This window comes from Saccopteryx leptura, chromosome 6, assembly GCF_036850995.1.
Source record: "Saccopteryx leptura isolate mSacLep1 chromosome 6, mSacLep1_pri_phased_curated, whole genome shotgun sequence".
NCBI classification, from domain to species: Eukaryota; Metazoa; Chordata; class Mammalia; order Chiroptera; family Emballonuridae; genus Saccopteryx; species Saccopteryx leptura.
Window position 1 is genome coordinate 3,943,128 of NC_089508.1, and position 287,260 is coordinate 4,230,387.

At 50.8% G+C, this 287,260-nt stretch overlaps 2 protein-coding genes and 1 pseudogene across 6 annotated transcripts; all 3 read right to left on the minus strand.

Annotated features, from left to right (window-relative positions):
• Nucleotides 1–5,874: 5,874 nt before the first annotated feature.
• Nucleotides 5,875–167,925, minus strand: PPP2R5C (protein phosphatase 2 regulatory subunit B'gamma). Of its 5 annotated transcripts, XM_066388017.1 has the most exons (16): nucleotides 167,740–167,925; nucleotides 166,857–166,922; nucleotides 150,948–151,110; nucleotides 69,129–69,328; nucleotides 49,948–50,058; nucleotides 48,650–48,742; nucleotides 48,435–48,565; nucleotides 43,653–43,712; nucleotides 40,894–41,002; nucleotides 39,043–39,096; nucleotides 31,150–31,320; nucleotides 27,254–27,381; nucleotides 23,822–23,923; nucleotides 20,639–20,711; nucleotides 15,393–15,509; nucleotides 5,875–8,575 (listed from the first exon to the last, which is right to left on the minus strand). In XM_066388017.1, the coding sequence occupies exons 1-16, from the start codon at nucleotides 167,764–167,766 to the stop codon at nucleotides 8,444–8,446; spliced, it is 1,737 nt and encodes a 578-aa protein (XP_066244114.1). In that variant the 5' UTR covers nucleotides 167,767–167,925; the 3' UTR covers nucleotides 5,875–8,443. The 5 variants fall into 5 exon arrangements, with proteins under 5 accessions (XP_066244114.1, XP_066244116.1, XP_066244117.1 ...); XM_066388019.1 differs by lacking the exon at nucleotides 15,393–15,509; XM_066388020.1 differs by lacking the exons at nucleotides 150,948–151,110; nucleotides 166,857–166,922; nucleotides 167,740–167,925 and adding an exon at nucleotides 121,141–121,850.
• Nucleotides 167,926–242,182: 74,257 nt separating this feature from the next.
• On the minus strand, nucleotides 242,183–243,447 carry LOC136375710 (eukaryotic translation initiation factor 2 subunit 2 pseudogene; annotated as a pseudogene).
• A 35,070-nt stretch (nucleotides 243,448–278,517) lies between these two features.
• On the minus strand, nucleotides 278,518–280,870 carry DIO3 (iodothyronine deiodinase 3). Its single transcript, XM_066343532.1, has 2 exons — nucleotides 280,735–280,870; nucleotides 278,518–280,646 (listed from the first exon to the last, which is right to left on the minus strand). Exon 2 carries the CDS (start codon nucleotides 280,371–280,373, stop codon nucleotides 279,459–279,461), a length of 915 nt encoding a protein of 304 aa, XP_066199629.1. The 5' UTR covers nucleotides 280,374–280,646; nucleotides 280,735–280,870; the 3' UTR covers nucleotides 278,518–279,458.
• Between the last annotated feature and the right edge of the window lie 6,390 nt (nucleotides 280,871–287,260).

Here is a 287,260-nt window from a genome sequence, read left to right on the forward strand (position 1 = left end):
CAGTGAGCCCATGGTGCTCATTTTATGAATGAATGAAGTCAAGAAGTTTCCTTTGCTGATGCACTCTTGAGGCTTTGCCTGGGTTTTTATGTTGCTAAGTTGATAATCTAGGGACACTCTGGTTACTTAAAGATATCCCATGCTACCACTCATTACCACCATGTCCTTGGCCAGCCAGACTTCCAGGTGCCTATGGAGCAATGGACGCATTTCTCCTTATTCAGGCTCGGAGTTGAAAGGGGAAAAAATATTTTCTGTATTTATTTAATGGTGATAGTAAATACAAGTTGCCTCTCAGCTTTTTCAGGGTTTTGAATTTTTTCCTCCCAGAATTGACAGTGGCCCCTAGTCTTTAGGTCTGTTCTCCTACTTAGTTATCATTAGTTTTGTCTCAGCTGATGAATTGGAAAGTGTCACAATTTAGCGGGAGGCCCCTTCCCTTCACTGTGTGTGTGAGGCTGAGTGGTGGGAAGAGAACCGACCAGGAAGGTCCTTCATGAACCACCAGCCACCTGTCCTGCCCTTTGCTGGCTGTGGCCGGGGGCAGTTAATGAACAAGATGCTCTTCTGTGAGGACAGCTGTGCTGTAAGGACTCATGCTGCCCAGAGAGCCCACTCTTTGCTCCCAGCTCTTGGCAGTTTGCCCCTAAGCCCCGGGAATGTGCTGCCCAGTGTCCCGGGAACCTTGGGCCATGCTGGAGAGTCTTAACAGTGGGATTTACCCACTGGGTCTCGGGCACACAGTATCAGCTGACCCTTTGCAGGGCCTGGACACTAAGGTCAGCTATGTATATGTGACTGACCCCCAATAAAACTGCAGACAACAGGGCTGAGTGTGTTTCCTGGATGGCAACAGGGAGACGACAACCAGAAGCTCCAAGCCTGTCCTCTCCATGGTGACTCAGCTCTGCCTGCCAACTGCCGGCTTTAATCTGCATCCTTTTGTGCTCACACATCATAGCCACGAGTATGACAGCCACGCTCACTTCTCTGAGTCCTTTTAGGGCAGGGGTCAGGAACCTTTTTGGCTGAGAGAGCCATGAACGCCACATATTTTAAAATGTAATTCCGTGAGAGCCATACAACGACCTGTGTACGTTAGGCATTATCCAATGAAAATTTGGTGTTGTCCCGGAGGACAGCTGTGATTGGCTCCAGCCACCCGCAACCATGAACATGAGCGGTAGGAAATGAATGGATTGTAATACATGAGAATGTTTTATATTTTTAACATTACTATTTTTTTTATTAAAGATCTGTCTGCGAGCCAGATGCAGCCATGAAAAGAGCCACATCTGGCTTGCGAGCCATAGGTTCCTGACCCCTGTTCTAGAGAATTACTGAACCTGCTGGTGGTCTTGGGGGCATCTTGACCTTGGCAACACCCCTCCCTCTGGCAGTCCTTAGATCAGGGGTCCCCAAACTACAGCCTGTGGGCGCATGCGGCCCCGAGGCCATTTATCCGGCCCCCGCCGCACTTCGGGAAGTGGCACCTCTTTCATTGGTGGTCAGTGAGAGGAGCATACTTCCCATTGAAATACTGGTCAGTTTGTTGATTTAAATTTACTTGTTCTTTATTTTAAATATTGTATTTGTTCCCATTTTGTTTTTCTACTTTAAAATAAGATATATGCAAGGCCCTGGCCAGTTGGCTCAGTGGTAGAGTGTCAGCCTGGTGTGCAGGAGTCCCAGGTTCGATTCCTGGCCAGGGCACACAGGAGAAGAGCCCATCTGCTTCTCCACCCCTCCCCCTCTCCTTCCTCTCTGTCTCTCTCTTCCCCTCCCGCAGCCAAGGCTCCATTGGAGCAAAGTTGGCCTGGGTGCTGAGGATGGCTCTGTGGCCTCTGCCTCAGGTGCTAGAATGGCTCTGGTTGCAACAGAGCAACGCCCCAGATGGGCAGAGCATCGCCCCCTGGTGGGCGTGCCGGGTGGATTCCGGTCGGGCACATGCGGGAGTCTGTCTGACTGCCTCCCCGTTTCCAACTTCAGAAAAATAAAAAATAAAATAAAATATGTGCAGCCTGACCTGTGGTGGCGCAGTGGATGAGGCACTGACCTGGAACGCTGAGGTTGCTGGTTCAAAACCCTGGGCTTGCCTGGTCAAGGCACATATGGGAGTTGGTTCTTCCTGCTCCTTCCCCCTTCTCTCTCTCTCTCTCCTCTCTAAAAAAAAAATATGAATAAAAATAAATAAATAAAATAAGATATATGCAGTGTGCATAGGGATTTTTTCATAGTTTTTTTTATAGTCCAGCCCTCCAATGGTCTGAGGGACAGTGAACTGGCCCCCTGTGTAAAAAGTTTGGGGACCCCTGCCTTAGAGCAGCTGGCCGGATGCGGCCCCTGGAAGGCCTGCTTCTCTTCTCTGCCCATCAGGCCAAGGTGTGGGCTTCAGTCATGATTTCATTATGCAGCAGGCTTTCTCTTCTAGTTCTTTTCAAACTCATGAAGCAGCAGTTCTGGAAGAAGCAATCTCTAGATTTCCTAGGAAAAACCTTCACTGTAGACTCACCTGGATTTTTGGCAACACGAGGAAAAGAAAGCCTTAGAACAATTCATTCAATAGTAATACTTACTTGGTGCATTTATTTGCTTTCAGCCCAAGACCGGCCAGTGATATGGCCATGGGGGTTCAGCCTGGATGCGGCCAAGTTCACAATGGTGCCCAACAAGGGACTTGCAAGAGGCCCCGCTCCTGTGCAGGAGGTGACCTCGCTCTGGTCTCCCGCCCTCAGGCGGTACGCCGACTCTCGGATAACTCCTGGTGGAGGAACCCTTTTCAGTAAGGTCTGAAAACCCTCCAACCCAGTGTGTGGTGAACAGGTGCCTCGGGAGCTTGGGGCTCCAGGAGAAAACCCTGGAGGGAAGGGTCACTGATCTGGTGCCATCACTGGCCAGGGGGTACCCTGACGTTTACACTTGATGTGAGGCTGATTTCTGCAAGATGCATTCTGGAGACAGAAATGAAGACTTTAATGGGGCTACCACACCTGAGAGAGATGGGCCTTAGACTTCCTGATGATATAATTTAGTGCCAGAGCCTGCCCTGTCTAGCCCCTTGCCTCCTCGAATCCGTATTCTGTGGATAGTGCGCATGCGTGCAAATAGTGGCGTGTATGCTGGTGGGGAGTGCGTTAGACACTTCTGGGACACAGACCCATCTGATAAAAGCTATTTCCTGCAGAAAAGATATACATATATAATTCCAGGGGGTTCCTGGAAGGCCCTGGGTTCGGAGTGAAGTTCCACATTGCTTTTCTTCCATCCCAACTGTGCTGAATTCAAGTGTCTGCTATTGGCTGCTTCTACTACAGGAATTAAGTTTTTTTGTTTTTTAGTAATTATGAGATGGATGCTAATTAAACTTATTGTAGTAATCCTGTCATGATGCGTGTAGGTTGAGTCACTATACTTCCCAGGTGTCCTTGCCAACCAGACTGTCCTAGGTGTTGATGGAGCACTGAGCACGTTTCCTGGCTCTGGCACACCCCATGCTTACAGAGCCATGTGTCAATTCTATCTCAATAAAACGGAGAAAAGATGGATCAAGAAACTCTTGCACTTGACTTGTCATTGGTTTCTTATATATCATCCTATAAAAATCAACAAATCACAAAGCCCAGATAGGCTCCAGCTTATATGTAACTGCTAATTCTAAAAGCCCCACAGGTGTAACCTAGGCCACCTTTACCTGGAATTGCATCTGATCAGGAAAAGCTTTGGGTAGAAAAGATTGGTTTCTTTACCCCACTCCCGTTCTATGGAATCCACATAATGCTTTTGTAAAAAGCAGAAAAACATGAGACAGCATGTCAGAGTGTGTGTGTGGGAGGTACTTGTCTCATGACCTCTAAGAACTATTTCTCTAAAAAAGTGTTAATCTTAGTGGATTTCAAACTTTTTGGTGGTGGAATGCATCCCCCCCTCCCCCCGTGAAATCTTAAGTAAAACCACAGCTATTTTTTTTCTTTAGCGAGCGAGAGAGAGACAAGAAGGGAGAAAGATAAGAAGCACTAACTTATAGTTGTGGCACTTTGGTTGTTCATTGATTGCTTCTCATATATGCCTTGACTGGGGACTCCATCTGAGTTAGTGACCCCTTGCTCAAGCCAGCGACCTTTGGGCTCAAGCTGGCTGAGCCCATGCTCAAGCAAGAGACCTTGGAAACATCTATTAAGAGCTGAATTTTTGACAAATTTATAGGTTCATATAGTAGCAGTTAATGAAAACAGAAGCTAATGAATTGTTCATCTCCAAAGTGTTGAGATTTGGTATAACCTGTTTGAGTGTTTTATAAGAGAAGTTAAAATGCTACAGAATTTACATAAAAGCAACAGCTTCTGAAGTGTGGGTGCAGGACACTGGACTAGATGGTTTCTGAGGTTCTTCTGGTTGTAAAAGCTTAGGGTCTGAAGCCCTCCTGTGATCATGGGGCCACCTTCATGTGTTCATGGCCTTTCCCTAAAATGCTCTGGGTGTTTCCTTTTTAAAACAGATTTATTGATTGATTTTAGCCAGAGAGGGAGGGAGAGAGGGAAAGGGAGGAGAATAGGAAGAGGGGGAGAAAGAGAGAGAAAACAGAACATCAATCCACCCCTGCAGTGCCCCCACTGGGGATCAAACTGGCCATGTGCTTCAGGCTGATGCTCGAACCAGCTACCTGGCCAGGGCTGCCCTGGGCATTTCTATAGCACCCCACAGTGGTGAGGGGCTGGGGCTCCAGGGCTCTATCACTTAGGTTGGAACCTGGCTCCATTCAGTACTTGTGTGACCTTGGGCAAGTGACTTAACCATTGTTTGCCTCAGTTTCCTCATTTGTCAACGAGGATAACAGGAACAAATACTACGGTGGGTTGAGAGAGAATTAACCAACTCAGGTCAAAGAGGCACCTACACGAGCATAAAGGTAGTGATAAGCAGCTAGTTCCTGTTATTACTGCTGACAGTGTCAGACCAGTTCTCACAGGAGCAGACACAAAGCCAGTTCCAGTTTGCTTTTAGGCCTCTTGTTACCTTGAGGCAACAGCAGCCAGAAGCTGCATTTAGGTTGTAGCGTGCCTGTTGTCTGAGTTGGAGCTGAAGGAAGTACTACCGATTCCTCCAGTTTCAAGGTAGGAGACAGGAACAGCTGGTCTGAGGGAAGTGATTTGGGGGGTGTCTCAGCAGCATCCCTGCTCCTAGGTGCAGTGGGGAGTGTGTGGTTCTCCAAAACACCCCACGCGGTCACCGGATGCTCAGGCCAGACACCTGGGGAGGTCCGCCTGGGGCCCGGTCTCTTCAGTGCACCCCAGATCCAAGACTGACTCCCTTCACCGTGAGGAGGAGTCACAGACACCATTTAATAGGTAAGGACACCACCTGCTGGGACGTGGATCCGGCCACGATGGGATGTGCAGTTGATCGCGACACCTTGCCTTAACAAAATCTTTATCCTAGGCTTCCTCTCGTTGACTTTTTGGTAAAAGCACCGGTGAGGACAAAGAGCTCTGATAAGCAGGGGGGGCAGACTGCCTAAGACTCCCCACTCCTGTTCTCGGCAATTCTCCTCTATTGCCAAGGCATTAACGTCTTTTCGAGAATCATTTTAAGCACAATTAGGCCCACTTCCACAAACTGTCTTCAGAATCACATTGGCCTACTCAAAAAATAAGGGGTGATCGAAATAAAAGACACCTCTACTTTTTCCTTCAGAGAAATTAAAAATGAGTCACAGGACAATGGGGAAGACGGGGCACCATGGACTGCCGGCCGGCGCCAGCGGGGGCGCCACAAGGGACACTGGCCCCCTCTCCTGGCCCGTACCCCTGGCGCGGCTGCCCGACCCTACCACAGACACGATAAGGGTCAGACCAGCTGCCCAAGACCATGGCTAAATTTAGTTTCATGATGAGCAAGAAAATTCACATGTTCTTTATTTAGTCCATATAATACAGCAGGTTTAGAGTTGTTGTTTTTTAAATTAGATAAAAGAGCATATTAAATGGCAAGTGTATGAAGTTTCTCTTCATAAACAATGTCAAAACAAAAAGTTCTGAGTTACAAAATGTTAAAAAATATGTAGGTATACTTAACATTTCACGAAAGCATAAAGTTACAGATATTTTCTAAAGAAAAATAATTGTGCCACTTACCTATTTTTGCTGTTTCTATGAACTTTTTTTAAATTCTGTACATAGGACATTTTGTACAAAATATGAAGTCTACATTTTTATTACTTATTACCATAAAACAAAGATACAATGTATGTACAATATTAAAAGGAAGCCATACTAAAGCCACACTAAAAAGACACTCAGAATAGTGACATTTCTGATGTACAGATACATTTTGGAAAGAGTGAAGATGCCAAACCAGAACTTTATGAAGAAAAACAGTCACCGGCTTATTTTCAAGGCAGTACTTTTGAAATCGGTTTGGTACAGAAAAAACAATATATCTATAATAATATATGAGTTGAACAATTAGCACAGGGAACCTGAATACTAACTAGGAAAACTCGAATAGGCCAAAATGTTAAATAATACTCTTGTCAAAGAAAATTAGTTTCTCTCAAAAGTTTTTTTTCCCCTTTTTTGGTGAATGTTTGTCTTCAATAAAGAGCGGAAATAAAACCTAGACGAAAGATGTTCCTATACCACGAGCTTTACACAGTCACCCAAACACTGATATTCTGCTTCCTCTTTAGGGCAAAAGAGTCTTCCAGAAAGCTCTCTACAAATATACTGAACATCCAAAGCCAAGAATATCTTGTGCATCTGTCAGCCAAAGACGGAAGTTCAAACAATGGTATATCAAAATACGTAAGACGCTGCTTTATACAATAAAAAGCACCCTTTTTCCCTCAAAAGGAGAAGGCATCTAAACTTTTTTTTTTAATTGTAAATTTCATAATGGTAAAATGGTTAGATACTTGTCAAGTTTCTCAGGAAGTGTGTCTGCTTTCTTTTTACTTCCGGCCGGGCACTCTGCATTCAGCACGCGCGCTTCACATGAGAAGTCCCCTACTCCCAGATGAGTTTCCTCCAAGACACAGGGACGTACACACCGCCCATGGGTTTCAGTGGCAGGGAAGATGTCTGCTTTTACAATGTTTGAGTAGATATCGAGACCTCGATCAGAAGACAGATCCTAAAAGCAGCCACATTTTCTCTTTTATGCATCAAGACATTAAACATTTAAGTCATATAATCTTATGCCGGAGACGAAAGAAACCAGAATCACTTGTTTAGAATAGCAGTACACATCTCAAGTAGCTTTCAAGCAGGATAAATAAGTAAAAATACTGGCCACCCTGAGAGAAATAAAGAACAGACAAAACACTAAGTTGAAAGAATTTTTCCTCGTGCTATTCCAACGAAAACAAAAAGCTCTCAACACATGCAAGGGAGTCTGTGAAATATATAGCAGCATTGGATAAAGACTCAGACACCGTGTTTTCCTTACGAGATGTATCTAACACGTGCTCACTTAGGCATAAGGACCCCTCTGAAGTCATCCTCAGTTACTCCCTCTGAGCTTAGAGCAATGTCACCACTACAAGTGAAGGTCAGGCCAACGCCCTGCCCGGAGGGTGTTAACTTTTGCCCAAAGGCGGCTGCGGTCAACTCAAAACATGTTCTCGTTCTAGCTCTCTACAAAGTATGGAATTCTTAAACTCGTAATTTTATGAATTGAAGAGACTTGTGAAAGGGCCACAGTGTGTAAGTACAAAAAAAAAAAAAGAATCTGCAAACCCCCAAAATTAACGTATCATTGAAAAAATTCCAACTTTAGTGGAGGGAGACAGGGAAAGCTGTCTGTAAAATGAACGTCTCCCACGACCTTGCTTCTGGAGGCCTGGGACGGGCCGCAGGCTGGCGAGTATGGCTTCAGAGAGACCTGGCAGCGGCCGGCCAGGCGGGCCTGCCCTTGCTCAGGAGGGGACACCCCAGGAAAGCACAGTGGCTAGGGATTGTCCTGGCACTGTTCCTGTGCGAGAACAATGACAGCAAAGGACCAAGTCAATGAAATTGAAAAAAAAAATAAGAAAAAGAAATGGCTGGTGTAAACCATCACTGGAAACAATAGGGAAGGTTGTAAAGTCTTAAAAAAAGTAATACTTTTGAAAAGTGTTCCTTTGATTTGAAAACCACTGATATTCTCACAGAACCACCTGTGTTAAATGGTCATCAGTTCCCTGTGGGCAGAACAGGAAGGTGACCAGCAGGGTGCTTGCCTCGGCTCTGAGTCCGGGACACTGTCACTATCTGGGGACGCCGTGGCCGCCGGCTCTGCCTGGGTCTGAGTCACCATTGTTTGAACTCCTACTCTCAAGCTGGGGCGGAGTGCGTTATTGCCTACGGGGCAGGGGCAAGGAAAGCTCTGACTTTGAGTGTAACTGATTTGTATGGCACGAAAGTATGTATTTTCTACAGAATCCGGGGCTGAGCCGGCAGGCGGGCGGCTAGCGGCCGTCCTGGGACAGCAGCTCGTCGGCTCGGCAGTGAGCCTCCAAGGCGTTCTTGGTGTGGAGGTCCTGAGGCAGCTCGGACTTGCGGCGCACCAGAGCCCGGTCCTTCTTCAGGTCCTTTTGTGCCTGCAATGACAAGCGCAGTGGCGTCAGCTACGAGCTGCGCTGTCCACAGTGAGCCCACCTGTACGGGATGGCCAGGCTGCAGCCAGTGCACGCCCTGCCCCCTCCCCCCCCAGCCCCAAGGGACGGGCAAAGAGGTCAGGGATTTCCTCTGGCGGTGACCACCCAAAATGCCACGTCTAGTAAACATAACAGACACATAACTGGTGTGAAGGACGGTGGGTGCCACATGCGGTTTTTGTTTTCCGAAATGTGCAGTTTTGCACTGAGTTCTCAGTGCCTCTATTTTGTAAATTCACCAGTTTTACTCAACCTCGTAAATCGTACAAGTCCCCTCCCTATTGCATAAAACGTTCCTGAAAAGCCATTCTATGGCTCTTTTAAAGTGAAAAAGTCTTAAACTCTGATCAAATCTGAAAAACAATATTTTACGAGGTATTAAGTGGGTCAGTCACGTAGGGGGAAAAACTTAGAAAAACTTTTAAATTATTTGGTACATAAAATTTCCCAGTGCCTGACCTGTGGTGGTGCAGTAGACAGGGTGCTGACCTGCAACGCTGAGGTCGCCAGTTCAAAACCCTGGGCTTGCCCGGTCAAGATGCACACAAGAAACAATGAACAACTCAAGTGAAGCAACTAAGAGTTGATACTTCTCGCCCCCCCGCCCCATCCCTCCCTCTCTCTCTAAAAAGTCAAGAAATAAACTCTTTAAAAAATTTTCCTAGGCCCTGGCCGGTTGGCTCAGCGGTAGAGCGTCGGCCTGGCGTGCGGGGGACCTGGGTTCGATTCCCGGCCAGGGCACACAGGAGAAGTGCCCATTTGCTTCTCCACCCCCCCCTTCCTCTCTGTCTCTCTCTTCCCCTCCCGCAGCCAAGGCTCCATTGGAGCAAAGATGGCCCGGGCGCTGGGGATGGCTCCTTGGCCTCTGCCCCAGGTGCTAGAGTGGCTCTGGTCGCGGCAGAGCGATGCCCTGGAGGGGCAGAGCATCGCCCGTGGTGGGCGTGCCGGGTGGATCCAGGTCAGGCGCATGCGGGAGTCTGTCTGACTGTCTCTCCCCGTTTCCAGCTTCAGAAAAATACAAAAAAAAAAAAAAAATTTTTCCTAGCATTAATGTAAGAAAGAAAAGACTCCCTTTTCCATCTCATTCTCTTCCAAAAGTTTAGGACATTTGAATGTTATTTAAAAAAAAAAAAGTAAATGAGTCCCACATTTGCACAAGGATTTGGAGAGCTGTGTCTGCAAAGACAGGGGGCCCGATACAGGGCGTGTCCACTCCAAAAGCATCAATTTCCATGAATAATAAACAAATTACTCAGTTTTGAAGTATGGCCATTGCGTTAATAGCAGTAGTTTTGAAATGCAACAACAAAGCCGTGTTATTCATTCAAATACAGGTACACACAGAAGACTGCCGGGTAGCAACTTGAACCAGAGCCCAGTTCTTTCCCTGTCAAGGGTCTCTATCGAAAAGAAGCCAGTGTTTAGAGAGGGTAAGTTACTTTGCAGTGGTGAGCAAACACCTACCAGAGAAAATTTGTTTTAAGGGTCTATGATATTAAATATTATGCCTAAGAGATTGCACTCTAAATATCTTTGCTTTAACAAGAAAAAGAACAGGAAAAGTTGGAGTGTCCAGATATCTAACTTTGGGACAGTCTGTAAAGTAATACTTTTGCTTTAATGAAAAACTCAAGGACCTGCAGACGTCATACATGAAGAGTTTGCGTTTTGTTTTATTTTTCTGCAGAGCTAAAATTTGTTAGGGTTCTTCGCAGATTTATCTACAGAAACAGCAATCCCGTCAAGGTTTAGAAAAAGTTTTGTTAAAAAAAAAAAAAAGAAAGAAAAAGTTTTGTGTGAAGTTTTAAGATTGTTTCTGAGATGTAATTTGAATATTAATCTCCATGCATGGTAAAGGCAGGAGCTGCGATCCCCACTGGCTACTAGTGTCAGGTGGCCCCAGGAACCCACGCACATCAGGAGACTGTGAGGGGCCCAGGTCTGCCAGGGTCACAGTACTTGTAAGTACATGTGCTTTTGCTTGTGAAGCGGGTTTGCCTTCAACCCGTGGAAATTCAGAGAGAAACCCTACCCTGAGTTTTATGTCCAGTACAGGGTGAGCTCTGTTTTGTAAAACAAAGCAAGGCCACCCCCCCCCCGCCCCCCAAATTCTATATACCTGAAGCATTTAATGACTGCTAAGACAGGCGTTCCAAAGAGGAGGGACCTTTTCCTAGAAAAAGGCAACAGCAAAAACCTTGGAGCCGAGCTCACAAACAGCCCCCAAGCTCCTGCAAGGACAGAAGGCGTGCTGGGCGCAACGAGCTGTTCTGCGCAGGCATTTTAAGTTGGTGTGTAAAGCAGAGTGTGAGTTCACGAGCCACGCGGGGAGAAAGAACCAGAGAAACAGGAGCAGGAGACACGGTGCAGGCGGTCTCCCCAGGTGAGTAACCCTTGGTGGAGGGATATGCTGGCGGACATGCTGGCGGTGGTGGAGCAGACAAGACAGGTGGAGGGCCGGGACGGGGACCTCTCTGCTGCGGGATGCGGACCGGAAAGGGATGGCCTGTTCTGCAGCACAGGGCGGACCCAAGAGCCTCAGTGTCCTCAGGAGGTGGGACAAGAATACCAGGGGTTGGGCACACATCACTGTGCATGTCTTGACTGATTAAATTAGGACAGGACTCATGAAGATTGCTTAAGGGACCAGATTTCTTGGTCTTCACTGTCACAGGCTAGGATGACAGGGAAAATACTTCATGTACACAACATTGGCTTGCCGTTCTTTTCCTAAATATAAAAGCCTTAATATACACTCTACAGATGGAGTAATGAGTACCTGTACTTCCCACCTGCCGTCTTTCTACACCTTCCTGATTTGCATGGTTGACACTGCTTTTCTCTCGACCGACTGTTAAAAATGAGAATTGCAAACATTTTAAATGTTTCTGATATGTCATTCATATGGAATTTACTACTTTTCTTAGGATAGTCGATATAGGGTTATACAAGTTTCTCAAAAGAAATGCAAAGCCAGTTCTGACAGGTAAGCCAGACACCTGAGTTTCCCTATAAAACCCCAATGGCTGCATTCCCCTGGCCTTCGGGCTCCCCCACCCCCACCCTACCCCAAAAACTATCGCTTACGCACGTGTCCCATCCTGAGCCAGCACTCAGTCATTTTTAAGAAATGTGGAATTATTTTTGAAAAATAAAATTAAAAGGGCACTGGAAATATTAAAGACTTAATTTTTAGCTAAAGCTTTTCTGATGTATGTCAATTTGGTCTCCAAATCACATGCATGCATTTCTTCCCCCTGAATCTTGGTCTCTCCCCTTAGCTTTAAAAAGTGTTTTTTGAGAATTTCAGGAACATGACCGCAGACATTTTCAAATTAAGAAGGGTCTATGATATCAAATATTATACCTAACAGATTGCACTATAAATATCTTTATCTAGAGAGGCTGAGATTTGGAGAGGGGGGTTCAACTGACCTACAGAAATCCATAATAAGTCTTGAAATTGGGGAGTGTTAATCTTCCAACTTTATTCTTTTTATTGGCATTATTTTATTATTTTGGCTATTCTAGGTCCTCTGTATTTCAATACAAATTTTAGAATCAGCTTGTCAATTGCTAAAAAAAAAAAAAAAGAAAAAGCCCAGACCCGCTGGGATTCTGACTGAGGTTGTGTCCCTCTGGGGAGAACTGGCATTTCACTGGTATCGCATCTGCCAAGCCTGGAGTCTGACCCATAGACATCTGAAGGTCAGGGTCAGGAATCATTTTTGTCAGGAGTCAAATACATGAAAAATTATATCATGTGATCTAGCTTCAAGAATCATAAAAACAGGCCCTGGCCAGTTGGCTCAGCAGTAGAGCATTGGCCCGGCGTGTGGATGTCCCAGGTTCAATTCCCGGCCAGGGCACACAGGAGAAGCACCTATCTGCTTCTCCACCCCTCCCCATCTCCTTTCTCTCAATCTCTCTCTTCCCCTCCTGCTGCCAAGGCTCCACTGGAGCAAAGTTGGCCTGGGCACTGAGGATGTCTCCATGGCCTCTGCCTCAGGCGCTAGAATGGCTCTGGTTGCAACAGAGTGATGCACCAGATGAGCAGAGCATCGCTCCCTGATGGGCATGCCGGGTGGACCATGGTCAGGTGCATGTGGGAGTCTGTCTGACTGGCTCCCCGCTTCTAACTTTGGAAAAATACAAAAAAAAAAAAAAATCATAAAAACAAGCATGTTATCAGCTCTCCAGAAAACATCTTGTCTACACACCTGGATCTGGAACTAAACAGGTAGGTGGATCCCCCCTTACATGTATAGGGGCTACTCCCGGGAAGCAGACACACCCTTTCCCAAGAACAGCCAGACGGAGGTTCTCCCGGACCTGGCTGGCACACACAGGCTGGTGCTGACTCACAGTGAGAAGTGCTCATCAAGTCTGGGATCTCCTACAGAGCAGGTCTTAACTCACACATGTGTCCACAAGTCACATGGTTTTGTATTATGTCCATTACATTTGGGCATAGCGTGTTCTTTTCCTAGCTTCAATGATCAAGTCAGTAGATGTTCCAAAAAGAAACATTCTCCAACCCTACAATATTTCAATGAGCAAGAACTGCCTTGTACACCCTCCGTTCCCTTCTCCAGTCTGTGGGGACCGAGTGGCTTAAAGACAGACAGGTGGCTACCGGTTCACAGGCAGCCTCTCCCGGAGCTGATGTCCTGTCCTCAGGGAATGGCTGGCTGTCCTGCCCTGCCCTGAGCATGCTTTACGCTGCGGTATCCAAGTGGCAACCAGAAAGAAAACCTCAGACTCCTTCCTAAGTTCAAAAAAAAAGCAGGAAAATGAACACTCCCACAAATAGAGAAAAGTGTAATAGTTTTTATGCTTTTTATTAAATCTACGTCATTGGTAAAAATAACTGTGAGGAAATCGTGGAGTTCAATGGGTTAGGTAAGAAATGAGTGTTACTGATGTTCACTAGGGGTGTATTGAGTTTTTCCCACTGTACTTCTGGTATTTTCAAGTTTGGGTGAGCTGTGCGAAGCATGCGTGTACCTGCTTTTTATTTTAACTTACGGCCAGGGTCTGGCCAGTGGCTCTTCCTGCAGCACTGTGGAAAAAAAAAAAAAGAAAAAAAGAAAAAAAGAGCCCAGACCAGGGCTGCCCAACCCAAAAGTGGTGTCAGCCATGCACGCACGTTCACATTTTCTAGTAGCCACGTCAAAAAAGAAAAAAGTAGTAATGATAGGTGAAATTAATTTTAATGTTTTATTTAACCTAGTATATCGAAAATATTATCATTTCAACCTATGCTCAATAATAAAAGAGATGAGTAGGGTGTTCTCACATTTCTTTTTCTCACAGTAAGCCTGGGAATTCCCGGGCTTGAGTGACAGCCTGGCGCTGGCCCAAGGGCCACACGGCGGTGCGCAGTGGCCGTGTGGCCGCCTGTGGTTGGACAGCGCAGTCCAGATGGTGGGATCGTCTGCTCTGGGACACGCTCGAGCCTGTCCCATCAGGTGGGGGCTACAATCCACTTGAATGAACATCAAACAGATTAAAAATTGCCTCTTGTTTAACTGAGCTCTGACCCACACTGGCACTTATGAACCATATGCATATGCTAGGATTCTAGCCACTTGAATTTTTCACACGCCAGAATTCTAGTGCTGGCGTCTTCAGAACCTTTCCCTGGTCAGAGGGGACTGAGGTTCAAACTCCGAGGCCACATCCGCAGCCAGGCCTGGGCCGCATCAGTTTACACAAGTAGGGGGCGTGCCTCGGGGCACTGAAGGCTCCTCGCACACAGGCAGGACCTCAGTGCACCCCCACCTTCAAAGCGCACATTGTGCAATTCTCAATTTAGTAATAAGAGTCTATCTTTGGCCTGACCAGGCAGTGGCGCAGTGGATAGAGCATCGGACTGGGATGCGGAAGACCCAGGTTCGAGACCCTGAGGTCACCAGCTTGAGCGCGGGCTCATCTGGTTTGAGCAAAAGCTCACCAGCTTGGACCCACGGTCACTGGCTTGAGCAAGGGGTTACTCGGTCTGCTGAAGGCCCCTGGTCAGGGCACATATGAGAAAGCAATCTATGAATAGCTAAGGTGTCGCAGCCAAAAACTGATGATTGATGCTTCTCATCTCTCTCCATTCCTGTCTGTCTATCCCTCTCTCTGACTCTCTGTCGCTGTAAAAAACAAACAAACAATCAAAAAAAGAGTCTATCTTTGGACCAGGGGTTATCTAAATAGGTATTTCGGTCACAGTAGAAACGAAGCCACTGGAGCAAGGGCCCCAGCCCCAGACACGCCGCAGCGCCCGGTCCCTGCACAGGCCCCGCAGGCAGGCCGTGTGGCTCTCTGCGGGGAGGAGCCGCGCTCCCACATGGCGCACTGGCGGGTGCGGAGAGAGGTGGCCGGAGGAGGATGGAGGAGGATGGGGCCCTGACAGGTACCTGCAGGGCCAGAGCGGAAGTCAGAGGGAAAAGAGAGCGGCAAGACAGGGCTGCGAAGCTTTTCACTTTTCATTCAAGTTAACATTCAAAGGACGGTTAAGGGTGAGGATTGTTACTGTTAGGAGAAAGAGACACACTGCAGGCACATATTAATCCTTAAGAATGGTTTCCAGTGACTTGTTCACTGAGCTGTATGGACAAAATGTTTCCCGTGGAATTCCTAAGGTTTGCTCTGTGACTTGGGCTGACACAGGAGACGCCGCTAGACAGGCAGCACGTCGCCCACAGGGATAATGCGTCTGTTAAGCGGCTCCACAGTGAGCGCCTCCCAGCTGAGCTCTGCGCACTGTTACCTGGCGGACCTCTTCGTTCACTGTCTTTCTCAGCATCTGCACATCTTCCAATAAGGGCCCATCTGTCTCCATTGCAACCGGGATGCTCATGGTGCTTGCTTGACTATACACTGTGTACTGCAATGCAAAGTGGAATCACTCTCTGTTAGCGCCTGGGTGCGGGCGCCAGGGCCTCCTCCTGGCTGGGCAGGGCTTCCCGCCGACGCCCCCCAGGGCCCTCTCCCCAGACCACCTGCAGCCCCTACACCTCGGGTCGCACACAAGTGGGAGGGCAGGGCTGGCTTTGGTGTCCAGCCCTCTGGGGCTGGGGACAGGTGGGGACACCTGCCTTGCCGCCTCTGGTGTTCTGACCCCACATCAGCAGTGAGGGCACACCCTGGACTGGTCACCTGATCCTGTCCAGTGACCAGGTGGGGAATACAATTGGCTTGAATTACAATCAAACAGGTTAAAAACCCCCTCTTTAATTGAGCTCCGAACGACACCAGCACTTCCGAACCCTCTGCATGCAGTGTCCAGCAGGGCTCTAGCCTCCCAACCTCACACACCACCTACTGATCCGAGGCCCCCCCCCCCCCCATCCTCCTCCTGGACCTTTTTCCCCGTTCTCCTGAACTTGCTGTAGCTCCACCACGGATCACACTCTGCCCACGCCTCCACCACGGATCACACTCTGCCCACGCCTCCACCACGGATCACACTCTGTCCACGCCTCCACCATGGATCACACTCTGCCCACGCCTCCACCACGGATCACACTCTGCCCACGCCTCCACCACAGATCACATTCTGCCCACGCCTCCACCACGGATCACACTCTGCCCACGCCTCCACCACGGATCACTCTGCCCACGCCTCCACCACGGATCACTCTGCCCACGCCTCCACCACGGATCACTCTCTGCCCACGCCTCCACCACGGATCACACTCTGCCCACGCCTCCACCACGGATCACTCTGCCCACGCCTCCACCACGGATCACTCTGCCCACGCCTCCACCACGGATCACTCTGCCCACGCCTCCACCACGGATCACTCTCTGCCCACGCCTCTACCACGGATCACACTCTGCCCACGCCCACACTGCAAAGCTGCCGCCAGGGCTGGCACTGCAGGACCAACGCATGTGCAAGTCCAGGTCTCCCCCTGGGGGCTCCCCTGCCACCGCCCCGCTCCCCCAGGCTCTGGCCTGGCACAAATCGCAGACGGGCCTTCTGGACTGCTTCTCTGGGTGTAACAAGCGGATAAGATCAGATGGTTCCTGGGATGGTTCGCGGAGCCCAGGGACACAAAAGAGCCTGCCTGCTGTTGGCCTCTGGTGTCTGCTTGCTCTGTGAGGGGTCAGGGGATGGAGGGGACCCTCCTGTGTGTGCTATTCCAGGACCTCTGCGTCCTGTGACACACCTGTTCAGCAAGGACTGAGGCGCGGAGGGGCAGCGAGGGGCTGCCCGCGCCCTCCCACCACACGCCCTCCTTGCTCTGCCTCGAGGGGAACCCCCTGGCCTCACTCACGGCTCCCCTTGCATCCTGGTGCGCTTCCAGGAAGAGCGGTTTGACTCCGCGTCCCCTCTCCTCCCCACCCCCCAGCTCATCACCTGCGAAGGGCCCTGAACACCAGGCCATCAGTGGCGCCATCTCCTGGTTGCTAAGCCATGTTCTGGTTTCTATCCTCCTGGACCTGTCTGGCCTGAAACACCACCGTCCCTGCAGCTCCCCCTCCTGCACCCCTGCCGTCCCTCAACGACAGTCCTTGCCTGTCTCACGGGTCCTTTGGGGTCTCGCACCCTCTGCTCTCAACCCCGCCTTGTTCACCCGTGCCTGCTGTGTACGCCTGCACCCGGTCCCTGTAACGGCCTCTCACTCACCCAACAGAGTCCCTAGGCAGTGCCCAGCCCCACAGGCCTGTGTGCTGCCGCAGGACGAGCTCTCTGAAATGCGGTCTGACTAGCTCACTTCACTCGTCGTGACACGAAACACCTGCACACGTGTTTGGGGACAAAACCCACACGTTGTTCCCTGTTCAGCTCGTCCCCAGCAGAGCACACCCAGCCCCTCCTGAGCTACCCAGAGGTCGCGGCTTCCCTGCCGTCCTCTCTGCCCTGCACCCCTTCCCTGGAACTCAGACTCCTGCCGGGCGGAGGTCCCGGGACCCCTGAACGGTGGCCTCCCCTGCCTGCTATCTGTGTGTGCCTCTGTCTGAAGGCACGACCCAGGCCTCCCGCCTTCACCCTGCACCCCCGTGTGCACTGCAATCTGACGTCTGAACTGAACTCGGGGCAGCCTGCTGGGTGCAGGGGAGATGGGCAGTGGGGACATGGCACAGCGCCCCGTCCTCGCGGGGCTCACAGCCACGGGGCCAGGCAGAAGTGACAATGACTGCAACACTCTGGAGGCGGCACAGGGACCACTGCTGAGCCTGCACTCCAGCTTTTGGCTCCTTGAACAGAAGTGGAGTGCGTTCCCTGGACCTGGCAACGGCTGTGCGGGGAGCGGTGCGGGCTCCTCGTCCCCGCTGGGCCCAGGGCAAAGGAAAGGGCCAACGAGGGCACTACAACCCGTTCCCGGCAAAATCAGTGTCACACAGCAGGACTGGGTCCTCACTAGGAAACAACCTCCATCCGCCAAGACTCAAGTTCACAACAGGGTGAAGGAAGTCTGCCCCATGGACGCCCATCTCCCAGAGGAGCGGCCCCCGGGCCCCCGAGGAGGCTGCCGCCACAGAGGGCACACCAGAGCCACACCAAGTTTCCAGTGTGTCACCGCTTCACACGCAAACCACCCAAGTCAGGGAGAGACAAGCAGTAAAATGTTGCACTAGCTTCTTTTAGGAAAAACACCTTTGTTAGAAATCTTCCACATTTCATGATCTAAAAAGTTCAATCTTGTACGACATTAAAAACTTCATGAGGCTGCCACAACGGTGAGAACAAACAGAGCGAGCATGAGGAAGGCAGCCTTCCCCAGCCCCGCCAGCCTCGGCGCACACGTGGGGGCGCAGAACACCTGCTCTGCTAGCGAACAGCAGGAGCCCTGGCCGGCCAGCTGGAGCTGCGTCCCGACACACAGGCTGTCGGTGTGATCCCTGGTCAGGGCACACACAGGAGGCAACCGAGGACGGCATGAACAAGTGGGACAAGTCCACCACATGGACGTTTCTCTCTCTCCCTCCCCGTTTCTCTAAAGAACAACCCGAGTGGAAACATCTCTAAGACTTGACATGGTTCAGTCCACAGGGAGATACTGGGAATCCACTCTAAAAAAGGAAGCTGTTAAATCAATTCTCAGAAAAGGTAGATTTGAGATAGAGAACCAAGCTTCAAACAGCCAACTACGTTCGTTACAGAGACGAGAAACAAATGGGTTCCCTTTCGCTGTGAATGGCCAACAGCGGTTAGAAGTCAGAGAAGACTTTCAGGCGGTTAAAGCAAGTACTAGACGGAGGTCCGCCTTTCCAGCCTGGAGAGGTCAGCCCATGAAGTCTTTTCCCTTTGCACACAGACAGGTCTGTTGGGGCTGAGACACAGATGGTCCCAACACAGAGATGAGGGGTCGGGACAGCACAGCCCAGAGCGCACAGGTCACAGTGCAGCGTGCAGGTGACCGCCCTGGCGACTGGGGCACTGTCAAGAGAGCAGCCGAAAGGAACAGCAAGGCACTGGAAGAAGACGCAGGGAAAGTTCAGAACAGTACATCTTTCAGAAGGAAGAACCGTTTCAGCTCAGCAGGGAAACCAGCTTGTTAACACGCTCACCCAGCCTTCTCTCTTTGTATTGTAAATGTTTATGCCCCTTCTCATGAGCTTTCTGTATTCTCGGCAGAACCAGTAAAACCAGACACTCCGATCTGTATACGTAGCACATGTTTTTTTAGGGTGCTATTTTGAGTGCGTGTAACCCGTTTGGGTGAGGGTTCTCGCCAGTCCTAGCCGGGGCTCTGCCCACTGCCCTTGGCACCGGCCCACACCTGCCCAGTTCATGGCTTCCTGTGCTTTCAAACACACGACAGTACTTTGACCTTAGTTTTAACGTCAGTTCTATTCTTTAAAGTAGATCCTCATACCTACCTACCTAAATTAAGTGCTACTGACTTTCACAGTAATCTTAAAATAGCATTTCTATGTAACAGCATGAATTCAATATTGTTAGAAAAATGCTCATTATTTGTTTTAGGTAGAATCAAGGACATACTTAAGAATGCCACTCAATTTTCCTATAGTTCAAGTCTCTTAAATACAGTTTTAGCACAGGAAATACAAATCACTATGTTACCATATAGGTAAGATACACACTTTTAACATACATCGCTTTTTATGAAATGTGAGAGATTTAAAAACCCACACACCAGCTTAGATAACAGTCACTTTTGGGCACCTCTCACCAAAGGAATAGATGGCTTACAATCTAGTTCAGCTTACTGAACCTTTTAGGGTTTTGGGGTAGCTGAGTAGCTCTCCTCACAAAGTCTTATCTTTTCTGGGGTTTGTGGGGAGCCCACGCCTTCTCAGCCTAGCAGGTCAGGGTGCGGGGGGGAGGGGGCACTGTGACAACAGACAGCCCTCAGCACTGAGAGCAATGTCTGCAGTGACTGCTCCAACCACCCGGCCCGGCCCGCTGACAGACGCACACCAGAGACCACGACTACGCCCCGGCCACGCCCCCGGCGCCCAGCAGCCCGGGGAGGCGGGGCGTCCATCTGAACCCACTGCCAGAGCGCTCGGGCCCTCCCGGCCCGGACACAGGAGGGGATCAACTGCTCACGTGACAGGGGTCAGGCAATTTTCTTAATGACAAAAGGCTCAGCCTTCAGAAACCTAATTTTAGATAGCAGGACATCAACTTTATACTTAATCTATTCCAAATCTCACTTCTTTTTTTTAGAATTTGATAATAAAAAGAAGGAAATACAGTTTGAGCTACAGCATCTGTGACGTTTGCAAGAGAAAGCAAATGACAATCAAGGCCCAAAAAGAGGCTGTTTCCTGGTTTTCCTTTTTACCACAGTATGTTCATCAGCTTCATAGCTTATTTAAAAAGCAGGAAAAAAATTGTCAATCCTGTGGTAAAAACTTTTTGGGGCAAAATAAGTACTTGTACAAAAGTTGAAAAGTATTTTTATTGCGGATATTTTCATATACAGTGTTAGTGAGCGCGATTCCCCTCCCCTCTGTGACGAAGCCACAGGCCTATCTCATAAAAACATTCAGTCACACCCTAGAGGTTGGTCAAGTGATTCTCTTTTTTAGTACCTGGGGGTTTGCTTTGGCTAGATTTTCTATTTTAACCCACGCTTCTTCTCGTTCTTTCATTTTTAGCTTCTCTCTGAAAAACAGTAAAATGTCATTGGTATTAGAGAGACAAATCAAATTCAAGAAAGCTTTGAAGGGGAAACACTGTACGGAAGCAACGCAGCCCCACCCCCTTCAGAGCGGCATCACGCTGTGTGGGACACGAAAAACAGAACGAAAAGCAACCCAGACTTAGAGGAAAAGATTTTTAAAGAAATGTTTTGTTTTTTCCTGTGTTGACTTGGCTTCAAGTGTCCCACTCAACATGACACCCCCCCCCGCCCCGCCCCGCCCCGCCCCACGCACGCAGTCTCTCTCCAGCCCCCCTGCCCCCGCTCCACGCACGCAGTCTCTGTCCAGCCCCCCCCGCCCCCACCCCCGCCCCCCGCCCCCACCTCCATCCCCTTCCCCTCCAGCTGCCGCTACCCTGTGGTCCGTATCTGTGTGTTCTGTACACAGGATTCTGGCTAACCCTCCACCTCTCTGACCCAGCCCCTGCTTCCCCTGCCCCTCTGACAGCTCTCTGTCTGGTCCCTGTGACCCCGCCTCTGTTTTGTTCCTTAGTTTATTGTGTTCATTAGCTTCCACATATAAGTGAGATCGTATATTTGACTTTCTCTGCCTGGTCCTTTCCACTTAGGGTAATACTCTCTAGGTCTACCCATGCCTTCGTAAAAGGCTAGTCTTCCTTCTTTTTCATGGCCATGTGCTATTCCATAGTGTAAATTTACCACCGCTTTTTCATCCACTCGGCCACTGATGGGCACTTGTGCTGCTTCCAGATCTTGGCTACTGTAAACAACGCTGCAGTGAACATAGGGATACATCTCTTCTTTTGAATTAATGATTTGGTATTCTCAGGACATATACCTAGAGTGGGTTAGCTGGGTCATAAGGCAGTTCTGTTTTTAATTTTTTGAGGAATCTCCATACTGTTTTCCACAGTGGCTGCACCAGTTTGCATTCCCACCAGCAGTGCAGGAGGGTTCCCTCTTCTCCACACCCTCGCCAGCACTTGTTGTGTGTTATTTGTTGTTGACAGTCATTCTGACAGGTGTGAGGTGGTATCTCATTGTGGTTTTAATTTGCATGTCTCTGATGATGAGTGACACTGAGCATTTTTTTCATGCCTATTGGCCATCTGCATGTTGCTAATTTTTTTTCTTAATCATGTGGTTGTTGTTGGACATTCAAGCTATTTCTAATGTTTTACTATTATAAATAAAGTATATAGATATCCTTTTTTTCATTTTCTCTTTCCCTAGTATTTTTTCCTTAGAATAAATTGCCCAGAATGAAAAAAAGTTAAAATCTTAACGTGTCTAGGCATGTCAGTTCTTAAGAACACGTGGAGAAGTATTTCTTCCTTCTCTATACGTCTCTTGTTTAGTGCTTCCTCACAGGACGTAGAGCAGCGATGAGAAGCTCACGTGTCCATGAAAAGTGAGACTGCGGTGCAGCACAGGGACCCAGCTGAGGAGAGCACTGTCCCCGCGCCACGGGGACCCGGCTGAGGAGAGCGCTGTCCCCGCGCCACGGGGACCCGGCTGAGGAGAGCGCTGTCCCCGCGCCACGGGGACCCGGCTGAGGAGAGCGCTGTCCCCGCGCCACGGGGACCCGGCTGAGGAGAGCGCTGTCCCCGCGCCACGGGGACCCGGCTGAGGAGAGCGCTGTCCCCGCAGCACGGGGACCCGGCTGAGGAGAGCGCTGTCCCCGCAGCACGGGGACCCGGCTGAGGAGAGCGCTGTCCCCGCAGCACGGGGACCCGGCTGAGGAGAGCGCTGTCCCCGCGCCACGGGGACCCGGCTGAGGAGAGCGCTGTCCCCGCAGCACAGGGACCCGGCTGAGGAGAGCACTGTCCCCGCAGCACAGGGACCCGGCTGAGGAGAGCACTGTCCCCGCAGCACAGGGACCCGGCTGAGGAGAGCGCTGTCCCCGCAGCACAGGGACCCGGCTGAGGAGAGCGCTGTCCCCGCAGCACCGGGACCCGGCTGAGGAGAGCGCTGTCCCTGCACTACGGGGACCCGGCTGAGGAGAGCGCTGTCCCTGCACCACGGGGACCCGGCTGAGGAGAGCGCTGTCCCCGCAGCACAGGGACCCGGCTGAGGAGAGCACTGTCCCCGCGCTTCAAAGACAGCCGTCCTGTCTGCTCTCGCCACCGACGAGTCACGTGACTTCAATCACTGGATTTCTTGTAAACCCAGAAAACGTGCTACATGACCTTCAGGATCTTTCAGAAAACTGGAGTCCCATGAGGGAAGATCTGCCATCAGAAAAGCCCCATGTTTACATAGTTCACATGTGACCACTCCGCTCAGCGGAGGCGAGAGTGGACCAGGCCTGGGCAGCCTGAAGGGTCAAGGGGCCGCTGTGCCTCATGGAGCCCCTCCCTGCTTGGTCAGCACCGTCTCCCACTGGACAGCTCACGCGTGTCCCTGGCTGCCCGTGTGGGCAGACCTAAGACAGGGCCTGGCATGTAGGTAAACACATGTTGTGGGAAGAATGAACAGGACTGTGGTGACACAAACTGTGATTTGAATTATATTCAGTCAAGTTTATCAATGTGAGCCGGCTTCAAGTGACACGCAAAGAATAAAATCTGCCAATAGTTTAGACCTGACTCTGAAGTTTTCTGATAGCTAATCAATCACGTGATCACTGGGGCCGGAGTGCCCTGTCACTGTGTCCCTAGACAGCGTGAGTGTGGAGCCCCGCTTCTGCAGAGGATGCAGGTGAGACTGTGGAGAATGCCCGTGCTATGGGTGTCCCCAAATTAGGACAAAGTTGTGTGGAGACGAGGAGTTCTGCTCTGTCACACAGACCTCACAGAATGGAACCCAATCCTGCCTACAGCCATGAAAAACCACCACCCATCCCAGCCTTGCCGTGTCCCTGAGAAAAGCAAACATTTCCAAAGTTAAATTCTTGACCACACATGTACTTTCTGCAAAAAATGATTCAACTAGTAGCATAATGGAGAAAACAGCTAACTTCGAATATGCGTTCTCTGAAAGTAAGTTACCAAACCAGCTGTGACTTGCTTTCCAAGCATGGACATTACGTTAGGACAAACCAAGGGCGAGGCTTACTCAGGGCCGAGGAGCAAGGTCGTGGGGAGGGTAACGTTTGAAAGGGGCCACTCACTTCAGCTTCTCTGCTTTAAACTGCTGGGTGCAGTCGTCAAACAGTTTCTGGTTCATCTCCATGAAGAGCTTCAGCGCGTTGTAGATCAAGCCGTGTATCGTCCTGCGGGCACAGGTCTGTGCTGAGACTCAGAACACGTGTTCTTTCTCACTCCCCTCCCCGCCCCGCTACCTCTCCCCCTCTCCACTCAGCCATCTCAACAGTCCCACACGTCACAAGTCTCCTGAGCTTTGAGCTAAAACAGCTGCTGCCTGTGATTTCTTGTCCCTTCTCTTACTGCTGGCCACGCAGCCTGCACGCCCTCCTCCATGGCCACGCTCGGTGACCTCTGGCCTTTCAGCTCACTGACCCAGCCAATGCGAGCCCAAAGCCACTTGACTCAGAAAGTGAATGAAAAATGTTGAAATTTGCATAAGGATAACTAAGACAAACTTAAATTATATAGAGCAGTGGTCCCTAACCTTTTTTGGGCCACGGACCGGTTTAATGTCAGAAAATATTTTCATGGACTGGCCTTTAGGGTGGGACGGATACATGTATCACGTGCGTGACCAAGACAAGCGTCAAGAGTGAGTCTTAGATGTAACAGAGGGAATCTGGTCATTTAAAAAAAAATAAAACATCGTTCAGACTTAAATATAAATAAAACGGAAATAATATGTTATTTATTCTTTCTCTGCGGACCGGTACCAAATGGCCCAAGGATCGGTACCAGTCCGTGGCCCAGGGGTTGGGGACCACTGATATAGAGGACAATAATGGAAACATTTTATTTCCTATAAATGTCAGTTTCCCTTCCCTCTTATTCACTGAGGACAGGAAAACTAACTTTAGTAATGCCTATACAGCTTTGGAAGGTAGAACACAAAATCACTACAGAGCAGCTCAGTCAGACTTGGCTGCAGGCTCTGACACACAGGGAGGAACCCAGTCGCTCTGCGTCCCAGCGGAGCCCGGGGGACTCAGGTCCTGACCGTCAGCTGTGTGGCCACATGCGTGACCCCCCAGGAGATCGGTAGAGAAACTGCACGGTAGGGCCTGTCAACCTACCGAGCTGGGAGTGACAAACAGTAGTCAAACCAAACCCCCAAACAAAACAGCTGAACTTTCACACTGTAACTACTCATTAATTCACTGTCTCATAAAGCCCAAGTCATACTGAGAGAACACTTAGAAGAGCCTTCCTTCCTTTGCACTGGGTAGGGATCACACCCAGTCACAGAGGGACTTTGTTATCACCTGCTAAAACTTAAAACAAAACAACCCCCCCCCCAAAAGCAGATGCTACAAAGAGGCTCGGAGACGACACAGTAACAAGGACTGGAGTCCTCAAGGATGACTACAGCTGTGTACGGAGTGCAGTCAGGCCCGGTGCCTTGCTCACTCCACCTCGGCTAAGCTGCACCTCATGTGAGGGTCACCAAGGCAGAGTGCCTTGTGCACAGGCACTGGGGGGGGGGGGGGCTGGCTGCGCCGCCCGCCACAGAGCGGGCTGTCGTCTCTGTGCTGGTGGCAGGCCCTGCCTTCGCTGTGAGCAGACCACACTGGTGCAGCGCAGTGCAGTGAGGGGTGCCTGTGGGTCCTGCCCTCGCTGTGAGAAAACCACACTGGTGCAGCGCAGTGAAGTGAGGGGTGCCTGTGGGTCCTGCCTCAGCTGTGAGCAAACCACACTGGTGCAGCGCAGTGAAGTGAGGGGTGCCTGTGGGCCCTGCCTTCGCTGTGAGCAAACCACACTGGTGCAGCGCAGTGCAGTGAGGGGTGCCTGTGGGTCCTGCCTCAGCTGTGAGCAAACCACACTGGTGCAGCGCAGTGCAGTGAGGGGTGCCTGTGGGTCCTGCCTCAGCTGTGAGCAAACCACACTGGTGCAGCGCAGTGCAGTGACGGGTGCCTGTGGGTCCTGCCTCAGCTGTGAGCAAACCACACTGGTGCAGGGCAGTGCAGTGACGGGTGCCTGTGGGTCCTGCCTCAGCTGTGAGCAAACCACACTGGTGCAGCGCAGTGCAGTGAGGGGTGCCTGTGGGTCCTGCCTCAGCTGTGAGAAAACCACACTGGTGCAGCGCAGTGAGGGGTGCCTGTGGGTCCTGCCTTCGCTGTGAGCAAACCACACTGGTGCAGGGCAGTGCAGTGACGGGTGCCTGTGGGTCGGCGTCGTCTGGGTCGGACAGCCTGAACTCTCAGCCAGGAGTGACACTCTCCTTTCAGAGGAGGGACCTGACCGGGGGCTCCGGGCAGCTGTGGGCAGACAGCCGTGACCCTGCGGGGACTACTGGCTGAGCTGCAGCTCCCCACGTCCACGGGCCTCCCCTGCACATGAGCAGGTGGGACTCGAGACCCCCCACTCTGCCCACCCCACCTTAAATGTTGACCTCCTGGTCAGAATACAGAGAGGAGAGGAACGAGAGCTGAAGAAAGGCCCACCCAGAGCCCGTACTGATGTACCCAACAGGACTGCCCGCCCGCCTGTCCCAGCGAGACCACCCACACTGAGGCTGAGGCCTCAGACCAGTGCTGGGAGAGTCAGTACTCGTCCCCTCCGTGAAGGGACCGGAGAGGCCGAGCAGCTGGGAGATCCTTCATGCTGCATTTGGGTCACCGGCTCTCCGCGCATGGAGCACAGGGGGCGGGTCTTGGTCACACTGGAGGGCTCACCAGGGTGCATGATGACAGAGCCCAAGGGACCCAAGAATGGGGTGGACACCGTGCTCCTGCAGGGGCGGAGCCCTGTGAGCGGCTACTCACACAGACAGGGATGGCAGGCGTCAACACGGGGGCTTGGAGCGGGGACAGGGAGGCAAATTAGCAGCCACACTTCACTTAATTACAAGTTCACAAAAAATCATCATCTTGTGTCCTTTTTATTTGTGTGTGTGACAGAAACAGGGACAGATGGGGACAGAGATACGGAGAGAGATGAGAAGCATCAATTGTTCATTGCAGCTCCTTAGTTGTTCATTGACTGCTTTCTCATATGTGCCTTGACCGGGGTGGGGAGGCGCTATAGCAGAGTGAGTGACCCCTTGCTCAAGTCAGCGACCTTGGGCTCAAGCTAGTGACCATGGGTTTGGTCATGTCTATGACCCCATGCTTAAGTCGGCAACCCCAAGCTCAAACTGGTGAGCCCGCACTCAAGCTGGATGAGCCCTCACTCAAGTCGGCAACCTCAGGGTTTTGAACCTGGGTCCTCTGCATCCCAGTCCGATGCTCTATTCACTGCCTGGTCAGGCTCAATATCTTGTTTCTTAACTGATATTTCAGACTTGGATTTCAATCCTAACTGGTCTGAAGTATGAGCAGAATATGCAAATATAAAAATAGAAGACACTACATCTGAAATTAATGCAAATAATGCTGAATGCAAACTGTAATTAAGAAATAAACAAAAACTAAACTAAACTAAAAGCACAAGGACGTGACGACAGCCGGCATGCCTACTTGTTCCAGTGGGTCTTGGAGTTGCGGTACAAGGACGGGAACATGATGGGCAGGATCTTGGCCGCGTTGTCACTGATGAGGCTCATGATGTACTCATTGTTCCAGTAGTACAGGGCGCGCTCCGCCACCTGGAAGACAGGAAGCGCACACTCCATCCCGGGTCGTGACTGAAGCCATCCAGCAGACCTCCGTCCGACCACACCTGTGAGCAGGCTACGGAGGTCTGCTGCATTGGAAAGTCACTGTTGTTCCTAAAAATTCAAGGTAACAGCGATTTCCAACTGGTGTGCCTCAAGAATTTTTTCAAACATGCAATTCCTGACTATTTAGTCAGAGGCACTAACCTTTTTCCCCTTAGAGTGTCAGATAAAGAAATGACAATGGCCAACACAATGACAGCCGTCCATGAGACTGTCCTGTCTTGAAGCACAAATACATAGGTACATAACACAGGTGCATCTTATTGGTCACATCACATAAGTTTATGTCTGACTAGTTAATTCTAGGTACCAGAAATCCTTATACACAAATACAGGGACCTGATTTTTAGAAAAATCACTTTGGAGCAAAAAGGGTAGGTATTAACTATTATTATTTTCTTGCACAGCAATCAAAACTATACCTATTTTTTTTTTGGTCAGACCAGCAAAAAATACATTTCTTGGTGTGCTTCAGAAGTGCAGTGATTGGTCTGTGTGTGCCATGAGGTGGAAAAGGTTGCCGACCACCACCCTAAACTGTCACCCCGAAGAGTCTTCAGCAGAGAGGCAGCTGGTCTCTCGTGCACCAGGACGCTGACACCGCTAACTCGACAGATGTTCATGCCAGGCCCCGGCCGGGTGGCTCAGTGGACAAAGCATCGTCCTGGTGCACCGAGGTCACGGGTTCGATCCCCGGTCAGGGCACGTGTGAGGAACAGTGATGCACAACCACATGGAACTAAGTGGAACGGCGAGTTGATGCTCCTTTCTCTCTGTCTCCCTTCCCCCCTCTGTCAAATCAATGGGAAAAGATAACATTCATGCCAGACGCTGGGCTACATGCTGAGGACACAGAGCTCGTCCCTTCCTGCCACCTGCCACCCATCCACACACAGCTCAGCGGGGAGTGAGGTGAGACAGAAACCCTGGCCTTCGTGGGGCTCACAGTCCAGGGGGGACATGTCCGTGAGCAGTGACATGTCGCGCGGTGAGCAGAGGTGGGGCACGGGACAGGGAGTGCTGTGCGTGTGGGGAAACGGGGTCGTGGGGCCGGTCCCTGAGGAGGGACCTGAGGGCAGAGAGGGTGCCGGCGGAGGGCCGAGGGCAGTGAGCGGGCAGGGCGAGGGGAGGGACTGGGCAGTGAGCGGGCAGGGCGAGGGGAGGGCCGAGGGCAGTGAGCGGGCAGGGCGAGGGGAGGGACTGGGCAGTGAGCGGGCAGGGCGAGGGGAGGGACTGGGCAGTGAGCGGGCAGGGCGAGGGGAGGGCCGTGGGCAGTGAGCGGGCAGGGCGAGGGGAGGGACTGGGCAGTGAGCGGGCAGGGCGAGGGGAGGGCCGTGGGCAGTGAGCGGGCAGGGCGAGGGGAGGGACTGGGCAGTGAGCGGGCAGGGCGAGGGGAGGGCCGTGGGCAGTGAGCGGGCAGGGCGAGGGGAGGGCCGTGGGCAGTGAGCGGGCAGGGCGAGGGGAGGGCCGTGGGCAGTGAGCGGGCAGGGCGAGGGGAGGGCCGTGGGCAGTGAGCGGGCAGGGCGAGGGGAGGGCCGTGGGCAGTGAGCGGGCAGGGCGAGGGGAGGGCCATGGGCAGTGAGCGGGCAGGGCGAGGGGAGGGCCGTGGGCAGTGAGCGGGCAGGGCGAGGGGAGGGCCGTGGGCAGTGAGCGGGCAGGGCGAGGGGAGGGCCGTGGGCAGTGAGCGGGCAGGGCGAGGGGAGGGCCGTGGGCAGTGAGCGGGCAGGGCGAGGGGAGGGCCGTGGGCAGTGAGCGGGCAGGGCGAGGGGAGGGCCGTGGGCAGTGAGCGGGCAGGGCGAGGGGAGGGCCGTGGGCAGTGAGCGGGCAGGGCGAGGGGAGGGCCGTGGGCAGTGAGCGGGCAGGGCGAGGGGAGGGCCGTGGGCAGTGAGCGGGCAGGGCGAGGGGAGGGCCGTGGGCAGTGAGCGGGCAGGGCGAGGGGAGGGCTGTGGGCAGTGAGCGGGCAGGGCGAGGGGAGGGACTGGGCAGTGAGCGGGCAGGGCGAGGGGAGGGCCGTGGGCAGTGAGCGGGCAGGGCGAGGGGAGGGCCGTGGGCAGTGAGCGGGCAGGGCGAGGGGAGGGCCGTGGGCAGTGAGCGGGCAGGGCGAGGGGAGGGCCGTGGGCAGTGAGCGGGCAGGGCGAGGGGAGGGACTGGGCAGTGAGCGGGCAGGGCGAGGGGAGGGACTGGGCAGTGAGCGGGCAGGGCGAGGGGAGGGACTGGGCAGTGAGCGGGCAGGGCGAGGGGAGGGCTGTGGGCAGTGAGCGGGCAGGGCGAGGGGAGGGACTGGGCAGTGAGCGGGCAGGGCGAGGGGAGGGCTGTGGGCAGTGAGCGGGCAGGGCGAGGGGAGGGACTGGGCAGTGAGCGGGCAGGGCGAGGGGAGGGACTGGGCAGCACGCACACTAACGCCACGCGGGGCTGGGCTGACACATCCTCTCTCTTCTGCTGCGTCACTGACTCCCCGGAGACCACGAGGTCGCGTTCATTCTGTGCTAGGTTTTCACCTTGCTCCCGATGAGTTAGCAGTGACTGTCTGCCTGGCGACAGGAAGGGGGGGCAGCCTCTGACGGAGTCGTGCGTGGTTTGAGGAGACCAGGAAAGGAGAGAGGACAGTGACCTGACAGATTCCCGTGACCCAGGTCAGGACCACTAAGTTTTCCCCCCGGGGAAAGGGAGACAAGTGATGTGACGGCAGAAACAAAGACGCACAGAGGGAGAGAATGCAGGGCGGAAAGTTCTATCCTCATGGTGTCTCTGAACACTGGTTACTCAGCCAGGTGTAGAAAATAGGGTCTTATGCATTTTGGAGCATGCTGAACATTAAGACCAAGAGAATCTACCGAGAGAAGCCATTTTAATTGCTCTTACTGAGAACTGTTTTCAGTGATGGGAACAAAATACTAAAGTTATTTACAGAACTAAAGTCTTAGCATCTGGTGGTGGCGCAGTGGATGGAGCATCATCTCAGACCCAAGGTTGCCGATTTCAGCCTAGGGTCGCCAATCCTGAGGGTACTGGCTTGAACCCGGGGTCACTGGTCTGAGCTCCGGTCAGGGCACATATGAGAAACAATCAATGGCACAACTAAGTAGAAGGAGTTGATGCTTCTCTCTCTCTCTCAAAAAAAGACATAGCATCTTATTTTGAAGTGTGATTAAAGTAAAACTTGAAGGTTAGCCTGACCTGTGGTGGCGCAGTGGATAAAGCGTCCACCTGGAATGCCGAGGTCACTGGTTTGAAACCCAGGGCTTGTCTGGTCAAGGCACATGTGAGAAGCAACTAAAAGTTGAGGCTTCTTGCTCTTTTCCCATCCGCCTTTTTTGTCTCCTCTTTCTAAAATTAATAAATACATATTTAAAAAATTAAAAAAAATTTATTCAGTGAGAGGAGAGAAGGCAGAGAGAGAGAGAGAGAGAGAGAGAGAGAGAGAGGGAGGGAGAAGCAGATGGTCACTTCTCCTGTGTGCTCTGACCAGGAATTGAACCCGGGACTTCCACACGCTGGGCTGATGCTCTACTGCTGAGCCAACCGGCCAGGGCTAAATAACATTTTTTTTAAAAACTGTGTTAAAAAAACCCTTGAGGTTTACTTTCAAATCACACGGGAAGCACACCCAGAAACTTGTCACTGGTCCCCCCCACAGGAGCTCACCCTGCAGCTGCTCACTGCTCTCTGCGCCCCACACCCCACCCCGCGCCCTACCTGGAAGTGCGGGCTGGAGACGCACTTGGCCAGCTGTCGGAAGAGCGGCTCCATGATCTTGACAAATTCTGATGGTTCAATCACGTCTAAAATTTCTTCTAACTCATTTAAGAACATGACTTCTTTTGGACTGTGAGTCTTTGGCCAGTACTTGAGAAGTGCCATTACCACCTGTGGAGGAAAGAGCACAGTGTGATGTCGTGCACCCTGATGTCCGCTGGTCACATCTGCTTTTGCGTCCCCATCACAAAGCAACACAGTAAGGCGGTGCTTTATTCCTTGTAGAAGGAACAGTATTCAGTCAGTTACTACCTGGGTTTTTTTTGTGTAATTAGAGAAACGGGTCTAATCTTATACACTTAAGAACCACAATTTTAATGTTCCTGACCCACTCAGTCTGATGAACCAGTGTCAGAGTCAGCTCCGTTAAAACAGTGAAATAAGCAGGCGGTTAGGAGAGTTCCGAGAGAGCAGACCAGCGGCAGGCACAGAGCACATGAGCTGCACACTGTTTAGTGTCAGAGGGGCCAGTTCCAAGACTGCTGGCACCACACACACTGGCACAGAGCACATGAGCTGCACACTGTTTAGTGTCAGAGGGGCCAGTTCCAAGACTGCTGGCACCACACACACAGGCACAGAGCACATGAGCTGCACACTGTTTAGTGTCAGAGGGGCCAGCTCCAAGACTGCTGGCACCACACACACAGGCCGAACTCACTTTTTTCTGAACTTAGTTGGCCATTGATACACATTCATACACAAACATACAGACACTGTGTGTGTATATACACAGTGTTTTCAATGGTGCTAAAACATATCAAAGACACGAAATGAGCTGGTGCTCTCAGCTCATGCAACATGGGGCTGTGGCGGAACCGGGGCTGGGGCCCACACTGCCCACGTGCACATGACCTCGGACTGGTCACCACCCTGCCTCGGAGCCTTCATTAAAGCCCCGGGGCAGGCCCTGGCCGGTTGGCTCAGTGGTAGAGCGTCGGCCTGGCGTTCAGGAGTCCCGGGTTTGATTCCCGGCCAGGGCACACAGGAGAGGTGCCCATCTGCTTCTCCACCCCTCCCCCTCTCCTTCTCTGTCTCTCTCTTCCCCTCCCGCAGCCAAGGCTCCATTGGAGCAAAAGTTGGTCCAGGCGCTAAGGATGGTTCTGTGGCCTCTGCCTCAGGCACTAGAATGGCTCTGGTTGCAACAGAGCGACGCCCCAGATGGGCAGAGCATCGCCCCCTGGTGGGCATGCTGGGTGGATCCCAGTCGGGCGCATGCGGGAGTCTGTCTGACTGCCTCCCCATTTCCAACTTCAGAAAAATACAAAAAAAAAAACACCCCACACAGGTGTGTGTGGGGGAAGGGCTTAAAGAGAAACAAAATATAAGGTAACAGAGGATGATCTGACTTTGGGTGATGGGTATAGAGCATAATTGACCGTCCAAATGATGTGGAGATGTTTTCTCTAAATCTATGTACTCTGGTTTACCAATGTCACCCTGTTAAATTTGTCTAAATAAAAAATTAAAAATAAAAACAGCCCAGGGGCATAACTGCCCCCAGCCCGGGGCTGCTACGAGGACCTGATTCTGAAATCCAGAGCTGCCTGGGGACTGCTGGTGCGCGGAGGGCGCGGGGCCTTAGCTCAGCCCCGACCTCAGTGGGGGGTGCGCTCAGCCCCATGGCAGCAGCTTCTGGTTTGTGTCAGTTGTTCTGTGCCTTGCCCAGGGCAGAGAGGTAGACCTTCCTTTCTTTTTTTTTTCTTTTTTTTTGGTATTTTTCTGAAGCTGGAAACGGGGAGAGACAGTCAGACAGACTCCCGCATGCGCCCGACCGGGATCCACGCGGCACGCCCACCAGGGGCGACGCTCTGCCCACCAGGGGGCGATGCTCTGCCCATCCTGGGCGTCGCTTTGCCGCGACCAGAGCCACTCCAGCGCCTGGGGCAGAGGCCAAGGAGCCATCCCCAGCGCTCGGGCCATCCTTGCTCCAATGGAGCCTCGGCTGCGGAAGGGGAAGAGAGAGACAGAGAGGAAGGAGGGGGGGGGGGTGGAGAAGCAAATGGGTGCTTCTCCTATGTGCCCTGGCCGGGAATCGAACCCGGGTCCCCGCACGCCAGGCCGACGCTCTACCGCTGAGCCAACCGGCCAGGGGCTAGACCTTCCTTTCTTTATCATATTCCTAGAGCTTCCAAATTTCCTATCACAACTGTACCAGTAAATATATGTCCACCCAAAATACCAAATTTGACTGTGCAGATTTTAGTTATTTTAAATCTAAAACAGCACAATCCAGAGCTGTCATTTACACATAGGCACATGCCCTAGAATGACTGTATCCTATTATTTATTTGCCTGACCTGTGGTGGCACAGTAATCAAACGTGGACCCGAAATGCTGAGGTCGCCAGTTCGAGACTCTGGGCTTGCCTGGTCAAGGCACATATGGGAGTTGATGCTTCCTGCTCCTCCCCCCTTTGTCTCTTGCTCCTCTCTCCAAAGTTAATAAATAAAATCCTTAAAGTGCTGTTCAGCCGCTGACACTGCCGTCCAGCCCAGCGTCGGGAGCGCTGCGAAGTCACCACAGTGCCGGCTCCTGCGGACACCGTCGGACACCGCAGTGTTGGTTCCTGCAGACTGGCGGTGGTTCCGTCTCTGGTCATTTCTGGCCCGAAGACCACACAGCTCCCTGCTGTACAGGCCAGCCTTTCGGTCATCGCTGTGGTCAGACCCACAGCGGCCTTTGGCGGCATCCACTTAGCACAAGTCTGTTTGGATGCTTCTGGATGACTTTTAATCTGGCACTTTGTAAAACTCCAAAATTTATAAAGACGAAAGTACTCCTCTCTCGTTTTGAGATCTGACATAATTTACAAGACAATTGTCTTTAAAAGGAATTATTTTAAAAATGCATCATTTATAATTTTCCTCCTACTCTTTGCTCAAAATAACTTAACAGACATTTACCAAGCAAGTACCTACTATGCTCTGCATATGTACTGGAACCACTGTTAAGAATACAGGAGATGTGGCCCAGGCTGGGTGACTCAGTGGACAGAGAGCTGGCCTGCTGTACCTGGGTTGTGGGTTCGAGCCCTGGTCAGGGCACGTGTGAGCAGCAATGAGCACACAACTAAATAGAAACAAGTTGATGCTTCTCTCTCTCTGCCCCTTCTCCCCCCCTCTCTGCCCTCTCCTTTCCTCTCTTTTTCTCTCTCCCTCAACAATCAATGGAAAAGTTAAAAATAAAAAAAGAATCCAGGAGATGCAAATCACTGCAGACCCCTCGTCACGTGACAAGTGGAATGCTGCAGGTGGAACGCAGCCTGACCTGCAGGACGCTGGCGTGGCTACTCAGTGTCGCGGGAGAGCATTTCTGGAGTCAGAGTCACCTGGGACTTACTTCTCACGCTACTTGGAACAACCTATGATCAGGTCAATTACCAACTGTTTCAGAGTGTGACAGCATTTTGCAGAAGATGGTGTCTGTTCTAGGAATGCTAATCCCGGGCAACAATGGCTGCTCACTGCTGGGAGCACCTCAAGAATGAGGCCTTCCTTTGCAAACTCAATGGGCTGCCCATTCTGGAGAGGATGCACGAGCCCGGGGTGTGTGCCAGTGGCCCCTGCCTGGCACCCTGGAGAGTGTCCCTCCTGGTCTGGCACACCAAAGATGGAGAGAGTTTGCACCAGGCCGTGAAGTAGCCTGGAGAGACGGGTGGGCAACAAGAACTGTTTTACTTCCATCACCATCCGATGAGCTTCTGTTCTTACAATAGTACATGTGTTTGATGTGCTCAGAACACTTTTAAGCACTATATACAGTTTGCAAATAAAAAAAACTGATCACAGATTACAAACAGGGGCAACAAGTGTCTTTTAAACAGACTGTACTTTTTTTTTCTGTGACAGAGACAGGTACAGACAAGGACAGACAGACAGAAAAGAAGAGATGAGAAGCATCAATTCTTCATTGCGGCACCTTAGTTGTTCATTGATTGCTTTCTCATATGTGCCTTGACCAGGGTGGGGCGGCTACAGCAGAGCAAGTGACCCCTTGCTCAAGTCAGCGACCTTGGGCTCAAGCCAGCAACCTTGGGCTTTAAGCCAGTGATCATGGGGTCATGTCTATGACCCCATACTCAAGCCAGAGACCCTGCGTTCAAGCTGGCAACCTCAGGGTTTTGAACATGGGTGCTCTGCATCCAAGTCTGATGCTCTATCCACTGTGCCACCATCTGGTCAGGCTAAACAGACTGTACTTTAAGAATTCTAGAGTCTGGACACGCACTGACTAGGAGTGCCGTGGGTGTGGGCATGTGTGCACCAAGTGTCACTCATGGCTGCCGAGCAGACACACACCTTTACAAGGTCTACACCTTCCTTCACCTTTTCTTAATTTAAAATTTTATTTAGTGATCTCAGAGAGAGAGGGGGAGGGAGGGAGGGATCTAGTTAGGGAGAGAGGGAGGGAAGGCGTGAGAAAGAAAGAGAAAGATACAGAGGGAGGGAGAGTGAGTGACAGAGAGAGAAACACTGATTCATTCCTGCATGTGCCCTGAGCGGGGACTGAACTGGCAACCTCTGCTCCTTAGGATGACACTCCAGCTCCTGAGCTATCTGGTCAGGGCTACACCCTCATCTCAACTATTGATAAGGTTTTGATGCTCAAGTAAGACAGAATGGCCTTTTTCATAATACATGCATTCCCAAAAAATTTTTTCAAGGTGGAGGCTTGAACATTTTTATCGTGCGGAAAGTTATATCTGCTTTCTAAGGTCACAGAGCACGACTTGCTATATTATCTGTGCTGCAGGAAATGAAGACACGAAGTGACCCTGAGTGGAAATACTGGGGACTGGGTGTCTCCGTGCTCCAGCCACGTCTGAGTCTTCTGTGCACTTCCCGTGAGGACAGGACCCAGCCCAGGCCAGCATACCACCTCTCGCCTCCCTTTAGACAACTGCAAGGAGAAGCTCTCCCTGCTGCAAAGCGATGTCGTTTCCTTAGTGGGAATTAAAAACATTTATAAACCTCATCAGCTCACATACTCCTTGTAGGTGTGAGAGAAGAGCTGGAGCTGCTCAGTGGGTCTACCCGAGCAGGGCGAGAACTGGCTCTGAGGGACGGCGGCGGCGGGGGTGGGGGTGGGGGTGGGGGGGGCGGGGGGAGTGCGGGGGGGGGGGCGGGGGGGAGTGCGGGGGGGGGGCGGGGCCCCGGCACCGCCCTGGGCAGGCGGGGCCCGGCGGTGGAAACCGGAGCCCACCGTCAATGTGCAGGAAGGAAGCAGAAAGGGAAACTGCCTATTCTTCCTTCCCTTCCATATTTTTCTTTGCCTTTTTACTTTTGAAGTAGAAAAAGGGTGGGGGTGTGTGTGTTAGAATTTCTTCACTGTGCCCAGTAAAAACCTTCACCCTTCAAACAGAAGACTTCACATTAGGATGTGTCAGCACTGGAGAAAGATATTAAGGCTTTAAAGAAATTACTCGTGCCATCTTATTTTTCTTTCCCTACCTAAACGTGTCTTCGGTTAAAGAGGGTGAAAATAACTGGTTCTTACTCCAAACTGGAGTCGAGACTTTGTTTGCTACGAAGTCTGGTAAGGTGCGTGCACTTCCCTGGGGGCTTTCAGAGTCTCAGGGCTGAGGCGGAGATGAGAGACCTGGGAGGACAGTGCAGGGACACGCCACTGTGACGGGCTGCCCCACCACCCCTGCAGGCAGCTGCTGAGGGACAAGGGCAGGGCTGTTCCTGAACTTGTGGGTGAGACGAGGGTGTCTACACAGGATTCAGAAGCTTAAAAGGAAGCCGAGATCAGAAGTCAACCTCACTCAGGAATACAGTATCAGGATGACTTGATGTGTTTTCACAAGAAAACTGAAAGACTGCTGAAGGGACAGAAGAGACTCAGGAATCACAGTATTTATCTGTTCTGTTCCAACAGTAACTTTTAAAGAGTACTCAAACTTTTATTCTGGCTCCTAATACTTTTTTACTTTGTTAATACTAAAAAACAACATGACAAGGGGCAATACATTTAAAGATATGTCTCCAAAGATACACAAATGGCCAACATGTATGTGAAAGGCGTCCAGGGAAATGCAAATCAAAACTACAATGAGGCCCTGGATGGTTGGCTCAGTGGTAAAGCATCGGCCTGGCATGTGGAAGTCCCGGGTTTGATTCTTGGTCAGGGCACACAGGAGAAGCACCCATCTGCTTCTCCATTCCTCCCCCTCTTGCTTCTCTCTATCTCTCTCCCCCTCTCGCTTCTCTCTATCTCTTTCTTCCTTTCCTGTAGCCATGGCTAGATTGGAGGGAATTGGCCCCCTGTGCTAAGGATGGCTCCATGCTTTCCACCTCAGGCGCTAAGAAGAGCTTGGTTGCTGAGCAACGAAGCAATGCCAAGATGGGCAGAGCACTGCCCCCCAGTGAGCTTGCTGGGTGGATCCTGGTTGGGGCACATGCCTGAGTCTGCCTCTGCCTCCCCTCCTCTCACTAAATAAGAAAAAAAAACCCACACCACAATGAGACACCTCTTCACACCTACTAGGATGGCTAGAATAAAAAAAATAGACAATAACAAGTATTGGTGAGGAAGTGGAGAAACTGGAGCCCTGTGCACTGTTGACAGGGATGTAACATGGTGCAGCCACTGGGGGAAACACAGTTTGGTAGTTCCTCAAAAAGCTAAACCCAAAGTCAGCGTGTGATCCAGCAATCCCACTTCTGGGCGCACACCCAAGGGAACTGAGAGCAGGCACTTGAAGAGTTATTTGTGTGCCTATGTTCACAGCACTATTATTCACAGTAGTCAAATAAGGAAACTCAAGTGTCCATGGACATATAAATGATAGACCAGACCCTGTCCCTCCATACAATGGAACACTATGCAGCTATAAGGAGGAATGAAATTCTGACACCTGCCACAGCACAGATGGGCTCTGACGCCATGACACTGAGGGAACCAGCCAGCTACAGGACAGATCCTGTATGATTCCACTTGTACGCGGTCCCCGGAGGAAATTCACAGACAGAAAGGAGAACAGAAGTGGCCCGGGGTTGAGGAGGAGAACGGGGAGCTGATGTTCTGGGGGCACAGAGTTTCTGTTTGGGGTGATGACAATGGTTTGGAAACTTTGGTAACAGTTGCACAACTTTGTGAATGTCATGAATGCCAATGAGCTGCACACCTAGGACGGCAAAGTTTGTTGTGTCTATTTTACCTGAATTTCAAGAGGTAGTAACACAGTACAGCAAACACCATTGAATTGTATGTATTGAATGGGTGAGCTGTGTGGTAGGTGAATTACATCTCAATAAAGCCATTAGAAAAAGCAGTGTCAGATGCTTTCCTGGCACCTGACACACCCGGCTTAGTTAACCTCGGTGACAACAGCTTTTGTATTTTTAATAATGACAAAATGCCAAGAAATTGAGGAATCTAAACACTGGATGGCAGCAATGTAACATTCACTTATGATGCAATGATCAGAAAACAGGCTCACTCTACTGTGGGAAGAACGTACAACAGCCTCTGACCCTCACTACAGTCCCTCCGACGGCAGTCAGTTACAGGTGCTGCTACGCCGAGGGAAGGGAAGTGTTGGACTGCGCATGGCCCAGTGGCCACAACTGCCCAGCGCTCTGTGTTCCAAGTATGACAAGGAGCAGGGTGACATCATGACATCAGTCCTCACTGTAACCAAGGGACCTGTCACTAACAGGACTATACCCGGAGAACCTGTAAGACCCAGTGAACTCAGAGTGCCCTTCAGGACGGGGACTTCAGAGGAGAGAGCCGACCAGCGCTGTGCTCGGCAGACAGTGGTGCCCACGCTGAGCACAGCGCCCCCTGTGGGCAGTCAGCGACGGGCGGCATGGGAGCACTTACTGGTTCCGTGAGGGTGCTGTCCTTCTCCAGAAACTGCACGACACAGTACGCCAGCTGACAAGAAAGGAGAAAAGCATCAACGCTCTGTTTTCAGGTGGAGACGCTGGCGCCTCTGGGACCCCAGCATCACCGGTCAGCACCTTCCTCTGCCTGTGCAGGGCCTGGCGCCTGGGGGCTGCCAGGGGATGTCCCCAGCCCCAGCGTGCTCTCGCAGCAGGCCCCACCACAGGCAGGGGGGACCCTTCTCCCTCGCTGACTGCGGAGAGCACACGGAAAGCTAAAGAATCAGGCCCTGGCCGGTTGGCTCAGTGGTAGAGCGTTGGCCTGGCGTGCAGAAGTCCCGGGTTCGATTCCCAGCCAGGGCACACAGGAGAGGCGCACATCTGCTTCTCCACCCCTCCCCCCCCCTTCCTCTCTGTCTCTCTCTTCCCCTCCCGCAGCCGAGGCTCCATTGGAGCAAAGATGGCCAGGGCGCTGGGGATGGCTCCTTGGCCTCTGCCCCAGATGCTAGAGTGGCTCTGGTCGCAATAAAGCAACGGCCCGGAGGGGCAGAGCATCGCCCCCTGGTGGGCAAAGCGTCGCCCCCTGGTGGGCGTGCCAGGTGGATCCCGGTTGGGCGCATGCGGGAGTCTGTCTGGCTGTCTCTCCCCGTTTCTAGCTTCAGAAAAATACAAAAATAAATAAATAAATAAATAAATAAATAAATAAATAAAATAAAGAAAGCTAAAGAATCAGGGAACTGTCTTTTGTGCTAACACCAAGATGTCGGCCCAGGTTTGACTGGGATTTTTCTTTTTTCTTTTTTTAAACACATGAACAAGTAATCTGACAGCTGGAAAAAAACAAATTAAATTCTGGGTCCACCTCAAATCTCTGAACTATTAATTTCTAATACAGAACAATTAATATAATACCAACCAGGAAGAATGCAAGTATCTTACTAGTTAATAAAATCAGAGAAAAAACTCTAAGCAAAATATTTCCCAGGAAGCCAATGTCATTAAAACCACCTAAAGAATATACAGGGGACTCGTGAACAGGGCAGGGGTAAAGGGCCTATGCCTACGCAGCCGACAATCCACATGTAACTCAAGCAGGCCCCATGCACACACGGACTCCCAACCACCAGTTGACCCGCGAGCAACACGGGTCTGAACTGTGTGGGTCAACTGAAAAAAATCCACACTGAGTGGGCCCACATAGTTCAAACCCGCATTGTTCAAGGGCCAGCTGTGCCTGCCCTAGTTTACCCTCTGCTGTGGACCCCAAAGCGAGGCCTGCAGAGCAGAGCTCCCTGGGTGCTGGAGCAGTGGCTGCAAGGAGCCAACACGTGGGCGGTGGCTGAAGGTGGGAGCCCCCAAATCTCAGCGTGCTGCCGTCGGCCTGGCCGAGGGCTGTCTCCCCAGAACTCAGAACCGGGGTGAAGGAGAAAACAGATCTCCTGGACAAGCTGTGGTTAGTAACGACGTTGGACCAACTTTTCAGTATGATTGCAACTAGATTTTTCACTAAGTTCTAAAAATCCATAGTTTCAAAACAATCCTTTTCATTGGCCACAGATAGGCAGGCTTTCTGTTGAAGAAACTAGATGTTAAACAGACAACATCCCTCTGAGGGGTCCTCCTGACTCTTCCCATCAAGCTGGTCACTCCTCTCTCCATGCTTAACGCTCATCTGGAAATGCTCCACTGCTGGGGGTTCTCTGACTTTCTCGCCAGAGCCTGGGCTCGTAAGTCAGCACTGTGACAGAGGGAGGAAGCCTCCAGCTAACAGACCGAACCAGTGTCCCTGGCCAGTGACACGCAGGGAGGATGGCGTGCTAACGAGCCCCTTCACTGCTGAGCACCTTACCTGGGGGTGGTAGACACTCAGAGATTTCACTTTGTGCAAAGGTAGTAACACCTTCAGTAAGAAAATCTTGTGCTCTTCTTTTAGTGGTAAGGCAAATCCATTAATTATACTGTGAAGACAGAATTCATCATGTCATTTGAGTATCTATGAATTCCAGACTTTAAAAAAAGTATCTTGCGCCCTGGCCAGTTTGCTCAGTGGTAGAGTGTCGGACTGGCGTGTGGAAGTCCCGGGTTCGATTCCTGGCCAGGGCACACAGGAGAAGCGCCCATCTGCTTCTCCACCCCTCCCCCTCCCTTCTCTCAATCTCTCTCTCCCCCTCCCTCAGCCAAGGCTCCATTGGAGCAAAGTTGGCCCGGGCGCTGAGGATGGCTCTGTGGCCTCTGCCTCAGGTGCTAGAATGGCTCCGGTAGCAACAGAGCAATGCCCCAGATGGGTAGAGCATCGCCCCCTGGTGGGCGTGCCAGGTGGATCCCGGTCGGGTGCATGTGGGAGTCTGTCCGTCTGCTTCCACCCCCTCTTCCCCCCCTTACTTTGGAAAAATACACAAAAAGAGAAAAGTTTATATAAAAAAAGTATCTTGCTGTTTCTCCACCTTTGTTTTCGTTGTGAAAACCAGCAAGCAAATGGAGGGTATCAAGAAATTAAAAACCTTCAAGGAGGCACAGTCAATTTTATCTTTGTAATTACAAGATAATTTTAAAGTTATGGCTTTACACAGGAGTCTCCAGTGGCAAAACCTCCATCCTTACACCACAAACACGGGGAGCTCGGGTACCTCCCCATTCCAGTGCACCCACACCCAGCACCTTCCCCTGGCCTTCACCCATATTTAGGAGTCACTTTCCAGGAAAAATTCTGGCTCATTATTCTAATGCTGGCAGAACAGAGTCTGAGTGCACAGAACGGCTTTGATTAAAAATCAGCAAGACACCTGTTCCCTTCTGCAAAGAAAGGGGCTCTTACTCTTACCCTACAAACCAAACTTTCTGTCTCTAACACCAAGTAGTTTCTCCATTTGGTTTTATAATCAGGCAGGTGGCAGATAAATGTCACTGAGAGCTGCAGAAGCAGTTAAAGAGTTTTCTAAATTGTTCCCCCATCATTCACGAATCTCGAGGACACGGGCGTGGCTGGCAGCGTTCGCCTGAGGAGGCCATCAAGGATGACATGCTCATTCATATGGGGGAAACTGTCCAGATCAGATCCCTGTTCTGGAAGGATGAAGTGTTCAAGCCTCATGGTGGTTGTGGGAGGAGGCAGAGGCCCTGTGTGGGCGCTGTGGCTGTGCTGGACGCTCCCCACAGCTCGCCACGCCTGCGACAACCTGGCAGGAGGACATACTTATCCTCTTGTTGCAGAGATAAGGACACAGACAAAAAGCAGCAAGGCTAGCTTTCCTCAGAACTGCAGGGCACAGCTCGGCAGGACGACCACCATGCTCCTTAAGAAAAGCTTCCTGCATTCACTGAGCTTTCAGATTCATTCAACAAAAGTGCACAGGCCCTGGCCGGTTGGCTCAGTGGTAGAGCGTCGGCCTGGCGTGCAGGAGTCCCGGGTTCGATTCCCGGCCAGGGCACATAGGAGAAGCGCCCATCTGCTTCTCCACCCCTCCCCCTCTCCTTCCTCTCTGTCTCTCTCTTCCCCTCCCACAGCCGAGGCTCCATTGGAGCAAAGTTGGCCCGGGCGCTGAGGATGGCTCTGTGGCCTCTGCCTCAGGTGCTAGAATGGATCTGGTTGCAACAGAGTGACGCCCCAAATGGGCAGAGCATCGCCCCCTGGTGGGCATGCTGGGTGGATCCCGGTCGGGCGCATGTGGGAGTCTATCTCTCTGCCTCCCTGCTTCTCATTTTAGAAAAAAAAAAAGTGCACAGGTTTCTTTTTCCTCATTGTGGGATCCTCAAACCTTTAGCTGCTAATGTGCATGGAATCCCTGTGAAAGGAGCTGGACAAACAGCCCTTGTTGTCAAGCGTATTTGGCCACAGAACCCTGAGGACTTAGGAAAACTGGGTTAGGAGGCCTGACATAAAATCTGTAGTTATCAATTTAGAAAAATGATAGCAGGCAAGAACTTTACTTGGATTAAGATAAAAGTTTTGAAATGTGAATTATAAGTATACCTATAAAATTTTTTTAAATCAAGTGATCTGAAATATTAGCATTTACTCAATTTCCCAAACATAAAATAAATGATGTATTCTTCTGAGGGTCAAACATAAACCTTCCTAATGTGACTACCTTTGGGACTGCTCGGGAGGGTATAACTGAACTTGTGTTTCCACAGTAATGCTCCTGAGGCACACGAGAGGGAGTGTACAGACGGGACCACAGGAACGGAAGACATTCGCACCGGCTGCACTCTTATCCAAGAGCTCACTGACCCTACTACCATCAGGTGAGCTCTCAGTAAGATCTCCCGGAGAACGGCTGAGATCGCCCGGCTTTGGAAGACATTCGCACCGGCTGCACTCTTATCCAAGAGCTCACTGACCCTACTACCATCAGGTGAGCTCTCAGTAAGATCTCCCGGAGAACGGCTGAGATCGCCCGGCTTTGGAAGACATTCGCACCGGCTGCACTCTTATCCAAGAGCTCACTGACCCTACTACCATCAGGTGAGCTCTCAGTAAGATCTTCCGGAGAACGGCTGAGATCGCCCGGCTCTGGGGGGGAGGCAGTGCAACTCCAGGAACGGGGGTCATTCTGGTATAAATGCCACCGAGAGTCAATCGCTGCTGATAACACAGAGACGACTTACCTTCCCAGTATTTCCAGTAATTCTGCTATGCCATTGTGATGCTCTGTTTCATAAATAAACCTGGGAAAAGCAATTTGTCGTTTAGAATTAGTGAAATAACAGCTTGAAAACACTTAAAATCCTCTGAACAAGAAAACAATGCTTTTAGGAAGAAAACCACACAGCCGGGCAACTGTAAGCACACCGATGGTGAGAAAACCGTCCCGCGGCACTGCTCCTTGTTAAACTCCTCACAGCCTGGGGGGGGGGGGGGGGATGCCCAGAAAACAGAGAGCAAAGCCTGCACAAAAATCTCCCCAATGTTTTGTCTAGAAAGTTTTAAAACACGGAGGGGATGCAATTGGACAACACTAGAATCCATGTAAACACAATAAATTAAATAAAAGAAAGAGAAAGTTTTAAAACAAAATGTTGGAAGAATTTTACAGTGAGCCCGTGTTTCTACCACTCAGATTCAACAACAAACAGTGAGCTGTTTGCTTTATCGGGTCCATCGTCTACCCCCCGCCCCCCGTGGCCACCCATTAATCCATCTTCATTCTTTCCTTCTTCATTTCGACCTCAGTGGACGCCTTCCACTTCCGCTTCATGCTCAGAAACAACCTCACACCCTGCCTCACACTCGCCCACCTACGGTTTGTCTAACCGACACACGGCCGATTCAGCTGAAGTGAGGTCTCTGAGAGCAGTTCCTGCCCATCAGAAAATGCTGAGTATAGAGACAGCTCCAAGCCAAATAGGAGTTTATGATTTATAAAGACTTTGGCTCAAATTTCACTGTCCTTGTTTAGAAACAGATGGTCAAACGCCCCACAGTATGTAGAATAATCCTGCAGGACAGGCCTGACACATCGACCTGTATATTCTTGGACGGCCAGTCTACCAAGGGGCTGGTTGGTGCCGGAACTGCGTCCAAGGAATGGTTCCCACGGACTACTAAAAATGGGGGTGCGGAGCGGGGAGAGAGCTCATTCGGCCAGAACAAAGGTCTGTGACGTGGAGCAGGTGGCAGGCAGCCGTGGGAAGGTGGGCAGGGTGGCCCGTGCAGGCTGGAGGCCAGTTCTGACCCTCAGAGCTGAGCCCACAAGTGTCAGGGTCAGTGAAACACAATGCCCCGCTAATGTATCTGGTAGCGGCACGCAGACCGGCAGGGAAGCGGTGGGACGAAATGTGGCAGCCTGGGGGGAAAATAAGGTGGTATGAAAGTGTCCAAGCCACCAAGAGACGTGTCCCTGTGCTGCCACCACTGTCCCTGCCACACCTGCTGAGCCTGAGCGTGACTCCACGCCAGGCCACTGCCTCCGCGGTCATCTGCCGTCTACACAGAAGTGCTTTAACTCAACGTGAAGGCTCCCCTCTGCTTTGCTTGTTCGACATACTTTAAACAGTTAAAACGTACAAAGCTACAGCTCTGCACATGGTGCAACCAAGCAGTTTCGGATAAATTCCTTTCCACCTGCGGGGAGCCCCCAGCCCGAGACAAGGGCCTGAGGCGGGGGACCTGGCTCCTGAGATATAAACCTGGGGGGGGGGGGCACCGGCCCAAGACACCGAGGAGCCTGACCACCGCTTCCCCAGTCCTGCTTCTGATCTGGCTCCACCAGCCCTTCCTGTTTAAATAAGGACAGCTTTTTAGCTATAAGCCATTTTATTTTCCTAAGTCGACATTACTATTTTCTTACCGGTAAGTTCTTAATTTCTAATTATTTTAACCCAGTTTGAAAAAGGTATAAACAAGAGAAAAGAGTATAGTTTTTCTCCTTACTTTTCGAGCGGGAGACAAAAACACAGGGTGTCACATGGGAGGGAAGGCAGAGAGGTCCGCGCAGAGCAGGCCAGAGGGTCGGTCGCCCTTTCAGCAGAAACAGAAATAGGGACTCTCTAAAAACTGCTCGGCATAGGTGGTCTCCAAAAGGCACCCTGGATTCCTCTCCTTCCTGCTGGGTGTGTCCTTCCTCTACTCCCAGGAAGAGGCGGCTCCACTTCCTGCCCTGAGTCTAGGCTGTCCTGTCCTGTCCTGTCCTGAGCTGCTGGGACCAATCCACAGGGTGGAAGTCCAGGCACTTCCGGCCACGCCCTGGAGGCCTGGGAGCCGCTGCGGCCATCCTAGCAGCCATCCCTGCAGCTCCCAGGCCCTGGCGGACACCGCGTGCAGCAGAACCAGGCGTGGAACCCAGTGTAGATCACAGAATCGTGAGAAAGAATACACTGTGGTTCTCAGCCATTCAGATGTGGGGCGCTCTGTGGTTCTCAGCCATTCAGACGTGGGGTGCTTTGTTAGCAGCAAGGGCCTGAAGCCCGGCTCAACCTGACCTTCGGGGTCCACTGTCTGCCAAGACAGGAGGTTATCTAGAGTTCTCTTAAACCACATCTTAAAAATGCTGATTAGAATGAGAAACTGTAGAAGTAGGAATTTTACACTAACATTTTCAGTTAAGTTGAAGCAAATATGTTTGAACCATTCTTTTCCTTTTAACAGCTGTACTGTGAACCTGGGTGACCTGAGTCTCTCTCTCAAGGTCATTCTCCTTAATCGTTTTCTCACATGAAACAAGGAGGAAGTGGTGTTGAGGGTGGAGACCCAAACAATTATGAGATCTTCATGATATGCTTATTTCTGGTTGTAGGTATCAAGACGGTAATTATAGAAAATATTACTGAGAAACAGAAGAAAAATACCACATTTGCACTGAGCATTTAGTAAGAACTGAACTAAACCATGTGGAGTAACTTTTCAATAATAGCCCATTTAAGTATTTCAGTTCCTAAACAATGGTTCTATAGGTACAAGACATTTTCTGCTTTAATGTGGTTCTTCATTTGTGATTCTGTTATCTGAACAAAACCTGTTTAAGGACAAAAAACTACTTTGGGAGGAGCTTTAATTTTAGGCCCTAAGACTGGGAATTTATTTACTTATTTTAATAATATATATATATATATTCATTCATTGATTGTAATGAGAGAGGATGGGAGAGAGAGAGAGAGAGAGAGAGAGAGAGAGAGAGAAACTTCAATCTGTTCCTGTATGTGCCTTGATCGGGGATCGAACCAGCAACCTCTGTGCTTTGGGATGACGCTCTAACCAACCAAGCTATCTAACCAGAGCTATTTATCTTTAAAGACTGGAATTGTACCTCTTTTTTATTTAAATAATGCATATTATGTTTTGATAGATAAGCACATCAGCCAAGCAATGGCCCTGTTAACAAGGAGGTGTAGCACTGAGGACATGAACCAGGGACACGCAGAGGCAGGACGTCATCGTCTGAGTGCGTGGCGTGCCCCACGTGTCCCGGGAGGCCTGGGCTGCTACCGAGATGGACACAGCGACTTGGAAGCAGCTCCACAGGAAGCCCCAGTTCCACGGAAGGGTCTGATTCGGGAGTGCCACATTGAATGTGAAGATTAGGGAGAGCACAGGACAGGGAGGCTTCCAGGACGGGGCTGTGTGTCAGGGCCGGGGTGGTGAAGGATGAGGGGACTGGTGACAGAGCCCTGGAGAGGCTGCTGGTCTCGGCCGTGGGGCCATCTTTCCCACCTACCCCTCTGCCTCGGCCCTCTTCCTCTCCCTCGCTCGGACGCGGCACTTAAGGGGACCACCTGGCCTCTGTGGCTCCAGCCGAGGCCTCTAGATTGCCTTCTGCAGCGATGGCCGGGGCCATTACTCTCACTCCGGGGCTGTAGCCAGACTGTCTTACAAAGGGGCCTGAACGCTACGCCTCTCGCCACTAGGACCTGTCCCTGCCCCGAGCCATCCTGGAAACAGGGGTCTCAGGGCAAGCCTCCCAGGGACAGACAGAAATCTACATGCACTGTTTCACCCACCAACATTTATTTGGTGCCACACGGCTGCACCGGAGACCGGCCGCCCCGGGGCCAGGGAGGCTCTCCTGGTGAGGAGTCTCCAGAAGCCTGGGAGGCTGAGGAGGGGGCGGGGGGAAGAGCACCACAGGAGGACCGAGCCAGGCCACCGAGCGCTGGTGCGGAAGGAGCGGCGGCCGCGCAGGGAGGCGCGTCATGAGGCGTGAGGAGGCCGCGCCCCTGGGGCTGGGGGCCACCCGGGACTTGGCACCTGCCTACCCACGGGCAGCGGGCAGCCTGCGACCAGGGCAGCAGCAAAGCTGGAGGGGTGCTGAGCTGGGATGGGGAGGGGTCATGGTGAACACTGCCCCCGGAACATTATGGAACATTCTCTCATGAGCTGCGGGGGGCCACGCCCTCCTCCACGTCAACTCCCGGGACTAGCTTCCCAGCCTGACTCGTTTCCGTTTCCGTGGTCCCGCACGCCGAGGGGCGGCTGTGACCTGAGAGCTGCCTGGCCTCCACGTGCTGCCCCCAGCCGGCTGCGTCTCCCCTGGCTGCACAGGGGAGTCTACAAACCTCTCTGTGTTCCTCCGACCTGAGAAGCCCCACAGATCACTCCGCCCCTCCTGCTGCCGAGATGCAATGGAGAAGGAGGAAGGGAGCGCGGGAAGCGACAGTCGCCTTGGACAGACCACCCCACCGCATGTCAGAAGGGACCCCCAGTTTCAGTCCAATCCAAACAAAGGAGGGTGTGGAGAGGCCATGGCAGTGGGCTGGGGGTGGGGCTGGGGGACGGGCCATCCCGGCCCGGCCCAGCCCAGTACAGGGGTGCAGGTGTGGACACGACCAGCTGACTGCTGACAAATAGCCCTTACGGCTCCTTGGCCACTGGTGAAAAGAATGGGGGGGGGGGGGCGTTAAGTACGAGAATGAACACCACCGTGTGAAAGAGAAGTGCTACCCACACGGACTTACCTATAAAATATATTATTTATCTGTTTTCTGATGTAAGCTCTCAAGCCTAAGAATTTCCCGTAGATTCTGTGAAGGGTAGTTTTAAGAAAATCTCTCTCTCGGGGATCTTCACTGTCAAAGAGCTCTAAAAGCTTCAAGAAGAAAAAGACACTTAGTGACACGGGATTTTCTCTGCAAACCAGGGCTTGCGTAGTTTTAGCTCATTTGTACCTTACCTGCAACACAAACTTCTGGTCAATATACTTCTTTGCTATATTGGGTTGGAAATCTGGAGACTCTAAAAATCTTAAGAAAAATTCATAAACAAGCTAGGAGGAAAAAAAAACAAACAGTGAGTAAAAAAACATGGTATTTTATTAAATGGACATAAAAAATACACCATGAGTTGAATCTCTGCAAATAGGAGCCTTGAGAAAGCATGTATCTATAGAATCAATGCCGAATTACATGGCTTAATTTAATTATAGTTGATGATGGTAACTGGTTTTTTTGGCTAAGAACCACAGACTTTAAATGGCGTTTAAACAAAATGATGTCCATGCTGATGTCATCAATGCTTAAATTATGCTGCTCGGAGACCAGAGTGCACAGTGACCACAAGCCAGGATGTGACCAATGCTGGGTGGGCTTTGCAGCCTGTCCCCATGTGTCCCGGGAGAGCCCGGTGGACAGGGAGGCTGGGACCGGGTGGCGAGCACATCACAGATGGTTATGCAGGGGTCCCAGAGGCTGTGGGAGGGACACTCTGCTATGGGGACGGTCCTCCTTCTCTGTCCATGCCCCGCCTGGCTCCTCCCCAGTTTCTCACCCTTCCATCTCCCCACCTCGGAGCACCCAGACCTCCCGGTCTACGCTCATGGGGGCCTCTGTACCCCCACAGCCATGCTTCCAACCCACGTGCTGGAGGAAAGGCGCTTGTCAGCAGGGCAGCTTTGGGGCACACAGCAGGGGCACATTAAGTTTAAGTAGTACCCAGAACTGGGGAATGTCTGAGTCCTCCAGGCCCCAATTCAATGGCCCTTCCCATCAAAATCATACGGACAGTTCCATACCTCCATAGTTGATATACAGTATCCACACAGAAAAACCAGTAAGTGCTTTTCCCTCTTCCGCTAACACACTTTTCCTGCACACACAGAGCTGTGCAAGGCCTACCCTGTAGACTATGAGAGGTCCCCGGGAACCAGCTGGCGTGAGGCCCTCAGGCCGAGGTGCCTGTGCTGGAGGAGGCTGGAGGAGGCCCCGCAGACACACGTCTAACCAGTGCCCGTCTGCACTCCCTCGTCCGGCACCCCGTAGACTATCAGAGGTCCCCCGGGAACCAGCTGGCGTGAGGCCCTCGGGCCGAGGTGCCTGTGCTGGAGGAGGCCCCGCAGACACACGTCTAACCAGTGCCCGTCTGCACTCCCTCGTCCTGTACCCCGTAGACTATCAGAGGAGGCTGGAGGAGGCTGGGGGAGGCCCCGCAGACACACGTCTAACCAGTGCCCGTCTGCACTCCCTCGTCCGGTACCTGTAGGTGAGGCCAGGCTGCTTCTAACGTTGGTTCGTCTTCCTCTGGGTCAAATTCTGCTCCCGTAGGATTGGAGGAAGGTGGTAATGTTCGAAACATGTTAACTGCAAACTAAAATCCAAATAGTGGATGATTATAACCAGGAAATGAAAAATATTTACAGAGGAACACTTGAAAATTCTAAGGTAATTCTAACGAGGGCTGATTCCAGTGCTTCTCTATCTCAAAATCCAGAAGCAGTTTGGGCCCCCAGCGGGACCCTGGTCGGAAGCACCGTGGGAAATGCGGCTGTGGACAGGCGCCGCGGGTTCCCGCCCGAATCCGAGCTGTCGGCGTTCACAGACACACAGCACCTACCAATGGGGGCGGGCAGTGGTGACGATGACGTGCAGGCCTTCGTGAGATCCCGTGAGGACAAAACAAGAGAGACGCTCAGGGAAGGTAAGAGAAGGGTGAGATTACAAAAAGTAAAAATAAAATAAAATAAAATTAAATAAAGAAAAAGAGCAGAGGTTAAGGACTGAAAAGGGAGATAAAAGCCGGGCTGCGCGGGGACGGCGTGTGCGACCTTGCCGCAAGGCCCTCTGCCGTCAACACTGCCGGCAGCAGACGGGCTTCCCAGACAGGCTGCGTGTCGGCCCGAAGACTCGTCGCTGGACAGCTGGCCGTGCGCCCCGGGAGCTGAGAGTTACGGGTTCTCGCAGGCTGTCTGGACTCACAAAGACATGACGCAGGAAGAAGGAATTTCTCTGGAGCTTGGACAATTCCCTCCTCGGACTCGGAACCGCTTTCTCTGACCCCTGTCTTCACACCGCCCTGCACCAGGGCCCCGTCCCAGGCTCCTTCTCTTCTCAACGTCTTACAAATTTGTCAATGTGTTTACAATCGATGCTTTCTACATTAAGTGCAGGGTTCCATTCATAGTTAATATGAAAAGTTAGCTCTCTAAATAACACACAACATAGTTGACAGATTCGTGACATAAATAAGAAAGTTCAGTTTCCCTATATGGTCAACTGTTTTTTGGAGTAAGCTTAAATACAGTCAGCTACCTTACCGCGTCTGAACCCACGCCTGCCAGCTGCCAGCTGAGCTCTCACAGGTGGTCAGAAGGAACCCCCTGCCCCATCACTCCCCAAAGCACAAAATCAAAGCCCTTGAGCTAAAAGTCAGAGTCCGACTCCCTGACAACAATCAGATGTACCATGGAGGGAGTCCAGGATGTGCCACTGCTGAGTTACAGCCTGTCCGTTATTACAGTCTGTCTGAACCAGACCTTAACATCCTTTTCCATGAAGAAAAACGTCCCCCCTTAAGTCATCCACTGTAACAGCCCGAGCATCCAGTCTGCTCTCTGTGTTATCAGGAGGGTCGGCTGACGCGGAATGACTGTGATGGGGGTGGGGGGTGGGGGGTGGGGGGCAGAGACGGTTCCGAAATGGAAGAAATAAAGAATGGTTGGAAATCCAGAAACAAGCACTCAAAAAAAACCTGTATTAAAACTCTGAGTAATGTTCCTAAAACACAGGAGAAAAAAGAGGCAGTGTGGCGGCAGCTGTGAGAAGGTTGTGTGTACAGAGCCGGGGCCTCCCAGACAACAGGTGGTTAACGGACAGCGGCTGGGACAGGTGCTGCCAGGCTGACGGCAGCCTCAGCCACTGGCCCGGGGGGACTGACTCCTCCTGGCACAGAAGACAACAGGGGGCCCCGAGAGTGCCCGCACCCAGGAAGGAGAGGCTACGGCCCCAGCAGCGCCATCGCCTGGGGTGGGGCAGACCTTTCCGTTCTTCCGGGGCCATGACAGTGCGGAGAGGGGTCAGGGGCTGCGGCCTCCATGGGGAGTGTGGCGTTCGTGGCCTGGGGTTTTCTAGCCTCTCCCTCAAAGCCAAATAATTGGGGAGCTCCAAAAGAGTCACCCAGAGATTGGGGGCTCCTTCACGAGATGGAGGCGGGCCCCGGGGGATGACAGCTGCGGGCTCAGCGTCCCCGGTGGCAGAGACGTCTGTGAACACCCACGGCCTGCCTCTCAGAGGCCTGAGACTTCGGGGCGCTCTGCACCCCCGGCGGCAGGGACGTCTGTGAACACACACGGCCTGCCTCTCAGAGGCCGAGACGTGCTGGAGCGCTGTGACTTTGGGGCTCTGCACCTGGAGGGGACTCACCACTCAGGGAGGGGGGACCAGTGGGGATGCCTGGGAACTGCCGAGAGAGGGGTTGGCTCACCCACGTGGGGGCCCGAAGTCTGGGGAGAAGGGAGACGGCCGCCCTGTGGAGGGGTCTCTGGAGCCGACATCCCACACGGGAGGGGCCCCCGTGCGGACAGAGGCCCAGGCGGCATGTAGCAAGCACAGGGCAGCCGCAGCCCGCTGGGCCCAGCCAGCACTCGCTCCGCCTCACCCACGGCAGGTCCCTCAGCACCGGGCTCCGCCCGCTGGGCCCGGCCAGCACTCGCTCCGCCTCACCCACGGCAGGTCCCTCAGCACCGGGCTCCGCCCGCTGGGCCCGGCCAGCACTCGCTCCGCCTCACCCACGGCAGGTCCCTCAGCACCGGGCTCTGCGTCTGGGTTAAAGGGTTCAATGAGGTGGGACAGCTCTAACCAGAGATGACAAAGGGGCAGGGAAGACGTTACAGACACCCCAGCGTGATGGCCGGTCTTACAGCACCCTGCTACCCAACCAAGCAGCCACGTGTCCCTGTGGAGTGGTTGGTAGTTGATATGTCCACATTAGCTGACTAAGTAAAGGAGAGAGAGACCCAGGAGAGCGTGGGTGAGCCTCAGCAAGTCGGTTAAAAAGCCTTAGGAGTGACACCGTGGTCCCCGAGGGAGAAGGAATCCCCTGTGGACAGCTGTCAGCGGGGCCCTCAGTCCGCCTGCCCCTGCCCCACGGGGCTCGCCTCGTCCAGTGGCTACCACAGGCTGGGACCGTGCCTGTGAACGCCCCCCAGTCTCCCTCTCTGCCCACCGGTCTGTTTCCCAGCAGCGCTCCGCCCGACACCGGCGCCGCGGTGGGTGGCTCTGCAGGGGCAGGCTGCGTTCTCGCCGCGGTGACACAACGGCTGTGATTTCACGGTGAGGCCCCATGCACAGCACGCAGTCAGCCTGGGCCTGGTCCCAGCACCCACACCGGCGCCGCGGTGGGTGGCTCCGCAGGGGCAGGCTGTGTTCTTGCCGCGGTGACACAACGGCTGTGATTTCACGGTGAGGCCCCATGCACAGCACGCAGTCAGCCTGGGCCTGGTCCCAGCACCCACACCGGCGCCGCGGTGGGTGGCTCCGCAGGGGCAGGCTGCGTTCTCGCCGTGGTGACACAAGGCTGTGATTTCACGGTGAGGCCCCATGCACAGCACGCAGTCAGCCTGGGCCTGGACCCAGCACCCACACCGGCGCCGCGGCCTAGAGGCTGAGCCAGGAGGCTGCAAGGGGACACGGACCAGGTTGCTTTTAATGCAGACGCCCCCTTTTCGTATCCTTGAACAGGGTGATTACACCAGACCCAGAAAGTTTCATTATTAGCCAAGTCTAATTGAAAAAAAGTTACTTATTTTAAGCAACAAACGAATCTTGCGCTGTAATTTCTACCCACCTTCCCTATCACATGACAGAGCACTACTTGAGGCTCAGGTCTAGAAAAGTTAGAAGGCAAACAGGAGGTCCCTTCAGTGACTCTTGGGTTTCTACCCAAGCAGCGTTTCCGAACACACACGCTTCAGGGGTCACATCTGTTCAGTGTCGGTGCTGACGGCCGTGTTCTTGAGGGGAGTGTGCTATCCACGCGGTTCAGTGTCGGTGCTGACGGCCGTGTTCTTGAGGGGAGTGTGCTGTCCACACAGTTCAGTGTCGGTGCTGACGGCCGTGTTCTTGAGGGGAGTGTGCTATCCACGCGGTCAGTGTCGGTGCTGACGGCCGTGTTCTTGAGGGGAGTGTGCTATCCACGCGGTTCAGTGTCGGTGCTGACGGCCGTGTTCTTGAGGGGAGTGTGCTATCCACACGGTTCAGTGTCGGTGCTGACGGCCGTGTTCTTGAGGGGAGTGTGCTATCCACGCGGTCAGTGTCGGTGCTGACGGCCGTGTTCTTGAGGGGAGTGTGCTATCCATACAGTTCAGTGTCAGTGCTGACGGCCGTGTTCTTGAGGGGAGTGTGCTGTCCACACGGTTCAGTGTCAGTGCTGACGGCCGTGTTCTTGAGGGGAGTGTGCTGTCCACACGGTTCAGTGTCAGTGCTGACGGCCGTGTTCTTGAGGGGAGTGTGCTGTCCACGCGGTTCAGTGTCGGTGCTGACGGCCGTGTGCTATCCACACGGTTCAGTGTCAGTGCTGACGGCCGTGTTCTTGAGGGGAGTGTGCTATCCACGCGGTTCAGTGTTGGTGCTGACGGCCGTGTTCTTGAGGGGAGTGTGCTATCCACATGGTTCAGTGTCGGTGCTGATGGCCGTGTTCTTGAGGGGAGTGTGCTATCCACACAGTTCAGTGTCAGTGCTGACGGCCGTGTTCTTGAGGGGAGTGTGCTGTCCACACGGTTCAGTGTCAGTGCTGACGGCCGTGTTCTTGAGGGGAGTGTGCTGTCCACACGGTTCAGTGTCAGTGCTGACGGCCGTGTTCTTGAGGGGAGTGTGCTATCCACACGGTTCAGTGTCAGTGCTGACGGCCGTGTTCTTGAGGGGAGTGTGCTATCCACACGGTTCAGTGTCAGTGCTGACGGCCGTGTTCTTGAGGGGAGTGTGCTGTCCACGCGGTTCAGTGTCGGTGCTGACGGCCGTGTGCTATCCACACGGTTCAGTGTCAGTGCTGACGGCCGTGTTCTTGAGGGGAGTGTGCTATCCACGCGGTTCAGTGTTGGTGCTGACGGCCGTGTTCTTGAGGGGAGTGTGCTGTCCACGCGGTTCAGTGTCGGTGCTGACGGCCGTGTGCTATCCACACGGTTCAGTGTCAGTGCTGACGGCCGTGTTCTTGAGGGGAGTGTGCTATCCACGCGGTTCAGTGTTGGTGCTGACGGCCGTGTTCTTGAGGGGAGTGTGCTATCCACATGGTTCAGTGTCGGTGCTGATGGCCGTGTTCTTGAGGGGAGTGTGCTGTCCACGCGTGTGGAATTCCGTCTGAGAGTAATGCAGGAGGTAACGTTTGTTACCCAAGGGGACCTTCTGTCCACCATCCGTCTGGAGGTCTGAGGTCTAAGGTGACTGCACAGGTCCACTGTCCCCCCCCCCTGCTAAAACACCTCAATTCGGACGCACAGCGGGCTCGGACGCAGCCGGATTGGGTCACCCAGTGAGCGGCACGGCCTCGGGGACACGGCCCTCCCCAGGCCTCCCCTCACGCAGGAGCAGGACCCCAGACTGAAAATCCCGCCCAAACCTCGGTTTTCTCATCCGTTGAAAGAGAGTGAATCCTCTCTGCGCTGGGCACAGTGGAACAGCACTGGGCACAGAGAGTCACCCCCGTGTGGTCACGGTCTGTGGTCAACACTGCCACCATGATGGTGCGGACCGATGTAGTATTAGGAAATCTACTTTTACACATTTCTTGACAGTCCCACTTTCAGTACTTAAAATCCGCCCACCAAACTGCTAAATTTATTGAATTAGATGCAAACCCCAAATGGCTTGGGAAGCATCATTATGGAAAATCCTCACAATGCTGCAAAGTCACGCAGCCTTTCTGTACCTGTACCAGTCACCACCGAGGAGGCAGTAATAAAATATTCATGCTGGACGCGCTGTGGCACCAGGGAACACGTGGAGGTTTGACACGAAGTGACTCACGCCAAAGAGCAACACCGATATGCTAGCTTCAGAGACACAGGAAAGAAAGGTCGATGATTCGGTTCTTTGTGCAAAACCACAAGGGTCCCACTATGCCACTGCCGCTGTTTGAGTCGCATGAGCAGTACTTATAAAGGCGCGTCCACCCAAGGCCAAACTACAGTTCCTCCTGCACTCTCCCTCCAGGCAGAGAAACACTGGGTTCTGTCTGAGTCAGGCTCCTAGGAGATACATGGGGGGGGGGGGGGGAGCCCATCGCTGTTGTTTTAAAACAAATTTGTATTTGCTTGTAAATAATAGAATGTATGTGGGAAAACCAACAGAGGCAGCAGAGAGACCATCTCAGATGGGCCACCAAAAATGTAACCCTGCTGGCAACAGCCTCTTCACTAGCACACAACACGGAAACGTGGCTGACGGGGGACCCAGGTGCACGGCCACAGAATGGCCAGGGGACACACTGCCAGCTGCCAGGCCTCAGGGTGAGACCCTGCAAACCCTCGGGCAGGGCACTGAAGAGCTCCCCAGGGGTAAGGGGCCTGGCCTTTCTTCAGGGTGGGGGGAACATCACATCATCCGGACGTCACTTCTCCACAAGGCAGTTCCTACACCGAATGCAATCTCAAACATAATGCTAGCTGGCCTTCCGAAGAACTCACTGGATGTAACTTACAATGCAGGTGGGTAATACAAGTCCCTGCAGCGACGTCAGAGACTGTCCCTCTCCTAGTTGTGAAGTCAGCCCAGCCCCCAGCAGAGTTCAGCAGCCATCCTGGGGACACCTGTGCCACAAGCCACTCCCTGTCGACCCTCCGGCACCAGGGCAGGGCCATACCCGGCAGGTCCTCCGGCGCCTGCTGCCGGCCACCGCAGGAACGGCAAGCCCCGGTAAGTATTTCCCCTGTGAACATCTCCAGCGACACCTGCGCCCTCAGCCGCCCTGCGCGCCTGTCTGGGGACGTGTCCTGCCCAGCTCCTCTGGTCCAGATTCCAGCCCATCCCTCAGGCTGCACTTGATCTTCACGACACTTTCTCAAGCACGGCCAGGCGGCCGGGTAATTGTCGGGCCAGCCGCTGTCCCGCGCCACCCCCAGGCCACCACTCCGCCCCACACAGACGGGCACTCAATAAACAGGTGAGTGAAGCCACATGGCCACTGTCCCTAAAGGCCAGCGCCATCAAAGAATGCAGTTTATCTCTAGACAGATGCTGAAACGTGGTATTTAAGAAAAAACACTACAAGTTAAATTATTTTGGACAGCTTGTTTTTATAATCATTCAAATATGTTCTTAAATATCTGTTAAAGGTATTGTGGAAATAAAAACCTACAAACAACAATAAAAAAACCCCTAAAAATCTATTCAGGGAAACTTAGTCTCTTTTTTTAAAGAAAGGATATTTTAATTTAATGATTATTTGACAACTAAATGGACAATACCAACATCAGATAAGCATGAAAATATGCTAGTTATTTATGATTACATGTATAAATTTACTCTTTGATTTTTATTTTGGAGTTTAAAAATGGAAAAATTATATCATACATACAAGATGAGCAATAATTTGCAATAGAGCAGTTCCTCAAATAGTGTCATTTTGTTCAACATTGTTTTGTTTTAACTTTTTTTGTTGTTTTGTTTTTTGACAGAGACAGAGAGAGAGTCAGAGAGAGGGGTAGATAGGGACAGACAGACAGGAACGGAGATGAGAAGCATCAAATTTTCATTGCAGCACCTTAGTTGTTCATTGATTGCTTTCTCATATGTGCCTTGACCGCGGGCCTTCAGCAGACCAAGTGACCCCTTGCTCGAGCCAGTGACCTTGGGTCCAAGCTGGTGAGCCTTGCTCCAACCAGATGAGCCTGTGCTCAAGCTGGCGACCTCGGGGTCTCGAATCTGGGTCCTCCACATCCCAGTCCAACGCTCTATTCACTGTGCCACCACCTGATCAGGCTGTTTTAACGTTGTTAAGAAGGAAAAAAATTTATTTCCAGCCGGGGCCACTGTCCCTGGGGTGTGCCAGTGTTCTTGTGTCTGCGTGGGTTTCCTCGGGTGCTCTGGTCTCCTCCTCCGTTCCGAAGCCGTGCGTGGGAGGGGACTGTGCGTCTGCTCTGCCGGGAGAACGCCCTTGTCCGGGGGGGGGCGGTCCCGCCTCACCCCCAGCCACTGGGAGAGGCTCCAGCCACCTGTGACCCTGAACTGGAGTCAGCAGGTTGGAAAGTCACTACTGGACTTGTGCTTACTCATCGTTCTTAGAGGTCTGTAAGCTCACATTTACTTCAGTGCTGAATATTAGAAATGTTTTGGGTGTTCACTTAGAAGTTCGGTGATGTTTCTGTGACCAGGAATATGCCTGTAGAGACTCAACTCTAGTTTATATCAATTAGCTTAGGGTACAACTGGTCTCATTATACTGTATTATACTGTTTCTCCTAAGGTCAGTTTCCAAGAACCTATTGATGATGTTAAGTGAGGACTTACAGAACTTACCATTCAATTAGTGCTGTTTAAAGATAACACTGGGTTTGGAAGTTTCTCTTAAGAGATTTACTCTGGGCTAAAGGTTAGTTCTGCACAGATTCTGAATGATGTATATTTCCCAATATTTTATTATAAAAAATACCAATCAAAAATGTCTAACCTTACAAGGAATAGCTGTGTAGCCATCAGCTAGATCAGGGGTCGGGAACCTTTTTGGCTGAGACAGCCATGAATGCCACATATTTAAAAATGTAATTCTGTGAGAGCCAAACAATGACCCGTGTACCTTACGCATTATCCAATAAAAATTTGGTGTTGTCCCGGAGGACAGCTGTGATTAGCTCCAGCCACCAGCAACCATGAACATGAGTGGTAGGAAATGAATGGATTGTAATACATGAGAATGTTTATATTTTTAACGCTATTATTTTTTTTATTAAAGATTTGTCTGCGAGCCAGATGCAACCATCAAAAGAGCCACATCTGGCTCACGAGCCATAGGTTCCCGACCCCTGAACTAGATTTTACATTTACATTCTAACATATTCTGATCTCTTTTTTTTTGTAGTAAAATGTGAGAAAGTTTAGGAATGCTTTAGAATAGCAAAACTATATATTCTGTAGCCAACATGATATAAATGTACTGAAAAAAAAAGTTTCAGAGCTCAAGCACTGATTTCCCAGTCATGTATGTATAGCCAAACATTTTCACGCTATGTTCCTAACCACCAACTAGATGTAGATTACTTATGGAATTACAAATGATACAAATAACCTTTGATCAGTACATCTTTTCAGAGTAATTGCTGGATGGAGTTGCATTATTATAGATCAGTGGTTCTCAACCTGTGGGTCGCGACCCCAGTGGGGGTCGAACGACCAGAACACAGGTAGTTCTCTGAAAATTCCGATGGCTTTAGGCGACCCCTGTGTTCTGGTCGTTCCGACCCCCACCAGGGTCGCGACCCACAGGTTGAGAACTGCTATTATAGATGAAGCAGAGACTGACATTTAGCGTAAAAGAATAGGATTTACCCTACTTCTTAACCAAAAAACTTGGGAAAATATATGGAATTAGGGCCTTTAAGACACTGAATTTAAGCCCTGGCTGGTTGGCTCAGTGGTAGAGCATTGGCCTGGCGTGCGGAAGTCCCGGGTTCGATTCCCAGCCAGGGCACACAGGAGAAGTACCCATCTGCTTCTCCACCACTCCCCCTCTCCTTCCTCTCTGTCTCTCTCTTCCCCTCCCGCAGTCGAGGCTCCACTGGAGCAAAGTTTGCCTGGGCACTGGGGATGGCTCCGTGGCCTCTGCCTCAGGCGCTAGAGTGGCTCTGGTTGCAACAGAGATGGGCAGAGCACTGCCCCCTGGTGGGCGTGCCGAGTGGATCCCGGGCGGGCGCATGCGGGAGTCTGTCTGACTGCCTCCCTGTTTCCAGCTTCAGAAAGATACATAAAAAAAAAAAAGACACTGAATTTCAGGCAGTAGAGGACAGAGACCCCGAGAATGGGAAACTGGTGAGGCCTACAACTGCCCACATTCCCACCTGGGCAGAACTTCCAGGTTGCAGCACAAGGAAGAGAACCCGGGGAACCCAGTGGACATGGCAGGTAGAACTCGGAAGGCAAGGAGAGGCCCCGAGAGCAGAGAGCTGCCGAGAGAGCGCTCAGACGGCAGAGGTCCCCTCCGCTCCACAGCACAGAGCCCAGCACTGTACTTGCGCGTGGAAGCCACCAGAGCCTGTGAACAGGTCAGAGAGACCAGTCGTTGTCCAAGGTAGGAACGATAATTAGCAAAGAACTTCTGTGGTTTTGGTCACTTCCAATACATCCTAAAAGCAAGAACTATAAAGATAAAACCATTTGCAAGAAACTTTAACTGCAGTCCAATACAAATCTCAAGAACATTAATAAAATATGTAAAGAAACAGCAGTCAACAAGGCAAAGTTCAATGTCAGACATCAATAAAAAATTACATGCAACGAAGCAGGATAATATCATTTATAATGAGAGAAAAACCAATTGACTAAACTGACCTGGGGCTGGACACAAGGTGAGAACTAACTGACAAGGATAGTAAAACAGTATTCTGTGTATTAAAAAAGTTAGGCGGAGACATGAAGATATATACAAAGACACTAAGAAAATACTGGAGATTCAAACTACAATGTGTGGAGTAAAAAATTTACTGGATGGCAATGCACACCAGAGAAGATACTGCAGAAAGATCAGTGGACTTGAAGACAGCAAAGGAAGCGGCCAACTAGAACAAAGAAAGAGAGAAGGACTGGGGAGGAAAGAGCGCCACGCCTGACGGGTTGTGGTGCAGCCGGTAAAGCGCCCCCCTGGGACACTGAGGTCCCAAGTCAAAACCCCGAGGTCGCTGGCCCTGGGCGTGGGCTCCTCAGCTCAGGGTCGCTGGCCTGAATGGGGGATCATCCACATGACCCCAAAGATGCCAGCTTGAGCCCAGAGGTTGCTGGCTGGAGCAAGGGGATGCTGGCACAGTGCCAGTCAATGCACATATGAGAAGCTCAAGGTACATTAAAGTGACAGCAACCACGAGTTGATGCTTCTCACCCTCTTGTTTTTCTCTCTCTCTCTCTCAACCCCCCCCCCCCCAAATGCATGAGTGAGCTGTGGGACAACTTGAAGAAACTGAATGCACATGTGACTGACTGGAGTCCTGGCAGGACGGGGAGCGGACAGAATCTAAAGGTCTAAGAACGCCTGACCAGGCGGTGGCGCAGTGGATAGAGCGTCGGACTGGGATGCGGAGGACCCAGGTTCGTGTCTCCGAGGTCGCCAGCTTGAGCGCGGGCTCATCTGGTTTGAGCAAAGCTCACCAGCTTGGACCCAAGGTCGCTGGCTCAAGCAAGGGGTTACTCGGTCTGCTGAAGGCCTGCGGTCAAGGCACATATGAGAGAGCAATCAATGAACAACTAAGGCGTCGCAACAAAAAACTGATGATTGATGCTTCTCATCTCTCTCCGTTCCTGTCTGTCTGTCCTTATCTGTCCCTCTCTCTGTCCCTGTAAAAAACAATAAATAAATAAAGGTCTAAGAACCAAATACTTTTCAACATTTGATGGAAACTATAAACAAAGCCCAAACACAAGAAAAAGAGGGAAACCACATCAAGGCATATTATAATCAAATTGCTTAAAAATCATAAAAAATTTCCAAAGAAGCCAGAGGGGAATAAAGATATATTTTGTGCAGAGCATCAAAGACAGGACTGGCAGTAGATTGCTCATCGGAACAATGCAAACAAGATGACAGTGGAGCAAAACTGGCAAAGGGTAAAACTCGGACCTGGAGTTCTATACCCTGTAAGCACATCTTTCAAAATCAAAAGCAAACCTGACCGGTGGTAGTGCAGTGGACAGAGCACTGGCCTGAGATGGTAGGGTCCCAGGTTAGAAACCCTGAGGTCGCTGGCTTGAGTGCGGGCTCATCTGGCTTGAGTGCGGGGTTGCTGGATTGTGTGTGGGATCCTAGACATGACCCAATGGTTGCTGGCTTGAGCCCAAGGTTGCTGGCTTGAGCAAGGGCTCACTCAGTCTGCTGTATACACTCCCTCGTCAAGGCACATATGAGAAAGCAATCAATGAACAACTAAGGTGCCATAACAAAGAATTGATGCTTCTCATTCATCTCTCTCCCTTCCTGTCTGTCTGTCCCTGTCGCCAAAAAGAAAAAAAAAAAAAAGAAAGAAAAAAAGGAAAAGAAGAGTGGTTCTTAAACATTTTTTAGGGTCCTAGGACCCTTTTAAATGCCTAACAATTACTAAGGATCCCAAAGAGCTTGTGTTTGTGAGAGTTATATCAACTGATATTGATGGTATCAGATATTAAACCAGGGAAATTTAAAAATCATTAATTTATTACAAAAGAATGGCCCTGGCCAGTTGGCTCAGTGGTAGAGCATCAGCCCAGAGTGTGGATGTCCCATGTTTGATTCCTGGTCAGGGCACACAGGAAGAAGTGAGCACCTGCTTCTCCATTGCTCCCCCGTCTCACTTTCTCTCTTCCTCTCCTGCAGCCATGGCTCTATTGGTTTGAGCAAGTTGGCCCCAGGCACTGAGGATGGATCCATTGCCTCCATCTCAGGTGCTAAAAAATGGCTTGTTTGCAGAGCAACAGCCCTAGATGGGCAGAGCATAGCCCCCTAGTGGGCTTGCCAGGTGAATCTTGGTTGGGGTGCATGTGGAAGTCTGTCTCTCTGTCTTCCCTCCTCTCACTAAAAAAAAATAAATAAAATAAAATAAACCTATTGTTTTAATATAAATAACATTTATAAAAATTATATATTTTTTGTGACAGACAGACAGGGACAGACAGGGACAGACAGGAAGAGAGAGAGATGAGAAGCATCAATTATTCATTGTGGCACTTTAGTTATTCATTGACTGATTTCTCATATGTGGCTTGATTAGGGGGCTACAGCAGACTGAGTGACCCCTTGCTCAAGCCAGCAACCTTGGACTCAAGCTGGTGACCTTGGGGTTTCAAATCTGGTCCTCCAAGTCCCAGTCCAACGCTCTATCCACTGAGCCACCGCCTGATCAGGCTATAAAAATAGTTTTTTATAACAACGATTAGTTATTTCATAAAAGGACTCATATAAAACAAATTCAGTGAGAAGAGTGTTACAGTTACACGTTTGCAAATCTCTTTAATGTCTGGCTTCTGTGTGCTTCTATGCTCGGAATGTTGGTTTGGCTAAACTCTAGGAAGGAAAAGGTAGCAGTGGACTTCTTTGCTATTACCCCAAAGCTTGCCAAGCAGTCATGTAGGAAAGGCCAGCTGTCACATGGGGTCTCAGCTGCATAGAGCCCAAGGCTGTCTGGCACGTGAGTGGCTCTCTCTGACCATGACTGGTTTTGTAGTATCATTTCTTGCTCATCTGGAAAATCTGGTCACTGAACTATGCAGGTCTTCCAGTGGGAACTCCCTTTGCCGTGTGTATCAAGGGTCTCACTCATCAATGCTGCCGCCCGTCTTGCAGGAGGGGCTGCACACAGGGGAGCAGACGCTTGTGCTGGTGGATATAAATCTTATAAAATTCAAATTTTCGCTTGAAAGCTTGAATTGATCATGGCCAACTAACACTGTTGGTTCTTTTCCTTAAAGTGACACTCTCATTTTATCTATTGAGAAAATGCTTGCTAATTATTCAAAATTTTATAAGCAGTTTGCTTGTCGGTCACCCTTCAAGTAAACACCGGTGCTCTGTGAGAAAGGTGGTGACGCTATTACTTGAGCTTGTGTCAGTTTTAGCTGTAAGGAAAGTGCCAACGTCTAAAAAACTAGGTAATCTAATTGAAAAAACCCAGATAGTGGGCTATATTTAAAGCATGACTGAAATGAAGAGATAACGGAGTTGACGTAATTCAGGCCACAGGATCCAGGTGCCAGGAGCCCCCGGGGACTGCTGCTCTTCATCCTTGTCCCCGAACCTGTTTTCTAAACCTGGAAAATGAAGGGTCAGGCCCGACGATCTGTAAGACTCATCTTTTTTAGAATGGGTGGATTTTCGGACTAGAGTCTGTGATGTATACACAGGCAGGAGGGCAGTGCCATCACAGCTAGGACACTACCCCACAGCATCAGACAGACAGACAGACAGACAGACAGTAACAGGTGCTGGTGAGGAGACACGGGGACCCTCGCACACTGCTGGCAGGAACGCAGATTGGTGCAGGCACTTTGGGGAACAGTCTGGCCGTTCCTCAAAAAGCTAAACACAGAGAGGTAACATGGGACCCAGTGGCTCCACGCTGAGGTACACAGTCATGAGACATGAAACATCTGCAGACCAATGCTCACATGCACGTTACTCATAGCTGCCTTCCAAGTATCAGAAACAGTCGTCCCTCACCATACCATGGTTCACTTTTCACGGTATCACTGTATCACGAATTTTTAAATTGTATATATCTAATTTTGTATTGCGGATATTTTGCTATAACATGGGATTTTTGCAGTATATAGGTATTTCTGTATATTTATTATTTTAATTATATATTTTGGCAGTAAAATAAGTATTTCCTAGCCTAAAAATTGAAAATATAAAAAAATATTAATTAAAAGTATTAAATCATCATCATCTTCATCATTCAAGTTGTAGTATATTCACTAGTGAGTACCCATATAGAATTTTATAAAATTATATAGGTTTAAGAGTGTGTAGAAAGTGTTTAATAAGAGCATAGGAAGTGTGTGGTAAAGGTTAATAACAGTGTGGGAAAGGTTTATAAGAATGTGGGGAGGGTTTATAAAGCCTTAAAATATATATAAATAATAAAAATAAATATAAGGGCCCTGGCTGGTTGGCTCAGTGGTAGAGTTTTGGCCTGGTGTGTGGATATCCCAGGTTCAATTCCCGGTCAGGGCACACAGGAGAAGCGCCTATCTGCTTCTCCACCCCTCCCCTCTCCTTCCTCTCTCTCTCTCTCTCTCTCTTCTCCTCCTGCAGCCAAGGCTCCACTGGAGCAAATTTGGCCCAGGTGCTGAGGACGGCTCCACGGTCTCTGCCTCAAGTGCTAGAATGGCTCTGGCTGCAACAGAGTAACGGCCCAGATGGGCAGAGCATCGTCCCCTGGTGGGCATGCTGGGTGGATCCCAGTTGGGCGCCTGTGGAAGTCTGACTGCCTCTCCGCTAATAACTTCGGAAAAATACAATAGATAAATAAATATAAGGTCGCTACTTAGTGGATTTTTGCCTACTGTGGTGGGTTCTGGAACCTAACTCCTGCAATAGACGAGGGACCACTGTACCCCTAATATCCATTAATGGATGAATGACTAAATCAAATGTGATATATATCCATATCATAGAGTAGGGGTTGGGAACCTATGGCTTACAAGCCAGATGTGGCTTTTTTGATGGCTGCATCTGGCTCGCAGACAAATCTTTAATAAAAATATAATAACGTGCCTGACCAGGCAGTGGCGCAGTGGATAGAGCGTCGAACTGGGATGTTGAGGACCCAGGTTCGAGACCCCGAGGTCACCAGCTTGAGCGCGGGCTCATCTGGTTTGAGCAAAAGCTCACCAGCTTGGACCCAAGGTTGCTGGCTCAAGCAAGGGGTTACTCGGTTTGCTGAAGGCCCACGGTCAAGGCACATATGAGAAGGCAATCAATGAACAACTAAGGTGTCGCAATGCGCAACAAAAAACTAATGATTGATGCTTCTCATCTCTCTGTTCCTGTCTGTTCCTATCTATCCCTCTCTCTGACTCTCTGTCTCTGTAAAATAAATAAATAAATAACGTTAAAAATATAAAACATTCTCATGTATTAAAATCCATTCATTTCCCACCGCTCATGTTCATGGTTGTGGGTAGCTGGAGCCAATCACAGCTGTCCTCTGGGATAACACCAAATTTTTATTGGATAATGCATAACGTACACAGGTCGTTGTATGGCTCTCATGGAATTACATTTTAAAATATGTGGTGTTCATGGCTCTCTCAGCCAAAAAGATTCCCGACCCCTGTCATAGAGTATTACTTAGCATTACCTATAACATAAACCTAAAAAACATTATGCCAAGGGAAAGAAGGCTACATACTGTATGATTCCACTCACATGTACCTTTTAAATGGGTGAATTGTATGGTATGTGAATTCTCTCTCAACAAATCATCAAAAAACCATACAGCAGTCCAATCTAATAGGCAATACAGTGGTACCTTGAGATACGAATTTAATTCGTTCTGTAACCGAGCTCGTAAGTCAGTCAACTCATATATCAAACTGCCAATACTGGACCCGTGCACCAACGCGCCAACTAGTGGCAGCTTCCTGAATCACAACTCGTATCTCGGAATTTCGCTCAGATCTCGAACAAAAATATGGACCGAGTCACAGCTCGTATCTTAAAAATTCATATGTTGGTCTGTTTGTATCTCAAGGTACCACTATATATTTATAAGAAGCAAGTATAAGAATTATAACATCTTTAGAGCTTTCAATCCTTCAAAGTTAGTGTAAATTAATGTCTAAAAAACTATGAAAGACTTCCCTAACACCTCTCAAACAAGCAGCGGCTGGCCTGTGTGTGCCTGGTAGCACTTGCTAAGTGGCTCAGACCCAGCACTAGGGGCAGCCGCCTCACTCTCAGCGCGGCCTCTCCTGGGCGCTCCACGCCCAGCACATGCAGCAACCATCGGCACATCACTCTGGCTCATGTCGAGTGGCACAGACAGGCCTGAGCAGTGGCTGACCCTGCACCTCCCAGGAGACTTCAGAGCCAGTGCACCAGGTGGACAACTTAGATCACACCAGATCACAACCTTACCACCCCTATGAGTGATACACATAAGTTATGAGAGGACTTGGCAAACCCCAATGCCCCACTGAAGTAAGTCCTGCTCCACTACAACAGGGCAGGGCTAAGTGCCCAGCTCAGGTGAATGGGGAGCTGTGCCGCTGGGCCCTACAGACACCTGCTACACAAGGTCACGTACCAAGTCTGGGAGGCGGAGCTCTGTCTAACACACAGAAACAAACACAGGAAGTGGCCAAAATGTGGAAACAGAGAAACAGGTCCCAAATGAAAGAACAGGAGAGATCACCAGAAAAAATTATTTAAAAAATTGTAGACCGTCTTCAGGGCTTCAGTATTCTGAGTGGCTCTGGCAGAGAACATTGCCACTGCGAAATGCAGGTGGGACTGACTCAAGCAGGGGGCCCGCACCTGGGTCAGGCAGGTACCTGATCTAAACCAGGCCAACGGGATCTCGTCCTCCACCGACTCCTCCCTCTCAGGGTAAGAGTGGGCTTCAGGGGCTGCTGGCAGTCGAGGCTTCTTAAAAACAGAAAACCTTCCACACATGGAATTTAGTAATAGAAGCAATGTGTTTATAAACTTAATATATTAATACATTTGATTTAAAATAAAATAAATTTGGCTCTGGCCAGTTGGCTCAATGGTAGAGTGTCGGCCCGGTGTGTGGATGTCCTGGGTTTGATTCCCAGTCAGGGTACACAGGGGAAGCACCCATCTGCTTCTCCATCCTTCCCCTTCCCTTTCTCTGTTTCTCTCTCTTCCCCTCCTATAGACATGGCTCAACTGGTTTGAGTGCACTGGCCCTCAGCACTGAGGATGGCTCTTTGGAGCCTTAGCCTCAGGCGCTAAAAATAGCTTGGTTGTGAGTATGCCCCAGATGGGCAGAGCATCGGCCCCAGATGGGGGTTGTCAGGTGGATCCTGGTCAGGGCACAAGCGGAAGTCTGCCTCTCTATCTTCCCTTCTTTCACTTGGAAAAGAAGAAAAAATAAAATAAAAATAAATCAATCAACAAATAAATTTAATATATAATAAATACGCATTTAAAGTCAATGGGGAGCCCCGGCCAGCTAGCTCAGTTGGTTAGAGCACTATCCTAAAACACCAGGATTATGAGTTTGATCCCCAGTCAGGGCACATGCAGGAAGCAACCAGTGAACATACAACTAAGTGGAACAACAAGTGAATGCTTCCCTCTCTCTCTCTCTCAAATCAATCAATAATACTAAAAAAAATCAATGGGTAAAATGGAATATTCAATACATGGTGTAGAGATGAATGATTTTTCAATCATTTTAGAAAATCAAGTTATATCCCTACTTTATACCATTAAAAAAAATTCTAGGAGAATTATAAAGTGTATTATGAAAAAAAAAATGAAAATATTAGGAGAAAACATCAGAGATTTTTCTTTGTGATTCTGGGGTTTGGGAAGCCTTCCAAAGTAATTGAGAGTTGAAATTAAGAAGAGAAAAAAAGACATTCTCCAATTTTTCTCACTCTACATGGGTAAGGTTTTCAGTATTTACTTCTCAGTGCCTGTGCCTGTGCCGTTCTTCAGCTGTGAGTTTGGGAAGGAGCCCACAGGGCCTCTGCAGCCCTGGTCTGACTATACACTGGTAAATTTGGAACTTTAGGAGTTAACAGTAGTAATATATTAAAATAACCAAGCTGATCTCAACTCCTGACATAACAGATTGCAAATTACAGAAAGAACATTACTTCCATCTTTTTTCCAAAGTAAACATACTGAAGTGAGAAACATATTTTAGGTCAACAAGTCTAGTCAATTCTGAAATATAATAGCTTTGGGGGTAAAAATTCATTGAACTTAAGGAGCTTAATAAAAATAAAAATTTAAAATTTTATATTTAGCAACAAGGACTCCCTAGTAACTGGGGAGTACTAATTTCAAAGGCAGATAAAATAGCAACAATTAAAAAAATAAAAACCACAATGGAAAACTGGAGCTTGGGGTCAAACGGCAGGATGTTTTAGTAACTGAGGCATCACGTGAAATGTTCAGGTGGTGCCCATGAAGGTCCCAGTGAGACCTTGCAAAGGACCCAACACAGGATGTACAGTATGAGACAGCAGAGACTGAGATGCGGGGGCTGGGTAGAAGCCGACCATGAGCTCACTGCAGGACAGACAGACGGAGGCTGGCCCAGCCAATCAGGATGGACTGTCCCGACACCAGCTAGGTCCCATCACTGTCTGCACTGCGCCCCACTGTTCGAATGCTCCTGTATGTGGACGGAGAGCACGTTTACTTCTACATTATGTATGGGCGTTATTCCATTAAGGTTTTATGTGTTAAAAAACGAACAAAAAAAGCAAAGAGCATAGTAAGTACAAATAACAGCTCTCCCCTTCTCCCCTGTCGGGTAACTGTGCGGATGAATGAGTTAACCCTTTAGCTGGTCCCTAGGAAGTACCTGGTTCCCCTCACTGTTATCCTCTCTCTAAGCCAGGACGCATTACGGAGATTTTCATTCTTCAAGAGGCAAGTACACACTTTGGAAGAGGAGGATTTCTTCAGGGGAAGTGTCGTGTTAGGCTCAAACGCCACAGCGCATCCTAAGACGCCGGGGTCCTGGCTGTCGCTGAGGGTTGGGGCACGCGGGCTAAGCGGCAGCCACTCACCATATGGACCACTTCTGGGTAGATGGGCTCCGTGATCACATTCCGGTTGTGGGTGATGTACTCCACCATTTCACTTAAAGCAGCTCGTTTTACTTCCTTCCACTTTAGGTCACTTAGTGGGTCGGAAACAAAGTCAAAGAGGACACAACACTGACGTAGCTTCTGGATAAAAAGCTTCTCTTGATCAGCAGGAGGAACATCTGAGAAACAGAAAGCAAAACACATTGATCGCAAAAACGCTTAACCCCAAACTACTGGGAAACACTAAAGCCTTCTACTATTTTTATTTTGAATAAACAGATATTAAGAAAAAAAGAGATGGAATAGGAATGAATAGAGGTTAAACAAGCCTTAAATGAAAAGGGAGAAAAACACTAGTCTCTGCTCAAATCACGTGCTTCACATGATAAAGTTTCTACACTTAAGTCTAAAACCACATTGAGTGCTGTTCAAAATGAAGTCCCTCTAAATACATTCATTCAAATATTATCTGAGTGCCAGTTACCACATGCAGGCACTGAGTGGGCACGGTGTGGGCAAGGGAACAAGAGGCAAATGAGAAGGGAACAAGACCCGGAGAAGGAGGGGCCCGGACAGCCCCACCCATGTGACAACGAGGTGCAGGTGCAAGCACAGTGAGAAAAGGTCACTGGAAGGCCGCGCCCTTGGGTCTCCTGCCGCTGTAACCCGACAGGGCAAGTCTGAAGCTTGCCCACATGAGCTGTCACCCCCCAGCAGGAGTCTCTACCCCCCACCCCCACCCCGTGCTCCACAAAGCACCTTTCACTCCTCCTTCTGGGCTGCGGTCAAGCACATCACAGGTGACAGCAACACAGAGCAGCACAAATAACCATCACTACTGTTTACTGAGTGCTCACCGGGGCCAGGTAACATCCTAAAAGCTCTTACACATATTTACACATTTGTTTCATGCAATCTTACAATGATACAAGACTAAAAAGCGGGATAGCCTGACCAGGTGGTGGCGCAGTGGACAGTGTCGGACTGGGACGCGGAGGACCCAGGTTCGAGATCCTGAGGTCGCCAGCTTGGGCGTGGGCTCATCTGGTTTGAGCAAAGCTCACCAGCTTGGACCCAAGGTCGCTGGCTGGAGCAAGGGGTCACTCAGTCTGCTGAAGGCCCACGGTCAAGGCACATACGAGAAAGCCATCAATGAACAACTAATGTGTTGCAACAAAAAACTGATGATTGATGTTTCTCATCTCTCTCCGTTCCTGTCTATCTATCCCTCTCTCTGACACTCTCTCTGTCCCTGTAAAAAAAAAAAAGAAGCGGGTCTAGAGGGTCAACGTAGGGCTGCAAAATTAGGAAGCTCTGTGTGACTCTGCAGAGTTCCAGGAAGCGTGGAGAACTAGCTGCCAGGGTGAGCGCGACAGCTTCCCCGGGGTGAGGAGGAGATCGGGGTGACTCTACCAGTGGAATTTATTTCCAGGATTTGCAAACTGTCGCAGAAGATTTGTGTAACTCAGTGACCAGTATTTTCCAAGTGATCAATAAATAGTTTCAGTATCATTCAAGGACAACAGAGCCATTCAAAGTGCAAGAGAGTCCTCTGGATTACAGACAGCTTATTGATGTGGTTTCCGAATTGCAGGTCCCTCAAGAAACTACCCATTGTGGCCTGACTTATGGTGGCGCAGTGGATACAGCGTCAATGTGGGATGCTGAGGACCCAGGTTTGAAATCCTGAGGTCGCTGGCTTGAGCGTGGGCTCATCGACATGATCTCATGGTCGCTGGCTTGGAGCTCAAGGTCTCTGCCTTGAGCAAGGGGTCACTGGCTCGGCTTGAGCCCCCTGGTCAAGGCACATTATGAGAAGCAATCAATGAACTAAAGCAGGGGTCCCCAAACTACGGCCTGTGGGCCACATGCGGCCCCCTGAGGCCATTTATCCAGCCCCCGCCGCACTTCCAGAAGGGGCACCTCTTTCATTGGTGGTCAGTGAGAGGAGCATAGTTCCCATTGAAATACTGGTCAGTTTGTTGATTTAAATTTACTTGTTCTTTATTTTAAATATTGTATTTGTTCCCGTTTTGTTTTTTTACTTTAAAATAAGATATGTGCAGTGTGCATAGGGATTTGTTCATAGTTTTTTTTATAGTCTGGCCCTCCAACGGTCTGAGGGACAGTGAACTGGCCCCCTGTGTAAAAAGTTTGGAGCCCCTTGAACTAAAGTGACGTAATTATGAGTCGATACTTCTCATCATCCCTTCCTTCCTGCCTCTCTCTCTCTCTCTCTCTCTCTCTCTCTCTCTCTCTCTCTCTCTTGTGCTAAAAAAAAAGAAAAGAAGCTTTTGGTGTAATATCAACGAAAACACCCACAGTGATCTGAGCAGGCTATTGAAATACCCCTCTTCCCAATCACGTCTCCCTACTCTTCAACCAAAGCCGGCGGCAGACGGGACGCAGCCGCACAGAAGAATCCAGCTATCTCCCATGAAGTCGTTCAAGATGTGCAAAAATAGAAAACAACGCCGCCCTCTCACTCAGTTTGTTTTAGTTTTAGGAAACATGGCTATTTTCATAACAGTGTACTATTTCTGTTAACATGTAATTAGGCTTGTCATTTTGGTAATAAATTAGTGAATAATGCTTAAACATTTTTGTGGTTTTCTTTTGAATGAGGTCAGTATTGGTAGCTAAACCCACATCACAAAGACTCTCTGTGGTCCTACATGGTTCTGCTGAGTGTGAAGGGGGGCCCGAGAGCAAAGCTGAGGAGACCACTGCCACAGACACCCCCTCAGGGCGTGCCCCGGGCTCTCACCTGCTTAGCCCGCCCCACCCCAACCGCCCACCTCTGCCGGCCCCACCCCCGACCGCCCACCTCCTGTTCAGGGTCTCCTGCTGGCCTCGCCTCCCTGGTGGGAGCAGAGGTGGGACTGAGAGCCCGCTGGCCCTCCTGTGCTTTACACAGCTGGCCACCTTGCTCAGTCTCTTCCCCAACGAGAACTACTGAGGGGAGGTGCCAGGTGACGCTCTCCAGCTTTGTCACTGGATGCCTGCACCTGCACTGACCTGTTGCCCCTGCCCTGTGTGTGGCAGGGCAGGGGCAGTCAGACATACTGCCCGTGGGATACTTAGGAGACCCCTAGGAACCAAAATTTGATTCGTAAACACTGTGACTACTCAAGGACCATCCAGCCATTTTAAACGAGTAGCGTCACTGCCACGTTGGGGTCTCTCCACCTTCAAACATCCAGCCCTCTCCAATGAAAAGCTCTCCTTTTCCGAATGTCCTCCTTGCCCCGCTTCACACCTCGCTGGACACCCTGGGCTTGCCCTCCAGTCGCAGGGTTACCTTGAGAACACAAGCTCGTTTTGTGGTCACAGAGTGCGTGTTTGGGACCTCCTGGCATTCTCACTCCTCAGGACTGCAGAGGAGGAGCTGAGAAGCCTGCGCTTACCCCTAAACCACCCTGACACCCCTCGCTCGGGACCCGCCTCCGGTGAGCCCTCGAAGGACAGTGCCCGGCAGGCACCGCTGTCGCACGTGCGGAAGAGCACACTCACTGAGAGCCTGCAGGCCCTGCCCACAGCCGCCACCCCACCCCACGGCGCAGCACGGACGTGACGGCACCACACACTCTGACACCAGGGCACCGGGGTGCAAAGTGATGTTGGAGCCATGCCGGGCCGTGTCAAAGAAGTCTTCTATACACCACCAGCACAGGCCAGTCTGATGCACAGGACAGCTACCAACATCCAGGAAAAAAAGATTCAGCTCTTACCAAAACACCAGACCAAATCCTTTACAATTAAGAAGGAAGAGCAGACTAAATTTTTTTTTTTTTTTTTTTACAGAGTCAGAGAGAGGGATAGATAGGGTCAGAGAGACAGAAATGGAGAGAGAAGAGAAGCATCAATCATTAGTTTTTCGTTGCAACACCTTAGTTGTTCATTGATTGTTCTCATATGTGCCTTGACCGTGGGCCTTCAGCAGGCCTTGTAACCCCTTGCTCAAGCCAGCAACCTTGGATCCAAGCTGGTGAGCTTTGCTTAAACCAGATGAGCCTGCGCTCAAGCTGGCTACCTTGGAGTCTCGAACCTGGGTCCTCCACATCCCAGTCCAACGCTCTATCCACTGGGCCACACCACCTGGTCAGGCAGCTCTCTTTACTTCTTTTTTTTTTTTTTTTCTTTTTTTAATTTTTTCTGAAGCTGGAAACGGGGAGAGTCAGTCAGACAGACTCCCGCATGCGCCCGACCGGGATCCACCCGGCACGCCCACCAGGGGCAATGCTCTGCCCACCAGGAGGCGATGCTCTGCCCCTCCAGGGCGTCGCTCTGCCGAGAGCAGAGCCACTCTAGCGCCTGGGGCAGAGGCCAAGGAGCCATCCCCAGCGCCGGGGCCATCTTTGCTCCAATGGAGCCTTGGCTGCGGGAGGGGAAGAGAGAGACAGAGAGGAAGGAGGGGTTGGGGGTGGAGAAGCAAATGGGCGCTTCTCCTATGTGCCCTGGCCGGGAATCGAACCCGGGTCCCCCGCATGCCAGGCCGACGCTCTACCGCTGAGCCAACCGGCCAGGGCCTCTCTTTACTTCTTAAAACCTCATTTGACTCTTTTTACAATTTCACTGTTGTAAAATTAAATCGTAACAATCAAATTGAGCACAATACAAACAATGCAGTCCTAGTCCATATCAAATATCTCCATAGATGATTTGAATGCAACTTAATTAGCTTCTTATTGGCCCGCACATGGAGACAGTCTTGCGCTGGGTGAGGGGCTGCACCACCAGGAGGAAAACCCAGTGGAGGAACCAGAGAACATGCTCGAGGCCTTCGTGCACTCTGACTTTTTAAAGAGAGGTTTTATTTATTGGTTTTGGAGAGAGAGAGAGAGCGAGAGGTGGGGAAGAGCAGGAAGCACCAACTTGTAGTTGCTTCTCATATGTGCCTTGACCAGGCAAGCCCAGGGTTTTGAACCAGCAACCTATGCGTTCCAGGTCGACCCCTTATCCACAGTGCCGCCACAGGCCAGGCCATATTCTGATTTTTTAAACAGTATAAATGAGTTATTTCTTTAATTAAAAATAAAGTCTTTACAAATTAGCATTGCTAATCTTGATGGAAGGAAAAAGGTATGACAGAATATGACCTGTACTTGACTCCTGGCTGTCCGTGTAATGTGAACCGAATGCGAAAATTAACCAGGACTGACACCGTTGGTATATTACACTTCAGTGCTTGGTATTCAAGACCACCTGACTCCGACATAGTAAATCACGACCCTAGCTTTGACCCAACTCTTATAATTAATTCTTGGAGCAGAATAAAAAAAGTAATGGATTTTGAATTCTGCCCATGAGTGACAGTGGCTTATTTTAATTTTAAATTGTACCCAGACTAATAACACTAACTCACTTGTTTTAGAACACGTTAATGGACAGCCCTGATCCCAACAGAGAGTATCAACTAAACAGCACAACACGAAACAGAACAGAGACAACTCAAGTGTGGCCTGCAGGGTGGAGCTGCCCAAGGACAGGGCCCTGCCACTGAAGAGAGGTGCAGAAAGGACGCCTGCTGGGAAAGGCCCCACGACAGCACTGAGAAGCCCCCCACTACGTTGAAATTGTTGATCTAAGAGAAAGAGGAACATAAAAGAGGCTACCACATTTAGGCTAATAGTCTTAGTATTAATGCTTTTACTATTTTGAAAGTTAAGACCTGTAATGTTCTTCTACACAAATAATATCAAAAGTACCTCATGTTTGTGTCAATCTCATCACCTCCCCACCCCCTAGTATTTTCATCAGTTTGCTATGGTGAACTTGGGATGCTTCCCAATTATAAGGTCTACCGGAAAGTTCTGTCCATTTCTATCCCAACAAGTTTCGACAGGTAAGCACATGTTTATTTGGCGCATGTGTGTCTCTCTATTTTTATCACTTAATGTATACATACTGACATAGCAAATTAACTAAAACAAAGTTGATTCACGTTAGTCTTATGTGTGAAGCGATAGTGTACCCATGGCTACAGATAAAGTTCATTTATGCCACTGTAATTTTTACGAATTTCAACAAGGAAGAAATGCTACAGAAGCATGTCTGTCGCATCCACTATATTCCCTGGACTTAGCACCCTCCGACTATCACTTGTTTTTGTCCTTACAAAATTTTTTGAAGGGCAAAAAATTCAAAAATGAAGAAGATATTAAACAAGCACTGGTTCAATTTTTCGCACCAAAAGATGAAACATTTTTCAAAAATGGGATATACAAATTGCCCTCACGCTGGCAAGAAATCATTAATAATAATGGCAATTATATTATTTAATAAAGTTTACTGACGGTAAGAAAAATTTGTATTTTGTTTTATTCCAAAAACGGACAGAACTTTCCAGTAGACCATATATTTCAAAGTCAATCCTTAAAGATATCAGGAGCAAAATGTATGCATACCCTTGTACAAAACCCGCAGGGGAGAAGGGGAGAAGGCACTGACCTTGGCATTGGAAATAACACAAAGAAGGTGAAGATAAAAATGTACACATTGGCCCTGGCTGGCTGGCTCAGTGGTAGAGCGTAGGATGGGTGTGCAGATGTCCTGGGTGCGATTCCCGGTCAGGACACACAGGAGAAATGATCATCTGCTTCTCCCCCCCTTTCTGATCCCCCTACTCTCTCTCTCTCTTCCCCTCTCAGCCAGTGGGCTCGATTAGTTCAAACGCTGGCCCTGGGCACCGAGGGTAGCTTGACTGGTCTGAAGGTTGGCCCCAGATGGGGGATGCCAGGTGGATCCCGGTCAGGGTGCATGTGGGAGTCTATCTCCCCTCCTCTCATAAAAAAAAAGTAGGTATTATTCTTTTAAAAACATATTTACTAGCCTGACCAGGCGGTGGTGCAGTGGATAGAGCATCAGACTGGGATGTGGAGAACCCAGGTTTGAAACCCCGAGGTTGCTGGCTTGAGCTCAGGCTCATCTGGTTTGAGCAAAGCTCACCAGCTTGAGCCCAATGTCTCTGGCTTGATCAAGGGGTCACTCGCTCTGCTGGAGCCCCCCAGTCAAGGCACATATGAGAAATCAATCAATGAAAACTAAGAAACCTCAATGAAGAATTGATACTTCTCATTTCTCTCCCTGTCTGTCTGTCCCTATCTGTCTGTCTGTCACACACACAAAAAAAACCCCCTAAAACAACAACAAAGAACATATGTACTAAAGGAAAGCCTGTAGTTAATCAATGTTGAATAGAGATGCTTAGTAAAGGTTACTCTCAGAGCAGGTGAGAGCACCCATTTCTGGCTGAGTAGGTGTTCCTGGTGCCACCAGGCATCAGTGGCACAGAGCAAGTGACACAGAGTGGATTTATTCCACTGACTCCTGGCCTCCAAAGTGGGAGCAAGCCCCGGGAGTTACCCAAGGTGACAACAAATGTCCACATAAATCGCCTTCTACTGCAAATAAAGAAGTCAGAAATGCTAACATTTACTACACAAACGGACACATACTGGAGGTGCGTGCCTGAGCCTGCTCTGTGGCCAGGCATGTGCGACCCAGGCTGGAGACCGGGCGAGGCAGGAAGGAGCCACGTGGCGTGCACACGGGAATCTGAAACGGCCAATCACGTCACAGTTACCTGCACAGGGGCTGCCAGCAATGTGCACCTCACTTACAGGGGCTGACAGACGTGACGTCACGTAAGACATCTTTATCACCAAATCACAGGATGTGATGTGATAAGGCCGAATGAACACACTGTTGCCCTATGCATAGAGGCATCGTGGGAACTCTTGCTTGTGACAGAAAGAGGATTAAAAAAAACAAGCCAGGCCCACTTCTACATGACGAGTCTTGGTGGTGAAGAGAAAGAGTCCAGGGTCCAGAAAGGGCCATGTTTCTGCACGAGCTGCATGAAGCAGAGCCACGTTCTGTATGTAGATGATGGCTTCTTCCAAAGAACCGTGACCCCAGCGAAACAGGCAGAGCCACAAAAAAGAGGGAACGCCAATTCTGATGTCCCAGAGGGTCGCTCGTGAGGGTCCCCGTACTTCTTGGTCACACACACAATACTGGTAAGCAGCTGCAGCAGCTCCGTTTTCAGGGAGGGCCCCCGAGGGCCTGTGAAAGTGTGCAGGTCGTGAGCACAGTGACACCTCAAACAAGATGCAAGCAAACCAGCAACCGCTCCGAAGCGGAGAACCACGCCTTCCGCTGTGGCGTCAACGTGTCTTTCTCACGCATTTATTCTTGGTACAAAATGAGCAGGAATAAAGTTAAATCCAACTAGTAACAACTCTGAGTAAATCTGGGGTTCTTCATTAAAAATGTACTCAATTCCACTTAGCTCTACTTCCTACAGGAGGGAACAGCGGATGGCAAGTGTCCCCTGCCTAAGAAAACAAAAGCTCAGTGATATTATCATGTTTTTGAAAGAGAAAACACATACACCATTTTCTGAGCTGACCGTTTCCTCCCGCGTCCTGGGTGTCCACAGGCCCGGGCGCTCGTCGGCAGCGGTCACCGCCCCTGGCACCGCCCCACGGAGCCTCAGGACGAGACCGTGTGTCACAGCCAGCCCTTCTCTTGCTCTGCTCCATGCCTCGACTATGCAGGGCTTTTAACGTCCCACATCGATCTGGAGCGAGTGGAGGTCTTTGCAATACCGAGTCCTCCAACCCGTGAACATGGACTAGTTCTTCAACTGCTCAAGTTTTCCTTAAATGTCTTCCAAAAAAGTTCTATAGTTTTTTCCTAAAAACATGTTACACATCATATTTTAAAGATTCATTCTTAGGTATTTGTTGTGTTCTGGTATTATTGCAAATAGTATCTTTAAAAAGATAATTTGCTAGCTGCTGCTGTAATACAGAAAAAAATGACATTGGGTGTTTCTTCTGTATCCAGCTACCTTCCTCCACGCACTGATTCTGAGAACGATCTGCCGACCTTCCAGTCTTCCGTGATACCACCCGCTCATCTGCAGATGCCGACGCTGTCCTTGCCCGAGCTGCACAGAGGTGTGCAGAGCGGAGCCTCCTCTCTGCCCCGTCTCCTGGGGAGGCGCTCACCGCGCCACCATCATGCCGAGTATGATGCTTGCACGAGGAGTCTGCGGTCACATCGCCCAGATCCGGGAACCAACTGACAGATGCAATGCTGTCCCAACCCCTACCCCCACAGAGACTGTGCAACTGGGCAGGTGGACTCTACAATGTACCTAGAAATGCAAGGGAACCCCTGCAGAGGAACAGCAGGGTGGGGGACTTGCTGCTCCAGAAATCGAGACTGACTGAACGTAGCCAGGGCTGGCGAGGCCACAGAGAACAGAGTCCATGCTGGCCGGTGCACGTGTGGATATTTGACAGGTGACAACTGGATTACAGAACAGCAGAGAAGGCCAGTCTGGGAATGCACGGTGTTGGAACAAGCAGGCACCCAGGGACAAAAAAAAAGGGGGGGGAGGAAGGGGAAAGAAAGGAAAGGGTGGGGAGGAAAGGAAAGAAAAAAGCTGGATCACATGACAAAGAAAAGTAAAAGGTGAGTAAAAGAACACAGCTCCGAAAGTCAGAGCTCTAGTGTTTTTAGAAAACAACACGGAACACCTTTTGCAGAGGATGAGGCAGAGAAGGACTCAGGTACAGACACAGGAATCATGAAAAGATGAATAAACTGAACTACTTAGAATCAAACATTTTTCTTCATCAAGACACCACCAAGAATGAAAAGACACGCCACCGAGTAGGGGAGCTACTTGAATGCACAGAGCCAAAGGGTTCGTGTCCAGAATGTACTAACTTTTCCAATAAATTCAGAGTACCAAAAGGAAAGTAGGCGAAGTCTTAACCAGGCCCTTCACAAAATACACCCACATGGCTAATCACACATGAAAGGATCGTCACCCATTAATAACTAGAGAAACGCAAACTGAAATCACAATGGGATACCACCAGACACCCAACAGACTGACTATCCTTAAACAGTCTGGGGACAGACACCCAGTGTTGGGAGTGCTGAGCGGGACTATAGGTGAGGTCAAGTGCAGGGCAGACACATGTGCCTGTGGCATGTGACCCAGCCAGGCTCACACACATGTGCACAGAGTATGTGAAAGAACGTGTGCAGGGCTGGCAGCCCAGTGTCCAGCAGCAGTGGGTGATCTATAGCAGCCCAGTGTCCAGCAGCAGTGGGTGATCTATAGCAGCCCAGTGTCCAGCAGCAGTGGGTGATCTATAGCAGCCCAGTGTCCAGCAGCAGTGGGTGATCTATAGCAGCCCAGTGTCCAGCAGCAGTGGGTGATCTATAGCAGCCCAGTGTCCAGCAGCAGTGGGTAATCTATAGCAGCCCAGTGTCCAGCAGCAGCCCAGTGTCCACCAGCAGTGGGTGATCTATAGCAGCCCAGTGTCCAGCAGCAGTGGGTGATCTATAGCAGCCCAGTGTCCACCAGCAGTGGGTGATCTATAACGCCCCACGACTGTGGAGATGAATAAAGTACAATCACACACAGTGAGGATACATCTTACAGAATACTGTGGAATGAAAGAGGCGAGATAAAAAGGGTTGGTTCAGCACGATTTCATTTATATAAAGCAAAGAAACAGGCATCTGGAATCCTATATGGGACCCGGAGGGGCCTTCTGCGTGCCTGGTCAGGCTGATGGTTACTCGAGTCCTGGCTTTATAATTAATTATTCCTCACCTATTTTATAGGCGTCGGCATGTCAGTTATATTTCAAATCAAAAAGGCTACAAAGTATGTGCATGTGGCAAAAACCCCTCTCTTCTCCCAAAGGCAACCACTGTCACCAGCTGGTGTGACCCCGGAGCTGCCCCGGGCACAGAGCCCAGGCACACTGCCCGCACACGTAAGCCAGTCCACAACACATTAGATGAGTCAACACTGAAAACCTCCAAACTGACTCTGATTTGGTTGGGAATGGAAATACACACAAACAGTCCCAACACGTTTTCTAACATTCCCCTACGTCGTGTTTCTGTCGAAGAATTAAAGCTTGGGATATCTTTTTTTTTAACTGAAAACAAAACAAAACCCCTTTCTAATCAGGACGAAGTTCTAAATGATCTCTAGTTTTTTTCTTCTATTATATCAGGTTTCTCCCTCTCCCTTTAAGAAAAGGTCAGCAATCATGACTCCGACTGTACACTGTAAACTGGGGTATGACTTGCTGCTCAGCTCTCAGGTGCTGGGCCGGAAGCAACAGAGACAGAACTGGAGTCTTGCGTGGGCTCCAGCCTTGAACACGCAGCCCGTGTCAGGAGGATTTAACTTAAAAAGTGGATCCGGCACACACGCCAGGCACTGTACCAGGTGTGGACAACACGCAGATAAATTAAAACGTGATCAGGAGTCCCCCCTCACCAGCAGTTTCAGTTACCTGGAATCAACCAAGGTCCAAAAATATTATACTAAGTGGAAAATCCAGGAAATAAACAATCTGTAAATGTAAAGCCATGCACCACTGTGCGTAGTATGATAATTTCCTGTGCTGTCCCATTCGGGACACGACTGCTCCCTTTGTCCAGTGTGGCCACATGGTCTGTGCTGCCTGCCCGTTAGTCACTTAGCAGCCGCCTCAGTCACCAGATGGCCAGTCGTGGTGTCACAGTGCTCGTGTTCAGGCCGAACACTGCGCCACAGGCCCACGTCCTTCACTCACCAGCCTCATCACACAGACACTCGCATCCCAAGTGATCACAAGAAGGGTGAGTAGAGTACAGTATTTCCAGAAAACACAGTCATGTGCTCATTACAGTGACTGTTGTAACTGCTTTATTTTATTAGCAGTTATTATTACTCTCTCATGGTGCATGATTTATAATCCAAGGTTTATCACAGGTGTGTGTGCAGGAAGAGCACAGTATATGTAGGGTTTGGCACTAATCACGTTTTCGGGCATCCATTGGGGATGACGGAATGTACCCCCCGTGGCTGAGGAGGAGGACCATACTTGATTTAAAAGGAAAACAATAACTAAAACATGCAAGAAGCAAGCAGGACGATGACTGAAGCCTGGGAGGTACAATGGGGACCTAGGAGACAGGGGGAGGGATGCAGGTTGAGGGAAGGGTTTCCTGGGGGGGCACTTGAGCTCGGCCCTAGAGGAGAGTGCGCAGGACCACGTGGGCCCGAGGATGCTGTGGCCCGCCTGCTTGGGGCCTGCAGACCCACGCAGGGGATGGCGGATCTACAGGTGCCCACTTCCCACATCAGAGGGCCTGAAGTGACAGGACCAAGGAAATAGGGTGCCCTTTCCTGGAAAATCGATTTCCCCCCAAAAGACAAAGCCTTAAACGAGGACACTACTGCTTACATTTACAAACCCTAACTTGATCATGCTGGAGCCTTCACCATGCATGTCCAGAGGAGGGCCTCTGTCTTGTTCACCACTTGAGCCCTTGTAGTTAACACCGAGCAAGTGCACAGTGGGGCTTCGAATATCTGTGGAATGAACAAATCAATCGGAAGGAAACAAATTCAGGTAATTTAACTGGGAGGTACCATAATCTGAAACCTATTTATATTCAAAGAATGCCACATGCATCAGAGTAGAACACAAAGTCTACACAAATTCAAGATAAAATCAAGCTCTTTGTAGAAACTGCGTAACTGCCTCCGGCCGTCAGAGGTACTGGGATGGACACTGGGAGCAGCACACACAGGGCTTTTAAGCAGGTGAGTGGTGCCCTCTGACCTGGGAACACGAGAGATCTGGTCAGAAGGGACCCAGGCACTGAGGTTAAGATGCCAGAAGCAGGAAGATCTACTTCAAAGGAGAAGGCCAGTCCAGGAAACTGTCCCTGTCTCCTCTAGAGGCAGCCATGGCCCGGGGCTCTGGCTCCTCAGGCACTGGCCCAGCAGCAGGGGTCCCTCTGCTCTGTCCGTGCAAACTTCCACCACCTGGAAGCACGCTGAACATGACTAAGTGCAATACCCACTGGTATGGAGAGGAAGAGACGAGACTGACTTCTACCCTGACCCATAGCATCCATGTAATTTCAAAACTGAGTGACTCCTCTCCAACTTTCCTACCTTGATGATCTGCAGTTACAATAAATTTCTTTAAAAATTTTTTTTATTTATTCATTTTTAGAGAGGGAGAGAGAGAGAGAAGGGGGAGGAGCAGGAAGCATCAACTTCCATATGTGCCTTGCCCAGGCAGGCTCAGGGTTTTGAACCGGCGACCTCAGTGCTCCAGGTCGATACCTTACCCACTGCACCACCACAAGCCAGGCACAATACATTTCTCAATGTGAAGATGCAAGTATCACAGTTTGTCATGCTAATATATACATTTTCCACATTAACACTGCCCAAATGAAGTTGCGTCTTCCCCTGGACGGTTCTTTCCTTTCTCTTTCTTGGTGACCCTTAAAGAATGGCTTACCCTCCGCCTGGCACCAGCTCCGCCTGGGAGACGCTGTGGTTTATTTAGCTCTGGCACATGTGCTGTGCGTTTGGTCGGTTTCTCAGTGGCTACTGCTTCATAACAGCCACCGAGGCCCCTCACGCGGTCCACACGATCTGATGTCAAGGGGACGCAGGGATAGTGGTAATGCAAATCAGACAGGCCTCTGAAGCACGAGGTCACCAAGAGTGACCACTTGTTTCAGAACACTGAGCGCTGTCCACCTCGTGGGTCTTCTGTTGGGTGGCACTGAGGGAAACAGCCAGAAGCAGCAAGGCGCCTTCTTGTCACCGGCACACTGGGCCGCCCTCTTCCAGGCGCCCTGCCTGCTGAGCTAATTTGGACAGAGATGTGGTAACGACGTTAAGGCTTGCCAGCGGTTTCTACATCCACACTTCCGCTTAGACATGTTTTCTTAGAGACAACCAGGGGCCCCCCTGGAAACGCCCACGCGGCAGCCTGTGACGCCTGGCGTGCCCCACCCAGTCTAGTTCCTCCTCCCTGAAGGAGAAGACTGTCCCCCCCCCCCGGGGCCAAGGTCGGGGTGGAAATCTGCTCAGGAATCAGGTCCTGCAGATAGATCCAGAGCCAGGGGTGTCCCCCCAAACCTGAGGCTCTCTTCCCCTCCCTCTGACGGCAGAGACCGCCCCCCTGTTTGGTGTTTCTGGGCTTCCTCAGCCCGCCTGTATCTGCATCGTAGAACAGGGTGATGTTCATTTCCTCCTAACTTCCCTCCACAGAACTCCGCCCCTACTGACCCTTTCTCAGGAACTTACAGTGTGTTTTTATTTCATTTTATTTTTTAAAATTTTTATTTTATTTATTCATTTTAGAGAGGATAGAGAGAGGGAGAGAGAAAGAGAGAGAGAGAGAGAGAGACAGGGGGGAGGAGCTGGAAGCATCAACTCCCATATGTGTCTTGACCAGGCAAGTCCAGGGTTTCGAACCGGCGACCTCAGCATTTCCAGGTCTACGCTTTATCCACTGCGCCACCACAGGTCAGGCCAGGAACTTACAGTGTGGTTTTATAAGCCAGATACTTTCATTTCAACAAGCAGTGACTGGAGCCAAGGTCTGGCCCCCAGGCCCAGCGGGCAGGGCACGAGGCCAGTGGAGAGGGTGCGCACAGTGACCTAAGGGAGGGCGGGGAGGGACTGGTTCCGCAGAGGGCTCCTAATGAAGGCAAGCGCCCTCTGCAGCGAAGGGAGTGTCCTGCAGGGCACAGCGGTCCCAGCCCCGGCTCCGGCAGAACAGCAGGGTGCAGCCTGACACCTGGGCCTCGGGCTCCCCAGGGCCCACGGCTGCTTGTGGACACACATGGACATTCAGGAATGCGTGCTCACCTCCTGGGACAGGTGACACGGAAGAGGAACCTGGGAGCTCAGTTGAATTTGAAGCCTTGGCTTTTTTTATAGGGAAAGAGTAAGACAGCAAACTCCCAGGAATAAACACACATTCCCACATAGCCTGACCTTTCCTGCTTAGAACCTCGTTCTAGAATACTTGTGGGGAACAAAGCCACACTCACCGCTAGTACAAATGAGTTTCACACCACGTCATTTCATCTCCCACTTAGAATAGCCCTGCTGGTTGGAAATCCTAAATGTTAAACAATCTTACGGCACATACCTGGTGACCAATAGCTCCAGCAACATAGCAGCTCATTATCTAAAGTGCAAGGACAGGAAGCATTTCAGAGAAAATAACTGCTTTTACGCACTGGGTGAACAAGAGACGGCCAGAGGCAGACTCCTGAACCCTGACTGTGGACCAGCAGACAGCGGTGCAGACCTGGCAAGGACACGCTAAGAACATGCGGTGCAGACCTGGCAAGGACACGCTAAGAACATGCGGTGCAGACCTGGCAAGGACACAGCACGTTCCTTTCTAGCTTATGTCTACGTCTCAGAGATGCGAGCAGTTCTTTCTAGACACGAGCTCTCTTACGATGAATCTGGACTCTTCACACATGACGTCTGACCCACAGCTGTGTGCCAGGACCTGGGAGAGCCCTGGGCCTCGGGGGCCCTAAAGCGTGACAGCAGGGACTGTGTGTGTGCATGTGTGGGGAGGTGAGCTCAATGAAATCGCTACTGGACCCCTGAGGTCCCCACTCCCAGGATCTGCTGATTTCCTCATCTCCACCCTGTGGGATTAGCATTAATTAACAGTGTTAATGTTAACTATGTTGGGTTCCACGCCTCATCTCACCTGGCCATCAACTAATCCTGGTAAGAGGCCAACAGTGTTAAAGATACCAGCCAATAAAGAGGAATGACAGGTCCACCTGTCTCCAAGGGCCAGCAGCCCTGATGGCAGGGAGTGGCCTATGGCCTCCTGGGGGCTGGACAAGCCTGCCCTGGCCCCCCTGGCCTACTCTGAGACAGACCTCTCACTGTAATCCTGGGCGGAACAGAGGCCAAGAGGGGGCGTGGCATCCTCCACCTCCCCTGTATCCCAGCAAATGACAGACGCTCAACAAATGTGTCACATAAACTAATGACACCGACGAGGACAAAACCGCAAGTGTTCATAACCAGTGATTTCCACACCCCTGCACCGCACCCCCTTAGACAGGGTGCCCCTCGGGCCAGGGGAGATGCCCATGCAGAGGGTGAGAGAGAATCCTGAGGCATAAACTAAATGAAAACTTCCACATTCCTTCGCCTGTCACTTCACCGTCTCAGGACATAAATTATAAAGAGTAGGCTTTTAGCTCGGAGCTGGGATGCAGTGAGACGGGAAGGCTGCTCCGGTGGAAGGGTGGGCCCATGGCAGGTCTCAGCTGTTACGCTGGAGGGTAGTCCTGGGGTGACACCTAGCACCACGCGCACTCCTCTGCCTGGTCCCCCTCCGCGTGGGTCCCTTATGGCAGGGGTAACTAGCAGTGACACTGCTCTGCCGTGCGTCCCTCCCGACACCCCCGTCATGGCTCCGAGGCAGTGGGTCCAGGTGGGTCCCTGGATGGAGCACACACAGTCAGAGGCCAGAAGTCAAACTCAGGCCCATTTCTCCAGGAAACTCGCAGTGGCAAAGCAGTGAGTGAGGTGACAGGTGTTGGGAGCAGGGGCACCTGCCTTCCTCTGTTAAAGGAGCAAGTGCACAGAGGGCCTCGGGCCCTGGACGACAGGCACCTCCCACACTGCTTTATGACAGGGCCAGGTACATCCTGCTGCCCAAATCACACACGATTGTGACCCAGTCAGCGCATCACCCAAGGAGCTGACCAAAAGGCCCATGTCCTTGGAGAAGAATAGGCCACTTCAGTATCTAATGTCCTCACTATTAGTTAAAATGAGAAACACTCTAGTGTTCTGGTAGCTGTTGAAAGACATTTGGCTGATCCTTTTCTCCTTATTTGATCCCAAATTGCACAAGAAACTGAGAGGGGGGAGGCAGAGGATAGAGGGGGTAGATGGTGATGGAGGGAGACTTGACCTGGGGTGGGGAACACACAGTGCATGTACAGGTGATGTGTTACAGAATTGTACTCCTGAAACCTGTATAATTTCATTAACCAATGTCACTCCAATAAACACAATTAGGAAATTTTAAAAATCACACAAGAAACTTGATGCTTCAAATCACGTACGTACACACCTCCCATTCAACTCCTCATGCCTGAGGCAGCGGGGTTTGGTAAGGGCTGAGTCTGCCGTTAGGACAGGGCTCCACCTGGGGCTCTGAGAGCCGCTCCCAGACCTGGGAAGAGGAGCTCCACTGTCAACTCTCCCGTAGGGACAGCAAGGACACCAGCGGTGCGAGGGCAGCCCCGTGCAGGGAGTTCCTAGGGGGGCCGCAGCCGCCGTGGTCCCCGAGGCGGGGTGGGCACAGCCTGGCAGGACCCGCTGAGCACTGCTCTCCTGCGAGACACCAGCCTCCGGGTCACTCGCCCCACTCGGGCCCTGCTCCCAGCCGGGCCTGCTGCCCTCTGTGGTCACAACGGCTGCCCCCTTGGCAGGCACTCACCCCCGCGCCCGGAATCTTTACTCTGGACTATTCTCCACATTTGAAACCAGGGGTTTTTATTACAAATGGGCAGCCACGCCCAGGCACCCAGCAGTGACAATGCCCGTCTGGACACGGAGGGCACTTGCAGGACGCTGCCCTGCGCTCCGTGCGGAGTCGCCTGTGACTCTGGTGATCTGAGCTGGCGCCTTTTCGGGGAATCCCTGCGGTCTTGTCCTTTAAACTCTACAGCTCTGTACAAAGACTTGTTCTTTATGGTCCAAGTTTTTAAAAAAATTAATTGGGGTGACATTGGTTAATGGGATCTCACAGGTTTCAGGTGGACATTTCTGATACATGATCTGTATATTGCATTGTGTGCCCGCCACCCAAAGTCAAATCATCTCCCGTCACCATACATTTGGCCCCTCTACCCTTTACTACTCCCCTGCCCCGCACCTTCCCCTCTGGGGATCGCCACACTGCTGTCTGTCTGAGCCTCCGTTTCATAGCCCAGGTATGAGCGCGATCACATGGTCCATGGCTTTTCTGACTGACTGCTTTCACTGAGCATGGAGCAGCTGTCCCTCGGTCTCTGACTCTGGGTCCTTCACTTAGAAAACACTACAGCCTGACCAGTGGTGGCGCAGTGGATAAAGTGTCGACCTGCAATGCTGAGGTCGCAGGTTCAAGCTCTAAGGTTGTCAGCTTAAGCACGGGCTCATCTGGCTTGAGTGTGGGCTCACCACCTCGAGCACGAGCTCATCTGGCTTGAGCACAGGTTCACCAGCTTGAGTGCGGAGTCACTGGCTTGAGTGTGGATCATAGACATGACCCCGTGGTTGCTGGCTTGAGCCTAAAGGTTGCTGGATTGAAGCCCAAGGTCGCTGGCTTGAGAAGGGTTACTGGCTGGGCTGGAGCACCATCACCCCCACCCCAGGGCACGTATGAGAAGCGATCAATGAACTAAAGTGCCGCAACCACAAGTTGGTGCTTCTCATCTCTCTCCCTTCCTGTCTGTCCCTCTCTCTTGCTAAAAACCCCAGAAATACAAACAAACAACAAAAAGCCCACTAACAGAGTGCCGGAGGCAGGCAGTGGAACTTGGGTGGAAGGTGGGGATACCTGGGCTGGAACCCCAGCCCACTTGTTGCTATCTTGGTGACCAGGGGCAGGGTACTTGACGTCTCTGGGCCTCAGTTTCCTCAACTGAAAACGGGGATCACTGTCCCTAGGGCGACTGTGAAGGAACAGATGAGACATGCTCAGTGGAATGTCTGAGGTAGACGCCCTCAGTAAACACGACTGGCTTTTGTGTTTTGTCCATCAGACCCCGGGAGACTTCTTAGCTTCTATTGCTCAATATTGTTTATGCTCCTGTCCTTAAAAACAACGTCCATTACGGAAGCAATGCTCTGCATTCTCCCCAGGCCTTTCCAAGCAGGCCACTAATGCTTTGCCCTCGGCAACTCAATTTGTCCCTAACGAGAGGCGGGCTCTCACTCTGGTGGTGTCTGGTTGTGCGTAACATGATTATGTGGCCCCGCGGCAAGCAGAGCTCAGGGCCCGCGCCTCGTTGCTCCGGTTCTAGAACAGCACAGGCAAGGCGGCTACTTACATGGGGGGAGGAGCTGGAAAGACCCAAATCCAATTATCACACGCGTGTCTGCCGGGTCACCGAGGAGCCAATCTCTACGGAGAGTTCCCGGACATTTCAGTTCTATCAATTTGTGGCGTAACTAGATTTGAATGGGGAAATATCCTTCAAGTTTGATAGGCTTATAAAGGATTATGATGGATCTGGTTTTTCTTCTGAGGTGGGGGGAGGGCTGGAGGCTCACAGGGTAAGAAGATAAATAAAACTGGGAAGTGGCCAGCAGAACGGAGCGGCAGGAAACACTGTGGTGACCCACTTGTGACCAGCTGCTGGACATTTCTGGGCCTCTGTTTCCACATCTGAAGAACCAGGTTCTTCCTGGCTCCATGAGACCATGAGGGAGCCCTTCCCTCCGAGACCAGCATGTGAGCAGCAGTTGGGGGAGAACACAGCAGAGTCTCCGGACAGGAAGAGGGGAGAACCGCGAGTTTTAAATCCAGGGCAGGAACTGATAAGTGGGTACCACGGGGGTGGGAGAGGTGGGGGGACATATAAAACGCCAAAGGCGCGAACCTAGATCTGCAATCTTTCTCTCTGCATAGAGTTGATCATTGGTCTTAACTAAACTGGGAATAATATTCAATTGCTGATATATGATATAGTCACATGTATTACATATTTCTGAAGAACTCTGTTTTCAGAAAAATGATACATGTTCGCTGTGAAATTAAAAAGAACCCAAACACCACAGAAAGGGAAATACAGAGAGAAGTGCTGATGCCCCTATGCACGCCTACCCGGTCTCCACGCCCACCGGTCTCCGTGCACAGCCGGTCTCCACGCCCACCGGTCTCCGTGAACAGCCGGTCTCCACGCCCACCGGTCTCCGTGCACACCTGGTCTCCGTGCACACTCAGTCTCCATGCACACTCAGTTTCCATGCCCACCGGTCTCCGTGCACACCCAGTCTCCATGCCCACCGATCTCTGTGAACACCTGGTCTCTGTGCATACCTGGTCTCCGGTCTCCGTGCACACCCAGTCTCCATGCCCACCAGTCTCCGTGCACACCCAGTCTCCACGCCCACCGGTCTCCGTGCACACCCGGTCTCCACGCACACCTGGTCTCCATGCCCACTGGTCTCCATGCACACCTGGTCTCCGTGCACACCCGGTCTCCACGCCCACCGGTCTCCGTGCACACCCGGTCTCCACGCCCACCGGTCTCCGTGCACAGCCGGTCTCCATGCCCACCGGTCTCCGTGCACACCTGGTCTCCGTGCACACCCGGTCTCCACGCACACCGGTCTCCGTGCACACCCGGTCTCCACGCCCACCGGTCTCCGTGCACACCCGGTCTCCACGCCCACCGGTCTCCGTGCACACCTGGTCTCTGTGCACACCCAGTCTCCACGCCCACCGGTCTCCGTGCACACCCAGTCTCCACGCCCACCGGTCTCCGTGCACACCCAGTCTCCACGCCCACTGGTCTCCGTGCACACCTGGTCTCTGTGTATACCTGGTCTCCGGTGTCCATGCACACCCAGTCTCCATGCCCACCGGTCTCCATGCACACCTGGTCTCCATGCCCACCGGTCTCCGTGCACATCCGGTCTCCACGCCCACCGGTCTCCGTGCACACCTGGTCTCCATGCACACCCAGTCTCCACGCCCACCGGTCTCCGTGCACACCCAGTCTCCACGCCCACCGGTCTCCGTGCACACCTGGTCTCCACGCCCACCGGTCTCCGTGCACACTCGGTCTCTGTGCACACCCGGTCTCCGTGCACACTCGGTCTCCGTGCACACCCAGTTTCCACGCCCACCAGTCTCCGTGCACACCCGGTCTCCATGCCCACCGGTCTCTTTGCACACCCGGTCTCTATGCCCACCGGTCTCCATGCCCACTGGTCTCCGTGCACACTCAGTCTTCACGCCCACCGGTCTCCGTGCACACTCAGTCTCCACGCCCACCGGTCTCCGTGCACAGCCGGTCTCCACGCCCACTGGTCTCCGTGCACACGGCACACTGAATCATGTCAGAGTGCTATCAGGTACCAGGCTTCCCACGCTCCCGTCTGCCCCCTTCCACTACATGGATCAATAGACCAACAGCAATTGCGACTGTTTGAAATTTCACTGTACATGTGGGCTATAATTTAACAAACCACACCTGTTTTTTCAGTGATTTAAAAAAAAAAAAGTTAAATAGTTTTTTAATTAGTAGTTATAGGTGGAAGATGGAACACACTTACCCAGTTCCATTCCCTTCTAAAACCTCACTAAAAAGGACTGCACTTTGTGAAGGGCTGACACCTTCACGGCAACGGAACTGCTGGCTGGAGCGCAGGTGGGCAGGGAGGCTGGCTGGGACCGCTCGAGAGTGGCACAGGACAGTGTTATGACATGAATGGCAGGGGAGTCCCAAAGGCCCTGGGAGGGATGGCCACAGGTTCCATGAAGCAAGGTGCAGGGTGGCAGGAAGGCAGACTAGGGGAAAAGTTCTTAACACCCCCACCTCCGGTGACTACAAAACTAGAGGTCTCTCCTCTGCAGCAAGAAAAACTTGAGAAACTATTTTTTAAAACAATGTGTTTAAAGGCATCAATGAGCTCACAAAATAGTGAGGGTTCCAGGCTCGGGAAGAAAAGATGACATAAACCCAGAGACGAGCCGGGCTCTGGGGTGCCCTGCCCCCTTCTTGGGGCAGAGAGGAACCCAGGGCTGAGGCGGAGGGGCTGCGTGGCCTGCCCTGCTCCCCGAACGTGAACATATACGAGAGAGAAACAACAGAAAATGTGGCAGGATGCTGACAAATGGGTGAAACTTGATCAAGAAATTTCTTTGTACCTTTCTTCAACTTTCTATAAATTTGAAATCATTTCAAAAAGTTAAAACACCAAGTATACCACAAAAATAAGGTGGACGTGGAATTTTACGCGACACCACCGCAGACTCACGGGGACGGCCCCATGCGGTCTCCTCCGACCTCGGACGGCGGTGCTTCCCGCCGGGCGCCTGCGCCACTGCTCACCCTCCACACGGCTCTTGGGTTTGATCCCTTTTTGTTTTCAGTTTCCTAATTCATACAGTTCTGCTTTCGTCTTCAAAGAATTAGTTCTTTCATTTATTTGGTCCTTTTTCTTTTTCTTTTTTTTTTTTTGGTATTTTTCTGAAGCTGGAAATGGGGAGAGACAGTCAGACAGACTCCCACATGCGCCCAACCAGGATCCACCCGGCACGCCCACCAGGGGCGACGCTCTGCCCCTCCGGGGCATCACTCTGCCGCGACCAGAGCCACTCTAGCGCCTGGGGCAGAGGCCAAGGAGCCATCCCCAGCACCCGGGCCATCTTTGCTCCAATGGAGCCTTGGCTGTGGGAGGGGAAGAGAGAGACAGAGAGGAAGGAGGGGGGGAGGGGGGGAGAAGCAAATGGGCGCTTCTCCTGTGTGCCCTGGCCGGGAATCGAACCCAGGTCCCCCGCACGCCAGGCCGACGCTCTACCGCTGAGCCAACCGGCCAGGGCTGGTCCTTTTCTATTTTTAAGAAAAAGTATTTAAATAATTTCTTCTCATTCTTATTTAGTAACTGTCTTCACACCTTACCTCTGTAAGGGGTCACCTTATCTCACCCCGTCACACACGGAGACACGGTGCCTGGGGCTGGCGTCCTGGCCACCGCGTGGGCTGTTTGCTGAGCCAACGCCTCCTCCCCCCAAAAGGACAGCCGGCTCCCTCCAGGGTGGATGTCGGGGGTAACAGCGGTGGCAGTGGAAGTCCTTAGCACTAGAGCATAACCGTTCCTGTTCCTGGCTGTTTTTCATTGGACGCCGCTGCTCAACGTCTGCCGCACACCAGGCCGTGTTCTAGACTTTGAGGATAACGCTTTCACCCCGACAGGTAAGGTCCCTGCCTCCATGGAGGGTTCACTCAAGGGGGGAAACAAGCAAGTAAAAACAAAAGCAAAACACCAACAAAACAATTTCAGAAAAGAAACCCTTGTGCTGGGTTAGATGGGGCGGGGGTCCTATCACTGAAGAGCACTCCCGGCTGACCTGTGGAGGCTAAGGAGGCCCCAGCCAGGCCGCCCGCACCACTCAGGAGGTTGGCTTCCACCTCTGCGTTCATTCCTATTTTTACTGCATCACGTGAGAGAATACGGTTTCTGCTCATTTCGGATTCTGAGAAACGGCAGAGCCTTTCTCTGTGAACAAACGCGTGCTAATCTTAAAGCCCCGGCGAGCAGCGCCCGTTTCTGGCTCTCTCTCCGGGTTCGCTGTGATAACTCCAGGTCGCTGGCTGCTCTGGGCATGGGCATGTCTGCCTCCAGCTCTGGCCCCGCGGACTGTGTCCCTCCAGCTCCCGCCACTCCATCACTAGGCCACATCCATTCACGGTCGCTTTGTCGTCCTGTGGACTGGGCTCCAGCGCAAGCAAGCAATCCTACCTGCTTGAATCTCTTTTTTTTTTTTTTTTTTTTGTGCCTTCAATTCACCTTTGCCCAAAATGAAGGCCTTGGCCCATTTTTCTTTTGCACTTGTCTGTCAAAAAAAACAAAACAAAAAACAAAAAAGGCCCTGGCCGGTTGGCTCAGCGGTAGAGCATCGGCCTGGCGTGCAGGAGTCCCGGGTTCGATTCCTGGCCAGGGCACACAGGAGAGGCGCCCATCTGCTTCTCCACCCCTCCTCCTCTCCTTCCTCTCTGTCTCTCTCTTCCCCTCCTGCAGTGAGGCTCCAATGGAGCAAAGATGGCCCGGGGCTGGGGCTGGCTCTGTGGCCTCTGTCTCAGGCGCTAGAATGGCTCTGGACGCCCCAGAGGGGCAGAGCATCGCCCCCCTGGTGGGCATGCCGAGTGGATCCCGGTCAGGCGCATGCGGGAGTCTGTCTGACTGCCTCCCCATTTCCAGCTTCGGAAAAATGAAAAAAAAAAAAAAAGTCTAAACGGGGCCACTTCCACGTGGAGCAGGAGCTGCCACGCCAGAGGAACGTAAAAGCAGGCAAAATGACCTCCACTCTGGGACTCAAGAACCTTGTGCCCCAAAGAACTGTCTGCACAGATGACCAGGAAGCAGGTACTGTGGCGACTGGACAGAAAGCTAACTGTCTAGAATCTGCAGCACCACGTTAGCTTATTGGCACCAACAGAAACGCCTTCTCCTGTGGATGTAACTTCTCCCCCCTCGGCCTTTGTTTCCTCACTGGAACGCTGTCCGAGCTTCTGCCTGAATCAGTGCGTCCTGAATAGCCATCCTTTTTTTTTTTTTTTTTAGTGAGAGGAAGGGAGGCAAAGAGACAAACTTCCACATGTGTCCTGACCGGGATCCACCCGGCATGCCCACTAGGGGGCGATGCTCTGCCCATCTGGGGCCCTTGTTCCTTTGCAACCAGAGCCATTCTAGCGCCTGAGGTGGAGGCCTTGGAGCCATCCTCAGCGCCCGGGGCCAATTGCTCGAATCAAGCCCTGGCTGTGGGAGGGTAGGAGAGGGAGAGAGAAGTGAGAGGTGGAGGGGTGGAGAAGCAGATGGGTGCTTCTCCTGTGTGCCCTGGCTGGGAATTGAACCCGGGACTTCCACACGCTGGGCTGACGCTCTACCACTGAGCCAACCGGCCAGGGCCCTAAATAGCCATTCTTGATCTCAAATAAATACTTGCTGCCTCTCACTCAGAAAGGCCTTCTGTTTTTAAGTTAACCGGCTTAACATATTTCCTTTTCATATCTCTTCTCTCCTCTTTTTAATGTCCTTCTATATATTACTTATCTCATTTTAGGATTTAAGGTCAAAGTTAGAACCACAGCCTGACCTGGTGGTGGCGCAGTGGGTAGAGCGTCGGACTGGAATGTGGAAGGACCCAGGTTCGAGACCCCGAGGTTGCCAGCTTGAGTGCGGGCTCATCTGGTTTGAGCGAGGCTCACCAGCTTGAACCCAAGGTCGCTGGCTCCAGCCAGGGGTTGCTCAGCCTGCTGAAGGTCCGCGGTCAAAGCACATGTGAAAAAGCAATCAATGAACAACTAAGGTGTTGCAATGCGCAATGAAAAACTAATGATTGATGCTTCTCATCTCTCTCTGTTACTGTCTGTCTGTCCCTGTCTATCCCTCTCTCTGACTCACTCTCTGTCTCTGTAAAAAATAAATAAATAAATAAAATTTAAAAAAAAGTTAGAACCACATTTGTTCACTTTTTACATACAGTAGTGTACATATAAGAGTAACTTTTAAATTTATGGAAGTAATCCTTAAATTTTGCTAGCCTAGAAAAATGTACTTAATATCCCATTAGATAGTATATTTAAATAAATTTATTCCATTTAAATAGCATTTTGAAAAAGATCTTCAGAACCTTGATATAAATTTCCAAAATTACAGAATGACTCATTTACAAAATTGACCGAATGTCACAAAAACGAGCTATGAATGTGTGCTCGCTCCGGAGGCTGTGATTTTGGTCTAAAGGGCCAAGCACACTGCTACTCCTGCAGGTGCCAGTCTCCCTTTGACGGCCCCAGCCAAGGAGGCACCGTCCCTGGACCGGGAGGGGTAGTTTCGGGCCAGCGGCCATCAGCCAGGTGGAACCTGAGACCTCCCAAGCCTAAAGGACAAAAGCCATATTTTCCTTACTGTTCACATGCTCAGAACACGCTTCTGAAATTAAGACGCTTTCCCAGGAACCTGGCAAAAAAGGAGGCAAAACAGAAGGTCCTGCCGGACCTAATCTTTCCTTGAGCCTTCTGGATGCCATGCTCACAGGAGCAGAATTTAAGGAAGTGAATTTCCGAGATTTGAGGACTTTTTCTCAGAGCCTTTTGGCCAGTCACCTCGGGAGAGGAAAGGGTAGTGGCAGTCAATTAGGGTTTTCTGGTTTTCCCAGCATACAATCAAGATTCACTCCCCTAATCCCCATCCAGACTCCTGATAAAATCAAATTAGTATCTTAACATGTAAACCCTTTGTACAAATGCCCCTGAGCAACTTGACAGCTTGTGAGCAGTAAGCAGCCATGATATGACCCCATAATTTTCAGGGACTCGGATGCCAGGACTGAGGTTTCACCCACACTGAGTCTGGGAAGAGCATTTCCCTTAAGTCACCTGTCCCCATAACAGCCGCCTCCACAGAGGGGAAAACACTCACCAGGTTAAATCACTGGTGGCCGGTGGACGGCAACAGCACACCCACAAGCCTTATCAGAGATCACCAGTTCCTGTCATGACCTTTCTTCACCTCTCCTTTGTGAAGGTGGTTTTTTGCATAGATTGACAAGACCACCGCTTCCTGAAACTGGCTTCGGAAGCACTGTCACTGCTCCTCGGCCCATGTCAGAAGTCCCTGGCTGGAGGGAGTGGACAAGGAGGGTCAAAGTCAGGGACTGTCCGGTCCCGGAGCCAGGCTTGCGGGGTCCAAGTCAACACAGCTCTTTGCTCAGATGCTTAAGGTGGCCTTCAGGTGGGACATACAACTTTCCTGACTGGGCCACTTGGTTAATTGAAGCAACAGACCATTTTTAAACTCTGGATTCAATGAAGACAGGAAGTTAAAACCAAAGCGCTCCCAGCAGTATTAGAGAGAAAATTTGAAAGAAAACCTACGTGTAGGACTCTGGTGGTTTAGACAGCATATTGACAAACAGCATGCTGCCGCGCCTCACCACAGCCCAGGAGAAAACCGCATGCTGGAACAGTTACGGGACTAGACAGTAGTCGGGGGACGGAGCTCAGACGCAGGCCCCCACTCCATCATGCCGGGTGCTCCCCAAATGTAAGGGGCGGGGGTTGCTTTTGGATTGGGTGATCAGGGCCAAGAGTGAACGCAAAATTAAGAACAGTGGGTTACCATGATGGTAGTTTCTGAAGAATTATCAAACCACATAATTAAATCAGTTGTTTTAGGCAACTCTGTGATCTGTAACAACCCGTGCCAAACTTTCTGCGTCGAGAAACCTCCTCGCTGACCTTCAGTAACCATCCTCTTAAACCCTCTGCTCCAGCCAGACCAACGGGCCAGGACTGCTCACAGCAGAAGGGTGGAGGCCGCCTGGAGCGGAGGCCCCGCCCCCTCCCACGCTAAGGAGAACCCCAACACCGGCCGGTGAATAGCAGCAACGCTGGCCCACCAGGCCCAGGCGGCAGGTCTTTCTAACACTGGACCCCCTCCCAGGCAGCTGGGGCCAAGAGTCAACTTGATTAGAGGGCAACATTTTGGCCAAATCAAAGATTTTTCTCCAGAAAACTGAAGCTGTTAATCGTCAGTTTTTACTAATGGGAATCTGAATTTGGAAACATGGGCAGAACTGGGCAGAGTGAAGCATAGTCACTGCTCACATGACTGTTTTTGGCGTGTTCCAGACTCTGTGCCAAGCACTCACACCCTCGTCTCATAAAATACCCACAACTGTTCCACGGGGAGAACTGTTATTATTCCCATTTTGCAAACGAAGAAGCAGGTATTCGGCAGGTTAAGTAACTGGCTCCAGCCATGATACTATGGAGCAAGAGTGAAGAGACAGGCAGAGAAAGTCCCCAGGGAATGACAGTAAGGCCTGGCAGCCGCGGGGCAGGGAGGGAGGCGGAGGGAGGGGGAGGGAGCCGCGGGGACCCTGGCAGCCAGCCTCCGAGTGCAGCTGCCGGCTCCTGTGCCTGGAACCAAGCTCCAGAGACCAGAGAGGCTCCCCGGAGGTGTTCCAGGACTGAGCTCGGAGCACAGGGCTTCCCACTTCAGGTGTTCACCAACAGCCTCTCGAGTCTGTCACAACTGTGCTCAGCTGTGCTATTGTTTACTTATTGCTTTTCTTTAAATGGACATACTTTGAATGAAACTTTTTATGACCTAAGCAACAAAACCCAAGAAATCATGAATCTGACATGCTAATTGTATATTTCATATTTAGCAATACATAATTATTAAAAAGTTCAAGTCTGAATCGGCAAATCATCTCCGTGACACTGGCAGGGTGCATCTCCCACAGGTGAAAGAATCCCCGGCTACCCACAGAATAAAGCAGAGAACAGAGCAAGAGCCCCCTCTCCCCTACTTCACAGATTTCTGTTGGCTAGCACTCCTCAGCCAGGTGCAGGATCTGGAGTCTCCATCTCCTGTCCTGAATGAGGACCAAGAAGGTCATTCCACCCCTACTGGACATCTGTTCCTCTCCCCGAGAGCACGGACAGACAGAGACTGACGGACAAGTCCTCTGAGCCTCTGCTGATCCCTTGCCAATGTTTAGGGAAAAAAACCCTGCTGTTCAGAAACTCAGTGTTGGACTCTCTCCGCCAATCTCAGCCTATCAATGAGCTCTTTCCAGTTTTGTCCTCAGTTACATCACAATATTGCTGCTAATTTAAGAGCACCTTTGACAAATTCAACCCAACTTTAAGCGGCGTAGCCAACAGGCTTTCTCTTACTAAGGGACAGATATCACGGCGCGGGGCCCGACTTACAGATCAAACAGAAAGCGTGCGTCTTCCGCGGCGGGTCCGCAGAGGTTCCGGCATCACAGAGTAGAAGGGAGCTGAAATGGTGCTGTGCCCACTGGCCCACGAGCAGTGCCAACCTTTTCCTGAGACTGTGCTGAATAAACTCTATTGGAAAGCTGAACTGGCCCTCCAAACTAACTCCTACTAAGATTTTCCCTTTTTACACTGCTGCATAATTCTAACATTTTACGCCATAGCAAAATTATTTTTTGGAAGTAGCCAAGACATAAATCATGTCTTACATAACTACATAGCATTTCTTAAGTGTTAGGATATCATCGATGCCAACAAGAAGGACCCTATTTCATTTGAGGTAAAACAAACACATGAAGGAACAGGAAGCGGCCCCCTGGCCCCTCCCCCCCAGCCTGGCTAACACCTGCACAGCCGCCGCCCCTGCGTGCACACACGGTTCTCTGCACAGGGGTGGTAGGCCTCCCAGGTCTCACCTGTGTTACAGCTATCAGACACCACGTGCTCAGAAACTTGTGACGAATGAACGCATTTACAAGGGCCCAACTTGCCCCATGACTGGTGGTTTGCCCTGCGGGTCACCCGACGCCCCGATCCCACGGGGACACTTAGCATGTCCCCATCCTCTTGCCCCTTTAGCCGCTGTCACCTGACTGTCCACTGCAGACTTTGGAGTCGCTCGTGCCACTGAGGCTGTAAGCGGCCCGGAGACAAGCTTTCGGGCTTACCTACCTTTGTATTCTGTACTTTTACATTCCTGAGTTCTCCTTTTCCCCTTTAAACTCAAGTGCTTATAATATCAGCCAACTTCATAAAAATCACGTGTTTGATAGAGTAACACAATCTGCTGAATTTTCACTAAGGACTTTTTCTAGAATGATCCACTTCATCCAGCTGCTCCTGGGCACCTTCCCGAAACAGCCCTTTGGGAGCGCCAGCTGGGGAACTGTCTGCTGCTCTGACAGCCACTGACCCGGGCTGCCTCTGGCTGTGGTCAACCTCAGAGCCGGGCCAACGCGGGTCAGAACCTTCGAAGCCACAGTGAGACCTTGCCTCCAGTTCTCGGGTGAGGGTCCTTTGTCCGGTGGGGTGGCCCTGGGCTCATGGGGAGAGAGCAGCGTGGAGCTGGAGGTCCTACGCAACTCCCCCGTGATAACGGAAGACCTTGGAGCACGTGTTTCAGGGGCTGTGAGGTGAGCGGGTGACAGGGTCCCAGGTCGGGGATCTGGGAATTCTCCCTCCTATGGACTAAGCACGGCGAGTCTTCAGACTCAGTGGGAGAACAAGTCGGCCCGCCCCATCAGGAATGGCACCTCAGTGCTTCCTTGCAGTAAGTGCATCTAAGATCCTCTGTCTCAACGACAGGCCTGAAGAAGCAGATGTGTTCTGTACAAAATTGTTATGCACAGACGCTGAGGCTCAGATAATACCACGTAGGTGCTAATTTCAGTTCCAGTTCTTACAAAGGCAAGAATGCCGAGCACTCAGCTGTGGTGGCAGTGGGTTGAAGAGAGCTTCAGAAAACTCTCCTTGCTTGTCACTATGGAGACTTCACTGGTGGTCCCTTTCCAGGAGCACAATTTCAAAGGAAAACAACAGCAGTGGGGCCAAACTGCTTGCCCCTGAAGAAATGCAATGTGGAGGTGCAGTTAGGGCAATGCGGCGGGGGCTGGTGGCCAGATGTCCCCCCACCCCCCACAGAGCCTTGTGTCTGAATTTCTGCCCCATGTGACCAGAGTGTGCAAGATGGTCCTGCGATCAGGGTCAAAATACACCGAACTTCTAAACATCAGAAACATGCAACACATTTACAAATAGTCCAAATTAAGTAAAAATAAAATCACCCTTCTTAAAAAATGAAACTAGCCTGGGCGGTGGCGCAGTGGATAGAGCATTGGACTGGGATGCCGAGGACCCAGGTTCAAGACCCTGAGGTCGCCAGCTTGAGCGCAGGCTCATCTGGATTGAGCAAAAGCTCACCAGCTTGGACCCAAGGTCGCTGGCTCGAGCAAGGGGCTACTCGGTCTGCTGAAGGCCCATGGTCAAGGCACATGTGAGAAAGCAATCAATGAACAACTAAGGTGTCGCAACGAAAAACTGATGATTGATGCTTCTCATCTCTCTCCGTTCCTGTCTGTCTGTCCCTGTGTATCCCTCTCTCTGACTCTCTTTGTCCCTGTAAAAAGAAAAAAAGAAACTAGACCACCTTCTTCTTACACCATATACAAGAACAAACTCCAAATAAGGTTTATATATACTACTCACAAAAACTAGGGGATATTTCAAAATGAATATGAAATGATAAAATATCCCCTAGTATTTGTAAGCACTACATACTAGATTTGAAACCAAAAAAGAAGAAGAAGAAGAAGAAGAAGAAGAAGAAGAAGAAAGCATAGGCAACAAAATCTCTGACATTTCTCATAGCAAAACTTTTTCCAACATATTACCTTGGGCAAAGGAAACAAAAGAATAAACACATGGGACTACATCAAATTAAAATTTTTTTGCACAGCAAAGGAAATCATCAACAAAATAAAAAACAACAACACACTGAATGGGAGAATATATTCACTGATACATCTGAGAAGTGTTTAATATCCCAAATTTCTAAAGAACTCAGACAATTAAATACCCCCAAAAAATCCAATTAAAAAATGGGCAAAGGACTGAATAGACAATTCTTCAAAGAGGACACACAGATAGCCAATAGACAGATATAAAGATGCTCAACGTCACTAATCATCAGAGAAATAAATGCAAATTAAAACCGCAATAAAATCTGTCACACCTGTCAGAATGGCTGGTTATCAGCAATAAATCCACAAACAAGTATTGGTGAGGATGTGGAGAAAAGGGAACCCTTATACACTGTTGGAAATGCAGACTGGTGCAGCCACTGTGGGAAGCAGTATGGAGTTACCTCAAAAAATTAAAATGTAACTGTATTATGACCCAGCGATCCACTTCTGGGAATTTATCCAAAGAAACCCAGAACACAAAACTTGGAAGACTATCTGCTCCCCTATGTTCACGGCAGCACTGTTTACAGTAGCCAAGATCTGGAGGCAGCCCGTGTGCCCATCAGTGGCCGAGCGGATGAAAAGGCGGTGGTGCATTTACACAGTGGAATACTACTCGGCCATAAAAGGAAGGAAATCTTACCCTTTACAAACAGCATGGATGGACCTGGAGAGCATGATGTTAAGTGAAAGAAGCCAGTCAGAGAAAGACAAGTACCTTATGGTCTCACTCGTATGTGGAATCTAATGAACAGAATGAACCAACAAACAGAAGACACAGACTCGTACACAGAGAACGGGCTGACAGCTGTCGGGGGCTGGGGAGCTGGGTGAGAGGGATAGAGGGATTGAGCAAACAAGGACCAGAAAAAGAGAAGACTCCTGGATATGAACACAACGTGGTGGCTGTGGTGTGGAGGAGGTGCAGGAGGGAAGGTATGGGGGGTACTTTTTGAAAAAAAATTGATAATTACATGTGGGGAAAAAACCCAACTTTATGGAATATTTTAAGAGAGCTTAATGTTCTGTAACAAGTAGAGCATTATCAGTATTTTAGGTAAAGTTAAGGCGACAAGCTCAACTATTTTAGGGAACTAGAAATCTGAATAGTAGTGAATGTTCAGGCCATCCCAGACCCCCAAGTCCAGGTGGGGCCTTAATCCAGCATTTATTTACCCTTTGGGGGTTCCTTCTGGAAGCAGCTGGGAGTTAGAATTCATCCTGAGGAGTCTCACTCACTTAGACTTAATGCAGGGTCTTTTTCTTCTTCCTTCCTTTCTTTTCTCGGGGGTGGGGAGGACCGAGCTCAGGCTGCCTTTCACAGTGTACAGGGCAGAGCTCGGCTCACTGCCCTCAGCGTCGTGGCCAGCAGCCCAGTCAACAAGCACAGAGCCACTAGGCAGCAGGAAGAGAAACCTGACTCAGAACCCTTCAGAAGGTGATTTCAGAACTTCAGCCTTCCAGTGAGAGGGACTGTAAGAAGTGGGTGGGAACATATCGTTTCTGAGGCGAGACTAGAGAAACTCTTTGTGTTTCAGGGGAGTGTTGAAACAAACCTTTCTGCGGTTCCAAAGCGGAAAGTTTGTCTATGTCATAGTGTCTCATGGTTATGTTTAGAGATAGAAATGAGTAATGACTATGGAGCATGTGTGTGTAAGCACATATCGTGTGCTCACCTAGATTTATATAACTGCAATAAAACACTTCCCTTCCCACCTTTAATACATAATTACACTGATGAAGAAAGTGGGCTTAAAAAAAAAAAGCAGAAGTGAAATTCACATCAATATGCAATAAACCATTTTAAAGTGTACAATTCAGTGGCATTTAATGCACTCACAATGTTGTGCAACCACCTCCTCTCTCTAGTTTCAAAACTTTTTCTTTATCCCAGGAGAACACCCTGTACCCTTTTAAGTGATCCCTCTCCATCCTCCCCACCCGCGGGCCCTGGCACCTCTAGTCTGCTTTCTGTCTCCATGGATTTGCCTGTCCTGGACATTTCATAAAAAGGAATAAAAAAATGGGCTTTTAAGTTAACATAAGATACATAAAATATTATGTGGTAATTCCAAATGTAAATAAGGTGGCCCCGGCCGGCTGGCTCAGTGGATAGTGTCAGCCTGGCTTATGTCTGTCCCAGGTTCGATTCTTGGTCAGAGCACACAAGAGCAGTGACCATCTGCTTCTCCCCTCCTCCTCCTTCCCCCTTTGCAGCCAGTGGCTCGAATGATTTGAGCATCGGCCCTGGGCACTGAGGATAGCTCAGTTGATTCGAGCAACAGCCCCAGCCAGGGGTTGCTGAGTGGATCTCGGTAGGGGCACATGTGAGAGTCTGTCTATCTCCCCTCATTTAAAAATAAATAAATAAATAAATAAATAAATAAATAAATAAATAAATAAATAAAATAAACAAGGAGCCTGACCAGGCGGTGGCACAGTGGATAGAGCATCAGAGTGCGATGCAAAGGACCCAGGTTCAAAACCCTGAGGTTGCTGGCTTGAGCGCGGGCTCATCCGGCTTGAGGGCAAGCTCACCAATTCAAGTGCAGGTTTGCTGGCTTGAGCATAGGATCATAGACATGACCCCATGGTGGCTGGCTTGAGTCCAAAGGTCACGGGCTTGAAGCCCAAGGTCACTGGCTTGAGCTCAAAGTTGCTGGCTAGAGCAAGGGGTCACTTGCTCTGCTGTAGCCCCCTAGTCAAGGCACATATGAGAAAGCAATCAATGAACAACTAAGGTGCCGCAATGAAGAATTAATGCTTCTCATCTCTCTCCCTTCCTGTCTGTCCCTATCTATCCTTCTCTCTCTCTCAGTCTCTGTCAAAATAAATACATAAACAAACAAATAAGGTAAAGATCTGGGATTTGTGGTTTAAAATGATGTTCTGGAGTTAGAATTTCACAGACCAGTACATTTTGTAAAGAATCTTTAAGACTGACATTGGTTTATCACCCTAACTAATAAGAACATTAAAAAAAAATCATAACAGTAAAGATATTTTAATACCAAAAAGGACAATCTTAGAATAGAAAGTAGTCTTATAAACCGAATAAATTTGGCTTTGTGAAAACCTCACACCATATCCCATTTATTTTTGCCTTAGACAGGTAAAAGCCTGTCACAGGTGTTAGGAAATGCCTGACCCTGGACTGCCGTCTGTGCTATACCTGAACCTCAGTAAACTAAGTACGTGTGCTCCCCGGCATGAACTTGATTTTCCAAAAATGATAATTTACGAATAAAGTGGATTTCATCCTATAAGAATTAAGTCCTTTTGATGGCTTAGACCGGGGGTCCCCAAACTTTTTACACAGGGGGCCAGTTCACTGTCTCTCAGACTGTTGGAGGGCCGCCACATACAGTGCTCGTCTCACTGACCACTGACCACCAATGAAAGAGGTGCCCCTTCTGGAAGTGTGGCAGGTGCCAGATAAATGGCCTCAGGGGGCCGCATGCGGCCCATGGGCTGTAGTTTGGGGACTCCTGGCCTAGGCTGTCCCGATCTAAATCTATCTCGAGTATCAACAGAGCCTGACCGGTGGTGGCACTGTGGATAGAGCATCAGCTTGAGATTCTGAGGTCCCAGGTGTGAAACCCTGAGGTTGCCGCTTGAGCACAGACTTGTCTGCTTGAGCGGAGGGTTGCCGACTTGAGAGTGTGGTATCATCAGAATGATCCCATGGTCGCTGGCTTGAGTCTAAGGTTGTTGGCTTGGCTTGAGCCCCCCACTCATGGCACATACACTGCTCACAAAAATTAGGGGATCAGGGAAGGTGCAGATACTCCAGGACTTTCAGCCTTTTGTATAGTGCATTTTCAACAATGAAATAAAAAGTTGGTTTTGCATCTTTTTTATTTATTTATTTTTTTACAGAGACAGAGAGAGAGAGTCAGAGAGAGGGACAGATAGGGACAGACAGACAGGTATGGAAAGAGATGAAAAGCCTCAATCATCAGTTTTTCGTTGTGGCACTTTAGTTGTTCATTGATTGCTTTCTCATACATGCCTTGACTGTGGGGCTTCAGCAGACTGAGTAACCCCTTGCTCGAGCCAGTGACCTTGGGTCCAAGCTGGTGAGCTTTGCTGAAACCAGATGAGCCTGTGCTCAAGCTGGTGACCTTGGGGTCTTGAACCTGGGTCCTCCGCATCCCAGTCCCACGCTCTATCGCCTGTGCCACCCCTGGTCAGGCTGGTTTTGCATCTCATTTGCATAACCAAACAATTTTCTTTGACTTGTCATTTGCTTTTCTGATGTTCTCACTTAATAAAAAAAATCAAATGCTCTTTTTTATTGTTTCATATTCATTTTGAAATATCGCCTAATTTTTGTGAGCAGTATATGAGAAGCAATCAGTGAACAACTAAAGTGATGCAACTATGAGTTGAGGCTTCTCATCTCTCTCCCCTCCTGTCTCTATATAAAAATAATAAAAGAAAAGAAGCAACAAATGGTGGTTTATAAGAAGCACAGACAGGCAGTGAATCAGGAGCCACCACTTACCCAGAGTGGACGGACGTCACCTGGGGGCTGCGGAGGCTACATGGCAACTGTCAGAGAAACCACTTAGACCATCTCACCTGTACAAAGACAAGAGCTCTAACCCAGCAGTCCCCAACCTTTTTTGGGCCACGGACTGGTTTAATGTCAGAAAATATTTTCACGGACCAGCCTTTAGGGTGGGACGGATAAATGTATCACGTAACCGAGACAAGCATCAAGAGTGAGTCATAGCGGATGTAACAGAGGGAATCTGGTCATTTTTTAAAAATAAAACATTGTTCAGACTTAAATACAAATAAAACAGAAATAATGTAAATTATTTATTCTTTCTCTGCGGACCGGTACCAGTCTGTGGCCGGGGGGTTGGGGACCATTGTTCTAACAGACAGGTTTGTTCCCAGCTGGGCCTTTTCAACTAGGGTATGCATTCTGGAGTGCATAAAGCCACAGGGTAAACACGATACACTTTCTACAGTGTCAGTTCTACAATGTAGTTCAATCATGTTAAGTATTTTTACATTCACTTAAAATAGTTACAAAATAGAATACAAAATTCAATTAGCTTTTAATGACAAATCCTGAGATCTCAGAAACACACATTTTGGGAAATTTTAGTACACCGGATCAGGCCATGGCCCCGGACGCCCATAGGAGGCGTCTCCCCTCAGCGTCAGAGCCTCCGCCAGGAAGAGTCTGGCCACACTGCCCTGCTCCAGCCAACCTGAGTGTACCAAGGGCTCCAGGAAGAGGCCAGGAGTGTGACAAACTGGCCCCAGAGTTCACACAGACATGCCAGGGACCTGAACACCAACACAATTCTGAAGAAGAACAACAGAGCTGGAGGATTTCCACTCCTGACTTGAAGAGTTCTGACAAGGCCACAGTAATTAAGTAAGGCGCAGACATACAGACCAAGGAATAGAATAGAGTCCAGAAATAAACCCGATCGTTTACGGCCCACTGATTTTCAACAAGCATGCTAGGTCCATTCAGTGGGGAAAGAACAGTCTTTTCAACAACTGGTGCTGGGAAAACTGGACATCCACATGCAAAAGAATGAACTTGGACCCTTACCTCACACCATGTACGGAACTTAACTCAAGATGGATTAAAGACCAAATGACCAAATGTAAGAGCTAAGATTATAAAACTCCTGGAAGAAAACCAAAGAGCAGGGAAAAAAAAAAGAGCAAATCTTTGCATTATGCAATGGTTTCCTAGATATGACACTAAAAACACAGCAATGAAAGACAAATTAGAGAGCTTGGCCTATATCCAAATGAAAAACATTAGTCCTGACAACGATACCATCAGGACAGTGAAAAGCCACCCCACAGACTGGGACGAAATATTTGCAGTGCCTATCTGTGATAAGGAACTGGCATCAAGGCACACTACACAAAGCCCTGGCTGTGACCAAGTCCACTGTCCCTCTGACCATGCCCTCCGGCCACCGGGTCCTCGGTCAGCTCCCTCTTCATTCTCACACTTCCCACCTCACCTTCCCCCCTTGATCTTCTGCACAGGCCCCGCTTCTAATATCCCCAGGAAACCCTGGGAAATTAGGCCCAGCCTTCCCAATTCCCGTTTAAAGTTCCCTTCCTGCCCCAGAAGTCTGTGAAAGCCCTCTCAGCTACAGCTGACCCCGAACTTCCTGGTTTCCATGGCCTTACCACTCATAGATAAGAAGGGGACAGGGCTGACTGCACAGTGACAATGTCTGAAATATAGCACAGTGGTTCGTGCCACTAAATGACACATGGCGATGACAGGTCAGCTTCACCAGAACGGTACCATCTGAGCGAGTCCCTGGGTAGGGCATTGCGGGGTGACCCGCCCCACCCACCTCCGTCTTCGCACTCGGCACCCTCTCCAGTAAGGGCGACACTCACTCAGGCTGGGCAGGGGCAGGGGCCGGTGCTGGGTAGGGACAGGCAGAGCTATTTCTGGACAGGTCTTATATCAAGCCCATGACCGCAGCTCTTCGATGCTGTGTTCTAGTCAGTTAATGGACTGAGAGCACAGCAATGATGCCAAAAGGCACACAGACAGCTATCCGCAGCTCTGCCTGTGGGGACGAGCCACCAGGCCCGCAGCTCTGCCTGTGGGGACGAGCCACCAGGCTGTGCCTCTCAGTGCTGGTGCTCTCCCTTCTTTTTATTTCATTTCTGAAACAGGAAATATATTCACACAGCTCAAATACACACGAAGTGAAAACCCTCCACGTTCCCCAGCCTCAAGGATCACCTTTAATTTTCTTGTCTGGTTTTGAGTCTCATTTAGAACACAATACATGTCCTCCCAGCCCCCTGCCCTGCTGGCACCCTTGTTCCACTCAAGTGGCACCCTGACTCTGCACAATCAGTCCATAAAGACACACCACTTACTGGATATAAACCCCTCTCCGGGGTTTCTTCTGGCCACACCCCACTCCTACAAACTCCCCTGCCTGCTGAGTGAGTTACCCCTGTCCTTGACTGCTTTCCGGGACCACCACTGAGCTGATCAAGTGGGACTTTCTGGGGGCCCCGCCTCTGCCCACAAGCTGCAGCCACTGCTCTGTAACCTGTGAGGCGGGCACGACCGTGCCCCTCCGGCGCCCGGGAAAGGACAGACGCTCAGTACTGAGCACAGCCAATCTCCAAGGCGGTGACTTCTAAGTATGTGTTCAAGTACCAAAACAAAGCTTTAGCCAGCTGGCTATACAGCAGAGGGTCACAACTTAGCTGTTCAGTGTATTCCACAAAGTTTTCCTGCCTTTTGAAATGAATTCAGTTAACTAAAATTTTTTGGTGCTAATTTTGACTTATTTGGCACAACAAAAAGCGTAGGGCTGCTCTACTACCAAGGCTTACTCAGCCAGAGTACACATGCTGAGTGCTCAGAAGCAAAGAATGAGGAAGGGAACGCTGTGGAGCTTCATGTAAACGTGGAGCATGGTCATACTTTTTTACTACAATGTAAACAACCTCTCCATTGGGTACAGCATTAAGAAATAGTTCTGTTCAAGTCGTCTCTCCTTGGACAAATGCCGATCCCCACACAGCCGGTTTTCAGATAAAGAACGCCTCTCTCCCTGACTCCCCAAGAGCTCTTGATTGCGTCACCACCGACAGAGTAATATTATCTAACCAAACTCTAAGATTACTCATGAGTAACCTTTAGTAGCGGCCAGTTCCTGTTTGGCACTGAAACACTCTCCTCGGCTATGCTGAAAATGCAACTTCAACGTGAATCCTTCAGGATGTGCAAAATTCTTAAGCCAAGTGGAAAACTGTCATGAAGCCTGTGTTTCTTCAGAGTTGGTGGCCTATGCTAAAGGACAAGGAAAGGGCCCTGTGGGTGGCCAGACAATTGAGGTCGCAGCTGAGTCAATTTCATCCATAACCACGAACCCCCAAGGTACAGTCTTACCTTCGTGACCCAGAATCTGCATCTCCTGTTTTTCTAGATGACACCATGAGATCAACTAGCTGGCTCCAGCTGCCTGCACTCGACACCGCAGCGCACACTGAGAGCAGAAAGCACTGTGTGGCTAGATCTCGGTGATAAGGGCGCTCGCAGGAGCAGCCGGTGCACGCAAGCTCAGAGGTGTGAGCCCGCAGCTGGAGTCAGACAACGCCAGTGCCCGCCCGCTCTCGGCTACCAATTCCTCCTGGGACCTCAGGCAAGTTGGGAGCCTCTCTGCTGCCATTTCCACAACCGTAAAAACGGGACAAATAACACCTGTTTGCAATCTCACAGGAAGGAGGATGGTTAATGAGCACTTGCAGGGAGCTTTGAAGATTAAAAAGGTTGCTGGGTGCTAATGACAACCTGTCTCCTTTGGGAATCTATCTACCCATTCTGCCGCAGACAGGGAGCACCAAACACAACTGGAAAACTCTGGAAGAAAGGAGCGACAGCACTGCTTGGGGTTCCAGATGTGTGCAAGATGGCGGACGCCTGAGCCAGGCTCTCGGCTGCCTGAGCTCTGCGCATGCGGAGCTGGTGTGAATATTTACTTGAGCAGCATGTTGTAGTTACTATGGGGGCAGAGTTGGGGCTATTCACTGGCTAATAAGTTCCTGTTTCCTGCCAAAGAATGCTTTACTGAACATGCTTCTTAAACTTCCCTTTATTTTTGGTTTTAACATTTAAATGTGAAGTACAGTATAAAATTATTTTGGGGGGTTCCAAGTTCAGCTAACATTCCATTTAAAAGCTTTCCTTTTTTTCTTTTTTAAATAGAAAAAAGGCTCAAATAAACAAATGTCTAAGCCCATCTATTCTACTAAATAACAAGATTACATACTGAACAGGTTTTTATATGTTGGTATTGGCTTCACATAAACACACACACACACATATACATACTCCTCCAAATATACTTACCTAACCTATGTAGGCTAGACAATCTATGTTCATTTAATTGGGTATTGACCATTGCAATGCATATCAAAATTAAATGCAAAAATTCAAGATATTTTAGAACTTTAAATTTAATGACTGTACAAACTTAGTAAAAAAAAAAAGCAGGATTCATAACTGCTGATATTGCACTATCTGAATAAGAAAGTTCACATGTCTTAGAAAAGGTCAGTTTCAATACCTAAAGGCCTCACCTAGACAAACAGTGAGATAAAACAAGAAAGGAGTGCTTCTGGGGAGGAAGTAGATGATTTCAGAACACCATAAGCTTACCTCTGGCTTAAAGCGTGAATTTAAGGTAACCTCTGTTTAAGACAAGGAACACTTTTTCAGTATGTAATCTGTGATTTTGTTTGCAAAAAAAAAGGGCACCTGCATTTATTGGTCTTGAAGAAAACCCTCACTCCCGGGACAGTCACTTCAGTTGTCTACAGGAATAGCATTCTCTTAGCGGGGGACAAAATAAAAGGAAGGATCTGCATGTTCTTACAGAACTTTTTCCCTCGGGGACAAGTAGACAGGAATGGGGAGCTAAGCTCCTTTCTTCCAAATCCCTTGAAAATCAGTAATTTAACCAAATGCATGTAAAAATCTAATATACTCGCAGGGTCAAGAAAGGATGGAGACTTAGTCAAGGACCCCAGTAAGGGACACTGCTAGGCCTCAGCCCTGGACCTGTCAGCTCCAGATTCTGGGGTACCTGGATCTAATTCAGGAAGGGCGTACGCACGGGGTGCAAGGGCACGGCACTAAATTAGCAACACTTCAATGTTTTCAAACCTATGTAGTAACTCTAGTTTTAAACTTTGTTCTCCTTTCTTTCTTTCTTTGTTTTTTATTCAGAGAGGAGGGGAGGCAGAGACAAACTCCCACATGCACCCTGACCTGAATCCACCTGGCAAGCCCAATAGGGGGCGATGCTTGGCTCATCTGGGTTGTTGATCACCAACTGAGCTCTTCTTAGCACGTGAGACGAGGCCATGGAGCCATCCTCAGTGCCTGGTGCCAACTTGCTCCAATTGAGCCATGGCTGTGGGAGGAGAAAAGAGAGAGAGAAGCAAGAGGGGGAAGGGTGGAGAAGCAGATGGGTGCTTCTCCTGTGTGCCCTGGCTGGGAATTGAACCTGGGACATCCACATGCCAGGCTGACGCTCTACCACTGAGCCAACTGGCCAGGGCCAAAATTTGTTTTTCAATTACAGTTGACATACAATATTATATTTCAGGTGTACAACATAGTGATGTCACATTTATATACGTTAAGTGATCACGCCAGTACGTCTGGTACCCACCTGACACCATACCTAGTAATTATGTTATTATTGACTATATTCCCGAGCAGTCGTAGAATATTTTTAAAGGCAGGTACAGAAGGATCAGTGCAGCTCTCTAAAGCAGAAAGGCTCCTCAGGACCAGGCCTCAGGCACGGGGAAAGGAAGTCCCACCCTCCTAGCAGCCAGGTGGAATGGGAGGGGCCCAAGTTTTAGTCAGGCAGCGCCAGGGTTCTTCTGGCCCGGTCACTCTCTGTTCGGCTGGGTCCACTCATTTTGACCGTGACAGACCCTGGGACCGACCCACGGAACGTAACAGAGGGCGCGAAGTCCGTGACAGACCCTGGGACCGACCCACGGAACCTAACAGAGGGCGCGAAGTCCGTGACAGACCCTGGGACCGACCCACGGAACCTAACAGAGGGCGCGAAGTCCGTGACAGACCCTGGGACCGACCCACGGAACCTAACAGAGGGCGTGAAGTCCGTGACAGACCCTGGGACCGACCCACGGAACCTAACAGAGGGCGCGAAGTCCGTGACAGACCCTGGGACCGACCCACGGAACCTAACAGAGGGCGCGAAGTCCGTGACAGACCCTGGGACCGACCCACGGAACCTAACAGAGGGCGCGAAGTCCGTGACAGACCCTGGGACCGACCGACGGAACCTAACAGAGGGCGCGAAGTCCGTGACAGACCCTGGGACCGACCCACGGGCAGAGCAGGTGCTCCACAGGCCGCCTCCCCTACTTTAAACCACGTTAGCAGACTCGGGGGACCACACTAGGTTTATGCAGTACATGTAGACAGTACAATACAAGACGGCACAACGTAACGTTCAGTTCAAGCATCACAAGTCGTAATTTAGAGCAATGTCAGCATACCCAAAACGTGTAAAATGTCTAGGTTTCTGAAACTACTCTTGTCAATTTTTTTTCCTTAAGAAATAAACACAGAATACTATATACTTTCTGTGAATAAATGCCTATTTATATTATTTATGTGAACACACACACAGTCTGGAATGCTACAACAGCAAACTCCAAGCAATTCACTTCAAGATGACCAGGGAAGGTAAGAGGCTGGTGAGAGGGATAAGGCCAGGGAGAACTTTAGTTTTATTTGTAATTAAAAAAAAAATTAAGGTGGCTTAATTTTCACATACAGGTATTTAAAAACGATGAGAAGGTAAAAGGCAGCCGACTAAGGCAGACCAGCGGCACAGGCAGCAGGTGTGGTTACCGCCTCTCCCGGGGCCCGAGCGGCCTGTTCAGGTTATTAGTTGAATAACGAGTGAATCTGGGAAGTTATTTTTGAGGGGGGAAGAGAAAAAAGAGGCTTGTAAAAATGGGGTCAGGGTCACATCTAGCGCATATCAGAAAGATTTTCTAGGCCAAAGGTTTTCAATTTTTTTGTGTCAGGATCCAAGTACACTCTAAAAAAATACAGAGGAACCTAACGAGCTTGCTTGGGTCATGCGGGTTCTAGCTATGCCATTGATCAGATTAGAGTTTTTTTGTTTGTTTGTTTTTTACAGAGACAGAGAGAGAGAGTCAGAGAGAGGGGCAGACAAACAGGAACGGAGAGATGAGAAGCATCAGTTCTTCATTGAGGCACCTTAGCTGTTCACTGATTGCTTTCTCATATGTGCCTTGACTGCGGGGCTTCAGCAGACTGAGTAACCCCTTGCTCGAGCCAGCGACCTTGGGTCCAAGCTGGTGAGCTTTTGCTCAAACCAGATGAGCCCGCGCTCAAACTGGCGACCTTGGGGGCTCGAACCTGGATTCTCTGCATCTCAGTCCGAAGCTCTATCCACTGTGCCACCGCCTGGTCAGGCCAGATTAGAGAATGTTTACAAGACTTGCTTAGGAATTCATTGAGAATAACAAAGTTGGCTCATTTCATGCTAACGTAGCATCATTATGAAAAGAACTCGCTAACCAATTAGGAAGCAGGGCTCTGGTCGGCCTTCCTGCACATCTCAGAGTCTGACTCGGCAGAAGACGGAGACTTGCGTTTCTGCTTCTGGATTCAGTCTGTCTCATGTGCCGGTTTGGTTGAAGTGCCTGAGCAAAAGCCCAGCCTCACACAGACATGTTTAGTTGAAAAAGGGAGGTATTGGCCTGACCTGTGGTGGCGCAGTGGATAAAGCGCCGACCTGGAAATGCTGAGGTCGCCGGTTCAAAACCCTGGGCTTGCCTGGTCAAGGCACATATGGGAGTTGATGCTTCCTGCTCCTCTCCCCTTCTCTCTCTCCTCTCTCTCTCTTCCCCCCTCTCTCTCTCCTTTCTAAAATTAAAAAAAAAAAATTAAACTGTTGGAGAGCATAGAAAATAATACATAAAAGAAAAAAAAAAAGAAAAAGGGAGGTATTTCATTGGCTCTTAAAAATAAATTGTGAAGTTCTCTGATTCGGCACTAAGGTTCAACAAGTGATCGTTTCTTAAGGATGAGCTGCAACATGGAATCTGAAACTGCGCGGTGGGTGCTTCAGCCCCAGCTCCCGGGGGCGGCCTGCACGAGCACGCCTCCTCTGCCCACGCGTGCTCTGCGGCAGCACTCGGCCGGCAGACCTGCCCCGTCCACGTCCGGAGCCCACGGGTCAGCATCACTGTCTTCAGCACTGGCGGCCGTCAGGCTCACGCTGGCAGAGGCAAGTTCTCTAAAATTCACATTTTTGCTTGCAAGCTCAAATTTTATCACGGCAACAAATGGTGTCACTGTTACTTCCCTTGAGTTGACAGGTTCACTTCGTTCCATTTGAGGAAATGGCTGTCAAATGTTCAAGCCTTAATAACTGCCGTGTGTCTGCCATTTGTTCTTTTAAGTAAAACTGATGCTCCTGAGAAGAGTGGCTAGTTCAGCTTGCCACTCAAACAACTGCCCAGTTTTCCTGGGGGTGGCACTGGGCCCCGGCACACAGAGGGCCTTACGTGGACCCTGCAGTCATCACACAGTATTAAGAGCTGTGCGTACAGGGTTGAGATTTAATAAAACTAACTACCTCATGCTTCACCAAGGAATGCTTAGGTCAGACTGGCACGCACCTGATGGGGTGCACAGGGCTGCTGGCTGCCACCCCTGCCTTGCTCTATGGAAGGAGCTGGCTATACAGCCACCGTGTGGCACCGTGCTACCATGCGGGCAAACGGCCACACAGTGAAAGAGGCCAATGAGGCCTTGGTACTCCTATGAAGACAGTCGTGGCTTGTAGATCCCTGGCAAGTGTCTCTGGGATTCCACCTGTGAACGCTGCCCTCCATGAAGACTGAGGACACCTTCACAGCTTCCGAGTTCTGAGAACGTGACTATCAAATGCCGCCCCTGGATAAGCTCAGCTTATGGCATAAAGGAGAGAAAAACAATCCCTAGTTGTATACGAACAGACACTGTAGACAACTGCAAACACACACATAGTGCCACCGTCACCACCAAGAATCAGGGAGCAGCAACTTAGGAAGAACTGGGCCTGTTCCCAGTGTGAAACATTTCTCTTCTCCTTAACTTCATAAGCCAGAATGCTGCAATTAGAACATAGCCCGCAAGAAGAGCTCAACCGGCAGACAAGAACCCAAATGTTGACTGAAAGTGCATATACGTCAGTGACAGAGATTGAAAACGTAACGTGTTCAAGCTCAGATTCTATTAAAAATACCACAGCATTAAAATTAAAACAATAAGATATAAGGTTATGGTTGAAATCCCACTTAGTTCAAATACCATCTCAATTTTAAAAAATGTCAGCATGTAGGGGAATTCAGAGGACTTCAAGATTACGAGAGTTGACAAGACAGTAAATTTTTAGAAATCAGATTGCTAACGTATGGAAAGCAACATTTGCATTAAAAACAACTAAAAAGAAGTGACAAGTGAAGCTATCATCTGTGACATCACATATAATGTCTCTAACTTCTAAATAACATTCTTTATGGATGTGTTATGCAAAAACTTCAAAAGAGCTAAAATGGGGGAATGTGCATTAACGCTGATCTCTATTTTACTTAACAGCTGGACCCGTGAGAACGGACTGGGAGCAGTGTGCACACTGGACAGACGCCCTGCACTGGGCCTGGCTCTCCCTATAGGGACATCTTACACACAACCCACGAGCAGAACACGGCACACCCTCCAGGACTGCTGATGGCGCTGACTTCTCCAAGTGGTGATGTGGCCAGAAGAACAGATCGAGGGAACACAGCAGTACACAAATAAGGCAAGCGCGGTGAGCAGGCTGGGCTCTGAAGCACCACATGTGACCTGGAAAGGGGCCGACCACGGCGAACAACATGTCAAGTCTGACAATGTGGGCGGCGCCATTGTCCACACTTGTGCGGACTCAACCGTCATGAAACCCAGAGAGGCGGGTCACCTTGCTCTCACTCCACTCCCATTTCCAGGTACACAGCCGAGTGGCTTGCCCAAGAGCAGAGCCAGGGCGGGGTGGTGGGGGGTGTGGAATCTCAACTCACCCTGTAGCTTCAGACCCCCCCCAAACCCTGCCTGCAACCGCCAAGCACCCTGCCTCTCAAGCTCAGTGGGAACCTTGGTTTTCTCTTAGAGTGTGCTCTAAGGCTATTACCCTTTAAAAGACCAATAAAATGGCCAATAAACATAAAAAAAGGTTTATGCCCCCAAACAGTTTGGTAAGATGGCACAGTGGTCTGGGCAGCCGCTGTGAGTCAGCAAGGAGAAGAGCATGCTGGCAGGCAGGAAGCACCCTGTTGGGGGCCACGGGCACCCAGAGAAGGGGCTGCAGGGTCTCGCCCTTGCCCCGCCCACCCAGACGGCCGCTGCCCGCCACTCACTTGCCAACAATGACATAAAAGGGAAAAGCACAGGAAAAGCCAAGGCTCGCTAATAAAAGACCATTGCTCCTAATTCAGGAAACAATTCTAAGTAATTCTATTTCCTTTGCACATTTTTTCCTGAGGCAGAACATTTTACAGATCTTTCTCCCAAACAGTACAGAAAAGTGGAAAGCTACAAGGCAGCTGGGTGGCCACCCGCACAGCCTCCCCAGATGCGGCAGGTGTGCCATGCAGCGTACCCGCAGGCGGAGGCTCTCTCCTCACCATGAGTGCCCTCCTGGGCTCCGCCTGCAGCCCTGCCCTTGCCGTGGGCCCTGCCCTCTGCAGCACCCGCAGCGTTCACAGGACCAAGGGCTCCCACTGCCTCACAGGCCTTCTGCGGTTACGTCTCGTTCTCTCAGAACAAAGATCCGATACAGATGCACTCCCTGGATCTCACTACTGTAGCTCTTTAGCTTTGTTTTTTTAAGCTGGAAGAGTTTTTGATTTATGGATGATAATTCAAAGGCCTGAAGCAAAACAGGACCCCACTCGCTGTAGGAGCGGTCTGTCCTTGTGCCTTTGGGCCAGTGTCTTTTCAGAATGAGAGAGACTTTTCTTTAAGTACATCGCGAGAGAGACGATTTGCCCAGATTTTCAGAGTTCTCCGTGTCTCCACATCCGTGGTGGCACTGTTTCCATCTGATGCGGAAGAGAGACGAGGCCCAGTGTGGAGTGGCCACCTGTGTCCACTTTTCTAACCAGGTACCCGTACAGCTTCTCAGGAATCTGACAAGTACTATTCGACTGACTGGGTAATTAGCTAAGAAATACACCAAATAACCATTATCTGAGTAGTCACTCAGAAAAGTAACTGTTTTCAATCCACCAGTGCATACACTCAGAGACGGTCTCAGATGTCATGAGAAATAGCCAGCTGACCACGACCTTTCCCAGGGCACTTACAATTCATGGGGGAAATAAAACAATTAAGCCAACAACTGATACCTGGCCAACTTAGTAAGTGACACGGGATAGCAAGAAAGGACATTTTCAACTTCCGCCTCACACCAAGAAGTATGCATGCAGTTTCACAAACTCTCACTTAAACCTGAGGTGAACTTGACCTCCAGGCGCTGAAATACATTCCAGTACAGAAAACAGTCATCAGAAGGTACATTGACAGCCACCCCCTGGCACCCTGCCCTGTGCTGAGGGCGCTGGGCTGACTCCCACTTCATTCGTCTCTGTGGCCCTGGGCAAGAGGCTGGCTGTCCCTGCTCTTCTAGAAGAGACCGCATAACACTGCCTCACAGTGCTGGCCAGCATGAGAGAGCAGAGGGGGCCCAGCTCCGGCCCCAGCCTTGCCCACTGGAGGTGCTCCGTAAATACTGCCTCTCCCTCTGGGACACCCACTGCACCTAGCCTTACAGGCTGGTGACCCGGAGGAGAGGGACACCAAGACGCGCCTACTCACCTCCTAGGCAGGGATGCTGGGGGAAACAGGTTGGTCAGAGTGCTGCGGGGCTGGAGAACACCGTGCCGTGACATGTGACATGTGACATGTGACATGTGGGGCCGGAAGAAGCACGTACCCCAGCCACTCTGCCTGGGAGATGTCTATCCTTTTCCCAGGTTTAAAAACACACAACACACACACTTTTCTTTCTTTTTTTTTTTTGTATTTTTCCAAAGTGAGAAGAAGGGAGGCAGAGAGACAGACTCCTACATGCGCCCAACCGGGATCCACCCGGCATGCCCACCAGGGGGCGATGCTCTGCCCATCTGGGGCGTTTTTCCGTTGCAACTGGAGCCATTCTAGCGCCTGAGGCGAAGGCCATGGAGCTGTCCTCAATGCCTGGCCCAACTTTGCTCTAATGAAGCCTTGGCTGAGGGAGGGGAAGAGAGAAAGAGAAAAGAGAGGGGGAAGGGTGGAGAAGCAGATGGGCCCTGGCTGGGAATCGAATCCAGGACTTCTACATGCTGGGCTGATGCTCTACCACTGAGCCAACCGGCCAGGGCCACCCTTTCCTTGACCACTAACTTTACCTCTTTATTTTTCTCATAGTCTTCAACACAAGTAACATTTTAATGAAAAAATTCTAGTTTAGCTTTTGCTGCAAGGCAGGAATTGTGATCAGCAATCTGAGCAGTGTACTCAAGTTCAAGGGCAGACCAATTAACAATGGTGAGCAGGCCTTACCGAACTCGCACTGCCCCCCCCCACTTGAGTTAAGCTCCACACCGCAAGAACACAAAGCACCTTTACACCGAGGGTGACTGCAGGTGAGCCTTAAAGGTGCATTTCTAAAAACTCACCTCACAGAGAGCCACAGTTCCACAACACGCAGGTGTGTGTGAAGTCATCTTGAGTTGCGGCACTCTTCAGAGGATGAGTTCACTGGTTTGATCTTTTATATTTGGTCATCACTGAAACCCTTTTCCTCCCTAATTCTGAGGAGTGAGGAGAGGCCTGGGCGCCCTCCGCGCTGGTGTTTACCGACTGCACACCACGCAGGCGTGTTCTAGGGAGAACACGTGTGTGTATGTGTGTGTGTGTGCGTGCGGACAGGTCTCACCCGTGGTACAGGCTAGGCCATCAGACAGAGTGCGGCAGGAAACAGCAGGCCAGGGTCCAGCTTCCGCACGGCCTTCCCACACACCCTTCTGTCCATTTTCACTGGAAGGGTGAACTTTTCATCTAGTCAATGACCCAGGAAGACCCGTGGGAATGCAGACTTTTTCCCGGGAAAAAGGGGCTGACACAGTAAGAGTAACTGGCTCTCTGGCTCCCCACCAGTCTTTTAGAGACAGAGTCCCAGGCGGGTGAGCGTGCCTTCCTGAGGCCAGAATGACAGCAGCTGGACAAGGGCCAGACCGTACTCCTCCTCTGCGGCCACCAAGGCCTTTCTGTCCTGGCTCTTCCTGCCTCGAGCCCAGCTCTGGAGGTAAGTGTGAGCTCTACGAAGGGCCCAGCTCCCACCAAGCCATCAAGTAGAGGGAAGACTCTATTTTACTACTCTTAAAAGGAAATTTAAAAGTTCAAGCAACAGTCTAGACCAGGGGCCCACACACTATGGCCCCTGGGCCCCATCTGGCCTGCCCCCTACTTCTGTACAGAAAGCTTGAATGGAATGCTGTCAGCCCCTTGGTTTACTTACTGTCTATGGCCCAAAACCGTGACTTCCCAGAAACCGAAAACATTGTCAATCACCATCAAAGCTCGGATGTCCAATACAGTTGCCATTAGACCCAGGTGTCTATTTGAATGTAAATGAAATAAAATTTAAAATTCAATTGCTTAGTTGCACAGGCCACATTTTAAGTGCTCAACTGTCACATGTGGCCAGGGCCACAGCAGCGGACAGACAGCGCGGAGTTCGCCTCTGCCACTGCAGACAGCTGTCCTGGACGGCGCCGGAGTGCAGGGTGAAGTCCTCAGGCTAAACACACAGCCCTGGGGGCCAGGTGCCCCTCCTCTGCAGGCAGGAGAGTCCACACTAAGTTTCAGCAGCGTGTTCCTTTCATGCTTGAACTTCTTAGAATATGTTAATTCACCCTATTCATGTAAAACTCTAGACTATTAAACGGAAGAGAACTATCAACCAATTGGTACTAATCAGTGTAGTGCTGGTATTGATTCATTTGTTTACTTGACTGTCCGCTCGCCCCCCACCCTCTAGGGGATGGGACACTCTGGGAAAGCTGGGTCATCACGATTGCTTCATATTCCAACTTAGGACACTGCTTGGCACAAGGAGGTAGGGACTGAACAAATATTTGTATAATAAATGAAGAAACGAGCCCTGGGCGCAAAACTGGCATACAAAAGAGGCCACTGACACGGATGTTGATAAGGTCTCGGAAAAAACTGCTATTAATCCTGTGGCAAAGGTTCCACAAACTGCCCCAATTTCCATTTGAAATGTTTTCTTTCTTTTTGTTTTTAAGATGCACACAGAGCCACACAACTGCCTGGGTTTGGATCCTGGCCCTGCCACTTACAGGCTGTGACCTTGGGCAGGTGTGGAAGACCTCGCCTCCCTAAGCAAGGAACACGGTGTGCCTTGCCGAGGAGGGAGGACCCCCTCAGCGCTGCCCCTTGCCCTTCCCTGCATCCTCTCACTGGCTGGCCCGCCCTCCAAGGCACCTGCCCTGAGCAGCCTCCCAGGGTGCTCCCGCCCCAGGACCCCTGCTGGCCTCACCACTAACCCCGGGCTCTCTGGGGCGGGGCTGCCTTAGCCAGGTTTCACGACTCGGGCACTGGACACACAGAAGAGCTGCTAACTGGATGTGAACTGATCGTGACTCTAAAGCCAATATAAATAAAACGTTTTGCTAAACCTCTCATGAACATGCTTTCTCTTGAAAAGTCCTTATGAGTGAATCAAGCATTCTTCAAGTTTTGAAATTAGAAAGTACCCCTACCATTTGAACTGGAAATTCGTTTCATGTCCCTAAAGGTTACCCCTTCTTAACAACTCCAGTCCCTTTCAGGTTAACGCCCTTCACTCCTTCCCCTCCGCGGTTAGAGAGCAACCAACCAACTATTCGAACAACAGCAGAAAGGACAAACTGGCTCTAACGAGGTCTTGGAATTAAAAAAAAAAGTCAGTGTGGTATAAGATATAAAACCAAATGACTTCCCTTCAGAATAAAGTCATAGTTCAAAAGATAACTAGTACACTGCGTCCAATAAAGTCAGAAAGCTCACAAACCAAAAAAGTCTTATTATTTATAAGGTACCTTACCAGTATGAAAATATACATTTTATATACAATACAGTCATCTCATTGCTAAGTACTTAGTGTTTCAGAACTAACTTAAAGCTAAACACCATCACTTTTGCCTGTCTGGTTCCTTCAGCTGAATTCGCTCCACACCACGCCTGGGAGAGGGGTGCTCTTTCCCGGGCGCAGTGCAAACAGTGAATTCTCAGCTCGACCTGCAAGACGGTCACTGTGGGCACTCATATTCACCAGGTAAGGAGGTTCACAGAGGAAAGCGACACTCATTTTATTCCTATTGACAGGATCCTCCTGTGCATGCATCTTCCCTGGGTCCCCCCGGGGTCTGGAAACCCCTGCCCGGCATTTTAGTCCCATAGATGATTAGTCACCTAGAAATCGTACCCCCACCTTTCCCCAATATGGGCTTTACGGGAGATTCTGACAGGTCAAAGTGTCCTGTGAGGCACAGCTGTGACATACATTTCAAAGTGCTCTGAAGGAGCCCAACATCCATTTTGAATTTCACCCACTTCTGAACAAAAATTTGCATAACATGTTTCAAAACACCAGCTAAGAATAAGTATATTATTAACCAGACTCTTACATTTTAATATTATTATTAATTAGAACTACAGTAATTGTCTTTTAAGCTAAACTTGTGTTTTAAGCCAAAACAGTATATAAACTATAAGAGGCAAACTGTATTTATTAAAAGTAATCCACATACACGTTGAAAACTTGTTGCCATGCTAAATTTTAAAGTCAAACGGCAATACAATTTTGCCACTTAAATGCCAAGGATGTCCAGGAGTCCAGAAGAGGGATAACATTGCAGAAATTCTGACCCACAGTGGATTTCAGAGCACGAGTGTCTGTCTCTTTTAGGTTCCACAGCGAGAATGAAAGTAACCCTTTTAAACGAAGTTCTTTTCTAATGGTCTCTGCACATTTCTGACTTCAGCTGATCTTTAGTTCGGGGATGTGTCCCTGACGAAACCTCTGCAGTGTTAAGCAACACACAGATGTAACAGAAACTCTGGACGGACAACTTGGCCGGGCACTGCCCCCGCCTCTCCTTCCTCCCCCCACCCAACACCTTCCCCGGTGGTGACTTCACATCCTTTGACATCAGCACAGCTCAGAAAGGGGGATGGGAGAGCGAGCAGAAAGCAGAAAAACCAGCTTTGAACTATGCATGCAAGGCCCCTCTCAAGACTCAAATTCTGTGAGTACTTCGTAAAATGCCAAACTGCGGGGACACGCCCCGCTGCCCCCGCTGAGGGCTGCAGCCAGACGCCTGGGTTCTGCTGGAAAGGACTTCCTGCTCCTCTTCTTATCTGAAGCACAATAGCCATTTATTAACCAGCCACGGAAGGTTCCGACTCAGTGAAACGCACAATAACTTACCTCGAATATGGAGAAGGGCCACGGGCTGGAAAGGCCCGTTGGAGTTGGCCGCATCCACCACCATCCTGCCCCCCGCTTTATTACATGTCAACATCTAGACTCGGCGGGGAAGGCAATGGACTCCTTAAGGCAAGAAAGCAGCCTCCATTTTAGTTTAAAAAAAAAAGACAAACTGGAGCTCTGCAGCTGGAGGGAACTGGCTGCCGCGTGATGTCAGCAGGCACGGAGCCCGCCGATTGGCCGGAAGCTGCAACTTAAAATGACACTAAAAAAAAAAAAAAAAAGACTGCAAATGGAAAGAGCCTTCTGTTTGGCTGTCAGCGTGCCTGGGCAGCCTGGCTTCACTCGGCTTTCTGCAGTCCTCACTGCTCAGCAACTTTCAGGCAGAGATCCCACCTCTTCGGGGCAGGACGGAGGCCGCAGCCCCAGCCAGACTGTAAACAGACGATTCTGAGAGCTCCCCAAAACCATGTGTGTGGGTATGTGCGACCGGAACCAGAATGCTGAGCGGTTCCCTCACTGGAAACCGGCGTCAGCGGGGTTTATACCCACCTGGCCACCTTCTGTCTTCTAGTTCTGATGACTTTAGTGTCTGAATCTTATTTATCAGCACTTTGGCAATCTTTTTTTTTTTTTAAACCAAATGTTATTCAAATATTACACAGTCCTAGTTTCTAAGTCTGGGCTCTCGCCAACCTCTCCTACCACCAAGCTATAAACCTCTCCTCAAACACTAGTTTCTCTAGAGATCTAATTTTTTTATTGGAAAAATTCAGTTAAAACTTAAAAAAATTTAAAAATTATATGGAAAATGATGGTTTTAAGTTTAATAGCTCTAAAAGAGTGAAAAAAAGTCATAAAATAAATTGCAGTTGGGTTTTTTGTGGTATTTTAAAGATGTCAACAGATACATTTAAGTTTCAGATACTTTTTTAAATTAAAAATTTTTACATTAAAATAGATTTTATTTATTTTTATGGAGCCAGTAGTAAAGCTATTATCCTGATCTTAACTTCCTACTTGTGAAAAAGGTTATCAAAGAGGCTGCCCCAAGGAGCAAGGCCCGTATCTGAGGTGGGGCGTCCTGGGGTGGGGTGGGGTGGGGTGGGGTGCGGAGGGACAGGGTCCCTGCAGAGAGAAATTTCATCATGAGCACCAAATAACACGTCAACTCTAAGAACAATCGCTCTCTCTGGCAGTGGAACTGAAGAAACCCCTCACATCTCCACAGCAGAACTCAGAGTCCGGACTGCGACTCCCTTTTCCAGACTCTCTCACACGGCGCCCCCCACCCCACCCCACGCGCTCACGTGTGAGTCCTACACACAGTCCACAACTGGGAGAAGCACTGGTGCACGACCAGGGCCCCGGTCATGCCTGTGGGCCGGCGTGCTTCCACATCACGGTAGGATGATTTAGGGGTGCTTATTAAGTCTCCCTGAACTACCACTACTAAGAATGTAGTTTTTACTTGTGTATCAACAGCCATCAAATAGAAAACCAAGTAAAAGTACACCAAACCCCACGCCTGCCCCTCTTCCCCCAGAGCTCGGTATGCTGCTGGAGTCCACAGCTGGAGTCCACAGCTGGAGCCCACAGCTGGAGTCCACAGCTGGCCACAGGACCCTGGCTGCCATGGTGCGAGTGCCAGCGAGGGGCCTCTCGCCTGCCCGGGGCCTGGGCCATCTCAGCCGCAAACGCGGCTTCACGGCCACCGCCAGTGCTCGGAGTCCGGTGATGTGAACTTGGATTCTGGCTGCCGGCCTGTGGGGTTCATCGGAGGCAGGAGAGGGGGCTCCCCGGGACTCCCTCCCTAGGGCTCCCCTCGCCCCCTCACCCAGGAGGCGATGCTGGATGAACTCAGACCTGAGTGCAATGAGGAGGGAGGCATGCTGGAGGCCCAGCCGCGGGTCTGGAAGCTCACGCTTACTGCAGGCCTGCACTGTGAAAAGACAAGACTGGCCCTCAAATACTTCCATTTTTCATCTGAGATGAGATGGGAAATGTGCCTGTCCTGAGACTGGACTGAAGAATTGAAATGCAGAAATAAGGGGGAAGAACACTCCTAGACTCTCTGTATAAAACACACAGATAAGGAGTCAAAGGAAAAATGAGGACGCTTCCCGACACTTTTTTCCTGACGGTCTCAGATCAAAGGATCTCAACTTTCTTAGTGGTTCCTCGTGTTCTTTAGAAGCCTTATGCATATAAAGTAGTTCTTTCAAGAACTCAAAGGCTATGTGATCTGAAAATCACCAATGAAACACACTCTAAAATAGAAACAAGCAAATCAATAACATGGAGAAGAAAAAAAAAAACTTGAACAAAGAAAGGTAAGGTATGTTTCTGAACTGGAAGCCTCATAATTCTTCTTCAAATTGGTTTATGGTCAAAATTCACCTAGGTCTCTTTATTTTCCTGGGTATTTCACAAAATAATCCTGAAGTTCACTAGGAAAAATAAGAAGAATTAGAACACTCCCCATGGGAAAGGCCAGTCCTACCAGCCATAAAGCGTGTGAGTCAACGACGGTTTGGCACGGGCTGAGGAGGCACAATCATGAGACAGAAGCAAGAGCCCCGAACCCAGAAACGTATCCATGCAATATTATAATAAAGAATGAACCTCAAATCAGTGGAAAGGGGAAGATTAGTTAGGTGACTGGTTGGCTATCTGTGGGGAACAAAGTCAACCGAAGTCGTCTTCTTCTTTTTTTTTTTTTGTATTTTTCCGAAGCTGGAAACAGGGAGGCAGTCAGACTCCCGCATGCGTCCGACCGGGATCCACCCGGCATGCCCACCAGGGGGCGATGTACTGCCCATCTGGGGCGTCGCTCTGCCGCAATCAGAGCCATTCTAGCGCCTGAGGCAGAGGCCACAGAGCCATCCTCAGCGCCCGGGCAAACTTTGCTCCAGTGGAGCCTTGGCTGTGGGAGGGGAAGAGAGAGACAGAGAGAAAGGAGAGGGGGAGGGGTGGAGAAGCAGATGGGCGCTTCTCCTGTGTGCCCTGGCCGGGAATCGAACCCGGGATTTCTGCACGCCAGGCCGACGCTCTACCACTGAGCCAACCAGCCAGGGCCAACCGAAGTCTTCTTAACTTCATACCAAAATAAGATCTGAGTTGGGTTAAATAGTCATTTACTATTTGAAACGACAACCCTAAGGTCTCCACAGCCTTCAGAAGAAAAGGGAAGTGCACATCGATTCTCAAGCAGAAAAGAACATTTAAAAACAGTGAACCCCTAAAAGATACTGCTCACATTAAAGAGTTTACATATTTCTGTATGTTCCCTCTGAAAAACAAAAAGGAAATATAAATGCTACAAATGCAAGGAGTTAATAACATACTATAGTTATTAACTACAGGAATAAAACAGGCCTCACTGTTTAAATGAGTCTGTTCACAAAAGAACTATAACCAATCAACAATATGCAAAAGTATTTCCTTACCTATCTAATCAGCAATAATTTTTAAGAATGATAATTATTCAATACTGGTAAAGGCAAGCTGTAACCATATAAATTGTTTTAATCCTTCTGGAAAATAATTTGGTAATATGTGTCAAGATTCTTCAAGTAATTTTACTTCTAAGAGTCCATTCTAGAAATGTAGAAGCCACAGTCTGGAAATGTAAAATACACATAACGTACAATTTAGCATCTTAACCATTTTTACGTGCACAGTTCAGTGGCACTAACATTCATATTGTGCAATCACCACCATCCATCCATCCACCCACAGAACCCTTTTCATCTTGGAAATCAGAAACTCCGTCCCCAATAAACACTAACTCTCAGTCCCCACCAACACCACCCCCGCAACCAACATTCTACTTCCTGGCTACAAGTCTGACTATAAGTAGAATCACACAGAACTGGTCCTTCTGCGCCTAGATTATTTCTCAGCATCATGTCCTCGAGGTTCATCCAGGTTGTCAGAATTTCCTTACTTTTCAGGGCTGAATACTGTTTCACTGTATAGATAGACCACATCTCGTCCCATTCATCCCGATGGACACTGGTTTGCTTCCACCTTTTGGCCCACGTAAATAATGTTGCTATACCGTGGGTAGACGAGCATCTGTTTAAGTCTCTGCTTTCCATTCTTTTGGGGACATTCCAAGAGGCAGAGCTGCTGGATCGCATAGTATTTCTATTTCTAACTTTCTGAGGAACCGCCATGCAGCTTCCCACAGCAGCCACACCATGTCACATTCCCTCCAGCAGCGCACAAGGCTTCCAGGTGTTCCAAGTCCTCACCAAGGCTTTCTCTTTTCTGACAGTAGCCAGCCTAATGGGTGTGAAGTGGTATCTCCCTGTGGTCTTTGATTTGCATCTTCCCAATGACCAGTGTTGTGGATGTTTTCATGGGTTCATTGGTCATCTGTATATCTTCTCTGAAGAACTGTCTATTCAAGTTCTGTACACATTTTTAAACAGGATTGTTTATTCTCTTATTATTGAGTTGTAGGAGTTCTATATAAATCCTGGATATCAATCTATTATCAGATAAATAATTTCCAAATGTATTTTCCATTCTGTGGGTTGCCTTTTCACTTTGTTGATTGTATCCTTTGGTGCACAGAAGCTTTAAACTGCTGTAGTCTAATTTATCCTTTTATTTTGTTATTGCCTGTGCTTTTGGTGACATACCCCAAAACTACAGACAAATCCAATGTCATAAAGTTTTTCTTCTATGTTTTCCATGAAGAATTTATAGTCTTGGCTCTTACATTTAGGTCTTTGATCCACTTTGAGTAAATTTTTGTGTGTGGTGTAAGGTAAAGATCCAACTTTATTCTTTTGCACATGGATATCCAGTTTTCCCAAAACCATTTCTTGAAGATACTGTCCTGTCCTTGTGAAGGGTGGCACCCTTATTGAAAACTATCTGACCATATGTGTGCAGATTTATGTCTGGGCTCTCTGTTCTATTCCATTGTTTTATGTGTCTGTATGCGGATACCATGCTATTCTGTAGCTTTGCAATAGGCTCTGAAATCAGAAAGTGTAAGACCTCCAACTTTGCTCATCTTTTCCAAGATTGCTTGGCTATCAGGGTCTTTTGAGAGTCCACGTGAATTTTAGGATGGATTTTTCTATTTTGGTAAAAAAAACAAACTCTCAGAATTTTGACAGAAATTGTATCGAGCCTATAGATCCCATTGGGCAATAGTGACATCTGAACAATGTTAACTTTCTGATCCACAAACACAGGCATCTTTCTATATATTTGTGTCTTTTTCAATGTCTTTCAGCAATATGGTGTAGGTTTCAATGTCCAACTCTTTCACTTAATTGCTTAATTCCTAAATATTTTATTTCTTTTAAGAGCACCACAATTTTATTTATGATTTTAAATCATCAGAACTACTTTACTTTGAAGGGATTATACCACACACTAAAATACTGCACATCCATCAAAAGTATTTCTAAATTTATAAAACAAAATTATAAGTGAAAACATGTAATTTAAAAAAAATAGTATAATCATTAAAAAAAAAGACTCCCCAAATATCAACAGCAGTTACTGTTGAGTGTTAGGGCTAAAAATGGGTTTTCTTTATGAAACCTCTGCATTTTTCTGTATTGCTAAAATAAGCATATAATACTTTCATGAAAATGAAAAGCAACAATTTTTGAAAAGACACACAAAGTTAGAGTGCAGAGAGTCCTTGCTGCGTGCCGCCTCTCAGGGCGCGCTAAGAACAGAGACAGGGCTGTGGCGGAGAGCCGGCCAGCAGGACACGAAAGACGCGCTGAACGCACGGAGGAGAGCTCGCACGTAAAACACAGCAAAGACTAGCCTAAAGCGAGCAGGACAAACTGAACTAACGAGTCACGGGACGTCACTCCCCGTCTTGAAGGATCAGCTATGGTGAGGTGATCAACTTTTATACAGTGAAAAGAAAGACAAAAATAAATTGAAGAAAACAATATTGTAAATAAAAGAAACATTTTATTCATTGCAACAATAATACACTATAGTATGATAAATGCATAATAAAAACATTTGTATTTTATATTGTAATTATGCTTACATGCCTATTAATTTTTAATAATAATTGTAAAAAAAGTACTCATTTTAGTAAAACTAAATATCAAACAAAACCACTAATTTGGAGTGATAATCGGGTGTATTTATCATTTTCTAATTAAAAATCGTCTGTTTTATGCAACTATTTAATCAAAATGCATTATTAATAGATATGATTTGAGGTTAGATTTCCACTTTAAACTCGAATTTTGGGAAAATACTTGTAAATTAAATTATATGCATTTGGAAATTATTAAATAGATAATGAATTAATAAAACGTGAATTGTTCTTACCTGTTTATGATTGAATATTCACTGAGAAAGAAAGAATCGTGAGTCTACAATGTTGTATGTGCCGTGTTGTGTTTCAGTAAGAAGTACACAAAGCCATTTGCGCACTCGGTATGTTGTGCGCTCTCTCAAGATCTCCCGTGCGGAGCGCATGCGTCTCATAATTGCATCTCGCTGCACGAATTGTCATGTCAAATACAAATACACGCAATGGATCGACTCTGCATCAATCGAATATGGACATTTACAAATTAGTCTTCCAATATCAAAAAGGTCATGTAGGAGGACACTTTTCGAGGGAGGATGGAACTTACAAAAGAAGGACTTCCTCCCTAAAGGAGGACGATTGGTCACCTTAGTTACGGGCGACTGTGCTGTGGGGAACCTAGTGCTCATGTAGGCCCCCAGGAAACAAGGACTTGGCAGTGGCACCCAAGAGAGGCTCGCAATGCAGCTGTGCCCCGGGCACTGGGACGCGATTGATTTCCATCATCTGCTCCAGGAGAGGCTGCCTTACATAGCCCTGGGGGGCTAGATGTCTTCCCTCGTCTGTACAGGGGGGTGACGGGATGCCCCCACCTCCCCGCCTGTCAGGAGACACCAATGTCACGGTGGAGTACCTGACCCCGCTGAGGCGAAGTGGAGAGCTTGAGAGAAAGCAGCTGCCACCCAGGCAGGATCCAACCAAACGCCAGGCACCACTCCTGCTGAGAGGGGCGCAGTGCGTGAGGCAGAGGACACTGAGGCTGCAGAATGGCCCCTCAGGCTGCAGGGCGGGGTGTGGCACAGCCACCCAGCGGCTCTCTTCCCTCCGGGGCCCAGGCTCTCTCCCCGCCCAGCCCCTAGGCGGCGCTCAGCGCAGAAGTGTGCGGCCCAAGATACCAAGAGAATGAAGGGACAAACCAAGAAGCAATGCCCAATTCTGACCTACAACACGCCCTTGTTACTCGTAAACGTCTTCCCCGTAGCACAGAACTCAGAGAAACGCACCATGTCATCACCTGGAGAGCACCCACCACCCCCAACACAGAAGCCCAGTCCATCCGTCTCCCAGCAGGCACTTAGTGAGTATCACTGTGATGGGCCCTCCCAGCCCTCTGGTGGCCTCACCACCTATCTGTAACACCAGCTCCTCTCCGCCCTGCCACCACGGCGCACTGGGCAGGGCATGAGCTAACTGAGAGATGGCGCGTGTGGGCTCAGGGCAGGGTGCCTTCCAGAACCTGAGGTGGCCAAGTCCCAGTTCTCTGCGTTTCCACCCAACACGGCAAACACACGTCTCCGTGTTGCACAGAAACCAAGGTTTAGAAAGGAGGAATCCTTTATTCTCTGGTCCCTCTGTCACTTTGTTTTGGACTTTAAAAACAAACCGCCTATAAATACCTCCCACTGATTTTCTTTCTAGGGAGCATTTCTTAGTAAAACTTTCAAATTTTCATTTTTTCTTTTTCTTTTTTTTTAGTGAGAGACAGGGACAGACAGGGAGAGAGATGAGAAACATCACCTCATAGTGGCGGCACCTTAGGTGATTGCTTTCTCATGTGTGCCTTCACGGGGGGGGGGGGGCTACAGCAGAGCAGAGTGACCCCTTGCTCAAGCCAGTGACCTTGGGCTAAACCCAGCAACCTTGGGATCAAGCCAGTGACTTTAGGGCTCAAGCCAGTGGCCACGGGGTCCTGTCTATGATCCTGTGCTGAGGCTGGTGACCATGCGGTCAAGCTGGTGAGCCTTGCTCAAGCCGGATGAGCCTGCGCTCAACCCAGTGACCTCAGGGTTTTGAACCTGGGTCCTCAGCGTCCCAGTCTGACACTCTATCCCAGGGGTCCCCAAACTTTTTACACAGGGGGCCAGTTCACTGTCCCTCAGACCATTGGAGAGCAAGACTATAAAAAAAACTATGAACAAATCCCTATGCACACTGCACATATCTTATTTTAAAGTAAAAAAACAAAACAGGAACAAATATAATATTTAAAATAAAGAACAAGTAAATTTAAATCAACAAACTGACCAGTATTTCAATGGGAACTATGGGCCTGCTTTTGGCTAATGAGATGGTCAATGTGCTCCTCTCACTGACCACCAATGAAAGAGGTACCTCTTCCGGAAGTGCAGCGGGGGTCGGATAAATGGTCTCGGGGCCGTATGCGGCCCGCGGGCCGTAGTTTGAGGACCCCTGCTCTATCCACTGTACCACTGCCTGGTCAGGGTCAAATTTTCATTTCTAAATTCAGCTGAAGGTTTTATTTTTCGCATCCCCAAGCAATTCTGTAGGCAAATTAAATAGACTCACATTTTAGGGAAGAAGTTTTACGGTTGTCTCCTTAAGAGACCGCCGTTTTTCTGGACCTAGAGAACTGCTGTCGTAACTGCAGGCGCTGGTGCCACTTTAACTGGAAACTGAGCATGACGACTGTGTCTTGTTGGGTAAGAATCTAACCTAAAAAATTTGGCTTCACTTACAGTTTAAAATAGACTTTTTCCTTAGGCAGATCAAAGATACCTGGCATTCAGCTGTGTTCAAAGGCTGCCAGGGGACTTCCTGCTGCCAACAGCAAGGACAAAGGGACAGCGCTGGTTGATTGGAGTCCTGCGACCAGGAAGGGCGGGCGAGCTCATGCCCAGGACAGGCTGGCGGAGGTCAGGGCAAGTTTCCCCTGGGCGCTGATGGGGGGCCTAGGCTGGGAACTCCTTAGAGCTAGGCCGGCCCCTCGGCCCTTCGTTGTCCTGGGAGGGCGGGAAGTCCACAGAATGTACAGAGGACACATGCAAAGTGCTTTCGTGCCAACTCTCAGCGACAAACCGCTTCCCAAAGAAGAATGTGAGCAGAGGGAGTGGTGAGGCCGGACAGGACCTGCCCATGAGCGGGGATGCCACAGCGTTTCTGCGGGAAAACTGGGCAGAGGGCTGGAGGCATTCTGCATTTCTTCAGCAAAACACGTTTCGTGGGCCCTTGGCAGATGCTGGACTGGGAACCACCACAGACATGAGACCGCCTCTGCCCACAGGTGGCGCTTCGGACAACAGCAACACGAGTGGTGGTGGAGCAGCGCTTGCAGAGCGCTCTGCAGCCACGTGTCCAGGACGGATGAGGGTAGAGCCGCTGTGGTCCATTCACACAGGGGTGCTACTCAGCCTCAAAAAGGCAGGCGGTCCTGACAGATGCTACCATGTGGAGGAGCCTTGCAGACATCGTGCTAAGTGAAATAAGCCGGTCACAAAAGGACAGACGCATATGATCCATTTATGAGGGACTTAGGGGAGTTGAAATCAGAGACAGAATGGTGGCTGTCAGGGGCTGGGGGGATGGATTAATAACACAGGGTTTGGTGGGGATGGTGAAGAGGTAGCAGTAATGAGGACAGGGCCTTGCAAATATATTCATGTCACTGAACTGTACACTTACAAATGGTTAAAATGACCAATATTATACTATGTAGATTTTACCACAATTATAAAAAGGGGAGGTAGGCCCGAGTCAGGCGGTTCAGGAGACACTGGGGAGACAGAACCAGAGCGCAGGAGGCTGCCTCTGGGAAGGCAGGACACCCAGGAAAGCCAGGCCCCTGGCGCCCGGAGGGATGGGACTGAGGATGGGACCATCCTAGGAACACAGTGTGCGCGTGTGCACACATGCGTGTGTGGGGGGGGGGGGAGGGGAGAAAGGGAGAAAGAGAGGGCACGCGCTGAACGCAGGTGTAAGGTGTAAGGTGTACGGTGCTGGGAGGAACCCAGGTGAGCTCTGGGGAAGGCCTGAGCTAAACATTCCCTGTGCGGTGACAGCTGCCAGTTGACACCACACCCAGGTCCTGCCGGAGGGTCTGGCAGAGTATGACAGGCAGAAGCCTGACACTCCCCCGAGCACCAGCCGTGTTTGTGGCCTGTGGGGGCGCGGCCGGCTGTGGCTTGCGGTTGGGCTCAGGCTGTCTGACAGGAGACCAGCTCTCACTTGTTCACAAAAGCCGCCCTGCTGGCACTGCCGCTGCCCAGCTGCTGCCAGAATGCAGCCCAGAGGGCTGGAGTGGACAGCCACGGAGGGGAGGGTGGTCCGGTCTGTCTGCTCCTGAGGGCAAGGGCGATCTCTGGGTGCATCACCATCCGATGACCTCCCCACGCTCCACACGACGCGGTGGTCAGCGGATACCTGCTGGGAGCTGGCACCTGCCTCACCATGCCCGGGGTGCTCCCTCTCATTTTTGTGTCAGGAGAAGACAGAGAAAATGAAACAGGATAGCAGACACGACTGGGCCACAGAAGAGAATGGTGGACGCAGTTCCTGCTCCGGACCTTCCTTCTCTATTTCTGTTATTCACCTTACAGGCGAGAGGATGAGTGCCTCCAAACGGCTACAAAATTCATATTCTAGGCAGGAAAACAACTCATGTGGTGGCAAAATTTTCACACATATCAGGAAAAAAATATTGTGCTGAATGAGGTAGAAGGATTATATTTTCACAAAAGGGGGGCAAGAAATGTAAAATTTTAAATGCCATTCAAAAGCCAATTTTTAAACATTCAAGCAACTTCTTCCAACAGCAATATGGCAACTTCTTTCACAAAAAGTCAAATATTTACCAACTAAATTTCTGCCCCAGGGTCTCTAGTTAATCTTATTAAGTCCTACCTTGTTCTACTATAACTGTGACTTCTCCCAGGCCTCTCTTTTGTTAAACAGGGACAATGCCTCAAGAAACAGAGCCCATAATTAATTTACCTCCTCCCAGAAGTCATTTCAAAAAAGTGATCTCTTCATTCAACATGTAACACTTTTCCTTTCGAGACCAAAAATGTTAAAGGAACTACACTTCAGAAAAAGCTTCAAATGAACAAGGCCCGGAGGTAACATTCAGCCTCACTTAAAAAAAATTATTGAAATACAGTTGACATATGATATTATGTTAGTTTCATAGTAATTTGACATTTTCATCCCTTATGAAATGATCAAGCTAAGTCTAGTAATTATCTGTCATCATAAAAAGTTATTACAATATTACTGACTATGTCCCCTGACCTATTTATGGTATAAATGGAAGTTTGCGCCTCTCAATCCCCTTCAACTATCTTGCCCGTTGTCTCCCCTGTCTCCCCTCACCCCTCACTGTCTCTCCCCCCGTCTCTGGCAACCATCGGTTTGTCCTCTGTGTCTCGGAGTCCATTCATGCTTTGTTTATTAGATTCCACATATAAGTGAAGCCATATGGTGTTTGTATTTCTTTGACTTATTTCACCAGCCTGTAAAAGAAATAAAAAATAGAGAATACTCTTTTCCACTTAACAAATAATGACTAAAGCTTTTCAAGGACTCTAGTGCTGGGCAGGTACAACGGGACAGGCATTTCCCATCCTCCAGGCAGAATGTGCATGGGCCACCTCTCTGGGCAGTGTGCATAAAAAGGGATCTTGAAAACACATGGTCTTCAATCCGGTGCTTCTGTTCCTTGAGGCCAGCTTCCGGAGAGATGTAAAGATGTGAGCGAGAACGAAAGACTCCCATTACAGCACGGTTTACAGTAGCTGAAAACCTGTGGTTCCCACGGAATGGAATAATGAATGGTTGTTAAAAATTAAGCTTCCATTTCCATGAAAGTCAGGAACAAGGCCAGCATGTTCACTTGCACCACCACATGGAACCTCTTACTGGAATTTTCAGTCAACTCAAGAGAAAGATGCTAGAGGTAGAAGACTTATGAACAAAGAGGTGAGATTATCTTCAGGTGCACCTGGAACATCCAAAAGAATCAACCCAAGAACCACTGCAAACAGTAAGACAATTCAATAAGGGAGCAGACGCAAAAGACACAAATCTATAGCCTTCATGCAAATAATTAGCAGCTAGCTGGAAGAATAATGGGAGAGAGGACCCCATTTATAGGAACAATAGTAGAACATCTGGGCATACACTTACTAAGAAATATGCAAAACCCACCAGACGGAAACTTTTTAAAAACACCCTAAAGGAAACCGAAAGCGGCCTTGAACAATCAAAGATGCAGTGCACTCCCTCAGGAGGCCGTGAATGTCAGCAAACCCTCCCTGGATGTTTTTAAATTTCTTGGGATCCCAATAAAAACACCAACAATGAAACAAGCCAATTCAAGTCCCTTCTGTTCGTTATAGTATCAGTATCAATATTGTTACTCTGAATTGTTTTAATAGGATACAGCAGTAATTATCTCAACAATGTTAGAAATCAAGACTTTCAGTGTAAGACAATGAGATAAGATGATAAAAGCTCAAGAACAAGCGAGAACTACGTTAAAGTTGAATTAGAAATATCTGTATAAATGCATGACTAAGAATATAGATTTGTGTTCTAGCTTCTTTAATTGAAGTACTGTTTAGCAATGACAGCCCAGTAGCAACAGCACCTGTAGTCCCAGATTCTGGCTTCTTACCATTCTCCACTAAAAAATATCAGGGCTCCTTGAACAATGGCTGAGTCCAAGTCTGGGGCAGAGAAGGTTCAAACAAGCCTAAAGGACATCTTACTGTTTGGAAATCAAGAAATCACATATAAATAAAGCCATGTTAAGAAAAAAAATACACGGGAGCTAGCCTAAAGGGCACAGAGTGGTTAAAATTATGCTTCTGCACATCAGAAAAATGAATGATTTTAGTAGATTAAAACACTGATTCAATGAACTACATGAGTCTATAATATTGAAAAACGAGAAAGCCAGAAAAAAAACTTTAGTTTTCACCACTTGAGGAAAAATGGTAAGTAAGCTAAAAGGCAAAGGACGAAGCCTGCCTGACTCTCCGGTAGGAACTCCGTGTAAGATGACCACACATCTCACCAGCTGGAGAGCTGGTGAGACACAGCTCTGCTTTCACAGGAATGCCGGGTTAAACACTGAAATCTCTGGTGAAACTGATGGGCGAGGATAATCAAATGGCGTGTAAGGCATGAGCATGTGGTAGACAGGGAACAGACCCTGGCGGGATGTCAAAACATACCTTGCAGATCACCACCAGTACCTTCTGAGTTGTAAAGAAAAACATCACCATGTGATGGAAATCTCAATCTGTCGTGCCGCTACCACCGGGTAAAACTGAGCAGCTCCCACAACGACACTTTTCCGAGTTACAGGGTGTCATCTCTATGTATTCCATACAGAAATGTTTCCGTTTACCAGACCACAGGAAATACGTGGGATGTTTTACTGGATGACTGGCATGGTTAATTTAACTAGTCGTAACCGGCGTTGTGGTTTGCTGGCACTACCAGACTGGTAGTGACCCCAGGTATCTGGCAGAAGCAAACAGAAATCCTTGTCGAAGATACTTTCATTCTAAGTTTCAAATGATTTCAAATATTTGATGACAATGACCAGCACAGAATAGAAAATAGGTACACAAGGAAATAAGACATCATGAGCCAGCTACGACCAAAACTTCAGGTACTAGAATTATCTGACAGAGACTATGTATAAGGCAGTTGTGACTACTATACTTAAAGAAATGACAAGTTTTATGGTATCTGTAAGAGAACAGGAGAATATTTAAAAAAATCATAGTGCATATTAAAAACAGAACTTCGTCTGGCCTGTGATGGTGCTCTGGATAAAGCATCGACCTGTAACACTGAGGTTGCTGGTTTGAAACCCTGGGCTTGCCCAGTCAAGGCACTTATGACAAGCAATCAATGAACAACTAAAGTGAAGCAACTATGACTTGATACTTCTTGCTCTGCCCCCTCTTCTCTCTGTAAAATCAATAAATAAAATCTTAAGAAAAATAAAAAATAAAAACAGAACTTCCATGAACAAAAAGTGTATCTAAAATTAAAAGCTCAACAGATGGGTTTGGCAAAATACATGTTAGACTGACCTAAAGATTTTTTATGAGGTAACAGAAACTGCAAACAGGGTTTGGAAATTTGGATAGCAATTTAACAAGGTAATTTTAAGTCTACTGACTATATTAATAAAGTAATCTGTGGTTGTATATTATATTTCATTTTTATAGTAAATTATTTTCAATGTATTTTTTGAGGGTATTAGTCCATGATGAGTTGAAAACTAAGAAAATGGCCTGACTGGTGGTGATGCAGTGGATTGAGCATCAGCCCAGGACACTGAGGGCCTAGGTTCCAAACCCCAAAGTCACTGGCTAGAACGCAGGGCTGGGAGCTGGAGTGCGGGGTCGTCGGTTTGAGCACAGGATCAACGTGATCCCAAGGCTGCTGGTGGAACCCAAGGTCACTGGCTTGAGCAAGGGTCACTGGCTTAGCTTGAGTCCCCTGGTCAAGGCATGAATGAGCAGCAATCAATAAGCAACTAAAGTGAAGCAAGTAGGAGTTGATGCTCCTCATCTCCCTCCCTTCCTGTCTCTTTCTATATATAAGGTTTACCGGAAAGTTCTGTCCATTTTTGGAATAAAAGAAAATACAAATTTTTCTTACTGTCAATAAACTTTATTAAATAATATAAATGCCATTATTACTAATGATTTCTTGCCAGCATGAGGGCAATTTGTATATCCCATTTTTGAAAAATGTTTTTTATCTTTTAATGCGAAAAATTGAACCAGTGCTTGTTTGATATCTTCTTCATTTTTGAATTTTTTGCCCTTCAAAAAATTTTGTAAGGACAAAAACAAGTGATAGTTGGAGGGTGCTAAGTCCAGGGAATATGGTGGATGTGACAGACATGCTTCTGTAGCATTTCTTCCTTGTTGAAATTCATAAAAATTACAGTGGTGTAAATGAACTTTATCTGTAGCCATGGGTACACTATCGCTTCACACATAAGACTAACGTGAATCAACTTTGTTTTAGTTAATTTGCTATGTCAGTATGTATACATTAAGTGAGAAAAATAGAGAGGCACACATGCACCAAACAAACATGTGCTTTACCTGTTGAAACTCGTGATAGAAACGGACAAAACTTTCCGGTAGACCTTATATATTTAAAAAAAGAAAAAAGAAAAATGGCCCTCGCTATGGATAATGTTGAGACTCTCTGATCAAGAATATAACTGGTGGCCCAGGCCAGTCGGCTCAGTGGACAGAGCGTCAGCCTGGTGTGTGGACGTCTTGGGCTGGTCAGGGCACACAAGAGAAGTGGCCATCTGCTTCTCTCCTCCTCTCGCAGCCAGTGGTTTGATTGGTTCAAGCGTTGGCCCCAGACGGCGTCGCCAAGTGGATCCTGGTCGGGGTGCATGTGAGAGTCTGTCTCTCTATTCCCCCTCCTCTAACTTAAAAAAAGAACACAACTGGCATACAAGAAGGCTGAAAAATACAGATGAAGACTAAAAGACAGTAGATGAAAAAGGTCAATGCATGCTTGATTAGAGCCAATGAAAGGAAAGGGACTAATGTAGAGATAATAACTGAAGAAATAACGGCTGGAACTTTCCACTACTGAGGAAATACAACAATCCACAGATTCAGCATGAATCCCCAAAAATACTGATCAAAAGAAACCCCCTTGGACACCTGCACTAGAAGTACTGAAAAATCAACGGCATAAAAATTGGAAAAGTGGCCGGAAATCCCAACACCTTCAAAGACTGACTCTGGCTTCTCAATACTAAGGGAAGAGGTCAACAGCCAACAAATGTTTACCCACAATGTTTAACTGCAATGTCCTGAAGGAAGACAGTAAAACCTACAATTTGATACTCAGTGAGGATGTTTCAAGAATGAGGGCAAAATAAAGACTTTTCCAGATAAACAAATCCCAGATTTTGCCACCAGCAGACTGTGGTTAAAGAAAATTGCAAATGATGTGTTTAAACAGAAGAAGAACGGTCCCGAGTGTCTGAGATCCAGAAAGTCCAAGTTGTAAAAAGGAATGAAGGATAAAGGGATCAATAGGTGGGTTAATCTAAGTGGTCAGTGACAAAACAGAACACAGTTCTGGAAGATTTAGAAAGGTTGGGATGCAAATATCCAACAGCAGCACTTCTCTAAAAAAAATTAACAAACTTTAATTTTTAGTTAAAAATTAAACTAAATTTAATTAGTTTAATTAAAGATCGTTAATTTTTAGGTCTACAGAAAAATTCAATGTAAAGTACACCCCCCTCAGTTTCCTCTATTATTAACCTCTCGCATTGTGGCGCATTTGTTACTATTAAGGAACAGTATAACTAACTGAAGATAACAGCTTACATTAGGATTCACTCTGTTGTGCATCCTGTGGGTTCCAACAAACGCAAAATGCCATCGGTGTGCTTACAATTACGGCATCCCTGCCCGAAAACTCCCCTGTGCTACTTCTATTCCTCTCCCTCCTCCAGATGCCTGGCAGCCACTGGTCTTTTTACTGTCTCCATAGTTTTGCCTTTTCCAGAATGTTACATAGCTGGAATCGTATAGAACGCAGCCTTATCAGATGGGCTTCTTTCACTGATGAATATGTATCTAAGGTTCCACCATGGAACCTTTTCATGGCCTGATAGCTCATTTCTTTTTTTTTTTCCCAAAGTTAGAAGCGAGGAGACAAAGAGATAGACATCTGCATGCGCCCAACCGGGATCCACCCAGCAGGCCCACTATAGGAGCAATGCTCTGCTCATCTGGGTTGTTGCTCCGTTGTGGCCGGAGTCACTCTAGCGCCTGAGGCGAAGGCCATGGAGCCATCCTCTGTGCCTGGGCCAACTTTGCTCCAGTGGAGCCTTGGCCGTGGGAGAAAAAGAGAGAGATAGAGAGAAAGGAGAGGGGAAAGGGTGGAGAAGCAGATGGGCCCTGTGTGCCCTGGCCGGGAATCGAACCTGGGACTTCCACATGCCAGGCTGACACTCTACCACTGAGCCAACAGGCCAGGGACTAGCTCATTTCTTTTTATTGATGAACAGTATTTCACTGTCTGGATGAACCACAGTTTATCCATTCAACAACTGAACACCATCTTAGTGCTTCCAGGTTTTGGCAATTATATAGTAAAAGAAGTATAGCATAGTTTTTTAACTTCTCCAAATTCTTGCGTAAAATCATCCAGAGCAATTAGGATGGCAAAATCAGAAGCCCATGACCAACACCTACAACCAAATATTAGTTGAAAATGTGTCCTCACATACATGTAAGAATTTGGGGACAGCCTACCCGCAGCTAGCAGACCTGTGTGCTATACGCAGGTGACAGAGAAGCCAGACTGGCCTGCAGCTTGGAAACAATCAGAGAGCTGGGTAAGCCCACCAACAGCAGCTGTGAACGGAAGGGTCTGTAACCTCCAGTGGGTGAGAGCAAGGTGGCCATGACTAAGTCTGAAGGGCTGAACACGTGTGGGTCCAGGAACCCTCCAAACTCAGCAGCTGAGGCTCCTTTCCAGACTGGGGAGAAACTCCTGGGAGGAGAACACCAACTGAGCAGAGGGGGACAGACATGAGTGGGAAAAGCAGGTCCAGACAGAAGCCGAGGAAGAGACTGAATCAGAACGCTAAGAAGGTGATATTTCCGCCATCTGAAAATTTCATGAAAATACTGTATTTTCGCACCATAAGACGCACCTGATCATAAGAGACACCTAGGGTTTTAAGAAGGAAAAAAAAAAAAAAAATTCTGAACCAAATGATGTGTTAAAATATTTAATAAAATGCCATATTCTTCACTCCATAAGACACACAGGCATTTTCCCCTCCACTTTTGGGGGAAAAAAGTGCATCTTACGGAGTGAAAAATACGGTAACCTAAGCTAGGGTTCCAGAGCCCAGGTCCCTCCTTTAATCTTTTTCTCTCTGTCTCTCTATGTGTGTGTGTGTGTGTGTGTGTGTGTGTGTGTGTCTCTCTCTCTCTCTCTCTCTCTCTCTCTCTCACACACACACACACACACACACACACACACACACACACGCGCGCGCGTGCGCACGTGCAACGGGGGGATAAAAGTCAAGTCCTACACAGAGTGATAAGAAAAAAGATCAAGGAACAGGGTGACATCTTTGCAGACAGCAAAAGCATGTCAGAAAGATATCCCACAAAAGACATTAAAAACTACGACTTAATATTTCAAGATGAGCCAAAGACATTAAAGCAGGGGTAGTCAACCTTTTTATACCTACCGCCTACTTTTGTATCTCTTTTAGTAGTAAAATTTTCTAACCACTCACCGGTTCCACAGTAATGGTGATTTATAAAGTAGGGAAGTAACTTTACTTTATAAAATTTATAAAGCAGAGTTACAGCAAGTTAAAGCATATAATAATAGTTACTTACCAAGTACTTTATGTTGGATTTTCCCTAAGTTTGGCAGAATAAATCTTTATAAAACAACTTACTATAGTTAAATCTATCTTTTTATTTATACTTTGGTTGCTCTGCTACCGCCCACCATGAAAGCTAGAATGCCCACTAGTGGGTGGTAGGGACCAGGTTGACTACCACTGCATTAAAGGAATAGTATAATGTGTGAAAGGACTACATGAATTTTTAATAGAAAAACTTGGAAATAGGTAATATAATGCTGTAAAGAACTAAAAATAAAATAAAAAATAATTTCAAAAATAAAGATTAACTGCAAAGAATAAAAGAGCAAATAAACACAACGTAAAAGTCCTCGCTGGTTGGATCAGTGGTAGAGCATTGGCCTGGCGTGTGGATGTCCTGGGTTCAATTCCTGGTCAGGGCACACAGGAGAAGCGCCCATCTGCTTCTCCACCCCTGCCCCTTGCGTCTCTCTCTCTCTCTCTCTCCTCCTCCCCTCCTGCAGCCATGGCTCGATTTGAGTGAACTGGCCTGGGCACTGAGGATGGCTCCATGGCCTCTGCCTCACAAGCCAAATAAATGGCTCTGGTTGCAACAGGGCAAGGGCCTCAGATGAGTAGAGCACTGCTCCCTGGTGGGCATGCCAGGTGGATCCCGGTTGGGCACATGCGGGAGTCTGTCTCTGTCTCCCTTCCTCTCACTAAATAGAAAAACAAATAAGAATACACTTGATCTTAGCCAAAAGGCTGAGAAGTGATAAAACAAATAAAAAATAAAGAAAGAAAGAAGTTGCTTGTCATATGTGGCTTGACTGGGTAAACCCAGGGATTCAAACTGGGGACCTCAGCATTCCAGATCGATGCTTCATCCACTGCGCCACCACATGTCAAGAAAAATAATTTAAATTAAAAAGAAATAAAGAGCACAAAGAGAAAAACAGGAAATATAAAAAGAGGTGAAGAAGATTCAGTATTTACACAACAGAAGTCCCCACTGGAGAAAAGGAAAGCAGGAAACAGAACAAATCGTCACAATAACAAGTCCAGACTATTCTGCTACGACACAGCGAAGGAACATGACAGGTAAGTGGGAACACCAACCCAGAATAATGCATTCTGAAATTACTGGACTTTAAAGAAAAAGAAAAAACCAAAACTCTATTTAGGCATGAAAGCAAAAAGACCAAGTAACTCATAAGGGCCAGAAAATGAAGGTGACATCAGCTTCTGACAGCAATGCTTTATTCCAGAAGGAGATGGAGGAACAGCTGTAAGACTCATGAAGAGAACAGAGCCCAGGGTTTTCTAGCCACACGGTCTTTGAAGTTGGAAGCGGAAACCCACTCCAGAGCAAGCCTCGGAAGACAAGCAAGCAAGGAGGGTCCGTGTGAGGACCGTGGGGAGCACCAACCACACACGCACACGGGAGCGAGGTCTGCACAGGGGTGGGTGGGGAAGAAAAGAAACAACAAATAGGATAAGATGTAACCTTCCAATCATCCCATCAGTCATAATATTGGTATTATTTTTCTGAGAACATTTTGTGTCAGGTGGGATAAAATAAACGAATAATTATTTGATACTTAAGTTTTATCATCTCTGAAGTCCTTGAGAACCAGAAATCTTAATATGGCAAAAAAGGAGATGTAAGATAGAAAAATAAATGCCTATCAACCCAAATCTGAATTGAAAATATAACACCTAATGGGCTATATCCTGAAGAAATGTATTTCCTAGTTTGGGCACTAAAAAGGCCCACTAATGATAACCATTCCAATAGTAGCGAGAATTGCAGCACCTGGAGACTGGGGCCTTGAAATACTATTCCTCACTAAGAGAAACCAGAACTTCTTAGAGAAATGGCTGGTTCTCAGATTCATACGGAATGAAAAGAGCCAAGAAAATGATGAGGAACAAGCTGAAGGGCTCACCCTACCTGTACCAAGACCCACAGGACGGTTAGTGGGCCAAGACGAGTGAGGCAGACCACTGGGACAGGGAGCCCAGGAACAAATCCATGCACCAGTGCTGCTGGGTTATAACAAAGAAAACACTGCCATGGGGGGAGGGGGACTTTCCACCCCAGGGTGCTGTGCCTAACAGAGAGCCTGCTAGAAAAATCGGAATCTGACCTCTAACATCTCAGCAGGCACACGAGATGTGTGACACCTGCAGTCATTAGGGCAGTGCAGATTAGACCACAAGGAGATATAACCACACATCCACAAGAAAGGCTGTAATCCAGAGACAGACAACAACAAGCACTGGCAAGAATGGGGGCGCCCTGGACCTCTCAGCTGTCTGGTAGGCGTGTACAATGGTGCAACCACTTTGGAAAACAGTTTGGCAAGCTTCTTAAAAGACATAAACTTACCATACAAGACAGCAATTCCACTCCTAGGTATCAACCCAAGACAGAGAAAAATATATATTCAAACAAAGACTGGTACCCTTATTCAGAAGAGCCAAAGAACAACTCAAATGTCCATCGATTTGTGAATGGATAAACAAAAGGTGGGATATGTTCATATAATAGGTTGTTATTCAGCATTAAAAAGAAACGAAATACTCAACGTGAATGAACCTCAAAAACATCAGATGTAAAAGGCTACACGTGACATGATTTCACTGAAAAAAAAGGCCCATCTAGAGACTGCAGGCAGGTGAGCGTAGCCTGGAGCTGGGACAGGAGCAGGGGCTGATGGCCAACGGCACTAGGGAACTTTCTTTTTGATGGAAATATTCTAAAACCGGATTGTGGTAATAGCTGTACAACTTTACACATTAGTTAAAATAATTAAAATTTCCAATTACAATGAGTGAATCTTGTAGTATATAAATTATGCCTCAAAAAAACTCTAAAAAAAATCTATAATTTTAAAAAAACCATAATCTGTTGATATATAGCTGAAGTTATCCTCAGGAATATACCACTTTAGATTATTTTATTATTAAAAACAAACTAAAAGTAAATGAACTCTTATTTGATGTAATCAATGAATAAAAGAATAAAACAAAATAGAATAAGTAATTAAAGAGAAAATGAATGATATTGAAAACAAAACAAAAAGCAACAGGATAGATGAACTCATAGGAGACACCACCATCACAGATGTAGAAGACATGAAAAGATTTGTTAAAGACACAATGCACGAGTTAATACATGATCTACTCGAAAATAGCCCAGCATGGAAGAAACTTACAGATTTATCACGGAGAGAAGCACGAGGCCCACCGAGCTCCGAGTTGACCTGTAACCCTGTGTCCTGGAACACACACATTCCTCAGGTCTGATGACTGAGGAACGGTCCCTGCCTCAGATGGCAGCATGAGAGAGAGGCAGAAACCTGCAGGATGTGCTTCCAGGAAATATCTCAACGTGCCAGATCAAGAGCTCGGAGCTGATCAGACAGCAGCATGCACAAGGGAGACCCCGCGGGCCAGCCTCACGGGGCACACGCAGCATGCACAAGGGAGACCCCGCGGGCCAGCCTCACGGGGCACACACAGCATGCACGAGGGAGACCCCGCGGGCCAGCCTCACGGGGCACACGCAGCGTGCCCGAGGGAGACCCCGCGGGCCAGCCTCACGGGGCACACGCAGCGTGCACGAGGGAGACCCCGCGGGCCAGCCTCACGGGGCACACGCAGCGTGCACGAGGGAGACCCCGCGGGCCAGCCTCACGGGGCACACGCAGCGTGCACAAGGGAGACCCCGCGGGCCAGCCTCACGGGGCACACGCAGCGTGCACAAGGGAGACCCCGCGGGCCAGCCTCACGGGGCACACGCAGCGTGCACGAGGGAGACCCCGCGGGCCAGCCTCACGGGGCACACGCAGCGTGCACGAGGGAGACCCCGCGGGCCAGCCTCACGGGGCACACGCAGCGTGCACGAGGGAGACCCCGCGGGCCAGCCTCACGGGGCACACGCAGCGTGCACGAGGGAGACCCCGCGGACCAGCCTCACGGGGCACACGCAGCATGCACAAGAGAGACCCCGCGGACCAGCCTCACGGGGCACACACAGCGTGCACAAGGGAGACCCCGCGGACCAGCCTCACGGGGCACACGCAGCGTGCACAAGGGAGACCCCGCGGGCCAGCCTCACGGGGCACACGCAGCATGCCCGAGGGAGACCCCGTGGACCAGCCTCACGGGGCACACGCAGCATGCACAAGGGAGACCCCGTGGGCCAGCCTCACGGGGCACACGCAGAAGTGGAGACGCTGGTGGAAATCCGTAAGCTGAACCACGTAAAAGGGGTCCTACACCGTGGCAATACTGAGGTTTGTCCCAGTCATGCAAGGACGGTTCAAAAGCAGAAAATCTAGCAACACACATTTACTATGTTAGGATCTTAAGGAGAAAAGTCATGTAGCATCTGGTAAAACTCGGCAGTAATGCCTGGCACCAACCAGCCAGCGCGGGGCCAGTAAGAGCCACGTGAAGGTGGACCATGGACCAGCGGCACTCTGGGGGGTGAGGTGAGTTACCAGAAACCAGGAGCCATTTTCACAGGAAACCAGGAAATGCTGAAAACTTTTACCAAAATGGGAGAAAATGGGGAGGCCTGCTCACATTTCTGGTATCTACGTTTCACTGGTCCTAAAGGTAAAATAACTAGTATATGTTGACATGTATATTAAGAGAGAAATCCAATTACTAATGACAGGACTGTATATGCAAACTCTAGTAAAAAAAATTACAAACATTAATTAGAAAGTATCAAAAAACCAACAGCTCTTCATTAGATTGGCAAGAATTAGAAGCAAAACTGGAAAAAACATAACCCAGTCGTAAGAGGAACAAAAACTATAAAATACTTAGAAGTAAGTTTAATGAAAAGGTAGAGACTTAAAAGAAAAATCATAAAATCTTATAAAAAGTCAGAAAACAAGACCCAGAAAAATGGATGTGATAACACCATTCTCCTCAATGAGAAATAAGTACCCTCAAATTATAACATACGACTTTAACATGGCTCCAATCAGTTCCTACTTTTCTGAACTGGACAAAATTAGGTTAACATACGTGCTGCAGCACTAATGTTTTAGAAATAGCCAAGAAGGGCCGATCAAACAAGACCAGTGAATCAATGGCTTGATCAGTGTGAGATTCCCCTGGATATGTGGACGCACAACAGAAAAGTGGACCCTCTGGGAACAGAGCAAGCAGACTGCATGCCGTTCTTAGTATAAACGAGAAAACGGAGGTTAGGAATTGTGAGCTGAGGCCTGGAGAAAGATGGCTGTGCAGAGAACCCCTGAGAGAGGCCAAGCAGGCAGGAGGGACCCGCGGGCCAGGAGGGACCCTGGGCCAGGAGGGACCCGCAGGGCAGGAGGGACCCTGGGCCAGGAGGGACCCGCAGGGCAGGAGGGACCCTGGGCCAGGAGGGACCCGCGGGGCAGGAGGGACCCTGGGCCAGGAGGGACCCGCGGGGCAGGAGGGACCCTGGGCCAGGAGGGACCCGCGGGGCAGGAGGGACCCTGGGCCAGGAGGGACCCTGGGCCAGGAGGGACCCGCGGGGCAGGAGGGACCCTGGGCCAGGAGGGACCCGTGGGGCAGGAGGGACCCTGGGCCAGGAGGGCCCCTGGGCCAGGAGGGACTCTGGGCCAGGAGGGACCCGCGGGGCAGGAGGGACCCTGGGCCAGGAGGGACCCTGGGCCAGGAGGGACTCTGGGCCAGGAGGGACCCTGGGCCAGGAGGGACTCTGGGCCAGGAGGGACCCGCGGGGCAGGAGGGACCCGCGGGGCAGGAGGGACCCTGGGCCAGGAGGGACCCGCGGGGCAGGAGGGACCCTGGGCCAGGAGGGACCCGCGGGGCAGGAGGGACCCTGGGCCAGGAGGGACTCTGGGCCAGGAGGGACCCTGGGCCAGGAGGGACTCTGGGCCAGGAGGGACCCGCGGGGCAGGAGGGACCCTGGGCCAGGAGGGACCCGCAGGGCAGGAGGGACCCGCAGGGCAGGAGGGACCCTGGGCCAGGAGGGACCCGCAGGGCAGGAGGGACCCTGGGCCAGGAGGGACCCGCGGGGCAGGAGGGACCCGCAGGGCAGGAGGGACCCGCGGGGCAGGAGGGACCCTGGGCCAGGAGGGACCCGCGGGGCAGGAGGGACCCTGGGCCAGGAGGGACCCTGGGCCAGGAGGGACCCGCGGGGCAGGAGGGACCCTGGGCCAGGAGGGACCCGCGGGGCAGGAGGGACCCGCGGGGCAGGAGGGACCCTGGGCCAGGAGGGACCCGCGGGGCAGGAGGGACCCGCAGGGCAGGAGGGACCCGCAGGGCAGGAGGGACCCGCGGGGCAGGAGGGACCCTGGGCCAGGAGGGACCCGCAGGGCAGGAGGGACCCTGGGCCAGGAGGGACCCGCGGGGCAGGAGGGACCCTGGGCCAGGAGGGACCCGCGGGGCAGGAGGGACCCTGGGCCAGGAGGGACCCGCGGGGCAGGAGGGACCCGCGGGGCAGGAGGGACCCGCAGGGCAGGAGGGACCCGCGGGGCAGGAGGGACCCGCGGGGCAGGAGGGACCCTGGGCCAGGAGGGACCCGCGGGGCAGGAGGGACCCTGGGCCAGGAGGGACCCGCGGGGCAGGAGGGACCCGCGGGGCAGGAGGGACCCTGGGCCAGGAGGGACCCGCAGGGCAGGAGGGACCCTGGGCCAGGAGGGACCCGCGGGGCAGGAGGGACCCTGGGCCAGGAGGGACCCGCGGGGCAGGAGGGACCCGCGGGGCAGGAGGGACCCGCAGGGCAGGAGGGACCCGCGGGGCAGGAGGGACCCTGGGCCAGGAGGGACCCTGGGCCAGGAGGGACCCGCGGGGCAGGAGGGACCCTGGGCCAGGAGGGACCCGCGGGGCAGGAGGGACCCTGGGCCAGGAGGGACCCGCGGGGCAGGAGGGACCCGCGGGGCAGGAGGGACCCTGGGCCAGGAGGGACCCGCAGGGCAGGAGGGACCCTGGGCCAGGAGGGACCCGCGGGGCAGGAGGGACCCTGGGCCAGGAGGGACCCGCGGGGCAGGAGGGACCCTGGGCCAGGAGGGACCCGCGGGGCAGGAGGGACCCGCGGGGCAGGAGGGACCCTGGGCCAGGAGGGACCCGCAGGGCAGGAGGGACCCGCAGGGCAGGAGGGACCCTGGGCCAGGAGGGACCCTGGGCCAGGAGGGACCCGCGGGGCAGGAGGGACCCTGGGCCAGGAGGGACCCGCGGGGCAGGAGGGACCCTGGGCCAGGAGGGACCCGCGGGGCAGGAGGGACCCGCAGGGCAGGAGGGACCCGCAGGGCAGGAGGGACCCTGGGCCAGGAGGGAACGGCAGGGCAGGAGGGACCCGCGGGGCAGGAGGGACCCTGGGGCAGGAGGGACCCTGGGGCAGGAGGGACCCTGGGCCAGGAGGGACCCGCAGGGCAGGAGGGACCCGCAGGGCAGGAGGGACCCTGGGCCAGGAGGGACCCGCAGGGCAGGAGGGACCCTGGGCCAGGAGGGACCCGCGGGGCAGGAGGGACCCGCAGGGCAGGAGGGACCCGCGGGGCAGGAGGGACCCTGGGCCAGGAGGGACCCGCGGGGCAGGAGGGACCCTGGGCCAGGAGGGACCCTGGGCCAGGAGGGACCCGCGGGGCAGGAGGGACCCTGGGCCAGGAGGGACCCGCGGGGCAGGAGGGACCCGCGGGGCAGGAGGGACCCTGGGCCAGGAGGGACCCGCGGGGCAGGAGGGACCCGCAGGGCAGGAGGGACCCGCAGGGCAGGAGGGACCCGCGGGGCAGGAGGGACCCTGGGCCAGGAGGGACCCGCAGGGCAGGAGGGACCCTGGGCCAGGAGGGACCCGCGGGGCAGGAGGGACCCTGGGCCAGGAGGGACCCGCGGGGCAGGAGGGACCCTGGGCCAGGAGGGACCCGCGGGGCAGGAGGGACCCGCGGGGCAGGAGGGACCCGCAGGGCAGGAGGGACCCGCGGGGCAGGAGGGACCCGCGGGGCAGGAGGGACCCTGGGCCAGGAGGGACCCGCGGGGCAGGAGGGACCCTGGGCCAGGAGGGACCCGCGGGGCAGGAGGGACCCGCGGGGCAGGAGGGACCCTGGGCCAGGAGGGACCCGCAGGGCAGGAGGGACCCTGGGCCAGGAGGGACCCGCGGGGCAGGAGGGACCCTGGGCCAGGAGGGACCCGCGGGGCAGGAGGGACCCGCGGGGCAGGAGGGACCCGCGGGGCAGGAGGGACCCGCGGGGCAGGAGGGACCCTGGGCCAGGAGGGACCCTGGGCCAGGAGGGACCCGCGGGGCAGGAGGGACCCTGGGCCAGGAGGGACCCGCGGGGCAGGAGGGACCCTGGGCCAGGAGGGACCCGCGGGGCAGGAGGGACCCGCAGGGCAGGAGGGACCCTGGGCCAGGAGGGACCCGCAGGGCAGGAGGGACCCTGGGCCAGGAGGGACCCGCGGGGCAGGAGGGACCCTGGGCCAGGAGGGACCCGCGGGGCAGGAGGGACCCTGGGCCAGGAGGGACCCGCGGGGCAGGAGGGACCCGCGGGGCAGGAGGGACCCTGGGCCAGGAGGGACCCGCAGGGCAGGAGGGACCCGCAGGGCAGGAGGGACCCTGGGCCAGGAGGGACCCTGGGCCAGGAGGGACCCGCGGGGCAGGAGGGACCCTGGGCCAGGAGGGACCCGCGGGCCAGGAGGGACCCTAGGCCAGGAGGGACCCGCGGGGCAGGAGGGACCCGCAGGGCAGGAGGGACCCGCAGGGCAGGAGGGACCCTGGGCCAGGAGGGAACGGCAGGGCAGGAGGGACCCGCGGGGCAGGAGGGACCCTGGGGCAGGAGGGACCCTGGGGCAGGAGGGACCCTGGGCCAGGAGGGACCCGCGGGCCAGGAGGGACCCGCGGGGCAGGAGGGACCCGCGGGGCAGGAGGGACCCTGGGCCAGGAGGGACCCGCAGGGCAGGAGGGACCCTGGGCCAGGAGGGACCCGCGGGGCAGGAGGGACCCTGGGCCAGGAGGGACCCGCGGGGCAGGAGGGACCCGCGGGGCAGGAGGGACCCGCGGGGCAGGAGGGACCCGCGGGGCAGGAGGGACCCTGGGCCAGGAGGGACCCTGGGCCAGGAGGGACCCGCGGGGCAGGAGGGACCCTGGGCCAGGAGGGACCCGCGGGGCAGGAGGGACCCTGGGCCAGGAGGGACCCGCGGGGCAGGAGGGACCCTGGGCCAGGAGGGACCCGCGGGGCAGGAGGGACCCGCGGGGCAGGAGGGACCCGCAGGGCAGGAGGGACCCGCGGGGCAGGAGGGACCCTGGGCCAGGAGGGACCCTGGGCCAGGAGGGACCCGCGGGCCAGGAGGGACCCTGGGCCAGGAGGGACCCGCGGGGCAGGAGGGACCCTGGGCCAGGAGGGACCCGCGGGGCAGGAGGGACCCGCGGGGCAGGAGGGACCCTGGGCCAGGAGGGACCCGCAGGGCAGGAGGGACCCTGGGCCAGGAGGGACCCGCGGGGCAGGAGGGACCCTGGGCCAGGAGGGACCCGCGGGGCAGGAGGGACCCTGGGCCAGGAGGGACCCGCGGGGCAGGAGGGACCCGCGGGGCAGGAGGGACCCTGGGCCAGGAGGGACCCGCGGGGCAGGAGGGACCCGCAGGGCAGGAGGGACCCTGGGCCAGGAGGGACCCTGGGCCAGGAGGGACCCGCGGGGCAGGAGGGACCCTGGGCCAGGAGGGACCCGCGGGCCAGGAGGGACCCTGGGCCAGGAGGGACCCGCGGGGCAGGAGGGACCCGCAGGGCAGGAGGGACCCGCAGGGCAGGAGGGACCCTGGGCCAGGAGGGAACGGCAGGGCAGGAGGGACCCGCGGGGCAGGAGGGACCCTGGGGCAGGAGGGACCCTGGGGCAGGAGGGACCCTGGGCCAGGAGGGACCCGCGGGCCAGGAGGGACCCGCGGGGCAGGAGGGACCCGCGGGGCAGGAGGGACCCTGGGCCAGGAGGGACCCGCAGGGCAGGAGGGACCCTGGGCCAGGAGGGACCCGCGGGCCATGGCCTCGGCATGGTGCCCTGAGGGGGGCCGGGCCCTAATGGTGGGACCCAGGCCTAACCACCCACGATGGGCATTAGAGATGGGGCTTGGACAGGGACTGCTCGACAATGATGATGGGATACCACTCCACCCCAGACGTCCCAGGGAAGCTGGCAGCACATCCATTTTCTTACTCACTGGCTGTTCCCCGCACTGGGACAGGATGTGGACTCCAGCAGAACAGGCCCTGTTTTTTGTTTAACACTGTACCCCCAGTACCTAGAACAGGGTCTGTTTTTGTAGGTGTTCAATACAGTATTTGCTGAATGAATGAATAGCATGAGAAAAGCATGAACTATTTGGGAGGGGAAGATGCCTCAAAAATGACTTCATATATATCTTATCAACCACAAAACTAAACCAAATAGTCGACGCAAGCTCTGCAAACTGCACTGAGTGGGCTCCTAGCCACCCAGGAGCAGGAAGCACATCCAAGAATCCGTAAGTCCCTCCCTGCCTCCACCCCTCCCTCACCCCCTGCCCTGCACCCCCCTGCCCTGCATATCTGCACCATGCTCCTGAGCTCATACAAAATGAAAATTGTGGAAGGCCCATCATTATGTATTGGAGGTATTAGAAATGTCAAGTGTTTGCTTCATGTATACATTAGTCTTGGATTTTAGTAAATACAAAGTTTCTCAGAGGTTCGCATTTGGCTTTGGGATCCCTACCCTATTTTTTTCGATAAGGTTTTATGTACTTCAATCTCAATATCTCCTGAAAGACTGCTTTTTAGAAACTGAATGCTCTCAGGTGGAAAGAGGCAACTGTGCCATTTTAGGGAAAATTCGAAGCAAAGAGCTCGATTTCCCGACTCATCTCAAATGGGAAACCCCTGGGTAGAGTCATCCCCAATGACTCATGGGAGAAAGTCCACTAAGGACTGTGATGCCAGTGCTCACCCCTCCAGCCCCAGAAAAAAACAAGGGGTTCTACCACAGTTTTCACAATTACAGTGCTCAGGGTAGCTCCTCTCTGAGTTGTTCAGTTCTGAGAAGAATGAAAGACAATTACTTAAAAGAAAAATTGGCTAGCTTAATTATAATAAAAGCTTTTTAAAAGTCTTTCTTCTGTTCTTTTCTAGTGTATCAGGACTCTAATACATTCATGATTAGATTTTTACTTAAGTAGCTCTGAAGTTTCAAATATTAGTTGAGTAAATGAATGGCATTCAATCTAAAAAACCTCAGTAAGAAAAGATGACCCTATAGAACACAAACACAGCATATAAAGTATTAGAAGCTAGCAAGCGATCAAAATGTTACTCCTCCTTAAACAGGCAAAATTTAACTTTAAAAGACCAATAATAAACATTACCTTTTAAGAACGGTAGTTTTTGAAGTTCTCTGTTATTGCTGATGCTGAACCGGGAAGAATTGTGCCGTTTGTCTTTCTTCACTATGGGCTGAGGGGTCGGCACTTTGATTTTATTAGAAACTGCAGACGTGACAGCAGTAAGACTGTTTTTCCTGCTGGGAATCTGTTTATAAAATAAAAACAAAACAGAAAAGTAAATATGTCAAATGATTTCCTTTACGGCACCCCCAGAATACAGAAAGAATATACACGAGTGCTCCTCTGGGGCGGTGCCTCCACTTCTGTCAGCTCCGTAACTCCCGCCAGTCTCTGGCGCTGAGGCTCCGTCCTACCTCCCACAGCCCTCGATTCCAGAGAGTCACAGATGTACCTCATCTCCCTTACCTCCCACAGCCCTCGATTCCAGAGACTCACAGATGTACCTCATCTCCCTTACCTCCCTTTAGACTTCTAAGCATTTGCAACATAGTCTGGTATGTATACTGGCTGATGATAACGACCCTCCAAAGGGGCTCACGCCCTGCGGAGGGGGCGAGGTTGCGGGTCCTGCCACGGCAGACGGCCGGGTGACCAGGGAGAACCCCACCCAGCCACACAGGTCTTTATAAGACAGAAGGCAATGCAGTGCCAAAGCAGAGGCCAGACACAGACTGGCATGTGCCACCCTGCTGGCTTTCACAATGGAGCAAGGAACCAGGAGCCAAGGTGTGTGGGCAGCTTCTGAAGTTGGGAAAAGCAGGGAAACAAATTCTTCCTTAGCACTTCCGTGGGAACCAGCCCTGCCAGCACCATCGCTGGGGCCCCAGCCAGAGTTCTGACTCTGGGGCTGGAAGGTGAAGAGGGCCACGAGGTTTGTGGTCATTTGTACAGCAGCAACAGGACACCGATGTAGCCGAGTCCCTCACAAAGGACAGGTCTCCCCTAGCTCACGGCTCAGCTGCAGGAAGCAGGAAAGGTGCAGGAGGGCACGGTTCCCACGAGCCCAGGAAAGGCTCTTCAAGCTTCCCTCCCCCGCATTCACCTCCCGCTCCAGACCCAGTGCTCCGCTGAGGACCAGGTCGCAGCAGCTGCTTGCATGGTGAGGAGCAGCACACAGGCCAGCGGAGGGCATGCGTGGCACAGCAGGGTCCCGTCACCGGGTAGGCCTACGCGGGCCAGCTGTACTCTGCCTGGCAGTGACCACCGATGGATGCACCGGTGAGCACAGACCAGAGGTTTCCAACTGCTGGCCAGCCGGCGCCGGCCCACCAGAAATTCTGTGCCGGTCTGAGAAAGTCAGCCACCCTGATGGTGGGTGAAGACTGGTTCACTCTTTTGCAGACCGGCACCAGTCCACGGACCAGCGGATGAAAACCTCTGGCGCAGATCACCTGGGTCCTCTGTGCAGCGAAGGTGCTCGCTCTCCCCACCCGGAAGTCTGCCCAGAGAAGCGGGGTTTGTCCCCGTGCACTTGAGAGCCAGCCAAACCTGTCCTAGAAACACAAACCCACAGCCCCTCGATCACACACCCTGCTTATTTTCTCTTATCCAGAGAGAAGTTTTTGCTAAGAAGTGTTGCTTTACTTTTTACCAGGTGCTTAAGAACACCGAGCCTGGAGAGTTTCCAAACGTCAGGGTGTTGAGGGCAGATGAACAGGGAGCGAGGCCCTGGGCACCCTTCCCCCATCTGTAGCTTCTTCCTCAAAGCGGCCTCCCCTCAGCTCCATCCTGACATTTGTCATCTTCCACCGGACCATGAGAGCCTGGGCCTTTCCTACTGAAAACCCCCACCCCTCCTGCCCTCCTCCCCGGGGTTCCCGTGGTCCACGGCCCAGCCCGCCTCTCTTCAGACGTCCCCAGGAAGCCTAGCATCTTCTCCAGTCACCAGCAGCTCCTCCCGGGAGACGTTCTGTTTTCAAATGTCCCTCACACACACACACACCAGACGGAAGTTTATCCGTGCTTTTCATTTCCTGTGATGCTGGATGCAGTGCTCCCCATGTAACCACCTGCTGCCCCCCAGGTTAAAGAACCTGACCCTCCTCCCCCGGGGAAACCTGCAGCCACGCGAGAGGGTCCGAGTGGGGCGACAACACAGACACGGCTTCCCCTGGGAAAGGCCCCGGCCTCCGCGTGCGTGTGCACAGGAGGGAGGCGGAGCAGGCTCCCCTGGGCGCCCAGACCCGTGAGGACCGCAAAGGGACACTGGACAGAGCAGGGAATCTCGGCGAAAGCCGAGAGGCTGGCTGACGGTGGAAACGCAGGATGAAGACGAGGAGGGACCAGGGGGGCCTCCTGGACCGAACCCCCGGCTGACACGGGGACAGCGATGGTGGGCCAGGTCGCTGAGACAGGACAGAAACGTGGGAGCAGGAGTAGTAAGCTCAGTGGTGAGCGCGCTGAGTCTGAGGTGCCCCCCAGCACCCACAGGGCATCCTGAGTGAGCAGCTCACGTGGCCTCGGCCTGTCCCCCACCCTCCTCCACTGCCCCTACACAAGCACAGCCACCGCTCCCCTCTGCTCTTGGTGACTGTCTGTCCCACCGCCTCCGGAGACAGTAAGACTGGCCTGTGCTTGTGTCCCTTTATCACCTCAGGCCCCAGGGTCGGACAGGGGGTGGCCACGCAGCTGGCACTCGGGAGACCCTCCTCTGAGCCGAGGTGTCAGTCTGGAGCCAGCGATCCACCTGGTTACTGCGGTCAGGGAAGGAAGGAGACCGCTGCCCAGCGTGACTGGCGGGGAGGGCTGAAGGGGGCTGTGACACGGGGCTGTGGAGACCCATCAGCGAGGCGAAGGGGAGAAGCTGCTCAGGAAAGAAGGCGACAACCCCACCAGATGCCCGAGGCCCACGGTCAGCCGGACTCGGTGTGGCGGAAGTGGTGGGGGCGGCCGGGAGAGCAGAGGCCGGAGCGGGGAGACCCGGGAGGTCCGTCACACTTGTGAAGATGGGGGCAGCGGCTGGGAGAGCAGAGGCCGGAGCGGGGAGACCCGGGAGGTCCGTCACACTTGTGAAGACGGGGGCAGAAGTGAGCAGCAGGCGGGCACCAGGGGAGAGCAGGGGTCAGGGGTCTCTGCACGTTTGGGAGGGCAGGGCTCCGAGCGTGCCGCACGGTGACCCGGGCGCTATCCAGACAGTTAAGGAGCGCGCAGAGCGATGCGCAACATCAGCGCAACATCACCAGCCGTTAGGGAAATGGAAACGGAACCCACGGTGACACATCGCTTCACATCCACTTCACACCCACTGGGGCGGCTCTCACTAAGAGAAAATGCAAAACAAGGGGCAGGGGGGCTGTGGAGAAACTGGGACCCTGTGCCTGCTGTTGGGATGAAGGCTGGCATGGCTGGTGCGGAAGCAGCACTGTCTCAGGAGATTTACCACGGAATTGCCACGTGACCCAGCAACCCCACTCCTCGGGATCTATTCTTAAAAGAACCGAAAAGAGGCATTAAAAAAAACTCGTCCACTGGCTAATACCCATAGTGGCACGACTCAAAACACCCAAGTATGAGAACAACTCCAACGCCATGAACTGATGAAACAAATGCATTACATCCAAACAGTGGGCACTATGCAGCCATCAAGAGGGACGGAGCGCTCACACAGGCTGCGACCTGGGGGACCCTCGCGGCAGGGTGCCGAGTGAGGAGGCCAGACACAGAGGCCCCGTGCTGTGCGACTCCACTGACGTGAAATGCCCAGCACGAGCAGCTCCACAGAGGGACTGCTTAATGGGGAGGGGCTCCCTTTTGGGGCGAGGACGAGGCTCTGGAACTAGACAGTGGTGATGGTCACACAACACTGCAAACACACTAGATGCCACGAACAGCAAATTTTGTGTTGTGTGCGTTCTGCTGCATATAAAGTGTTTCATCTGCCCCCTACCAGCTTGCTCAGGGAAACCCCGCTGCCCACCCTGCACTGTGCCATGCAGAGTCAGGGGCTTCCTCCTTCTGTGGCCCCGTGACCTCCTGACACGGCCTGCAGCTCCTCCTCCCACACCCGGGTGGGGGGTTCTCTCTGACAGCGACGGGCAGCTCAACGAAGAACCCCAGCGTCGAGGCCGGGACCAGGCACACAGCGAGGAAGGTGCCAGGGGACGACGAAGGAGTCAACGCCCTGATGGCTGGCCCACCATTCCCAGCAGGTGCCACCCTCTGTCCCCTTCATTCTTTGGGGCAGATGTGACCAGCGGGCGTCCCAGGTGCCAGCGGGCGCGCCTGCTCTGAGGGCCACCTGTGCCTGGCCCGGAGGAGGCATGCGCGTTGGCGGGACACCGAGTGGTGAACAAAAGTTGGGCCGCCCTGGATTCGGTGTTAACTCACAGCATCAACCCTGGATCACCTGTCCTGACCTTACAAGAAATCTGTGCAGAGAAGTATGACAGTATGTATTTGCTTCTTGACTTGGGTAAAATCTAATTGGACTCCGCTCCCCCTTTCTGTCACTCCTGGAATGGAGGGTGTGGGCTGTTTCTTGCCACCTGCTCGCTCAGAGGAGAGACGGGTGCCCAGGACCCACTGCAGCCTGTTTCTGGCTCAGTGACGAGGAATTATTCAGCAAAGTCAGTATTCTGTATCAAACCCCAATCAAAATGGCTGACTTTTCCCCGTCACTGGGAGTCAGCATCCCCAGGGTTTCTGGGCCCGCACGCGGCTCCCACCTCATTCAGAGGCACCTGCATTTTCTCAGTGGGATGTGGGGGCTTCAGGACGATGTGAAAACACTGACTGAGACTCAAAATGAAACTACGCCAGCAAAGTGGGTGCTGTGCCCTTCCATGGGGAGGAGGGCTGTCAATATGGGGCCTTGGCATCCCAGCTGAGGGGGGACGGAAGGAGCCAGTCCCAGGCGCCCAGCCAGGGTGGTGGAGCTGCAGCTGGGCCTGGCCTACGGCACAGCGCCGGCACAGGGCGGCACCAAGGCCGAAGGCACCCTGGCTCAGGGGTGCCAGGCACCCTCCCCAGTGCTCCCAGGGCAGCCAGTGCACACGGCTGCATTGCTGGAGGCAGAGGGAACAAGACCCGAAAGAGAGACTGTCCTTCGCCCTCAGGGGAAGGTGACCCACTGCAGTATCAAACGTGAGACGCATCAGGCCTGCACATCCCCCGCCTGCTGGTCACCCACGACCCCCAACCTCCAATGGAGCCAGGCAACAGCCCCCATGAAAAATATGAGCGTCTGGTAGATTCTCTGTACTTTTGAGACATTTTACTCAAATGACAAAGTAGGCAACTGGATCTGTGACACGGCCTCATTCCAAGATGCTTTTCGTGTCAGGGATCTCTAGCAGCGTCTCTTCCCTTCCGTTCAAACACGGCAAGTCTGAACATTCACAACGAGATACGAGACGTGACTGTTCAATCGGGCAGGGCAGCCAGTGGTCTCGCAAGAGCTTCTAGATGGTGAATGGAGTGAAGAACAGACAAAGCAAAGGAACACTTGCACAGGCACAGCCAGGGCTGGGCCCGGAGAGGAGCCCGCACAGACCCGCAGGGCAGCGCCAGCGCCCAGCGCCGCCAGTTTTCCCAAGTACTGATCCTGACGTGGACTCCACGAGGCCAGAGCTCACGGGTCGTACCTGGCCTCCTGCCTGTCCTGTGAATAAAGTCGTACTGGCACAGCCACATGGCTTTGTTTATAAATATACTATCTATGGTTGTTTACTTGCTGCAACAGCTGCGCTGAGTAGTCACAACTGAGATTATATGGCCCTTCAAGCCCAAAATATTCATTACCTGGCCCTTGACAGAAAAAGTTTCCTGAGCCCTACAATAGGCCAGCCATCTCTGACTGAGAGGCAAAAAGAAGGGAAGGACAGAAGAGATTTCCCCATCAAGACTGAGCACACACTCACACCGATCAGCAGGCCAAGTGAGCCCCCATTCCAAGCGATAATAAAGGAACAGGAAAGGTAAAGCCTCTAGTCACAGAAGATGTGCGTGGCAGGTCACTGGTGCATCCAAGGACAAGAGCAGTCAACAGAATTCTGCAGAACAGAAAGCAGGTGGAGAGAGAGGTGGGTGCAGCTGAGGGAGAAGGCAGATGACCTGCCCCCGAGTCCCTGGCAGGCTCAGGGCTCCGTTTCTGAGGGAACCCAGGGCAGGAGGAAGACATGGACCAGGGAGGAGGAGCTTAACTTTGGTCTGAGCACTGACCTAGCCATAGCCACCGACCATGTGCACAACCCGGTGACCCAGGTGTTCACGAGGGGAGGAGAGGAATTCTGCAAAGAAACACGACTGGGAAGAACTAAGGCTGCTAGTGCTGGAGCTGGCCCCTCCGAGCCAACCCTGCATGCTGGCCGTTAGGAATCAAAAGCCACAAGAGCCAGCTCTCAGTTCAGGCCTGTAAAGCAAGCGGTCAGCTGACAAGCCACCCAAGTCCAGACCCACAGCCAGCTGTCCAGGGCCTCTTCTTTGCATGTGCGGGCAAGGACGCTGGGCATCCGAGAAGGCCTTGACTTCTAGCGGTCTTGTTGCTTCAGTCCTTGCCTTTCTCTTCCCTAATTTCACTCACTTCCTTCTCCTTTGTCAATGTGCCTTCTTTTCCTTTAAGTTTACTCTTTTTTCTTTTTCTTTCTTTTTATTAAGTGAGAGGCAGGGAGGCAGACAAACTCCCACATGCGCCACGACCAGGATCCACCTGGCAAGCCCCCTATGGGGAAATGCTCTGCCCATCTGGGGCCACTGCTCCATTGCTCGGGCAACCATGCTATTTTAGTGCCTGAGGCAGGGCCATGGAGCCATCCACAGCGCTCAGGGCCAACTTGCTCGAACCATTCAAGCCATGGCTGTGGGAGGAGAAGAGAGAGAAACAAAGAGAGAGAAACAAAGAGAGAGAAAGGGGTGGGAAGGGTGGAGAAGCAGACGGTCGCTTCTCCTGTGTGTTCTGACTGGAAATCAAACCCAGGACATCCACACGTGGGACTGACGCTCTACTGCTGAGCCAACCAGCCAGGGCCATAAGTTTACTCTTAAATTCGTTATTTCATATTAAAAGTGATAGCTAACAAAGGTTAGTGTACTCACACTGGAAATATTTTGGAAAACACTGTTAGGGTGTATGGCAGCTGTCCGACAGAACTTCCTGGGCAGCAGGAAGTGTTCTATATTTGCCGTCCGACAACATAGCCATTAGCCACATTTGGTTCCCAGGCACGTGAAATGTGGCTACTGTGACCAAGGAACTGAATTTCTAAATTTAATTTAATTTTCATTAATTTAAATAGACACATGTGGCCAGAGGCTAACATCTTAGTGCAGGTCTAACACAGCAGAGCTACCAGGTACTTGGACCATCCCAATGTGTAAACAAAGGATGAGGTCCGAGCAGCATCCCTTTAGAGCCATAATAAACCTCATCTTAAAAAAAACAACAACAAAAAACTTAAGATAAAGGAAGCCTGACCTGTGCTGGTGCAGTGGATAAAGCATTGACCGGAAACGCTGAGGTTGCTGGTTCAAAACCCTAGGTGTGCCCAGTCAAGGCACATACAAGAAGCAACTACTATGAGCTGACGCTTCCTGCTCTCCCTAACCCTCCCCTCTCTCCGAAAAATCAATTGGAAAAAAAAAAAAGAAGAAGAAAAGAAAGCCTGACCAGTGATGGCACAGTGGATAGAGCGTTGACCTGGGACGTTGAGGACCCAGGTTCAAAACCCAAGGTAACAGGCTTGAGCGCAGGCTCACCAGCTTGAGCACAGGGTCGCTGGCTTGAAGCCCAAGGTCGCTGGCTTGAAGCCCAAGGTCGCTGGCTTGGGCAGGGGATCTCTGGCTCAGCTGGAGTCCACCCCCAACCACTCCATCAAGGCACATTTGAGAAGCAATCAATGAACAACTAAAGTGCCGCAACTACAAGCTGGTGCTTCTCATCTCTCTCCCTTCTTGCCTGCTTGTCTCTCTCTCGCTTGAGAGAGAGAGAGAGAGAGAGAGAGAGAGAGAGAGGGAGACATAAAGGAAAATCTAATGTCTCCAACGGATACTGTGTTTGCCTGGAGTTTTACTTCCAGGCTTGTTTTCTGGCTCCCCCAGGTGGTGAAAACAAAGATGGCATGTGTTTGGGTTTGGGAAGCGACACTTCTGCAGAGGCTGCTCTCAAACCTGATCCAGAAGCAAGGAAGTCTTTGCTGAACAAAAACTAAGACAATGACCAGAAAATGCAAGATAATTACCTAAGATGTCGTACCAAACCAGACACCATGGTGCCCTAACCCTGGCAGGTCCCGGTGTTTTAGGAAACCTTAGCTGAAATCATTCAGACAAATTTTCCCTGTGACTTAGGAAAATGTCACCATGACTCATGCTGATGGCAGACTGACTTCTCAGCTCCCCCAGATGCGGGAGGGGGCCTCCGGACGTCACACACTTCCTGACTCTGGGCTCTAACAATGCCAAGTGCAAAGAAGCATCAGATCAAATGCTGTCTGCAAGGATTTAATCTAGTCAGGGAGGCAAATCTCAGGTAAATGAAGGTGTCCCAGGCAGTACAGATGATAATCGGTAGGTAGAGTCCATAACTGCTATTCAAATTTAAAAGATGGAAAAAATATAGCCCAAGATGGAGAGAAAAATCCTCCTTAAATTTCAGTATAAATGAACGTGGAGCTAGAGCTAAAAAGATGAAAGAAAGGATTCAGACAGGCTGTCTGGAGAACAGGAAGAGGATTCACAGCAGTTCTCAAAGTGGGGTACCTCCGGCCCTGTCTGGGTCCTATAGCTTTTATGACAATCCTAAGACACAGTTTGCGTTTCTCACCATCATTATGTCGTTTTCCACTGGCTACAAGATGTGACTGAAACAGACTGAACCTAGGAGAAGACCCCGGGCCAGCTATCTTCTTACTAATCCAGACACTAAAGAGACTTGCAAAAACAGAGCAATGCCATTTTCTCGGTGACGTTTGGTAGTTATTTCTCATAAAAATATGCAATTCATGTTGACATGTAATGGATGTTATTATTAATATGTGAACTAATACATATTAATTTACTGTCTAATAGGAAACCTCTCAGAGAGCTGCTATAACCCACTAAATAAAGCTCTTCGGGGTCCTCACTGACTTTTGAGACTGTAAAGGGTGCTGATATCCCTTTTTCCTGAGCACTGCTGCTCAAAAGGCAGGTCACATTACTGTCACATGTGTATGTGTCAGGTCTGACTCGTAACAAGCGTACTTTGTGGAAAAGTCTCTCTAGAGCGGTGGTCCCAAGAGTGGGCCATTCTGCCTTCCGGGAGGCATCCTGCAATGTCGGGAGTCATTTTGGTTGTCATATGGGGGGGGGGGAGACTACTGCATCTACTGAGGAAGCCCAAGGACGGCGGTGAACTTCCTGCAGAGCCCAGGACCGCCAGCAGCCCACGGGAAGCACGGGCCCCAAGCAGGCAGCCGAGGCTGGGACGCCTGCACCAGCGAGCGGGTCTCACGGAGGCACGCAGGGCCTTCCCGGGGTCCAGCGCGTAAGGAGGACAGGAGTGGGCGCCGGAAAGGGGACCCAGCTCAGGGGGCCCTCTGCTTCCCCACTGTCCCGGGGGCGGTGAGCTCCAGGCTCCCCTCCTGCGAGCTCCAGTGCCTTCCCATCGGACGTCCTCTCCGCAGACCCTCGTCTTTCCTCAGCGGAGAGAGTGAGCCAGGACATGGCGGTTAAAAGTGGGGAGTTCCATGTCCTACATAGTATTTACACAAAAATTTCAAAACAACTTAAAGCACTATTCCTTTGGGTCCTTCCCGGAGCTTCTCTACAGACAGGTCAGTCTAGGGTTGCGTGGGAGAGGGCTGGGAGGAGAACGATGGGAAACACGCCAGGTGCGGGGGGGGGGGGGCAAGCGGAACCCGGATTCGGCACTGAGCCTACAGAGAGTGGCTTTGGTGTTCCGAGGGTGGGGAGCTGGGGACTGGCCTTTCCTGGGGTGACAATCACAGCTGCCTCCCCAGAAAACACACCTGCCATCAAAACAACTTTTCTTGTCCTCTTCCAACTCTGGTCAGAGACAAATGACTAGAAAGTCTCCTTGAAAAAAATATTTTTCATAAAAATGTTATTTACGTTAACATGTAATGGGACGTTATTAATATTAGATGAGTAAATAAATATTACAAAATTTCAATTTTAATTTCTAAGACATGACTCCACCTCCTACAACTACGAGTGGGACCCAAGCAAGGCTGGCTCCCCGTCTCTGGGACACCAGGGTGGGGGCAGGGGACAGTTCGGGTGGGGGCGGCGGTGGGGGAACGTAAAGGGTCAGGCTGTAAAGAGAAAAGTTAATACCAAAGGTAGGTGTCACAATGAGCTATGAAGTTGGAGAACGAACTGTTCACCTTTCTCTACAGCAAGAGGTGTGTGGGAGCCAGTGGCGTAGCGCAGTGGTCCCCAACCTTGTTTGGGCCACGGACCGGTTCAATGTCAGAAAATATTTTCACAGACGGGCCTTTAGGGTGGGATGGATAAATGTATCACGTGACCGAGACAAGCGTCAAAAGTGAGTCTTAGACAGATAGAACAGAGGGAATTTGGTCATTTTTAAAAAATAAAACATCGTTCAGACTTAAATATAAATAAAATGAAAATAATGTGAGTTATTTATTCTTTTTCTGCGGACCAGTACCGAATGGCCCACGGACTGGTTCTGGTCCATGGCCCGGGGGTTGGGGACCACTGCGCAGCGGACATAACTGGCGCCCGGGCACAACACTTTGTTGGCGTCCCCTCCCCTTCTACTACGCTTTTCTTGTTTGTCATGGAGACCACTTGGTGGCCCTCTGCGAGTGGGCTTGACAGACCCCCTTGCGCCCCTTGCTATGCTACTGGTGAGAGCTGGCGTAGAGACCTTCATACGGAAACTAGGCTGAGGCAGGGTGAGTCAAACGCGCAGTCGGAGAATCATACTCAGACAACCTTCAGTGTGCTGAAATCACTTTACAGAGAGCACGAACACTTCTTAAATCGTAACTCTCAACACAGTACACAAATTAAAGAAAACGAAAAACACCACTGCGTGCTTGGATACTCCCAAATGGCCTTTAGGGCTCTGAGCCATTTATTAAGATTCTAAATATGCCTAAGACTGCCTGACCAGGCGGTGGCGCAGTGGATAGAGCGTTGGACTGGGATGCAGAGGACCCAGGTTCGAGACCCCGAGGTCACCAGCTTGAGCGTGGGCTCATCTGGTTTGAGCAAAATTCCACCAGCTTGAGCCCAAGGTCACTGGCTCCAGCAAGGGGTTACTCGGTTTGCTGAAGGCCCGCGGTCAAGGCACATATGAGAAAGCAATCAATGAACAACTAAGGTGTTGCAATGCGCAATGAAAAACTAATGATTGATGCTTCTCATCTCTCCATTCCTGTCTGTCTGTCTCTGTCTATCCCTCTCTCTGACTCACTCTGTCTCTGTAAAAAATAAATAAATGAAATATGCCTAAGACATCCCCAGTTATGCTTCCACAGGTGTGAGTTATATACCAAGAACAGCTACTCAACGATGAGTCCCCTCTGTCAACTGACCTCCAGAGCGTCCCACTCAAGAGGGCCATGAGCCCATTTGTGACCTCACTCCTTAAAAGGGTGCCACAACATAAACTAGCAGTGGGTACTGGGAAGAAACTGTTATTTCTGGGACACGTGTGGACAAGTAAGTCAAATGTAAACATTCTACGAAAGAGGAAAAAAAGAGAAAAGGAAAATGTACCAATACACGTTATTTATTCATGCAGCAGAAATTTCTAGACAAAGGCAAAAGCTGCACAGCAGTGGTTATGACAGGTATTGTTACACTGAAAGGTATATATCCTGCCAGATATATTGTAGGGAAAACTTCTTTCAAGAGGAGTCATGCCTAGTCTGTTTCATTTAGTAAAAAAAGCCAAATCTGTAACTCACCAGATTCCTTTAGAGCTGATCCCAGAGTGCCACAGAAGCCAGGTCACTGAGGACGGCCACCAGGAGTCAGCATTCCATCATCCAACTCCCAGGCTGAGAGCTTCCCCCCACTACTCTATCCTTGACTGCAGCACTCCATACCTTTACTAAAAACCCAGGCTAGCAAATGTTCCTTGTTTAAACCAAAGAGCATTCTGCAATGGAAGCCCCCGCGGGCTAGATTATAGCTAGCCAGGACTGGAGTGTTAGGACCTTCCCACACTGGACGCCCCGTGAGGCTGGATTATAGCTAGCCAGGACTGGAGTGTCAGGACCTTCCCACACTGGAAGCCCCGCGGGCTGGATTATAGCTAGCCAGGACTGGAGTGTTAGGACCTTCCCACACTGGACGCCCCGTGGGCTGGATTATAGCTAGCCAGGACTGGAGTGTTAGGACCTTCCCACACTGGACGCCCCGTGAGGCTGGATTATAGCTAGCCAGGACTGGAGTGTTAGGACCTTCCCACACTGGAAGCCCCCGCGGGCTGGATTATAGCTAGCCAGGACTGGAGTGTTAGGACCTTCCCACACTGGAAGCCCCGCGAGGCTGGATTATAGCTAGCCAGGACTGGAGTGTTAGGACCTTCCCACACTGGAAGCCCCGCGAGGCTGGATTATAGCTAGCCAGGACTGGAGTGTTAGGACCTTCCCACACTGGACGCCCCGTGGGCTAGATTATAGCTAGCCAGGACTGGAGTGTTAGGACCTTCCCACACTGGAAGCCCCCGTGGGCTGGATTATAGCTAGCCAGGACTGGAGTGTTAGGACCTTCCCACACTGGAAGCCCCGCGAGGCTGGATTATAGCTAGCCAGGACTGGAGTGTTAGGACCTTCCCACACTGGACGCCCCGTGAGGCTGGATTATAGCTAGCCAGGACTGGAGTGTTAGGACCTTCCCACACTGGAAGCCCCGCAAGGCTGGATTATAGCTAGCCAGGACTGGAGTGTTAGGACCTTCCCACACTGGAAGCCCCGCAAGGCTGGATTATAGCTAGCCAGGACTGGAGTGTTAGGACCTTCCCACACTGGAAGCCCCCGCGGGCTGGATTATAGCTAGCCAGGACTGGAGTGTCAGGACCTTCCCACACTGGAAGCCCCCGCGGGCTGGATTATAGCTAGCCAGGACTGGAGTGTCAGGACCTTCCCACACTGGACGCCCCGTGGGCTAGATTATAGCTAGCCAGGACTGGAGTGTTAGGACCTTCCCACACTGGAAGCCCCGCGGGCTGGATTATAGCTAGCCAGGACTGGAGTGTTAGGACCTTCCCACACTGGAAGCCCCCGCGGGCTGGATTATAGCTAGCCAGGACTGGAGTGTTAGGACCTTCCTACACTGGAAGCCCCCGTGGGCTGGATTATAGCTAGCCAGGACTGGAGTGTTAGGACCTTCCCACACTGGAAGCCCCCGCGGGCTGGATTATAGCTAGCCAGGACTGGAGTGTTAGGACCTTCCCACACTGGAAGCCCCGCGGGCTGGATTATAGCTAGCCAGGACTGGAGTGTTAGGACCTTCCCACACTGGAAGCCCCCGCGGGCTGGATTATAGCTAGCCAGGACTGGAGTGTCAGGACCTTCCCACACTGGACGCCCCGTGGGCTAGATTATAGCTAGCCAGGACTGGAGTGTTAGGACCTTCCCACACTGGAAGCCCCGCGGGCTGGATTATAGCTAGCCAGGACTGGAGTGTTAGGACCTTCCCACACTGGAAGCCCCCGCGAGGCTGGATTATAGCTAGCCAGGACTGGAGTGTTAGGACCTTCCCACACTGGAAGCCCCGCGGGCTGGATTATAGCTAGCCAGGACTGGAGTGTTAGGACCTTCCCACACTGGAAGCTGTGTATTATTAAGTCAACTATTGGCCACATTCTGGGACATGTTCCTTGTGGGGATGATACCCAAACCTGCCCATTTTGCCCTGGCCAGGCACCTGTTCTGCACATCTCTCATGTTGTGCAGCCCCAAATATGGGGACTGTCCTAACAGGGAAACAGGGGTGCGCTCACAGGTAATCTGAGCAAAGGCTGACTGTGAGGGGATGTGATGTTAAAGGGGCTGGGAAAGCAACACGGGAACAGCCAACCTATTTGAATGATTCAGATTAAAATATTCAAGGTCAGGGTAACACTGAGACAGCAGAGAGGAAGAGTGTGCAGGAACGGCTTAGTTCACCTGCAGGGTCAATTGTGTTTGCTAAGTGGGTGGAACTCGACGCGAAGAGGTGAGATGAAGACCGAGGGGAGAAAACAACAATAAAAGAGTACGGTTCGACTCAAAGTTCAGGTGCACTAAGTGCCTCTATCCGTACTCCTGCAAAATGGTTTACACAGCCCTCGGCCAGTGCCGTGCTCAGCAGCCGTGTTACCGCTGGTCTGTTTACGAGGCGGGAGTGAAGGCCCCAACACATAGAGTAATTTCAAGCTCTGCAGCTCCAGCTCTTAGGCAGTAGAACCAGAGAAAATATAAAAAGACGGCTGGGGCATCACACCAGACACCACAGACTATACCTCAAGAGTCTCCAGCAACTGATAGTCTAGGAACCCAATCCACTCCAAAAACATGCATTTTACATATCGGTGGTTTTGGTATCTTTCAGTTACTGATGGATTTTTCAGGTTCAAGCTTAACATCATCCATCCTTATAGCCAAGCTCTTTCTGCTAAAACAGGAATAAATGAACCATACGCACTGACCCTTGTTTGTGACGAAAACAGCGAGAGGAGCCCAGTTAGGTGAGCAAGAAAAGCTTGGGACCCACTAGGAAGCCTTTGCAGTTTTAATGAAAGATCAACAAACTAATAAAAAGAAAATAAAAAGCATCCACCTTTCCGAGGAGACTAAACTTCATTTAAGTCGATTTAGTCCAAAGACTGAGACGGAAGTAAGCAAGTCAAATGCAAGAACGCCACAGTAAAACTTGATTGTCCGCTATAAAGAACGGGCAGGAAAGGGCTGGCACAAATAATCCCTAACTATTGATGGTTAAGAAACCTTTTGGATTTCTGCTTTTTGCTTAGGGGAGAGCAACAAATTTGCTGAGATAAATCACCTGCTGAATACTGAGAACGCAACCAATGAAAAGGAAAAGTGACCTGGGGTTCAAAAAAGAGGAGGGGCTACTATAGACACTGGCCACAAAGAATCGAACTTACTCTAATTTGGCTTACAGGAAGGGGTCTGATACTTGCACATTAATGTCACCTGGGATAAGACCAGAGACCTCCGTGGTCTGGCTTTGGAGAACCAGGACACTACATTAAGCAGCTTCTCTGCTCTGAATGACTCAAAGGGGTCTATTAACTCTGCCTGGCTCCAGACAGCCCCTGGACCCTTCGCCTCAGGTGCTCCAGTTCAACAACTGGTCGCATGGAAGAAAAGGCAAAGACGGGGGGGGGGGGGGGGGCGGCTCAGCAAATGCTCTCAAAGCACAAGTGTGCCAGGGACGACATCCACCCCACCGGGTCGACACAATCCTCACCGAGCATTCCCGCTGTTCTGCAATGAGCCCAAAGTCAAGCAAAAGAAGTCAGAGTTGGCCAATACAGACAGAAAGAAAATGTGAAAGACGGAAGACTGCACAAAAGACCCAAGCCCAGATGAATCAAAACATACCAACACTACTGGGGAAAGGGGCGAAGGGGATCACAGGCCGAGGAGCTGGCCCAGGAAGGGCAGGATGAAGAGGAGCATGAACAACTCCCGCTGCACAGAGCCAGCGAACCCAGTCTCGACCCGACAGCGGCTGGATGTGAGGTGGTGGTGATGGTGGGGAGAATCTGAAAATACCAGCAGCACAGGGATGCACAGCTGTCAAAAAAACATCCGTATTTGCCCCAAAGTAAATAAGAGGAAGCAAAATAACTAAAATCGAAGGCGATGAAAGACACTAGGAAAAAAAAAATCACATATAGGGAAACATGACAAAACTCTAAGTTTTACCAGCCTCCATTCTTCTACCCCGAAGTTCAAAGCGGTTCGTGAAAAAAGCAGAAAGTGAGTATCTGAGGATAGTTACCTCTTGTTCTATTACTTCTTGTCCTTCTTTCAGACCTTTTCCACTTTTTCCTGCTTTGGGTAATTCCTGAGAAACATCAAGCAGAATGAATTAGGCTTCTTAAAGTTTAGACTGCTGAACAACAGATACATCAAAATGCAGTTTTCAAACCGATTTATACCATTTAACTAGGACTTGGAATCGTTTTCATCAGTCCCTTCAAGAAATTCTCCATCCTATTGTTTAGCGATATAATATTGCGACGCCAACCCCCCCCCCCCCCCCCACACACACACACACACTCAAATTCAGATTCCCCTTGTTTCACGTATTTGGGGTTGAAAAGTTGAAGCAGAAACAGATAAACCCCCATTCACACAGAGCTGTCCGCATTTCGGAAAGAATCACCTCACATCGCTTCTCCCCTCCCAGCGAAGCCCGGCGAGCGGGGGTTTCTGGGGTGACAGCGAGACGCTCCAGGGCTCCACCTGAAGCAGAAATAGACCGCCTCCCGCCCCGCTGCAAACGCAGCGCACACTCACCGCCATCCCCGCCGCCACCCCGGATAATCACAGTGATTTCAGAGCCCCCGGGCGGCCCTACGGAGAGCAGCCCCCTCTCCACGAGCAGTAAGCGGGGTCCATTCGCTCCCCTTCTCCCCGGCCGGTCGGGGTCCCTCCGAGGCGTCAGGAGCCCCGACCCCGAAGCCCCTGCCCAGGTCGGCGAGGCGGAGGGTCAACCACCTCCGCGGGCGGGCGCACCTGCCCCCCGACGCCCACCGCGCGCGCCGGCCGTCCGGACCCCGCGCCCCGCCGCGCCCCGCTCCCGGGCCGTTCCCTACAGCCCTCCGCGCGGCCCGCGCCCACTCCCGCCGGCCCGTCCCGTGGCCCGGGCCCCGACTCACTTTCTCCTTCTTGTTTTTATTCGGCATGGCTGGTGCGGGCCGCCACCGCCGCCGCCCCGCCGCCGGCCCCCCGTAGCAGCAGCAGCAGCAGCAGCGCCTCCGCCTCGGCCGCCGCTACCCCGGGACTCAGCCGTTCGCTTTTCCAGGCTCCCAGAAGCTGCGGCAGCCCCGGCGGCGGCGGCGGCGGCGGCGTTTCTCCGCCCCGCCCCGCCCATTCCCCAGCCCGCCCCGCCCCTCCCCTCCTTTCCCCGCCCCTTTCCCAGCCCGCCCTTCCTTTCCTCAGCCCGTCGCTCCCGCACCGCCCCAGCGCAGGCCCCGCCCCTGCGCCCAGGCGTTCTGCCATTGGCCAAGGTCTCCTCACGTGCGCTAACGCTCTTCCCACATCCCCGCCCCCTGTCCTGGGCCTTGTCCCACTCTCCCTCCCGTCCCGCGCTCCGACTCGAGTCGGGCTCCGGCTGAGTGGTGGCGACGACCCCGATGGCGGCGGCGACGACGACGGGGGCCCGGCCGGGAAAGCCGAAATGCGTCAGAGGAAGGGGCGTGGGGCTGCGACTGCGGCGACGGGCCGGTGCCCCCGGTGGAGGTGCGGGACGGAGAGAGAAGGCAGATGAGGCGTGGGAACGGCACGTTTGAAACAGATGGCGACAACTAGTGCAGTCATCGGGGCGCGGGCCGGCGCGAACGGCAACCTCCCGGCTTCGCCCCTTCGCCGCCGCGGTGCTCACTGAACGCGACGGCGCCCGCGCGCCAGTAGAAGAGGCGGCTAGGAGGCCCGGAAGCCGCGCGAGCGGCAGTTTCGCAGGGCCCCGCCAGGCCCCGCCCATCTGTCACCGCCCCACCTCCTCTAGCGCCGACCACGCCCACCAGTCCCGCCTTCTCGGTCGTAGGCCCCGCCCACTAATGCCCTCCCCAGCTGGGCCAATGAGTTTTATCCTTTGATTTGCCCTGGGAATAAACCATGTGCGGAAACGTCTGCGTGATGACCCCTAGTCACGTGATTCTGTCACCTGGCTAGTAGCTCTGGGGAGATGAGTTTAACAAGGGAAGGTTAACTTTGATATGCATACTTCTAACACAGTCTGTCCAGTGCGAAGACCTTTTGGAGACCGGATGACAGGCATCAAGATGAAAAACATGAGGCACTATGACTAGGAGGGAATGGATTTGACGTGTGAGAAGCATTGGAGCATCACCCACAGTAATTAAGGAGCTGGATCTTAACCCGGCACTTAGAAATCATTGCGTTCTCTTACGCCTCGGTTTTTGCTTTGCGTTGAAAGTTGCCAGGCAAAGCATTTTTGGTTATTCTGTTCTGCTCTGCGATGGGAAAGCTAAAAGACAGAAGAAGCAAAAAGATCTAAAGTGAGGAGTATCGTGGGAGATCCTGTAAGTTCTGCCTGCAGGTGTCGAAATGTGCGCTTTTAGTGGAATCATTGCAGGTGCACTGCACAACCTTGAACAGCTATATGTGCAGAAGAAACATTTTTTTTAAGTGGGTAATAGTTTCTCCAAAATAAATAGTTGAAAAATATGACATGTAGAAGAAGAACAGTGACCTAGTTAATAACATTTCACTTTAAAATAAGTGCTATCAATATAATAAGCCCAGTATAAACCCATATCAAAAGGGAGTAGTTCTGAAACTTAGTTTTTGACCACAGAGCTCTAAGGGGGCTGGCAGCTTCTTGGAGACAAGTCCATGGTGCAGAATTGCACTTCATTCATTCATTCGTTCAGCAGACAGATGCTGGATGTCTGCCATGTGCAAAGCACGGTGCAAGAGATTCGGTAGTGAACAAGGCACCATCCTTGCCCTCAAGCACTCCACATATTTGGGGTGGAAGGAAACAGGAAAACCAGCAATTAAGAGGACATGACATGCAGGAGGTCAACAAGGATTGGGGTAATGGTGCTCTGGCTTGGAAGCAGGAACACTGACAAGGGTATTTTGTTACTGCCAGAGATGAGAGTAAAGGAACAGAGGTTCCCGATTTCAACTCTAGGAGGCCTTAAAAAGGAATTGAACTTCTTTTGGAATGCACTTTGGGGTCACTGAAGGGTATTAAACTGGTAGTGACATACTCATGTTTGCACTTTAGAGGACATCCGTAACAGGAATGGTGGAGGTAGGGATGAAGGTAAGAGGCCAGGAGAGCAATCAGGGTCTAGTTATGGTCAGGTGTTTGCTGGCGAAGTATCTCTGGCAGTAAGAGGAGGGAGGATCACAAGTACCCAGGAGGTAGACCTGCTCAGGCAGCAGAGAGCCAGAATGGAGGATAAAAGGCTGATTGATGCCTGTGCTTGTAGTTTGGGCAACACAGTGATGACAAAGAGACTCAAGCAGACAGCAAGTTCTCGAGGGAATGTGACTTCACTTCTGGGACATGTTGAGTTTGAGCTGTGTTTGCCACATGCTTATTATAGGTGGCAAATGGAAATACTGATCTGACACTCAGGACAGAGTGCCAGTGCATGTCAGGTTAGGTATTTATCAGGTCAATTTGGGTTTGACGGGAAATGTGGGGGAGAGATACCAGAAAAACTACCTATGTACCAACCGATGATGTGAAACCATAGTAATCAGACCAATTGGAACCAGCACCATCACCTGGCATACGTATTCCTCCATGGCCACTGAACTGATTTTCCTTTGCTCCCATTAGAGAGGGCCATCCCATGACCAATATCAGCTATGGAACGTTCACAGAGGACACTGGGTATGATGCAGTGTCCTGACCGCTGCGGCATTTACAGGAACATTAAAGATAGATGGAGCTCTTGCCCTCATAAGAGGGGACACAAGATGCGCTATTAATGGGATAGTGTATGTGTTCATACTTGTGTGTGCATGTGTGTGTACTCAAGTACACACGTGCCCGAAGGCTAACTCTTCTGAGATGCCCCACCTTCCACATTCTTAAAGGCACTGCCCATATCACACAAAACCCCTTTTTTGGAGAGCTATACCTTCTGGACTCTTTCTGAGATAGCCCCTAGTAACCTAGCCATGCTTTTCCCCTGTTTGGCTTCTCTGTACAATGGATTGCTGCATGTATGCCTTCGAGGTCTCTGCAGGATCAGAGTGGTCCCCAGAGGACTTAGGTCTTTGGCTGCACAGTAGCCACACCAGCAGACCCACCAACCTGCCGCTTTGTTCTGGGGAGCAGAAGTGGTCCGTGAAGGCAGGGCAGAGAGAAAAAGGCCCTGGGCCCAGAATCCGCTGTGGCACCCTTACTATGCCTCCCCTCGGAAGCTCTTCCCACCTGCTTATCTTCAAATATGCCTAAGGCACAGCTCCCCTGCTCTCACAGTCTCTTCCAGGGCTCCTTCGAACCAGGCCCTGGCCGCTGCACTGCAGCTGTGGTCTCCCAAACCAGAGAACCGCTCTCCTGGCTCTCTGTGTGTTTCCTGGTACCCAGCATTTGTGGAAGAAACCGATTCCACTGCTCCGTGTGATCTGGGCCCATCTCAGACGGTCCTCGGTGTCCTCCTGCTTCTCTTAGGCTGCTGTCTCCCTTCCAGCCTGGGGTGTGCTTCCCAGCTCCCTTCCTCTGTCCATGTCACCAGCCCCACAGGGCTCCCAGCCCCCGCACCTCACCTCTCCTGGAAAGGGGCTGCCCATGGCCTGGTTTGGACAATAAGTTCTTCAAGGCCACAATTGAGGCCTTCCCCACCCGAAGTTCCACCTCGTCTACTGCCCTCACCTTTTCCTCCTTCCATTTCCACATTTTTTGTTGACTTTGGGCCCATGTATTCAGCACTGCAAATCTGCCTGAAGATTTGGGGTGGAGGTGTGGGGGGTAAATTGGTCAGGTCACACTGAAATGAAATAAACATCCGCATAAAGGACGCTGACAGTGCCTGGCACAGGGCACGCGCTCCGCGCCTTCAGGTGCCCTCCTGCGGAGAGTGATTTGATGTGAGGTGCTGTTCACTCCTGAGGATCCGAGGAAACACCCAAAAGTCACCACCTCGTGGCCCAAGGACACCTGGAGAGCTCTGTTAGATGAAAAGAAGCCTTTCGCCTGGCCCCTGAAGGCCTTTGATAAATGTCACCAGCTAGTCAGTCCCCACTGGCTGGGAACAAACACTACCAGCGCCGCAGCTCAGGCCTGGAAGACTTTCTCTAGGAACACCAAAAGGTGCGACATCTGTGAAGCTTCTAAAACTGAACATTTAGTAGATTGTTCTAAAACAATCTATAAAAGTTCTACAGAAATTAAAAAAGAATATTTTAGATAAATTTTATATCCAAATATTGAAGAAAAACAGGAGACAACACGGAATATAATTCCAGGTCTGTGTGTATTGGACAAAATACAACCCCTTCCTTTTTTCCTCCCAAATCCCTATGTCCAGTGGAGAGGATAAGATGGGACAGAAATAACGCAGCTCGCGGTGGGAGGACGTGTAGCATAAGAGCATCAGCAACCCAAGATTAGAAGGGCCCATTTCGGAGGGAGGAGGGCACATTCAGCGGGCAGCGGGCAGCAGAAAGTTTGCTGGAAGGCAAAGCCTTGATCCATCGCTGCAGCATGCTTGGAAGTGTTGCGTTTGAGTCCTTGTCTTAAGTTTGGGGATATTGTTTTTAACAGTCAGGAAACAGAGGTCCCGGTCAAGAAGGTTTAACTGGAAGTAAATTAATGAAAGATCTAAGTACAGAGACACGCAGAGGTCAAGCAAATGATTGAGGAGAGCAAAGCATGCCCGAGCTGATGGCCGAGGAGCTGGTCCCATTCCTACGCCTGACTGGGCAGAGGGGGGCACTCACGCTCCCAGAGGCTGGCTGAGTCACCGTCAGAACCTGGTGTGTAGGGACAGAGGTGAGGAGGAGGAGTAAGTACATACTCCAATGTCTCTCCTCGCTGCTCTCCCTCTCTCACCTGTGCCTCCCACTGGCCCAACCACCTGCAACCAGAGGGCCAGGAAGCCAGTGCTGGTCCCTGGATGTTCAGCTCCCGGGCATGGAGCAGGGCAGAGAAGAGGGAGGTGGGTCTCAAGGGCCCTTCCTTGGAGGATAACTCTGTATCGGGGAGAAGTGGGACATGAGAAATGAGAAGACTCTGTTTATGTGTAGACTCTGTGTGGCCTTGTCCCGACCCCTGTAAATCAATGATTCTCAAATGGGGGGGGGGGGCTATGCTTGGTCCCAGGGGACATCTGGCAGTGTCTGTAGAAATTTTGGTTGTCACAACTGGTAGGGGGTTGCTGCTACTGGCATTGAGTGCTTAGAAGTCGGGCATGTTGCTGCATATCCTACAGTGCACAGGACAGTCCCCACGACAATGAATCCTCCCGCTCCAAGTGTCAACAGTGCTGAGGTGGAGAAATCTCGTTCTAAACCCGTGTAAGACGGATGTGACACAACCCCCCTGCCTGCTCTGTGGTTGCTGTGAGCACTGCAGAAGACAGTGGGCGTGAAAACCGGGACTGCGTCTGCAGACTTCCTCTGAGAAGGAACTCTCCATCTGGCTGGTGCTCTGCAGTCCCTGCTCTAGAGAGCAGGGGTCCCTTCCAGGTCATGTCTGTCCTGGGAGACCAGAAACGACCTCCTTTCTGCAGGAACAGCCGTCCGAGTTATAACTGGAAGGTAACGAGACCACCTTTCCAAAAAAAAAAGAGCATTTAATTCTGGTAAAATACACATAACATAAAATTTACCATGCTAACTGTTTAAAAATGTATGGTTCAGCACTGTTAGGTATCCACATATTTGGATCCAGAACTTTTTATCTTTCGAAACTGAACCAATTTCCCATGCTCCCCTCCCCCAGCCCCTGGTGCCCACCATTCTACTTCCTGTCTCTATGAATTTGACTCCTGGGCGTACTTCATAAAAGCTAAGGTGACCCAACTATTTTACAATGAAAAGGAGGACAAAAATAAATTGAAGAAAATAATATTGTAAATAAGAGAAACATTTTATTCATTGCAACAATAATACACTATAATGTGATAAATGCATAATAAAAACATTATATTTTATAATTATGCTCACATGCCTATTAATTTTTAACAATTGTAAGAAAAAGTACTCATGTAGTAAAACTAAATATCAAACAAAACCACTAATTTGGAGTGATATTCGGGTGTATTTATCATTTTCTAATTAAAAACTGTTTTATGCAATTATTTAATCAAAATGCATCATTATTAGATATGGTTTGAGGTTAGATTTCCACTTTAAAACTTGAATTTTGGGAAAATACTTGTAAATAAAATTATATGTATTTTATATTTGGAAATTAATTAAATAGGTAATGAATTAATAAAACATGAATTGTGCTTACCTGTCTATGATTGAATATTCACTGAGAAAGAAATAATCGTGAGCCTACAATGTCGTATGTGCTGTGTCATGTTTCAGTAAGAAGTACACAAAGCCATTTGCATGATTGGGATATCGTGCGCTCTCTCAAGGTCTCCCTTGCGGAGCGCATCTCATAATTGCATCTCAACGCACGGTACTGATCCTTGATGAATCGTTATGTCAAATACAAATATGCCACATCACATGCAATGGATCAACTCTGCATTGATCAAATACAGACATTTACAGAGTAGTCTTCCAATATCAAAAAGGAGGACATGCAGGAAGACGCTTTTCAAGGGAGGACAGAACTTACAAAAGAAGGACTGCCCTCCCTTAAGAAGGACGATTGGTCACCTTATCAGCATAATCATACAGTGTTAGTCTTTTATGACTTTTCATTTAACATAATGTCCTCAAGGTTCATCCTTGTTGTAACATGTGCCAGAGTTTCCCCTTTTTTTTAAGCTGAATAATAGATAGTTCACCATGTGGATATATCACATTTTGTCTACTCCCTTGCTGGACACTTGAATTGCTTCCACCTTTTGGCTATTGTGAATAATGCTGTTCAGAGCATGGGTGCACAGATATTTCTTTGAGACTCTGCTTTTAATTCTTGTGATACATGTGGGTTACAAATAACACAGCACACCTCCCCATCTCCCCAGAAAAGATGACGGAAGGGTAACCTCAAGCCAGCCAGGGGTCAAACCTGGAACCTTTCATCTTTAGTCCGATAGGTTATCCATTGAGCCACTGGCCCTACCCTTCAGTTCTTTTGGATATATACTCAGAAGTGGAATTGCCGGATCACATGGTAATTTTATTTTTAATTTTTTGAGGAACTGCCATACTGTTTCCCCAGGGGCTGCACCCGTTTTACCTTCCCACCAACAATACCTGGGGCTCCGGTTTCTCCACATCCTCACCAGCATTCGCTTTTCCTTTTTTTGGTAGTAGTCAACCTAACTGGTATAAGGCGGTATCCAATTGTGGTTTGATTTGCATTTTCCTAATTATTAATAATCTTAAGCATCTTTTTCATAAGCTTGTTGCATATTTGTGTATCCTCTTTGGAGATGTATCTAGCCAAATCTTTAGCCTCTTTTTAAATTAGGTTGTTTTTTTTTCTTTTCCTGTGGTTGTTGTTATTGGAATTCCTTATATATATTCTGGATATGAACTCTTTACCATATATCTATTTTTTGAAAATATTTTCTCCCATCCCATAGGTTGCCTTTTCATTCTGTTGATTGCATTCTTTGATACACTGAGGTTTTAAATTTTGATGTAGTCCAGGCCGTCTATTGCTTTTGTTGCCCGTGCTTTAGGAGTCAATAACCCGTTGACAAATTCAGTGTCATCAGCTTTTCCTCTCAGAGTTAATAGTTCTTGGCTCCATGTTTTCTTCCAAGAGCTAAGAGTCTTAGCTCTCATATTAATAGCTCTGATCCACTTTGAGTTAATTTTTGTGCATGGTATAAGGTAAAGGTTCAACTTTATTCTTGGTTTTCTCAAAACCATTTCATGAAGAGACTGTTCTTTCCCTCATGAATGGTTTTGGAACTCTTGTTGAAAACCATTTGACCATGTGTATGAGAGTTTATTTCTGGGCTCTTTGTTCTATTTCATTGTTCTAGATGTCTGTCTTTATGCCAGTACCATGCTGTTTTGATTACTGTAGCTTTACAATATGTTTTGAAGTCAGGACATGTGAGACCTTCAACTCTGTTGTTTTAAAGATTGCTTTGACTATTCATGATCCCTTGAGATTTCATATGAAATTAAAAAAATTTTTTTTTATAGAGAGATTGAGAGAGAGAGAAACATTGGCTTATTCTACATATTCATGCACTCATTGGTTGATTCTGGTGTGTGTCCTGACAGGGGAGCAAACCTGCAACCTCGGCATGTTGGGATGATGCTCCAACCAACTGAGCTAACCGTCCAGGGCTGAGAGTCATGTGAGTTTTAAGATGCATTTGTTTCTATTTCTTAAACAAATGCCATTAGGATCCTGACAGAGATTGCATTAAATCTGTAGATAGCTTTGAGTAATTTTGACATCTAAACAATATTAAGCCTTCCAGTCCATGGATATGAGATATCTGTTGATTTATTGATATCTTCTATAATGTCTTGTAGCAATTGTAGTAATATTTTATAGTTTCAAGGACACAAGTCTTTTATCTCCTTGGTTAAGATTTTTGCAGTATTTTATTCCTTTTCATGTTATTGTGAATAGGATTGTTTTCTTAATTTCCTTTTTGAGTTGTTCATTGTTATTCTATAGAAACAACTGATTTTTGTGTGTTAATACTTGTATCCTGCAATTTTGCTGAAATCATTAGTTAATTCTGAGTCTTTTTTTTAAGGGAATCATTGGGGTTTTCTACATATAAGTTCATGTTATCTGCAAATAGAGATAACGTTACTTCTTCCTTTCCAATTTGGATGCCCCCTCCCCCATTTTTCATTTTCTTACCCAATTGTTCTTGCTAGGACTTCAAGCACTATGTTGAATAAAAGTGGTGAAAGCAGTCATCCTTGTCTTGTTACTGACATTAGAGGAAAAACTTTGTTTTTCATCATTGAGTATAACATTAGTTGTGGGCTTTTTATATATATAGCATTTTGGTGAAGTAGTTTCCTTTTATTCTTAGTTTGCTGAGTATTTATATCATGAATATTGCTAAATGCTTTTTTGGCGTTGAGATAATTATTTGTTTTTTTTCCCTTTACGTTCTGTTAAGTGATGTATTACATCAATTGATTTTCAAATGTTGAACCAACTCTGCATTCCGGGAATAAATCCCCCTTGGTTATGGTGTATAATTTTTTTTTTTTTTTTTTTGCAAGCTGGAAACAGGGAGAGACAGTCAGACAGACTCCCGCATGCGCCCGACCGGGATCCACCCGGCACGCCCACCTTGGGGCGACGCTCTGCCCACCAGGGGGCGATGCTCTGCCCATCCTGGGCGTCGCCATGTTGCGACCAGAGCCACTCTAGCGCCTGAGGCAGAGGCCACAGAGCCATCCCCAGCGCCCGGGCCATCTTTGCTCCAATGGAGCCTTGGCTGCGGGAGGGGAAGAGAGAGACAGAGAGGAAGGCGCGGCGGAGGGGTGGAGAAGCAAATGGGCGCTTCTCCTGTATGCCCTGGCCGGGAATCGAACCCGGGTCCTCCGCACGCTAGGCCGACGCTCTACCACTGAGCCAACCGGCCAGGGCTTGGTGTATAATCTTTTCAATGTGCTGTTCTCAGTGATGTCCCTGCTCCATCCACACCCCGCTCACTTTCTCCAGTGTCCCCTGCCCTCAGGGCTCTGCCTCTGCTCCTGCCTGCACCTGTGCTGGGCTTGCCCGACCTCCTTGCCTCTCCAAATCCTTGTCAGTTTTCAAACTCGGCTCAGAGTCTACCCTGCTTCCGATGCCTCCCAGTTTCCCTGTTGCAGTCATTACCCCTCTGGGTTTCAGAGACGCCATCTCCACACCTCTAGGGAAGCGTTTTCTTTGTCCCGTCCTGCAGGCTGCTTACTTGTCTACCCCACCCCCACCATCTCTTACCTGTGAACTCTTACATCACTTGTGCGGGAGTTTCCGCTGCAGCTGGGTGTGTAGAGCCAGGCTAGACCCACACTCCACCTCCTCCACTTCCTCACCCCACCGCAGGGAAGTGACTGAACCTCATGCTACAGTTGCCACATCTGTAAGTGTGTGATGATTGTGCCTTTTTTTTTTTATTGATTGCTATGAGAATGAAATAGAAAATATGTGATTCTGTGAATGCCTCTCCCTTGTGAATTTATAATCCCCTTAGGAGCAGCATTCATGATGTATTCATCTTGGTCCCCCCCCCCCCCCCCCAGCACAGGGCCTGGTATCCAGTAATCACTCAATAAATTATCTTGTAATTGGACTGTCTGGCCAAGTTTGTACACTTGTGTCATGAAGGATCCTTCCTGTATTGCTGTGGGACCTGGCACCCTTGCGTCACTCAGTAAAGGTGCTTTGGATTGAGCACGAGAGCGTGTTCCCTGGGAACTGGAGAGCGTGTCCTTCCTCCTTTCCCATGGTTTGGGATGCTGTGGGTCAGCTGAGGATTCATGCTCATTACTTTGGACCCTGTAAGAGCAAAGAAAAGTGGCACAAAGGCACAAAAGGGCCATATGCCCCACAGATTTCCCTGAGACGTTTGGCACGAATAATTATTCACTGTGTGCAGGGAAAAGATGACATTCTAATTTATGTGCTTGGCATTCTCGTCCTGTTCATGCTGAATAAACCCTCTGCCCAACATCACTTGACATCCACACACTGCAGGATTTTGCCCCAAATGTGTGTTTTTCTTCCTCCTTCTCTCATTCCCTCCCTCCCTCCCTCCCTCCCTCCCTCCCTCCCTCCCTCTGTCCCTCCCTTCTTCTCTTTCTTACTGAGAAATAAAGCAGAGCTCTCAAAAGGTCAGTTTAAAATGTCTTACGGGGTTATTAGAATTACCAAGAATCTGCGTGATTCATCACATGAAATGCCTTTTATCTACAGTCGGCTACACCCAGAAAGATGTAACTTCACTTAAAAACACTCTCCAAAGCCGCCATCGGAGCCCGGGATGAGGCCGTGAATGACATGCTGTCACTTAGAGCTCAATACCCTACTCCTCCCCAGGACAAGACGGGCCTGTGGTGGTGTGGAATAAACCAGGCTCTTTTGGGCCTAAGCTGTGGTTTTTCTTTCTGGGTGTTGCTGAAGTCTAGACTGGAAGCTGTTTGAGCACGCCCACGTGCAGGTCTGTCTGTCCACCCGCTAGCTTGCAGCTATTATCAGCCTATCCTAAACCAGTTCCGTAGGCATTTATTTTGTAGCTACTCTGCGCTCAGTGGTTCATCAGGAGCTGAAGTGAGTGTCGCAGCCTGAGGTGGATTTCACTGCAAGGGCAGCAGAATCAGGTTGACATAATAAAAGACTTCCTGTACAATGCTCCTTGTTAACACGTGATGTTGTGAAATGCTTGTTGTTTACACGTGACGTGCTTCAGCTCTGCAAGCCCAACGTTGACTCTTAGGCACATAATTACACCTGCCCCACTCCTCAGCAGTGCTCTCTGAGGGGGGTGGGTTTGGGGTGCAGGGAAACGCAGAGCGTGGTGGAGCTGGAGTTCATTAGTTAAGCAGAGACTGTTAGGCGTGTCCGCCTGAGAGCAATGATCTGTGAAACAACGGACCTGCTGATTTCTCGCCTCCTCCCTTTGCAAACTGGGTCTTTGTTATTTGGATCCCAGCACCAATAAGAAACCTGCAGTGTCTCAATGCCGAAATACTGTCCTTCAAAGAGCTGCTAAGACGTGCTGGCAAAGCGATGGGGGTTTCTTTTCAGAGGCCCCCTCCTGGGTTTAGCGAGACCCCCGAGTGACGCAGGACCTGCTGGTCCAGGTGACTCAGTGTGCTTGGCTGAGGACACCAGGCACCGGCACTCGGCGCCTTCTGGGTGGACGACGGTGACTCACAACCTTGTCAATCCACAGAAGAACCCTGCAGGATGGTGATGAGTGTCCTGGTGACGCGGATTCCGGGGACCTCAGGGGGGAGGGGTGGATCCAGTTGGTGTGTCCTGAAGCTTTCACGTTGGGGTGACTCCTGGGAGGGCAAAAGGAGACCGAGGTACCCAACAAATTAGATCAGTGCCACGGCTACCAAACCATTTCACCCATGCATGTAGGAGCACCTGTGGAAACAGGCAGCATAGGAGGCTTCTCTCCTGCTCACCAAAGCTGGAGTCACATTCACAGTTTTCTCTAACTCACTTCCCCTCTGTGTATTGTCACAATATAAGAAGTCACATTTCTATTTTTTTTGACAGAGACAGAGAGAGAGACACACACACACAGAGAGGGACAGATAGGGACAGACAGACAGGAAGGGAGAGAGATGAGAAGCATCAATTCTTCGTTGCGACACCTTAGTTGTTCATTGATTGCTTTTGCATATGTGCCTTGACCAGGGGGCTACAGCAGAGTGAATGACCCCTTGCTCAAGCCAGCAACCTTGGGCTTTAAGGCAGAGACCTTTGGGCTCAAGCCAGCAACCATGGGGTCATGTCTATGATCCCACACTCAAGTCGGCGACCTCAGGGTCTCGAACTTGGGTCCTCTGCATCCCAGTCCGACACTCTATCCACTGTGCCACCGCCTGGTCAGGCTCATGTCTAAGTTTTAATTTCTCTAATCTCAAATGGCATTTTTCCCTAAGCAGTAAACCAGTTTTGTCCATTGGATGATACATTGCCTACGTGCAGGGATGTTCAAAGGTAGATCCTCATCTCCTAACAAAATGCTGGGAACAAGAGACACTTTATTCGTACTTCCTGACGATGTCAGCCAAGGCTGGAGGAATGAGTAGACTAGAAAAGGAAGTATACTTCTCTCCAATCAACTAGAACCCCGTGAAGAGACGTCTAAAATTAATCAGAACATTAGCTGCCTTCTACTTTTAAAAGAAAATGAAAATAAATTTTTTAAGAATGAAGAAGACAGACGGAGGTGGGGGGTCTGGGGAGGACCTGGGACCAGGGGACCCGCAGGTCAGCTCGATGAGCTCCCTGGTCTCTGCATCATACAATGAATCATACAGCGCGCACCTTTGAACCTGTAAGTGATAACGCTGAGAGACGATAACGCTGGAATTTGAGCCGCCTCTGTCGGATGCAAAGTCCAAGGTCTTCCTGTGACATGACAGGCGACAGTCTTCCTGTATGACGGGGACAGCTGGCTGCTGAGTCCAAACTATGGATGTGGCCGTCTGCCGGAGGGCAGTGGGAAGTGTCCCAGCTCTCCGCGTGCCCGCTGCAAGGTGGCCGGCTGCTGCCAGCACGGCAGCCTCTCCGGGGCAGGTGCGCGGTCCTGAGAACCCTCTGGAAGGTGGCTGTCTTTTGTTCAGCCCTGGGTTCCCTCCTCCCACCCCTAGAGAGCATCTAAGAGCGGAAGGCAGGGAGAACGCGGTGCTTCTGCTACGGGCGGGTGGCAGGAGCCTCCTTTTCCTTCTGAAAGTGAAAACTGGCTCTGTCTGTCCGGCCTGGTGGAGGCTGCCCGTCCCCGCTGGGCACCAAGGATGGCGGGAAGCCCATCTTCCTCCCACATGCCCTGACCACACCTTGGGACATGATTCACACCCGAAAGGCCTCTAGGGGATCAATTCTTCCTTTTACTGTGGACCCCTGCCCTCTATTTCCACACTGTACTCAGGGGCAACGCTGGAGTCACTGTTTTGGTCACCCAGGTCTCAAGTCAGGGGTTTGCAAGCACCTGTGGATGTTAGACTGTCTTGGGAGCTGGTTCAAACACGGGTTCTCCAATCTGCTCTGGGACTTTTATTCAGCGGGCCCCCCCATACCTTTGATACAGATGTCATTATAGTGTGGGAACCCCTGGCCTGAGTCATCACTGATAGCATCAGGATCCAGCCCCGGGTTCTCTTGACACTGAAATCATGGTCTCTGGGCGGGCGTGCACGCCCCCAGCAGCTCCAGGGAAGACGCGCAGGTGGAAGGAGAAGGGTGCAGCCCCGCCCTCCTGAGGGGCTGCCTCCCGAGGGGCTGCCTGGGCTCAGTCCTCTCGGTAATGAGAGACTCGGGCTTTTTAACCAAATAGCAGCCGGGCCCCAAGTGCTCCCGCCCCAGCCCACTGGGAACTTGGAGCTTTTGGAGGGCAGGGGTTCCAGGGCTGTGGGACCAGCCGGGCCAGTGATTCAATAGTCTAGAGCAGAGAGTCAGGGAAGCGAGCTTTGGACAAGAGAAGAGCGAGCACCTTCTCAAGTTTAGGATTTTTTCATGTTATTGTTACAGACAGCCTTGTTGAAGTCCAATCTACTAACATGCAGTAAACTGAGCATATTTAAGGAGTACAATGGGATATATATATATATATATATATATATATTTTTTTTTTTTTTTTTTGGTATTTTTCTGAAGTGAAAGCAGGGAGGCAGAGAGACAGACTCCCGCATGCGCTCGACCAGGATCCACCCAGCATGCCCAATAGGGGGCGATGCTCTGCCCATCTGGGGCGCCACTCTGTTGCAACCAGAGTCATTTAGTGCCTGAGATGGAGGCCGTGGATCCGTCCTCAGCGCCCAGGCCAACTTTTGCTCCAATGGAGCCTTGGCTGTGGGAGGAGAAGAGATAAAAAGGAAGGGGGGGGGGAAAGAGTGGAAAAACAGATGGGCGCTTCTCCTGTGTGCCCTGGCCGTGAATCGAACCCAGGACTTCCACATGCCGGGCTGATGCTCTACCACTGAGCCAGCTGGCCAGGGCTGGGATATGTTTTGACATAGACACATACCTAGGAAACCTTCTCCATTATCAAGACAACAAATAGACCCCTGCCCCCCCCCCCCCCCCCCCGCATGCACAAGGTTTCCTAGTGTCTGTTGGAAGTCCTCCCTCATATCTCTCCAGGCAACCACTGATCTGCTTTCTGTTATTATATGTTATGTAGAATTTCCTAGAAGTGGAATCATACAGTGTGTACTCCTTTTATGTCTGGTTTCTCTCGCTCGGCACAGTGATTTTGAGACCCTTCCGTGCTGTAGCATTGGTCAATCACTTAACCTTGAATTCTGATAGCCTTCCTGCTCAGGGTGTACTATCCTTCTTTGCATGTTGCCAAATTCAATTTGGTACAATATTCGTTGAATTTTTGTGTCTATGTGCATGAGGGCTGTAGTTTTCTTCCTAGCCCCTCCCTCTTTTTCTCTTTCTTTTTTACTCCTCCCTCCCTCCCTCCCTCCCTCCCGCCCTCTCTCCCCCCCCCTCCCTCTCTTCTTTCCTTCATTCTTTCTGGTAATATAAAGGTAATACTGGTGTCATACAATTTGGGAAATATTCAATTTTTTTCCAGTTTCCTGGAAGAGATTTTTTTTTTTTTTTTTTTTTTTTTTTTTTTGTAGAATGAGTATTATTTTTTTCTAAAATGTTTGGTAGAATTCACTAGTGAAGACATCTGTGCCTGGAATGTTCTCTGGGGGAAGTTTTTTCAAAGTAAATGCAATTTCTTTAACAGACAAAGGTCATGGAGAGATAATCCATAGATAAACAGGTAATAGATAAACCAATTAGGTTATCTATTTTTTCTTGAGGGAACTTTGATAGTCTGTGTCAGTCAAGGAATTTATGTATTTAATCTAAATGGTCTAATTTATGGACACAAAGTTGTTCAGAATAATACCTTACAATCTTTTTACTATTTGTGGAGTCTGTGGCTAGCATCTCTGTTGTTCTTGATTTTGATAGTTTGTGTTTTCTCCCCCCTCTCCACCAGTCAGTGTTGAGAGGTTTACCCTTTTTATTTATCTTCTCAAAGAATCAGCTTTTGGTTTCATTGGTTTTATTTGTTTATTTTTGTTTTCTATTTTGATGATTTCCACCTTATTAACTATTATTTCTTTTTTTCTGTGTAAAATTTGCTCCTCTTTTTTTTTTTTTTTTTGAATGAGAGAGAGAGAGAGAGACAGGAAGGGAGAGAGAGGATAGAGAGAGATGAGAAGCATCACTCGTAGTGCGGCGTGAGGTACCGTTTTCTATGCTATGGCTGGAAACCCTCTCAGGAAAGTACGCTGGGGAATGGTAGGGTTCACTTCACTTATTTATGTATTATCAAGGATGATTATGTTTTGTTTCTTGATATCAGTGACTTAAGAACTATTGTTTCATATACGTAGTCCGGTTTATTTTGCTTGTTTCCGGCAGGAGGGTAAATCCAGCTTCTGTTACTCAATCTTGTTTGGGGGTAAATTTTCCATCTTCTTTTGAAATTGAAAACACTCTTTCAATTACAAAAATAGCTCACACTCATTGGAAAAACAATTAGAAAACAACAGAAATATAAAGAAGAAAACAAAATTACTCTTAATGTCATCACGAATTCATAACCACTGTTAATATTTTGGTCTGTATTCTTTTTATTTTTTATTTTTGGCCTGTCATCTCCCCCCCCCCCCCCCATGCATATGTGTGTATGTAGCAGGTCACAAATCATTCACAATACATCAGATGTGCAGAGAAAGCAGAGCTTCTTTATTTTCCTACTTAATTAATCTGATCTCTTTTTTAAAAAATATATTTTTTTATTGATTTGAGAGCGACAGAGGAGGGAGGGGAGAGAGACAGAGAGAAGCATCAACTCATTTCACTTAACGGCTCCATTTTAGTTGTGTCCTCATTGACTGCTTCTCATACATGCCCTGACAGGGGGTTGAACCTGCAACCTTTGGCACAGGAGTGGGCCAACGCTTTTACCCACCGAGCAACACAGCCAGGGCTAATCTGACCTTTCATAAGAAGAAGGGAAAAAATTCCAGGCTAGTAACCTCTCTGTAATACAATACTTTAAACAGCTCTTTAAGAAACTCACGATTCTTGGGCTGAAATGCTTGGCCGTCAGCTTTCTTACTGGTTGTCTTCCTCTGCTCTGTGGAGATTGTGACTAGTGGATGGGGTGTGGGGTGTCGGATTCCTGGGTCCTCTTGTTAGCCAGCAAGAAGGGGTCCTCTGGCCCACCCCTGTTCCCCAGCTTCTCCCTGAGTCTGGCAGCAAACAGGGGCTCCAGGGAATGGGAGCTGCCCAGGGCAAGGAGAATGGACAACCAGATCAGGTAGGGATGGTGTAGGGTCTTGTGGGCCATTGGAAGGACGTCAGCTTTTGTCCCAAGTGAGAGGGAGGGCCCACAGGGTGGTTTCCCTGCAGTGGTGAGAGGCAAAATCCTCCTGGGGTGGACTCAAGAGACAGTGGGAGGGGGAAGCTGGAGACCAGGAGGAGGGGAAGGGAATGAGGAATATGGAGGTGCTTTTTCTAATGGGATAGAACGGGCGTTGCCCAGCAGAGGGGGCGGCTGAGGTGGGGGCGCTGGGGGGTGGGGTGGGCTGGCCCAGGGCACAGCCAGGGTGTGTGATCGCGCAGGCTGGGAGCCCACGGACGTTCTCGGATGACTTCCGTTTCTCAGTGACACAAGAGATAGGTTCATCGGCCCAGTGCAGCGTCCTGACACGGGGAAGGAAGCGCTGAGGTTTAGAGGAGGACGGAGCGAGCACGCAGTCGGATTGCCGTCTGTACAGAGGCGACGCCAGAGCTCCGTTCGTGAGGATGAACGTGAGACCAGTCCCCGTGTCGGCAGGCGTTCCTTCAGCTTCGTTCAGCCCCGCAGGCGCCGGCGCGGCGCTGGCTGAGACGAGCCCGGTTCCAGGCTGTTCCCTGTATTATGAAGTCAACGGAGTGATAGAAGCGAGGAAGCTGAAGACAGTGCACGTCGGGGCGGCAACGCTGGCCACGCGCGGCCTCCCAGGGGCGAGCAGGGGGTGAGGACACGAGGCAGAGGCCAGGCGATGAGAGTGGAAAGACGGGTTAGTGACGCGCAGATCTCGGTGGATTTGGACGTTGGCACGAAGGCACGGGTGGCGCTGAGCTGGACAGGTGAGCGGGGCGGGCGGCAGGTGGCATGCTGGAAACCAATCTTGCGTAAGGAGCGCCGCCTGGGTCGTGGCCGAGTCTAGAGCCGCGCGCAGAGCGAGATCGTGGGAGGCACTTCTGTGAGCCACGTGTCCAGTAAACACGTTCTAGTAGCCACGTTAGAACAGTAAGAAGAAAACGGGCACAATTAATTTTAATAATACATTTAATTTGACTCAAATTATTCCAGATAGAGTCATTTCAACATGTTATTAAATTTTAACAATTATCGATGGAGAAAACACAGGAAAAAAAGCTTCTTGACACTAGTCTGGGCAATAATTGCTTTGAATATGACCCTGAAAGCACAGGCAACAAAGGCAAGTGCAGACAAATGGGATTGCATCAAACTCAAAAGCTTCTGCAGAGAAAAGGAAACCATTGACAGAGTGACCAGACAGCTACAGAATGGGGGGGGGGGGGAATTGTCTGTAAACCATACGTGTGAGAAGGAGTTAAGATCCAAAATATATTTGTAAGGAACTTAATTCAATATGAAACAAACAACCTAATTACACAATGGACACAGGAGCTGAATAGATATTTCTCAAAAGAAGACACACAAATGGCAAATGGGTATAGAGGAAAATGCTCAACCTCACCAATCATCAGGGAAATGCAAATTAAAGCCACTGTGAGGTACCACCTCACACCTGTCAGACTGTTACCAAAGAGACAAAAGATAACAATGTGGATGAGGATGTGGAAAAAGGGGAACCCTCTTGCACTGCTGGTGGGATTACAAGTTGGTGCAGCCACTGTGGAAAACAGTATGGAGGTTCCTCAAAACGTTAAAAATAGAACTGTCACATGACCCGGTGCACTCACTTCTGGGTACGCATATAAAGTTAATGAGATCAGGATCTCTACGAGATGTCTGCACCTCTGCGTTCACTGGAGTATTATTCACAATAGCCAAGATATGGACTCAACTGACATGACCGTGTGTGTGTGTGTGTGTGTGTGTATAGACACACACAATATGAAATATTACTTAGCCATAAAAAGAAGGACATTCTGTTTTGTGACAGCATAGATGAGCCTGGAAGACATGTTGCTAAGTGAAGTAAGCCAGGCACAGAAAGACAATACTGCGTGACCTCACTCACAGGTGGAATCCAAAAAAGTCAAACCAGTAGAAGCAGAGAGTAGCATTGTGGTTACCGGGGGTCGAGGGGTGGGGGAAGTGAGGAGATGTTGGTCCAAAGGTACAGAGTTTTAGTTATGCCAGATAAGTAAGTCCTGGAGAGCTCATTTACAGCCTGGTGACTATAGCTAGTAATACCGTATTGTGTACTTCAGATTGGCTGAGAGAGATCTAACATGTTCTGATCACACACACAAACCACCTCCTCAAACTATGTGAGATGATGGATGTGTTGATTAGCTTGATTGTAGTTAATCATTTTACAGTGTCTACATCAGGGGTCAGGAACTATGGCTTGCGAGTCAGATGCGGCTCTTTTGATGGCTGAATCTGGCTCGCAGACAAATCTTTAATAAAGAAATAACGTTAAAAATATAAACCATTCTCATGTATTACAATTCATTCATTTCCTACCACTCATGTTCATGGTTGCAGGTGGCTGGAGCCAATCACAGCTGTCCTCCGGGACAACACCAAATTTTTATTGGATAATGCGTAAGGTACACGGGTCGTTGTATGGCTCTCATGAAATTACATTTTAAAATATGTGGTGTTCATGGCTCTCTCAGCCAAAAGGGTTCTCGACCCCTGGTCTACATAGACCAAAACATCACGTTGTACAACACAAATATATATATTTCTTATTTGTCAATTATGTCTCAGTAAAGCTGAAAAATATTTTTTTAAAATTAGACCAATTGAGGACTCAAAAATGATTAATGAGATATTTACATATATATTTTTTCATATTAAGTCTTTGAAATCTGGGGTGTATTTCACACTGACAGCACATCTCATTTTGGACAACATTTCAAGTGGCTTGTGGTCACTGTATTAGCGCACGTCTAGAGCGTGCCCATGGAAGGGCAGGGGAGGACAAGATGGTGGAATGGAGGTCGAGGAATGGAGAGGTCATCTCTGTGGATATATTCAAATCACCGAGAGTTAGGACAGGTGTGGTTTAGGGGGAGTGACAATGAGCCAGAAATGGAAATCTTCTAGGAATAGGTAAGAGGGACTAGGGGTTTGCAGACAGCCACAACCAGGAGCTGGAGAGTTTTGGGAAGGTCAGAGGGATAACCCGGAAGTAAACCTGAGGATGAGGAGGACACTGCAGAGAGCTGGGTTCCTGGCGGAGCCAGACAATGGAAAGAACTTGCAGGAGAGAGATGTTCTTGGTCATGGTGAATCTCAAGTTCTTTTGGAAGTGGGGAGGGGATGGAGGATGGGGTTGGATTAGGAGACGAGCAGAGCCTTTATGCGGATTAGACCTAGGAGTCCTGGGTGTCTTTGAGGCGAACAGGGGTATACTGAGTTAACAACATTCTTTTGGCTTGACTTGTAGCATTTGCCCATTTCCATGATTTCCATGGTGTAAGTACTCCCACCATGGCTCACTTCAAGCTGCCAGTGGTTTAACAACTGGCTTGCAGGATGCCTAAGAATCGTTGGTTGCAGCAGCAGAGCATCGGGTACCGGGTATCACAGGACAGGCCCTGGTGATCTCCAAAGTAGACGGCATTTGAGGGACGTTGGGGTTGGGGAGGAGGGAGGCATGCAGAACTCTAATGCCCCCTCTTTTCTAAGCAAGAGAGAGAGAGAGAGAGAGAGAGAGAAAGAGAGAGAGAGAGAGAGAGAGAGAGAGAGAGACAGGAAGGAAGAGAGATGAGAAGCATCAACTCATAGTTGCGGCACTCTAGTTGTTCATTGATTGCTTCTCCTATGTGCCTTGACCAGGGGGCTCAGTTGAGCTAGTGACCCCTTGCTCAAGCCAGCAATCTTGGGTCAAGCTAGCAACCTTTGGGCTCAAGCTGGTGACCCTGCGCTGAAGCTGGAGACAGGGTTTTGAACTGGGAGCATCAGGTTGATGCTCTATCCACTGCGCCATCACTGGTCAGGCTTTAATGCCTTTTAACTTTTGTCATGGAGTATGTAGAAGTGGGTGGTATATTTAAATGACTTTTAATGTGCATTTTTTTATATCTTTGTGATGAGTCACCAGACCCCTCCTTCAGGAAGCACCTGCTACCTGGCTGTTGGGAGCACCCTCAGCTGTCAGCCTTTTCAGAGATTGCTCAGCTGAAATAGCCACCTCGCCCAAAGTCGTGGCCTGTTCCGGGCAGACTCAACCAATGTGGTCCGAAGGTCAGCCAACTCTGCCCAGCTAAGGACAACCCTCCAGCTCAGGCGCTCCTTGTGAGACTGTCCCTGGGCCTGTGTGCTCTGCCCTGTGCCTCTCTCCTTCCCTTCCACAGGTGTGATCCCAAGGCTAGTCCCTAAAAGACATCCCATTATTCACCAGCTCCGTCAGACCCTGCTTCCCAAAGAGCCCAACTTGCAACACTCTCCACGGGGAAGAATTCTCCTGAGTTAGCCAGTCTGCTAGGGTGGGAAGATGCCTTGTTTGAAGATGCCAGCGACCTGTGGGCTCAAGCCAGTGACGATGGGGTCATATCAATGGTCCCATGCTTCACCTGGAGACCTCGGAGTTTCGAACCTGGGTCTTCAGCATCCCAGACTGACACTCTGTCCACTGCACCATAGCCTGGTCAGGCAAAGATTTTTTTTTTTTTCTTTTTTACAGAGACATAGTCAGAGAGAGGGATAGGTAGGGACAGACAGACAGGAATGGAGAGAGATGAGAAGCATCAATGATCAGTTTTTTGTTGCAACACCTTAGTGGTTCATTGATTGCTTTCTCATATGTGCCTTGACTGTGGGCCTTCAGCAGAACGAGTAACCCCTTGCTGAAGCCAGCGACCTTGAGTCCAAGCTGGTGAGCCTTGCTCAAACCAGATGAGCCAGCGCTCAAGCTGGCGACCTCGGAGTCTCGAACCTGGGTCCTCCTCATCCCAGTCCGATGCTCCATCCACTGCGCCACCACCTGGTCAGGCAGGCAAAGATTTTTAATCTTTGCTTTTCTTACATGGTTTACGAAATGTTCTCAGGTCTCCCAGCCTGCGGGGTGTGTCTTTTGTGATTAAGGGTACAGACTCTGTGACACTGCCTACCACTTCCTAACTGTGTGACTTTGGGTGCATTTCTTTACCTAGAAGAGCCTTTGTTTTTTTCATCTGTAATTGTGGGTAACATCAATACTTGGTAGGCTTGTTATGGGGATTGAATGAGTTTAATAATGTGCTTACAACTGCCTGGGATACAGTGAATATAAGATAATGACTTGCTTTCTTTATTAGCACCTGTGTTATTTTTTTCTTGTTGGCCCTACAGAGATTACATTTCATGTAGTTGAAACTATCTTTTGTGAATTTTGCCTTTGGAGTGATACTCAGGAAGAACTTTATTTTCAAGATTATATAAACAGTTGGGAGAATTTTCTTTTTAGTACTTTCATGGCTTCATTGAAAATGCATTTATTTGAAAAATATTTTAAACATATGTATCTTACAGCCATCCAGAATCCAGGAGGAGGGTTACGGTTGTACAGTATAGTAGACACATTGCTTCCTGAGATTGAGGGTGGCTCAGTCTTTCGTGTCTGGATGTCAGTCAGGGGCTTTTCACAAAGTCCTTGGGGACTAAACATGGCCTGGTCCTCTCTCACTAACCGGATTCACAAAGTCCTTGGGGACTCTAAACATGTCCTGGTCCTCTCTCACTAACCGGATTCACAAAGTCCTTGGGGACTAAACATGGCCTGGTCCTCTCACTAACCGGATTCTGGAGAGCTTTCTGCTGGTCCCCCTGCCCTCAAGATCTTTTCAAAGTGTAGATCTTACTAGTTGTACCTGGCAGGCAGTGCTGTGCTCATGTCTAAATGTGTAACAACCGGCTCTCTGGAGAAAAAGCCCTACTTTAAAGTGACCAACTTTTTTACAATGAAAAGGAGGACAAAAACAAATTGAAGAAAACGATATCGTAAATAAAAGAAACATTTTATTCATTGCAACAATAATACACTATAATATGATCAATGCTAATAAAACATTTGTAATATTTTATATCACAATTATGCTTACATGCCTATTAATTTTTAATAATTGTAAGAAAAAAGTACTCATTTAGATACAAATACGTCACATCACATGCAATGGATCAACTCTGCATCGATCAAATACGGACATTTACAGGTTAGTCTTCCAGTATCAAAAAGGAGGACGTGCAGGAGGACACTTTTCAAGGGAGGATGGAACTTACAGAAGAAGGACTGTCCTCCCTAAAGGAGGACGATTGGTCACCTTACCTACTTGGCAGTGTTTGCCCATTTCCCTGGTGGAAATATGCCCACCTGGCCAGCTGCAAACTACCAACCCGAAGTCACGGACCGGGGCGAGGGAAAGATACATGCATAGCCAACTGTTGGACGGTATTTGTTCTCTACACACGGACAGGCAGAAATAACCGCAAGAGGAGAGGTGACAGCAAAGTGTAGTAAAAACGATTAAGTGGTACGTTTTAAATATCTATTGCCTATGTTTCAATAGAATTTAATTGTAAGTTTATATAATTTACTTTTTTAAAAATTAAACTTATTGGGGCGACATCGGTGCGGTAAGATTATATATTACTTATAACAATGGCGTATGCTTAACAACAGGTCTGCAAAATTCCTGACTGTGTTAGGTCAGCCCTGGTGAGCGAGGACAGGCCCACTAGGACTGCAGGGTGAGCCCCAGGCTCCTCCCACAACCCCCCAGGAAGCCCTTTGGCAGCCACAGACTCACCGTTCTCCCCCTACTGGCAGCTTTGGAAGCACTCGCAGGCCCCCAAATGTCTGAGACTCTGGCCTGCACGCCTTGCTCTCGCCCTCTCCCCTTCTTCCTCCCTCCACCCCCCTGCAAACTCTGGCCAGCAGGAGGGACCCTGGAGGGCTCGGGGCCCACAGCACAGTGGCCCTTCCTCTGTGTTGCACATCGCTGGCCCTCTAGCATTTCAAGTTCGTTTGGCATCTCAGGGAGAGAATTTGTTAGAACATAAACTTGAATGCATGGGGAAATCATACAGGACAAGTGGGCAACAGTAGAGTGAACGCAGAGTGCAGACAAGGCCTGAGTTGGATCCTGCCTCCGAGTCACTGCTGTGTGACCTCAGGTGGGTGACTCAAGCTCTCTGAGCCTTAGATGCTTTAACTGTAAAATGATGACGGATACCTCCTAGGGTGGTTGTGAAGGCTAAACGAGCTAATAGATGCACTTGCAATACTGTCTTGCATGTACGGAAGGATCAATAGTATGAGCTTTTCTTGTTTTATTTTCTTTCTTCTGCTTTAGTATAAATAACAACATAAATTTTGAGATGCTAAAACAAAGATGGTCGCCCGCCACCTGGTGGTGAAAATCTATCATTACACCCAAAGGTTGTGCCCAGGTGGATCATTTGTCCACTTGTGGTGGCCTATGGAACTCACAGGGGCTGCTGGGGGCATTTGTCCTCCTTCTCCCATTTCTGCTCCTTGGCGTCTGCAAGATGTAGCCTCCTCAGGAATGAGGAGTGCTTGACTGGACAGGTGTAATATAGGAAAATGGCTGAGAGATTAAACTGCAGCCTTGAGACAAGTCTTGGGTGTGGACTTCGGCACGCTGAGTCCTGCGGGGGCAGCACTCTGCCTCGGCAAGCACCACTACGCTTGTTTATAGGAAGGAGCTGGTCCCTACATTTTCCTACATGCCTGGGGGGCACCGGTCCGTCTTCTTTCTCTGCACCTGAATCCAGTGTAGACTAATTTGACCCAGGCTCTGCTAATCTGCTTGATGAGCAAAGAGACCAATAAATACGATGAGGCTGCAGCAATATGGGCTCTCAGTCCTAGAGGTTGGAAGTCCCCCTGTGCTCATCTTTTCTGTATGTTGTGTCTTGTGTGTTCTTTCGTAAGTCCTGCAGCGCCTTCCTCTCGTGCCCACCCATTGCCGAGCTGGTCTCAGCAGTGTAACAGTGCTGGTACTGAATTCTTGATATTTTTGGAATGGCTTTAGAATTTTTCCCTGTAATAGAATGTTTGCTGTTGGCTTTTGGCAAAGTTTATTCAGTTTAGGAGTTTCTTTCTATGTTAATTTAGTTTTTAATTTTCCAATCTGTTGTCTTACTTAGATCTATTTATTGTTCCCTCTATATTGGCACATCCTTGCTTTCCTGGAATAAAAATAAATTCTTATGGTATTTGTTTAATACAAATTTGATTTAACTTTCTAAAGTTTTACTTATCTTTCCATCCATCTTAAGAAATTTCTTTCTTTTTAAAGACTAACTTAAGAAATATTTGCTATTAAGCATACATTGACTTCACCAAGCAAATTGAGGCACTTCCTCACTTTTTCTGTGATTTGGAATACTTTAATGCAGAAATTACCTTTATTTGACTTTTCACTAGCATTTAGAAACCCATTTGGGTTCAGAGCTCTCTAATGGGCTTACCACCCTCTAGACATTTTAAACATTAAAGTTTAAATCTTGCTTCTGGTAATCCTGAAACTCTGGTAATTTGGAACAACTCTTTTAATGACAGCAAGAAAAGCTGGATTAAAAACAAAATCGGCCCTGGCCGGTTGATTCAGTGGTAGAGCATCCACCCAGCGTGTGGAAGTCCCAGGTTTGATTCCCAGTCAGGGCACACAGGAGAAGCACCCATCTGGTTCTTCACCCTTCTCTCTCTTGCTTCTCTCTTTCTCCCTCTCTCTCTTCTCCTCCTCTCCTGCAGCTAAGGCTTCATTGGAGCAAGTTGGCCCCAGGGCTGAGGATGATTCTATGGCCTCTGCCTCAGATGCTAAAAAATGGCTCTGGTTACAACAGAGCAAGGGCCCCAGATGGGCAGAGCGTCGCCCCCTAGTGGGCATACTGGGTGGATCCCCGCTGGGTGCATGTGGAAGTCTGTCTGTCTGCCTCCCCCTCCTTTCACTAAAAAAAAAAATAATAATAATCAGCTTGAAGTTCTCGGAGACATAATAAAGACAGTACAGAATAAACCAGGGGGGGGTCAGCCTTGATTTCTGGGCTGCTTCTCCAGGCGGGGGCATGGCAGCTCCGTGTGGGAGATACTGAGAGGCTGGGAGTCCCCCTGTATTCATCTTTTCTCTGAATGAGGGTTTTCTGCCACGATGGACCCAGTGTGCATTTTCCTGTATTTTTCCCGCTCGGGACTTAAAATTTTTCTTAAGTCTGTGCTTGATCCTTTTCATCTACTTGGGTAAATTTGGGGGGCACTATTTCTTCAATTGGTATTCTGCCCTACTAATAAGTGCTTTTCAATTGTTGTTTTGCCTCTTTACACACATACTTTCTCTGCGCCTATGAAGAGGGTGTATGTATACAGTGGGCCTTTTTCCTTCTCTGTTCCTCTTAGCACCTCTGCCCTCAGGCTTTATTGAGATAGAACTGACCTATACATGGTGTAAGTTGAAGGTGTACAATGTGATGATTACACACACACACACACACACACACGGCAAAATGATTACCACTGTAAGGTGAGTGAACACCTCCATCACTTCATGTAATTACCATTTCTCCCCTGTGATAAGAACATTGAACATCTTACTCTCTCGGCCACTTTCAAACATACAGTACAGTACTGTTAACTACTGTCACCATGCTGCACCTCAGAGCCTTAGAACTTAGTCATGCAGCTGGAAGTGCGTCCCCCTTGACCGACACCTTTCCACCTCCAGCCCTGGGACCCACCATCTACTCTCCGTTCTGTGCGCCCCGCGGTTTTAGACTCCACATCTAGGCGGGATCACCTGGTACTCCTCTTTCCCGGCCTGACCCGTCTCACTTAGCACACTACCTCCAGGGCCATCGGTGCTGTTGCAAGTGGCAGACCTTCTTTTCCCAGGGCTAAATAATACATTCGAATCTAGTATGACTGGTGTCCTTACAAAAAGGGGAACTTTGGACACAGGGTCTGACAAGCACAGAGGGAAGACAATGGGAAGAGAGGGGTGGAAGGGGGACAACACCTCGTGAAGAGGGGGCAGATGCTGTGTGACTGTCACAGCCCGGGCACGCCCGGGGGCTACAGACCCTGCCAGGAGCCAGGAACGCGTCTCCCCCAGAGGCTGTGCAGGTTTTTTAACAAGGCCTCTTCCACATGGGTTGGCGGGTGCCTTGATTTCAGGCTCCTGTCCTCAGAGTCGTGAGAATGAAATTCTGTGGACTGAGACATCGGGTTCCCAGGTACCTCGTGACGGCCACCACAGGAAGCCAACGTGCCCGGAGAGCAGAGGGAGGGGCACAGGCTTCGCGCCACAATTTTAGTGCAGGGGACATCAGGCAATTAGGGGGGAGAAGGGGCGGGGGTGATCCGGGCCCAACAGAGACAGGGCTGGTGACGCGCGTGATGGTCACGCTCTTTCAACTTCCAAGGGGCTGCCGTAGGACTGGGTATCGGCAGGTTCCGTTCGGGAGGAGCAGGGAATAGCTCTTACCAGTCAGAGCGCAGTCTCCTCCATCAGCGGTTCCTCCGTGGACTATTACTCCTCCCCCCGCATCCGCACCCTGTGCTGCACATACACAGTGTTGAGTGAGTCCTGGGGTTTTCCGTGTCCCGCTGGTAACGGGGAAGGCCTGGGGGAGGAGTCAGGTGGAGCCCACATGGGCCCAGGGACCGCCGTGAGCACTGGAGCGAATGAATGAACACATGTGTTGGGACCAGTTAGGCGGAGGGAGTTTTCGCTGATCGTAAGAAGCCTAGGATACAATTCAATTTCTTTTACAGTTTTCAGGGCTCTGCCCACATTCTCAAGCTTGTCTTTTATCTCCTTAAAACATTGATTTGGGGGGACCTGTGGATGACAATGTAGGGTCATTTCAATATCTGGGCACCGTGGGCTTGTTTTCCCACATGGTTTGTCTTGCCTCTTCATAGGATTGTTGTGGGACAGACCTTGTATACTGCTCACAAACATTAGAGGATATTTCAAGACGAATATGAAGCTATAAAATATCCCCTAATGTTTGTGAGCAGTACAGTCTATTTGTTCTCATCCTAGTTAAGACGCAGGAGCAAGTCATCCACTTGGCACCAGGGGGCGCCAGAACTCCATGGTCACCCTCTCCCAGTTTAGGGACTGGAAAGGCAATTTTCCTTCCCGGATCCTGCCAGAGGAGAATGCTGCTGGGTGACCCTTACACCAGCCACTGGTTCCCACCCCTTTTCGGGGGGTCCCACCCCTTTTCCTTAGTCTTACAGCTGATTTTCAACAGCAATTAAGGGAGTCCGAGGCACTCGAAAGGTATCTTTTAAAACCGCGACGAGAGAGAGGCTGCTGTTGAACCAGGGCTTTCTATGCAAAGAAAATACCCTTCGTGACTAGAGATAAAATAAAGATGTTTTCCGACAGACAGAAGCAGGGTGTGAGAAGAACCACATGAGAGAAAATACTAAAACATTCTTCAGGCAAAAAGGGTAAACCCGGGAGGGAGGCTTCCAGGTGCAGGGAAGTAGAAGGAACAATAAAACAGTAAGTATACAGGCAAATATAAATCAACGCTGAAAGCACAGAACAGCAATCACAGCCTCCCGGGTTAAAAGCACAGACAGGATGAAACGGTGGCCTATTATTTGCGAGTGGGTAGGTAGTTAAAACACTCTACGATGTTCGCGTTGTTCACCATGGTGTCATTTACTAGAAGATTTTGGTAAGCTCTGGTACCATGTTATCATCTCTAGGGAACTACTAAAAGAATAATAAAAAAAGGAAAAAAGGAATATAGATCCAGTGGGAGAGTGTGAAGAACTTATTAAACCCAAATATCTCCGTGATATAACGTGCATTTAAACCCAAATATATAAATAAGTGCATTTCATGTGAACAACTAGAGACTTCTGTGGCTAATCAACGTGGAAGGATGAGGGATCAGCTACGTCCCACCACCTGCGTTAGCCAAGGAGTGGACAAAATAGATGAAGCAGTGGTTTTCAAGACACAGAGAATCAGGCAGCAAAGATCAGTTGGTCCCTGAGAGATGGACATAAATGCAGTGAGCGGCGATATTGCTCCGGCTCACTGTTCTTCTGACAGTTTCTGGGGTGAGGCTTGGTGGACTGCTGGAGTGAGAGTCTGAGGAGGCAGAGCAAGGTACCTAGTGTTTTCAGGACAGGAGACCTGAGAGAGAAATGCTGTGAACAGACAGAGCCCCGGAGGTCTGCACTGGCTCCCTGCCGGGGGGCGGGGGGGGGGGGAGTCCAGCTCAGCAGTGACTGGTGTGTGCACGTGATGAGCTGCCCGAGTCTAGGGAAAGAAACACCCAGAGGACAGAGGAAATAGTCTTCACTGCTCATACAGCCCGGGGAATAGAGCCCGCTCCAAGCAGCCACGATGGAAAACGCAGAGATTCATGAGGCAATCAGGTAGAGTCCACAGAGGGCTTTGTCTCCGTCGTGGGAAATAATTCATCTTAGCCTGAGCACTGCTCTGGTCTACTGAACACATCTTTAAAGGAAACCCCCCTCCCCAAAGCATCACAATATCTCCAAGGACCTGAGCAGCATCCAAGAACAAAGCTCAAGAATATTTAAGAAATACAATACCCAGCACCCAGCCAGGTAAAATTTACAACGTCTGGTCTTTAAGCAAAAAAAAAAAAATTTGCCAGGCATGCAAAGAAGCAGAAAAAATACAGCCCATAATGGAGAAAAAAATATCAACCAATGGAAACCAACCCAGTTAGAACGAGACAAGGACATTAACGCAGTTCTTAGGACCATACTCCATATGTTCAAAAAGTTTAAGTACAGACTCGGAAGATATAAATGGTTCAAGTCAAACTTCTGTAGATGGCACAACGATTTGTGAGATGAAAAGCTGCAAGGAACGGTATTGGCAGAAGTTTGGACATTAAAAGAGAAAAGAGCAGGGCACTTGAACAATCTAAATTTTAAGAAACAATCTAAAATGGCACAAGGAAAAGAGAACAAAAACTGAAAAGCGCATTAGTGAGCCGTAAGGCAATTCCAAGTAGTCTGATAGATGGGTGATTGGAATCCCGGAGGGAGAGGGGGAAAGGGAGAAGATACAAAAACCATTTGAAGAAATAATAGCTGAAATTGTTTCCAAGTTTGATAAAACTATGAACTCAGCCCCCTCCCTCCTTCCCCTAAGAAACGCGATGAGCTCCAAGCGCAAGAAACCTGACTTAAACTACCTGCAAGCACTTTGTAATCAAACCGCTCAAAACCAGTGATAAAGAGGAAATCATAAAAGCAGCCGGGGGGGGGGGGGGGAGAAAAAGACATTTACGGAGAAACAATACGAAAAATGACAGCAGATTCCTCATCAGAAACAGTCGAAGCGAGAAGACGGTGGAGCAACACCCTCGAAGCATGAAAGGCAGGGAAAACCACCCCTAGACTTTCTAGAGTTAATGAAAATATCTTTCAAAGATGACGGTGACGTTAAAAACCCTTTCGGAAGAACGCAGGCTGAACAATGGCCTCAGCTGCGGAAAACGTTAGAGAAAATGTCAACTGCAGGAGAGTGGGACCACGTAGGAAGGTGGCTCGGCCAGAGGGGCGGATGCATCTGAAACGGTGCCTGCCCTGGTTCACAGACAGGACTTTCAGAGATTATTTAAATCCTTTGAACAGGAAAGTCGTCACAGCATATTGTTGATTTCATATGTTTATATAATAAAAGAAAAAGGTGGGACCCCAGTCGCAGAAAGGCTGTGTGACCAAAGCCGTGGAAAACTGCTGTTGAAGGTTTCTTACATTATATACGAAATGCTGCATCTCATTCAAGGTAGATTCCGGTACCTGCAAGGTGTGTGCTATCATCTCCAATCACAAAAATAATAAGAGACCTAATAAGGCAAAAGAAAAAAAAAAAAAAAAGGAGACACAATAGAATCATGAAAAATACTCAAGTAACCCAAAAGGGGGCCGAGAAAGAGGATAAAGAACAGAGATCAGAAGGGATAGAAAACAAACAGGGAGAGAAGCCCAAACCTAATCAAAACGGTAATCTCATTACATGTTAATGAGGTAAACAAACAGGCTGGTTCTTGTGATCTTCCCACAAGTCTCCATCAGTTTTGAATTCTTTCTTTCTGGCACAAATAATCTGGACTTTTCTTGTCCCAGGCCTGTTCCCAACTTCTAGATTTAATGGAGAGAGCTGAAAAGTAAACATTCATACTGATACTTCTAATGTCATTCCAACATCCTTGGGTGGGGGGAGCTTCCCATCCTCCCCTGTTGCATTTTGCACCCCCTTCTCCTCCAAAGAACCCTGGTTTTCAATAACATCCATATGCTTAGCTTTTGCTCAACCCTACAGTACACAGAAAACAGCCAGCAAAGAACTTCTCAGTACATTTCAAGATTTCTCTTGGTTCTTATCCTTACACAAGCAGATGAATGTGTTTTTAAAAGTACTTGGATTAATTCTTTTTGTCCTCTTATGTGATTTATGTGATCAACCTGATATACAATTATATCCATCTGCTTCTGTTTGTACTTAATTTCAGGGCTTTCCCCCAATGTTGTTGATTTAATTTGATTTATGAACGTGTAGTATATTAACACAGCTTAAAAGTCAAAGTAATTTAGAAAGGTATGTTGGAAGAAGTCTCATTCTCCTCGACTATGGTTGAAGCTGAGCATTTAAAACCATATTGAAGTTTTCTGCTCTTATAGCTAACCAATTTCACCAATTTCTGTTATTTTCTTTCTATTTCCTTCTGCAGACCTTCATAATTTTCTCTATTTCTCTTGTGAAAATAGGCTGTTTAAACTTCTTGTCATTGCTGGGACCAATTTTGGTAAATTGTGCTTTCTTAGAAAGCTATCCATTTCATCTAAGTTTTCATTTATTTTCACAGAGTTGGGCAAAGTGGTCTATTATGGTTTTTAACAATGCCTCTTCCGCAGTGTGTGTAACCTTCCTACCATGCCCTGTTTGTATGAATGTGCTTTATCCCTTTCTTCTCGATGATAAAAGGCTTCTCTATTTTGTTAAGCATTTCAAAGGATCAAGATTTTGACTTATTCGTTTTTATGGCTTCTTGTATTTTCTACCTCATCAATTTTTTTTTAAATTGAGGTGCAAGTCGCATAATGTTCCATTAGCCATTTCAAAGTGTGTACTTCAGTGGTATTTAGTGTTCATAGTGTTATGCAAACACTACTCTCTCTAGTTTCAAAATTTGCCATCATCCTGTAGCATGAATAATGCCGTTATAAACATTCGTGTCCAAGTGTCTGTGTAGATGTATGCTTTCATTTCTCTAGGGTGGGTCCCTGGGGTGAAATTGCTCAGTCAGAGGGTATCTCTGGGTGTAACTTCGGAGGACCTTTTCTGGGACTGTTTTCCGGAAGTGGCTGCTGGGTCCCCCGGCCCACTGCCTCGTTAATTTCCGCTGTCTCCGTTAGTTCCTTATTGTACAGACGTTTGGTGACTGTTGTTCATCTTCTGTTTCCTTTGATTTGGGACTTCCGTTCACTTATTTTCATTAGTGTGTTTTTACTGATAGAAGTAGTTGAAGTCATGATGTTCCCTGCCCCCCGTCCCCCCCCATCTTAAAACTACCCCAAAGATGATGATACGGAGGGTTGCCATTCCTTTTAAAGACATCCTGCAGCTGCAATTTGTACCTTGACTTTCACCTCAGAGTTGTTTGAGAGGTAGTATAAATTTCCAGGCAGAAAATTTGTTTGTTTGTCTTTTAATTTGTTTTTATTTCTCACTTTTAACAGATGATATAATCAACAACATTGATCTGTACCCTTTTCTACTTCATGAAAACTACTGTGACGCTGTGTGTGCGCGTGCGCGCGTGCGCGTGTTGGTGAACGTTTCACGTAGGTTTGAGAAGAAGGTGTGTTCTCTTCTGTTCTGATGGAAGATCCTTCTCGTTGCTCATGTTTATTTTACAACCTCCCTGGTTTGTTTTGTTCGCCGGACCAAGAGCAGCGTGTTGTCTCCCAGCAGTAGAGCGTTTCTCCGTCTCCTTCATGGCTCCCCTCGCTTGGTCTCCATTAAGCCTATTTGTTGCATTCCTGACTTGTTAAATCTCCGTTGGCCTAATAATCTAACATCTCTGTCACATTAAATGCGTTTTGGCCCGGCTTCTCTCTTGTCTGATATCAGACGGCAACCGATGCTTGTGGACGGTTTCCGTTGCCTGCTGTGCCTACACCTGCCCTGGTCTTTCCAAATCCCTCTGATTGGACTTGGCCCCTCTGTGAGCCCACGGGAAAGTCTTTTCCTTTGCATAGACGGGCGACGCTGATTTGCATTCACTGCTATGACTGGTATGCTGGTCTCCACTCTGCTGTTTTATTGTATGCTGTTTATTGTTGTGCATTGCATTGATTCCATTTCTTTCTCTATGGGATCTGTTTTCTTTATTTTTATCTACTTATGTATTCTAGAGAGAGGAAGGGAGAGAGACAGAGAGAGAGAGAGAGAGAGAGAGAGAGAGAGAAAGAGAAGCTTCGATTTGTTGTTTCACTTAGTTGTTCATTCATTGCTGGGTTCTTGTATGCACGGTGACCAGGATCGAACCCACAACGTTGGTGTCTCAGGAGGATGCTGTAACCACCTGAGCTGCCTGGCCAGGGTCTTTGTCCTTAATTTTTAAAGCAAACCTTAACATTATTCCCCACTCCTCACCCAGGAAACAGCTTTTTTTGAGGTCCATTTTACATACCATACAATTCACCCATTTAAAGGGTGCAATTTAATGGTTTTTGGTATCTGACATTATTCATTTTTTTTTTCTAAACCCTTGTGTCGAGGGCTGACTTTCAATAGATCGCAGCGAGGGAGCTGCTCTGCTACCAACGAAACACCGACCCAGAAGCAGGTCATCTGCGAATGATTTAGCACCAGGTTCCCCACGAACTTGCAGTGCGTGAGGGGCAAGGGGGCGGCCCCCTTCCTGGCCGCGCCCCGTTTCCCCGGGACAAGGGGATCTCCTCCCCGAACCCCGGTCCCGTATTCATTTTTTTAAAATTGTAGTTAAAATGTTATAAAATTTATCACCTCAACCACTTAAAAGTGTACAATGCAGTGACATGGGGTTCCTTGATGGTGTTGTGCCACCACCTCCACCATTTCCAAGACTTTTTTCATCACCTCACACAGAAATTCCGTCCCCACAAAGCAACAGGCTCCACCCCTCTCCCCAGCCTCTGGCAACCTCTAGTCTACTGCCTGTCTCTATGACTCCCACTCCTGTAGGGACCTTTTCCAAGGGGAATTACCCAGGATCTGTCCTTTTGTGTGCCCTAATATACTTCCCATAATGCCCTCGAGCTTCTTGTGCATTGGAAGTACGTTTTAGTTTTTGCCTTTCTTTGGCCGGTTGGGGAAGTTTGTGCTTTTTTGTCCGATTGGCTGTTTCTGTTCTAGCAGTATCTTTTTTTATAATGTTTAATTAGCTTGAGTCGTTTGCGACTGTCATGTGGGTCGGTCAGAATGGTCAGAGACAGGCAGTTTCAGACAGTGCAAGCTCATGTTCGGTTTCCGGGCGTTAGGCGATCTCTCTTTTCTCCCATCTATTACTGGACAATTCATGAGTTTATTCCGGCTCCCCCTTCCTCTCGCTCCCACCCCCCCATTTCAAGTCACATTCTTCCTACTTTGTTAGAGCATAGAATATCTACTGTTTATTCTTCCAGACCCACAATTAAAGCTAGCTGATGCGTGTCGCCAGCCTTCTCGTAGACTCCTCGGGGGAGGGGCTTGAGAGGGTGATGTGTCCGGGGCGCTTACGCATTCGAATCTGTTTTTCATCGCCTGCGTGGGCTGAAGGACCGCTCAGCTCCGGTAATCTTGGCAATTTCCAGCGAAATTCATTCAGGTGTCAGGATAAGTACACCATTTATTCAAGCAAAGTGAGATCGTTCAGTGAATCATTTACAATTTTCCACCCCCAATTCTTTTCTTCGCTTTTAAACTCTTGACAAACATCATACTTTGCACAGCCACTTGAGGATGGAACAGCCGGGCCCCTTATTCTAATGCCATTCCTTCCCCCGTCCGCCCCCCACCCCAAATAACGTTGAGACAGACCGTACTGTCACAGTTTGGACTTAGTCACCCGTTTGATCTTGTCATACAGTGCAGACTTGAGATCTGCGTTGCAGACTTTTTTTTTTTTTTTTAAACGGGAGAGGCTATGAATAAATGCCACGCATTACTTGAATCTGAGAGCTTTCTGGAACAAACTCTTGATGGCGAGCTGTCGCACCTTGCACCATCACAGCCACCTTTGGACACGACACAGCAGGGCCCCCTAATGAGCTCTGCAGCTCAGAGTATTCATTTACCAGTCTGAATGTTTCATTTCCAGTGATTTGTTTAGGGACTATTTTAAAGAGCAAACAGGGGCCTCCCTGGTCTCTTTCCTAAGGGATTCTAATTAGCGCTGTTAACTGACACCAATTAGTACTGTGCTAATATCTCCAGTCATCCATCCGCCATAAAAAACTTTTTTTTTTTTGACTTCGTAAAACCCCTGGATCGGAATCGTCGCTTTGTCGCCTGACGTGTCCTCAGTTCATTTGCTAATCATGTTATTCAAAAATGTCACCTTTTCCATTTCCTTTGCTTCATTAGTCTCAGACAGGAGTGTTGACAATTTCCAATCCGGCTGTTAAAACGAGCGATTCCGCAATTATGTGAGTCGTTTCGGCTGTAGCTCTTAATTGCTCGACCCTGTATCCAGCTCCTTGTGCTCCATCGGGTACCAGGGGCGATCGATCTCGCCAAGGAACTTGCTTCTTTCGCGCTGGTGGACGTTGATAACAGGTCGCGCGCGGCTTTCTCCTGCGCAAGGCCTGATGCGCCTGATGCCCGGTCACTGCTAATCCTTCCGGCTACATAGGATATTTAGGCCAAGGTTGGGGATAATTGTCAAGGCACGAGCTCCCAGTGCATGACACTTCTCATTATGATGCCTACTTAATGACTTAGGTTTTTTTTTTTTTTTTTTAATTTTTCTGAAGCTGGAAACGGGAAGAGACAGTCAGACTCCCGCATGCACCCCACCGGGATCCACCCGGCACGCCCACCAGGGGGCGATGCTCTGCCCCTCTGGGGTGTCGCTCTGTTGCGACCAGAGCCACTCCAGCGCCTGGGGCAGAGGCCAAGGAGCCATCCCCAGCGCCCGGGCCATCTTTGCTCCAGTGGAGCCTTGGCTGCGGGCCGGGAAGAGAGAGACAGAGAGGAAGGAGAGGGGGAGGGGTGGAGAAGCAGATGGGCGCTTCTCCTGTGTGCCCTGGCCGGGAATCGAACCCGGGACTTTTGCACGCCAGGCTGACGCTTTACCACTGAGCCAACTGGCCAGGGCCGACTTAGGGTTTTTTTTTATGGGGTGGGGTGGTGGGTGGTGGTAGGAGTTACTGGTCCTTTTGTGACTATGATAACTTTCCAGCTTTAATTAAAAAGTTGTCGGTTATGAAGGGAGTAGAAACATCTTTGAAAGGACACCCATTTAGATAGGAAGTACTTAAGGAGACTCGAGGCCTTTGCACCTTCTTCTTCTTTTATTCAGTGAGAGGAGGGGAGGCAGAGACAGACTCCCGCATGAGCCCCCACTGGGATCCACCTGACAAGCCCACTAGGGGGCGATGCTCTGCCCATCTGGGGCATTTGTTCCATTGCTCAGCAACAGAGCTCTTCTTAGTGCCTGAGGCAGAGTCCATGGAGCCATCCTCAGTGCGGCCGCCCAACTTGCTCCAAATGAGCCATGGCTGCAGGAGGGGAAGAGAAAGAGAGTGAGAGAGAAGCAAGAGAGGGAGGGGTGAACAGGCAGTTGGGCACCTCTCCTGTGTGCCCTGACCTGGATGCAGCTTCTGAAAATCAAGTTTTTAAGGGTTTCTAAAAATGGTGATCTGCATTATTAAATGTTTATATCTATAGATCTCTATCTCTATCTCTATATAGATATAGGTAAACATTAAAATAAACTTAAGCATGGGGTGAACAAAATAGGATGTAGTAAAATGTTGATTTGTATTGAATTCAGGCTTTAACTTTCTGAAAGTTCCCAAAATGTCACTATTACCTAAACACAACGTCTAATAAGTACATTTTGAAAGGAGATTTCCTGGTGTTATAAATGCCTACCTTCCCCTTTAATGAACTCATTTGCACCAAATACATTAAATTACTTTTTAAACATGTCAGTGTTGTTTCTTAATTTCTAAAATCAAATAATAATTCATTATGTAATTTAATTAAGAATCAGACTTCAGCTAATTGTAAAATCAGTTTTTAAGAGTAAAGTGAGAATGAAATAGCAATCAGGAAAATTAACAAAGCCAATTATGCTTTTTTGAAAGCATCTAATACCAAAATCCATCACCATTAAGAAAAAATAAATAAAGACTTCTGATTATAGCATTGAAATTGTGAAAAATCCAAGCAACATAAAAGTAAATATTTTCAAGTCTCTGCACAACAAAGGATTTCTCTGACAAACAGTGCGTCACTAAAATCATAATCTGACTCCCCGTTTGATTGATGGGAAGGCCGCTGGGCTATGGGGTGCTCTCTGGAGGAGGGGGGCTCCATTTATGAGCTGAGGGGCCAGTATGAAAATGACAGAATTTAGGAAGTTGATGGGATTGCTGTTTGGCATAGATTCTCCCCCAAGAAAAGGAGTCACCGAAAGAGACGTCAGGCCCAGCTGGGATGACTGCAGGGGGCGGGGAGCGGGCAGCCGCCACCCCGGGTCCCCTCCGCAGACAAAACCAAGGCTGAGGTGTGAAGGACGAGGGACACAGCGCAGGGAGGTGGAGGGAGCCTGGGTCTCTGAGGACGACACGGAGCTGCTGAAACGAACCTGGCTGAAACTCACCCCGGACTTCCTGCTATCTGTGGTGTGATCTGTGTTCTCATTGTTTGAGCTGGAGTCGGTGTTTCCGGCTTCTTTCACCCGAGGTCATCTAAACTGAGGTGGTCCTCAACAAATGTTTGCTCAACGGGCAGACGGGGCGTTGAATGACAAGATTATGAAGGGATCAGAATACAAGCTGCGGCGATTGTAGAGAGGGCTGGAGCCTCTCACCCGTCTCGGGGGGTGGTGGGCGTGGGTCCTGCTGGGTGGAGGAGCCCGCTGGGCTGGCTGGCACCCCACCGCTCAGGAAGCGCCCCAATTTTCACAGCAACGGCCGCCTGGAGAACCGAACCATTTTTTGCAAAGTTTTATTATGACTCAGAAACGGCGTGGCAGCATTTTGGTGTGGGGGTGGGTGGGGGAGAGAGCGATCACTCCTCCCTCAGACAAGTTTCATCTTCCGAGCACTGGATCAGCCCGGGAGTGATGGGTGGGCCTGAGCACCCGCCTTTAAAGGTCAGCCCCAGACGGGCGGGCTGGCTGTGCGGCCCAGACTGCACCTGGGGTGACCACGGCAGAATTCATTAGCTGGTCACAGCGTCCTAGGGCCTGTCAGCTCTCCCTCCACGAGATGCACGTTATCTCGGATGCTTTCCAAACAGGCCAGGCCAAGATGGGAAGCCGCACGAGCCCTGAGAACGGGAACTCTGGGGGAAGCAGTGGCCAGTGCTTAATCCGATGCCATCCACTTGATTCTAAGATGTTAGCGAGAACGACAACACCTGGCCCGTGCTGCATGCTCACCGCGTGCCCGGGCTGGGCCGAGCTCGGAGACTCGATTTCCACAGACCCCTGGGAGGTACATGTGGCCAGTCACTTTTAAAGGGAAGGAGCTTTAGAAGGTTAGGGGACGCCCCTGGACACCCAGGGATGGACAGAGCTGGGTGTCACACCCAGGCAGTGTGGACCCAGAGTTCACGCTCTTACCCACCACACTCAACACTGCTCCCAACTGGTGGCCATCGTGCTGGGCCCTGGGCAGCTGAGACCGAAGAAGCCAGATCCCCCCCTGAGTGCATGTGTGTGACACATAAACAAGTCACCAGAAGAGGGGGAGGAGGGCTCATGTTTTCTGGGTGTAGGCCAGCTGCCAAGGTGGTTTAGGCAAGTGCCCAGGCCTCACCTGTGAGCAGAATGGGGGTGCTGGGGGGAGGGGGAGGAGGGCCAAGAAGAGAGCCATCGTTGTTATTCCTCCCCGGGGCCGAGGAGGGGGTATTGGAGGGGCCTCTGGGCAGGTAAGCACCAGAAAGTGGGGGGACATGCCAGCCCCACCAGTATCCCCACGTGCCGTTCAGAGTTAGCGCTGGGCCAGCTCTCCCCAGAGTGCCCTGGCATTCAGTCGGTATTCAACACCTGTTCCAAAAAGTGACTGAGGAAGCATGACTCTCACAGAGATGCTAGTTCATGGTGGAAAATTCAGAAAGTGCTGGAGTGCACAGGTTAGCACAGACAATTACTTATAATTGCCCAAGAGCAGTGCTGAAAACAGCGTGGGCCACCTTCCTCCTGCTTTCCTTCTCCATCTGCTGCCCTCACATTGCTGCACGATGTTTACTCCACAGATGTTTCCTGAGCACCTACTACGACCCAGGCACTGTCTCTCCCCTGCTGCCAGTCCCGGGGAGGTGGGCAACAGGAGGCTGCCCCGCGTGGGACCCTGGGACCGGCAGGAAAGACCAGCAGGAAGAGATGACATGTTGGCAGGGTCAGGGGGCAAGAAGGAGCCATGGAGACGCTGGGAGAAGTGCCCTGCGGTGGGGAGCTGGGGGCAGAGGTGTGGAAGGGCCCAGGAGCTCGGTGTTCAGAGGGCAGCAAGCAGCCCCTGTGGCTGGAGCTGGGGGCAGAGGTGTGGAAGGGCCCAGGAGCTCGGTGTTCGGAGGGCAGCAAGCAGCCCCTGTGGCTGGAGCAGGGCCGGGGTAGGAGGGCCCAGGAGCTCGGTGTTCGGAGGGCAGCAAGCAGCCCCTGTGGCTGGAGCAGGGCCGGGGTAGGAGGGGGCAGGAGCTCGGTGTTCGGAGGGCAGCAAGCAGCCCCGGTGGCTGGAGCTGGGGGCAGAGGTGTGGGAGGGCCCAGGAGCTCGGTGTTCGGAGGGCAGCAAGCAGCCCCGGTGGCTGGAGCAGGGGCCGAGGTGGGAGGGCCCAGGAGCTCGGTGTTCGGAGGGCAGCAAGCAGCCCCGGTGGCTGGAGCAGGGCCGGGGTGGGAGGGGGCAGGACGGGCAGTGGTGAGGGTCCTGTGTGAACTCGGAGGCAGTGGTGGGGACTTGGGCCTAGGAGACAGCGGCAAGGACCACATGGGGGGGGGCCACGTGCCCACCTCAGACGGAGGTGGCCTCTACCTCCAAGGGGCCCAGGCCCATAGCTTCACCGTGGATTGGCACGGCCTGGAGGCCTTGATGCCCTAGGAGCCTGTCTCTGGGAGCCACATCATAGTCCCTGGGGCCCACTGGCGGCCCTGGGCTCTGCCCGTCACCCTGACGGGCTCTGGGTTACTGCTTTTCTAACTGTGGGGAGTCAAACCCCCCCAGAACCCGGGGTTTGACTGCACCCGGCCTCTGGTGATATCCCAAGTTTAAAGCAACTGTAGAAGATACCACCTCAAGGACCTCTCTCCCCTGGGGGCACCCCCACCCCAAACTGGGCATATCTTAAACCAAACACCCTGAAGTCCCCCAACCTCTTCCCACCTGGCTCCATGTGCCTCAGTCCCCGGGCGGAATCCAAGCAGCAGCCTCTCCTTGGTCCACATCCCCAGAGCTCTGTCTCCTTGGAAGTCCCCTCCCCAAGGGCCCCTCTCGGTCCCCAGTGTAGACACCACGAGTTTTTAAACCATGCTCTTCTGATCTCCCTGCCCTGCTTGAAACTCTTCAATATTAGGCTTCCCACTGGTCTCGAGATGATGATCAAAACCCTCCACAAGGTTCCCCGGCTAAGGGCTCTGCAAGTGCCCCGTGGCGTCCTTACCGTCCGTAATGAACTAACCACGTGTTCGTTTCATGTCCATTCTCTCCTGGAGTTGTTTAACTCTCCGTGCCTCCGTCTCAGCACCACAAACAAGGACATGTTTATCTGGAGAAAAGCAAGCACATGATACAAACAGATACCATTTGGGTACTTATCTTCTAGGCAGTGAGCTAAGCCTTTGGCATGTACTAACCTTAGCAACAGATGACCCAGGAGGCAGGCGCTGCCCTCATTGGATAGGTGAGAACTCGGCAGCACAGAGAGGTTAAGTAACTTGCCCACAGGCATACAGGAAGGGCTGAGCTCAGGCAGGGGTGTCCTCCCGGGCCATGCCCAGAAATGAACAAAAACATACATTAATTCCTGTGGGAAATCATCAGAAAATGCAGAGAACTGAAAAAGAGAAGTCACTCTGAACTTGAGCATGTTGGCGTATTTCTTCCTAGACTTTTCCTTTGCCTGGGTGTTAATCAGATAGAGATTAGATGTCCCTACTATGCTGTTAAGCTCGACAGGTGATATACTGTCCATCTGCTTTTCTTTAATATACTTTAATCTGCTTTTCTCAGGGGACTGTTTGGTTAGCCCAGCTTTTCAAGGCGTCATCTACAACAGTGTTTTTATTTCTATTTCAGTGTATGGCTGAACACAATTTGCTTAATTCAGCCCCTCTTATGACCATTAGGCATGTTCCCGATTACACATTTAAAAGGTTGTAGAGGCGCTGGCCAGATAGTTGGTTGGAGTGTCATTTCAACATGCCAAGGTTGCAGGTTCCATGCCTGGTCACAGCACATACAAGAATCAACCAGGCCCTGGCTGTTTAGTTCAGTCGGTTAAGGGCATCCTCCTGAAATAACAAGGTTGTGGGTTTGATCCCGGATCAGGGCACACACAGGTAGCAACAAAACAACAAAAAACGCATGACTGAGTGGAACAACAAATGCTTTCTTTCTCCCTCCCCTCTCTCCCTTCTTCTCTCTGTCTTTTTAAAAATCAATAAAGCCCTGGCTGGTTGGCTCAGTGGTAGAGCGTTGGTCCGGTGTGTGGAAGTCCCTGGTGCGATTTTCGGCCAGGGCACACAGGAGAAGCAACCATCCGCTTCTCCACCCTCCCCTCTCTCCTTTCTCTCTGTCTCTCTCTTGCCCTCCTGCAGCCAAGTCTCCATTGGAGCAAAGTTGGCCCAGGCACTGAGGATGGCTCCATGGCCTCTGCCTCAGGTGCTAGAATGGCTCCGGTTGCAACGGAGCAATGCCCCAGATGGGCAGAACATTGCCCGCTAGTGGGTATGCTGGGTGGATCCTGGTCAGGCACATGTGGGAGTCTATCTGCCTCCCTGCTTCTCACTTCAGAAAAAAAAAATACAGAAAGCAATCAATAAAAATTCAGTCCTGGCTGGATAGCTTTGTTGGTTGTAGTGGTGTTCCAGAGTGCAGAGGTTGCTGGTTCAATTCCGGGTCAGGAAACATACAAGAGCAGCTGGATGTTCCTGTCTCATTCTCTCCCTGCCAATCTCTCTCTCTCTCTCTCAAAAAAAAAAAAAAAATCAACTAACAATGGCACAAATAGGTGGAACAACAAATCAATGCTTCTCTCTCCCTCTCTCTGCTCCTTCCTCTCTCTCTAAAAATCAATTTAAAAAAATCTAATAATGAATAATGGAGGAGCTAAGTCATTTTACCAGTCTTCACTTATTTTCAGCGATCAACATCTTGAGGTGGAGTTGCTGGATCCAACGCCATGTGTCGTTTTTTTTTTGAACTTGGATTGGTGCCAGAGCCCTCCAGGCAGGTCAGAGGGACCCACATGCCCGACCCACTCCCAAGCACCACCGGGCAGTTCCCAGTCAGGTGCACACGCAGCTCCCGCACCCACCCTGGCTGGGGCCTCGTCATGCACTTCTGTGGGACAGACGACTCAGAAAACGCAAACAGAACCATCTTCTCCCTTGCTTCCCCCAAGGGCCCTTCGGCTGTTCCCCTCTGAGGCCCAGGCCCCTGGATCACGAGCACCGTCCAGCCCAGGCGCGAGGGCTGCCCCGAGCACTCCACGGTGGAGCACTGGCCCAGAAGCCAGAACCTCGCTCCCTGCTTGGATGCCCCTGCTCCAAACCTGGAGAGCGGCCAGGATTGCGCACGCTCTGTCAGAAACCAGAGGTGATCGCTTTTTTCTTCTCTCTCTCTTCTTTTTTTAAGTCTGGAAAATTCCTTAGCTGCTGAGTTAGGACTATTAAGAAAACACTGGATTCCCATTAAAGACAGACAAGGTTTTATAAGTTTTCAAATAACCTGGAACAGCTGAACAAACTAAGCATGTAAGTGGCCCCAGGGTGGCCCCTGCTCGCAGGGTTAGAGGGGTCGGAGCTGGAGGTGGAAGCCGGTGGGCCTGGGACCAGGGCCGGAGAGAAGAGGCCAGCCCTGGGCATGCAGAGGGACTCCCTTCCCTGAGACCCTGCCCAGCGGCGAAAGCAGAAAAGGCTGGGGGGCTTGCTGGCTGCAGGAATCGCTGTGCATGTCATGGGTCAGAGCTGTCGTCGGCCTTGCCCAAGGACAGCCTTCATCTGGGGCTGTCCAGACTGGCTCCTTGGAGGGCCCCCTCTCCCAGACCCCTGAGGGGTCTGCAGAAGAGGACGGGAGAGGGTTCATAGTTCAGAGCCTGCCAGGGACCATATATAAGCTTTCGCTGTTGTATGCAGCTCAGGAAGCAAAAAAATAAAAGTAAAAAATAATAATAATAAAAAAGAAAGAAAAAGAAAAAGTACGTGAGCGCCTGTGTGGCGTGCATGTCACACACCATACTTCGTGCGATTAGCAGGGAAAGCCTGCCAGGGAGGCATCATCGCCCTCATTGTGCAAACGAGGAAACTGAGGCCGGAGAGGTGAAGGGACACGCCCGGGAACAGCGAGGTACGATGGGGCTGGAATGGGACTGTGCCGGAATCCGTCCCCACGCCGCCGCCCCGCCCTGGGATTAACTGTGCAGGAGTCGCTCTGGGTGGCGCCTGCTTTCCAGCACTTTCTTCTTCTTGGCAGAAGCTCAGGCTTCCTGGAAGAGAGGTGGATGCCAGCTTAGGGGTGCTTCACTCCCTAAATTACCTGAAATGGAAAACGGGACAGGTCATTAGGAGATTTTTTTGGGGGGTGGGTTGAGGGGTGGGGTGGATAACGTCTCTGATAGGTAGCTGTAGTTCATCCTTCCACCAGCAGGGGGCTTGTGTCCCCACCCCCGCAGCTTCTTTCCGCCAACGAATGTTATCTTGATTTTGTTGTCAACGTGATAGATGAAACATACCTTAGCTTTAAAAAAATTGTTTTTCCATTGAAAAGTACCATCTTCATTAAACACATTTGAGAAACTATAGGAAGTGAAGTGCAAATTCACTGTCGGGCTGGCTCTCAGTGCCTTCAACAGGCAGGCCCCAGTAGGCGGGTCATGAATATCACTGAATAAATCAGTATGGGGGAAAATTACCATGGCTCTCGCACCCAGAGACAGTTCTGTCACCATTTTGGTGCCTGCGTTTTCTCTGAGTTTTTCCTTACATAGTTTCGGTTTGTTTCCATTCATATGATTGCCCCCTCCCCCCCCACCCCCCCAGCAGACACAGTTTTTCTTCCTGTTTCATTCACTTCTTATAATTTGACACATAGGTTTCCCTTTTCTATGTAGCATTAAAAAAACAATCTCTAGAATATCCTCAAGTGTGTGAACCATAGTTTAGTTGAATCTTCTGTTGTTGATCTTTACGGTTGTTTTCAATTTTCCTTTTTATAAACGAGGCAGCTGATACCTTTGTGCAGAGAACTGTTTGCATATTTCAGCTTCTTTCCTAAGGAGACTCTCAGAAGAAAGATGAACTTGGTCAAAGGTGGGGTTTTTTGTTGTTGTTTTTTTAAAATCTGATTTTCATATTTCTTGGGAGCGATGCACCTTATGAAGCAACTTTATATCTGTTGAGAAACCTGGTTAAGTTCTTTTATTTAATATTGTTTTTTTAAAAAATGACTTGTTCTGAACAATATCCTGTGCCTTTCAGCAAACAGCAGCGGATATGAAAGGAGATTTGTTCCCTCTGAGCTCTTAGAAGGCGCTCTGGCTCAGGAAACAGACGTGTCACATCCACGCGCCTGTATCTGATGGTTGCTATGGGAACAAGTCATTTAACACAACGGCTAGGTTAAAACATTGATCAGCAAGGGAGGGGGCAAGATTGAAACAAATTAGTTGGTGTCTGAGCAGCCCTGAGAGATAACAGCAACAAGAAGCCTCTGTCTGTCCCTCTCCTGTCACTGGAGTTGGGCGGGCAGAGGCAGGTGTGAGGGCTTCTCCATCCAGGGTTGGGGTGCAGGGGGGCAGGAGGGCAGAGAACAGGGTCCTATCAGGCAGAGGAAACTGTTCCCCAAGGCAGATACTGGAACAAGAGGGTTCCTGAGACAAGACTGGGGAGCTAGGCTCCCAGGGGCAGGGGGCGGAAGCTGGGATGGACCCCTGGGCAGGTGTGCGGGCAGCCCTATGCTCCTGCAGTGTTTACACTGCTGGCGGGAACATCTGGCTGCGCCCTCCCTCACTGATGGGGTGGGGGATCTGTGTGCAGAAAGGCGCCATGCTGGCCCCAGGCACATAATAGCTCCTGGTCCCAGCTCCCTGCAGGGGTGACACAGGTCAGACAGTGAGTGACCCAACTCCATGTGCCCTCAAGGAACTTCTGGTGATAACTTACAATGCAACCTTCATGTGTTCATTCACTGAGTCATCCACAAGTACTTCCCCAGCACGTCTGAGGGGCTGTGCCCTGGCCTGGGCAGACAGTGGAGACCCATGTGGACCGAGCGTGGGCTCTGGGGTCAGACCAGGGCCCCGCCACTTGGCAGGCTCCTCACTTATAATATATATGTTATGATAATGACAGTAGCCTCAGATCCGGGCCTGGGGAATAGCGAGCGCTCAGTGACCATCACTGTGACAATGATCTGAAGGGGAGGCAGAGTCCGATGAGAGTGAGGGAGGGTGCCCACTGAGTCTTAGCCAGCAGGTTAACGGGGTGGGGGGGGGATCAACATGGGGAGAAGATTGTGTTCAAGAACCAAAGGGTGGCATTGGGTTGGGTTTACTCAGGGAGCGAGAGCAGGAGCAAGGTTAGGGGCTCCAGGACCACTCACAGCTGTTCCTCTCTCCCCGGGGGGAGGTGGTGGGGAGGAGGGTTGGTTCAAGGTGCAGTGCCCATCCCGGAAACCTGGGACGAGTTGCTGGAAGTCGAATCCTAGCCACGCTTCATTTCCCCAGCATGCCAGCTGGGTGCAAAAGGGGGCTCAGCACCTGTCCCGGGCTGTGTTTTGGGGACTGCCTGGGGTGGGAGGCCGTCACCAAAAGAGTGTAGTAAGTTGGGACACAGTTATTAGAAGGCAATTTAGCAACATTCATCCCAAACCTAAAACTGTTCCAACCTTTGGTTTCAGCAGTTTGGTTTCTGGGAACATTTTGTGGGGACATGATCCTGAACCCAGAGGCCACTGCAGCCTTGTTCACGGCAGTCGCTGCAAAAAAGCAAGAGGCCCAGATCATGGATTTGGTTTTAGTACGTCAGATGTCTGCCAAAGACGCAGCCACTGACTGTGTCCGAGCTGTGGGCAGAGAAGACACATTTCCTCCTCCCTCTGGGAGTCAGAGGGAGCTGGGCTGGCCTTGCAGTGGTCAAGGGCTCAGACTGTGGACTTGGCAGGACCTGGTTACAACTCCTACCTCACTCTTGGCTGTTGAGCTGGGAAAGTCCCTGCATCCTGTCTGTGCCTCAGTCTTCTCATCTGTAAGATGGGCATAAGGGAGCAATGCCTCCTCCATTTGAAGTAACCCCGTGGCGTGTCTGGCTTGGTGCCTCTCAGAGAGTCAGCCCTGGGGAAATAATATCGTCACCCTATTGGTACTGCATTCCTGTCACTGGAACAGGCTCTGGGGGTGGAGGGCGGGGCAGGCCTGGGAACCCAACTGCCATGGAGGCCACACAACAGGCAGAGAGGAAAACTGCCCCTCTGGGGCCAGGCACTGCTGGGCTGGCATGCTAGGTCCACCTCATTCTGGCTGTGTGACCTCAGCCCGTCACTTAACCTCTCTGAGCTTCACTCTGCTCCAGTGTCAAATGAGGATAAAAGCTCCTTTCTTTTAGGGGTGCTGCACAAGGGGATTAGTGCTGAGAGCACAGCGGGGAGCCCTGCCCCAGCCTGACGCAAGCAGGAGCCGTATTTTTCCCCCAGAGGAGCAGGTTTTCGGGGCCAAACACCTACTCCTAATAGATTTGTGCCATGGAACTCATGTGTGACGTGGGGGGCTGCCTGCCAGGCAAGGGGCGCCGGCACCCAGTGCGGATGAACTGCTTCTGAAAAGACCAGCAGAACAAGCAGCGTCGTGCGTGGGCAGCCCCCGCGGCGCGCCGCGGCCCCTCGCGCGGCCGGCAGGGGGCAGGATGTCCCCGTGAGCTGCCCGTGTCCTCGCATCACCCTGTGCCTCCAGCCCCCGCACCTCGTTAAAGGGCCACGCGGCTCATTTCTGCGGAGGAGCTCAGCGGCCCTTCCCTGGGGAGCCTTCTCTGTCGAGCCGGGCCCAATAATTTACATTTAATTTGGGAGCGGTTTAATGTTTAATTTTAAAGACGGAGTGATCCATTATCATATTAATAAATAATAACATTTATTATTCTCCTAATGAGTGTCCAGAATACAAAGGCAATTACATGTCTTATATATTTTCTCATAAATTGAGACAGTGGACTGTTAATTACGGAGACTCACGCATGGACCGTGCTCTGATCCGGGGTCTTGACGTCCCAGCCCCCGGCCTCCTTTGTCTCTGATGCCAAACCAGCTCCTTTCTTGTTTCTACAGCCCCAGCATGTAGGTAGAGGCAGCGGTCCTACCTGTGGGTCACTCTGCTCCAGTTTCCATGGGACCCCGGGGCCGCAGACCCAGCAGCTGTGAGCTACCTGTAATCCCACGGCATGGAGCCATTGCTCTCCCCTGCCTTCTTCCCGTTTCCCCCTCGCCCTCCCCCTTGCTGGATGTCTCCTTAGCCTGGTGGGCAGGGCAGTGGGCCTCTGTCCCCAAGCTGGGAGAGGGGAGTCAGGAAGGAGGTATCCTTACTTCGTGCGGCCAGCTCACCATTCCTTCCTTCCTTTCACAGATAGCCATACCCCTGAGCCTTGTGAGTATCCTCACTGCACCCAAGGGGAGACCGAGTCTTGGCCCCGGGGGCACCATGACGCTCAGCTGGTGGGGGCGGGGCAGGAAGCCAAGTCCACGCTGTCTGTTGGCTCCCGCGCAGGCGCGGGCTTCTTGCTTCTGCCCCAGTGCAGGTTGGAGCAGGCTCCTTGCAGGCAGGTGGAGGGCCGCCGGGGTCTGGACAAATCCAGAGCCGGCCAACGCCCCTGGCTGGCTTCCTATGGCTTTGCTTCTTCCTATCGGCAAAGTTGTTCTCCTCTTTGTAGAAAATGTGGAAGGTTAAAAAGAGAGAGCAGAGTAACCAAGGAAGACCCCATGATCCCATCTCCAGAGGCACGCAGAAAGGGAAGGGTACTCACCCTGTTGTCGGAAAGGATGAGGCCTCTTCTAACTGGCCCAGAGCCTCTGGAAGGGACTTCACTGGCCTTGGTCCCCCTCTTTCTGGGGGGACAGGGCGGAGGAGGGGGCTTCCCTGCTTGCAAAAGTTCGGAGGTCCAGGCCCACCCAGGCCAGCCCTCTGGTTTGCGCTCCATACACACCCCATGGATAATATGGAAAGCGACCAGGAAGTCCCCGCTGTCCATATAACCAGGCATTTGGGTGCCTATACATCTAGGACCTTTCTCAAGTTCAAAAAGAGACTTGGCCCTGGCCTGGGGGCTCAGTGGATAAAACCTCATCCCCGTGCAGGGAGCTTGCGGTTCCATCCCAGTCAGGGCACGCACGGGAAGCAATCAGTGGGTGGAACGGCTAAGTGAAATGGTGAGCTGATGCTTCTCTCTCTCTCTCTCTCTCTCTCTCTCTCTCTTTCTCCCTTCCCCCTTCCCTTCCTTGCTCTCACTCAAATCAATGGGAAAGAGAGAGAGAGAGAGAGAGAGAGGGAGAGAGAGAGACTTCTCCCCGAGTAGGTGTGACATCCTCCTCCACACGCAGTTTCCTGTCTTGACTTTTTTTTCATTAATGTTTTATATCAAGCATTTCCCTACGCCATTGAGCCATTCTTCAAACAAGTGCGTTTGCACGGCCTCATAATATTCCACAGGTGAGACCACCGGCCGAGGCCGAGGCCCGTCCATGCCGGAACGTCCCCTTTGCGGATGGCACCCTGGATCACCTCCTCAGGGTCCGTTCCTAGAAATGGAACCTCTGGGTCAGAGAGCAGCAGTGCCTTGAAGGCTGCCGGCTCCCCCCGCCAGCGTGCCTGCCAGCTGGGCACACCCAGGCGCGCTCCCCGGGCAGGCCTGGCGGGCCCGTCGAACCACCACGCCCTTGGCACCTTGTCAAGGCTGACATGACCTTCTGACGAGCTCTTTGCAGCTCTCACCGTTCTCGAGGCGCCGCCTGCTTGTCCTTCCACGGGGCCGCCCTGGGGATCCGGAAGTATAGAAAGGCCGCCTGTGTTCCACGGTTTCGTGTGTGGGGTCACTGAGGCTCACTGAGGTGACGTACATCTGGCTCCTAAGATTTTAGGGTCTCTATTAGATCTCAAGGGATATTGGAGCCTCCTTTTGTTTCAGGTGATGGGGAAGACTCAGTGAGATGTCGCAGGGGGAGCATTGTCCCTGGAGTCTATCTCCTCCCTTACCATCCATCCATCCACACGTCCATGCATTTGTCTAGGAACTCATCCTGCCATTCCTCTACCCACCCGTGCTTCCCTCCACCAATCCACCAGTCCACTCATCCATCCATCCATCCATCCACCATCCACCCATCTATCCATCCATCCATCCATCCATCCATCTATCCATCCATCCATCCACCCACCCATCCACCCATTCATCTACCCATCCACCCAAAAACTTCCCACTGAGACCCAGCTCCGACTCGGACCCGGGGCAGGGAACTTTGCACGAACAGTTCTGGCTCTTGCAGGGCAGGCAGACCTTAAACAATGACCACAGGTGTGATGACTCCTCTGCAAGGGGAGGGTTAGGCTGTCATAGGAGCATATGACAGGGAAGCCAGGGCTGGCTGGGGACAAGGGTCAGGAGACCCTTTTCCAGGAGGATGGATCATGGCCCCCGCTGGCACTGTCCTTGTGATCTCAGACGAGTCCCCATGCCTCTCACCTGCTTCCTCTCCTAAACCTGAGGGGGAACAGCCCTAATTTGCTTGTGTGCTGAGAGGCTGGGTTGTTCAGGACCATGAGGGTGAAGGGGTGGGTCAGGACACAGAGAGGAGGAGGTCCGCCCCTGTGCTGACATCAGGAAACAGAGAGGAGGAGGCCCGCCCCTGTGCGGACATCTCTGTGGTGGTTAGTCTCAGGGTCTTGAAGTTAGGACTAACTAGGAGTCCACACAGAACCATGAGCTCCCTGATGTCGTCGTCATCACCATCACCATCACCATCACCACCATCATCACCATCATCACCATCACCATCACCATCATCATCACCATCATCACCATCACCATCACCATCACCATCACCATCACCACCATCATCACCACCATCATCACCATCACCATCACCATCACCATCACCACCATCATCACCACCATCATCACCATCACCATCACCATCACCATCACCATCATCATCACCATCATCATTGCTGTTGCTGCTGATACTTTCTAAGATTTTATCATGGGCTAGGCATTATGCTAAGCCCTTGAATGTATACATTCATTTAATCCTCCACCAGCCCTGTCAGGTAGGTAGAAATTGCTAGGCCCGTTTGAAAGATGAGAACACTGAGGCAGAGAGCAGTTATGTAACCTGCCCAGGGTCACACAGCCAGCAGGTGTGGGGTCTGGAGTTTGAACTGGGCAGCTTGACACCAGAGCCCATGCTCTAACCCTGAGTGATGCATGCTCTTCTCAGTCTGGTTTTTACTGCAGAACCTACATTTTACAGACAAGGAACTAGGGACTCGGGGAACGTGACTTGCCCTTGGACCCAGCGAGTGGCGTGCTCAGTCTGGATCTGTTCAGGCCCGGCCTGCCCTGTGTCCTGGGGTAGCACCAATGCCAATGGCAGTCTCCCTGTCTCCTCTAGCACAAGGTGATGCTTCCCCTCACCCCGCAGGCCCTGGGCGCCATCACACACACCCTGAACCCCATGAAGGGAGGAGGGGAAGCCCAAACAGACTCAGGGGTAGAGTTTGAACTGTGCGGCTTTGCACAAAGCTCTCACCCTCTCTGAGCCTCCCATGTCTGAGGGTGGTCCAGGGAAACCATGGATGGGAAAGGATGCTATGGACGGGAAAGTACCAGGAGCATCAGATGAAATGAAACTGTCATTCATTCGTTCATTTATTCAATGAATATATAGTCTGCCCTACTGTGCGCCGACCCCCTTCTAGGCACTGGGAGTTCAGCAGTGCATAAGAAGGTCAGGACCCTGACCTCAGGGCGCCGACAATCTGGAGAGGGAGGCAGACTGAGCAAATAAATAATGACCCATACAAGGTGGTAGGCATGATTAAGTGGTATGGTGAAAATCGGGCCAGGGAACTGAGAATAAGGGGGAGTGAGGTCCGAGAAGAGCCCAACGAGGTGATATTTAAACACAGTGAATAGAGGGGACAAGTCACATGGCTGTTGGGGAGAGAACATTCTAGGTAAGGAATAGCAAGTGCAAAGGCCCTGAGGCTAGCATTGCTAAGTGAGTTTGAGGCCCTGGCGGGAAAGAAAGTGGTAGATTAGATTAGGGAGACTGGGCAGGGTTAGAGGCTGGATCTGATGTGGGTGGTCCCGGGATGCGGACTGTGGAGTAAGCTGGGACGTCCCTGGTGGGTTCTGAGCAGAGCAGTAATGTGACGTAACTTAGGGTTTAGGATGCTTCTCAGTGCTGAGGAACAGGCTGTGGTGGGTGAGGTCAGAGGTGGCTCAGACCAGGTGGCTGCATTTGAGGTGAACTTTGGACACGGAGGAGACAACAGAAGTACCTGATGTGTTGGATGTTGGAGTGAAAGACAGAAGTCAGAGGTGACCCTCAAGTTTGGTCTGAGCCCTAGGAGGAAGGCGGTGCATTTACTGGGGCGGGGAGGATGGCGTGAAGCAGGTTGGGAGGGGACGGGGAGCTGGGGGTGCCAGGTTAGGTTTGAGCTGCCCACTCACCGTTCCAGGAGGTGTCTAACAGGCGTGTGGTCACGCGAGCCTGGAGTCGGGGCGTTGGTGCCAGCCTAGTGATGGAAACGGAAGCTTTCCCCAGAGCTAGGAACAGATACTCCCAGGTCAAGGGACATGGGACCCCTTCCTGGGGCTGGGGGGCTGGAGGGGGGCGGGCTCAGGGGCTGGGCTTTGCACAGGAATCCTGATGCTGTTGTCTGGAGAGCGATCAGCACCCGGTCCATCCAGAACACAGTCATGATGGCACAGGCTCAAGAGGCATGAAGCTGGGGTCCGAGCAGCCCGTGCCTCTGGGTTGTGGTGGGGGAGGGGACGGATGGGCCTGAGCAAGGCCCAGAGTCAGGCTTGTGGGTTTCTGGCTTTTCCATCCATCCCATTTCCTCCAGCAAAGGCTAAAGGTCCCTGTCACCAAGCATATGGACAGCACATTTAGCTGTTAACACTTTAGTTGGAATTAGCTCTCCCATTCAGGTCACGCGTGGAGGCCTGGTCCTCATGCCCTGCGCCCTCCTCCCTTGCTTGTAGGTCCCAGGTTCCCCCATTCGAGGTGCTTCACGGCCCTGGGACCTGGACAGGTCTGAGATCAGCACAGCCACACGACTGCCGCCCTGGGGCTGGTGAGCGGTCTTGAGGACAGTCCTCCCTGGGCCCCGGCTCTGAGCTCCCCGTCTTGAGCCCTGGCTCAGGGGTCCTCTGGATGCCATCAGGGCCAACTGTGACTCACACTGGCTCAGGTCATTCCAGGAACGTGTCGGTACATGCAGCAGAAGACTCGAGAAGCTGCTGGGGTCCGAGGGCACTGGGGAAGGCACCCGGGTAAGGCCGAGGCTGGGGTGCCCGGAGCCCCGGGGTACGGCTTTGGGGGGGCGCTGGGACCTGTATCCTCCATGGGGTTTATCCCACCCTGGCTCTGACCTGCCCCAGAAGCTGCCCCCTTGTCTGTGAACCCCTGCGGGGTGACTGGTACCCCTCAGACAGCTCAAGGCCTGGCCTCAGGCTACCAGGCCTACCCCCATTTCCAGCTTCCTGGAAGTATATATATAAATACTAGCCCCCAAAACTGGCCTCAGCATCTGCCTCTGATTTTCAGCCATCCAAGCTGAAAAGACATGGATATTCAAAGACGCTCAACCGCACACAGGAACAGCTGTGTGTCAGGAGGCCCCTGGGCCATTTGGTTCAAATTAGCAGCTCTCTCTGGGCTGGGCCTGCTCTGCACACCTCCCTGCCACCCCTGGCCCTGTGGCCCCAGCTGCTGACTCTCTGCCTGCTCTGGTTACTGGGAACCATCCCGGACCCACCTTCAGGGGCGCTGTGTGCTCCGCAAGCCCCAGGCGGGGCCTCAGGGAGGGCTTTCTCCCCGCTGCTCACGGCCCTTGTCACTTCTCTACCCCACCCCCAACCCCCACCCCCAGCAGGGTGACCCCCGTGGGTCCCTGAGTAAGAGCCATTGCTGCTGTGCACAGAATTCTGCAGCAACGGGGGCACCCCTCTCTCCAAGCCTCTGTCTTCTTTTCTCCATATGTCCCCCTCATTGAGGGCACAGAGGGGCCTGGGGCTCCCTCCTCCCCGTTGTGATCAAGGGGGTCTGACTTCCTGGCCCTGCTTGTTTCTTTTACCCTGGCGTTTCCCACCTGGGCCCAGCTCCAGCCTCCTGGTCTCAGCCTTCCTGACCCTCCTGCTCAGGGTGGCTGGAGAGAGAACGCCATGCCGCCTAAGCCGGGAAGTCCGTCAGGATTTCTCACAGCGCAGGTGTGCCGGACATGAATTCTCTCAGCTTCTTTTGACCTGGAAGGGTTACTTCCCATTCATTCTGGAAGGATATTTTCTTTAGATATAGAGTTTTGAGTTGATAGGTTTTGTGTTTTTTTTTTTTTTTTCCTTTCAGCATTTTAAAGATGTGATTCTAGTGTCGCCCCATCGCCATAGTTTTTGAGGAGAAATCAGTATTTGAATTATTGTTCTACTCTATGTAATTGTAGTTCTCTCTGGCCACTTTTACGACTTTCCGCTTTCTGTTTGGAATTTAAAAGTTCAACCATTGTGTGCCCTTTCCATCTTGTTCATTTTCTCTTCCTTCCTTTCTTCCTCATCTCCTCTTCCTTCTCTTTTTGTGACTCCGTGACACATATGATTGGCATTTTGCTATTACCCCAAGGGCCCCTGAAACTCTGGTCATTTCTATTCGGTCTTGTTTCTCTGTTATTCCGATTAGATAATTTCCAGTGATCTGTTCTGAGGTTACTACCTCTCTCCTCTTTCTTTCTTTCTTTTTTTTTTTTTTTTACAGAGACAGAGAGAGAGTCAGAGAGAGGGATAGACAGGGACAGATAGGAACAGAGAGATGAGAAGCATCAATTATTAGTTTTTTTCGTTGCATTGCGACACCTTAGTTGTTCATTGATTGCTTTCTCACATGTGCCTTGACCACGGGCCTTCAGCAGACTGAGTAACCCCTTGCTGGAGCCAGCGACCTTGGGTCCAAGCTGGTGAGCTTTTGCTCAAACCAGATGAGCCCGCGCTCAAGCTGGCGACCTCGAGGTCTCGAACCTGGGTCCTCGGCATCCCAGTCTGACGCTCTATCCACTGCACCACTGCCTGGTCAGGCTAACTCTCTCCTCTTTCATCCTGCGAATGAACCCGTGATGGTACCTTATTATTAGACTAACGACTGTGGCCCAGGCGGACTTCATCAGCCTCTGCCCAGTGTGCTTTTCTGTCCAGCGCCCTGGTCCCGGCCCCCATCCTGTCTCCTGAGGCTCCTCTGGGCAGTGAGCGTCTCTCAGACTTTGCCGGTTTGTGATGACCTTGGTACTCGCAAGGGGTGCGAGTCAGATATTGTGTAAAATGTTCCTCCGCTGGGATTTCTCAGGTGTTTTTTTGTGACGGTGATAGTGGGATTACGGGTTTGGGGGGGGGGGAACCCCAGAGACAGAGTGTCTTTCTCATCATACATATCCTCACACAGTGGACGAGCCTTCCCTATGGAAACAAGAACAAAACAAACAAAGCAAAGCAAGCCCACGTCTAAACCCACGGTCACCTAAACTCCACATGGTGTGGCTGAGACGCTCTCTTCTCAGAAAGGGACAGAGGGACCGCTTGGAAAACAATGGTACGTAATATCACATGACCTGTCACTGCTGCCGGGGACCGGGTCACCGGGCTGAGGTGTTTACCAGCTCTCTCTGCTGTGAGGCTCCCCTCCCCCTCTCTGGATCGTGCTGTTTAGAAGGGCACCCCTCTGCCGCCCACACTTCAGGAGTGGAGAGCCAGATGCCCTCTTCTTGAGGGCAGACTATCTACATAAATAATTTGGAACCCTTCTGCCAGGGAGGGTTGTCTCATCTCCTGGGTTCATACACAGCGTGAGGAAAAAGTGAGTTTACTGGTGGGAGTACGAGGAGCACAGAGTTAACAAAGCTACTGCCGTCATCGTAACCTGTCCGTCTTTTTCCATCTCAACAACTGCACAGCCCGTGACCCCCGCCCTGTGCGCATTCGTTTGTTTATGTTAGTATGGACTCATAGCTATCTTTTAGACTTTCAATTATAATCCAATGTATCATCATTTATTTTGTTGCTCAAATTGTTCCAGTTTTGTAGGGATTTTTCCCCCCCCCCAGCATTTTATTTTATTGTATTTAGAAAATTAACTTTAACAGGGTGACATTGATCAATAAGAGTACCTAGGTTTCAGGTGAACATTTCTGTAGCATGGAACTGTTGATTATGTTGTCTACCCATCACCCAAGGTCACATCATTTTCCGTCACCTTATATCAGTATATTTGCAGTTTTGTAGGGTTTTTTTTCCTCTGGTACTTTCTTACTCTCTGGCACTACAAGGTACTTGGGGCTCATTTTGTCTAGTTCCTGCCCCAGTCCCAGAATCAAGTATTTCTCCAAGGAACCCTGGTCCCTTTCACTGGAAAAATGGTATTCCACCCCGGATCTGCATGCTGGGAGGTGCTCATTGCCACTGGGTATCATTGTTCCTACTGGTGGTGTAGCCTCTCTCAGCCGACGGAACCGGGGGACCCTGTACAGGAACCTGTGCGTACACACGTTCCTCGAAATATCTATATTGAAGCAGCTGTATCTTCGCTACACTTGAGCTCAGGCTGATGTCTGCAACTCTAGCCCATTACCACACGGGCCGTTTTGGCCTCTGCCCCGTGCTCCTCTGTCATATCCCACCCCCACAGTGAGACACCTGAACCCCACCAGCCGCCATCAGTCCCAGTGTACACGGCTCACAGTGTCAGAATTAACAATCTGTCCCCAAGGGAAACAGCTGCCAGCCAGAGCCCAGCGCTTACGTGCAGGTCCTTCTGTCTTAGTCTCAGCGACCCTGCTCATTTCTAGAATTACTTGGGTCAGCATCTTCCCACCCATCTCCTCTGCTGAAGTTGTTTTAAGCATCTGGGGTACAGTTAGCTTCTCCTGTTGCCGTCAACTTTCCTTTCTGGGACCCCCGGACCTCCTAAATGATTTTTAAAAATTTGCATTTATTAGGTTTCATTCTTGGCGCTGTCGAGCCCCACGGTGTTTGACGAATGTGTCATGCCGCGTATTCACCGCACCGGCATCACAGGGAACAGTCTCACGGCCCCTGCGCTGTCTCTGATCTCCTCACCCCATCTCCCTGGCAACCACCTGTCCCTCGTTTTATCTTGCCCAGAATGTCACCGAATTGGAATCACATAGAATGCCGCCTTTGCAGACCGGGCTTTGTTCACTTATATAGATTGAAGTTTTCCTCTACGTCTTCATGGCTTGATAACTAATTTCTTTTTATTGCTGAACACGTTTCTGTTGTTGGATGCACCACAGTTTATCGATCCATTCACCTGCTGAAGGACCCCTTGGCGGCTCCCTGCTTTTGGCGGTCACAAGTAAAGCTGGCTTTTGTGGAGACATGAACTTCCAAATCAGTTGGGTAAACACCTCTGAGTGATGGCCGCGCATTTGGAAACTGTTGTCTCCTGAGTGCCTGGTTCATTTTGCACGTCCGCGGCAACAGGTGAGAGTTCCTGTTTCTCTGCATCCTCATCGGCATTTCGTATTGTCAGTTCTGTTTTGTTTTTTTTATATTTTAGCTATTGTAGCAGGTGTGTAGTAGTATCTCTTTGATTTATTTTTTGTGTGATTTGTAATGCCTAATGACAAAACATTATGAGCATTTCTTTTTCATATGCTTACTTTCCCTCTATGTATCTTCTTTGGTGAGCTGTCTGTTCAGATTTTCTTTGCTCATTTTTTCCTCCCCTTTTCCTTTTTTCCTTTCTCCCCGTATCTTTCTGAAGTTGGAAACAGGGAGGCAGTCAGACAGACTCCCGCATGCACCCCACTGGGACCCACCCGGCACGCCCACCAGGGGGCGATGCTCTGCCCATCTGGGGCATTGCTCTGTTGTGGCCAGAGCCATTCTAGTGCCTGAGGTGGAGGCCGTGGAGCCATCCTCAGCGCCCGGGCCAACTTTGCTCCAATGGAGCCTTGACTGCAGGAGGAGAAGAGAGAGACAGAGAGGAAGGAGAGGGGGAGGGGTGGAGAAGCAGATGGGCGCTTCTCCTGTGTGCCCTGGCCTGGAATCAAACCCAGGACTCCTGCACGCCAGGCTGATGCTCATTTTTAAGTTGAGTTATTTCCATGTTGCTTGCTGAGTTTACAAAGTTGTCTGTGTAGTTTGGATGGATGCCGGTCCTTTATCAGATATATGTTTAATGAATGTTTCCTCCCAGCCAGTGGTTTGTGTTTTTCTTCTTTTTAGCCATGTTATTTGCAGAGAAGTTGTTGTTGTTGTTTGTTTGTTTTACAGTGACAGACAGAGAATCAGAGAGAGGGATAGACAGGGACAAACAGACAGGAACGGAGAGAGATGACAAGCATCAATCATCAGTTTTTCATTGTGACACCTTAGTTGTTCACTGATTGCTTTCTCATATGTGCCTTGACCATGGGGCTATAGCAGACTGAGTAACCCCTTGCTTGAGCCAGCGTCCTTGGGTCCAAGCTGGTGAACTTTGCTCAAACCAGATGAGTCCACGCTCAAGCTGGCGACCTCAGGGTCTCGAACCTGGGTCCTTCGCATCCCAGTCCGATGTGCTATCCACTGCGCCACCTCCTGGTCAGGTGCAGAGAATTTTTTTTAATTTCACAAAGTCAAACATCTCAATGTTTTCTTTTTTTTAAATTTTATTTATTTTTTTTCATTAAGTGAGAGGCGGGGAGGCAGGAAGGCAGAGAGACAGACTCCCGCATGTGCTCCGACTGGGATCCACCTAGCAAGCCCCCTATAGGGTGATACTCAGCCCATCTGGGGCCACTGCTTCAATGCTTGGCAACCAAGCTATTTTAGCACCTAAGGTGAGGCCATGGAGCCATCCTCAGTGCCCAGGGCCAACTTGCTTGAACCATTCCAGCCATGGCTACAGGATGGGGGGGGGGGAGGGGAGAGAGAGAGAGAGAGAAAGAGGGAGAGAAGATGGGAGATATGGAGAAGCAGATGGGCGCTTTTCCTATGTGCCCTGACTGGGAATCGAACCTGGGACTTCCACACTCTAGGCAGATGCTCTACCGCTGAGCGCCAACCGGCCAGGGCAATGTTTTCTTTAGTGGGTTATGCTTTTGGTGTTGTATCTAAAAAACTCATTGTCACACCCAAGATCACCTAGAATTTCTGCTTTGTTTTCTTCCAGAGTTCTAGAGTTTTGCATTTTACATTTAGATTTATGAGCCATTTCAGTTAATTCCTTGTGAAAGGTGTAAAGTCTGTCTCTAGATTCTTTTTTATTGCATATGAGTGTTTAATTTTCCCAGAACCATCTGAGGGAAGACCATGCTTTCTTCATTGAATTGCCTCTCTGTCAAAGATCAGTGGACTATATTTGTGCGAGTCTATTTCTGAGTGCTCCATTCTGTTCTGTTGATCCGTTTTGTCTGTTTTTCTCACTAATACCAGGCTGTCTTGATGATGGCTGCTTTACAGAATGCCTTCATGTTGGGCAGTGTCAGCCCTCCAGCTCCCTTCCTCTTCTTCAATATTACTTTGGCCATTCTGGGTCTTTTAGCCTCTTGTGTGACCTTAGAATCATTTTGTCAGCATCTACTGTTGCTGGGATTTTGCTGTGGATTGTGCTGAATCTATAAGTGGGGAAGAATGAACAACTCACCATCGAGTCTTCCCATCCTTCAACACAGAATATCCTTCCATTTGTTTCCATACTATTTGACTTCTTTTATCAGAGTTTTGAAATTTCCTGCCTGTAGATCCTGAACATATTTTATTAGGCAAATGCCTAAGTATATATTTAGTTTTTGGTGCTATTGTAAGTGATATTGTGCTCTTAATTTCAAATTCCAATTGTTCATTGCTGGTTCATAGAAAAGCAATTGAATTGGTATATTAAAATTGTATCCTGTGACTGTGCTGTAATTGTTTAATCTTTTTATTTTTCAATTACAGTTGACATACCATACTATATTAGTTTCAGGTGTACAACTAACATGATATAACTTACTAAGTGATCATCCTGGTAAATCTTATACTCATCTGACACCATATATAGTTGTTAGAATATTTTTGATTATACCCAATGCTATACTTTATATCTTCCTGACTATTCTTTTTTTTTTTTCTGAAGTTAGAACTGGAGAGTCAGACAGACAGACTGCTGCATGCACCTGACTGGGATCCACCCGGCATGCCCATCAGGGGGTGGTGCTGTGCTCATCTGGGGTGTTGCTCCATTGTGGCAGCACCCAATTCTAGTGCCTGAGGCGGAGGCCGTGAAGCCGTCCTCATTCCGTAGGCCAACTTTGCTCCACTGGAGCCTTGGCTGTGGGAAGGGAAGAGAGAGATAGAGAGAGAGAAGTGAGAGGGGGAAGGGTGGAGAAGCAGATGGGTGCTTCTCCTGTGTGCCCTGGCCTGGGAATCGAACCCGAACTTCCACATGCCGGGCCGATGCTCTTCCACTGAGCCAACCATCCAGGGCTCTTCCTGACTATTCTGTAAATTCCAATTCGTAGTTCTTAATCCCTTCACCTTTTCACCCAGCCCCCAACCCTCCTCCCAATTAGCAACATCAAACTGTTCTCTGTATCTATCAGTCTGTTTCTGTTCTGCTTGTTTATTTTCTTTTTTTTAGAGTCAGTTGTTGATAAATATGTATTTATTGCCATTTTATTGTTTATATTTTTTATCTTTTTAAATTCCCCTCCTCATTCTTCTTCAAAACCTTTAACATTTCATGTATTACTGGTTTAGTGCTGATATACTCCTTAACTTTTTTCTTGTCTTGGAAGCTCTTTATATGTTCTTTGATTTTAAATGGTAGCTTTGTTGGGTGGAGTAATCTTGGTTGTAGGTCTTTATTTTTCATCACTTTAAGTATTTCTTGTTACTTCCTCTGGCTTGAAATGTTTCTGTTGAGAAATCTGCTGACAGTCTTTTGGGAGCTCCCTTGTAGGTAACTAACTGCTTTTTTCTTACTGCTTTTAGGACTGTCTCTTTGTCTTCAAACTTTGCCATTTTAATTATGACGTGTCTTGGTGTGGGCCTCTTTGAGTCTACTTCGTTTGGGACTCTGCACTTCCTGGACTTGTATATCTTTTTCCTTCACCAGGTTAGAGAAATTTTCAACTATTATTTCTTCAAATAGGTTCTCAATCTCTTGCTCTCTCTTATGGGATCCCATAAGATACAAATGTTGTTATGTCTCATATTGTCCCAAAGATCCCTTAAACTCTCTTAATTCTTAAAAAATTTTTTTTTATTTTTTGCTCTGTTTGGGTGTTTTTTCCTTGTTTTCAAAATTGCTGATTTGATCCTCTGCTTCATTTAACCTACTCTTTTTCCCTTCTAGTGTAATTTTTATTTTTTGTGAGAAAGAGAGAGAGAGAGAGAGAGAGAGAGAGAGAGAGAGAGAGGGACAAGAAGGGAGAGATATGTGCAAAGAAATAAAGATATTAGACCACCTTCTTACATTATATACAAGAATAAACTCAAACTGGATTAAAGATTTAAATATTAGACTCAAAACCATAAAGATCCTAGAAGAAAACATAGGCAGTAAAATCTTATACATTTCTCATAGCAGTATTTTTTTTCTGGTATAGCTTCTCAGGCAAAGGAAACAAGAAAAAAAAAAAAGAATAAACAAATGGGACTACATCAAGCTAAAAACTTAAAAGACAACCTACTGAATGGTAGCATATATTTGATGCATCTGATAAGGAATCAATATCCAAAATTTATAAAGAACTTAGAAAACTCAACACTAAAAAAACAAACAATCCAATTAAAATATGGGCAAAGGATCTGAATAGACACTTTTCTAAAGAGGACATACTGATGGCCAGTAGACATATGAAAAAATAATCAATGTCCCTAATCATTAAAGAAATACAAATAAAACCACAAATGGATATCACCTCATACGTGTCAGAATGGCTATCATCAATAAATCAACAAATAACAAGTGTTGGTGTGGGTGTGGAGAAAAGGGAACCCTTATACACTGTTGGTGGGAATATAGACTGGTGCAGCCACTGTACAAAGCAGTATGGAGTTACCTTGAAAATTAAAAATTAAACTGCCTTTTGACCCAGTAATCCCACTTCTGGGACTATCTCCTAAGAATCCCAAAACACTAATTTGAAAGAATATATGCACTTCTATGTTCATTGTTCAGTGTTGTTTACAATAGGCAAGATCTGGAAGCAGCCCAAGTGCCCATCAGTGGCTGAGTGGATAAAAAACATTGTGGTACTTTTACACAATGGAACACTATAAGGCCATAAAGAAGGAAATCTTAGCCTTCACAACAGCTTGGATGGACCTGGAGAGCACGATGCTAAGTGAAGAAAGCCAGTCAGAGAAAGGTACCGTATTTTTCGCTCCATAAGATGCACTCCCCCCCCCCCCAAAGTGGAGGGGAAAATGCCCATGCGTTTTACGGAGCGAATGTTTATTTTTTTTTTAGCTGCTGCGGGTTCCTGGACAACTAGAAGAGTATTTGAACATTAAAGTCTCTTCTCATTTGTTAATAATAGCGCTAATGGTTGTTAATACTGCTGTTGAGTTTACATTGTTGAAATATTATTGTGGTACATTTTATTAAATATTTTAACACACTATTTTGTTCAGAATACTTTTTTTTCTTATTTTCCTCCTTAAAACCCTAGGTGCGTCTTATGGTCAGGTGCGTCCTATGGAGCGAAAAATACAGGACCTTATGATCTCACTCGTATGTGGAATCTAATGAACAAAATGAGCTAATGAGCAAAACAGAGACAGACTCATAGAGAGCTGGCTGATGGCTGTTGGAGGCAGGAAGCTGGGTGGGGGGTGGAGGGGTGGAGCAAAAAAGGATAAAAGCAAAAGAAAAATCTCACAGACACAACAACAATGTCATGATTATTGCTGGAGTAGGGGAGGGTGAGGAAGGTACAGGAAGGAGAAATAGTGATGGAGGAAGATTTGACTTGGTGGGGGGAGGGTGAACACACAATATGGTGCACAGAGATGTGTTATAGAATTAGACCCCTCAGACCTGTATAATTATGTTAACCAGCGTCACCCAATACATTCAATTAAAAAAGTGAGTATCTGATTTTGCCAAATGCTTTTTCTGTATTCATTGATATGGTTATATTTTCTTATTTAACCTGTTGACGTGATGGATCACATTCATTGACTTTCAAATGTTGAACCAGTCTTGCATACCTGCTTAAATGCCACTTGATCATTATATATAATTCTTCTGTAATGCATTATTGGATTGTTGTGATAATATTTAAAGTGTCTGTTCTCACAGGAGCTATTGATCTGTAGTTTTCCTTTCTTATAATGTAATTATTTGATTTTGGTATCAAGATAATGCTGGCTTCATGAATCAATTAGGAAGTATTCCCTCTGTTTTTGTTTTCTGGAGAAAATGATAAAGAATTGGTATAATCTCTTAGATGTTTATTAGAGTTTACCAGTGGAACTATCTTGGCCTGGTGCTTGCTTTGGAAGGTCATTAATCATTGATTTAATTTCTTAAAAATATTTTTTCCCATTGAAAAAGAGAGAGAGAGAGAGAGAGAGAGAGAGAGAAGAAGACATCGACTCATCCCACCTGGTCCATTTAGCTGTGTACTTGTTGATTGCTTCTCCTATGTGCCCTCACCTGGGATCAAACCTGAGACCTTGGTGCACTGGGATGACTTTTCAGCTTTATTAAGATATAATTGACAAATAAGAAGAGTCCTAAACAGATGACTTTTATTCTCCTTATTTGAATTTTGATAGATGTGTCTTTCAAGGAATTGGTTCATTTCATCTAAGTTATTAAATTTATGGGACTATATTTTTAAAGTTATGACTGAAGGTTGGATTTTGCCAAATGTTTTTCATAGTATTTTCATTGCATTCCTTTATCATCCGTATCCTTTTAACATTCGTTGGGTCAATTATGATGAATTCTCTTTCATTTCTGATGTTATTAGTTTGTATCTTTTCTCATCCTTTTTTTTTTGGTTAGCTTTGCTAGAGTTTTATCAGTTTCATTGATCTTTCTAAAGAACAAGCTTCTGGTTTCACCAATTTTATTTTTTATTGTTTTCCTGTTTTGATTCCGTTGATATCTGTTCTAATTTCTATTTCTCTTCCCGTGCTTTTTTAAGGTGTAAGTTGCTCTTCTTGCTCAAGTTGCCTAAAATGAATGCTTATGTTACTGATTTTAGACATTATTTCTAATATCTGCATTTAGTGCCATGTGTTCCCCTCTAAGCACTGCTTTCAGTGCATCCTGCAAATTTTGAGAGTCATATTTTCATTTACATGTATTTTAAAATTTCTTTTGAGACTTCTTATTTTTCCCACATGTTATTTAGACATGTGTTGTTTACTCTCCAAGTATTTTTGGGTTGTTCTGTTTTTGATTTTTGGCTTAAATCCCTTATGGCCTGAGCTGAGACTTTGTATGACCCCCTTTAAATTTATGAAGGTATGTTTTATGGTTCAGAATGTGGTCTATGTTGGTGAATGTTTCATATGACCTTGAGAAAAGTGTGTCTTCTGCTGTAATTCTGTGGAATATTCTAAAAATGTCAAAGGGTTTGATGGTGCTGCACAGGTCAAATGTGTACTTAACTGGTTTTCTGCCTACTTCACCTGTCAATGACGGAAAGAGGGCTGTTGAAGTTGCCAGCCTAATCATGGGTTTGTCGGTTTCTCCATATAGTTCTCTCAGTTTTTGCTCTGTGGATTTTGAAGCTCTATTGTTAGGTGCATATACACAAAGGGTTAGAAGAGATATTATGTCTTCTTGAAGAATCGATCCCTTTGTCATTGTGTAATGCCCTCTTTACCACCGATAATTTTCCTTGTTCTGAAGTTGGCTTTGTGAATGAATAAAGCTACTTCAGCTTTCTGGTGGTTTGTGTCATTACATTTAAAGTTGTTTTTTTTTTTTTTTTTAGTGAGACAGACACACAGACAGAGACAGACATAAACTGTTGTTGTGGCAGTTTAGTTGTTCATTGATTGCTTTCCCATAGGTGTCTTGACTGGGGGGGCCCCAGCTGAACCAGTGACCCCTTACTCAAGCCAGTGACCTTGGGCTCAAGCCAGTGACCATGGAGTCATGTCTATGATCCCATGCTAAAGCCAGTGACCCCATGCTCAAGCTGCTGAGCCCACACTCACGCTGGTGACCCTGGGGATTCAAACCCTGGTTCTCAGCATCCCAGGTTGACGCTCTATCCACTGCACTACCACCTGGTCAGGCTAAAGCGGGCTTCTTGTTGACACCACATAGTTGGGCTTCTTTCCTTACCTTCCTGTTCGCTGGTGTATTTCGAGGGTTCATATTTACCATGATGATTGGCAGAGTTGGACTAGGAGCTACTGTGTTTGTCCCTGTTTGCTATGTACTGCACTTGTTTTCTGTTCCTTGTTACGTTCCTTTTTTTCTGCCTTCTCTGATTTTAATTGTGCTGCATATCAATTATAATTTTTAAAAAAATTGAAAAAAAATGCCTAGTGGTTGGCCTAGAGTTTGCAATATACATTTATAACTAATTTTCATCCACCTTAAATAATATTATACTTACCTCACATGCGGTGCAGGTACGTACCTTATAACCCAGGCTTCCCTTTGTCTCCATCTTGTATCTTTGAAAATTGCTATTGTTAATTTTACTTGCCCATTTGCTGTCAGCACAAAATGCATGATTATTAGTATTAGTTTAAACAAACATTCATTATTAATTAAGAATAAGAAAAATAAATGATTTTATTTTACCTTAAAATTTTTTTTCCTCTGACAAGAAATCACAAGTGTTGGCCAGGATGTGGAAAAATAAGAACCCTCCTACACTGCTGGTGGGAATGTGAACTGGTTCAGCCACGATGGAAAACAGTAGGGAGGTTCCTTAAAAAATTAAAAACAGAGCTACCATATGAACCAGCAATCCCTCTACTGGATATCTACCACACAAATTTGAAACCATTTATTCATACAGATATATGTACCCCTATGTTCATTGCAGCTTTATTCATGGTGGCCAAGACATGGAAGCAACCTGAGTGTCCTTTGATGAATGATTGGATAAAAAAGATGTGTTACAACCTTGGCCAGGAAGCTTAGTAGGTTAGAACATTATTCTAATATGTTATGGTTGAGGGTTTGATCCCAGGTCAGGGCACATATAAGAATCAACCAATGAATGTATAAATAAGTGGAACAACTAATCAGTCTCTCTCTCTCTCTCTCTCTCTCTCTCTCTATCTCTCTCTGTCTCTCTCCCCCTTCCTTTCTCTCTAAAATCAATCAATCAAAAAATTAAAACATTTGTGTTTTATATATATATGCAATGCAATACTACTCAGCCTTAAGAAATGATGAAATACTGCCATTTAAGACAATATGGATAGATCTTGAGTGTATCATGCTATGCAAAGTAAGTCAGATGGAAAAAGTCAGAACCATATGATTTTAAACATATGTGGGATACAAAACTGAAAGCAACAAATGAACCAACAAGACAAACAAAAACTCATAGACACAGACAACAGACTGGTGGTTCTGAGCAAAGGGGGTTGGGGGAAGGGGGGGAAGGCAGATGAAGGTAAAGGGGGTCAAACAGATGGTGACAGAAGGAGGTGTGACTTAGGGGGGAACACACACCTAAGTCTGTGCAATATACAGAACGATACATGATTTTTCTTTCCTTCTTCTTTTTTTTTTTTTGACAGAGACAGAGAAAGAGAGAGAGGGACAGATAGGGTTAGACAGGAAGGGCAAGAGATGAGAAGCATCAATTCTTTGTTGTGGCATCTTAGTTGTTCATTGATTGCTTTGTCATATGTGCCTTGACCAGGGGGTCTACAGCAGAGCGAGTGGCCCCTTGCTCAAGCCAGTGACCTTGGGCTTAAGCCAGCGACCATGGAGTCATATCTATGATCCCATGCTCAAACTGGAGACTTCATGCTCAAGATGGTGAGCCTGCGCCTGATCAAGTGGTGGTGCAGTGCATAGAGCATCGGACTGGAATATGGAGGACCCAGGTTTGAAACTCCGAGAACGCTGGCTTGAGCATGGGCTCATATAGTTTGAACACAGCTCACCAGCTTGAGCCCGAGGTCACTGGCTTGAGCACGGGGTCACTTGGTCTGCTGTAGCCCCCTAGTCAAGGCACATATGAGAAAGTAATCAATGAACAACTAACTAAGGTGCTGCAATGAAGAATTGATGTTTATCAAAGAATTGATATTTCTCATCTCTCTCCCTTCCTGTCTGTCTGTCCCTATCTGTCCCACTCTCTGACTTTCTCACTATCTGTCAAAAAAAAAAAAAAAAATAGATAGTGAGCCTGCGCTCAATTGAGCCGGCGACCTTGGGGTTTCGAACGTGGGTCCTCTGCGTCCCAGTCTGACGCTCTATACACTGTGCCACCACCTGGTCAGGTTATATAATCTTTTTTAAAACCAATGTCACCCAATACATTTAATAAAAATTTCTTCTTTAATACTTTTATTCTTTCAAAAAATGTAGGTTCAAGGTTTTGACGTATATATTTGTTTTCCTTCTCCCTGAAGATCTCCTTTTTAACAGTTTTTACAAGACAGTTCTGGTGGTGAGGAATTCTTCAATTTTTATTTTTCTGAGAAAATTTTTATTTCTCCTTCACTTATTAAAAATAGGTTTTCTGGATGTAGAATTTTAGGTTGGTGGGTTCTTTTCTTTAAACACAAAATATTCCACCCTCTTCTCCTTTGGCCTGCTCTCTGAAGAGAAGTCTGATGTAATTCAAATCCTTTCCCCTCTGTAGGTATAAGGTGTCCTTTTCCTCATGTTTCTTTCAAAATATCTTTTTCTCCAGCTTGAATATGATATGCCTATGTGTAGATTTTTGGGGGGAATTTTTCCCTGTTGGTGTTTTCTGAGCTTCCTGCAATATTTCAATTACATGTATGGTACACCTTTTGAAACCATTCCACAGTTCTCTTTTTTTGGAAAAAACAACAACAACATTCTCTTTCCTCTTGGCATTTCAAGTTGGGAAGTTCTATCGACAGGTTTTCACACTCACTGATTCTTTCCTTGGCCGAGCACACGGAGGAGCCATCATAGGGCATTCTCTCTCAGTTCCAGTGCTTCCCATTTCTGGACCTTCCCTTTGATTCTTTCTTAGCGTTTCCGTCTCTCTGTTGACCTTTTCTGTTATTGCATGATGTGCACTTTTTCCATTAGAACTCTCAGAAATGGATCATAGTTATTTTAAATTTCCGCCTTCAAAATCTGTCATGGGCAGATTCAACAGGGCGTGACGGATAATGTGAGTATCCTTGCCACATCTAAAGCTGACCAGGGTTGGATGTCTTGAATATATCAATACAAAGGGCTGCACAAGAAATCCTGGAATGCCACTGGAGAAACCCGTGATCGATAACAGCTACCGTTTATATAGGGATCGCTATCCTCTACGCCAGGGGTCCCCAAACTTTTTACACAGGGGGCCAGTTCACTGTCCCTCAGACCGTTGGAGGGCCAGACTATAAAAAAAACTATGAACAAATCCCTATGCACACTGCACATATCTTATTTTAAAGTAAAAAAACAAAATGAGAACAAATACAATATTTAAAATAAAGAACAAGTAAATTTAAATCAACAAACTGACCAGTATTTCAATGGGAACTATGCTCCTCTCACTGACCACCAATGAAAGAGGTGCCCCTTCCGGAAGTGCGGTGGGGGCCGGATAAATGGCCTCAGGGGGCCGCATGCAGCCCGCGGGCCGTAGTTTGGGGACCCCTGCTCTACGTACTTACACACATGTCAGAGCGGAAGGCAGTGAGACCTGTGAGGATCTTGAAGCAGGGGGCACCCGGCCCGACGGTAGGTGGGTGGGAGTGGGGATGGAGAAAGGCTGTCAGAGGGTGATGAGTTCTGAAGGATCAATAGGAGTTCGTTGCAGAAGGGGTTGTGGTGAAGCCATGCTGAGCTGCAGGGACAGCCTGAGGAAAGGTAGGGAGAGAGTCGTGTGCAAGTCACATTACCTGGAAACACGTGGGAGATGGCAGCAAGAGCCACCACGGGAGAGGTGGACGGAGGAGATGACCCTGCAGGCGCTGGGGAGCCGTGGGTGGGTTCTGAGCGAGTCTGCACTGAAACGGAAGCGCTAGTTTTGAGTGCCAGCCGGAAAGTCTGCGCGGGGGTGGACCGAGGAGAAGGTGCGGGAGACGGAGCACAACAGAGGCTGTCTTCACAGAGAAGGGGTTGTAGAGGCACGGAGGGAGGAGAACGCGCCAGACTTTGCGATTTGGGGTGGGGGGGGAGGATCGGGGCTCTCCCTGTGGTTCTGGCCCAGAGGACGGGGCAGACACGGTGCCTGGTCACGGAGAGGGCAGAGAGCTCAGGCTCGAGGGTCAGAGGTGCCTTGGGCAGCGGGGACAGCCAGGGCGGTGGTGAGGGTGGCTGCTGCCCTGAGGTGGGTACTGGAGAGTGAGAGGGGCGCCATCTGGGGCCCGGGCTGACGCCCACCAGCATGTAGTGGTGCCAAAGAGGCAGGAAGCAGAGGAGCGGGCTGGCTGGGGGTGTAGGGCCCTGCGTCCCGCACCCAGGCTGCCTCGGCTCCATGCAGTGGTGCTCTGGCCTCTGCGGTAGCCAGCCTGGGGCCAGCTGCCAGGCCTGGGGGTCAAGCCAGTGCAGGGAGGTCCTCCTGGTCCAGGGAGCTGGGGCTCTAAGGAACAGCACTTTTGGGCAGAAGAAACGGGGTGGGGGTGCCCAGGACCATCTCCCCAGAAGCTTCACCACGGCCCCTTCTCATGTGGAGGGAAGGGGTGTCATGCTCAGTTCCAGGTGTCCTCCAGGCCCTCTGCAGCTGGAGGGGTGGCTGTGGCGGGTGTCCCCAAGGCCATCTGTGAGACAGAAGATCGGCCCGTTGATCTCGGTCCTCCCCACCTGGGCCTACCCCCTCTGCACCCTAGCACCCCACTTTCCCACCCAGAACCTCCCTTGAGCCCTATTCTCAGCTCCGAGGATGAGCAGGCCCTCTCTCGTGATGTGCACCTCTGACTGCCAATGTTGACTCGCTTTCTGGTTTTTCAGCCTGCCCTCCACCGGTCCCGCCCTCACCTAGCTCTGCTGGAATGTGTCAGGCTCTGACTCGTCACTTCCATCCCTGCTGTTCCTGCTGCTGGGAACCCTCACCCCCGCCCCATGGTCAGAAGAGACTTTCTGTCACCCACCACACTGGGCTTTTCCCTTTTCGCTTTACATTTCTTTGCATGCTTTCTCGTTAGCAAGTTGGATGAGTGTCACTGGGCCTTCAGACCTTGCAGGCTCTGTGTTTGCGGAATAAAACAAACGAAAGATTGAATTTAAGAAGACCACCTGCAGGGGCAGACAGGGGTGGGTCTTGAATTTTTTTAAAATTAATTTTAATGGGGTGACATTGATAAATCAAGGTACATATATTCAGAGAAAACATCTCTAGGTTATTTTGACATTTGATTATGCTGCATTCCCATCACCCAAAGTCCAATTGTCTTCCGTTACCTTCTAACTGGTTTTCTTTGTGCCCCTCCTCCAAATCCCCTCCCTCTCCCCCCACCCCGTAACCCCCACACTCTTGTCCATGTCTCTGAGTCTCATTTTTATGTCCCACCTATGTATGGAATCATATAGTTCTTAGTTTTTTCTGATTTACTTATTTCGCTCAGTATAATGTTATCAAGGTCCATCCATGTTATTGTGAATGATCCGATGTCATCATTTCTTATGGCTGAGTAGTATTCCATAGTATATATGTACCAAAGCTTTTTAATCCACTCGTCCTTTGATGGACACTTGGGCTGTTTCCAGATCTTCTCTATTGTGAACAATGCTGCCACAAACATGGGGGTGCATTTCTTCTTTTCAAACAGTACTATGGTGTTCTTGGGGTATATTCCTAAAAGTGGTATAACTGGGTCAAAAGGCAGTTTGATTTTTAATTTTTTAAGGAATCTCCATACTGTTTTCCACAGTGGCTGCACCAGTCTGCATTCCCACCAGCAGTGCAGTAGGGTTCCCTTTTCTCCACATCCTCGCCAGCCTTATTCTGTGTTGTTTTGTTGATGAGCGCCATTCTGACTGGTGTGAGGTAATATCTCATTGTGGTTTTAATTTGCATTTCTCTAATGATTAGTGATGTTGAGCATTTTTTTATATGCCTATTGGCCATCTGTATGTCCTCTTTGGAGAAGTGTCTATTCATTTCTTTTGCCCATTTTTTGATTGGATTGTTTGTCTTCCTGGTATTGAGTTTTACAAGTTCTTTATAAATTTTGGTTATTAACCCCTTATCAGATGTATTGTCAAATATATTCTCCCATTGTGTAGTTTGTCTTCTTATTCTGTTCATATTGTCTTTAGCTGTGCAGAAGCTTTTTAGTTTGATATAGTCCCATTTGTTTATCCTGTCTTTCCACTTGCCTGTGGGGATGAATCGGCAACTATTGCTGCGAGAAATGTCGGAGAGCTTACTGCCTATGTTTTTTTTCTAAGATGCTTATAGTTTTATGGCTTACATTTAGGTCTTTTATCCACTTTGAGTTTATTTTTGTGAATAGTGTAAGTTGGTGGTCTAGTTTCATTTTTTTGCAGGTAGCTGTCCAATTTTCCCAACACCATTTGTTGAAGAGGAGGCTGTCTTTACTCCAATGTATGCTCTTAACTCCTTTGTCAAATATCAGTTGTCCATAAAACTGTGGGTTTATTTCTGGGTTCTCAGCTCTGTTCCATTGATCTATATGCCTGTTTTTATGCCAATACCAGGCTATTTTTAGTACAATGGCCTTGTAGTATAACTTGATATCCGGAAGTGTGATACCTCCCACTTTATTCTTCCTTTTCAAGATTGCTGAGGCTATTCGTGTTCTCTTTTGGTTCCATATAAATTTTTGGAATATGTGTTCTATATCTTTGAAGTAAGTCATTGGTATTTTAATCAGTATTGCATTGAATTTATAAATTGCTTTGGGTAATATAGACATTTTAATGATGTTTATTCTTCCTAACCATGAGCACGGTATATGCTTCCACTTGATTGTATCTTCCCTGATTTCGTTTATCAATGTTTTATAATTTTTCGAGTACAAGTCTTTAATCTCCCTGGTTAAATTTATTCCTAGGTACTTTATTTTTTTGGTTGCAGTGGTGAAGGGGATTGCTTCCTTAATTTCTCTTTCTGACAGTTCATGGTTAGTGTATAAAAATGCCTCTGATTTCTGAGTATTAATTTTATATCCTGCCACTTTGCTGAATTCATTTATCAGGTCCAGTAGTTTTTTGACTGAGACTTTAGGATATTTTATATACAATATCATATCATCCGCAAATAATGATAGTTTTACTTCTTCTTTTCAAATTTGGATGCCTTTTATTTCTTTTTCTTGTCTGATTGCTGTGGCTAGGACTTCCAGAACTATGTTGAATAAGAGTGGTGAAAGGGGGCACCCCTGCCTTGTTCCTGATCTTAAGGGGATTGCTTTTAATTTTTGCCCATTGAGTATGATGTTGGCTGTGAGTTTGTCATAGATGGCCTTTATCATGTTGAGGTATGTTCCCTGTATTCCCACTTTGCTGAGAGTTTTGATCATGAATGGGTGCTGGATTTTATCAAATGCTTTTTCTGCATCTATTGAAATTATCATGTGGTTTTTCTCCTTCCTTTTGTTTATGTGATGAATCACATTGATTGATTTGCGAATATTGTACCAGCCTTGCCTCCCAAGAATAAATCCCACTTTATCATGGTGTATGATTTTTTTCATATATTGCTGGATCCGGTTTGCTAATATTTTGTTGAGGATTTTAGCATCTAAATTCATCAGGGATATTGGCCTATAATTTTCTTTCTTTGTGTTGTCTTTGCCTGGTTTTGGAATCAGAATTATACTTGCCTCATAAAAGGACCTTGGAAGTCTTCCTTCCTCTTGAATTTTTTGAAATAGCTTGAGAAGGATAGGAGTTAGTTCTTCTTTGAATATTTGGTAGAATTCACTTGTGAAGCCATCAGGCCCAGGACTTTTCTTTTTTGGGAGTTTTTTGATAACTGTTTCAATCTCATTTGTTGTAATCTGTCTGTTTAGATTTTCTGATTCTTCCAGATTTTTGAAAGAATAATTTTTGGAAGATTATGTTTCAAGGAATTTGTCCATTTCATTTAGGTTGTCTAGTTTTTTGGCGTACAGTTCTTCATAGTATTTTCTTACAATGTTTTGTATTTCTGTTGTGTCAGTTGTTATTTCTCCACTCTCATTTCTAATTTTATTTATTTGAGTCCTCTCTCTTTTTTTCTTGGTGAGTCTGGTTAAAGGTTCATCGATATTGTTGACCTTTTCAAAGAACCAGCTCCTGGTTTCATTGATTTTCTGTATTGTTTCTTTAGCCTCTATGTCATTTATTTCTGCTCCAATCATTATTATTTCCTTCCTTCTACTAGCTTAGGGCTTTACTTGCTGTTCTTTTTCTAGTTCTTTTAGATGCAAGGTCAAGTTGTTTATTTGAGCTTTTTCTGGCTTAAGGTATGCCTGTAATGCTATGAACTTCCCTCTCAGGACTGTTTTTGCTGTGTCCCATAAATTTTGAGTTAATGTATGCTCGTTATCGTTCGTTCCTAGGAATTTTTTTATTTCTTCTTTGATCTCATTGTTAACCCATTCGTTATTTAATAACATGCTATTTAGTTTCCAAGTGTTTGAGTATTTTTCAGCTTTTCTGTTGTGGTTGATTTCTAGTTTCATGCCGTTGTGATCAGAGAAAGTGCTTGATATGATTTCAATCTTCTTAAATTTGTTGAGACTGCTTTTGTGCCCTAACTTGTGGTCTATCCTAGAGAATGTACCATGAGCACTTGAAAAGAATGTATATTCTGCTGCTTTAGGGTGAAAGGTTCTGAAGATATCTATTAAATCGCGTTGATCTAGTATGTCTGTTTCTTTGTTAATTTTCTTTCTTGAGGATCTCTCTAGTGATGTTAGCGGGGTACTGAAATCCCCTACTATTATAGTATTGCTGTGGATCTCACCCATTAAATCCTTCAAAGTCTGCTTTATATATTTAGGTGCTTCTATATTAGGTGTGTAGATATTTATAACGGTTATATCTTCCTGTTGGATTGCTCCCTTTATCATTATGTAGTGACCTTCTTAATCTCTTACTATAGCCTTTGTTTTAAAGTCCATTTTGTCTGATATAAGTATTGCTACCCCAGCTTTTTATTCTTTCCATTTGCGTGAAATATTTTTTTCCATCCTTTTATCTTCAGTCTATATGCATCTTTTGTTTTAAGGTGTCTCTTGTAGACAGCATATGTATGGGTCCTGTTTTCTTATCCACGCAGCTACCCTATGTCTTTTGATGGGATCATTTAATCTATTTACATTTAAGGTTATTATTGATATGTAGTAGTTTATTGCCATTTTATTCTTTAAAACTGTATTCCTCTTTTGCTATATTCCTTTTCTCCTTTGTACTGTTTACAACAGGTCCCTTTGCATTTCTTGCAGCCTTGGTTTGGTTGTAGTGAGTTCCTTTAGTATTTTTTTGTCTGGAAAGCTTTTTATTTCTCCTTTAATTTTAAACGATAGCCTTGCTGGATAAAGTAGTCTTGGTTGTAGGCTCTTTCTTGTTTTGCATTACTTTGAATATTTCTTGCCATTTCCTTCTGGCCTCAATTGTTTCTGTTCAGAAGTCTGAAGTCATCTTTATGGGGGCTCCTTTGTAGGTGATAGTCTTTTTATCTCTAGCAGCTTTTAATATTTTCTCTTTATCACTTACCTTTGGTATTTTTTTAAATCAGTTATAATAACTTTAATTTATCTTGCATTTTACAGAAGTCTATGAACAGTTAAAAAAGCACCGCCTTACCCCTCATGTTGAGTGTGTCAACAGCTTGAGCATTGGCCTCTTGCAAGGATTTCAGACCAACCAGCCACACGCCAAAGAGCTTGGCAACTTTTCTATCTTGTTTTTAATACAATGGTATATCCACTCTGATGGTAAACCTGTCCAGCCAAATTCCCACAACACACTTTGCAAAACCAGTGGTGATTAGCAAATTAGTTAGCTTTGGCACGGAGCTGTGCTTGCTTGCCCATGACAGCCTGGAAGCCGGTTTTGATGCTGGCAACAGAACATCGAAAATGACAAGTTTCACACTGTAAGAAATAGAGTCGGGTGTCCTTTTGCAGGATTGTGTCAGGTGATTGGCACATGTGACAGGTGACGTATTCCTTGATATATATTCTCAAAACATTTTCTATCTGTTTCTGTTGGAATCTTCCTTTGATTACAAGTTGGTTATTACCATTTATAGAACCACTTGTACCCAATTCAGCCAATAAAAATGCAAGGAGATGTTTGGGCTGATGATGTAATAGTTTACAGATATCTGTAAAGTTGACAAAAGAAGTTTTCTTGGTTCCTACTCGGATGACCTGTGGAGGTTTCATGACAAATTTCCTTTTCTCTCCAGCAACCATATCTGTATTCTTTTCCCTCATGATGTTGAACACTTGATTCAGTAGCTCCTCATACGTGTAGTCTCTTTCTGAGCCTGCCCAAGCAGGGTCTGACTGGTTACTGAATGAGATACCATCATCTTTTTTGCTGTCTTCATCTTCTAAAGCTTCATCTTTCTCTAGAACTTCATCCTCATCTGAGAACTTGACATTCTTCTTTTTCTTCTTCTTATTGCCAAGCATAATATCGAGGTCGTCCTCTGGTTCAGCTGGTTCTTGAATATCCCTTTCAGTCTTAAGATCCTTTACACCTTCTTCAGCCTCATCAATATCAAATATCTTTTTTGTTTTTTTTTTCTTTTTCTTTTGATTAAAGAAGTTCAAGTCATCTAGATCATCAGAAGCATCTTTTTTCCTGCTGTCCTCTTCATCAGCTTCCAGGTCTTTGTCCTCCGCGGGCTCCGGTTCCACTTCTTTTGTTTCAGAAAGCTGAGTTTCTTCTGTCTGGCCGTCCCCTTCCTTATCCAACATAAAAGGCTTCTTCTTCTTCTTTTTCTTTTTACTCATAGTAGGATCAAAAATCATCTCGTCCCCGGACATGGCTGCAGCTGCAGTGGGCTCGGCACGGACGGGAAGTCAGACGGGTCAGCCTCAGGCCTCAGCGGCGGCACAGATCTCACCGACACCTCTCCCACCGCTGCACTAGGCTCTTGCCACTTACCTTTGGTATTTTAATTATAATGTGTCTTGGTGTAGATTTCTTTGGGTTTCTCTTTAATGGAGTTCTCTGAGCTTCTTGAACTTGTGAGACATTTTCGTGCCTTAATTGAGGGAAGTTTTCAGCTATGATATGTTTGAACAAAGTCTCTATCCCTTGTTCTTTCTCTTCTTCTTCAGGAACCCCTATGATGCGGATGTTATTTCTCTTCATCTTGTCACAGAGCTCTCTTAGAGTTTCCTTCGACTTTTTGTGTCTCTTTTCTTTTTTCTGCTCTGCTTCCGTGCCTTCATTTATCTTGTCCTCTAACTCGCTGATTCAATTCTCAGCTTCATCCATCCTGCTTTTAAATCCTTCCATTGTGCTCTTCATTTCTGATATTGTATTTGTTATTTCTGACTGATTCTTTTTTATTATTTCAATGTCATTTTTTATATTTGCTATCTCTTTATTTAGGTGTTTGTAATGACCATCTATTGTTGTTCTTATATCTTTGAGCATCCTAACAATCGTTATTTTAAACTCTGCATCTGGCAATTTGGTTATATCTGACTCATTCATGTCCTTTTCTGGGGATTTCTCTTGATTCATTTGTATTGCATTTCTCTGCCTTCTCATTTTGTGTAAAAGAAGGTTTTGGCCATTGGAATCCACTGGGTGTGGCCTCTGTGTTCCCTAGGTGTGGTCTGTCTGCAGGCCCGCCACCCGCTCTGATGTTGCTGCCTAGGGCATTGGGGTATGAGCATTTCTGGTGCCTGCCCACTGGGGCTGTTGCTGTGATTTCTGCCTCTCCTTCACGGGAGTGGCTGTGATCATGTGCTCGGGTGTACAAGCCTCGGTGGCCTTGGCCTTCGCCCTGCCCCCATGGGTGGTGTTATGCTCGGCCCTGAGGGCAGGGGTGAGCACCTTTGCTCAGTCGCGGGTCTCCACCTGATTCTGCGCTTTGCCCCGCCCCTGCAGGAGGAGCCCGCTTGTGGGACAGCTGCAAGCCTTGGCTCCACAGGCCAGGCAGGACTGCATGCCCATGCTCAGTAGCGGGACTTCGCCTGTTCTGGGCTTTTGGCTCCACCCCCCGCAGGAGGAGCTGGCTCCCAAGTCAGGCCACAAGCCTCAGCTCTGCAGGGCAGGGCAAGGCTGTGCTCCTATGCCCTTGCTCAAGGGCAGGTCTCCGCCCCTTCCTGGGCTCCTGCCCTTCCCCCGCAGGCTGAATTGCAGGCCGCTGAAGCTGGGCTTGACCACTTTTGCACGTCCCCAGACAGGCAAGACTGAGCTCACACCTGGGCCTCAGTGGTGGCCAGCCGGCTTCCACTCTTGCTGACAGAACCACGCTTCCACGTGGGTGGGGGCACTGCAGCTTAGACCCTAACACTCACTACTGTAGTCCCAAAAGCTCCCTCCTTCTAAGCAACTCTGCTCTGAGTGCCATGGGAGAGCTTGTTTGGTTGGTGTCCTGCTTCCCTTTGCTGGTATTGTTGTTTCCAGGGGAAATATTCGCTTCAGATATGGGGAGTGACTCATCCCAGAGGTTAGGGTGGCTGTCTCTCAAAATGCTTCTCCCTGTGCCTCCTAGATTACAGTCTCTTCCTGCTACTCCGGTCCAATCTCCCCGTCCCCCAGAACCCCGGGTGAGTGGTTGTGAAAGAGGTTTTCTGCGTGGTCCCTTTAAGAAGAATCCTGGGTCTGAGAAATCAGTCTCTTTCTCACAAACAGTATCCTGTCTTGTTTCCAGCTAAATACTGTCCATATGCCTCTTCTAGGCTCTGAGGCTGCAGGCTGGAGCTTTGTTCCTGGGACTCAGGACCCTCCCCTCTCTGCTAAACTCACTTCCCGCCACTCGAGTCTCTCCCAGCTGCCGTTCGCTCCGGGGAGCTGGGCAGCCCTCTCCGCGTTTCCGCTTTTCCTACCAGTCTTGGTGTGGCTTCTTCAGTGTTCCTTGGTTGAAGAGTCCTCTTAGTTTAGTCCAAAGTTGGTTTTTCCAGATGATGGTTCTTAAAATTAGTTTGTAATTCACTTTGGTTCTGGAAAGTGGAAGTTGGTACGTCCGCCTACTCCATCGCTGTCTTATCTTTGACCGGGTCTTGAATTTTGAGACACAAATCTCACAGTGAGCTGAAGCAATAAAGCCACAAGGTTCATGTGGTCTTACACCTCCACCAAATGTGTGTTCTGACTGCAAAGTTGGGTTTATATTTCTTAACTGGAACAGAAGCCACAGAGAGACCTTCACTGTGAACGATTCTAAGCATGATGTTGGCAGGAGAGTTTCCAATAGAGGTCAACGAGGGAGGGAGGAAAGATGAGAAGTGTTTAAACCTTCACAGAGAAGTTCATCGACGTGTTCTCTGTGGCTCCTGTGGACAGATCCAGGGCTGGAGCGAGAACGGGACAGGTGTGGGGCAGATCTAGTTGAGCCAAAGCAAAAAGTGTCTACCTGTGAAGAGTGAGTCAAAGGCCACGTGCCTCAAGGCCACTGAAGACATGAGATCTTGGTCACTGGGGAAGTGAAAGGAGGGAGGTCTGCCCTGCCGAGGTAGGGCGCAGAAGGTGGGACAGCCTCACTTACACTCCCAGGTGGTTGGGGTGGCCAGCAGGGCCTCACACCTGCAGCGGGTGATTGGCAGTTTCTGTAGGCTGGCCCCAGGGACTTGGATCTCAAGGCCTGGGGACGGGGCCCTCCTGGGAGGATCATGGCATTGCCCTTGATCTGCCAGCATCCACGGCCTCCGGCAAATCGAGTCCCAAACGTTCTTCTTCACCGCCCCCCCCCCCCCGAAGAAATCACAGCTGGAAGCAGAGAGTACAGGTAAGACATGGGGCTTTCTGATGGGCTGGGAGATAGAAGAGCTGCTGACACTGCTTTGTCACAGGCCACCTCATCCTCAGGGCCCCTCCGTGGAGCCCTGCACTTCAGACAGCCCAGGATCAAGCCCTTTCCCATCTGGGCCCAGTGGCTAGAGATCTCTTCTGTCCCCAGCCTCTCCCTATGTCCAGCCTATGGCCCTGCCTTACCCAGCATGCCCTTTCTTATCTCTCACACTTTTCTACTTCAGACACCCAGTCTCCTTCTGCCTGTTGCGTGGATTCCTGCTCTGCCTGCAAAGCCCAGCCTGGTCTCTCCCTGTCTGGGAAGCCGTCCCTGCCTCCTAGGCGTTATTTTTCATTCTTTCCCTGAGACCCCCCCCTTGACTAGACACACCGCTCTCCTGCAGAAGGCACTGCCCTGTGTTGTCTTTGTGTGCTGCTGATGTGTCTGTCACCCTGTTGATACTTCCCTGTGTGTCCCCGCTGCACTGGAGATGCCGGGCCCAGGAGGACCTGGCAAGAGCAGGTGCTTGAAGACTTTTTATTGATCCAACACACAGATGGATGGATGGATTGCCTGGCTGACCTCAGGCAGCGGGCCCAGAATGGTGAGTTCCAAGAACACAGATTTCTGTACCTTGCCCCAGCCACCCCAGGGGTATGGCCAGGCAGAGGACATAGCAGTCACTGGGTAGGACTTTCCTACCACAGGTGTGCCCTGCAACCCCACCTCAGCAACCTGGAGACGTGGCAGGAGCAGGGGCACCCACCACGCCCCGGACTACCTGCCCTGATTAATAGGGAACCTCCCATCTGCTGGGAGTTTCTGGCATGAGGGCCCTCACAGAGCTAAGCTCCTGGTGGGAAGTGAGGGTCAGGGTGGCTGTGGTGTGGGCGGGTCTGCGCCAGGCCACCAGGGGCCTTCGACCTCCCGGTGAGGTGCCGGTCTTTGCCCTCAGGCAGTGGGTAGCCATGGCAGGCGTGGGCAGGGCAGTGATGCCCCCAGATGGCCTTTGAATGCCACTCTGCCTAAGGTGTGCAAGCTGCATTGTGGGTGTGGGGGCCTAGAGTGAGCTACCCTCAAAACGCCTCTCTGCGAGGTAGATTATTTTGAGCTGAAGGTAACTGAGGCCTTCTAAGGCTCAAGAGAAACTTCTGCCACCCCTGCCTACCTTAACTACCTAGAAGAACTTGAACCTGGGGCTTTGCCCGTAATAAGAGATCATCAGAGATCACATTTTTTGACCCTCTCTAGGGCAGATCAAACATCTACTTACTGAATACATGCTCTGCTTATCGTCCTGCGATGACCTTCTGAGGCCCCAGGGTGCCTTACCTCACCTTCAGCTGAGACTGTCACCTACACCTCATTTTCCCTTTGTCTCTGAGGTACGTGCACATGGGGTTTCCATGCATACAAACTTAAATTTGATCTTCTCCTGTCAATCTGAGTATTCAACCAGCCAAAAGAACCAGCTGAGGGAAGGTGGAGCTTCCCCAGCTGCCCACACTGGGATGGGGGAGGAGGTCGCCAGGAGAGCGGAGGGGACCATAAGTGGGCAGGCCCAGATGGTGGCCGGGGAATGGAGCGGAGGGAGCAGCTTTGGGGGGCGTGCAGGAGGGGAGGCACTTGGAGCATGCACCTTCCAGGCTGGCGACCTCCGAATGGCGGCTCTGTTGGTCACTCACTGTGTGAGCTTAGCAAGCTGCTTGATCTCGCCGAGCCTCAGTTTTTCTCAGCTGTAAGTCTGCGGCCAGGACACCATCCTCGTGGGCTGTTGTGGACCTCAGTGTGTGCAACAAACACCCAGGAATTGGCAGTTGTGTTTATTTTTAACAAATGGGGCTTAACCATTGAAACCTCCCAGATTTCTGACCTGGGAGATGAGGGGACAAAATGGCCATTAATTAAGATGGTTTCTTAGTTGGGACATAGGTTGCATGAGACAGACTTAAAGCAACTGTGGCTGAAGTGGGTGGGCAGACATTTATTTCTCCCCCACAGAAGTCGAGGTGCGGGGCCAGCTGTGTTCTGTGGAGCTGTCATGGTCCCTGTCATCCTTGGTATCTTGCTCTCATTTGCATAGTCCAAGGTAGCTCCCAGCAAGTCTGCATTCCCCGGGAAGGGGGGGGGGGGTCAGGTTTGATGGCAGGAGGAGAGAAAAGAGCAAACTCACATTGCCCCTTTAAGAGCATGACCCAGAAGTGCAACATGGAAAGTACTCTGCTCACATCCCATTGGCCAGAACTTAGTCACATGGCCACACTCAGCTGCAATGAAGGTTGGGAAATGTAGTCTTTCATGTGGGTAATCATGTGTCCATCAAAAATCAGGATTTCTATTATGTAAGGAAAAAGAGAACTGGAGGTCTGTGCCAGAGATGGGGATGTGGGAAGAGGAGTGGATTGGGGTGTTGAGGGCAGGGGCGACCAGTTCATTTGTGGGCTGGGGTCAGTTTGGGGAGGACACGGTTCACTCCCAAGGTCTCTGGGCTGCATCCTTGTGCCCTCATCCCCAATTTGCCCTCTCCTCTTGACCTTCTTGCACAGACAAACTCTTGCATCTCAGGGAGCATGTCACATTGGTGGCTGTAGGCCTCGTCCCTGCAGCCATGTCCATCTGCTGTAGCAAGAACACCGCTGTGGAAGTTTCCACCATCCTCCAGGACCTTGGGGCTGCCTGGTGAGTTAACCAGAGACAAGGTGCAGAGCACCATCTGAATCCTTTGTCTCCCTGGAGGTGGCACTAGTCTCTGTCATCCCCTTCCCTGGGATGGGATATTGTTTCTGATTTGTTGGTCAATGAAGGATTGGCTTCGAAGGCTTCCATTTGCCCCCCCCCCCCCAGCTGTTACCGCACAGACCCAGGCAGGGCCTGATATGGGAAGAGCACCTATACTAAATATGGAAATTCTAATTACTCATTTGGGATCCAATAGATCACTTCAAGGTGGGTCTGTGGGCCCCACAGCTTCAGAGTAAAGTGGACCTTGGACAGCACCCTGTTTATTACCTGACTGCCATAGTTCCCCAGTGTAGTGGGAGCCATGATGATATTTCCTATCTCTGGTATCAAGGTCAGTTCAAGACCTGTGTTCCATAGTTCTCAACAAGTGTGGGTGTCCCCTCCCCATTGCATTAACAGCCACATGGCCATAGGTCCCTTTGGAGGAAACACCGGGAAAGATCACCATGTTTCCTTGCTATGATCTTGTGGGGCCCTCTGCCTTGGGGCTCAGCCACCTCTTCAGGTGGAAAGCATAAAAGGGACTGTGCCTTTTTATTTTTATTTTGTTTTAGTGAGGAGGGGAGGAAGGGAGAGAGATGAAAAGCATCAACTCGTAGTTGTGGCATTTTAGTTGTTCACTGATTACTTCTGATATGTGCCTTGACCCGGTGGCTCAAGTAGAGTCAGTGACTCCTTGCTCAAGCCAACGACCTTAGGCTTAAGCCAGTGACCTTGGGCTTCAAGACAATCACCTTTGGGTTCAAGCCAGCGACCACTGGATCATTTTTGATGATCCCATGCTCAAGCTGGCGAGCCTGAGCTCCAGCCAGATGAGTTGGGCTCAAGCTGGTGACCTCAGGGTTTCGAACCTGAGACCTTAGTGTCCCAGGTCAACACTCTATCCACTGTACCACCACTGGTCAGGTTGTGCCCTTTTATTGATGGTACCTCCTTCAGCCTTTGGTTCACCTGCACTTGACTTCCATTGGCACAAACTAAGAAATGCCCTTGTCTGTTTCGTCTACTCTGGTCGCCTCTGTGGGCCTGACTTCTGTGGCTGCCCTCCTACCTGACTGGCCACCGCCGTTTCCTGCTGGGCAAGTGCCGCCACCTGGCCTCTATGTTTGGGTCCCACATCCCCGTGGCTATCAGCAGCGGGATTCTGACACAGCCTTTCCCGCCACCAGCTTGGCTTCCTTTCAGAGGACAGCCACCACCAACGTTCAGCGCTGCCGCTGCCGCTGCCCCTCAGATCTCGGAGATGACGTGTCCTCCAGGCCTTTCCCTGGAGCACAATCACTGGGGCCCTGGGGCCTGACACAGTGTGTCCACGCCAGGGGCCCGTGTCCCTGAGCCTGAGTCCCGTTCTCACCGTCTGCCGTGGCCATCCTGGCACTTCAGTTCCCATCGGAGCGGCCAGCCCTGGTTCCGGCTCCCAGGAGCCCCGGAGGGCGTGTCTGCGCCAGCTCCTGGGCACCTGGTGGAGCACGTCCTGTGTCTCGGGAGAGTGCTCCTGAGTCAGCACCTGCCCGCCGCACAGGCCTGTGTTCCAGTCTCTCTCACACCTGGGAGTACAGTCCCGGTCCTCCCTTGTCAGGCCCAGCATGTCACTGACCCTAGTCAGGGGCCTTGAGGTGGGGGAAGGAGCAGATGCCTTGAGGGGGACAGCCCTGTGTCTGTCTCCTTTTGAATTGTCATGGCTGTGAGGTTGGGAGAGGCCGGGGGGCCACCAGCTTTGAGGGTCCCATGTAGCTGGGAGCTAGAGCTTCCAGGGGCATCTGCTCCCTCCCCCAAGTCAGGGTCCCTGTCTTCCCAGTTTTGGCAGAACCACCTGCCTTGGCTGGGTGTTTCGTCTGCTTTGAACTTTGGCCACTCAGACTGTCGGGTCCTGGGCTTGGTCTGCACTTCTTCTGTGCTGCCCTTGCAGGAGATGAATGCCTCAGAGAGGCCCTCTGGGCTTTCCACCACCTGCACTCACCGGCAGCTCTCGTCACCTTTCCACAGAGCACCGCGGTGCTTAGCAACAGCCACCATGCCTGGTATCGCACGTCTCCTGTGTCCTCCACGTGTCTCCACTGCATGATCCATGATGTTCTCAGAACTTCCCTCCCACCTCTGCCCACTCCTGATTCTTCTGCCCCCCCAAGCCTTTGGGTGTCACCCCTCCAGTGACAGCTGTGCCACTTGAACCATTATGCCCCTGCCGCTGGCCGTGGGGCCTCAGTGTTGTTTGCATGCCAACTGACCCACCTCCCTGTCCTCTGGGACCACGCCCAGTGCCATCTGTCTCAGGCTGGCTTGTCTGGAAGGAGATGGCAATTGTGTGTGGGGTACAGGATGGTTTACCACGGTCGACACTCGTGAAAAGGAGGGGGAAGTGTGTTTGGACAGAAGAAAAAGTCAGGCTGGGAGGCCGGCCTGGCAGCCTCCACCACATTCTCACGCTGCCCCTGGGTCGGGCTGGGGGACAGAGAGGTCCGGCCAGGGGGGCGGAGGGGCGGCAGCTGGAGGCTTCTGCTGACCACATCGCCTGCAGGAGGGCGGAAGGTCCTTCCGGGAAGGAGCCTGGGGACAGTGTCACGGAGGTCTGGCCTGGGGGCCCCGGTACCCAACACCATGGAGCCCTACTTCAGTCTCCCCATGACCTCTGTGTTGTAGAGTATTTCCATTCCTCAAAAACAGTCTCTTCTCCCCTGCTCCCGGCCTTTGTTCCTTCTGCACCTCCCTTCCCACCGAGTCAGCTGGTCGACCCTCCGCATACCAGTCTCACCTTCCCGACCCCCTGCAGTGGATGCTCCCAGCTTCCTCCTCAGACTGGTGCCGCCATGCTGTAGCGACATTGGGCTGATGACCCACGTGCCCACGCTGTGTGCAGGGGTCCACTCTGGAAATCTCCCAATGGTGTTCTGAGCTAGTCCGAAAGGGGCAGGGAGCAGGACCCCCGTCTCCGTGGTGTTGGTGACAGCTGGGGAGGGGTGGGGGCGGGCACCATGTGCCCCGTGGAAACTGAGCCACCGCTCAGACCAAACAGACACAGCAGCACAGATGGGTCTTCAAAACTCTGGGCTGAGACAAAAAAGTAAGAGAAAGCATGCGAGCTAGCACTCAGCGCTGTTTTATGGAAAGTGAGACTGCATGCAGACAAACACAGGGAACCAGTCTGTGCGAGCATGTGCAGTCAGACCGGGTCTGGCACGCTGGCCCGGGAGAGCGCGTGACGGCAGCGCAAGGTGTGCACTCACCGCTGACCGCTGAGCATCCTGACCTGGGACGGACAATGAACCCAGCCTTCTGTGACGGAGCTTAAAAGAAAAATGAGAAGAGAGAGGGAGAGGTAGGAAGGAAAGAAGAAGGAAGGAAGGAAGGAAGGAAGGAAGGAAGGAAGGAAGGAAGGAAGGAAGGAAGGAAGGAAGGAAGGAACAGCTGTCCAGTCAACCTGGCTGTGTCAGGGCTGGGGAAGGATTTGGGCCCAGGACTGCACTGGAACAGCACCTAGGTGTCGCTTTTTACAGTGACAGCTATTTCCCTTCATGTCCCGTCTATAGGGACAGGGAATTTTGTTGGGGAGACTGCTCTCATTTTACAGAAGAGGAAGCCGAGGCCAGGGTAGGTGGGGTGACCTGAGGTGACACATCAGTTAAGGTGGGAGGGGGAAGAAGCCCTGTCCCAGCACTGACTCAGAAACGAAGGGCTTGCCCAGGGCCGGCTGCAGAGCTGGCAAGACCTGGACAAACCGCCCGCGCTCAACTCTGCTACCTACGGATCCCGCGCCTGCCCGGCCCCTCTGAGCCATGAGTGTTCTTAGGAATCTAAGCAGCCAGCACGCCCAACAAATCCCCACAATACACGCATGGTTTTCTCTGCAGCTCACTGTGCAGGGACAATGGGTACTTAACAGCTTCCCTGGGCCCAGTGAGCCCCAAGGCCTTTGCACGAGCTGAGATAGGCAGCGGAGAGCCTTTTTTGGCAGCTAGGGCAATTGTCCAGGGCGATTATCTTATTAGCGTTCTTGGAAATGGCAAATCCCATCACCTCCCTGAGTCCAGTGCCTGGCCCCCATGCTGGACAATGCCCATGGCAAATCCCATCACCTCCCTGAGTCCAGTGCCTGGCCCCCATGCTGGACAATGCCCATGGCAAATCCCATCACCTGCCTGAGTCCAGTGCCTGGCCCCCATGCTGGACAATGCCCATGGCAAATCCCATCACCTCCCTGAGTCCAGTGCCTGGCCCCCATGCTGGACAATGCCCATGGCAAATCCCATCACCTCCCTGAGTCCAGTGCCTGGCCCCCATGCTGGACAATGCCCATGGCAAATCCCATCACCTCCCTGAGTCCAGTGCCTGGCCCCCGTGCTGGCCAATGCCCACGGTTCTTCTGAACTCCACCCGCACCTCCCGCCTCGGCCTCAATTCCTCCAGGCCTGGTTTTGAACTCCTTGTTGTCTGTAAGAGAATGTCCAAGTCTATAAGATTCTCCCCCTGAGAGAGAAAGAGGATGGCAGTTGTGTGGATGGGACAAAGTGGGTCTCATTCATCCGTCTGTCAGAGTGCCCTGTGTGGACCTTGGCATAGAGCAGGCACTCAGCAAATGTCTACTCTCTGGAAAAGCATAGCCACAATGTACAAGATATAGACAATGGCAAACAACAGAAACACAGTTCAGACTAGGTTAAGCAACAACAACAACAACAACAACAAAAAGAATTGTTTCCACAGTTGGGAAGTCCTTGTGCAGCTTCAGGGACCGCTGAAGCCAGGAGCTCAACCTGTGTCATTGGCACTCCATCTGTCCTGCTTGCCTCTGCCTTGGCGCTCTGCCCAGATGGGACAAGAAGGCCTTGGGACTGCATTTTCATTAAATTTCCTATTGTGGCAAAAAGGAGAGACGCCCCCAATGGCCCATACAGCAAATCTCCAGGAAGTGTGAAGGCCAGGTCCTGTGGCCAGCTGGGATCAGCCCCCTTGAGCCACTCTGGATGCTTTTTCTACAGGCAACGGGGTTGCTTATGAAGGACGGAGGAGGGCACTGAACCAAATGAAGAACGCGTCCACTTCCTATGTGATCAATTAAAATGTGGACACAGATTATTGGGATGGGGCAGGAATAGATTTCTTTGAGGATGTCAGTCATTACTATCCCAGCATCCTGCCAGCAGGGGATTGGTTCTGGGAAGCACATGACCCCTTTCTGCTAGGGGCTTCTGGGAAATTTTCTGAGAGTACCTTGGGAAGAGAAGCTTCCTCTTCCCTGTGTTCTTTCTTGGGCATTGTCAGGGCCGGGTGTGACGACTTGTCACCAGCTCTGACAGAGAAAGGGCAGGGAGCGGAAAAGCATCCGGGTCCTCCAGAATCCCCCCCCCCCCCCGCAATGCCTGGGGTGCTCTCGTGGTGCCTGGAGCTCCCCCTGATCCTGGCTAACCATCAAGAAACCCATCTGAATCAGAGTCAGCCATGACTCGAGGCAGAAGCGACCCTAATTGATAACAGCTGTCATGTTTGCTGGGGCACCCGGAGCAGAATGAAGACTTATGCTTCACGATTTACTAGCTGAGTTCATAATCTTTTGACAGTTCTCTCTCTCATTTCCAGAACTTAGAAAAATGTTTCTCATCTGGGAATGGGGGGCCGCACATGATCTCCACCTCACAACCTGTGTGAAGAAGGGGTTTTGCTGCACAGATGGGGTCCTCAAGATGTGTAAAGTGTATTTAAGTAAAAGGAATCCCATTTCCTCATTGACACTTCTAGAATTCCACAGATGCTGAAGTTAGCAGACCTTATAGAACTGCAGCCCCCTCTGTCCCCCGCCCTTCCAGGAAAGATCAAGAGGTTGAGTGATATCTGAAGGCTTGACTAAGGGGAGTTGTTACTACATGGTCTTATTCATTATTTGAGCCCCAGAGCCCAGCTCAGAGCAAGAGAGTCATTCAAATATTTGTTGAGTTGATGGTCTTCCCCAATGTACCCAGTTGGATTGTTGAACTGGGTGGATGGATGGATGAATGGATAGATGGATGGATGAGTGGATAGTTGGATGGTGAATGAGTGAGGGGATGGGTGGATGAATAAGTGGGTGAATGGATAGGTGGATGGGTAGGTGGATAGATGGGGGAATAAATGGATAAGTGGGTGGGTATGTGGGTGAATGGATGAGTGGGTGAATGGTTGATTTTGGATGGTTGGGTAGATGGGTGTAACTTCCTCAGCCAAGCCATCTGACTTGGGAAGCAGGTGCTCAGACCTGGGTCTGGCTCTTCTATGGAAGCCCAACATTTCTACCTGTAGTCCAGGAAGGCACGTCCTCTCACGCACACCCCAGGCTCTGACGCTCTCAGAGAGGGGCAGGCGAGTAATCAGGTCGCTCGCTCAGGACCTGATACCTTCACCCAGGTACTCCCCAGGCTCTGTACTCCAGGGGAAAAGGGAGGGAGGGTGAGGGACAGGGGCGCAGTGTCCGGGCAGATTCCTGCCCCCCGTCCCTCCCCCCCCCCCAGCCCAGTCAGGCCCAAGCTTCCAATTCCAGGAGTAAGCTCCGGGTTCGGGGAGTTGTTTGTGAGGCTGGGCGGGATTAAAAAACAGAGGTAGACTTGGGATACAGCAGGGAAAACGCCCGGGCAGGAACTTGGAGTGAGAAATCGGACTCTGTGTGGTTGTGACATTAGGAAATGTGGCTCCCGGGCCTCCAGGTCTCCGCTTCACACTGTGTTCTATTTGAATGGCTCCCCCCCCCCCCCCGGCTGTGCAGGGCATCACCTGGTGGCACCTGGTGGCACCTGGCGGAGGAGACCTTCCACGCCTGTCATCCTGGGAGCAGGAGAATTTAGAGCTACGTACGAGTACCCGCACGTGTGCGTGCCAGGGCGTCTGTGCGTGTGCGCGTGCGTGCGTGCGCGCACGTGTCTGGGTCTGTGTCAATTCTCCGGTGTGCCTTCTCTAGCAGGGTCTGCTCTATATTCAACAGAAACTCTCTTCGGGGCTTTGAACTCCATATGTCTCAAATCCACTTACATCTAAATAACCGGGGTTCTCCACATGTCACAGGCAGCCCGGGGCTGTTTTTGAACTTCTCGAAAACAAGAAGCCACACTGTACACAGGCAGAAGTCACCCAAGACACAGGGAGGGCTGTTTTGGGATAGAAGACGAGGTTAGGGGCCTGCAGACAGAGTGGCTCGGGTTTGTGGAGGGGGTGGCAGCCTTTGCCATTGGCTCTGCGAGGGCCCAGGTCACCTACCCCATTGGGTGTCAGTCCCAGGCTTCTGACTGATCCCCTACCTTGGGTGCCAGGGATCCTATTCCTCATGGACCCTGTAAATCTCACCCTGTTCCCCACAGTTCTCTTGGAGTCCTGGCTCTCCGTGACTCAGTCTCTCCTAGACTCTAGCCATGGCTAAGCACATGGGCCTCCGTGCAGATGCCAGACACCTGCCACAGACTGCCACCTGCCTTCCCTGACAGCGGCCAGGATGAACCTCCTAACAGATTTTCCTAAAAGCCAATTTAGATTGCTGGAGACCTTGAGAAGAGGCCAACAGAGGCCCTTCCCCACAGCAGAGTGAGTAACATTTAATGGGCATGTGCTATGTTCTGACATTCTCCCTCGCCGAATACCCACAACCACCTTAGCAGCTTGGTGCGTCTTTCAACCCCATTTTCCAGGGAAGAAATCAAGACACAGGGAGGTTTAGTTACTTGCTTAAGGCCACACAGCTACAAGCAGGAAAGCATAGATTTGCACTGACCTCCAGGGTCTCAACTCTGAACACCCCAGCTATGTCCCCCCAAATCTCCTACCTTGCCAAAGACGCACCCCTTCATTGCCATCTCATTTTCCCACATCTCAGAAATGTTCCCTGACCATTCCAGAGGGCAGGGGTCAGGAGCTCTTTGGGCTGAGAGCCATGAACGCCACATATTTTAAAATGTAATTCTGTGAGAGCCATACAACGACCCGTGTACATTAGGCATTATCCAATAAAAATTTGGTGTTGTCCCGGAGGACAGCTGTGATTGGCTCCAGCCATCCGCAACCATGATCATGAACAGTAGGAAATGAATGGATTGTAATACATGAGAATGTTTTATATTTTTAACATTATTATTTTTTTATTAAAGATTTGTCTGCGAGCCAGATGCAGCCATCAAAAGAGCCACATCTGGCTCGCGAGCCACAGGTTCCCGACCCCTGCCATAGGGCGAAGCCATGCTACACCGGCCCTTCTCTCTGTGTGTCCCCATCTAAGGGATCCCGACACACCAACAACTCTAGCCCAACTCAGTGGGTGGCCAACACCCAGCCCCGGGCCAGGCACAGGCACCCAGGAAAACTTGGGCAGGAAGAGGCTGACCCTGAGGGGTTACAAACGAAAAGAGTCAGACTGAGAAGCACTTCCACGCATCCACCTTCACGCCCTGGACCTTGTAAGCTCTGCAGCTTAATCCACTGTGCCCTACCTGTCCTGTGACAACAGGTCGAGGAACCTCGGAACCTTCCAGGCTCATCTGTTTAGCAGTGGGAGGGACATTCCTCTAGGAAGACAGACAGATTAGGGCCGTGGACACAAAGTTACAATGTAAAGAAAACCCTTCTGTCCCTCCATGAGCGAGGGGTGAGAAAACTGCTGGCAATGGTGCCTCCTCTTAGAAGCCCACCAGCATTTTGGAGAATGACATCTCCACTCCCATCACACTGGCTGTCCTGAACTTCTGCAGCCCCCAGAGTGACTTCTTGGCCCCCAGCCCACCCCCGCTGCAGGAACAAATCCCACTTATTTATGAATGTTTCTCTCATGAGTGGTGCTGCCTGCCTCTTGCCAGCTGGGGAGGGGGTGCTGCTGGGGTAGTGAGTGGGGGGTGGCGGGAGCCAGGCTTGCAGCTGCCCCTGTGACTGGCAGTGGGGCAACCCTGTCCCTCTGAGAGCTGTCAGACGAGGGCTGTCCCTGGAAAGATGAGGGGCTTGGATACATTGCTCTCTAAGCCCCTTCTCCCTTCTGCTCGGGCCCCCAAAGACTATTTATAGCTCTGGGAGTTATTTGCTGACACCCGCCGTATGCCTTTCCTTCTCGGGCGGTCTGTGTAATATCCGAGAGAATGAAAGGCGGCAAAAAAAAAAAAGAAAAAAAAAAAAAGAAAGAAAAAAAAAGAAAAAAGATTCCTTCTGTAAATGATTTATTTTCTAGATGTGTCATGGCAATTGCAAACGCTTCTGACATCTGGAAGCTTTTAGACCTGGGCCATATGGTTCAAATTGGGTCTTGCTACGGAGCTGGGAGGTTTATTTGGAGTGGGGGGAAGGGGTCGATGGGGGCGATGATCCTCACAGCACAACAGAAGGGACAGCCAACCTCTGTCCAGCACGCTGTGTCCGGGCACTGCCCTACGCACCTTCTTTTGTGACTCTGTCGGTCCTCACGGCGACCCCGTGATGCAGCTGTTACTACGATCATTGTTTTTTACAAATAAAATATATATATATTTTACGAATAGGATCTCTCTCTCTTACAAGTAGAAAATTTCCTTTGACAAATAAGGCTATGGAGACCCAGGAGTCCACAACACATCCCTGGTCACATGGTTCCTACGGGGTAGGTCCAGGAGCAGGCCAGCCATTCTGGACCAGAGCCTGTGTGGTGCTGTTTTCTTTCCCTCGGAAGGGGAAAGAGCTGGGCTTGGGCTCCACAGTTCCGAGTTCAACTCCCACCTCTGCTGCTTCCCCGAAGCACAAGCTCCAGGCGATGGCTGTTCATCCGCCCCTTGCACAGGTGGGAACTGTGGCCCAGGGAAGGAAGGAGCTTGTCACCCTGCCATTAATGGCAGCAAAAGGTTGGGAGCCCAGCCCAGTCCTCTCTTGCTCAGTTATGGCGCCATCTAGAACCAGGGCCACCAGCCACTGCTCACCAGGCTCCCCGGTCGTCTATAGGCACCAGCTCACGCAGCCCTTACACACCCGGAGAGGCAGAGCACACACCCTCTGCCCAGAGGAGGAGCCCCATGGTCAGGGGGTGTTGTCATGACTGCGCCCTGCATGTTTCATTCAGAGCCCGTGCAGATGTGCTGGGGGCTGTGCAGGGGCCCCCTCCCCCACACTGCTCATCCCTGCCCGGCGCCCGGCGCCCAGCTGGTGGCCTGAGCCTCAGAACTCTCTCCCTTTGGACAGATCCCAGCCGCTTCCTTCGAGAGCCGCCGAGGCAGAAGCTCACAGCTCAGCCCCTGACTCAGTGACCCTCCACTGAGAAGTGCTCTTTAAAACTCTCCCTTACACACATCTGCGTGTAATATCCCCTGAGTGCAGTGCCCTGAGGTCACAGTGTGGTGCTGCCTGGCAGATAGTCCAGGGTGGTCGTGGAGCCAAGTTCAGGACCCTCCCTGGGCGCCCCATGATTGCTGGGTCCTTTGGCTCACGCCAGGGAGGTGCTGGCGGTTTGTAGAAACAAGGCCCAGGCAGTGGTTTGGGACGGTGACACCTGTTCTGGAAAGGGAGCCTGGCCCTGGGCAGTAGTCGGCAAACCGCAGCTCGGGAGCCACTTGCGGCTCTTTGGCCCCTTGACCGCGTCTCTTCGGCCAGTTTAGGAGTGCCCTAATTAAGTTAATAACAATGTACTTACCTATATAGTTTAAGTTTAAAAAATTTGGCTCTCAAAAGAAATTTCAATCGTCGTCCTGTTGATATTTGGCTCTGTTGACTAACGAGTTTGCCGACCACTGCTCGGGCGTCCGGGGTAGCCCAGCACAAACTGACTCGGACTTGACAGGGATGGTGTTCCAGAACGTTAGGCAGAGAAGGAGATGCAGATAAGCCTACCCTTGGGGGCCCCACTGTCTGGGCTGGGATCTCCAGCTCTGCCTCTGGTCAGCTAGGAAGTGTAACCTCCCAGGCCTCCGTTTCCCAATCCTCAACATGGCAGCTGTAACTGCGTCGTCTTCAGATGGTGGCTGTGAAGATTCACTAACGGAGCACGTGTGTGGCGGCACCTGGTGGGAAGCGCGGTTCACCAGCGATTACCGAGGGGTGGAGTTCCGACCCCCAGCGCTACAGCCAGGTGGGTCACGTGGGCTCCTCGGCGATGGGTCCCACGTGACCGATGGGACTGTGGAAGACAGGTGAAATGGGGTAGAGCAGGTGAGTGTGCTTTGGTTTTCACGTTACATTTTGATATATTTCAAACTTACAGAAGCTTAGAGAGAAAAACATAACCACAGCCTTGTGGCCACTACCCAGACTCAACACCTGGCAACATTTGCTTATGATGATTAAAAATGAAATCAACATTAAGTACAACTGGAGCCCCCTCGTCTTCCTTCAAAATGCGCCCCCGCAGCTCCTGCGAGGAGACGCCCTCCCAAGGAGGTCGCGTTCTGTCCCCGCACCCGATTTTCTGTTCTCGCTGCGTCTGTGTGCCCGCGCCTGTAAATACCCTTAAGATAATGTGCGCCTTCCCGTTTTGTACACATCTCACCGCAGCACGCTTTTTCCCTCCACGTGATTGTTCTTTATTGAGGCAAAATGCACACAACATAGAATTAACCGTTTGAAAGTGGGTCCGCGAGCGGCATCCAGCCCATTCACGGCGTTGTGCTGCCACCGCCTCTCTCTGCTTTCCAAAACCTTTCTTCCCCTCAAGAGACCTCGTCCCCATTAAGCAGTCACCCCCTCCCCCCGCCGGCAGCCACCAACCCATTGTTCTGTCTTCGTGGATTTACCTCCTCTGCATACAGTTCGTGCAGACTCGAGTCACAAGTCACGGAGAGAACGCACACCTGTTTCCGAGGCTCGCCTCCGGTGGGACATGCGCACCAGCGTCAGTCATTCCCTCAGCGGAAGGGCGTCCATTGCTCCACAGCTTACCCGCCTCGGTCCCTGCCATGGGTCCTTCCAGTGCTTTGCCATTGGCGACCCGTCCTGGGCTCCTGGGGGTTACCCACCGAGCAATCTCCTTCTCGACTGCTGCATAACAGGGCGCTCAGACCATGGTGCTTAAACCCGTCATTATTTCTCTGCTTCTGGGGGTTAACTGGGCTTAGTGGGCCGTCCTTCTGCTGGTCATACTTAGACTTGCTCCTGCAGTCTGATGGCGGCTCCAGAGATGCTGGAATGGCTAGGCCTCTTTCCTTCTCCAGCAGGGTCACCTGACCCTTACAGGGTGGCTCCAGACCCCCAAAAGCACAAAAGTAAAAGCTGCCAGCCCTCCCTCAAGCCTGGGCCCAGATGGTCCCTTTTGCTGGTTAAAGCCAGTGAGATGTGGCCCCGAGCCAGAGTCGGGGGCCACACCAGAAGCGGTCTCTGGGGGCCATCTCCGAGGACCAGTATTGTACTGGGCCATGGGACTGGGGGGGGGCTCCCCTAAGTCCTGGTTGTGAGCACGTCCAGTTCCTGTGATGCCGTTGAGCGCCCTAGAACTCTGCTCCTGTCAGCTTGCTCAACAGGGTGGAGGGTCCTTCCCGGTCTCTGCCGACCCCTTTCTGTGCTGCCAACTGAGGAGGGAAGAGGCCCTTATTCCCAGTGAAGGTATAATCGACTCCAGTTCCTGCTCACTGGGCCACAGTCAAGGTGTGGCTGGGCTGTGCTCCTGGAAATGCCTGGGAGAATCCTTTTGTTCCCCCTTCCATTTTCAGCTTCTAGAGACACCTGCTTTCCTTGGCTTGTGGTCTCTCATTCCTCCTTCAAAGCCAGCAGTAGAGCATCACCTGATCTCTCTTTCCTCTGACCCTCCTGCCTCCCCCTTATGATGACACTGTGATGACATTGGACCCTCTGAGAAAATCTAGGCTCATCCTTCTTCTCTAGGTCTTATTTATTTATTTATTTATTTATTTATTTAAGTGAGAGGAGGGGAGATAGTGAGACAGACACCCACATGTGCCCCAATTGGGATTCACTCAGCAACCCCATCTGGGGCCAATGCTCAAGTATCGAGCTAATTTTAGTGCCTGAGGCTGACACTTAGCCCAGTCAAGCCAGTGGTTGTGGGAGGGGTGGAGTTAGATAAGGGGGAGAGAGAGGAGGAAAGAAGCAGATGGTTGCTTCTACTGTGTGCCCTGACCAGGGATTGAACCTGGGACATCCATACTCTGGGCCAATGCTCTATCCACTGAGCCAACCGCCAGGGCTATCTTCTTCAGGTCTTTAGCTTCATCACATCTGCAGAGTCCCTTCGCCATGTCAGGAGATATATATGCACAAGGTCTGGGGATTAGGGCGTTGACATTTCTGGGGGCTGTTGCTCTGCCCACCACAGGAGGTGAGTGGGCACACGTGTTCCCTGCTGTCCTCCCTCCCACTTTGGACAATTGCTTGTTTCCATTCTTTGCGCATCTCTCCTGTGTGTACAAGTTCATTGTCTCTCTGAGCCACAAATATGCCCCCACCGCCTCTGCTTTGTCCTTTCTGAATAGCCTGGTGCCGGCAGGAAATAACTGACACTCTCAAATGGGGTATCTGCAGAGAGTTAATAAAGGGACGGTTTGCCAAGGTGCAGAGAAACCAATGACAGACAGTGCGGTGCCCAGGCTGGTGACACAGGGGCCACTCCAGGTCCTCAGGGGCGAGCGGAGGGAGAATTGCTGGACAGGACACAGAGGGTTGGGTGGAAAAAGCCTCTGACAGAAACTGTGGTCTTAGACACAGCCCCCTCCCCACGGTGCCCTGCCCTGGGCTCTCAGTTCTGGCCTCAGCCTCCTCCTGCCCTCCAGGCTCCTGCCCGCAGGGCCCAAAGGAGAGGGTCCACAGATGGGGACACCGGCAGGCCAGGGGTGGTGAGGGTCTGGAGGGACAAGCAGAAACGCCAGCCGAGTGCCAACCGTGCTTAGAGCATCTTTGGTCACGGGGAAAAAAAAAATTTGTCATCTAGCAATATTTCCTTTCTGTTTGCCTTTTCTTCTTTAAATAAGAACATTTCCCTGAGCCTAAGAACAACAGAGACAATCTTTAAAACGCTTGTGTGAGTCTGTATTTTAAAATTGTGGTAAAATACACAGAACATAAAATTTACCATCTTAACCATCTTCAAGTGTACGTTTCAGTGGCCTTGGGTAAATTGATGTTGATGGTGACACCATCACCACCGTCCGTCCCCAACACCATCGCCGCCCTCCGTCCCCAGAATTCTTTTCGTTTTGCAAAACTGAAACTCTGTCTCCATTAAACACTAACTCCCAATTCTCCTCCCCCACCCACCATTCTCCTTTCTGTCTCCACGAGTCTGATGGCTCTCGTGACCTCAGAGAAGTAGAATTGTACAGCGTTTGTCCTTTTGTGATTAATTTGTTTCTCTTAACATAATGTCCTCGAGGCCCATTCGTTTTGCACCAGGTGTCAGAATTCCCTTCTTTCTTAAGGCCAAATATTTCATTTTAGTATACACCTCGTTTTGCTTAGTCAATGTCCACAGACTTGTGGGTTGCTTCCACCTTTCGGCTGCTGTGGACCTGGGTGCACAAGTGTCTCCATAAGACCCTGCTTTCAGTTCTTCCGGGTTTATACCCAGGGTTGGAATCGCTGGATCCTACGGTAATTTTATGTTCACCTTTTTTAGGAAGCGCCATGTGGCATTCCCTGGTGGCTGGGTCGTTTTATCTCCCCACCAGCAGAGCCCAAGCTTCCAATTTCCCTGCATCCTCGCCAACACTTGTAATTTTATGCTGTTTTCTTTTTTTCTGGAGGCCATCCCAGTGGGCGTGAGGTGAGATCTCATTGTGGCCTGGACCTATTCCTCTACACATCCTTCTAAAAGTTGTAACAGTTCTTTTTTCCTATTTAGATATTTATTCTGACTGACAAGTTATTTCTGTGTGTTGAGTGGGCCAGGAATAGGATGTAACGTCCTCCTCGTTGGTCCTGGCCATGCTGCGCCCTAGCCTTGCATCCTCTCTGATCACTGACGACCTGCAACATCTCCACGGTCCCTACACGGCACAAAACTCTCTCTGTTCCGTGGTCTGTCTATCCCTCTTGGGCCGCTGCTTTACTTTTCCATTATCCCTTACCCTGGCATTTTTCCCCCAAAGATAGCAGCCATGATGTAGCCTGTTCCCCCAGTGTGATCTTGACTTGCCTTTCTTTCTTTTTCTATTAAGTGACAGGAGGAGAGGCAGAGAGATGGACTCCCACATGCGCCCTAGACTGGGATCCACCCAACAAGGCCCCTACCCAGCGATGCTCTGCCCACCTGGGATGGCTGCTCCGTTGCTTAGCAACCAAGCTATTTTAGCACCTGAGGTGAGTCCATGGAGCCATCCTCAGTGCCCAAGGATCAACTTGCTCGAAGCATTTGAGCCATGGCTGCAGGAAGAGAAGAGAGAGAGAGAGAAGGGGGAGGGGTGGAGAAGCAGATGGGTGCTTCTCTTGTGTGCCCTGACTAGGAATCGAACTCAGGACATCCACACAGCAGGCTGACACTCTACTGCTGAGCCAACCAACCAGGGCCTTGACATGCCTTTCAGTCAGTAGTGGGGGGTCTATGTTTCCTCCCCTTCAGCAAGCAGACTTCTGTAACTACCTAGACAGAGTTTGAAGAGGGGATGCAATGTGGCTAAGTTGTAAAAATGCTTTGTACTTCTGCCATGTTCTCACGGGACTTTTGCTCCTGGAGCCCAGCTGACATAGTAGGATAGAGCACAGGTCACACACAGGGACCCCACACAGGTATTTTGGCCACAGGCCGAGGAAGTTCCCAGCTGGCATAACCACTAGAAATGTGAGCACAGAAGCTTTCAAAATGACACCAGCCCCAGCTCTCATCTAACTCCCCCTGCCTGAGAGACCCCGGGCGGGGACCACCCAGCAGAGCCCGGCCAGCCCCCAGAGCTCCCAGGAGTGTTGAGAAAATGCATGGTTTTAAGCCACGAGGTTTCGGGGTGACCTACTCCACAGCACTGAATAGCTGTGACACCCACCTGTTTTCCCCCCACAGCAGTTTCACTACTTTACTGTGATTTGTTGATTGTTATCATCCAGAGTTTGTCTGTATATAATTATTGGTCTCCCCAACCTGCACGGAAGCTCCACCCGGGCCACACTTCACTAGTTCTGTCCTGTGGAGCAGGGTCGTGGCTGGGAATGAATATCTGTCACAGGACAGAACGAACGCCTGGAGTCTCCCCAATTCTTTCCCCTCCAAACATTCCCGTGGCCAGTCCTGGTCCCACTCCTGGTGAATGCTGGGCTGGGCTGGAGAGCAAGCTGCTGGGCTTGTGTGCGGCCGCACTGGCTTTGCAGACGTCTGGGAGGACAGCAGTTAGGCTCCCTCGGGTGGGTCCTCCCTGGAGCCCAGCGCAGTCCACGGGGGATGGTGCCGAGTGCTGTTTAGTTCTGCGTCGTCTCTGAGGACTGGTGTCGGGTCAGGGTGCACACAGGAGGGCTCCAGCACTTGCTCTGGGGAAGGGGTCCTAAAGATTCAGGAGCTCAGCGTGGGCTGCTCTCAGCGCCGAGCTTGGCAGCCCTGGGCTCTGCCCAGAGCAGTGTGGTTGGGTGAGGTCACACATCAGGGGGAGGAAGTTCAGGCCAGAGGGGGCAGGGCTGTGGCGTGGACTGGCTGGAGCCTAGCACCTTCATCTGGGTGATGGAGGTGCCATTAGGGACAGCCATCCTGGACGGAGCTGGTCCCTCTGCTCACCCCAGGGCACTTTCCTGTCTCCCTTAGGGCCGTCAAGGCAAAGCCTCAGCTCCATGCGGGGTCTTCCAGCCGTCCCTTCATGCCTGCCTGCCTCCTCCCGGGCCTCCTGGATTTTACTGCCATTGCCCAGACCCGCCAGGATGTTCTCACTACCAAGGTTACCCACGTCTTTCTTTCCATTCCTGGGGCCCTTCCCGCCTGGCCCCCAAACGTTCATGGTGCACCTCTTCCAGGAAGCTCTCCCTGACCTTCTGCCTTGGGGTTTCTCACCTCCTGGGCTTTCTGCATTGTTGGTTTCTGTCTCTCCAATTAGCCTGGTTGCTTTGTGAGGATGGGACCAGGCCTCCCCGGTGTCTCGTCCAGGCCCAGTGGGTACCGGGGGCTCAGTGAGGGTCTGGAGAGGGCAGTTAATGGTATAACCTCATACAGGCTCCCACACTTGCTCTCACACACCCTCCCACATGCACACGTACGTGTGTGCGCGCGCACACACACACACACCCCTGCACTGCATCTCTGGCTGAAGAACAGGCGGAATGCCATTGCTTGGTCTTGGTACCTTCCTCTGTTCAGCACCTTCCCCTCTTCATCCCCCCACTCTGCCTCTGACCACGGTCTCCCCAAGCCAGCAGAGGTCACTGCACGGTGATGGCGAGTGTCCACCTGCCATCTTCACAGCACCCTGCCCAGGGCAAGCAAACAGCCAAGTGCAGTGGGAAGGGACAAGGGTATGGCTTTGGAGGCCAAAAGCGTGTATCCTGAGGATGTTAGCTAATGTCTCTGAGCTCCACTCTCTTCGCTGGAGGACTGGGAGCAGCCATAACTCGCCCCACTGCGCCGATCGACCTGAAGAGCCAACCCCACTCTGCAGCTCAAGAGCATGTGCATGTCTGAGTGGGTGCATGTGGTGCGTGTGGGCCCCAGTATGAGTGTGTGGGTGTGTGCGGGTCTGGACTGGGGTTGAGGAGGGCTCCCTTGGGCCTGGAAGTCAGGGCTGGCTTCACAGATGTGCCTCCCGGGCATTGGTGCAGGGCCTTCGCTCCGAGGGTCCCAGGCTTGGGTTAATAATGCACTGCTGTCTGGGTCTCGGAATTCTTACTGTTTTTTTTTGCCTTTGCACTTGTGTTTGTAAGTGAAGTCTGATGGGGCACTGAGCAGGAGCAAGTGTGAGCGGAGGAGAACAGCGTGGCCCTGTTCCCTGCCACCCCACTCACATGTAGCACTGATGATGTCCCGTGAGCAGAGGATGTCAGTGGACCTGTGTGGGGCAGCTGTATCAGGCTTGCCCGCAGGGCTCCCGGCTGCAAGCACTTTACATGATTGATACATGAGTGTGTAGCAGCGCTACGTGTGTGTGATCTATATAAGGCTGGGGTGCTTGTGCTTGAGAGATGGGGGTTTGCAGATGGCGGAGTCCCCCCTGCCCTGTGGGGGCCATGTTGCTGTTTGTTTGCCTGAGAGGCGGTTTCCCCTGCCTGTGTGCTTGTCCGCTGTTGTGAGACTTTAATAAACGGAATGGCCAGAACCTTTTCAGCTCTGCAGTTTCTCTACCATCTGCCCGAACCCAGTGTGGACCTGCCTGGCCTCGACCACCAGCATTACATCTGGCGTAGTGGGCAGGGTTCAGAGCAGATGGGTATGGAGCTGCCGATGCCCTTGAGGGGTGGAAAGAGGAGTGGTCACTGTTCTCCAGCGTATGGTTCCCTGTGGCTGTCCTTTTGGGGGCCTGAGCCTGGGGGTGAGGAAACCAAGAGCTCTGTGCAAGAGGCGGCCCGAGGCTGAGAGCTCCAGGAGGAGCTGCAGAGCGCGTGGCAGCAAGGGCAGGGGCTGGAACGGTCCCAGGGACAGAGCTGCAGGGCTGCAGAGCGCGTGGCAGCAAGGGCAGGGGCTAGAACGGTCCCAGGGACAGAGCTGCAGGGCTGCAGAGCGCACGGCAGCAAGGGCAGGGGCTAGAACGGTCCCGGGGACAGAGCTGCAGGGCGCATGGCAGCAAGGGCAGGGGCTAGAACGGTCCCGGGGACAGAGCTGCAGGGCGCATGGCAGCAAGGGCAGGGGCTAGAACGGTCCCAGGGACAGAGCTGCAGGGCTGCAGAGCGCACGGCAGCAAGGGCAGGGGCTAGAACGGTCCCGGGGACAGAGCTGCAGGGCTGCAGAGCGCACGGCAGCAAGGGCAGGGGCTGGAACGGTCCCGGGGACAGAGCTGCAGGGCTGCAGAGCGCACGGCAGCAAGGGCAGGGGCTGGAACGGTCCCAGGGACAGAGCTGCAGGGCTGCAGAGCGCACGGCAGCAAGGGCAGGGGCTAGAACGGTCCCGGGGACAGAGCTGCAGGGCGCACGGCAGCAAGGCAGGGGCTGGAACGGTCCCGGGGACAGAGCTGCAGGGCGCATGGCAGCAAGGGCAGGGGCTAGAACGGTCCCGGGGACAGAGCTGCAGGGCGCACGGCAGCAAGGGCAGGGGCTGGAACGGTCCCGGGGACAGAGCTGCAGGGCGGCAGAGCGCATGGCAGCAAGGGCAGGGGCTGGAACGGTCCCAGGGACAGAGCTTGCAGGGCGCATGGCAGCAAGGGCAGGGGCTGGAACGGTCCCGGGGACAGAGCTGCAGGGCGCATGGCAGCAAGGGCAGGGGCTGGAACGGTCCCGGGGACAGAGCTGCAGGGCTGCAGAGCGCATGGCAGCAAGGGCAGGGGCTGGAACGGTCCCGGGGACAGAGCTGCAGGGCGCATGGCAGCAAGGGCAGGGGCTGGAACGGTCCCGGGGACAGAGCTGCAGGGCGCATGGCAGCAAGGGCAGGGGCTGGAACGGTCCCGGGGACAGAGCTGCAGGGCGCATGGCAGCAAGGGCAGGGGCTGGAACGGTCCCGGGGACAGAGCTGCAGGGCTGCAGAGCGCATGGCAGCAAGGGCAGGGGCTGGAACGGTCCCGGGGACAGAGCTGCAGGGCGCACGGCAGCAAGGGCAGGGGCTGGAATGGTCCCGGGGACAGAGCTGCAGGGCGCAAGGCAGCAAGGGCAGGGGCTGGAACGGTCCTGGGGACAGAGCTGCAGGGCGCATGGCAGCAAGGGCAGGGGCTGGAACGGTCCCGGGGACAGAGCTGCAGGGCACATGGCAGCAAGGGCAGGGGCTGGAACGGTCCCGGGCACAGAGCTGCAGGGCTGCAGGGCGCATGGCAGCAAGGGCAGGGGCTGGAACGGTCCCGGGGACAGAGCTGCAGGGCGCATGGCAGCAAGGGCAGGGGCTGGAACGGTCCCGGGGACAGAGCTGCAGGGCGCATGGCAGCAAGGGCAGGGGCTGGAACGGTCCCGGGGACAGAGCTGCAGGGCTGCAGAGCGCATGGCAGCAAGGGCAGGGGCTGAAACGGTCCCGGGGACAGAGCTGCAGGGCGCACGGCAGCAAGGGCAGGGGCTGGAATGGTCCTGGGGACAGAGCTGCAGGGCGCACGGCAGCAAGGGCAGGGGCTGGAACGGTCCCGGGGACAGAGCTGCAGGGCGCACGGCAACAAGGGCAGGGGCTGGAACGGTCCTGGGGACAGAGCTGCAGGGCACATGGCAGCAAGGGCAGGGGCTGGAACGGTCCCGGGGACAGAGCTGCAGGGCACATGGCAGCAAGGGCAGGGGCTGGAACGGTCCCGGGCACAGAGCTGCAGGGCTGCAGGGCGCATGGCAGCAAGGGCAGGGGCTGGAACGGTCCCGGGGACAGAGCTGCAGGGCTGCAGGGCGCACGGCAGCAAGGGCAGGGGCTGGAACGGTCCCGGGGACAGAGCTGCAGGGCTGCAGAGCGCATGGCAGCAAGGGCAGGGGCTGGAACGGTCCCGGGGACAGAGCTGCAGGGCTGCAGAGCGCATGGCAGCAAGGGCAGGGGCTGGAACGGTCCCGGGGACAGAGCTGCAGGGCTGCAGAGCGCGTGGCAGCAAGGGCAGGGGCTGGAACGGTCCCGGGGACAGAGCTGCAGGGCTGCAGAGCGCACGGCAGCAAGGGCAGGGGCTGGAACGGTCCCGGGGACAGAGCTGCAGGGCGCATGGCAGCAAGGGCAGGGGCTGGAACGGTCCCGGGGACAGAGCTGCAGGGCACGTGGCAGCAAGGGCAGGGGCTGGAACGGTCCCGGGGACAGAGCTGCAGAGCGCGTGGCAGCAAGGGCAGGGGCTGGAACGGTCCCGGGGACAGAGCTGCAGGGCGCATGGCAGCAAGGGCAGGGGCTGGAACGGTCCTGGGGACAGAGCTGCAGGGCGCACGGCAGCAAGGGCAGGGGCTGGAACGGTCCCGGGGACAGAGCTGCAGGGCACGTGGCAGCAAGGGCAGGGGCTGGAACGGTCCCGGGGACAGAGCTGCAGAGCGCGTGGCAGCAAGGGCAGGGGCTGGAACGGTCCCGGGGACAGAGCTGCAGGGCGCATGGCAGCAAGGGCAGGGGCTGGAACGGTCCAGGGGACAGAGCTGCAGATCCGAAGCTGCAGATCAGGCTGCAGGCCGAGAACCAGCGACGGTGCGGACTGAGCGAGCACGGGAGAGGGAGGCCGACCAGGTTCGAGAGCTGCAATGGGATGTACAGGTGGAACACCCATGGTGCCCGGCACCTGGGCAGTCTCTGGACAAAGAGTCACGGGTTCGGCCTGACCAGGTGGTGGCGCAGTGGATAGAGTGTCAGACTGGGATGCAGAGGACCCAGGTTCGAGACCCCGAGGTTTCCAGCTTGAGCATGGGCTCATCTGGCTTGAGCAAAAAGCTCACCAGCTTGGACCCAAGGTTGCTGGCTTGAGTAAGGGGTCACTGGGTCTGCTGAAGGCCCAAGTCAGGGCACATATGAGAAAGCAATCAATGAACAACTAAGGTGTCACAACAAAAAACTGATGATTGATGCTTCTCATCTCTCTCTGTTCCTGTCTGTCCCTTTCTCTGACTCTCTCTCTCTCTATAAAAAAAAAAAAGAGTCATGGGTTTGGGAGTTGCACTTTGCCCTGGAAGCTGAATGTTGGCAGCAACGGCTGTTGGAGAAACAACTGCGGGTTCAGGAGCTCGAGAGTTGGCTTCAGGCAAGAGCTGGCAGCCACAGGCGCCGACGTGGGCATGGAGGACGGAGCTGCATCCCTGCTAGCAAAGCGGCTGCGAGTTGAGTGTTGAGTCGGCTGGAGCGAGCGTCTCTGACTACGCCTCTTCAGAGCAGGAGGCTCAGGCTGCAACCGCCGTCCCCAGACTCAGAGCCCAGCCGGTGGTTGCCAAGAGGGTAAAGGCCCAGCAGAAGAGCAAGCCCCTGGAAGGCTTGCTGTGACTGTGGGACGCAGGGGTGGATGGCGTCGTGCTCTCCGGAGCAGAGGGGGAGAGGTTGGCCACCGCTGCCACGCGCTCCTCCTTGGGGCAGTGTCTTTGGAGCTGCCATGACGGCAGGGACGAGGGGGGAGGCCTGAGGCCCCATGTGAACCTAGTTGCCTGTAACTGACCTTTACCTTGGTGATTTGCCCAGACAGCTGGGTTGTCATGGACCGATCTTGGACTGCAAGTATAAGAGACCTTGATTGGGGGGGGGGGGGGGCTGGCACCTGGGGAAGCCCTGCTGCACCGGGAAGCTGCTCTCACCCAGTTGGAGAGATGCACCAAGGACACGTTAAGGTTTCCATGGAAACAGCCCTGGTCTGTACAGGCCCTCCCACCTGCCGTGGAGTAGGGGGCTAGGGAAGGGCCTCCAGTTAACAACCTGAGCAAAGTGCTCAGGGAGACATTGGCAAGGGCACCTTTGTAATTACTGTAATTATTGTGTAACTTTTGTTGTTGCTGTAGTCTGTTTGATGTCATGTAGATTGTGAAGCGAGCCTAACCCTCAAGGGGTGGACTGTGGGGCAGCTGTGTTAGGCTTGCTCGCGGGGTTACCGGCTGCAAGCACTTGGCATGATTGGTACGTGAGTGCGTGGCGGCACCACCACCTGTGTGTGTGGCCTACATAAGGCTATGGTGCTTGTGCTCAAGAGAGAGGGAGGATTGCGGATGGCGGGGTGCCTGCCCGCCACTGTGAGGGGCCATGTTGCTGTTTGTTTGCCTGAGAGGCGGTTTTCCCTGCCTGTGTGCTTGTCCGCCCTTGTGAGACTTTATTTTTTACAGAGACAGAGAGATAGTCAGAGAGAGGAATAGATAGAGACAGATAGACAGGAATGGAAGGAGATGAGAAGCATCAATCATCAGTTTTTCATTGAGACACCTTAGTTGTTCATTGATTGCTTTCTCATATGCGCCTTGACCGTGGGCCTTCAGCAGACTGAGTAACCCCTTGCTTGAGCGAGTGACCTTGGGTCCAAGCTGGTGAGCTTTACTCAAACCAGATGAGCCTGCGCTCAAGCTGGCGACCTCGGGATCTTGAACCTGGGTCCTCCGCATCCCAGTCCAACGCTCTATCCACTGCGCCACTGCCTGGTCAGGCGAGACTTTATTAAATGGAATGGCCAACCCTTCCTGGCTCTGCGGTTTTTCTACCATCTGCCCGAACCCAATGTGGACCTTCCTGGCCTCAGCCACTGGCGTTACAACCTGCTTGGAGGAATTCAGCGGGACTCAGAGTAAGCATGAGTTTGGTGTGTGTGGGAGCTGTCAGCGCCTTGCCCTGATAAAGGATGGTGCAGAAAGAACGGGGGGGGGGCACCCACAGCCCCCTTCCTACCAGCCCTTCCTTCCCCAGCAGCAGCATGAAGGCGTGTCTTGGGACGTGACATGAGAACAGGTGAGTCCATTTGCGTGGCGTCTCCATTGTGCTGGCGAGGATAAAATCCACGTGCAGGTAGGAGCCGCTGTGAAACACAAACTGTGACATTTCGGAGATTCTGCATAGGTCTCAAAGGCTCTCATGCTGCATTTAGATTTGGAAAAGATGAAAGGCAACATGCATGCTAATAAATTTGTGATGGTTCATTTCATGCGTCAAGTAGCCTGGGCGGTGGGGTGCCCGGACACTGGTGGAACATTATTCCGGGTGTGTCTGCGAGGGGGTTCTGGATGAGGTCAACACTGGAATTGGTGTGCTGAGTAATGCGGGTTGCCCACCCCAGTGTGGGTGGGCTTTGTCTAACCTGTTGAAGGTCTGGACAGACCGAAATGCTGAGTGTGGCAGGGAGAATGTGCTCTCTCTGTCTGACTGTCATCAGGCTCGGAGTCTGACCAGAATCGCACCATTGACTCTCCTGGGTCTCAGCCCCTGGACTCGGATGGAAACTTACCTGGGCTGGCTCTCCAGCTCGCCACTGCACATCCTGGACTTCTCAGCCTCCATTGTCCTGTGAGCTGATGCTTTATAGTAAATCTCTTTGCACATATCCTCTTGGCTTCGGTTTTCGGGAAAACCCAGACTACATAATTTTAAATGTTAATTTTCCCCCCTTTACTTATAATGGTGTCAGATAGCAAATAAACACCACGGCAGGTTGAGGTACCGCAGAAGAGGAAAAGGCTTTGTATTTGAGATCTTTCCTTCCCTGCTTTTTGAACAAGGGGCCCTTCATTTTCATCTCACACCAGGCCCTGCAATTGCGTGACCGGTTGTGCCAGTTTCTTCGTTGGCTCCGGGTCATCATGTGCAGGCTCTGGAGAGTCTGGGGGCCTGTGTGGCCCCCGGGGCCCAACTGTCTCTGGAAGATGGAACCAAAGATCTTAGAGACAGGGCCCCCCCCTCTTTGTAGCCATGGTCCTTTGAGCTCGGAGGCTGGCCGACCTGGGCCTCGGACAGACTGCATCACTGTCTCCCCCCAACCCCCACTTAGGATTGTCACATTTAGTAAAACAACCAACCCAGGGTGTCCAGTTCAATGTGAATTTCAGATAAGTCACACATGCGTGTTTTAGTATGCCTGTGCAATATTTGGACATGCTTGTGCTAAATGATTACCTGTTGCTTACCTGGAATTCACATGTACCTGGTGTCCCATGTTTTATTCAGCAGTTCTATCCCCTCACCCTTGCAAACGTCTCTCAGCAGTTCCCCACCCCCACCCCCACCCCTGGGCCTGGTCTCACCACCAGCACTGGCACCGGCACCTCGGTCTGCCCTGGCCTCCCTGCCTCCAGGTTTCTACTTGCCACAACCTTTGCTTTTAGGTTTACTTTTCTGTCATAAGAGCAATACGTGTTCACTATAGAAAAATCACAGGCTCCAGAGAAGCAACCGGGAGAAAGTAAGAAAACACTCGAATCCGCCCACACAGAGACAGCTACTGTGAACTCCCTGGGGAGGTTTTCCTAGCGCTGCATGTGTGTGAGTGTCTGCAGACGTGAGAGCAGAGCATGCACGCTCACCGCCCAGTTCAGGCTCCCTGTCCTAGGGGCTGTGTTTTCGTGGAACGACAATGACCTACCGAGGAAGGAACCTGTCGTCGGGAGTCCGCGGGGCCTGGATGGATGCCTTTCAGCCGCCATGGGAGGAATCAATCCTGTGCAGCTGATGTTACACCCCAGTGCCAGGGCCAGGGAGGCCTGTGCTCCAAGCCACTTTCTAGAGCATGACCTTGTGTATGGGCTTGGCTTGCTCAGGCTGCTGCTGCGGCCTTAACAAAGGACCACAGGCCGAGGGTGGGGGCAGGCTTCAACAACAGAAAATGACTTCCTGACAGTTCTGGAGGCTGGTTTCTCCCGAGGCCTCTGTCTTGGGCTTGCAGATGGCTGCCTCCTCCTCATGGTGTCTTCACTTGGTCATCCCTTTGTGCGTGTCTGTGTCCTAATCTCTTCTTCTTATAAGGACACCAGTCCTATTGGATTAGGGCCCAGCCCAATGACCTCATCCTAACTTAATTACCTCTTTACAGATCCTATCTCCAAATAAGGGCACATTCTCAGGTAGTAGAGGCTAGGAGCGCCACATATGGGTTTTGAAGGAGGACACAGTTCTGCTCATAATCCCTTGGCCCACTTTACGCTAACCATGCCAATCCTCAGTTCCTTCATCAACGGAATGGGGTGAATGGTGGTCTTCACCTAAGAGGGATGTTAGGACAACCAAATCAAATGCTCCCAATAAAGGACTTTGCCCAGCGCTCGGTTTTGGAGCAAGCCCACAGATGTCACTGGCTCTCCCACCTGTGGAAGTCTCATGGTGTGGGACATTATTTTCCTGCAGATGGATGTCTGGACAATACGAAGAGGAGGCCACGAACGTCTATGGTAACTACCTACTCCTTGGGCCAATAATTCATTTTGATCAGGTAATTACATAGAGGACAGTTGCTAGGCCCAAGGCAGAGATACCGGTCTGTCCCCTGAAAGTGCAGCTGTCCCCTCTGTCCGTGGGGGCTCGTCCACCCCCCATCCCCGCTAAGTGCTTCCCCTTTCCCCCCACTTCCCTTCTTTCCTGTCTGAGGCTCCCATCTGGGAGGCTCAGCAGGGATCCCAGGCTGGTGCCCTGGGCTCCTCTCTGCCCTCCTCCTCTTTCTCCACATCCTCCTGCTTTGCAGCCACATGGGGGGGGGGCTCCCTGCTTTCTGAACACAACTTTTATTTTTAGGCCTCTGTGGCTTTGCACTGGCAGTGCCCTCCACCCAGGATGCTATTCCTTCCGTGTCTTCCTGGAGGAGGCACTTGTGCCTTCAAGGGGCAAATATCTATACTATCTTCGCCACCAACTCAATGAACGCCCCACCTTCCTTTCCCCGCTTAAGACCAAACCGTGGGCTAAAGCTGACAGTGGACCCGGAAACGACTGAGGAGGAGGATGAGGGCAGAGCTGAGTTCCTCCCGGGTTGGGTAGGGGTGGGGGGGCTCAGACACCCAGATGGTGCCTGGCACAGTTAACCTGCAGGCACAGACCTGCTCGCTCCAAATATACGGATGGGGAAAGGAAGCCAGGAAAGCCCATGGCAGAGCAAGTGTGTAGGGTGGGAAGGGTGGTCATCAAACATCCTGCAGCGTGATCCTGATGACGGGACTCCTATCTGGGAATGTCAGTGGGTGCCGAAGTCTGGAAGGAGACACGGAGCAGTTCACAGGGGCTACCCTCCAGCAGGAGCACGGGGGAAGAATGACTCCGGGGTGGGGACTTTCAAACATTTCCAAACATGTCTGATCCCTCAGGAGAAATACATTTCACATCAGCTACACACACACACACACACGCGCGCGCGCACACACACACACACACACACCCCTGAAACAGAGGTTTCCAAAAAAGGGCAGTTATCCCAGGTGAAATGTACGTTGTATTTGTGTTTGTTCTGTTTCAGTTCTTCAGATGCTGGACTCCTCGGATAAAACTGGTATCATGGCCCACTGCTGGGTCGCCACGTGCAGTTTGAAAAATCCTGCTCTAAACGAGGCTTGCACTTTCTGTTCTATGCTCTCCTGTATTTAAATTTTAATTTTGAGGATAGATTTGTGTGTATTATCATCATCACATTTTGACTTTTAAATAAAGAAGAGAGCACTGGGAAAATAGAAGACAATAAAAATCAAATAGACTTTCTGGGAGGCAGCTAGTTTAGCAGAATATGGGAAAGCATCCATCATAGAGAGAGGCGCTGCCTTGCCCGAGCAATTTCACTTGGACCGCGCGCGCGGGGCTGCGGGCGCGGGCTGCTCAGGACTCCGTTCTGTGTAAAGAAACTTCCCTCAGCCCGGAGCGCGCGCACCCCTCGCGCCCCTCAAGACTTATCTACCGACCTGGAAACAGGGGTAGCAGGAGCTAAACGTTAATGATAGGCTTAAAAAAAAAAAAAAGAATAACCCTGCTTTTGTTTTTTAAAATGTTTTTTTTTTTTTTTTTTAACCAGTGTGAGGGGCCGGGAAGAGGCAAGCTGGAAAGCGCTCACCCGGAGGTGGCCGCGGGTTGGTTTTATTTTCTCCTCCCGACTTTTCTGTGATTTCCACAATGAGCGTTCATTGCTTCCATGAGGAGGGGAGATTTTAAAAGAAAAGAGTGAAAGTGTTAGAAAAGGAAGAAACAAGGAAAGGAGGGAAAAGGGAGAGAGAAAGAAAGAAAGATGAAGGGGGAGGAAGGGAGATGGAAAAGGGAAGAGGAAAAGGTGGAGGTGGCGGAGGGGCGCTGGAACGCCCGGGTGGCGGCGAGCGCGCGGGTTGTGGCCGGGGCCGCAGGTCCCAGCGCCAAGCTCTCCGAGTTTCGGTACCGGAGCCGGGCGGCGGGACTTCGCTGAGAGGACAGGTCGCTCCTCGGGTCCAGCTGGGCCCCGAGACGCATGAAGGTCCGGGGAGCGCCGAAGCGCGCAGTGGGGCCTCCGCGGTCGTCCCGGGCCGCCCTCCGCTTCGTCCCTGCCCCCAATCCCGCATCTGGGCCAGCGCGGGCCGGAGCTCCGGGCCGCCTTCTCCAGCGCCCCTCCGGGCCCCTGCCACTTGTCCGTATTTTCCCTGGGGGTTTCGGGGTAAAAAGCAGCGCGCGGGAGCAGGGGGAGGGGAGGAGATGCAGAAATGGTATCTGTGCCCTTTTTTTCCTCTCTTATTTTTCAATTGAAATACTTTTAAAGCAAAAAAAAAAAAAAATTTTTTTTTTCACCCCCAGCCCAGGGTGTCAGTTTCAAAACAAAACAAAACAAAACAAAACAAAAAAGTTTTCACGCAGGAGCAGCTGGGGGGCTGGTGCGGAGCTGGAGGCAGCCGAGGCGGTGAGGGGCCTCCCCCTCCTGCCTGCCGCGCCCCCGCCCGCGCAGACTCCTCCTCAGTGCACGCGCGCTCGCGGACACGCCTCCGCCCCTCCCCCCGCCCGGACGGTCCTGGGCCCCCCTGCCCGGCTCCCCCTGCTCCGCGCGATAGACGCCGCCTCCGCATCTGTCCTCTGTCTCCTCCCACCCGCGCTCCGGCTCCAGGTGTCACCGCCGAGGGAGGGGGGAGGTGTGTGTGCTCACCCCTCGGTCCCAGTGTCGCCCCCACCCGACGAACAGTGGGGGGGGACAGGGAGGCCGGGTCTGCGTGGCAGCGCCTGGCCGTGACAGTGGGCGGGGATTTATGCCAAAAAGCGCGACCCCCTCACCCCCAGCCCCCGCCCCCCTCTTTCCGCTCATCTTCCTCGTTGTCCTCCACGTCCCAGCGTTTTGGGGATGGTAGTGGTTTGGCTCGGCCCTGGGGTAGCTGAGGAGGGGCAGGAGGAGAGGGGGACCCGGGGAGGGGGGCGCACTGAGCGCCTCCCCCGCGCCGCAGTCGGTGCTGCTGCCTGTGTGGTGGCGCTGCACAGCCGCTTCCCTCCCCCATCACCTCTCCCTCCGCCACGCAAAGCTCGGCTGGTCCAACCTCCTGCAGCCCCCAGCAGCCCCGCAAGGGTGGGGTGCTGCTGTGTGGGGAGACAACATTGCAGGTGTGGGAAGGAGGTGAGGGAGAGAGAATGCAGGTGCTGAAGGAGGGCGAGGGAGGAGTCAGGTGTGCAGAGTCGCCCGCGGTGGCCAGGAGCCCAGCCCTACTTAGTCCCAAGTCCCTAGACCCCCCCGCCCCCCCCCCCACCCCGCACGGTGGGACGCTGGGAGAAGTTAGATGCGCTACTGCAGGGACAGCTGTAACTGGGTGTGCGTGTGTCTGTGTTTATGTGCATGCGCGCGCTCGCAGGGGCAAGTGAGGACCCCCGTGTTCCTCCAGTCTCCCTCCAGGACCCCGCTGAGCTCTGCCCCTTCTCTGTTCTCTGCACCCCAGACCCCCCGCCCCCACATCGCTAATGTGTGCACTTGCACGCGACCCGGCCACAGCCACAGACCCTGTCCCTGTAGATTCTCCCCCCCCCCCAACTCCCTGCGATAGCTCCTTCCAGCCAGCCTCCCCTCCCAAGGTCACTATGAGGATGCAAGGGGGAGATTTGTGTTTAATTCCTGTTGCTATTCAGGGGGAAGGAAAAATAAAGGGACCAAAGGCAACCCGAAAGCAGTTTACTTCAAGCCTTTATTACTGTAACGTAAAAGAAGTTTATATACAGGGAATATTTCCAGCAAAACACTCACGACATGTACTTCAAGTCAGCCCCCGGGCTCCCTGCCCTGCAATCAGCAGCCCTGCCGAGGAGGCCCCTCACTGGGGGTCCCCATGCTCTTCCCCCCCACCCCTCTCCCCCGGACTCAGCCATCCATCCAGACCCGTTTCCCAGGAGCCTAGACTTTTCTTCTCCTTGGAGCACCGAGAACAGCTTCACCAGTGCCTCTTGAGCCGCCCTTCTCTGGTCCCCAACCTCCCTCTCCCACCCAATATGGTGGTTTCTTCATGGAAACCCAGAGCACTTCCCCCCTCGCTGGTTTTAGGCGCTGCTGCAAGTCCCCTGCAATTCAGAAGCAGCTCGTGGTCAAGACCAGTTAGAGACAGCTCGTCATCAGCAGTGGGGCTCCAGAGCACCCAAAATAAGGGGGAGGGGAAATAACTCTGCCCCCCCTTCCCACCCTAAGCCCCCCCACAAGACATGGACACAGACACAAGACCATAGACACGAAAGCAGCAGAGCATCCCTGCCTAAGTGCGACAGGTGTGGGTGCCAGGCAACTAGGGTGAGCTGCACCGGCTGCTGGAGCCCCGCTGCGCTCGGGGCTTGAGGGCACAGCCAAAGTCTCTTTGCTGGGGCTGCTGTGCCGGCTAAAAGCACTGGCTCTTTTCTCTAGGACGGGGTGTGAGAGAACACAGCAGGGGCCTCTGCCTGACAGGTCCAGGGGCACACAGGCGAAGGGTGGTACTGCATGCACACTCAGATGGGGACTTAGAGCTAGCCAGGCAGGTGCAGGTGAGGGACAGTCACAGAAGCAGAGTGGGGGCAGGGTGGAGGGTCTTCAGGTGGCATGGCTGAGGGTGCAGACCCAGCCTGTGACCTGTGGCTCAGCACAGCTGTGTCACTGGCCCCATGGCCGAACCTGACTTGGTTCGGGAGGTTTGCACGTGGGCTTCGAAGGCTCGAAGGCACGGCCCTCCAAGTCCGGTCAATTGTCCTTTGGTTGTCTACACTGGATGGGGCAGAGCGCTGTGCAGCTGCTCATTGTAGTGCTCCAGCCAGGTGCGCAGCTCGGAAACCTGGTAGCCGTCTGGGCCACGGCCGCCCTGGTACATTATGATGCCGCTCTGGATGACGTAGAGGCGCTCGAAGTAGGCGCCGTAGGCCGAGCTGCTGGAGTTGGCCATGGTGTCCAGGACCAGGTCGCAGCCAGGTACACCTTGTTGCAGTACTCGAGCTGCACTGACCCGGTCCTCCAGGTTTCGGTGCTGTGGGATGACGTAGGGGGTGTCTGTGGTGACCCAGCCGTCGGAGGGGTGTGCCTCTTCGATGTAGATGATGAGAAAGTCCACGTCACGCTGGTACTTGGTGACCAGGCGCTGGAAAGCGCTCATACGCGCCATGAACGGTGGTCAGGTGCAGCTGCCGAAATTGAGCACGAGCGGGCGGTTTCCTCGCGCGTAATCGAGAATATGCTGGTACTGGAAGTTGTCAGGCAGGACCACCTGGGAGTTGGGCGCTGGACCACCCTGGTGGGCCTGCTTGAAGAAATCCAACTTCTGGCCATGCCACACTGCCTTCAGCGACGCTAGGGTGCACAGGCGGTTGTCATCGGACACGCAGATGGGCGGGTCGTCGGGGGGCACCTCCTCGCCATCACTGTTGAGCTCTACTTCGTGTTGGGGCTGACCCCGGCGCCTGCGGTCCAGAAAATGCTTGCGGATGCACAGAAAGTCGAGGAGCCAGAGCATGAAGGCCGTGCAGAGGAAGCGCGGGAAGAGCACGAGGCACGAGGCCGTCTGGGCGCAGAGCCTCAGGGCGTGAAGCAGCAGGGAGCGGAGCATGGTGACCGACGCCCCCCGACCCCCCTGGGACCCTTCACCCTCGTCCCCCACCAACGGCGCGGTGGCCGAGCCAGGCATCTGGTCGGAGCTGTTCGGGAGCTCGTTTTATAGCCGAGGCTTCACTTGGCGGGAGACTCCACCTCCAGCCGGGGCCCGCCCCCTTGCAACTTGAGCCCGGAGGGATGCCCCAGCCGCGGGGCCAATACCTTAGAAATCTTGGGTCTGGGGCGGGCGCCTGCGGCCGGAGGGCGGGGCAGTGGGCCGGGCTGTCAGGCCAGCTCTCGGGGACGGGGGACCCCAGCTGGGGCTGCGGCCCAGGACGGGGAGCTGCAGCAGGGACCCAGGCGTCCGCTGCGGAGGTCCCCCCAGTTAGTACGAGCGCTGGCGCGGCTCTGGCACCAGCCGCCGAGCCCCGGCCCGCGTCCCTCTTGCCGCTCACCTGAGCGGAGCTCTCCGGCGCTCGCCGAGCCGCGCCGGAGCTTCGGTTCGCTTCCCGCGCGCCGCCGCCGCCAACGCCGCCCCCGCTGCTGCTGCTCGTGCGGGTCCGCTGCCCAGGTGCCGCCGATGCCCGGGTCCGCGGCCGCCGCTTCTCTGGTCGCGGCTCCCGCCCCGCTGGGGACGCGGGCCCCCGAGGAGGCAACTTTGGGTCCCTGCCGCCTTTCCCGTTCGCCCGCGGGCGCCGCTCGCGTCCCGGAGCCCGCTCGCCCGCTCGTCTCCTGCGCGCGCTCACACTCGCGCCTCGCACACGGCCACCCCCCGCACGGCCCCGCCACGCACACCGCGTTCCGCGCCCCCCGCCGCTGCCGGAGGCTGCCGCGCACCGCCCCGACCGCGCCCGCCCCGTCCCATCACGTCCCTGCCCGGCGACGTTGTTCTCGGGTCAGCGGCGTGGGGCCCAGCGGGGTGAGGCGGAGGGCAGGGCCCGCGGGTGGGTGAGCGCCCGGCGCCGCAGACGGGAGGGCCGGGGACAGCCGCGCAGTCCCTGCGCCCAGCCGCCCCTGGAGCGCCTCGGGCGCGGGGCGCGGCGGGCGCGGGGCACGGGCGCGGGGCGGCGGCGGCCCCGGCGGCTCTCCCACTAGGGGTAGCTGTTGCCTGAACGCCGAGCGCTCCCCTCTCGCCGCCTGCCTCGCCCGGCGCAGCCCCGGCCGCCGGGCGCACCCGTCCCGTGCGTCCCCGGACGTTGCTCTCTGCCCCGGGAACGTCGAGACTGGAGCGCCCGAGCTGAGCCACCTTCGCCGACCGCGAGCACCGCGGCTCGACTCACCGCGGAGGCGCCCGGACGCGGAAAGTGCGTACTCTCAACCTGGAATGTGTGCTGAGGCTTTAGGGGTGCGGGGCAACTCCCCAACTCCGTGGCTCCCTGCTCGGTGCTGCCGCCGCGTCTTTCTGATTGCTCGCAGCGCAGGGCTGGAGACCTGATCTCCGGGGCGGCTGGGCGGGAGAAGGGCCTTGACCCGGGGTCCCCGAAGCTGGGAGCAAGCACCGCTTTGCTTTAGCCTGCCTGCGCCCAGTTCCGAGGGATCTGTACCCCGTCTGGGGAGTCCAGGCGCCCGGACGCCCTCGCAGGCGCGGGGACTTGTCTGGGTGAAGGTAGCTGAGCCCGAGTCCGGGCCACCGCCTCCTGCGTCCCGTGTGCCACCCGACCTTGGACCAGCCGCCTAACTTCTGCCCGGGACGCAGACCTCACTCACGCCCGGGCCGAAGTGGGAGCTCGCTGGGCCCAGAGGGCAAGGCCAAATTAGTGGCGGCGGAGAGGAAACAAGTCCAGAGAAGTCGCCTCCACCTGGGGACCAGCGGGCGCGGGGGTAACGACTTGGACTCAGGGGCGGAGGTCCTCGCCTCCGGTTCTCGCGGTCTTGGAGGAACCCTCTGCTCCGTAAAATCCCCGCGGACCCCGTGGATCCAGCAGGGCGAGACCCCCCAGGGATAGGAGGCGGGGGGGGGGGTATATAGCCCCCTTTCTCTCTCTCCCAGCCAGGTGTGTGTGTGTGTGTGTGTGTGTGTGTGTGTGTGTGTGTGTAGCCCCTTCTCTCTCTCCCTGTGTGTGTGTGTGTGTGTGTGTGTGTGTGTGTGTAGCCCCTCTTCTCTCTCTCCCAGTGTGTGTGTGTGTGTGTGTGTGTGTGTGTGTGTGTGTGTAGCCCCTTTTCTCTCTCTCCCAGCCAGGCGATTTCTCTGCGGCCTGAGGCAGGGGCGTTGGGGGCAGCACATCCTGGGAACTTCTCACGCAGAGGGAAGCCAGCCTCCTCCCCTACATCTCAGAGAGTGTGTGTGGGGGGCCTCAGAACCCTGGTAGGGGTCTTTCAGGTGGGCTAGGGAATTCTCCCCGAGCCAAGCCTGGCTGAGTCTTCTTCCAAGGTGGGTGTTGGGGGTGGGGTCCCATGTGTTTGCCCCTTCTGCAGGGCAGCTCTGGCTCATAGGTTGTTTCTTTGCCTTTCTGGGCTTTTTTTGGGTTTTGGGGGGGCATAGGAGGAGAAGGCTATTTGACAAGTCTCTTGAGAGGGTTGGGGGCTTGGGGTTGCTGCCTCCTGGGCAGAGCAAGCAAGAGGAGCCCCAGCTTTCTTTGGGCAAACTCTCAAGCCCTGACTCCTTGATTCTGGGGTACCAATCAAAGGCCTGTCTTGCCTCCACTCACACAAGCGCTGGAACAGGGCCCTGGGGCAGTTCCCCCCCACTCCCTCTTTCCACCTTCGGTGTCAGAAGGGGTAAAGCCACCTTAGGCTGCCTGGGATCTGGTGGTGCTGGTCATGGTGTGTGTGTGAAAGCAGTGGTCCCGGGCAGATGTAAGAACGGCCTCTCTGGTCCCCTTTGTGAGTGTGTCGGGTCCAGCCCAGCCAGCAGCCTCTGACCCCCACCCCCCAGACACAGGGAGGCTCAGGAGAGCAGCGCTTTGAGGCTGTCAGCCGCTTTGGGGGACCCACTCTGTTCCTCGTGCTGACAGGCTGCAGTGCACACCTGGGGATTCCAGGACATCGGACAAGGTGCTCAGGCTCACCCGCTCCCACAGCCCCCTGGGCCTGTCCTCCCCAGGACATGGGACAAGGTGCTCAGGCTCACCCCCTCCCACAGCCCCTTGGGCCTGTCCTCCCCTGGGCAGACCCAAGATCCAGGTGGTACTGGCCTTTGGCCTTTGGGACACAGATCCCAGCTTGGTGACTTTCTTTAGTGCTTCCTGCCCCCCCCCCCCCCTTCTCCTCCCTCTCTTCCCTCTCCCTCTCCCAGGCCCTCTTCCCTCCCCATGCAGCTCCTGTTCCCTCCTCCCCCGAGCCCAGGGCAGAACCCAGCTCGCCTGAGACCTGGCCCTTCCTACCAGCTGCCCGTCCTGCTCTCACCTGTCCTCGGGAGTGGCAGTGAGGGACTGGGCCGGCTCCGCCCTGGGGGACTGCTGCTGGAGCTGGTGTTGTTCCTCATGCACCGGACCTGGCTAGGCCTGGCCCCCTTCCTGTCTGCCCTCTGGCCGCTCCAGCAGGGGGTGGGCAGGGGAGAGACAAGGAAGGACAGTTGAATGAGGTCCATTTGGTGTCCAGGAGCAAGTTGGCAAGGGCGTGAGGCCAAGAGAGTGCTAGGCTTCTGGTGGTCTCCCTGTTTCCCAGACGATCCTCATGGGGGCTGTCTCCCTGTGAAGGGGAAGACTTGGAGGGGTGCCCAGACCCTGACCCTCCCCAACATTGCCCTCTGTGGGGCCTGGTGTGAGTGCGATGAATACAGTCACCGTCTCCCTCCTGGTAGAGCAACTCCCAATGCCAGAGGTTGTTGCTGAGGCTTCCATGGGGCAGGTAGGGCCACCCTGCAGGAGGGCTGCCCGAGGCTTCTGGGAGGAGATGGACCAACCTGAGCGACAGGTGTGTGCTGGCCAAGCCCCTCCCACCTCACCCGACCTGCCGCCTGGGCTGCAGCCCCTCTTGGTCACTGGCTCTACCTTGCCCTTCCCCTGCATTGGCCTCTAGATGCTCTGGTCATTCCCAGGCACCGTTCTGCCTCTGGGCCTCTGTGCGTGCTGTGCCCTAGCCCCTCTCCTTCCCCGGCAACTCTCATTCCTCCTCCTTTCTGCCTTCGCCTCCGCCTGGGCCCGGCCTGCCCGGCCCCCAGAGGGGCTGCGCCTTCCTCCGGGCTCCTGTGCGCTCCTGCCGCCAGCCTTTCTCCGTGTCCACAGCCTCGTCTGGGGTGGGTGGGTTTCACCCTCCGCTTCCCGTCTGCGGGTGGGTGGGTTTCACCCTGGTGGGTGGGTTTCACCCTCCGCTTCCCGTCTGCGGGTGGGTGGGTTTCACCCTCCGCTTCCCGTCTGCGGGTGGGTGGGTTTCACCCTGGTGGGTGGGTTTCACCCTCCGCTTCCCGTCTGCGGGTGGGTGGGTTTCGCCCTCCGCTTCCCGTCCGCTGCCCGGCCCAGCCTCTCCCAGGCCCGAGGAGACCCTGAACCTGGCAGCCTGCAGAAGTGCAATAAACTTTTGTGAAACGCGTCAGCACGTGCGGTGTGGACTTACTGCGAACCTGGGTCGGGACGATTTCAAGATACTTCATTCAGCCCTTTGTGTATCAGCAGCAGGGAGCAAGGTAGGACGTGTTGGCAGCCACGGCTGAGTGAGGTCTCACAGGACCTCAGGCCACCACGAGCAGCCCTCGGGAGATCCCCTCCGGACCAGTCTGCTGCCCATCCTGGATGAGCAGACCCTCCCGCGGTGCCTGGCACTCCCACACACGTGCTCACACTTCTCATTTGCTTGGAGAATGATTTCTCCTTTCCCAACTTCCTTTCCCCTGTCCTGACTCCAGCTTGGCCCGACTGCACAGGTGGGCACCCTGCAGGGGGCGGTGGCTGCTCAGGGCTCAGTGGTCTGGTCTGGAAGGTGTCTTCGAGACAGCAGGTCTGTGTCCCTCTTCAGGTGCCAGCCGGGCACCCTCCAGGAGTGCGAGGCAGGAATGGGGGAGACAGTGGGGCTCTGGGCTGGTTGGGCAGCCTGGGAGCCAGGCTGGGAGGGCTTGTTGGGGCCTCGGGGCCTGGAGAGGGCCAGGGAGGGCATTTGGGCAGCATTCCTGGGGTGGAGGAGGCTGGGGCTCGTGGCCAAGGAGAGGAGCAGGACTTGGAGGTGATGCCCAGCAACCTGCTGTGGGGCTTGGGCGTGTCCTGTCCCTTCCTCTGGCTTCTTCTGCATCATCTTTCTTAGTGCCTTCCCTGTGCCGACTCTCCAAACTCCCGAAGGTTCTAGGAAGCCCTGCTTTCTCCCAGCATCACCCTTCACCCGTCCCATTCCTTCCACAGCTCTGGGGTCGTCACCTCTTGGACGGTTCCCACTCCTCAGATCCAGTGTGGGCTCTTGGACTTGTTCCTGCCCTGAGCAGACACAGGGCATCTGCCAGGGCTCCCTGGTGCTCAGGCAGGCCCCCCGGGAGGTGGGTCAACGTCTGCCTGTGGCCCTGGGTGAGAGGCTGCCCAGGGCTGCATGGGAAGGGGGTTGGGACGCTTGGCCATGTGTGTGAAGGGCAGACCCTGACCTGAAACCTGGGGCTGGCTGGAGGGACACCTGTGGGTCGGTCCAGCCTGTCCATCTCTTACCCTTTCTGGGAAAACGTGGGGGGACAACCAGCCAGGAGACAGGAACTTTAGGTCCCTTGGCTTTCCTGAGCCTCAGATTCCTCAAGTGACAGATGAGCCCGGAGTCATGAACGTGTGTTGACTATGTCGTGCAGGGCAGTGCCAGGTGTCCACGTGGGTATGTCTATTTCTTTATACTCCATTTTGTCCCACAGGGCATTTCAGGTCCCCCCCGTGGGAAGCCGTGGACCACCAGGAGGTGCCATAGCGAGAAGAAAAAGCGAAGGCGACGAAGGACCCACTTCCTGCTGTGGGTGCAGCTGCTGCGCCCTCCGCTGGGACCACAGACCCATCACAGATGTTGTCCTGGCGGGGAAGACCTGATTGGTTCATTCTCAATGCCCGAAAGATACAACGACTGTCTAGCTGCGTCTCACGCATGGCTGTACGTGTGACTGTGCTTCAGTTCCCATCTGAATCTCAAGGTCACCAGCCTGCCGATGCCCCAGGCTGTATGCACATTGAATGAGAGGAGACCCGTGGTTGGCAGGAGAGGGACCCTGGAAGGGTCAGACCGGTGAAGCAGTCAGTGACAGGATGTGCTTGCTGAGTGGCTCCACCACAGCCCTGGCTGTTCCAGGGTGGGGTGTCCTTCTGGACCATCTGTCCTTTTGCCACGGCCCCCACCCCCTACCGCTGGTCCATGTGAGGCTCCCGGAGGGGTCCTGGCCACCCAGGGGAGTCGGGCACGATGTCTGGACAGGACACTGGGAGGGGTAGGCGTGCTCCGAGAGGGACAGCTCAGAGAGGGGTGCTCCGTGCCCCCTGTGACTCCCAGTCCTCCACGGCGCCGTGTGGAGCAGGTGGGGACATCATGGGCAGGGGAAGCTGTGTCTGCGTGGCTCTGTGTGTCACAGTGGGAGCACAGCACTGCCTTCCCACTCACTCCACCCTGGCCGAGCTGTGTGACCTCAGGCAAGTTGCATGCATTCTCTGTGCCTCCATCTGTGAGATGGGCAGAGCATATTCCTGACAGGGCATTTACTGTAAGAAAAGGTCCAGTCACGCACACAGCACCCCCGGACTCGATTCCAGGGCATGGAAGTGCCGTGTGACTAATAATGACTGCTGGCGCAAGCTCCCACCAAATGCTAGGCGCCGTGAGCAAGGGTCACCCTGTGCCCATCAGTTCGGTCCACTCCTTTCCTGTAGGAAGGGCACTGCCAGATCATCACGTTGGGGGCTTTTTCGTTAGAGAGGCCCATCTCTGGGAAGCCTTTTGGTCCCTAGGCACGTCTCTGACCCCAAGGATTGTGTTTTGTTCAGGTTTGCCCATGGCAGGAACCCAACCCAAAGTACCTTAAACTAAGAAGGAACTGACTGGCTATGGTCCAGGAGAAGCCACACCTTCAGGCATGGCTGCATCCAGGTGCTCAAA

Bases quoted from the DNA above. Each gene is read 5' to 3' on its own strand.
- PPP2R5C (XM_066388017.1), bottom strand. From the start codon at position 167,766: ATGCCGAATAAAAACAAGAAGGAGAAA. The intron at 43,713-48,434 runs GTAAGTCCGTGT...TGCTTTTCCCAG, and splicing joins ATAAATAATATATTTTATAG to GTTTATTTATGAAACAGAGC. The intron at 20,712-23,821 runs GTGAGTGGCCCC...ACTGTTTTTCAG, and splicing joins TTTAAAGCAGAGAAGCTGAA to AGAGAAGCTAAAAATGAAAG.